Genomic DNA, 214,928 nt, shown 5'->3' on the forward strand with positions numbered 1-214,928 from the left:
ATCAAACCAGTCAGTCCTAAAGGAAATCAACTCTGAATATTCATTGGAAGGACTGATGCTGAAGCTGAAGCTCCAACTCTAATGTTACCTACTTTGGAATGTAGCCATTAACTTCAAATATACTGTATAGTTATCATGGGAAACTATTCAACCTGGTGTCCATAATGCCATAGAAAATTCCTTCATTCCTTGGGTAGTAGAAAGACCTCAAGGCTCTATGTCTTACTCATTTTCCTTCAGGCCTGATTTGAATGAAATAAAATAGTGGCTCTAATGTGTTATTTTTTAATCTATTTTTATTTGAAATGTAACAGACTTACATTATATTACTTTTAGGTATAAAACTGATGAACATTTTCATACATTACAAAATAACCTTGAAAAGTATAGTTATCATACAGAGTTATTGTAATATTGGCTTTGTGCCCTACACTGTACATGTATATCCCCATGATTTATTTATTTAATAACTGCAAGTTTGTACCTCTAAATCTTCCTTGCCTATTTCACTCATCCCCCCACTCTCTTCCCTCTGGAAACCACGTTTGTTCTCTGTGAGTTTGTTTCTGTTTTATTATGTTTCCTCATTTGTTTTTTAGTCCATACATAAGTGAAATCACATGGTATTTGTCTTCTCTGACTTAATTCTCTTAGAATTACACTCCTTAGAATATACTCTTGGTCTGCTGGTATTTTGATTGGGATTGCATTGAATCTGTAGATTGCCTTGGGTAATATGCTCATTTTAACAATGTTAGTTCCTGAAATTCAAGAGTACAAAATGTCTTTCCATTTATTTGCATTCTCTTCAATTTCTTTCATCAATGTCTTATAGTTTTCTGAGTACAATTCTTTTATATCTGTTTGATTTACTCCCAGATATTTTATTCTTTTTCATGTGATTATAAGTGTGACTGTTCTCTTAATTTCTCTGATAGTTTATTGTTAGTATAGAAACACAACAGATTTTTATTAATTTTATGTCCTGCTAATTTATTGAATTCATTTACTACTTCAACAGTTTTTTGCTGGTGTCCTTAGGATTTTATACATATAGTATTAGGACATCTGCAAACATCTGCAAAACAGTGATAGTTTTACTTCCTTCCAATTTGGATTCCTTTTATTTCTTTTTTCTTGTCTGATTGCTGTAGCTATGACTATGGCTAGGACTACAGGCCAATATTATGATGAATAAAAATAGCAAGAGTGGGCATTCTTGCCTTGTTCCTGGTATTAGTGGAAATACTTTGTTTTTCACCGTTCAGTATGATGTTTGTTTAGGTTTGTACTTTGTATGGCCTTTATTGTATTGAGGTATATTTCTTCTATAACCACTTTGTTGAAAGTTCTTATACTAAATCATTGTTGAATTTTGTCAAAGTACTTTTCTGCATAATTTTTTTCATAATGATCATATGATTATTATTCTTTAATTTGTTAATATGGAGTATCACAAATTGATTTGCAGATATTAAACCATTCTTGCATCCATGGGATAAATCCCATGTGACCATGGTTGCATGAGTGTGAATTCAATCACTGAGTCATATCCAACTCTCTGCAACCCCACGGACTGTAGCCTGCCAGTCTCTTCTGTCCATGGGATCCTCCAGGCAAGAATATTGGAGTGGGCTGCCATTTCCTCCTAGGAGATCTTCCTGACACAGGGATCAAACCAGTGTCTCCTGCACTGGCAGGTGAATTCTTTACCACTGAGCCATCTGGGAAGCCCCCAGTCATGGTCCTTCTAATATACTGTTGAATTCGGTTTGCTAATATGTTGTTGAGAATTTTTGCATTGATGTTCATATGCAATATTGGCCTGTATTTTTCTTTTTTGTGGTATCTTTGGTTTTGGTGTCAGTGATGCTGATCTCATATCACTAGCTCAGAAGCACTTACTTTTAAACACTTGGGCAGTTTATTTTTTATTTCTGGCTGTGCTGGTTCTTTGTTGTGGCCCACGAGCTTTTTGTTGCTGTGCAGGTTTCTCTAGTTGTGGTGTATGGGCTTCTCATTGTGGTGGCGTCTCTTGTGCAGCATGGGCTATAGGGCATGCAGGCTTCAGTAGTTTTGGCTCCAGGGTTCTAGAGTGCAAGGGATCCCATGTGGGGCATGGGCTTAGTAGCCCCATGGCATGTGCGATCTTAGTTCCTGGACCACAGATCAAACCCATGTCCCTGCATTGCCAGGTGATTCTTAACCACTGGATCACCAAGGCAGTCCCTCAGTAGCCCTTCTTACTTTTCAATTTTTTGGAAAAGATAGGCATAAACTCTTCTTTAAATGCATGGTAGAATTCACTTGTGATGGCATCTGGTCCTGGGCTTTTGATTATTGGGAGTTTGTTTGCTTTACCACTGATTCAAATTCATATAAAGTAATGAATTTGTTACCTGATTCAGTCTATGGAGATTGTATATTTATAGGAATTTATCCATTTCTTTTAGGCTGTCCATTTTATTGCTATATAACTGTTTATCATAAACTCTTATTATTCTTAGTATTACTGTGGTGTCTGTTGAAAATTCTCTTTAATTTCTGATTTTATTGATTTGTGCTCTCTCTTCATGAGTCTGGCTAAATGCTCACTGATTTTGTTTTTCTTTTCAAATAGTCAGCTCTTTCATAGATCTTTTCTACTCTCTTTTCAGCCTCCATTTCATCTATTTCAACTCTGAATTTATCATTTCTTTCCTTCTAATTTTGGCTTTGTTCTTTTTCTAGTTCCTTTTGGTTTAAGGTTTGAGATTTTTCTTGTTTCTTGAGATATGCTGATATCACTATAAATTCTTTTAGAGAAGTGCTTTATGTGCTTTGTCACATACATTCTGGATCATTTTATTACATTCCTCTTTGGAATTTTATTAAATTCCTCTTTGTCTCCATGGAATTTTATTAAGTTCCTCTTTGATTTCTCCAGTGATTCATTGGTTATTTAACAGCATACTGTTTAGCCTCCACATGTTTGTGTTTTTTGCAGGTTTCCTTTACCTTCCCCCCCCCCTTTTTTTTTTGTTATTTTTCATATTACAGTGGTCAAAAAGGTGCTTGATATGATTCCAACCCTCTTAAAGTTAGTGAGACTTCCTTTGTGGCCTAGCATATGATCTATCCTGGAGAACATTCCCTGTGCACTTGAAAAGCATGTATATTGTTTTTAGATTGAATGTCCTCTATACATCTATTAAGCCCATCAAATAAAATGTGTCATTTAAGATCAGTGTTTTCTGATTTTCTGTCTGGATAAGCTATTGATGTAAGTGGGGTGATACAGTCCCTTACTATAATTGTGTTGCTGTCAATCTCTTATGTTTGTTAATGTCTTCTTTATGTATTTAGATACTCCTATGCTGGGTTTATATCTACAATTGTTATATCTTATTGATTCAATCTCTTTATCATTATGTTTTGTCCAGACACCCTGGAATGTGAAATCAAGTGGGCCTTAGGAAGCACCACTACGAACAAAGCTAGTGGAGATGATGGGATTCCAGGTGAGCTGTTTCAAATCCTAAAAGATGATGCTGTGAATGTGCTGCACTCAATATGCCAGCAAATTTGGAAAACTCAGCAGTGGCCACAGGACTGGAAAAGGTCAGTTTTAATTCCAATCCCAAAGAAAGGCAATGCCAAAGAATGCTCAAACTACCACACAATTGCACTCAACAATCACATGCTAGTAAAGTAATGCTCAAAATTCTCCAAGCCAAGCTTCAGAAATGCGTGAACTGTGAATTTCCAGATGTTTAAGCTGTTTTAGAAAAGGCAGAGGAACCAGAGATCAAATTGCCAACATCTGCTGGATCATGGAAAAAGCAAGAGAGTTCCAGAAAAACATCTATTTCTGCTTTATTGACTATGCCAAAGCCTTTGACTGTGTGGATCACAATAAACTGTGGAAAATTCTGAAAGAGATAGGAGTACCAGACTACATGACCTACCTCTTGAGAAACCTGTATGCAGGTCAGGAAGCAACAGTTAGAACTGGACATGGAACAACAGACTGGTTCCAAATAGGAAAAGGAGTACATCAAGCCTGTATATTGCCACCTTGCTTATTTAACTTATATGCAGAGTACATCATGAGAAACGCTGGGCTGGATGAAGCACAAGCTGGAATCAAGATTGCCAGAAGAAACATCAATAACCTCAGATATGCAGATGACACCACCCTTATGGCAGAAAGTGAAGAGGAACTAAAAAGCCTCTTGATGAAAGTGGAAGAGGAGAGTGAAAAAGTTGGCTTAAAGCTCAACATTCAGAAAACTAAGATCATGGCATCTAGTCCCATCCCTTCATGGCAAATAGATGCGGAAACAGTGGAAACAGTGGCTGGCTTTATTTTGGGGGGCTCCAAAATCACTGCAGATGGTGACTGCAGCCTTGAAATTAAAAGGTGCTTACTCCTTGAAAGGAAAGTTATGACCAACCTAGACAGCATATTAAAAAGCAGAGACATTACTTTGTCAACAAAGGTCCGTCTAGTCAAGGCTATGGTTTTTCCAGTGGTCATGTATGGATGTGAGAGTTGGACTATAAAGAAAGCTGAGTGCTGAAGAATTGATGCTTTTGAACTATGGTGTTGGAGAAGACTCTTGAGAGTCCCTTGGACTGCAAGGAGATCCAATCAGTCCATCCTAAAGGATATATCAGTCCTGGGTTTTCATTGGAAGGATTGATATTGAAGCTGAAACTCCAATACTTTGGCCACCTGATGCAAAGAACTGACTCTTCTGAAAAGACCCTGATGCCGGGAAAGATTTAGGGCAGAAGGAGAAGAGTACAACAGAGGATGAGATGGTTGGATGGCATCACCAACTCAACGGACATGGGTTTGTGTAGACTCTGGGAGTTGGTGATGGACAGGGAGGCCTGGCTTGCTGTGGTTCATGGGGTCGCAAAGAGTCAGACATGACTGAGCAACTGAACTGGAACTGGAACTGGAATGTCCTTTTCCTCTTATAGTCTTTGTTTCAATGTCTGTTTAGTCAGAAATAAATACAGCTACTCTGTGTTTCTTTTCATATCCATTTGCATGGAAGATCTTTTTTCATTTCCTCACTTTCAGTCTGTCTTTTGATCTGAAGTGAGTATCTTCATATATACATAGGCAGCATACATATGGGTCTTGTTTTGGAATCAATTCCACTACTCTGTCTTGATAGGAGCATCTAGGACTATTTTATTTTTGTGTTTGGATTCATTTATCTTTGTCTATTTTATCTATTACAAGATTTTGAGATTGTTTTACCATGAGTATACACACACACACAGCCCATGGGGGGACAAAGAGTTGGACATGCCTTGGCAACTGAACAAAAATACACATACACAAATACACACACACACATTTTTCAAGTTGATGATCTCATAAGTTTGAACAAATTTTAATAGCCTTGCGTTTTTACTCCCCCACTATGCTTAGTGTTTTTGACAACATTTTATACATTTGTTTTGTGTACCCCTTAACTACATTTTATGAATATAGAGTTGACCCTGGAACAAATCATGTTTAAACTCCACAGGTACAATTCTATGTGGATCTTTTTGAATAGTAAATACTACACAGTCAGTGGTTGGTTAGATCTAAAGATGTGGAACCTCAAATATGAAGGAACTGTGGACATGAAAGCTTATATATGAGGGATAACTATAAGTTACATGTGTATTTTCAACTGCTCAAAGCATGTGTGTCCCTAATCCCCATGCTATTTAAGGGTCAATCCAAGTTGACTTTACTACTTTTGTCTTTTAATCTATTAGCTTTATAAGTGGTTGATTTGCTACCTTTACTTTTACCATTACTAACAATATTGTTCCTTTCAGAATTTTCCTGTTTCTAGTTGTGGTCTTCTATCTTCCAATTAGAATGGTGCTGAAATATTTTAGCCTTTGTTCATCTGTAAAATTCTTTTATATCTCCTTCAATCTGATTAATAGCTTTGCCAGGTACAATATTCTTGGTCATGGGCTTTTTTCTTTCCATCACTTTGAATATATCAAGTCACTCCCTTCTGGCTTGCGAAGTTTATTCTGAAAAGTCAGCCGCTAGTCTTAGGCATGTTCCCTTGAACATATTTTAGTTGTTTTTCCATTGTTGCTCTTATAATTCTCTCTGTATCTTTAATTTTTTTCATCTTAATTATAATGCATTTTGGTATAGTCCTCTTGGGGTTGATTCTGTTTAGAACACTCTGCTTTTTGAACTTAGCTGTCAGTTTCCTTTCTCAGGTTAAGTAAGTTTTCGGCTAGTATTTCCTCAAATAAGTTCCCTGCCCCTTTCACTCTCTTCTCCTTCTGTGTTCCTATAAGGCAAATGTTAGTATATTTAATATTGTCCCAGAGGTCTCTTAAACTATCCTCATATTTTTACATTCTTTTTTTTATTATTTCTATTCAGCATTAGTAATTTCCACTACTAATTGGTTCTGTCCTCCAGTTTGTTAATTTGTTGCTTTGTATCATCTAAGCTAGTGTTGACTCCTTCTAGTGTGTTTTATCTGTTACTATATATATAGTTTTGTTTGGTTCTTCATTATATTTTCCAACAGTTTCCAACTGTTTTCCAAACTTCTCATTGTGATTATTTTTCTCCCAATTTCATTGAGCATCTTTATGATTATTACCTTGAAATCTTTATTGGGTAGATTCTTTATCTCCACTTTGCTTGGTTCTTTTTCTGGGGTTTAGTTTTGTTCCTTCATTTGAAACATATTCCTTTATGTACTCATTTTGCCTAATTCTGTTTTATTTCTATGCATTAGGTAGGTCAGTTACATTTCCTGATCTTGGAGAAGTAGCCTTATATAGGATATCCTGTGAGATCCAGATGCACACTCCCTTCTGGTGTGCCCCCAAATGGCCTGCATGGGCTCTTTTGTTGTAGGGCTGACAATACTATGGACACACTGCAGCCTGGTTGACTTCCAGGCCCTGGCTCATACAGTAGCTGTTAAGCAGGTCCTGGGACAGCTGGTTGCCAGTCCCAAGGGAGTTTATGCCAGATCACTGGTGGGTGGAGCCTTGTACTGGCACAATTGACTGTGGTCCAGGGGGTCATGGGGCTGGTGCTGACCAGCTGCTATGTGGGGCTAGGTCCTGGAGCAGCTGATTGTATGGGGTTATGAGGGTCTGGGGCTGGTGCCAGCCTACAGGTAGGAGGAACAGCTCTAGGTCACAGAGGGCCCAAGGCTGGTGTCAGTTCACTGGCAGATAATTAAGCCTTTAGCATTAATTGAGGGAGGACTCTAAAATGGTGCTTGCCAGCACCAGTGTCTTCATGACAAAACAAGCTCCAAAAATGGCTGCCACCAATGTCTATATGTTTCCAGGGAAAATCTCAGCCACTTTCTGCCTCTCCAGAAGGCCCTCTGAGTCTGACCCAGGCTCCTTTCAAATTACTGCCTCTTCACTGGAAGTCAGAGCATGTGGAATACTGTGTGTACCTTTGAAGTGCAGAGGCTCCATTTCCTACATTTCTGGCTCTCCTATATAGAAGCCCCATACTGGTTTTCAAAACCAGACATTCTGGTGGCTTATCTTTCTGGTACAGGAATCCTGGGTTGGGGAGCTTGATGTGGGTCTCAGATGCCTCACTCCTTGGAGAGAACCTCTGCAATTGTGATTATTCTGCCTACGGGTCACCCACTTGCAAGTGTGGGTCTTGACTATACTGCATTTCCACCCCTCCTACTTGTATTGTTTCTTTTTTTATACCTTTAGTTGTAGAAAATCTTTTCTGCTAGTCTTTAGGTTGTTCTCATAGATAGTTGCTCTGCAAATAGTTGTAATTTTGGTGTGCCTATGGGTTGCCTTGGTGGCTCAGACAGTAAAGAATCCACCTGCAATGGGGGAGACCTGCATTCAATCCCTGGGTTGGGAAGATCCCCTGAAGAAGGGAATGGCTACCCACTCCAGTATCCTTGCTTGGAGAATTTCATGGACAGAGGAGCCTGGCAGGCTACAGTTGATGGGGTCACAGAGAGTCGGATATGACTGAGCAACTTCTACTTTCACCAAAGGAGATAAGCTCAGGGTCATCCAATTCTGCTGTCTAGGGTATACCAATATTTCCATTATTTTAAAAAACAGCATTAGAACGATTTTATTTTTGACAATATACTTACCCATGGCTTAACATTTATTTCTCATAGTCTGGAGGCTAAGTCCAAAATCAAGATGCCAGCAGACTCAGTTCTTGGTAAGAGTTCTTTTACTGAACTTTTAGTTCAGTAAAGCCACATGATAGAGAAAGAACGGGCTTCTAATATCTCCCTTTTCTTATAAAGGGCACTAATACCATCAAAGGAGTGCCAATTTCATGACATATCTAAACCTAATTATCTCCCAAGGACCCAACCTCCATTAGGAATTAAGACTTCAACATATGACTTTAGAGGAGATACAAATAAATATTCAATCCATATCAGCAAGCCAATCTCAGATAAAATCACTTGCACTCTTCTAGCTCCTTTTGAGACTGTCAAGCAGATTACTTCGAATCCATTTACAAATTCCAGGGCAGGACTCTACACACTTCTGCCTATTGTATCTTAGTGTCAGATTAGTCAAGAAGAATACAATGCAGTCAAGCCCTGGATGAAAGAATTCTTTACACATAGAGAAAAGACAATGGAAGATTAGCTTCAATAGTGGGTGTCAACCCCCCACAGCCTGTGGGTCTCTACCAGAAACATATTCAGGGCAATTTTCCTATGTTGCACCTCTCAGGTACCACGGTAGAAAGAACCTGTTCACTCTTCTGGAGGACAAGTGCTATATGAAACATACTTCTAAAGGAGACAAAAGAGCATGCATTGAGCCTGAAAAGGGAAAGATGTTCCCATACAAGTTGATAAACCCAGCACAAGCTTAGTGAGGAAGCTTTGTCTCTTAGTGAGGAAGTGTTCTAAGCCCAAGATTCAGACTGCATATACGAGACTGCCCTTTCTAACACAGATCTTCACCAGCCCATATGTACACATGTATAATATATACCACACTTTTACATAGAAATTTCCTTGAGGAAAACATTCAAGTACTTTCAACATTTGTTGTTGTTTAGTCGCTAAATCATGTCTGACTCTTTGCAACCCCATGGACTACAGCACACCAGGCTTCCCTGTCCTTCACTATCTCCTGCAGTTTGTTCAAATTCATATCCATTGAGTTGGTGATGCTGTCTAGCTATCTCATCCTCTGCTGCCCTTTGCTCCTCTTTCCTTCAATCTTTCCCAGCATCCAGGTCTTTTCCAATGAGTCAGCTCTCTGCATCAGGTAGCCAAAGTACTGGCACTTCAGCTTCAGTATCAGTCCTTCTAATGAATATTCAGGTATTGATTTCCTTTAGGACTGACTGGAACATATATTTTAAAATACTCTGAAGTAGTATTACAAGGGGAAAATCGCTTTGTTTATGAAAATACACTTTATTTCATACTAGAGTACCAAATTTGAGAGAGGAAAAGGGTATAAAATAGCAAAATACATGTATCAGAATCAGCAAACACTAGTACATGGTCAGAGTTGTATTAGAAAAACGTTTCTGTATGGGCAGGAAAGAGCAACCCATGGGAAGTTTGATCTTCCTCTCCATATCTCAATTTCTGAAACTATTCTACATGCCACATTTCACACAAAACATTTAATGACCAAGGCTCCAGAACACTTTAAGTACTATAATACTTTCCAAGATGGCTGTGAACTTAAGAAACGAGTACTTTAGTCACTGAACATAATTCCATCTTCGCATCTAAACTGCTAAGTGAAGATGCTTGCAACATGAGGATCAAAATAAACCTACATCCTCGCCAAGAAATTAAGTGGCAATTTTCCCCTTCCTTCTGGAATGTTTTTCTTTATTAGGCTACTCAATTCTCAATACAGTTCTTCCTCCGACTACCCTTGCACTTAAGCTCTTCACATTCTGCTTAGTTGGATCCTTGTCTTATTTCTTTGGCACACTGAAAACTCTCAGTAACAGTTATACTCTCCAGGCAATTTGAAGGGGCTACTGTACACCTTGGCAGCAGGGCCAGGTGCTTTATATATATCTTGAAGATACATATACATTTATAATTTAATATACTATCCAATACCATATTCACCATAAATCCACTTATATCTGGGTAATGCATTTATATTCCAATGTGTCTACAAGCCTCATCTGATCTCCCCTGAGGTTAAGCCCACAATGTGCATTCTGAATAATTCAAAATTAAAGCATATTCAGTATTATGTAACTTGTTGTCAATAAAACAAACCAAAAAACCTACAAATGCTTAATTTTTTCCCATTAGATATACTGAAGCATGAAATTTCAAAACTAAATATAAAACATAAGTCAGTTAGTCAGTCAGTCAGTTCAGTCACTCAGTCGTGTCCGACTCTTTGCGACCCCATAAACTGCAGCATGCCAGGCCTCCCTGTCCATCACCAACTTCCGGAGTTCACTCAGACTCACGTCCATTGAGTCAGTGATGCCATCCAGCCATCTCATCCTCTGTCATCCCCTTCTCCTCCTGCCCCCAATCCCTCCCAGCATCAGAGTCTTTTCCAATGAGTCAACTCTTCGCATGAGGTGGCCAAAGTACTGGAGTTTCAGCTTTAGCATCATTCCTTCCAAAGAATACCCAGGGCTGATCTCCTTTAGAATGGACTGGTTGGATCTCCTTGCAGTCCAAGGGACTCTCAAGAGTCTTCTCTAACACCTTAGTTCAAAAGCATCAATTCTTCAGCACTCAGTTTTCTTCACAGTCCAACTCTCACATCCATACATGACCACTGGAAAAACCATAGCCTTGACTAAACGGACCTTTGTTGGCAAAGTAATGTCTCTTGTTTTCAATATGCTATCTAGGTTGGTCATAACTTTCCATCCAAGGAGTAAGCATTTTTTAATTTCATGGCTGCAGTCACCATCTGCAGTGAATTTGGAGCCCAAAAAAAATAAGGTCTGACACTGTTTCCACTGTTTCCCCATCTATTTCCCATGAAATGATGGGATCAGATGCCATCATCTTTGTTTTCTGAATGTTGAGCTTTAAGCCAACTTTTTCACTCTCCTCTTTCACTTTCATCAAGAGGCTTTTGAGTTCCTCTTCACTTTCTGCCATAAGTGTGGTGTCATCTGCATATCTGAGGTTATTGACATTTCTCCCAGCAATCTTGATTCCAGCTTGTGCTTCTTCCAGCCCAGCATTTCTCATGATGTACTCTGCGTAAGTACGACTTTTAATTAAGCATATTCTAATCAATTTCATTAAAATAAATATACCTCATACAATATATACTAAGCCAATATCAAAATATTAACAGGAAATATTCTCTCTCAACTATAGCCAATAATAATTACAGTACAACACAGCTTAAAAAATAAAAAATACTGTGAGCTCAGATACACAGTAAATACTTGCTGAATGCTCTTCATAGCTATCCTATAATTTCCTATAATCATATTATTTATTTTTTAATATAAATTTATTTATTTTAATTGGAGGCTAATTACTTTACAATATTGTATTGGTTTTTCCATACATCAACATGAACCTGCCATGGGTGTACACGTGTTCCCCATCCTGAACCCCCCTCCCACCTCCCTCCCCGTACCACCCCTCTGGGTCATCCCAGTGCACCAGCCCCAAGCATCCTGTGTCCTGCATTGAACCTGGACTGGCGACCCATTCCACATATGATAGTATACATGTTTAAATGCCATTCTCCCAAATCATCCCACCCTCACCCTCTCCCACAGATACCAAAAGACTGTTCTATACATCTGTGTCTCTTTTGCTGTCTCGCATACAGGGTTATCGTTACCATCTTTCTAAATCCCATATATATGCGTTAGTATACTGTATTGGTGTCTTTCTTTCTGGCTTACTTCACTCTGTATAATAGGCTCCAGTTTCATCCACCCATTAGAACGAATCATATTATTTAAATCATAAATTATCTTTCAAGTGTGCCACTCATCTATCCTTCCTGACTATAACTTCTAAAGAGTAGGAAACATTACCTGCTAATTTTTTATATTCCCCTCAAGTACCTCTTCCCTCAGTACCTTCAACACCACCTTGAATTCAGTGCCCTCTTTCCAGGGAAGTGGGAGCCCAGTGGCTGTAGTCTGGGCCAGGTGGGAGATACCCAGAGCCTGGGCACAGAGAGGTCTATAACTTACCCATAGGTGAGCTGCAACATCTTGAGAAGAGCCAAACTGAAACCCAGGCAGACCGTCCACCTGAATCACTATTGAAAGAGGCTAGAAGTGAAGACCAAGCATCCAGTAAAGCCAACAGAACCAACCAAATCTAAGATCCTAAGAGGCCAGTGAGAAGAGATGCGTCTGGAACCATCTTCTGCTTGTGAAAAGGCTGTTGCTGTGCCTTTCTTTATACAGCTTTCCAGTAGCTTTAACTATAGAGCGAGTCAAGAAAGTCACCAACCTCACATGGGTACTTTTCTCTCAATAAATGGAAGGAAAAGAAGGAGGCAGGGAAAAACTTGTGATCCATTTTTTCCTTCTATAGGCCTGGAGTGCTGCAGTCCATGGGATTGCAAACTGTCGGAAATGACTGAGCAACTGAACACCAATAAGAATATTTTATGACAAAGGATAATGAATGAACCATACATTTTTGCATACTTTGGGTGGTGAAAAACTAAACACTATCATAGTTCCTTTGTAAATTTTCTTTTCTTTTTTTTTTTTTTTAATTTTTTTAATTAATTTTATTTTATTTTTAAACTTTACATAATTGTATTAGTTTTGCCAAATATCAAAATGAATCCACCACAGGTATACATGTGTTCCCCATCCTGAACCCTCCTCCCTCCTCCCTCCCCATACCATCCCTCTGGGTCGTCCCAGTGCACCAGCCCCAAGCATCCAGTATGTAAATTTTCTTGATAAGTAAAATTTCAAATAATGTTCCTCTGTGAGCCTCCTGATGCAGAATCCAATGTGAGAAAATGACTGAAAGGGATAAAGTCCCTTCAGCAATTCCTTATAAAGGAATGTCCTTTGTGTGATGGGAAGGGGAGTCAGGAACCAGCAATGCCCTAGGACTGTTTACCTTAGGGCTTTCTAATAAGAAGCCTCAGGTTTACATGCATAGAATGACTCTTCAGATGCCAAGCATTGCCACTGGCAACAATGTACACTATGCAGTATTGGCATCTTCAACAGAGCTCATAGTTACTTCACATACAACAGCAGGGAGAGAAAAACCCCAGCAATTTGTATAGTCATGTTATCCTCCCTAACAAATTTAGGCATTTCTTCAGCTTTCAAATCATTTCCTCTAAACCAGAGGGAGGAAAAGTTATTGAGAAGGGAGATGTTTCTTCAATCTCTTTTGGACAGGGTGGAATGATTTTGGCTTATTGCTTAAATCATTAATCCCCCATCATTTCCAGTGAGACTGTCATTTCATTAAAAGTAATAATAATTGACAATCTATTACTGTCCCTCATGCCCTAAATTATTATTGCTGCATTTTGTCATGGAGTATAAAAATAAAATATATAACTGCCATAGATCATCAATTCAAAAAAAACCACTCAAGCACTTTATTATCCAATGAAATACTCCATGGGTGCTCTGTTTCCCATCTTGGGCATTCTGCTATATTCCATGTGTCCAGAAGAGGGAAATTAGCATATTGTTCCAAAGTTCATTTCCATCACTGTTATTTGAAATAATTTGCTGAACCAAATGGAACTCTAAGTCCTCCAAGGCAGAGGGGAGAAAACATCTTTTCTCTGAGACCCTGCTGGACTCTGCTAGACAGGGCAGTCAACTGAGAACCTTACATTACCAAAGAATAAATATATTTTACTATTTAGGGTAGTGAGGCCAGGTGCGAGAGAAAAGTAAATTCTACTTAGCATTTGATCTTGGGAAAGCTACTTACAGTCACTAAACCTATTTTCCCATCTTTAAAATAGTAAAAATAATATCTATCTCAAAGCACTTACCCCAATATCTGGTTTATCATTTAAACCTTCATAAATGTTGCTTGATATTATTTTCAGTATTACTTCCTATGGAAAAGCAGCAGTATATGAAATTTAAAAGACTGAAATGGTTCTTATTTAATCTTCAATATTATACTAAAAAGTCTAGATTTCATAGCAAAAAAAGGAATCAGAAAAAAAATTAATAACAGAAGTGACATGAACACATCTGAGCTTTAAGAAGAAAACAGAATCAAGCCGTGAAAGATACAGTATATATAAATATAGATATGGATTTACATTTTTGAAATTTACATTTTTTTCATTCACCAAAATGGCCCAAAGCAATTGGCATATTTCCTTCTTTGGTATAATTAGCATATTATCTTAAATACTATAAAATGTCTATATTGCCAACTTATTTATTTTCCCTCTGGTGATATAACGTCAATGGCTCAAACAGGGAGAGATTTTACCAGTCAGTGTTGTAATCAATAATTTCCTATACCAGGCATAAGCAGACTACTACTGATTCTTAATAGCTAAGTGGCTTTCAGTCATTTGCATGTCATTTCAACTGAGAAAGTTATCTTAGGACATCCAGATGTATAGTGAGGAAGAAAAAAAACCACAGATCTGAAATAAAATTTTCAAATGTTAATTTAAAATATAATCTAAACTATTTGTAAAAAGGGAAATTCTTTGATATTTTTTAACCTATCGAATTGGCAATGATTCCTAAAAAGACAATACCCAGTGGTAGAGAAGACAGACATATTTTGGTAGGAGGATGGACTTTACACTACCTTTGTAGAGGGTAACTTACCAATTATGTACAAAGTTAGGAACTTCCCTGTGGTCCACTGGCTGAGACTTCACGCTTCTAATACAGGAGGCCTGGGTTCGATCCCCACTTAGGGAACTAGATCTCACATGCTGCAACTAAAAGATCCCAAGTGCTGCAGAAATGATTCAAGATCCTGTGTGCTGCAGCCAAGACCCAGCACAGCAAAGAGAGAAATAATAAAAAATTTTTAAAAGTTGTATGTGCCTAACTTTTGGCCCAATAATTACACTTTCAGAAATGCATCCTCTGGGAGTTCTCAAGATGACAGAGTAGAAAGACCCTAAGCTTATATCCTCTCATAGGCACACCAAAATTACAACTAGTTGCAGAAGTATCGATGACAAAGATTGGAACCTACCAGAAAAGACAACTGAAGATATGAAGAAGGAACCACAAGACAGGTAAGAGGGGTGTAGCTGCAGTAGACTCAAGACTCACAGCCCCAGGTGAGCGGCCCACAAAAGGAAGAATAATTACCATTGCAGAGTTTCGGCCCAAGAAGCAAGGGATCTGAGTTCCACATCAAGTTCCCCAGCCAGGGAATCTGTACTGGGAGACAAGCCCCCAGAAGGTTTGGTTTTGAAGTCTAGTGGAGTTTACTTTCAGGATATTCAGAGGACTATGGAAAATAGACACTCCGGCCTTAAAGAGCACACATCAAAATCATATGCCCTCTAGGACTCAGGGTGGAAGCAGTAATTTAAAAGGAGTCTGGGTCAGACCTACTTGCTAATTTTGGAGAGTCCCAGGAGAGGTAGGAAGCAACCGGAGCTCATCATGGGGATGCAGATACTGTCAGCAGCCATTTTGGGGAGCTCATTCTACCATGTGGACACTGGTGATAGCAATGGCCCATTTTGGAATCCTTCCTCCAGCCTATTAGGCTTGAGACCCAGACCCAGCCCCACCGACCAGCCTGTAGGTACCAGTACTGTGATGCCTCATGCCAAGCAATTAACTGGGCAGGTACACACACCCCCAACCACCAGCAGACAGGCTGTCTTAAGACACCCTGAACCTACAGCCAGTAGACGGTTCAGGATACAACCCACACACCACTGTGTAGGCACTAAAATCAAAACCCCGAGAGCCCTGCAACCAGACAGCAGGACCCAGCCCTGCCCAACAGTGGGGTAGGCACAAGCCCCAGAATGCCCTGGGCCCAGGCACCACCCTCCATCAAGTCTGCTCTAGCCTCAGGACCAGCTTCACACACAAGTGGGTGGACACAAGCCCTAGGACAACCTCAGCCCCACGGCCTGCCATGGGAGGACCCAGTTCACCCACCAGCAGGCCAACACAAGCTTTAGAACATCACCATCCAGACAACCAACTGTGTCAGGAATTGGCCACACCCACCAGTGGTCCAAAACCAGCTCTGGGACCTCTATTTATATGAAAAGATAAACAAAATTATTAAGCCTTCAGCCAGACTCATCAAGGAAAAAAAAAGAGAATGGACACAAATCTGAAATGAAAAAAGAGAAGCTACAAATGGCAACACAAAAATATGAAGAAAAACAGACCACTACAAACAACAACATGGCAATAAAACGGACAACCTGGAAGAAACAGATCAACTACTAGAAATGTACAATCTCCTAAAACTGAACCAGAAAGAAATAGAAAATATTAACAGACCACTATTAATAATGAAATTGAATCAGGAATAATAAGAAAAAACCTCCCAAAAAACAAAACTCCAGGACCAGACAGTTTCATAGGTAATTCTACCCAACATTTAGAGAGGAGTTACTGCCTATCCTTGCCGAACTATTCCAAAAAACTGCAGAAAAAGGAATGCTCATGAATTCATTCTATGAGCCTAGAATCACTCTGATATCAAAATCAGACAGATACCACATAAAAAGAAAATTAGAGGCCAATATCCCTGATGAACACAGGGACGAAAATCCTCTACAAAATATCAGCAAACTGAATTCAACAATACATTTAAAGGATCATGCACCATGTTCAAGTAGGATTTATCCATAGGATACACAGATATTTCAATATCTACAAGTCAATCAATGCAATACACCAAATTAACAAACTGAAGAACAAAAACAATATGGTCATATAAACAGATGCAGAAAAAGCTTTTGCCAAAATTCGATGTCCATTTATAATTTTTTTAAAAACTCTCCAGAAAGTAGTTCTAGAAAGAACAAAGCTCAACATAATAAAGGGCATATATAATAAGCCACAGTTTATATCACACAACATAAAAGCTGAAAGCATTTCCTCCAAAATAAGGAACAAGACAAGAAGGCCTGCTCATTATCATAACTTTCATTCAGCATGCTGCTGCTGCTGCTAAGTCGCTTCAGTCGTGTCTGACTCTGTGCGACCCCATAGACAGCAGCCCACCAGGCTCCCCCGTCCCTGGGATTCTCCAGGCAAGAACACTGGAGTGGGTTGCCATTTCCTGCTCCAATGCATGAAAGTGAAAAGTGAAAGTGAAGTCGCTCAGTCGTGTCTGACTCTTTGCGACCCCATGGATTGCAGCCTACCAGGCTCCTCCATCCATGAGATTTTCCAGGCAAGAGTACTTGAGTGGGGTGCCATTGCCTTCTCCGTTTATTCAGCATAGCACTGGCTTAAAACTCAACATTAAAAAAACTAAGATTGTGGCATCTGGTCCCATCACTTTGTGGCAAATAGATGGGGAGAAAAGGAAACAGTGACAGACTATTTGTTCTTGGGCTCCAAAATCACTGTACACAGTGACTGCAGCCATGAAATTAAAGGATGCTTGCTCCTTGGAAGAAAAGATGACAAACCTAGAAAGCATATTAAAAAAGCAGAGACATCACTTTGCTGGTGAAGGTCCATCTAGTCAAAGTTATCATATTTTTCCCAATAGTCATGTATAGATGTTGAGAGCTGGACCACAAAGAAGGCTGAGGACTGAAAATCTGATGCTTTTGAACTGTGGTGTTGGAGAAGAGAAGACTCCTGACAGTCCCTTGGACTGCAAGATCAAACCAGTCAAGCCTAAAGGAAATCAACCCTGAATATTCATTGGAAGGACTGATGCTGAAGCTCCAGCATTTTGGCCACCTGATGCAAAGAGCTGACTCACTGGAAAAGGCCCTGATGCTGGAAAAGGTTGAGGGCAGGAGGAGATGGGTGCGACAGACGATGAAATGGTTGGATGGCATCACCAACTCAATGGACATGAGTTTGAACACACTCAGGAAGATAGTGAAGGACAGGGAAGCCTGGTGTGCTGCAGTCCATGGGATCACAAAGAGTCAGACAAGACAGTGACTGAATAACAACAACAAGCATCAGCTATTAGACCAAAAGAGAAATAAAGGAATCCAAGCTGGAAAGGAAGAGGTGAAACTGTCACTGTTACTAGATAATATGATACTATACATAGAATATCCTAAAAATGCCACCAAAAAAGCTATTAGAATTCATCAATTAACTTGATAAAGTTACAGGATATAAAATTAATAATAGAAATCTGTTGCATTTCTATATACTAACAACAAAATATCAGAAAGAGAAATTAAGGAAATAATCTCATTTGCAACTGAATTAAGAAGAATAAAATATCAAGCAATAAACCTACTTAAAGAGATAAATTCTCCAAGCCAGGCTTCAGCAATATGTGAACCATGAACTTCCAGTTGTTGAAGCTGGTTTTAGAAAAGGCAGAGGAACCAGAGATCAAATTGCCAACATCTGCTGGATCATCAAAAAAGCAAGAGGGTTCCAGAAAAACATCTATTTCTGCTTTATTGACTATGCCAAAGCCTTTGACTGTGTGGATCACAATAAACTGGAAAATTATGAAAGAGATGGAAATACCAGACCACCTGACCTGCCTCTTGAGAAATCTGTATGCAGGTCAGGAAGCAACAGTTAGAACTGGACATGGAACAACAGACTGGTTCCAAATAGGAAAAGGAGTACATCAAGGCTGTATATTGTCACCCTGCTTATTTAACTTCTATGCAGAGTACATAATGAGAAACGCTGGGCTGGAAGAAGCACAAGCTGGAATTAAGATTGCCGGGAGAAATATCAATAACCTCAGATATGCAGATAACACCACCCTTATGGCAGAAAGTGAAGAGGAACTAAAAAGCCTCTTGATGAAAGTGAAAGAGGAGAGTGAAGAAGTTGGCTTAAAACTCAACATTCAGAAAATGAAGATCATGGCTTCTGGTCCCATCACTTCATGGGAAATAGATGGGGAAACAGTGTCAGACTTTATTTTTTGGGGCTCCAAAATCACTGCAGATGGTGACTGCAGCCATGAAATTAAAAGACACTCCTTGGAAGAAAAGTTAAGACCAACCTAGATAGCATATTCAAAAGCAGAGACACTACTTTGCTAACAAAGGTCTGTCTAGTCAAGGCTATGGTTTTTCCAGTGGTCATGTATGGATGTGAGAGTTGGACTGTGAAGAAGGCTGAGCGCCGAAGAATTGATGCTTTTGAACTGTGGTGTTGAAGAAGACTCTTGAGAGTCCCTTGGACTGCAAGGAGGTCCAACCAGTCCATTCTGAAGGAGATCAGCGCTGGGATTTCTTTGGAAGGAATGATGCTAAAGCTGAAACTCCAGTACTTTGGCCACCTCAGGCGAAGAGTTGACTCATTGGAAAAGACTCTGATGCTGGGAGGGGTCGGGGCAGGAGGAGAAGGGGACGACAGAGGATGAGATGGCTGGATGGCATCACTGACTCAATGGACATGAGTCTGAGTGAACTCCGTGAGTTGGTGATGGACAGGGAGGCCTGGCGTGCTGTGATTCATGGGGTCAAAAAGAGTCGGACACAACTGAACGACTGAACTGAACTGAAGGAGATAAAAGACCTATATTCAGAAAACTATAAGACAATTTTTAAAAAAAGAAATTGAAGATTACACAAACAAATGGAAAGAGATACTGCATTCATGGACTGGAAGATTAGTGTTGTTAAACTCTTAGAGGAAAACATAGGCAAAAAACTCTCTGACATACATCACAGCAGAATCCTCTATGACCCACCTCCCAGAGTAATGGAAATAAAAGCAAAAATAAACAAATGGGACCTCATTAAAATTAAAAGCTTCTGCACCACAAAGGAAACTGTAAGCAAGGTGAAAAGACAGCCTTCAGAATGGGAGAAAATAGCAGCAAATGAAGCAACTGACAAAGCATTAATCTCAAAAATATACAAGCAACTCCTGCAGCTCAATTCCAGAAAAATAAATGACCCAATCAAAAAATGGGCCAAAAAACTAAACAGACATTTCTCCAAAGAAGACATACAGATAGCTAACAAACACATGAAAAGATGCTCAACATCACTCATTATCAGAGAAATGCAAATCAAAACCACAATAAGGTACCATTTCACGCCAGTCAGAATGGCTGCTATCCAAAAGTCTACAAATAATAAATGCTCTAGCGGGTGTGGAGAAAAGGGAACCCTCTTCCACTGTTGGTGGGAATGCAAACTAGTACAGCCACTATGGAGAACAGTGTGGAGATTCCTTAAAAAACTGGAAATAGAAACTGCCATACGACCCAGCAATCCCACTGCTGGGCATACACACTGAGGAATCCAGAATTGAAAGAGATATATGTACCCCAATGTTCATCACAGCACTGTTTGTAATAGCCAGGACATGGAAGCTACCCAGATGTCCATCAGCAGACAACTGGATAAGAAAGCTGTAGTATATATACACAATGGAATATTACTCGGCCATTAGAAAGAATATATTTGAATCAGTTCTAATGAGGTGGATGAAACTGGAGCCTATTATACAGAGTGAAGTAAGCCAGAAAGAAAAACACCAATACAGTATAGTAACACATATATATGGAATTTAGAAAGATGGTAACAATAACCCTATATGTGAGATAGCAAAAGAGACACAGATGTATACAACAGTCTTTTGGACTCTGTGGGAGAAGGCAAGGGTGGGATGATTTGAGACAATAGCTTTGAAACATGTATATTATCATGTGTGAAACAGATCGCCAGTCCAGGTTTGATGCATGAGACAGGGTGCTCAGGACTGGTGCACTGGGATGACCCAGAGGGATAGTATGTGGAGGGAGGTGGGACGGGGGTTCAGGATGGGGAACACATGTACACCCATGGCTGATTCATGTTGGTGTATGGAAAAACCACTACAATATTGTAAAGTAATAGCCTCCAATTAAAATAAATAAATTTTTAAAAATAAAATAAAATAATTTAGAAAACAATTAAAATTAATTAATTAAAAAAAAAAAAACACATGTGAGCCCATTGGCCTCTATGCGCCCCTGTCGGGAACACAAGACCTGCTCTATGACCGCAGAGATCCAGTTAAACTCTTCCCAGAGAATGCACCTAAATGATACATCTTCCCCAAGGGGGGTCTGAGAGAACAGACAAGGCAAAAAATGAAGATGCTGGCATTTTTCACAGTTTCACAACAAATACTTTTAAATTTTGTATGGAAGTACAAAAGACCACAAATAGCTACATCAATCTTTAGAAAGAAGAGCAGAGCTGGAGGCATCACACTGTCTTCAGACTATATCACAAAGCCATTGTCATCAAAACAGTATGGTACTGACACAAAAGAGCTACATAGCTCACTGGAACAGAATAAAAGAGCCCAGAAATAAACCCACACTTATGGTTAATCAATCTACAACAAAGGAGGCAAGAATCTACAATGGAGAAAAGACAGTCTCTTCGATAAGAACTGCTGGGAAAACTGGACAGCTACATGTAAAAGAATGAAATTAGAACTTTTTTTGTACCATATACAAATATAAACTAAATATGATTAAAGACCTAAATTTAAGACCAGAAACCACAAAACTTCTAGAAGAAAGCAAACACAGGATACTCTTTGACACAAAGTAATATATTTTTGGATCTGTCTCTGAAGACAAAGGAAACAAAAGTAAAAATAAACAAATTGGACCTAAACTGAAATGCTTTTTCATAGCAAAGGAAATCAATAAAATGGAAAGCCAACATACTGAATGGGAGATAATAGTTGCAAATGACATGGCTGATAAGCAGCTAGTATTCAAAATATATAAACAGCTCATACAACTAAATATCAATAAAACAAACAACCCAGTTAAAAAATGGGTAGAAGAACTGAATAGACATTTTTCCAAAGATGACATACAGATGGCCAACAGGTATATGCAAGGATATTCAATTAATCATCAGAGATATGTAAATCAAAACCACAATGAGGTATTACCTCACATCTGTCAGAATGGTTATCATCAAAAAGACTACAAATAACAAATGCTAGCAAGGGTGTGGAGGAAAGGGAACTTTAGTACATTGTTGGAGGGAATGTAAATTGGTTTCACCAGGATGGAAAATAATATAGAGGTCCTTCAAAAAACTAAAACCAGAAATACATATGATCTAGCAATTTCACTCCTGCGTATACAGCCAAAGAAAATAAAAACACTAATTTGAAAAGATGCATCCACCTCAATGTTGTGATTAGCATTATTCACAATAGCCAAGATATGGAAACAACCTAAGTGTACATCAACAGATACATGCATAAAGAAGATGAAAGTGAAAGTGAAAGTTGCTCAGTCGTGTCCAACTCTTTGCAACCCTGTGGACTATAAAGTCCATGTTTAGACCATGTATAACTCCATGTACAGTCTATTTATATAAGCCCATGTACAGTCCATATATAGTCCATGTACATACAGTCCATGGACTATATATAGTCCATGTACATATATAAGACCATGAACAGTCCATATGAGGTATATATATATATATATATATATACATACACAGTGAAATACGTGGTATATATATATACACACACACATATATATACTTAGTGAAAAATTACTAAGTCATAAAAAGAATGAAATTTTGCCATTTGCAGCAACATGGATGGACTTAGAGGGTACTATGCTTAGTGAAATAAGTCAGACAGAGAAAGACAAATACTGTATATTATCACTCACAATCTAAAAAATAAAACAAACTGGTGAATATAACAATAAAGAAACAGAGCCACAAATATAGAGAACAAACTAGTGGTTACCAGTGAGGAGAGAAGTGGTTAGTAGGAAGGACAAGATAGGACTAGAGGATAAAGAGGTACAAATTTACAATGTATAAAATAGTAAGATACAAGGATATTTTGTACAGCACAGGGAATATAGCTAACACTTTATAATAACCATGTTATTGGAGTGTAATCCAATTATAAAAGTTTGAATCACTATGTTGTACACCAGAAACTACTATATTAAAATGAATTATATATACCTCAATGGCACCCCACTCCAGTACTCTTGCCTGGAAAATCCCATGGATGGAGCAGCCTAGTAGGCTGCAGTCCATGGTGTCGCTAAGAGTCAGACACGACTGAGCGACTTCATTTTCACTTTTCACTTTTCACTTTCACGCATTGGAGAAGGAAATGGCAACCCACTCCAGTGTTCTTGCCTGGAGAATCCCAGGGATGGGGGAGCCTGGTGGGCTGCCATCTCTGCCGTCGTGTAGAGTCGGACACGACTGAAGCAACATAGCAGCAGCATGGTTATATTTTGGAGAAGGCAATGGCAACCCACTCCAGTACTCTTGCCTGGGAAATCCATGGATGGAGCAGCCTGGTAGGCTGCAGTCCATGGGGTCGCTAAGAGTCAGACATGACTGAGCGACTTCACTTTCACTTTTCACTTTCATGCATTGGAGAAGGAAATGGCAACCCACTCCAGTGTTCTTGCCTGGAGAATCCCAGGGACAGCGGAGCCTAGTGGGCTGCCGTCTATGGGGTTGCACAGAGTCAGACATGACTGAAGTGACTTAGCAGTAGCAGTAGCAGTAGCAGCAGTATATATACCTCAATAATGCTTTTCAGATGGCTCAATGGTAAAGAATCTGCCTACCAATGCAGGAGCTATACGAGGTGTGGGTTTGATCCCTGGGTCGGGAAAATTCCTTGGAATAGGAAATAGCAACCCACTCCAGTATTCTTGCTTGGAAAATTCCATGGACACAGGAGCCTGGTAGGTTGCAGTCCATGGGGTTGCAAAGAGTTGGACACAACTGAGAAAGCACGCATACCTCAATAATAAATAAATAAATAATGGAAGTGGAATTTGTCCTCAGTAAGTAATCATAAATAGGCCCATAGATTTAGCTAACAAGATATTAGTCTAAGTACTAATTATAGTACCAAAAATACAAAACTCTTAGAATATCTATCTAGAAGTAATAGGATAAACCAAACTATGACTCACAGGCCAATCCCAACTCACCAGTTTTTCATCCAGTCTATGACCAAAGAATAATTTTGACATCTTAATGATAAAATAAATCAAAAGAAGGATAATATTTTATAACATATGGAAATTATGAGTTGGGTAGTTGCCAAAGGCTGTATGGCCCCCAAAGCCTAAAATATTTACTATCTTTCTCTTTACATAAAAAGTTTGTAACCCTTGGTTAAGTAAACTAAGTTTAAATCATGGCAAAAATACATGCTGCCATTTAAAATGGTATCAGAGTTTATTTAGTATCTTGCAAGAATCCTTAAAGAATTAAATGAGATAGATTATCCAAAAGTGTATCATGTTATGACTACATTTTTGTTCATTTTAATAACATACAAAATAGAAAAAAGGCTGGAAGAATATATACCAATATTAGTGGTTTTGTCTCTGGATAGTGGGATTGCAGGATTCTTTTTAAATTTATCCATACTGCTTTTATTTTCTAAAAGAACGTATCTTTTAATATTAATAAAATAATATTTGTGGTAGGCCAACTCTGAAATAGCTCACAATTGTCAATACCTCCTGTTGTTCACACTTAATGTAATCCATTTAGTGTGGATGTGACCTGTGACTTGCATTTAAAAATAGAAGATGGCAAAGATTCGTCACTCTCATGATTAAGTTACACAGTAGTGACTTTTGCCTTGCCAGTAGACTCTCTTTATTGCCTTTTTGCCTGGCATGCTTTGATGAAGCAACCATCCATGTCAGGGAGATTCATGTGGCAAGGAACTGGGTGTGGCCTCTGGTCAACAAGTAACTAATAGTGAAGTTGATCTCTGCTCAATAGTCAGCAAGAAACTGCAGCCTTCAGTCCAACAGGCTGCAAAGATCTAAATCCTCCCAACAACTGCATGAACCTAGAAGCAGATGCTTCTCTGCTGCTGCTGCTGCCACTGCTGCTGCTGCTGCTGCTAAGTCGCTTCAGTCGTGTCCAACTCTGTGCGACCCCATGGACTGCAGCCCACCAGGCTCTTCTGTCCCTGGGATTCTCCAGGCAAGAACACTGGAGTGGGTTGCCACTTCCTTCTCCAATGCATGAAAGTGAAAAGTGAAAGTGAAGTTGCTCAGTCGTGTCCGACTTAGCGACCCCATGGACTGCAGCCTACCAGGCTCCTCCGTCCATGGGGTTTTCCAGGCAAGAGTACTAGAGTGGGGTGCCATTGCCTTCTCCAGTAAAGCTATTAGATGAGACTTTAACCCTAGATGACACCTTGATTGAAAATCATGAAAGGACTTCCCTGGTGGTCCAATGGTCAAGAATCCACCTTGCAATGCAGGGGACACTGGTTCCATCCCTGGTCTGGAAAGATCCAACATGCCACGGGGCAACTGAGCCCATGTGCCACAACTACTGAACCTGCGCTCTGGAGTCCTCAAGCTGCAACTACTTAAGCCCATGCGCCTTAAGGTCAGTGCTGTGAAACAAGAAAAAACACCTCAACGAGAAGCCCTTGTAGTGCAACTAGCAAGTAGCCCCTGCTCACCACAATTAGAGAAAGCTCGCACACAGCAGTGAGGATGCAACACAACCAATAAATAAATAAATTTTAAAAAGGGGAAAAAAAGAAAATCGTGAGAAACCCTGAAGCAAAAGACTCAGCTAATCTGTGTCCAGATTTCTAATCTGCAGAAATTGTAAGATAATAAATGTATGGTGTTATAAGGCATTATATTTGTGGTTATTTGTTATGTAGCAATATATAGCTAGTACAAATATAATGGCTATTTATATTAGACAATAAAGAAGAAAATAGCAACTTTGGGGTAGCTAAGCAATCTCAGGGGTTTGTGGTTTTTTTTTTTTTTTTTTGGATGGTTGATATAGTTACTGGGTCTTTCCAATTCTGATCTCTAGATAAAATTAAGGTGTCACCCATTAACTGTGGGGGTTGCCCCCAAACCTGTAGCTATTCGTGTTTGGACTCAAAGGATCCTGGGAAGAAGTTCTGACTACCCAAATCATCCTGAGCCTGAATATGCTACTGTCTAAGCTCAACAAAAAGTTCATTTGATTGCCAGTGCTCTCTAGAATTCTACACCCATCTCCTCCCCTCCAAAGCCCAATCTATTTAAATGATATGAAGTCTTATTGCCATAGGATTATTGCTCTGAAACTGCAGCCACTACCAATATCTAATATCTTCCCAAGGCCGTAATAAATAAAGAAAATAAAATAAGCATGCTCTCTTATGTTTTTCACTAAAACCAAGTTATTCTTTTTCACCTTGATCAACAAGATAATTACATGTGTAACTCTCCCATTCTGACCCCAAAATTGTCTTTAAATAAATTTCATGCAACTTTTATGTCTAACAAACCATTACATTTTTATTACTGAAGCAGTAACAGTAGTTTATTAAATTTTAAAAATGCCCTGCAGACGATCACTGAAGGTCTTTCTCCTTCTTCAAGTAGCTCTTAAGTGACAAAAGTCATTGTTCATCACGATTACTAGGTATTAGTCACAGATCATAAATATCCCCTATTTCTTGCAGTGAGTCTTTAGGGGATTAAAAAAGGACAAAATGAATAAACTGCCCTCTGAACCACTTAAAAAGCATCCCATTTAGATTTAGAAATATTCTGGAGAGAGATAGTCAAAGCACTGTCAAGACCACTATTATCTGCATTTTTTGTAAACAGGAACAACTGGTCTTGCACAGCCCAATAAACTGTACCACCAACATTGAGCAAGCAAGAAAATCCCTTCTGCTGAGGTGTCCCCCTCTCTGTCTGAATCACACTTGAAATATTTATGGTTACTCTTGTTACAGTAAAACTGCTCTCACATCTATCTTCCCCCAGAGTAAAATCTCAATTTTAAAGGGCTCCTCAGTAATTTTGTGAGTTTGTGATTCAAATTATCTTAGAAGCTTTGGCAGATGAAGAACTATAAAAACTTGAGAATGAAAGCTCAAACTGGCTGCAAGGATCAATAGTCTCAAATGGAGTTGTTCTAAGGGAAATAATGAAAAAACAGATATTTTACTCCTTTGGCTCATTACACTTGACATCTGTGAAGTCTTTTGGGACATGGTGAAAGTTTCCATTCTTTATTTTTGTCTTTTTTCTGCCTTGCATAGGTCTCTGAATACTACAGCCCCTACAGCCTGAAGATGATAAAAGTATTTTTTTTTCTTTTTTCAAATCTTTCAACACTATATTCATCCAATTTCTGTCATCATATTCTTTGTTTCATAGACTTTGCATATCTCTTTTGTACTAAGTAATTTAAGGCTATCTATAAAAGCAGAGACATTACTTTGCCAACAAAGGTCTATCTAGTCAAGGTTATGGTTTTTCCAGTGGCCATGTATGGATGTGAGAGTTGGACTGTGAAGAAAGCTGAGCACCGAAGAATTGATGCTTTTGAATCATGGTGTTGGAGAAGACTCTTGAGAGTCCCTTGGACTGCAAGGAGATCCAACCAGTCCATCCTAAAGGAGATCAGTCCTGCATGTTCATTGGAAGGACTGATGCTGAAGCTGAAACTCCAATACTTTGGCCACCTCATGCAAAGAGTTGACTCATTGGAAAAGACGCTGATGCTGGGAGGGATTGGGGGCAGGAGGAGAAGGGGACGACAGAGGATGAGATGGCTGGATGGCATCACTGACTCGAGGGACATGAGTTTGGGTGAACTCCGGGAGTTGGTGATGGACAGGGAGGCTTGGCGTTGGCGTGCTGCGATTCACGGGGTCACAAAGAGTCGGACATGACTGAGCAACTGAACTGAACTGAACTGAAATTAGTGTACAAACGTCCTAAAACGTTGTACAAAGGAGGTCCTTTAAAATGTTGAGGAAACCTATAGACTTTTAAGAGATTAAAAGACACACTAACTGATTATAGAATGTGGGATTTAATTGTATCCTGATTCAAACAAATAATGTGTTAAAAAAATTTGTGAGTAGGGAAACTCAAACATTGGCTATTTGACAATATTCAGTAACTGTTAGATGTGATTAAAAAAACATTATGTTTATGTTGTTTAAAAAGAGTATTTGTGTGTGTATATATACCTATACATACATACATATATCTGTGGAAGAAATGATATGAAGTTCGGAATCTGCTTCAAACTAGTTGGGAAAATGGGTGGGAGTATAAATGAAACAATGTTAGCTATGACTTTAATTGGGTGGTGGGTACCTGGTAGCTCAGCTGGTAAAGAATCTGCCTGCAATGCAGGAGACCCCGGGTTGATTCCTGGGATGAGAAGATCTGCTGGAGAAGGGATAGGCTATCCATTCCAGTATTCTTGGGCTTCCCTGGTGGCTCAGCTGGTAAAGAATCCTCCTGCAATTTGGGAGACCTGGGTTCGATCCCTGGGTTGGGAAGATCCTCTGGAGAAGGGAGTGCCTACGCACTCCAGTATTCTGGCCTGGAGAATTCCATGGACTGTATAGTTCAGGGGGTCACAAACAGTTGGCCATGACTGAGTAACTTTCACACATACTTGGAGGTAAGTACTGATGCTTTAAAAATCACCTCAAGTAGTGGATTAAAACATTTATTTTGCTCACAAATCCGCAATTGGAGCAGCAATTGGTGGGGACAGCTCAAAGATCTTCCACTTAGTGTCTACTGATGATCATGCTTAGCTGCTTAGCTGTGCTCAATTCTTTGCCACCCCATGGTCTGTGGGCATTTTCCGGCAAGATACTGGAGTGGGTTGCCGTTTTCCTCTTGCAGGGGAATCTTCCTCACCTGGGATCAAACCTGCATCTCCTGTATCCCTGCATTGCAGGTAGATTCCTTACCCACTGAGCCAGCAGGGTAGGCCCAGTGACAATTGGGGAAGCTCAAAGCTTGAGTGGGAGCACCTGAAAACCTATTAGCTTATGTCTGGTGGTTGATACTGATTGTTGGTGGCAACTTTTGCTGAGGCTGTTGGCCACAACACCTAGGCAGCTAAGTTTTAAGGGTGAGGTGAGAGGGAGAATGCAAATGAGCACAGAACAAACCCTCTAGTGTCTTATGACCTAGCCTTTTATAACTTCTAACACATTCTATGGGCTAGAAGCAAGTCACTGAAGCTAAAGCCAATTCATATCCAAAACTGTTTTGATGGGAGGCCTATCAATTTAGAGTTCACTCTGTAAACCAAAAATTATTTACATCCCCCCCACATGCAAATTATACTCAATCCTCTCTCAAAGCCCAACCCCCAGACTTGTTTATCATAACAATAGGCTCAGGACTAAGGACAAGTATGCATCAAGCCAAACTGCAGGTGAGTTTACTCAGATTAGTTTCTCAAGTTTTTAAATTCAGTTTTTGGTCTAAAGTCTTATGAATTAAAGACACAAGGTATCTGGCCTCCATAAAATCTAGCAATGGTTAGAAAGACACACACAATGCATAAGGATTTAATTGAATGATAATAACAGCACAAAGGAAGGGGAAATAGAGCTATATAGAAGCCAAGTTTCTGAATATTGAACTTAAACTGATATTAACCTGAGCTAGATTGTTACAGACTGTGATGTTAATCCCCAGGGCAACCACTAAGAAAATAATTCAAAAATACATAGTAAAAGGAATGACAAGGGAATTAAACTTGTACACTATAAAATATCTATTCAATACAAAAAAAGCAATGGAAAAGGGTAGAATTCCATTAAAAGCAAATATAAAGATAAAAGAGAATGACAAGAGTAGCACCATACAGATAATATAAGCATGCCAGAGAGACATGGCATGGGAATGTCATGGGAACTATAACCTTGTATTTCAAAATGAAAATTAAAGAAGAAACTGAAAAGATGATCAGACATTTAACCAGAATTAGAAAAAACTCAAATGAGAGGACTGGAGATTTGACAAGAGAGAAGAAAAAATTTAAAAAACAATTTAAAGTTAAAAAAAATTATTTCCCAAGTAAATACTAAACCAGAAGGAACACACAGCAAATATGCACAATCAGTAATGCTGGAAGAGAAATAAAAGATGAAAAGGAAAAAAAAAAAAAAAAACTCAATTCAAAAGGAAATGAAAAAAACAATAATTTGAAGGAAAGCAATGGGTTCAGAAGATAGACAAAGTAGATTTCAAAATGTATACAACAGCGAGTCACTGAAGAAGAGAACTAAAGAAATGGAATTCAGAAAAGACTAAAAATTTAAGAATTAAAAAGAAATCTTTTGCCCATATGTTGAAATGACATTCACCTGGGAAAATGAATCCAGAACAGCCAACACTGAGTAACAGAGGAGGAAAAAAACATTTCCTTCCAGTCCTCTATATACAACACTTATTTTTCTCATTACTCTTAATATTTATTTCACTTTTGACACCAAATGTATGTTTTTTTCCCCCTACACTGACTAATTCTCTGGCACCAGTTGGGTGTCCTACAACTTTATTCAATTCTGAAACTATCTACCAAGAGCAAGTGTCAGGTCCCACAAGTTATGGGCTCAGTATCCCTATTCAGACCCAGTCACAAGTCCAAGCCTGTCATACTTCTAACCAACTGGCTATAAACTGGGGGTTCTCACAACCCTCTCCCCAGGTTCAATAATTTCCTAGGATGGCCCAAAGAACTCAGGAAAGCATTTTGCTTACTGTTACTCATTTATTACAAAGAATATGGCTCAGGAGAGGCCAAATGAAAGATCTGCACGGTGCAAGGAAGGTGACAAGAGGCGAGGAACTTCCATACCTCCTCTAGGTGCACCGCTATCCCAGCACCTCAAGGTGTTCACCTATCCAGAAGCACTCCAAAGGATGGAAGCACTGATCAGTATGATTCGATAAGAGGAAGTTTTGAGGTTTAAGAACTGAAAGGTAGATGGAAACAGCTGTGTGTTTAGATGGCATATTGATATATTTGTAGAAACAACAATAGTAGTTCAATGAAATCAACGGGAAAACTTACTAAAAACAAAAGGACACTAGTAAAGTGGTAGATGACAAAATTAACACAAAATCAAGAGCTCTCATATTTATAAACAAAAACCTAGTTAAAAAGCATAAATGAAGAAGACTATGAAATACTTCTGAAAGACATAAAAGTAGATTTGAACAACAGGTAAAACAAACTGTGTTCTTGCACATCACATCATCAGAAGACAGATCATGCAAAAGTCACTTTTCTCTAAACTAATTAACAACTTTAGCCTGAAAGAACAAAAAGGAAAAACAGTTACAAAGAAAAGAAAATATCAATGAGGAGTTGGTTTTGTCAGGTTTTTAAGATGTACTACAAGTCCTCTATTATTAAAACAGTTCAGTACAGGTGCATAATCAGAAGACACGAGAGTGGAAAACAAAAAAGTATACTGATCAGATCAGATCAGATCAGTAGCTCAGTCGTGTCCGACTCTTTGTGACCCCATGAATCACAGCACACCAGGCCTCCCTGTCCATCACCAACTCCCGGAGTTCACTCAGACTCATGTCCATCGAGTGAGTGATGCCATCCAGCCACCTCATCCTCTGTCGTCCCCTTCTCCTCCTGCCCCCGACCCCTCCCAGCATCAGTCTTTTCCAATGAGGCAACTCTTCGCATGAGGTGGCCAAAGTACTGGAGTTTCAGCTTTAGTATCATTCCTTCCAAAGAAATCCCAGCGCTGATCTCCTTTAGAACGGACTGGTTGGATCTCCCTGCAGCCCAAGGGACTCTCAAGAGTCTTCTCCAACACCACAGTTCAAAAGCATCAATTCTTCGGCGCTCAGCCTTCTTCACAGTCCAACTCTCACATCCATACATGACCACAGGAAAAACCATAGCCTTGACTAGACGAACCTTTATTGGCAAAGTAATGTCTCTGCTTTTGAATCTGCTATCTAGGATGGTCATAACTTTCCTTCCAAGGAGTAAGCATCTTTTAATTTCATGGCTGCAGTCACCATCTGCAGTGATTTTGGAGCCCAGAAGAATAAAGTCTGACACTGTTTCCACTGTTTCCCCATCTATTTCCCATGAAGTGATGGGACCAGATGCCATGATCTTTGTTTTCTGAATGTTGAGCTTTAAGCCAACTTTTTCACTCTCCACTTTCACTTTCATCAAGAGGCTTTTTAGTTCCTCTTCACTTTCTGCCATAAGGGTGGTGTCATCTACATATCTGAGGTTATTGATATTTCTCCCGGCAATCTTGATTCCAGCTTGTGTTTCTTCCAGTTCAGGGTTTCTCATGATGTACTCTGCATATAAGTTAAATAAACAGGGTGACAATATACAACCTTGACGTACTCCCTTTCCTATTTGGAACCAGTCTGTTGTTCCATGTCCAGTTCTAACTGTTGCTTCCTGACCTGCATACAAATTTCTCAAGAGGCAGGTCAGGTGGTCTGGTATTCCCATCTCTTTCAGAATTTTCCACAGTTTATTGTGATCCACACAGTCAAAGGCTTTGGCATAGTCAATAAAGCAGAAATAGATGTTTTTCTGGAACTCTCTTGCTTTTTCCATGATCCAGCAGATGTTGGCAATTTGATCTCTGGTTCCTCTGCCTTTTCTAAAACCAGCTTGAACATCAAGAAGTTCATGGTTCACATATTGCTGAAGCCTGGCTTGGAGAATTTTAAGCATTACTTTACTAGTGTGTGAGATGAGTGTAATTGTGTGGTAGTTTGAGCATTCTTTAGCATTGCCTTTCTTTGGGATTGGAATGAAAACTGACCTTTTCCAGTCCTGTGGCCAGTGCTGAGTTTTCCCAATTTGCTGGCATATTGAGTGCAGCACTTTCACAGCATCATCTTCCAGGACCTGGAACAGCTCAACTAGAATTCCATCACCTCCACTAGCTTTGTTCGTAGTGATGCTTTCTAAGGCCCACTTGACTTCACGTTCCAGGATGTCTGGCTCTAGGTCAGTGATCACACCATCGTGATTATCTGGGTCGTGAAGATCTTTTTTGTACAGTTCTTCTGTGTATTCTTGCCATCTCTTCTTAATATCTTCTGCTTCTGTTAGGTCCTTACCATTTCTGTCCTTTATCGAGCCCATCTTTGCATGAAATGTTCCTTTGGTATCTCTGATTTTCTTGAAGAGATCTCTAATCTTTCCCATTCTGTTGTTTTCCTCTATTTCTTTGCATTGATCACTGAGGAAGGCTTTCTTATCTATTCTTGCTATTCTTTGGAACTCTGCATTCAGATGTTTATATCTTTCCTTTTCTCCTTTGCTTTCCACTTCTCTTCTTTTCACAGCTGTTTGTAAGGCCTCCCCAGACAGCCATTTTGCTTTTTTGCATTTCTTTTCCATGGGGATGGTCTTGATCCCTGTCTCCTCTACAATGTCACGAACCTCATTCCATAGCTCATCAGGCACTCTTATCTATCAGATCCAGGCCCTTAAATCTATTTCTCACTTCCAATGTATAATCAAAAAGGATTTGATTTAGGTCATACCTGAATGGTCTAGTGGTTTTCCCTACTTTCTTCAATTTCAGTCTGAATTTGGCAATAAGGAGTTCATGGTCTGAGCCACAGTCAGCTCCCGGTCTTGTTTCTGTTGTCTGTATAGAGCTTCTCCATCTTTGGCTGCAAAGAATATAATCAATCTGATTTTGGTGTTGACCATCTGGTGATGTCCATGTATAGAGTCTTCTCTTGTGTTGTTGGAAGAGGGTGTTTATTATGACCAGTGCATTTTCTTGGCAAAACTCTATTAGTCTTTGGCCTGCTTCAGTCCATATTCCAAGGCCAAATTTGCCTGTTACTCCAGGTGTTTCTTGACTTCCTACTTTTGCATTCCAGTCCCCTATAATGAAAAGGACATCTTTTCTGGGTATTAGTCCTAAAAGGTCTTGTAGGTCTTCATAGAACCATTCAACTTCAGCTTCTTCAGTGTTACTGGTTGGGGCATAGACTTGGATTACGGTGATATTGAATGGTTTGCCTTGGAAACGAACAGAGATCATTCTGTCGTTTTTGAGATTGCATCCAAGTACTGCATTTCGGATTCTTTTGTTGACCATGATGGCTACTCCATTTCTTCTGAGGGATTCCTGCCCACAGTAGTAGATATAATGGTCATCTGAGTTAAATTCACCCATTCCAGTCCATTTCAGTTCGCTGATTCCTAGAATGTCGACATTCACTCTTGCCATTTCTTTTTGACCACTTACAATTTGCCTTGATTCATGGACCTGACATTCCAGGTTCCTATGCAATATTGCTCTTTACAGCATCAGACCTTGCTTCTATCACCAGTCACATCCACAGCTGGGTATTGTTTTTGCTTTGGCTCCATCCCTTCATTCTTTCTGGAGTTATTTCTCCACTGATCTCCAGTAGCATATTGGGCACCTACTGACCTGGGGAGTTTCTCTTTCAGTATCCTATCATTTTGCCTTTTCATACTGTTCATGGGGTTCTCAAGGCAAGAATACTGAAGTGGTTTGCCATTCCCTTCTCCAGTGGGCCACATTCTGTCAGATCTCTCCACCATGACCCGCCCGTCTTAGGTTGCCCCTTGGGCATGGCTTAGTTTCATTGAGTTAGACAAGGCTGTGGTCCTAGTGTGATTAGATTGACTAGTTTTCTGTGAGTATGGTTTCAGTGTGTCTGCCCTCTGATGCCCTCTTGCAACACCTATCGTCTTACTTGGGTTTCTCTTACCTTGGGCGTGGGGTATCTCTTCACGGCTGCTCCAGCAAAGCACAGCCAATGCTCCTTACCTTGGATGAGGGGTATCTCTTCACTGCCACCCTTCCTGACCTTCAACGTGGGATAGCTCCTCTAGGCCCTCCTGTGCCCGCGCAGCCACGGCATGGGGTTGGTCCTCCCAGCCACCGCCCCTGGCCTCAGGCGTGGGGTTGCTCCTCTCGGCCACAGCCCCTGGCCCCGGGCGTGGGGGCATGGGGTAGCTCCTCCAGCCTTGGCTCAAAAAGTATACTGATACATTGTGTCAATTAGTAGTAGTATCTCAATAAAAGGGGAAAAGATGAATTTTCTAATAAATGTTATTAGGATAACCATATACATTTTAAAGAAATCATTAATATTGGATCCATTGCTACCATCCATGGAAAAGATATTCCATTAGAGAAATACAGACTGAAACTATACTGATACATATTTTTCACCTATCAGGTTGGCAAATAGCTAAGAGTTTTATAATCTTCTCTAATAACACTCTCCTACATTACAGGTATATACTATTTGCCTCTGAAGGGGAATTTGGCAGTATCCGGCAAATTCATGTATGCATTTTACCTTTTGACACAGCAATCCCAATTTTAGGAATCTTCCAAAGCAAAACTGGCCAAACACACACACACACACACACACACACACACACACACACAGCACAAAACTATTCACTGTAGCACAAGTTTTAATAGCAAAAGACTGGAAATAATCCAAATGTTCATCAATAGGGGAAATGCTGAATAAATCATGGTATATCAGCACTGCTGCTGTAAAGAGAAATCAAGACTATATACTACTACAGAATTATTTCTAGGATACATTATTAAATGAAATAGATGGAGAAAACTGTACATACTACCCCTATATAAGGAAGGGCTTTGAAAACATATGCTTTTGCTTCAAACAAATTTTAAAAAATTATAAAATATACAAAGAAAAAAAAAAACTTCTCTTGAAAGAGTCAGAAAAGAGGATGAACACAGGAAACAGAAGCCAGATTTATCTGAATATACTTTTTTTCTTTACATTTAACTTTGAACCATACAAATACCTCTTACAATTATGAAGCAACATTAAATTTAAAAAATCCTTATAAGATTGAAAATCAAACATATAATCCTGTGTATTCAAGTGACTAAAACAACAATTTGACCATACAACCCTAAGTGTGTGCATGCATGCTAAGTTGCTGTGGTCGTGGCCAACTCTTTGTGACCCTATGGACTGTAGCCCACCAAGTTCTTCTGTCCACGGGATTCCCCTGGCAGGAATTCTGGAGTGGGGTGCCATACCCTTCTCTGGGGGATCTTCTGACCCAGGGATCGAACCCATGTCTCCTGTGGCTTCTGCATTGCAGATGGGTTCTTTACCTCTGAACCACTAGGGAAGCCCCATAATCCTAGTGAGATATATTTAAATAACAAAAAGAACCTGAGAGGGAGGAAATTTTTAAACAATATTATAATATTATTGATGGTTGTGTAGAAAATGTTATTGAGACTACTGTGTGTGAATCTTGTATAAAACAAATGGGTTATTGTTATCATCACTGAGAAGTAGGATTTTCAACATAAAACAAAGGAAATGTGCAGATGTAAGACCATTGAAGTTATAGTTTAAAAATGTACTCCTGGATTTGAAGAATCAATTTGCAGAATATGAACAGAATTAACATATACTTATTTCTTAGTTCTGTTCACTGAACAATGATGAAACTAGAAGAAATGAACATCCCTAATGCTGAGATTAATCTCTATGTGTATTATAGTCTATAAATAGCATCTCTGAAAAAAGTAAACAAAGGTCTTTAGAAAAGTAGCTAATTCCAGTTCTGAGGAAGGAAACAAGACACAATAAACAGAATTTCTTATCATCAGAAAACAAAACTATCAAAGCCTACTTATTAGCTTAAAATGGAACAATCTGACTATCAATAAGGGTAATAACTACAATGGATTACAATATACTAAAAAAAATCCATGTTCATGTTAATAATAAAAAATTATCGATCATCTTTTTTAAAAAATTAGACAATCAATTCATTGTTCAAAAGAACCAAGCATTGTACCATTTTTCTATATGTATTAGATGTCAGGATAACCAAATAATTAAGGGAAGTTCTCTTTTTTAAAGTATTACAGCCAGTAGAAAAATGAATCTATAATTAATTAATAGATCTAACTAAGAATCACTAGTGGCTGCCAACATCACAGAAATAAAGTTCTCTTCATCTATGAAGCAGTAGTGTAAGGGAAAAAAGTGTATAAGAATCAGATGTCAATCTAATCAAGTCTCTAAATCCACGGTTGATTTTATCATCTGTGCCGTCACACAAGTCTCTGTGCTCTAGAATGGCTCCATGTTGGGCTCAATAGTCTGTTGTTCCCATCCTGAAATTTGAACAAAGAGCCCCATGTTCTCATTTTACACTGGGCTCTGCGAACTATGCAACCTTTGACTATAGAAATAAGAATAGTGGATTAAAAAGATAGTTTCAGGGAATGTAAGACCAAAAACTGAAACTCCTAGGAGAAAAAGTTGGTAGAACACTCATTGGAATACATGGTAGTAATATTTAGGGGGACCAGTCTGCTAAGGAAAAGGAAACAAAAGCAAAAATAAACAACTGGGACCTAAATAAAGGAAACCATTGACAAAACAAAAAGACAGCCTACTAAATGAGAGAAATTATTTGCAAATGATATAAATGAAAAGAGATTGGAATCCAAAATATAAGACAGTTCTTACAATTCAATATCAAAAAACCAAACAACTTAAGCTATTGGCAGAAGACCAGTACACATATTTTTAGGAAGAAGATATAACAATGGCCAACAGGTATATAAAAAGATACCTAACATCACTAATTATGAGAGAAATGCATCTCAAAACAATAATAAGCTATTATTACCTCACACTTGTCAAAATGGCTATCAACAAAAATACCACAAATAACAAATGTTGGAGAGGATGTGGAAAACAGGAAACCTCTAATACACTGTTGGAAGGAAAGCAAATTGGTTTAGCCTGGTTGGAAAACAACATGGAAGTCTCTCAAAAAACTAAAAACAGAACTACTATATGATCAAGCAACTCTATTCTTGGGTATATATCTAAAGAAAATGAAAACACTACTTCAAAAAGATATATGTACCCCAAAGTACTGCTCAGCATTTTTTACAATAAGCAAGATAAGAAAAAAAATCAACAGTGAATAAATAAAGAAGATCACACACATACACACGAATACTATTCAGCCAAAAACAAGACATTTTCAGTTCAGTTGCTCAGTCGTGTCTGACTCTTTGCCACCCAATGGGCTGCAGCACGCCAGGCCTCCCTGTCCATCACCAACTCACAGAGCTTGCTCAAACTCATGTTTATCGAGTTAGTGCCGCCATCCAACCATCTCATCCTCTGTTGTCCCCTTCTTCACCTGCCTTCAATCTTTCCCAGTATCAGGGTCTTTTCCAGTGAGTCAGTTCTTTGCATCAGGTGGCCCAAGTATTGGAGCTTCAAATTCAGCACCAGTCCTTCCCATGAATATTCAGGATTGATTTCCTTTAGGATTGACTGATTTGATCTCCTTGCAGTCCAAGGGACTCTCAAGAATCTCCTCCAGCACCGCAGTTCAAAAGCATCAATTCTTCCATGCTCAGCTTTCTTTATGGTCCAACTCTCACATCCATACATGACTACTGGAAAAACCACAGCTTTGACTAAACGGACCTTTGTCAGCATAGTAATGTCTCTGCTTTGTAATATGCTGTCTAGATTTGCCATAGCTTTTCTTCCAAGGAGCAAGCATCTTTTAATTTCATGGCTGCAGTCAACATCTGCAGTGATTTTGGAGTCCAAGAAAATGAAGTATGTCATTGTTTCCACTGTTTCCCCATCTATTTGCCATGAAGAGATGGGACTGGATGCCATGATCTTTGTTTTCTGAATGCTGAGTTTTAAGCCAGCTTTTTCACTCTCCTCTTTTACCTTCATTCAAGAGGCTCTTTAGTTCCTATTCACTTTCTGCCATAAGGGTGGTGTTATCTGCATATCTCAGGTTATTGATATTTCACCTGGCAATCTTGATTCCAGCTTGTGCTTCATCCAGCCCAGCATTTCGCATGATGTACTCTGCATAGGCATTAAATAAGCTGGGTGACAGTATACTGCCTTGACATACTCCTTTCCCAATTTTGTACAGTCTGTTATTCCATGTCTGATTCCAAATGTTGCCTCAGATTTCTCAGGAGACAGGTAAGGTGGGCTAGTACTCCCATCTCCAAAAATTTTGCCCAGTTCATCATGATCCACACAAAGGCTTTACTGTAGTCAATGAAGCAGATGTTTTTCTGGAATTCTGCTTTTTCTATGATCCAATGGATGTTGGCAATCTGATCTCTGGTTCCTCTGCCTTTTCTAAATCCAGCTTGAATATCTGGAAGCTCACAGTTCACGTATTGTTGAAGCCTGGTTTGGAGAATTTTGAGCATTACTTTACTACCATGTGAGATGAGTGCAACTGTGCAGCACTGTGAACATTCTTTGGCATTGCCTTTGAGATTGGAATGAAAACTGACCTTTACCAGTCTGTGGCCACTGCAGAGTCTTCTAAATTTGCTGGCATATTGAGTGCAGCACTTTAACACATTGTCTTTTAGGATCTGAAATACCTCAGCTGGAATTCCATCATATCCACTAGCTTTGTTCATAGTAACGTTTCTTAAGGCCCACTTGATTTCACATTCCAGGATGTCTGGCTCTAGCTGAGTGATCATACCATCGTGGTTATCTGGTTCATTAAAATCTTTTTTGTGCAGTTCTGTGTATTCTTGCCACCTCTTCTTAATATCTTTTGCTTCTGTTAGGTCCATACCATTTCTGTCCTTTATTGAGCCCATTTTTGCATGAAATGTTCCCTTGGTATCTCTAATTTTCTTGAAGACATCTCTAGTCTTTCCCATTCTATTGTTTTCCTCTATCTCTTTGCACTGATTACTGAGAAATCTTTATCTCTCCTTGCTATTCTTTACAACTCTGCATTCAGATGGATATCTCTTTCCTTTTCTCCTTTGCCTTTCACTATTCTTCTTCCCTTAGCTATTCGTAAGGCCTCCTCAGACAACCATTTTGCCTTTCTGCATTTCTTTTTCTTGGGGATGGTTTTGATCACCATCTCCTGTACAGTGTTACAAACCTCAGTCCACAGTTCTTCAGGCACTCTATCTAATCCCTTGAATCTATTTGTCACTTCCACTGTATAATCATAAGGGATTTGATGTAGGTCATATGTGGATGGTCTCTCCCCATATGAGGTTTTCTCTACATAGGGGGTTTTCTCTACTTTCTTCAATTTAAGTCTGAATTTGGCAATGAGTTCATGATCTGAGCTACAGTCAGCTCCTGGTCTCATTTTTGCTGATTGCATAGAGCTTCTCCATCTTTGGCTGCAAAGAAAATAATCAATCTGATTTTGGTATTGACTTTCTGGGGATGTCTATGTGTAGAGTCATTGCTTATGTGGTGGGAAGAGGATGTTTGCTATGACCAGTGAGTTCTCTTGGCAAAACTCTGCTACCCTTTATCCTGCTTCATTCATTGTGTACTCCAAGGCCAAATTTGCCTGTCACTCTGGGTATCTCTTGACTTCCTACTTTTGCATTTCAGTCCCCTATGATGAAAAGGACATCTTTTTTGGGTGTTAGTTCTTTCTAGGTCTTGTAGGTATTCATAGAACCATTCAACTTCACCTTCTTCAGCATTAGTGTTTGGGGCATAAACTTAGATTATTGTGATACTGAGTGGTCTGCCTTGGAAATGAAGAGATCATTCTGTCATTTTTGAGGATGCACCCAAGTACTGCATTTCAGACTCTTTTGTTGACTTTGAGGGCTACACCATTTCTTCTAAGGGATTCTTGTCCACAGTAGTAGATATAATGGTCATCTGAATTAAATTCATTCATTCTGGTCCATTTTAGTTCACTGGTTCTAAAATGTTGATGTTCACTCTTCCCATATCCTGTTTGACCACTTCCAATTTATCCTGATTCATGGACCTAACATTCCAGGTTCCTATTCAATATTGTTCTTTACAGCATTGGACTTTACTTCCATCGCCAGTCACATCCACAACTGGGCTTTGTTTTCACTTTGGCTCAGCCTCTTCATTCTTTCTGGAGCTATTTCTCCACCCTTCTCCAGTAGCATATTGGGAACTTAACGACCTGGGGAGTTAATCTTTTAGTGTCCTATCTTTTTGCCTTTTCATTCTGTTCATGGGGTTCTCAAGGCAAGAATACTGAATTGGTTTGCCATCTCCTTCTCCAGTGGACCATATTTTATCAGAACTCTCCACGATGACCCGTCCATCTTGGGTGGGCCTACAACAGCAAGGCTCATGGTTTCACTGAGTTAGACAAGGCTATGATTCATGTGATCAGTTTGGTTAGTTTTCTGTAATTGTGGTTTTCATTCTCATCTGCCCAATGATGGATAAGTGCAAGAGGTTTGTGGAAGCTTCCTGATGGGAGGAACTGGCTGTGTGGGAATCTGGTCTTGCTCTGATGCATGCAGACATGCTCACTAAACTAATAGAGTTTTGCCAAGAAAATGCACTGGTCATAACAAACACCCTCTTCCAACAACACAAGAGAAGACTCTATACATTGACATCACCAGATGGTCAACACCAAAATCAGATTGATTATATTCTTTGCAGCCAAAGATGGAGAAGCTCTATACAGTCAGCAAAAACAAGACCAGGAGCTGACTGTGGCTCAGACCATGAACTCCTTATTGCCAAATTCAGACTGAAATTGAAGAAAGTAGGGAAAACCACTAGACCATTCAGGTATGACCTAAATCAAATCCTTTATGATTATACAGTGGAAATGAGAAATAGATTTAAGGGCCTAGATCTGATAGATAGAGTGCCTGATGAACCATGGACTGACGTTCATGACATTGTACAGGAGACAGGGATCAAGACCATCCCCATGGAAAAGAAATGCAAAAAAGCAAAATGGCTGTCTGGGGAGGCCTTACAAATAGCTGTGAAAAGAAGAGAAGTGGAAAGCAAAGGAGAAAAGGAAAGATATAAACATCTGAATGCAGAGTTCCAAAGAACAGCAAGAGGAGATAAGAAAGCCTTCCTCAGTGATCAATGCAAAGAAATAGAGGAAAACAACAGAATGGGAAAGACTAGAGATCTCTTCAAGAAAATCAGAGACACCAAAGGAACATTTCATGCAAAGATGGGCTCGATAAAGGACAGAAATGGTATGGACCTAACAGAAGCAGAAGATATTAAGAAGAGATGGCAAGAATACACAGAAGAACTGTACAAAACAGATCTTCACGACCCAGATAATCACGATGGTGTGATCACTGACCTAGAGCCAGACATCCTGGAACGTGAAGTCAAGTGGGCCTTAGAAAGCATCACTACGAACAAAGCTAGTGGAGGTGACAGAATTCCAGTTGAGCTGTTCCAGGTCCTGAAAGATGATGCTGTAAAAGTGCTGCACTCAATATGCCAGCAAATTGGGAAAACTCAGCACTGGCCATAGGACTGGAAAAGGTCGGTTTTCATTCCAATCCCAAAGAAAGGCAATGCTAAAGAATGCTCAAACTACCACACAATTGTACTCATCTCACACGCTAGTAAAGTAATGCTCAAAATTCTCCAAGCTAGGCTTCAGCAATATGTGAACCATGAACTTCCTGATGTTCAAGCTGGTTTTCAAAAAGGCAGAGGAACCAGAGATCAAATTGCCAACATCCGCTGGATCATGGAAAAAGCAAGAGAGTTCCAGAAAAATATCCATTTCTGCTTTATTGACTATGCCAAAGCCTTTGACTGTGTGGATCACAATAAACTGTGGAAAATTCTGAAAGAGATGGGAATACCAGACCACCTGATCTGCCTCTTGTGAAATTTGTATGCAGGTCAGGAAGCAACAGTTAGAACTGGACATGGAACAGACTGGTTCCAAATAGGAAAAGGAGTACAACAAGGCTGTATATTGTCACCCTGTCTATTTAACTTATATGCAGCATCATGAGAAATGCTGGACTGGAGAAACACAAGCTGGAATCAAGATTGCCAGGAGAAATATCAATAACCTCAGATATGCATATGACACCACCCTTATAGCAGAAAGTGAAGAGGAACTAAAAAGCCTCTTGATGAAAGTGAAAGTGGAGAGTGAAAAAGTTGGCTTAAAGCTCAACATTCAGAAAACAAAGATCATGGCATCTGGTCCCATGACTTCATGGGAAATAGATGGGGAAACAATGGAAACAGTGTCAGACTTCATTCTTCTGGGCTCCAAAATCACTGCAGATGGTGACTGCAGCCATGAAATTAAAAGACACTTACTCCTTGGAAGGAAAGTTATGACCAACCTAGATAGCAGATTCAAAAGCACAGACATTACTTTGCCAACAAAGGTCCATCTAGTAAGGCTATGGTTTTTCCTGTGGTCATGTATGGATGTGACAGTTGGACTGTGAAGAAGGCTGAGCACCGAAGAATCGATGCTTTTGAACTGTGGTATTGGAGAAGACTCTTGAGAGTCCCTTGGACTGCAAGGAGATCCAACCAGTCCATTCTGAAGATCAGCCCTGGGATTTCTTTGGAAGGAATGATACTAAAGCTGAAACTCCAGTACTTTGGCCACCTCATGCGAAGAGTTGATTCATTGGAAAAGACTCTGATGCTGATGCTGGGAGGGATTGGGGGCAGGAGGAGAAGGGGACGACAGAGGATGAGATGGCTGGATGGCATCACTGACTCGATGGACGTGGGTCTGAGTGAACTCCAGGAGTTGGTGATGGACAGGGAGGCCTGGCATGCTGTAATTCTTGGGGTCGCAAAGAGTCAGACATGACTTAGCGACTGATCTGATCTGATGCTCAGTAAATCTTTAATCCAATTTTCTGTTGATGGATGGGGCTGTGTTTGCTCCCAGCATTTGGCCTCAGGCCAAACTATGGTAGCGGTAATGGTGCTATTGGCGGCCTCCTTCGAAAGGACTTATGCCAGCACGCTGTGGCTCCAGGACTGTTGTATTCAGTGCCTCAGCCCTACAGCAGGCCACAGTCTAACCATGCTTTGGACAGAGACTCCTGAACACTAACAGACAAGCCTGGCTCAGTCTCTTTTGGGGTTACTGCTCCTTTCTCCTGGGTCATGATGTGCCCAAGATTTTCTTTGTGCCCTCCAACATTCTGTTTCCCCAGTCCTGTGGAAGTTCTGTAATCATATCCCACTGGATCTCAAAGTCAAATTCCCTGGGGGGGTTCTCAGTTCCTTTGCCAGATCCCCAGGTTTGGAAACCTGTTGCAGGCCCTATAACTTTCCCAACAATGTGAGAACTTTGGTATAATTGTTTTCCAGTTTGCGGGTACTCTGCTCAGTGGCTCTATGGTGAGATAATGGTGACGTCCTCCAAGAGGACTGATGCCACATGCCACGCCTCTGTTCTGGTCTGTTGCACCCAGAGCCCCTATCCCAGTGGCAGACCACTGCTGACCCGTGCCTCTGCAGGAGACACTCAAACACTCAAAGACAGGTCTGGCTCAGTTTCACGGGATCCTTGGTTCCTGGTGCACACAAGGTTTTGTTTTGCCATCTGCAATAACATAGATGGACCTGGACTGTATTATGCTTAGTGAAGTCAAATACTGTATGTTATCACTTATATGCAGAATCTAAAAAAATGAAATGAATGAATGTAACAGAAAGACGTACAGATACAGTGAATAAACCACTACTGAACAAACTAGTGGTTACAGGTTGGAAGAGGGAAGAGGAGAAGGGCATGATAGTGGTAGGGGATAAAAAGGTACAAACTACTATGTATAAAATAAGTTACAAAGTTAATTATTATTTTAGCTGCTAAATTTGAGGCAATTTATTACACAGGAATATATAACTAAGACAAGAAAAAACCAGAGAATATGTTAAATGACAGTATGAGTAAGCAATCAGCAAAATGTCAACCATGGGAAACTCTGTAAGAAAACAACCTAGTATTTTCAACCAAAAAATTTCAAAGAAAAAAATCACATCACAGTGATATTTTTGGATCTGGATTTAAGAAAACCATTTAAAAAGCTACCAATCAATTAAAAACATGCAAATACTAACTGGATATTTGATATGAAGAAATCATTCATTTTTAAGTTGGTATAATGATGGTATTATCATTATGCTTTTTAGAAGGGAATCTGACTTCTAAGGATATATACTAATATATTTACCAATGTTATGTCTGCAATTCATTTCAAAATGGATATGGAAGAAAGGGAACTGGTGGGGGAAAGCAAAGAGTGGCCATGAGGTGATAATTATGAAAGCTGGGTGATGGGAACATGGAAGCTCATTATATAATTCTCATTTTTTTCATATGCTTTGAACTTTTCATAATAAATAAAAAGGTATGCACTTACAGCAGCACACATAAACAAACATGACACTAAGACATTCAAGAGTGGGCTGAATAAAATGAAGTAATTATAAGCTAGATGACCATAAGGATTTGAATGTTTTATTGTCTACAATAAATAATTTTGAAGTGTCAAAATCTAAATTTAGATTGCATGTTACTAACGAATGCATCTATTTATGGAACTACTCTGGCAGGCAATTGATATCTTTGGCACATATTACTTGATCCAATATTCCAAAATAACCTCAAAAGTATTAAGACCTCTGTTTAATGGTTTGATTCAAATCATAGTCATATTTAGAGACCAGACAGACTTTCTTCTTCACCTATTCCATCATATTAGAAAAAGAGTGGTAATTAGCATCTTATAATGACTCATGATAAGACTTTTATCATCCACATAGAAAAGTAGTGAAGAGAAGGTTATGCTAACGATTTGATGGTAAAAGAGACATAAACAGATGCTATTCACAAGTCACAGTGCGCCAATGGCAATTACCACCTGTTCTGCTTTATCTATTAGTGATATGCATGAGAAAGAAGCCAAGAGACAGAAAAATCATGCAGACACTAATTTTTACTGCAACAATGGTATTTCAAATTCCATCCTTAAAAACACACTGTACATAGTTATAACAGAGTACTGCAAAGGCTATGCAATCACATAACTATCCTGGGCTGGACCAGATGACTAGCACAGTTCACAAAGCTCTCACCTCCATTCTTTTTCTTCTCACACAAAGAGGAAAGGGTTGTTTGCTTTATGCAGCTGTCTTAAGAAAGAAATCAAGTCAGAAATGCCTCATTATTTTTCTTTCCTACCAACTCAGAATTTGTAATAAGTCATGGCTTGAGCTTGGCTACAGGTATCAGTAACAATATAGAAAAAGGTACAAAATGGTAAAGGTGAGACTGATTTTAACTATGAAAAATCAAAAACTGTCCTCAAAGTTTTATACAGATTTTTATAAATGTAAGGGAAAGAAAATATTACAACATACAATAGAAATACTAAGTTTGGATTATAGGACTACAGCTCCATCTCCCTTCTTCCCTTTTCTTCCTGAGTTTTAATAATTTTTTCCTTTTAAAATGCAACACTTAAAATGCTATTATTCTTATGGCTATTTGAGAAATTTTAAAAGACACATTAGCAAAGGGACAGGTTAACAGATACCCTTTACTCAAAATGTTTTATTCACTAAAGCAACTGCAGAAAATACGTACTTAAAATCTGTGCCTGAAGTATGTTTCTATAAAAAATATAATTCAGACTGGCCTCCTCTCAGTGTAAACACTGACATGTCGTTACAAACAAGGCCATACATTTTCCTACCAACATGTAACAAAAATACTAAGCATAATCAGTTCCCTGTCTCATGAAAGCCACAGGTTTTTATTAACTCCAACAAAAAAGAAAACAAGTTTACTTATTTCCAGGTATTATGATTCAATGACCACTTGTCATTTAATTAACAACAATAATAATATACAGATGAACAGTAGCCTCAAAAAGAAACGAGGCTTTCTCTTCCGTCTCTAAATGGAGCCTCTTCCATCTCTAAATGCAAGAGAAAGCAAAACAAAAAAACTCCCAAGTTGCACACAGGAATATTAAATTTTCCTTAGAGGTTTTATTAAAAAATGAAAAAGGATAAAGAGAAAAATACCAAGCATGTTCATATACTATTATGACAGTCTCTAAGCCTTCAAGCATGGGCCCTATTTACCTGAAGTCATAAACACCACTTTCTAGGGAGAATATGTAGGTGTAAACTCAGACATCTGGTATTAGCTCTATATAGCTCTAGTTCACTGTACTTAGCACTCCTTTCCTGATGCAGGGACACTCACTCTAGGTTATCTTTCAAATAAGTATCCAGGTCACACAGAGTAATGGATATTGCAATTTACTGGTTTGGACTCTCACTTACACATAATCTTGACACCTCAGTTATGTGGCTGCTTGGGGTAAGAGCGAAAGGAGGAGGCAAGTGCTCTGGCACAGGAAATTCAGGGGAATTAATAGTACCAAAGGGTCAAAGATAAAGTTTTAGAGATCCCTTTGGCTTAGAGATCCTTTTTAAATTGAGTATTTGGATAAGCGAGCAGGGTGAGGTTCCATTTACTTTAATTGAAGATGAACCAATGAAAATGGAAGCCAGTGTGACATTTTACTGGTTATTCTAAGAGTTAGATCTAAAACACTCAATCACACAACTGAAAATGGCTATATTGCTAGAAACTTGACACTAGCCTTTTACCTAACCATTCACATCATTTAAAATCTTTCCACAACAGTACTATAGACCTGCTAGTACTAAGATAATAATCAAACTGAAAGTGCTTCTTCAAACAAATATTTCTATGACCAAACAAGAAATATAATTAGGCGAATATACCTCCAACAATATAGTTGTTGCTGTTCAGTTGCTAAGTAGTGTCTGACTCTTGGCAACCGCATGGACTGCAGCATGCCAGGCTCCTCTGTCCTCCACTATTATCTCCTGGAGCGTGCTCAAATTCATATCCATTGACTCAGTGATGCTATCTAACCATCTCATCCTCGCTGACTCCCCTCTCCTGCTGCCTACAATCCTTCCTAGCATCAGGGTCTTCCGATGAGTCAGCTCATCCCATCAGATGACCACAGTATTGAAGCTTCAGCCTTAGCTAAAGTCCTTCCAATGAATATTCAGGGTTGACTTCCTTTAGAATTGACTGGTTTGATCTCTCTGCTGTCCAAAGCCTTCAAGAGTTTTCTCCAGCACCACAGTTCAAAAGCACCAGTTCTTTGGCACTCAGCCTTCTTGATGCTCCAACTCTTACATCCATATATGACTACTGGAAAAACCACAGCTTTGACTATGTGAATCTCGGTCAGCACAGCGATGTCTCTGCTTTTTAATATGCTGTCTAGGTTTCTCATAGCTTTCCTTCCAAGGAGCAAGGATCTTTTAATTTCGGGGCTGTAGTCACTGTCTGCAGTGATTTTTGAAGCCCAAGGAAAGAAAATATGTCCCTGCTCCCACTTTTTCACCTTCTATTTTCCATGAAGTGACGGAACCCGATGTCATGATCTTAATTTTTTAAATGTTGAGTTTCAAGCTAGCTTCTTCACTCTCCTCTTTCACCCTCATCAAGAAGCTCTTTAGTTCCTCTTTGCTATGCTGTGCTTAGTCGCTCAGTCATGTCCAACTCTTTGCAACCCCACAGACTGTAGCTCGTCATGCTCCAATGCCCATGGGGATTCTGCAGGCAAGAATACTGGAGTGGGTTGCCATGCCCTCCTCCAAAGGATTTTCCCAACCCAGGGATCGAACGTAGGTCTCCCACAATGCAGGAGGATTCTTTACCATCTGAACCAAGAGAGAAGCCCTAGTTCCTCCTTAGTTTTACCATTAGAGTGATACCATCCACATATCTGAGGTTATTGATATTTCACAGCAATCTTAATTCTAGCTTGGGATGCATCCAACTCAACTTTTCACATGATGTACTCTGCATATGAGTTAAATAAGCAGGATGACAATATACAGCCTTGTCATAGTCCTTTCCCAGTTTTGAACCAGTCCATTGTCCCATGTCAAATTCTAACTGTGCTTTTACACCTGCATACAAGTTTCTCAGGAGACAGGTTAGGTGGTCTAGTACTCCCATCTCTTTAAGAACTTTCCAGTTTGTTGTGATCCACTTGGGCTTCCCTTGTGGCTCAGCTAGTAAAGAATCCACCTGCAATGTGGGAGATTTGAGTTCAATCCCTGGGTTGAGAAGATCCCCTGGAGAAGGGAAAGGCTACCCACTTCAGTATTCTGGCCTAGAGAATTCCACGGACTGTATAGTCCATGGGGTGGCAAGAGTCAGACACAACTGAGCAACTTTCACTTCACTTGAACATTCGTTGGCATTGCCCTTTGGTGGGGCATTGCCCTTCCTTGGGACTGGAATGAAAATTGAACTTTTCCAGTCCTGTGGCCACTGCTGAATTTTCCAAATTTGGTGGCATATTGAGTGCAGCACTCTAACAGCAACATCTTTTAGGATTTGAAAGAGTTCAGCAGGAATTCCATCAGTTCCACTAGCTTTGTCCGAAGTAATGCGTCCTAAGGCCCACTTGACATCACACTTCAGGATGTCTGGCTCTAGATAAGTGACCACACCATCTGGTTATCTGAGTCTTTATTATATAGTTCTTCTGTTATTGCCACCTTTTCTTAATCTCTTCTGCCTCTGTTAGGTCCTTACCATTTCTGTCCTTTATCACACCCAACTTCGCATGAAATGTTCCCCGGTATCTCCAATTTTCTTGAAGAGAGCTCTAGTCTTTGCCTATTCAGCAGTTTTCATTTCTTTGCGTTGCTTATTTAATGCAAATGATACAGAATTTTTAAAAAAAGAATGTTTTTATCCTGCTCAGCTGACTATGATAGCTACTCCATTTCTTCTAAGGGATTCTTGCCATCAGAAGTAGATATGATGGTCATCTGAGTTAAATTCACCCACTACAGTCCATTTTAGCTCACTGATTTCTAAAACATCAATGTTCACTCTTGCCATCTCCTGTTTAACAACTTGCAATTTGCCTTGATTCATGGACCTAACATTCAAAGTTCCTATGCACTATTGCTCTTTATAGCATCAGACTTTACTTCCATCACCTGTCACATCCACAAATGGGTGTTGTTTTTGCTTTGGCTCCATCTCTTCAATCTTTCTGGAGTTATTTCTCCACTGATCTCCAGTAGCATATTGGGCACCTGCCGACCTGGGGAGTTCATCTTTCAGTGTCATACCTTTTTACCTTTTCATACTGTTCGTGGGGTTCTCAAAGCAAGAATACCGAAGTGGTTTGCCATTCCCTTCTCCGGTGGACCACGTTTTGTCAGAACTCTCCGCCATGACCCATCCATATTGGGTGGTCCTACACAGCATGGCTCATAGTTTCATTGAGCTAGACAAGGCTGTGGTCCATGTGATCAGTTTGGTTAGTTTTCTGTGATTGTGGCTTTCATTCTGTCCGCCCTCTGATGGAGAAGGATAAGAGGCTATGGAAACTTCCTGATGGGACACACTGTCTTGAGGGAGGAAACTGGGTCTTGTTCTAATGGGCAGGGCCCTGTTCAGTAAATCTTTAATCCAATTTTCTTTGATGGGCAGGGCTGTGTTCCCTCCCTGTTGCTTCTCAGTGTCCAACTCTTTCCAACCCCATGGACTGCAGCACGCCAGGCCTCCCTGTCCACCAACTCATGGAGCCTACTCAAGCTCATGTCCACTGAGTCAGTGATACCATCCAACTATCTCATCTTCTGTCATCCCCTTCTCCTCCCGCCCTCAATCTTTCCCAGCATCAGGGTCTTTTCAAATGAGTCAGCTCTTCGCATCAGGTGGCCAAAGTACTGGAGTTTCAGCTTCAACATTAGTCCTTCCAATGAACACCCAGGACTGATCTCCTTTAGGATGGACTGGTTAGATCTCCTTGCAGTCCAAGGGACTCTCAAGAGTCTTCTTCAACACCACAGTTCAAAAGCATCAATTCTTCGGCGCTCAGCTTTCTTTATACTCCAACTCTCACATCCATATATGACTACTGGAAAAACCATAGCCTTGACTAGATGCTTTTTAATATGCTGTCTGCGTTGGTCATAACTTTCCTTCCAAGGAGTAAGCATCTTTTAATTTCATGGCTGCAGTCACCATCTGCAGTGATTTCAGAGCCCCCAAAAATAGCCTGTCACTGTTTACGTATCTATTTGCCATGAATTGATGGGACCAGATGCCATGATCTTAGTTTTCTGAATGTTGAGCTTTAAGCCAACCTTTTCACTCTCCTCTTTCACTTTCATCAATAGGCTCTTTAGTTCTTCACTTTCTGCTATAAGGCTGGTGTCATCTGCATATCTGAGGTTATTAACATTTCTCCAGCAATCTTAATTCTAGCTTGTGTTTCATCCAGGCCAGAGTTTCTCATGATGTACTCTGCAGAGAAATTAAATAAGCATGGTGACAATATACAGCCTTCACGTACTCCTTTTCCTATTTGGAACCAGGCTGTTGTTCCATGTCCAATTCTAACTGTTGCTTCCTGACCTGCATACAGATTTCTCAAGAGGCAGGTCAGGTGGTCTGGTATTCCCATCTCTTTCAGAATTTTCCAGTTTATTGTGATCAACACAGTCAAAGGCTTTGGCATAGTCAACAAAGCAGATGTTTTTCTGGAACTCTCTTGCTTTTTCGATGATCCAACAGATGTTGGCAATTTGATCTCTGGTTCCTGTTGCTTGACCTGAGGCCAAACTATGGTGGAAGTAAGGAAGATAATGGCAACTTAAAAAATTCAACATTCAGAAAACTAAGATCATGGCACCTGGTCCCATCAGTTCAGTTCAGTTGCTCAGTCATGTCCAGCTCTTTGCAACCCCATGGACTGCAGCATGCCAAGCCTCCCTTGTCCATCACCAACTCCAAGAGTTTACTTAAACTCATGTCCATTGAGTCGATGATGCCATCCAACTGTCTAACCCTCTGTCGTCCCCTTCTTCTCCCACCTTCAATCATTCCCAGCATCAGGGTCTTTTCAAATGAGTCAGTTGCAAAGAACACAATCAATATAATTTCATTATTGACCATTTAGAAATGTCCATGTGTAGAGTCATCTCTTGGGTTTCTGGAAAAGGGTGTTTGCTATTACCAATGTGTTCTCTTGACAAAACTGTTAGCCTTTGCCCTGCTTCACTTTGTACTCCAAGGCCAAACTTGCCTGTTATTCAGTTATCTCTTGACTTCCTACTTTTGCATTCCAACCCCCTTTGATGAAAAGGGCATCTTTTTTGGGTATTAGTTCTAGAATGTGTTGTAGGTCCTCACAGAACTGGTCAACTTCAGCTTCTTCAGCATTAGTGGTTGGGGCATAGACTTGGATTACTTTGATGCTGAATGGTTTGCCTTGGAAACAAACTGAGATCATTCCGTCATTTTTGAGGCTACACCCAAGTACTGCATTTCAGGCTCTTCCATTGACCATGAGGGCTACTCCATTTCTTCTAAGAGATTCTTACCCACAGTAGTCTAAATTAAACTCACCCATTTCCATCCATCTTAGTTCACTGATCCCTAAGATATTGATGTTCGATCTTGCCATTTCCTGCTTGACCATGTCTAATTTACTTTGATTCATTCCAGGTTCCTTTGCAATATTCTTCTTTACAGCACTGGACTTTACTTTCACCATCAGACAGATCCACAATTGAAAGTTGTTTTCACTTTGGCCCAGTTGCTACATTCTTTCTGGAGCTATTTGAAATTGCCCTCCACTCTTCCCCCAAGAGCATACTAGACACGTTCTGACCTGAGGGGCCTTATCTTCCAGTATCACACATCTTTTTGCCTTTTTATACTGTTCATGAGGTTCTCCAGGCAGGAACACTGGAGTGGATTGCCATTCTCTCCTCCGGCGGATCACATTTTGTCAGAATTCTTCACTATGACCCATCTATTTTGGGTGGTCCTACATAGCATGGCTCATAGCCTCATTGAGTTACAAAAGCCCCTTCACCAAGACAAGGCTGTGATCCATGAAGGTCTCCAAGAATAAAGAGGAGCATAAAAAATGAAAGACAAACTTTTAGACAGATTTTTTCGACTTCTTTCTATACCTCATGCTGACGGAACCAAGTCCACTGTTTCAGAAGACACAGTTATTTACACTCTTATCACAGTTATTATTTATAAGCTTTTGAGGCCCAACACAATTATAGTAGAATTTTAGAATAACCAATCAAAAATACTCAGAGGTCTTGAAACTGTACCTGAGACTATACCTGAAGATCTATGAAGTATTACAATTTTCATACAGGTTTACAGATAAACTTAGGTGAGAACAGATCCAAAGTTTGAGATATCAACTGATCATGTAACATATTATCAATGTCACAAGTGGTCATGGGACATGGAGGTAGGTAACTGATCTGGGATGCAGAAAGCTGCATATCAAGACACTTGCTACATGGGCAAAAGGGAGAGGGAAACAAAGAAATGATGTACAATGACTATTATTATACAAGATAACATAAATGAATTGGAAAATGCACACAAAAGTAGGAGGAAACTGAAGAGGGCATAGTGGATGATTCCAGGAAAAACAGATTGTTGGTGCTAAACCCCAGAAGAGTGGTTACCTTTCTGGCAAGAACACAGAGACTAAAAGGGCCACAAAAGGAATTTCTAGCATGCTAATAATGTTCTGTTTCTTGAACTGCATACTGATTACACAGACATTTTCATTTTGTAAAAATATAGTAGACCCTTCAACATGTTTGAGCTGGTGCAGGTTTACTTATACACAGACTTTTTTCAACAGTGACACTACAATACTACACAATCTGCAATCCAAACTACCATACTTGATTAGATCCATAATTGAATTCAGAGATATAGACAGCTGACTGCAAGTCATAAGCAGATTTTCAACTCTGTAGAGGGTAGGAGTCCATTAACTCCCATGTTGTTCAAGGGTCAGTTTGTATACTTATGATATGTATACTTTTCTTATATGTGTTAAATGTCAATAAAAAGTTTACTTAAGAAAATGTGATGTCCAGATTACCATTATTATACGAAATCATCACAGAAAGATGTCCTATGACAGGAATGTTGAGCAGGAAATGCACTTAAGGGACAACATCAAATCAATGTAGGATAAACTCTTGACAACTGTTATTAAAACCAATTTGTGTCCTGCTCTGATACTATGTACCACCATTAGAAAACCACTGTATGGAGTTCTTCATCAGGCTCACTGAGACTTTAAGAATACTAAAGCACCATGGTACATGTAGGGCAGAGCTTCAAGTTCACACTACCAGGATGTATCATTTTGATCAGAAGTTGTTAGTGTAATTTACTTACTTTTAGATACTTCTGGATTGGATTTCTTACTGAGTCCTTGCTATTAGTCATAAAAATAATATTTATGTATTATAAAACAGCCTAAAAGAAAGATATTGTATACAATAAATAAAATCATTTATACTTTAAATACTAAGGGTCTTAATGTATCTGAAATATTTTTAAGTTTTTAAGAATAAGAGCTCAATGATAAGTTATGAACAGTTGAATTTATTACATATTTAAACATACACAAAAACATATGAAAAGATTTCACCCAAAAACCATGAAAAGATTCAAGATAAACATTCTATGTACACTGGACCCTAACAAAAAACTGATTATGTTAAAAGCAGAGACTATTAGGGTTTAAAAAAAATAAAGATACAGACATTTAAAAAATACTACATAGTACACACTTTTTTTTTAGAATTTACTATTAGAATTTCCACCTGTTTCTTCCCTATACACCCTTACTTCTGCATGTATACCCACTTCAAACTCTATTTCCACCCCACAGGCAGCAACTGTAGTTCCAGTCTAAGCTGAATTTAGTTATCCTTTTGGACATTAATGTCTCCATCATTTGGTATGCCATCATCACTGCTTTTATCAAATAGCAAAAGTCTATCAGAGATGAATCTGATTGACCTACTCCCATCTATCTTAAATCACAGAATCCAAATAGGATAGAATACTTGCCTTCCCTTGGACCCCATCTCTAGTTGTCTAACATGACAGTATGCTTTCCTAACCTTTCTCTCATGACAAATGCCCACAGCCTCTTATCATAGCTCACTTGATACAATATTCAGTCCTCTCTGACTCTAGATTCCTAGCAAACAAGTGTAAAACCAATGAGGTAGTATCTCATTAACCTAGTCTCTAAGGTTTAAATTTCATGGACTATTTGATAACGTACCCAGATAGTAAAAAGGAAACACACTATAACATTAACAGAACTAGCAACCACTGCTTCATAAGATTAAAGCTGCCCTCTGATCTGGAGACTGAATGGACCTGCAATGTTTCATCTGATCGTGAGCAACTCAGAAATACATACCTTTCTTTCTTTAAAAAAGATACCACAGAAATGTCTCTCCCAGTCTCCTAATTAATACTAAGTAAATGTGGTAAAATATACATTTATCTCAATATCGATCTAATTTTTTTCAACATGTCTTTGAATTTAAGTCTGTTCTTGCCTTTGCAGAAAGAGGAATCTTTTTTTAGCCAAAAAGAGTATCAAAGAACTGGGGGGAAAAAAAAACAGCAAAATGATTTATTTTCTATAGTCTTTAAAAAGAGAATTCTCCCCTGAGTTTACCTGTGAAAAGCCAATGAATTTCAAATAAATTAAGAGATGAGAACAGAATATAATACAGTTCTTTTATAAACATAAGAGATACTCAACTTCACTGTGTGTATACTTCCAGTGAAGACTTATGCCTTTTCTTCTAAGCTCTAGCCCTAGGTAAACACAGAATCATAGGTGGAAATAGGCCATGTTTAGCACTAGAAGCAGCATTCACAGTTCATTAACAGAATAAAGCAGAAAATGGTTAGGTAAATGAATATTACAACATAAAGAGTACTGATGATAAAACTGCAATAAAGTAACTTACATGATGTTTACAACACTTTTTTTTTTACCAGGTAGCCTAGTTGTAAATATTTCCATTAAACCACTGCCCTCTAAAGCCTAACCAACCACACAAACAAAAACCATCTTTTGTGACCATAAAATTGTGAAGAATTTGTACTCCATGGCTCCTTATCTTGGTGGTTTTCAGAGTAAGACAAAAACTGTGTTAAGTGGTTTCACTGATTTCTCCATCTTGAAAAACTGCCAGTTCTGGAACTTCATTCATCCTCAAAACCTCTGCATAGAGCAAATAATCATGTAGGCTTCTGGGAAGAGGCAATTGACGGATAAAGCCATCAGACTGTAGGTGTTCTAGTTTTAGACAGGACCAAATTTCCAAACGACAAAGGTGGGTCAGGGATGGAACAGAGGCTGGAGAAACAAACATAAAAAGAAAGATAAAAATGTTGAACCAGAAAGTATAACAATCCATTAAGGTAAATGCCCTTTTTCCCCCTCACCTCTGTTAGTAAAAACAAGTGGTATGTTACTTAGACTTACTTTTGAAAGATTACTTGAGCCAAGATGACCAAAATAAACTCCATTTATTTATTCATTTTACAACTTTCCTGGTTCTTCTTCCTCCAATTTCTGGCCACACATTCCAAAGTCAATACCCAGCACCATATAGAATTAATGTTCAAATTCTAAGTATCTGGCAATACCAGCTGGGACTTAAGAAATGGGTGATCTAACTTTAGAAACGATAGAAGGGCACAGTAGCAAACGTTACTTCCCACTCACTCTCGCTGCAAATGGTCTCCAGACGTACCACATCAAGTGAATAAATATGTAGCTTATATTCGTTTTGCTCTTTTTATCCATGATATAGAATGAAATTTTAAAATTGATAGAGAAAAGGAACCTTTACTGAAAGCCTACTATGCCATATGCCCGTACACATTCTATTTTTATCTTCCTTTACTGTGAGGTACATATTCGCATGCTCTCATAGAGACAAGCGAACAAGAGATTTAAGTAACTTTTCAAAGGCCAAACATCTAATACATGGTAGACCAGGATTCAAACTCAAGTGCATATGACCCCAAAACATGCATGTATATGTATACATGCTAAAACCCCTGCTGCTAAAAGCTAATAACCAATTAAAAGGATAACCCACATATGCTTAATTAAGAATCACATGACAGTGGTTTTACTAAGATGAAAAGTGTTAACTAAAGAAGTTAATGTTCATGAAAACTAGGCGTACTAAAAACAGATACTGGTTTTATGTGAATTAAACCTAATGCCTTTGTAAGTGCAAGAAATCTTTTATAAATCCCTGTGAAATGAACCAAAGATTACCAGGCCAGGATCAGAGCAGCAAAGACAAGTACAATCAATAGCCCAACTGATATCAGACCTACTGGTCTGACTTCAAGTCTAGGGTTCTTTAATAATAACCCACAGGGCCTGAGACATGCTAGTTCTCTGCCATCAGTAATATCTTCCAAACCACTGAAGTTAGTCCATCATCTTAGATTTTAGTTTAAGCTTACTGGTTTAAGTTTAGTTCATTCAGAATTTGGATAACTCAAGTCATAGTGTTTCAAAATGCCAAATTAGAAAAGCAACAGAGTTATCTTATTTTGTAAATAAGACCAAAGTCTAAGAAGAGTATTCCCTTAAAGCATGAGTCACATAGATTCCCCAGTATAAAAATAAGACTACAGCAACAATATAGAGAACATTTACTTCCACTGTTTCCATATTTAATACTCTTTAAAATTTTCTGCTTGTCTGTAAACTTAAAGGAAGAATCAGTCTCACTTCTAAGATGAGAAAACATAGATAAGGGGAACACTGGAGTGATCAGCAGGAAACCACATGGAAACCAAGCTCAAACTGCAAACCCCAACAGTTTTCCAAAGGAGTAGTAAGTAGGGTTCAACTTCAACAAGTAGGTGGTCCATGTTCAACTGTTACACATAAGGAAGCCCTCTCTTCCTCTGAGATCATGAACAATAGTTGGCCCTAATGTCACTGGATATGCACAAATGTAATAAAAGTTTCAGAAATGAGCACAACTGATTCTTGGTAAGCACCCACAGCTCGGCTGGTACAGACAAAATGTCCTAAGCACGGCAAACACTGATTATGCCATGGGCACAGCCAGAAGGAACTGACAGAGAATGTGGTAAGACTACAGAGCACGTGAGTTAAAGTGAGACTGTTTAAGATAATTTCTACTCATATTATATTACAGTTTAGTATGCACCTGGTTAAACTGAAACCTTTCTTTCTGCACATTCTTGTTAATGTAGATAGCTATTAAAAATCCAAAAGGAAGATAAAGGATGGCTGTGCAACCTGGAGGAGAGCGGCTGGCTCAGAGCTAAGGAATCCTTAATATTTCTCCAGCTTCATCAATTTGACAGACTACACTGACTTACAAACTCCTCAGTCTGACCAGGGAGTGTGCCTCTAGCTGTCCCACAGTCTCCTGTAGTGCAGACAAGCCTTTCAGAGCCATCTGACTACATTACAGGAGCCCTATTGCTCTATCTTTTACAACCAAATAAACCATTCATCTGTTTATGCGGATATGTGTGTAGAAAGCTTAATCATCTGTGATCAAGCCAAACTGGACCAGTACACATTTATTAGGGACTTTCCTGCTGGCTCAGATGGTAAAGAATCTGCCTACAATGCAGGAGATCCGGGTTCCATCCCTGGGTTGGGAAGATCCCCTGGAGAAGGGAATGGCTACCCACTCCAGTATTCTTGCCTAGAGAAGTCCATGGACAGGAGCCTGGTGGGCTACAATTCATGGAGTCACAAAGAGTTGGACACAACTAAGTACTAACATTTTCACACTTACACATTTATTATGGGAAGCTTATATGACTTGCCCATGTTGACATTGTACAGAAACAACAGAGCTGATACCAGATTCAAATGATTGCACCCCATGTCTAGGGTTTTCTAAACTGGTGATCAGTTCAGTTCAGTTCAGTTGCTCAATCGTGTCCGACTCTTTGCGACCCTATGAATCACAGCACGCCAGGCCTCCCTGTCTGTCCATCACCAGCTCCTGAAGTTCACTCAAACTCATGTCCATCGAACTGGTGATGCCATCCAGCCATCTCATCCTCTGTTGTCCCCTTCTCCTCCTGCCCCCAATCCGTCCCAGCATCAGAGTCTTTTCCAATGAGTCAACTCTTCGCATGAGGTGGCCAAAGTACTGGCTGAAACTCAGCTTCAGCATCACTCCTTCCAAAGAAATCCCAGGGCTGATCTCCCTTAGAATGGACTGGTTGATCTCCTTGCAGTCCAAGGGATTCTCTAGAGTCTTCTCCAACACCACAGTTCAAAAGGATCAGTTCTTCAGCGCTCGGCTTTCTTCACAGTCCAACTCTCACATCCATACATGACTGACTACTGGAAAAACCATAGCCTTGACTAGATGGACCTTTGTTGGCAAAATAATGTCTCTGCTTTTTAATATGATGTCTAGGTTGGTCACAACTTTTCTTTCAAGGAGTAAGTGTCTTTTTATTTCATGGCTACAGTCACCATCTGCAGTGATTTTTGCCCCTGAAAAAAATAAAGTCTGTCACTGTTTCCCCATCTATTTGTCATATAGTGATGGGACTGGATGCCATGATCTTAGTTTTCTGAATGTTGAGTTTTAAGCCAGCTTTTTCACTCTCCTCGTTCACTTTCATCAAGAGGCTCTTTAGTTCTTCACTTTCTGCCATAAGGCTGGTGTAATTTGCATATCTGAGGTTATTGATATGTCTCCCAGCAATCTTGATTCCAGCTTGTGCTTCATCCAGCCCAGCATTTTGCATGATGTACTCTGCACAGAAGTTAAATAAGCAGGGTGACAATATTCAGCCTTGACATACTCCTTTCCCTATTTGGAACCAGTCTGTCGTTCCATGTCTAGTTCTAACTGTTGCTTCCTGACCTGCACACAGATTTCTCAAGAGGCAGGTCAGGTGGTCTGGTATTCCCTTCTCTGTAAGTTTGTTTCTCCACAGTTTGTTGCAATCCACACAGTCAAAGGCTTTGGCATAGTCAATAAAGCAGAAATAGACGTTTTTCTGGAACCCTCTTGCTTTTTCGATGATCCAGCAGATGCTGGTAATTTGACCTCTGGTTCCTCTGCCTTTTCTAAATCCATCTTGAATATCTGGAAGTTCATGGTTCACGTAATGTTGAAGCCCTGGCTTGGAGAATTTCGAGCATTACTTTACTAGCATGTGAGATGAGTGCAATTGTGTGATAGGTTGAGCATTCTTTGGCATTGCCTTTCTTTGGGATTGGAATGAAAACTGACCTCTTCCAGTCCTGTGGCCACTGCTGAGTTTTCCAGATTTGCTGGCATATTGAGTGCAGCACTTTCACAGCATCATCTTTTAGGATTTGAAATAGCTCACCTGGAATTCCATCACCTCCACTAGCTTTGTTCCTAGTGATGCTTCCTAAGGCCCGCTTGATTTCCCATTCCAGGATGTCTGGCTCTAGGTGAGTGATCACACCATCATGATTATCTGGGTCATGAAGATCTTTTTGGTATAGTTCTTCTGTATATTCTTGCCATCTCTTCTTAGTATCTTCTACGTCTGTTAGGTCCATATCTAACATGGCAAGTCACTATATTATGCAAAATTTTTATCAAAATTCATCTGCCAAATTTCTGTTTTTCCTGGTATCAGTTTACAAGCTAATTAGAAAGTTTCATTTTTTCACATTATTATTAAATGTATTCAAAATCTTAGGAAATTATTTCCATGTAGTTTAAGTGTGTCAATACACATTTAGGTCATGTACATTGTTTTTGAAAAGAAAATCTTGCAACAATAGAACTATTTCTTAGCATCTGTTTTTAAGATCATCTCCTCATAGCAAAATTTCTTTCAAAAAGCAGTTGCCTTTTCATTCAGTTACAATATCATTTTTACCTTAAATCAATAGAATTTCATGATGTATGTACTAGGTTTTATACTATTCATAGCTATTTATCATCAAGGAAAAAAAGATTAAAGACGAACAGCTGTATTTTCCCCAAAGTATGTAATTTATCATTAAGTTGAAGGACTCTTTTTAATAAAGTACTACAAAGATTCTATATATTTTAAAGGTTGTGTTTTTTATAAAATTACTCACAACAATATTATTAATACTTCAAGCAATTCTGGTTTCAATTCCTTTCCTGTATTAGCCTGACTCTTAATGATGCAATCAACTCATTTCATTTGTGATGTTATCTCCATTTCCTCACATTTACTGAAAAGTAAGCCACTCCATCAGTAGACAGTCTTACACAGCTTTCCAAACAACAACAACAAAAATTCTATTAAATAAGTCATCATTGTTGCAAATATATCATTTCTGGTATATATTTCCTTTAGTGACTCTCAGAAAAGCAACTGTATTTTTTTTTTAATTGAAGCAGAATCTTAACAAATACTCTAAGCTGAGGCAGTTATATTCTTCCAACTTAATGTACCACACATCCTACTTGCAGGATTATATTTTTATTCTTTTAACTCTTCAGCAATGTTTACTACACTCCTTTCAACAGTATTTGCTAACAAGAAATACATTTTACTTTGTCCTGATATTATTTCAGTGTGTTTTACTGTGTCAGTAAGAACATGCATTTCCCCAATGGTATGTAACTTTTTGTTTTTTCACTATTAGTCAGTTTATAAAAACAACGGACTGAGCATCATATGACTTAAATATTCATGAAAAATCACAGAACTTATGTTCTGGATGCTTTCATTAAGAGTGTCCTGCTGATTACAATATTTTCATTTCCTTATTATCTCAATGCGCATTACATACATCAAGGCTCACTGCTAACATTAGTAAAAGTGAACCATCTTTTATTTATTTTTCTAAGGTGAACTATATTTTAAATACTTTTCTTGATACTTTTGAACTTGCTGTCAGCTCAGATTGGGTGGTCAGTATTTTCATCATATGACATGACTATCTGGGAAGAACAGGAGGTAGTTCTATGATTACTTGGTGGTTCACTTGTACTGATACCTTTATTTAGCATTATTCACATAAAACATTTTTTCACAGAAATCTTTTTAAGCCAGTTAACCAATTTTTGAGAAGTAGTTAAGTTAAAACTAGATGATGTAACCACAGAGCCACCGAACAGTCAAATCTAAACTATAATTCACTAAGGTACATCACAAATATGGATGCCAGGTCATTCACTTTTGGAAGCACTAACCTAACCCATATGCACAAGACACTCAGCCATATATGCTAAGTGGGAAAAAAAATCAAAGTTCAATTCTAACAACTATAACCTCACTATTACAGAAAAGAGAACGTGAAAAGGAACTTGATCACCGATAAGCAATTTTATCTTCCTCTCTCCCATTTTTAAGATGCCTCTCTCTGAAGCCTGGAACACTTGAAAATTAAGTAAAATCATCCAGCATAAGCATTTTCCTATAGTAATCAAGTGAAAAAATAAATCATGGTCTCAGCTCTTTTAGAAAATAAAAATTCATTCTTCATTCCCCTAACTTATTTAGGGAACTATTAATAAAAACAGCAGTCTGAGACAATGAGAAAAGATTAATTAAGCTCAATATTATAAATTTTAACTCTCCCCAAAACCTTTCCATAAAGTTATCAGGAACCCCTAATTTTATCATATACAAGTCCACCTTCATCTAGAACCCTGTACAGAACACTCTCTTCACCTCTTGTCCTCACAGAAGCCTGATCCTCCCCCAAAACTTACCTCCTTGATCAATTTCTGAGCTATAATTTTCTCATTCTTACACAACTTGTCACACCTATCATAGTGTCTCAGTGGCAATTTCAGTCCTTCTGCACCATCTTCAGACTCGCATTTTTCTGTCTTTAAATTCCAACATACGCCACTTCCTATCTTTCCAGAGTGTACTCTCCCTTACTGTCACTACCCCTGGTCATTAATATTATTGAGACCATGGGCCGCAACTTCTCCTGCTGTCAAATTTACCAGATCCCTTTCCTTTCTGATTCCTTACTTGGCATCCATAGGCCTATCACTTACCCTATTTTATCATCCTCAACTCCACTGTACCTGCTCTGACAATTCCCAGACCAATCTCACCATTTTCCTTCTTTCCAATACACAGAAAATGTAGCAATCTGAGGAAAAAATAACCATATAAAGTATACCACTTTCAACTTCCACAAGGTCCACAGGGCTGCTCAGCAAATCTCTTACACTGGTTCCCAGTTTCCCACAACCACCATTCTAAATCAAGGCTCTCCTACGAAATTCTCACTTCAATTTCCTTTTCAGCAAGATTTTATCTCCTACTCCTAAGTAAAAACAGGAAATCTTCTATGCGCTCTTTCTCAAATACTCAAACTATAAACTTATCTATATCTACTCACTCTCGTCTCTTCTTCTCAAAGGAAGGGGACTATTTGAGTCTACCCATCTCCTTCTGGCTTATCTGAAATCTTATTATATAAGCTATTGTTTTTAATCTCCATATCCTTAATGTTTTTCTGAAACAAACTGAGATCCCTTAATGTATATGTTCAAGCCTCTCTCACCTTAAAAAGAAAATTCTGCCATGACCCTGCATCATTCCCTTTTAGCCATTCCACTAAAGAGTTGTGTTTTTCATTCACAGATTCTAAATCAGTATCTGATACATAGTTGACATATAATTAAAGGACTCACTCACTAGCAATTAATAAATATAAACAGCTAAATTTGTAAATGTGCACCTACAGAAATATTTACATGATAGATTCTCTTCACTAAAGACTTCTGCTTATGCTCCACATTTAGAACTAACTAAAATTACAGATTGAGTGGTTACAAGTTCTCAAATGAACAAGTTATCAAAAACTAGTTTCTGTCCTGTCTGCCCTCCCACCATAAAATAAATATTTGGGATCTGAAAAAGAATTTTCTTTTAACTAGGATATAGCTGTCCCAGGGGTCTGCCTGCATATATATCCAATGCAGTATATGGGAACAGTAAAATGGGCTTTAAATAATACTGGTGACCTGATGTGATACTTAGGACATTAAGTATCTTAGCAACATTAAGTTGTTCTAGGGCAACATTTTCTCCTCTTAGCTTACCAATTGACTGCTGAGAAAATCAAATCAGTTTTAACAGCAAAATGTCCCAGCAAATGTGGATTTGCTACGTCAGATTTCCCCACCACATACATACACACACACACACACACACAAAACTAAAATCCATCACTTGGATTTATAAGAGGCTGTGTAAAGCTAAAATTATGAAATTATAAATGAGTATATGGAATCTTGTTAAAATTTAACTATAAACTTAACTTAAAAAACAAACAAACAAGAAATAAAAACCACAAGCTTGGCTCTTAAATCCAGTAATAAGGGCAGTGTGCAGGACACTGTTAAGCAAAGCATGATTCTGCTTAAGTTGTGAAGGCCTATAACATGGCTCACGTCTGGGAGGTCACAAGTTTCCTACTCTACAAATAGAAGGTCACATGTTCAGTTTTTAAAGATGACAAGCAATTACTAATGGGTTTTATTTTTAATTGAGGTATACCTGACTCCTGAGAAACCTGTGTGCAGGACAAGAAGCAACAGTTAGAATGGGACATGGAACAATGGACTGGTTCAAATTTGAGAAAGGAGTATGTCAAGGCTGTATATTGTCACTGTGCTTATTTAACTTGGGCCTCCCTGATGGCTCAGATGGTAAAGAATTTGCCTGCCAAGCAGGAGATGCAGGTTCAATCCCTAGGTTGGGAAGATCTGCTGGAGAAGGAAATGGCAACTCACTCCGGTATTTTACCTGGGAAATCTCATGGACAGAGAGCCTGGTGGGCTACAGTCCATGGTCATAAAGAGCTGGACATGACTGAAGTGACAGCACACACACATAGCTTTCAATGGTCTTTCCCTGGTCAATAACTCTGGGGCAGGATCTGATTACAGGTTAGTTTGGTTACAGGCTGTGTTATGCTGTAATAACACAAACTCTCAAACCCAGTGTCTTTGAATACAAAAAACGTTTATTTCTTGCTCATACAAATCCTCTTTGGGTCAGGTGATTCTCCAAGGAAAGTGTCCTGAAGGACAACTCAGTGTGCCAGGCTACTTCTATCTTGTGTCACCGCCATCTCAAACACGGCTTTCAGATTTTCTCAGCAAAGGAAAGTGACAGCACTGAGTATTCCCATCCAGTATGACCTATGCTTTGACCACTTAAACCAATCACATAAAAGTATGCTTTGACCACTTAAACCAATCACATAAAAAGAAGAACAATGCATTCTTCCTGTGTTCTAAGGAAGAGCAAAATGAAACGAAACTCAATTATATGAGGTCCGTCTCTGTAGCATCAAAATATATACATTAACATGTGTAAACAGACAGGTAGTTGAGAAGTTGCTATAACAAGGAGCTAAGTCTGATGCTCTGTGACCACCTAGAGAGGTAGGAGTAGGGAGTGGGGTAGAAGGGAGGCTCAAGAGCGAGGGAATATATGTATACTTATGGCTAACTGACACTGTTGTACAGCAGAAACCAACACAACATGGTAAAGCAATTATCCTCCAATTAAAAATAAATACAGTCCATCTCTGCCATAATGACAAAATTTATTGTGACAACGATATAAGGAAGATATTATTATTACTTCTTCTTATAATCGAGGAAATCAAGGCTCAGAGATATTAAATAACCTCTCTACTTGGAAGGAAAGTTATGACCAACCTAGCATATTCAAAAGCAGAGACATTACTTTGCTAACAAAGGTCCGTCTAGTCAAGGCTATGGTTTTTCCAGTAGTCATGTATGGATGTGAGAGTTGGACTGTGAAGAAAGCTGAGTGCCGAAGAATTGATGCTTTTGAACTGTGGTGTTGGAGAAGACTCTTGAGAGTCCCTTGGACTGCAAGGAGATCTAACCAGTCCATTCTAAAGGAGATCAGTCCTGGGTGTTCTTTGGAAGGAATGATGCTAAAGCTGAAACTCCAGTACTCTGGCCACCTCATGCGAAGAGATGACTCATTGGAAAAGACTCTGATGCTGGGAGGGGTCAGGGGCAGGAGGAAAAGGGGACGACAGAGGATGAGATGGCTGGATGGCATCACCGACTCAATGGACGTGGGTTTGGGTGAACTCCGGGAGTTGGTGACGGACAGGGAGGCCTGGCGTGCTGCAATTCATGGGGTCCCAAAGAGTCAGACACGACTGAGCAACTGAACTAAACTGAACAATTAGAAAGTAGTAGAAGTGTATAGTTCCAGAGCTCCAATCTTTAACCACTTTACTCTACCTGATGTCCAGGCAGACTGGCACCATATCATTACCATGGAGTTAAACAGTCAGAAGAGTTAAAATTTTCCATTAGCCTGAAATAAGTTTGTACCTGAACATACAACTTTGTAACAAGTAACTTAATGCACTACTTTTGAATAAGAAACATGCTCTTCATAGAGAACAGAAAATCAAATGTTCTTTTGAAAACTGATATGCCTGATTACTTTAAACCAGATATGGCTTGAGTAGGCAATTGGAATGCTAGCTAATTATTACTAAAAAGGTACACTTTAAACGTATACTATGTTATATGTCAATTATATCTCAATAAAGCAGGGAACAAATTACTACCAGAAAGGATCAACTATTCCCAAACCTTTTCATACTGTTCATGGGGTTCTCAAGGCAAGAATCCTGAAGTGGTCTGCCATTCCCTTCTCCACCTTAACCTGCCTCCTGAGAAATCCTGTATGCAGGTCAAGAAGCAACAGTTAGAACCAGACATGGACACAATGGACTGGTTCCGAATTGAGAAAGGAGTACATCAAGGCTGTATAATGTCACCCTGCTTATTTAACTTATATGCAGAGTATATCATGTGAAATTCCGGGCTGGATGAAGCACAAGCTGGAATCAAGATTGCTGGGAGAAATACCAATAACCTCAGACATGCAGATAACACTGCCCTATGGCAGAAAGCACATAAGAACTGAAGAGCCTCTTGATGAAAGTGAAAGAAGACAGTGAAAAAGTTGGCTTAAAACTCAATATTCAGAAAACTAAGATCATGGCATCCGGTCCCATCACTTCATGGCAAATAGATGGGAAACAATGGAAACAGTGACAGACTTTATTTTCTTGGGCTCCAAAATCACTGCAGATGTTGACTGCAGCCATGAAATTGAAAGACACTTGCTCCTTGGAAGAACAGCTATGACCAACCTAGACAGCATATTAAAAAGCAGAGACGTTACTTTTGCCAACAAAGGTCCATCTAGTCAAAGCTATGGTTTTTCCAGTAATCCTGTATGGATGTGAGAGTTGGACCATAAAGAAAGCTGAGTGCCAAAGAACAGATGCTTTTGAACGGTGGTGTTGGAGAAGACTCTTGAGAGTCCCTTGGACTGCAAGATCAAACCAGTCAATCCTAAAGGAAATCAGCCTTGAATATTCATTGGAAGGACTGATGCTGAAGCTGAAACTCCAATACTTTGGGCACCTGATGTGAAGAAATGACTCACTGGAAAAGACCCTGATGCTGGGAAAGACTGAAGACAGGAGAAGAAGGGGATGACAGAGGATGAGACGGTTGGATGGCATCACCAACTCAATGGACACGAGTTTGAGCAAGCTCCAGGAGTTGGTGATGGACAGGCAGGCCCGGTGTGCTGCAGTCCATGGGGTCACAAAGAGTCAGGCACGACTGAGGGATGGAACTGACTGACTGATTCCTAAACCTATATCTTGTTTCTGGTTGTTATTCCCTAGTTTTTAACTGTAAATATAACAATCTCACAAGATAAGTTACCACAAATAGTTAGCTTGAAGTACTGACCACAAATGGTTTTTCTTAAAGAGTATATGAACAAGGAGCATTGCTCAAAACTAGCAGTGCTGCTTAAAGTTTCATAGGAAACTTGGTTCAAACTTGGAATATTTGTCAATGTATGGCAAAACCACTACAATATTGTAAAGTAATTAGCCTCCAATTAAAACGAATAAATTTATAAAAAAATAGTAAAAAATAAATAAACTTTTATACTCACTCAGTCTACCATATTTAGGCAGGAGTTCTTATGTGTTTGCTGGGTTTCACAATAGAATACTTAGCCTATCAACCTTTATTTTTTCATTTCTCTTTTACCTCTACTTTTAAGATCGACTATTTCTTAGAAATATGCTCTCAGTCTGCAACACAAAGCAGCTGCACTCTAATACTTCTTAGGTAGTCTAATTTTGAATGCATTGCTAACTATAACTTATTTAAAACTGAGAGTAGCGTTACAGTATTTAGAGACAACTGCTCAAAGTACACTCAGGTACCCTCCAGATAGTATAAATCTAGCCCTGGTCAAGTCAGAGCAACAGAGACCTGAGTACCAAGGCCCACTTAAGAAGTCCTTTTATTGAATTATCATGGTAATTCAATATCTTGGTATGACAGCAACAGGCCACAATGGAAACTTGGTAACATGAAGAAACCATGGCTACCAAGATGTTTTCTAGGCAACTGTCTAGCACAACATCCAAGAATATCTGTACTTCTGAGCAATGAGTTTGTTTTATGTTATGAACTCTGTAACCTAGAGCAAGAACTGTAGAGCTCAGTCACAGCCAAATTTACAGTGTGTCCACAGACAAGTTTCAGATTACACTGATAAACATTTCCTGACTCCAGGCTTTTCTTTTGCTTCCACTTTGAACTTGTTTTACTGTTTTTTGTGTGATAATCTATACGTATAAACTGTTTTAAATCCTATTGAGAACAAAACAGAAGAACACTGAGAAAAATAAGTCAAGAGTTTCAAGGGGCCCTTACAGGATCCTTTGTAGAATCCAGATCCATGTAATACTCTGGATAGAATTGTTCATATTTGATCATTAAAGGTTCAGGATGAACTAAAGCCAAGTGCTTTTCCCAGAAGCACATAATCACCTAGGCTTGATCTTGGTCAGCTGGCCAGGGGTTTGCGTTTTTTTTTATTAAGAAGTGTATTGCTATGTACATTTAAAATGATGTTTCTAAGAGATATATACAGGTACATGATCAAAAAATTGCTATTAAAACTGCAACCAGTCAGCAAATTTTACCCAGTATACTTTCCTTTCTAATGCAAAAGAACATGTGAAAACAAATCTGACTAAATGATTAAAAGATGAGCAGCAAGGAACTGACTGTTTCTTTTATTTTTAAACTAGCAGGGCAAGGTGCTATGTTTTTAAGGAGGAAAAGGATGAGGAATGGAGAATTTTGAGCAAGTATAAGGCATCTCCAAGACTTGAAAAGAGCTTAGGAAAAGAATAGAGAAAATCTTTCCCTTGGGAAAGATACTGGTATACCTAAAGGAGCTAGAGAACTGAGATTATTCTAGGGGCTTACCAATAGTAGCAGAGCCACAAGAAGCATCCTTTCCAAAAAAAATCAAAGAAATATTTTGACAAGGTAGCTTTCAATACCATGATAAGTTATTGGAGAAACTGGGGTGAAAGCAAGACTGTCCTATACTTAGAAGGTAATCAAAGAACTGTGTTTATGAGCTCACCACCTTCGGTGTTAAAACTCTGGCCATGCTTTTGCTTAGAAATCCTGTATCTCAAAATCCAAATAAAGGAGGGAAGAGTACAGATGACCAACACACAGAAACTGAATGTCCTGAAAACTAAAGAAAAAAGAGTTGGGTACATGAAGACAGTCTTGAACTACAGAAAGGAAGAGAATCACAATCCCATTTGAAACTCAGGCAAGTGAGTAGACAGGCATATCTTTTCCTTCCAGGCTTACTTAAAATCTATCATCATAACAGCTCCCGTTACCTGCAGAAGATATTCTCAGTGGAATATCTGGAATAACTGAGAATATCTTGGGAAACCAAGAACACAAGCACTTCTTGAGTAGTGTGCAGTAAGAACAGGGTTTTAAAAGTCTTCCTGATATAGGAGTAAAAGACCTTTATAACACTGGGTAACATGAGAGTCAAGGTGGATCAGGGTTTCTAAACCTGGTCACTAGCAACATTCAGGTCAGGTATTCTTTGTTGTGGGGGCTGTCCTGTGCACTGTAGGGTATTTAGCAGCATCTCCCTGGTTTCTGTCCCCTAGATGGCAACAGCACCCGTACCAATTGTGGCAATCAAACTATCCCTTGTGGGGAGCAAAAATCACTCCTGTTGAATACCTCTGCAAGGGATGAAACAAATAACAAACAGCTGCCAGGAATAACCCACTCTCTTGGTAAGCAGCACTCTCAAATCACCTCACCTTCTGAATGAGGAAACAGACAGAAGGAACATCAGGATTTGTAGGAAAAATGACAAGTTCAAATTCTGAATATGTCAAAATGTGGGATATCAAGTAGAGATGTCCAAAAGTCAGTTGGATATATGGGACTGGAACCAAAAGATGTTGCGGCAAGAGAAACAGACTAGACAAGCATTAGCTACATTAATGTCTCTGAGAAAGGCTTTTGTAAATCTTCAGCCGAAATAAAATCCTCTTAAGAGATGATGATTATTACCCTAGCAAGCTCTACCTAGTGCCTAATTAAACAAGAAGCCCTTGATGGACTTAGTCTACCACAGGATAATGCATTCATGTACAATTCTTACCTTCATCTGGACAAACCTGCCATATGTTAAAGTCTTCAGAGTAAACTCTCATATATCTTTACTAATTGATGCTGCTGCTACTGCTGTGCTGCCAAGTCACTTCAGTCGTGTCTGACTCTGTGCGACCCCATAGACGGCAGCCCACCAGGCTCCGCCGTCCCTGGGATTCTCCAGGCAAGAACACTGGAGTGGCTTGCCATTTCCTTCTCCAATGCATGAAAGTGAAAAGTGAAAGTAAAGTCGCTCAGTCATGTCCGACTCTTAGCGACCCCGTAAGTAGACTGCAGCCTACGAGGCTCCTCCATCCATGGGATTCTCCAGGCAAGAGTACTGGAGTGGGGTGCCATTCCCACTTGGCATATGCTCCTCCTTTTTTGCCTTTTTGTTCCCAAATAGATATTTGCCCTCTACCACTGCATACATAATTAGCAAGAGCAGATACAATTCTCTCATGCACATGAGCTTTCTAACATTATCATTAAAGAAATTCTATACTGGAAGGTTTAGAGACTCCAAAGAGATTATACTTTTTCTGCAAAAATAAACCTAAGAGTTTGAATATACCTCAGTTCAAGAATATATTTTCCTGAATGTCTGTTTTTGACTGAGAAAATTTACTTAAATGTAATTTTCCAAGAAATTAGAAGATATTTCTACATATGCTAAGTTCACTTGTTAAAAACCTATTCAACATGTTTTATGAAGAGTGACATTTCATGCAAAAATAGTAATGAAGAAATAATTTTCCTAACTTAAGACATAATCTGGTGAACAAAATAGATTAAAATAAATCTACATAAGTAAATAGAAATACTTTGTCTAGGTTATATTTAGTTTAATTCGGTTCCCTTGTGTATAATCTTCTATTGCGTCCTCTTTCTTTTTTAACTAGCTTAAAAGCTTTTTTTTTTAAGTGAGAGTAAGTTGATAATTTGTTTTAAAATAGTCATTTAAAATATCAATCAATTCACAAAATTTCTACCCAGCTCACCTGCATAGTTATATCTTACCAACACACTGGCATACATTCAGTAAGAAAAGTTAACAATAAACAATGGTGATACTTCCTTTTAGAGACAATAAAATATTAAAGAGAGCACACACATCAACACACACTCCAAAGAGGAAAATTACATTTAGCATTTTTCTGACCACAAACTAAATATTGACCAACAAAATTTTTAGGATTCACTTTTGCTTGCATAACCCTACTAAAAACAAAAGGGTATCATTAAAATATCACTAAATACCTGTTATTCTTTACACGCTCCTTAGGCTAAACTTATAAAATCAGATATGATTTATGTTTAAGGAAATTACTATGATCTCCCTCACAGTCCCATCATCCTCTCCCCACATAAAGAAAATGCAAATAATGCCCAATTTAATTATGTTCTCCAGTGGGTCTTATCACTTAAAATTACAACACAGCTAGTGAAGACAGAGAAAAAAAAGTAGTGACATATATTTAAAAATTGTACTTTCTTACCAATATGTTGCTGTAGAGCCCAAGAGGAGTTTGAGGCACGAGCAGAGAGCATCTTTTCAACAGCTGGAGGAAGTCTCCTCCAATTAGTAAACTCCAAAGTGAAGATAAGAATGTCATCACTGACTGAGTCAATCCTACATTGGCAAGATATTAATACACATTTAGATACAAAATTCACCAAAGGTTCACTGTGAAAACAAATACCATATACCAATTCTTACAACATCCTGATGTGGAGGCAGACAGACAACCGCAGCAAAGAAAATATTAATGAAACAAAAGGCAAGTTCAGTGGATATGGAAAAATCATCAAATCAGGTTCCTACACGAAACTCAAGTGACTGTGCATGTAGTTGTCTGAAAGATGACAAAAGGAGTTTCTACTCTGCTGCTGCTGCTGCTAAGTCGCTTCAGTCGTGTCTGACTCTGTGCGACCCCACAGACGGCAGCCCGCCAGGCTTCCCCGTCCCTGGGATTCTCCAGGCAAGAACACTGGAGTGGCTTGCCATTTCCTTCTCCAATGCATGAAAGTGAAAAGTGAATGTGAAGTCGCTCACTCTAGCAGAGATAGGATGCCTTGCCATTCCCCAGTAGCAGTGGTGAGAAAAGACAGATTTAGTGTCACTGTCATTAGTGGATATGCCATTATTTCCTCCCAAGTGGACCATCTTGCGAAATCTAGATTGGTCATTCTTACAGACACTTAACAGTGAAAGGATAAAGCCTAAACACCCAAAAGTGAAAGTCACTCAGTCATGTCTGACTCTTTGTGACCCCATGGACTATACAGTCCTTGGAATTCTCCAGGCCAGAATACTGGAGTGGGTAGCCTCTCCCTTCTCCAGGGGATCGTTCCAACCCAGGTATTGAACCCAGGTCTTCTGCATTGCAGGCGGATTCTTTACCAGCTGAGTCACAAGGAAAGCCCAAGAATATGGCAGTGGGTAACCTATCCCTTCTCCAGTGGATCTTCCTGACTCAGGAATCAAACCAGGGTCTCCTGCATTGCAGGCAGATTCTTTACCAACTGAGCTATTAGGGAAGCCAAAGCTGTCCCTAAACTGGTGTATGGGAGAGACAGCCTATTTCTGACCAACCCTCAGAGATTTACTACAACGGTTCTAATAAAAAGAAACAAACTGAGTAATACTCTAAACTTGTCATCTCAAAGACAACTTACTTTATGTAATTCAGGGTCCAAAGTTCCCTGAAATGACTGATTAGAGTATGAAAATTATTTCCCAAGAACCTTCCCCATTATAGATATGACTCTAGAGGATTACCAGAACAAGTTTTGTCTTTAAGGACTGAAAGAAGTGAAGACAAACAGTTCTACTTCTCTTTTTTCAAAATAATGTCAGATTTCCTACCAATCCACCCAAAAGAGACTTCCCAAATTTTGTAAGTACTTGAATCCTAATGGAAAGGCAAATGACCTAAGAAAAGTTCTGATTTCTAACAACACTTCTACTACTTACAAACATGTTGCCTAAATTCTTTAAGCCCTAGATACTGGTCTCTAAAATGAGAATAACACTTACCCTGTGTATTTCAGGAGACTGTTCATAAAAATAGCTGAACAGACTTTTAAAACTATAAAATACTATATAAATATTTCATATTACTAGAACCTGCTTGGAATTTTCAGTATTATATTCTCAGTGGGCCTTATAACATTGTATACATGAAATTTAGTCAAAGCGTAAAGACAACTTAAATTCTAACAAGATTACTCATCTTGTACTCAATTAGATACTCCCCTAACATCACACTGTTTGAAGAAAAATAAAATCATTAGGGTCTCTGGTGACTACTTCAAAACCAGAAATTCTTTTCAAGGTCACTTTTTTGGAGACATTACTGAGCAAGGACAAAAGAAAGGGCAAAAAAAAAAAAAAAAAAAAAACAACTGAGTAACACTCTAAACTTGTCATCTCAAAGACAACTTACTTTATGTAATTCAGGGTCCAAAGTATCCCTGAAATGACTGATTAGAGTATGAAAATTATTTCTCAAATTTTTAATTCTCTAACATGCAAACTCATATCAGATCAGATCAGATCAGTTGCTCAGTCATGTCCAACTCTTTGCGACCCCATGAATCGCAGCACGCCAGGCCTCCCTGTCCATCACCAACTCCCGGAGTTCACTCAGACTCACGTCCATTGAGTCAGTGATGCCATCCAGCCATCTCATCCTCTGTCGTCCCCTTCTCCTCTTGCCCTCAATCCCTCCCAGCATCAGAGTCTTTCCCAATGAATCACCTCTTCCCATGAGGTGGCCAAAGTACTGGAGTTTTAGCTTTAGCATCATTCCTTCCAAAGAAATCCCAGTAGCAAACACCCTCTTCCAACAATACAAGAGAAGACTCTACACACAGACATCACCAGATGGTCAACACCGAAATCAGATTGATTATATTCTTTGCAGCCAAAACTTGAGAAGCTCTATACAGTCAGCAAAAATAAGACCAGGAGCTGACTGTGGCTCAGATCATGAACTCCTTATTGCCAAATTCAGACTGAAATTGAAGAAAGTAGGGAAAACCACTAGACCATTCAGGTATGACCTAAATCAAGTCCCTTATGATTATACAGTGGAAGTGAGAAATAGATTTAAGGGCCTAGATCTGATAGATAGAGTGCCTGATGAACTATGGAATGAGGTTCGTGACACTGCACAGGAGACAGGGATCAAGACCATCCCCATGGAAAAGAAATGCAAAAAAAAAAAAAAAAGCAAACTCATATAAGGAAAAACAAACTACAGCACAAACACTCTGGGAAACATTTTACTTCTCAAGAAGTTCTCAGTGAAGTCACAATTTATCAGAAAATACTGAGAATACATGAAATGATAAAATATATTCAAAGGCAAACAATCTCCTTCACTTTCTAGGAACCGACACCAAAGGTTTCTCAGTTCTGGTTCCTTATTTCTTTTTTAATGGTTTCATTTTTCTACCTTAATGTGGTTTAAGTCTCACTGTGATCAAACACAAAGTCATTTTTATGCAGTTATCTAAAAACACACACAATAAATCTGTTTACACAGCTTTAGTTAATACAATGTTGAGTATTTTACCAATGCTGACAGTGCCACTAAAAATGTATTGTTACTGTACTACATTGACCACTACATTGTATAAAGCAGTTGTACAATCATAAATGATTGACAGTTAATCAACTAAATGCACAGATGACATTCACTTTCTATTATTTGTCTATTGCACTGATGGTGAGAGGGAAACCTAGTCTTGCATTAAAATATTTCAACTCTGCAGCTTATATTGTGACAGGCAATTATTTAGTCAGATACATTTTTAAAGACTATTTAAGACAAGCAATATCTAGGAAAGACATTTGTAATTGACATGACAAAGATTAAGCAACAGACTTACATGTGATATAAATAAAATACAACCAAAATCCACTTTAACAGCATATTGGAATTTTTATGGGATAATTTTTTAAAACAGTTCTTTGAATGTAAACTGATCAAAGAAAGCAAAACATTCATCACATTCAGCATAAACACTGGCTTTATCCATTCAATAAAAGATAAGCGAACAAAAATTTAACCATGTTATGCATTTTTACTGCTAAAGTGAAATTTTCTATTGTGTTTTTTCTAATAAAGTAACTAAAGTTATTCCTTCAGAGTAAAATACACACAATTTTTGTTCTCAATTCAAATAGCTGAAAGTTTTACAATTTACTAAAAATAATCTGTAGTTTACTGTTTATTAACTTTTTTCTATCCAAACACATCCAATAAACAAAGCACAAATCCAGTGGCTTATTACCACAAAAAATTCTCAAATAGGCAAGTTTTCACATGAGGGGCAGGGAACCCCATAGAAGAACTAGGGATAGAAGACTATTTTAGGAGCCTTTTAGGAGGATAAAGCTAAATAATTCCCTTTTCTTCCAACAGTCTATGTAGTTGTCCGAGGAGGAAAAGAAAAGAGGATACATTTAATTTTTTCCTTATATAGGTTATTCTTAATTTAGGAATAGGAAAGAGAAAAGTTGGCCCAGACTCCTCCAGTTTAGGCAACAGATTAAAGTACCCTTGTCACTCAGATGGTAAAGACTCTGTCTGCAATGCAAGCGACCCGGGAGCGATCCCTGGGTTGGGAAGATCCCCTGAAGAAGGGAATGGATACCCACTCCAGTATTCTTGCCTGCAGAATTTCATGGACACAGGAGCCTGCTGAGCTACAGTCCTTGGGGTTGCAAACAGTCAGACACAACAGTCAGCCACAACTAACAAGGTACCTGAAATTAAGTGACAAAACTACCACAATCCTGGGGATACACAGGACTAAGGCAGAATAGAATAGGGGCTACAAAGACAGACTTGAGCTATACTACTGGACAGCCTGGGTCCAAATCTTAAGCTCTAGCACTAAATAGCTGTGTGAACTTTGGCAAGTATGTCGAACACTCTGTGCTTCAATTTCCTTCTCCATAAATTAATGATAACAGTGTCTACTATATTTTATATTAAATGAGTTAATAGTAAAGAATCAATCATAGTTGCTACTGTATATCAGGCAATATTTTAAGTGTTGGTTAAAGAAATAAACAAACTAAAAACCAGAATGGAGCATGAAGGCTGAAAGTAATAGGAAGTAAGATGGAGCCAAGTAAGTGGCTTCAGTAGTAAAACACAAGGAGTGGGTTGAGAAAAATGCGGGTGCCTCAGGAGTAAGAACAAAATAGAGTGACAGAGGAAAGGGAACACCTTGCCAGGACTGCCCACGGTATCTCTATGAGCTGGATTTACAGAAGCATTTTGGGGAGGGAATGGTGAGGGGCAACTGCTACTAGTTGTCAGAAGCCCAGACACAACAACAAAATCCACTAAGTAAAAAGTTAAAGGTACTTAAAGAGCTCTGTTAATAGCTAGATACAGCATTCAGTAGTGAGTATTCATATCTCAGCAGTGAGTGGATGTGTGCACGCACATGTGCACATGTAAAGGGGGTTTGTTAGGACAAGTAAACATATACAAATAACTTTTAAAAATTATATTTCTCAATTGTCAATAATTTTATATCTCAGGTATCAAAAAATACTATGAATTTTTGTGAAAATTTATTGAAATGGTATACAGAGAGTTACAACAATGAGTACTTGACAGATAATGATGTATTAATCAATCAACTGCTGGAAAAAGAAGTAAATACAATCAGGGACTCAAACCATTGCAAATTATAAACAAAAAGTAAAGTGGAGATTAGAACATGTATCTAAATTTTGCTTTACTTCTATATTCCTCAAACCACCTATCAGATAGCAGTTTTTCCTCACAAGCCACCAAACTGAAACATTCAGTATCAGAAAGACATGACAGTCCTAAACCTAAAATTTTAAATCTCTGCTTAGAGAAAATTGTTGAATTCTATATTATGGTAGACATAATAAAAAGGTGATATACTGGGATCCTGCCAAATAAAGATCTTTTCTTTACAATATAGATGAAGAGGCCACCAGGTAGAAGATGGAGTCACAGAAATGCAAATTAAATTTACAAGTAGGAAGCACCAGTGTTGCCTGCAGGAATCCCAGAGAGGACCTCTTTGAAAAGCAAAATTTAAATAACAAGATATCAAAGCACTCTTCTGCTGAAATCCAAAATTTCAGTACTTGCCCAAACATTATTTTAGTAAATGGTAATTCTAAAGCACAAAAATGAAATCTTCCAAATATTTCATTGAAATTTTATAAAACACCCCATGTTCTCTATATTCCTATAGATTTTTATTCTATTTTCTCACTTGACTCAAATTATCAGGCCAAAAGATTTCTCTCACTGCTACAATTATCAATAATTTCTCAGTTCATCTAGACACGTAACTCCTGCAAAGGCTTATAGAACAGCTTTTATTCTCTTGCCCTAGAAAAATTATGACTCAACTTTCATATAATCACTCATAGGCACTGCCCTTCTGGGAAACCACTTGAGGTAAACAGTTGTATCCTCAGCTGCTTCAGAAATCAGTATTTATTGAGAGAGACTAAGTTCAAACAGACAAGACGGAGTGTTCAATCTAGTTGACTAAGGGATGCTAGAAATCACCAAAGCTGCTACAACCATTCTGTTGCAGCATTTTAAAAGCAGCATGAGGGATGGCCCAATTAGAAGAAACAGCCCTCTTGAGAGGATTCACTGGCACCCACTCCTTCCTGTTCTCTTCTAACCACCTCTGACCTTTTTCTAGGATTCTATCCTTACATTCAGGGCTTCCCAGTGGCTCAGTGGTAAAGAATTTGCCTGCCAAGCAGGAGATGCAGGTTCAATCCCTGAGTTGGGAAGATCCCCTGGTGAAGGAAATGGCAACCCATTCCAGTATTCTTGCCTGAAAAATCCCAAGAACAGTGGGGCCTGGTGGGCTACAGTCCATGGGGTCACAAAAGAGTCAGACACGACTTAGCAATAAACAACAATCCTTACATTCAATCTCACTATTAGCAGGTCCCCAATTCTTTCATCCCAACACAGCCATCACAATCAAAACACACACAGTAACAACTTCTTCCCAACACAGAGATTTCAAGAAATTGGGGGAAATGAAAAGAGTAAAGTCCACAGTAGTAGGATTTCTTACCAGGAACTGCACAGTAGATTCAGTGGGTCAAATCCAGCAAGCAGCAGAGATGGCAACCATTCTTTATATTTTGTCTGTGCTTTAATTGCGTGATTTATAAATTCAGATATATGGTCCCATGGTGTCGATGGGCAACATTTCTTCAAAAAGTAGCGAAATACTGAAAACCTCTCATACTTCAGGCAGTATGCCAAATGAAGTTCATTTAGCTGAGCTCCATATTTCAAAAGAATATTTACAATTCCAAAGAAGTCACAGCTCCATCAGTAAAAAGAAAGGAAGGTAGGGGAAGGGGGAGAAGGGTAAGGGAAGAGAAGATTTTCACATTAAAAAAAATTCTTACAAATAGTTAATAGTAGTTATGACTGGAAAATAAGAATAGCAGATGCTAAAGAGGGAGGGGACATATGTATACCTATGGCTAATCCATGTTGATGTATAGCAGAAATCAACACAACATTGTAATTAGATGTACAGCAGGAACCAACACAATATTGTGATTATCCTTCAATTAAAAATAATTTAAAAAAAGAATAGCAGATGTGATAGTGGATGGTTTTACCTGTCCAGTGGATTGAGACTCAGTTCAGTTCAGTTCAGTTGCTCAGTCGTGTCCGACTCTTTGCGACCCCCTAAATTGCAGCACGCCAGGCCTCCCTGTCCATCACCAACTCCCGGAGTTCACTCAGACTCACGTCCATTGAGTCAGTGATACCATCCAGCCATCTCATCCTCTATCGTCCCCTTCTCTTCCTGCCCCCAATCCCTCCCAGCATCAGAGTCTTTTCCAATGAATCAACTCTTCTCATCAGGTGGCCAAAGTACTGGAGTTTCAGCTTCAGCATCATTCCTTCCAAAGAAATCCCAGGGCTGATCTCCTTCAGAATGGACTGGTTGGATCTCCTTGCAGTCCAAGGGACTCTCAAGAGTCTTCTCCAACACCACAGTTCAAAAGCATCAATTCTTCGGTGCTCGGCCTTCTTCACAGTCCAACTCTCACATCCATACATGACCACAGGAAAAACCATAGCCTTGACTAGATGGACCTTTGTTGCAAAGTAATGTCTCTGCTTTTGAATATGCTATCTAGGTTGGTCATAACTTTCCTTCCAAGGAGTAAGCGTCTTTTAATTTACACCACATTGCATGGTTTTTAATTTTCAACTATGAACAAGTCATGCCCTTAGAATTTAAAATACTTACCTTAAATAAAATTATCACTGACAAGTAAAACTCTTTTCAAATTGTGATTTTTTATGCACAATTATCTATACTACAAAATACTGCTAAACAAAGTTAATAAACAATATGATCAGTCAAAAAAGACAGGATCAATTTCCCTCTTTCTTTTAAATTTCTAGTGGTAGAAAGCAATCAAATAGAAAGCCTTTTTTATGAGAAAAAACTTAAAGCTTTACATTTTTTAAAATTAATCTTTATCAAGTGTTTTACTGAATGAAAGTGTATTATTTTATACCTGCTGAATTGGTTACCCGTTTTAAAAATTATCATCCAGCTAAGTTGTGCTTAAAATGACTAAAAGTAAGTTTAACTCTTTTATGAGAGAGCTAATTGGCAAAAGGTGTCAAAAGAGGTATTATAGCAAAGTTATAAAGAGCACAAACTGGAGGCAGACTGCTCAGCCACTTACTAGCTGTGTGACTTTGAGCAAGTTACTTAACCATCCTGGCACACAGAATTAGCATTATATAAGTATTTGTAAAACAAAATGATATGCAAAGTAAAATACCACAAATTTAAATATAATAAACATAAATCCTGGGAATTTACCTGAGACAAAAATAAATTATATGTTATTTGCACATACATATTAACCACAGTATTGTCTATAACAGATTTTTTAAATAAATTAACTGTTTAACAGAGGAAGAGATATGTTCAAAATATGACATAGTCATTAAAAGCCAAAATTATGATGGTCATGTGATCACATTTAAAAAACTGTTTATGATATAACTTTAACAAAGTTCAATAAACACATACATTCACTACGCAGACAACTGTGAAAGAAAATATCCAAGAATAAAATAAGTCTCCCTCTGAAATTGGCATTAATGCTATTTTAAATAACAAGAAATAAAAAAAAATACTTCATTATTCATAGTATTAAAGAATCTAAATAATTAAGAATCATAAAAAGAATATAAAAAACAAATATAAAACATTTAAACCATTGTCACATGAGACCAACTACTTCTGAGAACTTGAGTCCAAGGTTTCAAAGCAGTTAAACATCATATACATAAATATCACTTACGTAAATTTTTGTAAATCTGTTTTATTTGCTCTCCAATTTGTGCTTCTTTTCTTCAGTTAAAAGATTAAATACTAATTCTCTTTATTATCAATAATATACATAACAATTAGAAAAGAAAAAGCTATAATTCTAAAATTTTCTTTACAAAAATTAATTAACTTTGTTGTCTGTCTAGTATATACTGATATTTGTTCCAGTGATATATACTTATCACTGTTCTTGAAAAGAGCCCTGTATATACTTTTTTTCTTATGGCTATTTTCAGATACAGGAAAGCTAAAAGAATTTATTGCCAACAGTCCTGCACTACAAGAAATGCTAAAGGATACACTTTTTTTTTTGTATTGGGGTTTAGCCGATTAACAAACAATGCTGTGACAGTTTCAGGTAACAGTGTAGGGACTCAACCACACATATGTATCTGTATCCACTCTTACAGGATATACGTCTGACTGATGGTTTTAAACAGTTATAAGCGATTTCTTTCAACCACTCTGACCTCATTTAACTAGGCTCTCATTATTCTGCCTGCAGTTATTACTTGCTGATTCCACTACAAAACAGATGAGCAACACATGACATGGACTGTTGGACACATTCCAACAAACACACAGCAAAGTGGGAAAAGCTCGAGACACTGCCTCATTAAAATGTGATACACAATTCTCAAGAACACTTAATTTTCAAGGCATATATGTTTACATGTGCACTTCAGAAACTAGCTGAACTCTTCCCTCAAGCAACGTGAAAGTATCAATGGCCTAACTACAGGTGCTTTACCTCTCAGAGGGGACGACGCATTTTTGCAAATACAAAGGTAAATGAGAGCCCTAAATGCACCCTGTTATACTAAGTGCCACAGATAGCTAGAGAATCTATTTTGTTTAGGAAAAAAACTATAAAACCAAGAGGCTTTCCCATTCAAGTTTCAAATATAGCATCTCGCCATGTGACTCATGCTAAGAAAAATTTAAGGACAAGGCCATTGATAAACCAACCATCCATCTCTAAATGTTAGAGGAACATGTGCACATATAACTCTCCATAATAACAACCTTTATCTGTTCTACACTAGGCAACTACGATAAATGTGTTACATGGAAGATTTGCCTTAATATTCACAATAACCCTAAAAAGTAACTTTTATTACCACCTCCACTCTAGATGCAAAAACGGAAGCTTAATCACAAAACTAGTAATTTGTAAAACTGGGATAATAATAGCAAATCAAAATCCAACAGTGAATATGATATCACAAATATCTCTCCTACATTATAAAAACAAAACATCTCAGGAAACAGTCAAATTGGGAATTATTTTAAGGCCAGACCTGTTTCCTGAAGTATGTTCCATGGAACACTAGTCCCTGAAAATGATCTATATTAAAAAAGCCTCCATAATTAAAATATTTGTGAGGCCCTTTATAGTATACACTAGTCCATATAAGAGAGAAATACAGGATGAATTTAATTTTAAACAGCATGCTAGTTACATTTTTTAAATATATGCTCAAGTATTTTTCTTCAAACTCTGGATACACTTCAGAGGAAGTACCTTTAGAATTAAAGCAATGGATCCAATCATTAATCAGAAAAAAGCATAATAAAGAGGATATAAAATGCCCCAAAAGTCTGTAAACACAGGAACAATAGTATATTTATTATAAAGTTCATCCTATGTTTCCAAATTTTTCAAACTTTGGTAGACTCACCCCTCCTTAGGAATTCATAAAACACACCACCATAAGAAAAATTCTTAGAAGCCCTTCAGGAAACAAATCTAATTACCACTGCTTAACCCTGTGTTTTCCAAACTTAATTAACTAAAGAACCCATTTTATCCTATGTATTATCTATTAACAATGTATAGAAAGAGTATTCTACAAAACACAGTTCTAACTCCTTCCAGTTATCACACTGCCTTGTATTAGAAGGAATAAGAGCACACTCCTAAAAGGCTTTTATAAACTACCTACTGCTACATTATAAACCCTTTCTCAACAGAACTACCATTTACATGGTCAATAATAAACACAAAATAAAACTGGAGGATCATAAAACTTTTTCAGCATGCCCTGAGCTTCTGTTACATTATACATCTCAAATATACATAACAAGCTCCAGCAACTCAAGTAACTTCAGTGCTCTACAATGCCCTTGATTATTACATGTCAATTAGCAAGATAAAGGCTTAGATATAACTTTGGTTAAAATATAAATTACATGGGAATATGTATGTGTTTCTCTTAACATTTAATACAAATTCTCTTTCAAGCCCTGATGGTGAATAAGAAAAACTCTTCAAGTCCTAGAGTAGTCCTTATTTAACACAAATATCAAGAACTACTTATGACACATTAAGAGATTTCATATTATTTAACAGTGAAAACTATAATACACAGAGAAAGAGAAGTTTAAAAACCACAAAAGCAATGTCTAAACCTTACTTGGAGGCTTGTACATTTTCCATCATACTGCCCTTTTAAGTTCAAAACTGTGCACAGAAACAGGCTCAGATAAAAAAGAAGCACAGTAAAAGGAAATTCAACATGTTAATAAGGTTTCTTTTAAACAAATGGAAATGGACAAATATCTTAATAACTCAACAAAACCTACAACCGACTTTTTAGCTGAATTATTAAAAGGCCATATAGTAAGTTTTACTGAATGGCTTTTAACCATCAGCTGAAAATAAAGACATTACGTTGTGTCAGATGTATCCATGTGTGATATAATGATAAGAATGGACACAATTATTTTTATAAAATTAGCAGGATAACCATGATCAGTAATGATTAGAAAGACAGACGTAATCAGGTCAGTTAAGCCCGGAGCCCTTTCTACAGCCACATATAAAAGGCATTAATATTTGTTTAAATTTCCCGTAATTTCTCAACTTCCCATCTCTTTCACCCATTCCAGTTAAAGAAGTCATTTTCTTATATTTTCTCATTTGAGTTGAATTACTCAGCTATGCCCCTGAAAGACTGGCTTCATGTCACTGAAGCTGTTAACTTGTTAGCCCCAAAGGACAAAGAATTCTTTTGTACAGTAGTGGAGGAGACAAGATAACTTTCCATCATGCTTTGGAGTATGAGAAGAGCTAAAGGTCACTGCTTCAAATAGAAGCCTATTCTCTCCAAGGGATACTCAGTAAAAATCTTTCAGAATGCTAATCCTGAGCTAAAAAGTTAAATTGGCTGAATAAAACAAAAAAGAAAGGAAAACTCAAAACCCAGAGCCATTATTTATTATCTTCATCACTTTTTGATATTAATTATACTGTTTGTAAAAGCAGGTAACTTTACCATAACGTAAGAGGCCAACAGTGCAAAGAGTATAAGAAATGTTAAATTTCTAGATCTCAGGAGAAATGCCAGAAAACATACAAATAAGAAAACAAAAGTTTTGGAAACTATAAGCAAGGTGAAAAGGCAGCCTTCAGAATGGGAGAAAGTAATAGCAAAGGAAACAACTGACAAAGAATTACTCTCCAAAATATGCACGCAGTTCATACAACTCAATACCAGAAAAATGAACAAACCAATCAAAAAGTGAGCCAAAGAACCAAACTAACATTTCTCCAAAGAAGACATACAAGTGGCTAATTAACCATGAAAAGATGCTCAACATCACTCATTTATCAGAGAAATGCAAATCAAAACCACAATGAGGTACCATCTCACACTGGTCAGAATGGCTGCCATCAAAAAGTTTACAAACAATAAATGCTGGAGAGGGTGTGGAGAAAACACTGTTGGTGGGAATGCAAACTGATACAACCACTATGGAGAACAGTGTGGAGATTCCTTAAAAAACTGGAAATACAACTGCCATATGACCCAACAATCCACTTCTGGACATACACACTGAGGAAAGCAGAATTGAAAGAGACAGGTACCCCAATGTTCACTGTAGCACTGTTTACAATAGCTAAGACATGGAATCAACCTAGATGTCCATCGGCAGAAAAACAGGTAAGGTACATAAACACAATGGAGTTTTACTCAGCTAAGAAAAAGAACACATTTGAGTCAGTTCTAATGAAGTGGGTAAAATTGGAGCCTATTACACAGAGTGAAATGAATCAGAAAGAGAAACACCAATACAGTATATTAACACATATATATGGAATTTAGGAAGACATTAATGACAATCCTATATGCAAGGCAGCAAAAGAGAGAGACAGAGATGTAAAGAATAAACTTTTGGACTGTGTGGAAGAAAGTGAGGGTGGGATGATTTGAGAGAATAGCATCGAAACATGTATATTACCATATATAAAATAGATGACTAGTGCAAGTTCAATACATGAAGCAGGGTACCCCAAACTGGTGCTCTGGGACGATCCAGAGGGATGGGGTGGGGAGGGAGGTGGGAGGGAGGTTCAGGATGGGGGGATACATGTGCATTCATGGTTGATTCATGTCGATGTATGGCAAAAACCACCACAATATTGTAAAGTAATTATCCTCCAATTAAAATAAACTAACTTAAAAAAAAACTTTTTGATTCATTAATAACTAAAGTCAGATAAGCGTTGATTAAATCTTTTATACAATGATCTTATACCAAACCAACATTACTATAATAACACACTGTTACTATAAAATTTCAAAACTCATACCACAGGCTTCCCTGATGGATCAGTGGTAAAGAAATCTGCCTGCCAATGCAGATGTGGGTTCAATCCCTGGTCCACGAAGATCTCACATACCATGAAGCAACTTAGCCCATGCACCACAACTATTGAGCTCTAGAGTTCAGGAACTGCAACTACTGAACCCACATGCCACAACTACTGAAGCCCTGTGCCCTAGAGCCCATGCTCCACAACAAGAAAAGATACCAAAAGGAGAAGACCACGTACCACAAAGAAGGGTAGCCTCGCTCCCTCTAACTAGAGAAAACCCCACTCAGCAACAAAGACTCAGCATAGCCAAAATAAAACTAAACAAAACTGGAGATCAAGATAGCAGAGCACTGAAACTGCAACTAGCCGTTGAACAACTACTGACAGGACACTGGAACTCACCAAAAAAAGATACCCCATGTCCAAAGACAAAGGAGAAACCACGACAAGACACCCCATCCACCAGAAGGCAGACAGAAGAAGCAAGAAAATCCCACAGTCGCCAGAACGAAAACCATATCACAGAAAGTTAAGCAAAATGAAAAGGCAGAGGATCATGTCCCAGATGAAGGGATAAGATAAAAATCTCAGAAAAGCAACTAAATAAAATAGAGATAAGCAACCTTCCAGAAAAAGAATTCAGAATAATGACAGTGAAGATGATCCAGGATCTTGGAAACAGAATGGAGAAGATGCAAGAAATGTTTACCAAAGACCTAGAAGAACTAAAGAACAAACAGAGATGAACAATACACTGGAAGGAATCAACAGCAGAATAACTGAGGCAGAAGGACAGATAAGTGACTGGGAAGGCAGAATGGTGGAAATCACTGCCACAAAACAGAATATTAAAAAAAGGATGAAAAAAAAAATATGAGGACAACCTAAAAGACCTCTAAGACAACATTAAATGCACCGACACTTGCATTATAGGATCCCAGAAGAGAGAGACAGGATCTGAGAAAATATTTGAAGAGATAATAGCTGAAAACTTGCCTTATTTGGGAAAGTAAATAGTCAACCACGTCCAAGAAGCACAGAGAGTCCCAGGCAGAATAAACCCAAGGAGGAACACATCAAGACACATAGTAATCAAACTGGTGAAAATTAAAGACAAAAATATTAAAGCAACGAACAACAAATAACATATAAGGGAACTCCCATAGGTTATCAGCTGATTTCTCAACAGAAACTCTACAAGCCAGTAGGGAATGGCACAATATATTTTAAAGTGATGAGGGAAGAACCTGCAACCAAGAATATTCTACCCAGCAAGGCTCTAGTTCAGATTTGATGGAGAAATCAAAAGCTTTACAGACAAGTAAAAGTTAAGAGAATTCAGTACCACCAAACCAGCTTTACAACAAATGCTAAAGGAACTTCTCTAGGCAGGAAACACAAAAGGAGGATAAGATCTACACAAAATAAACTTGAAACAAATTAGAAAACCGTAATAGGATCATGCTGCTGCTGATGCTAAGTCACTTCAGTCGTGTCCGACTCTGTGCAACCCCGTAGACGGCAGCCCACCAGGCTCCCCCGTCCCTGGGATTCTCCAGGCAAGAACACTGGAGTGGGTTACCATTTCCTTCTCCAATGCATGAAAGTGAAAAGTAAAAGTGAAGTCATATCCGACTCTTAGCGACCCATGGACTGCAGCCTACCAGGCTCCTCTGTCCATGGGATTTTCCAGGCAAGAGTACTGGAGTGGGTTGCCATTGCCTTCTCCGAATAGGATCATATGTATTGATAATTATTTTAAATGTAAATGGATTAAATGCACCACCAAAAACACAGACTGGCCTGGGGCAGGGTGGGGGGAGAGACACGAAAAGATGTGCATGTATGCACTTCCACTTTCCATATCACTCTACTTAATTCCCCAAACTGTATGTAATTACTTTATATTATTAGGTTAATCATGTTTCCATTATGGCTTGCAATTGTAATTATTTTTTATTTTTTGGTCTGGTTACTGATTGTGAAAACTGATCAACATTTTTTACTATTGTGATGTTAGAAAAAAACTTATACCACTAAACTTATTATCTATTACCAAATATCTGAAAGTTCAAATATCTAATAATTAATTTTGGAAAATAGTCTTCCAAGTTCCCTGGTATTATTTTTGTGACCAAAACTCAAATTCTTATTCATAATTGGTAAATGTAATACAGGAAATTCATACACTGGCTTAAGAAGAAACAGAACAAAAAGCTATTTTTAAACAAAATTAGTCAATTGTCCTTTAGAAAGGTAATTCTAATTAATTTAAATAATTTTAAGTATGTAACCTAGAGAACTCAAATTTTCAGATGCATATTGAAAGAAATAAAAAAATTAACAAATTTTTCAATTTTTTCCCCCAGGCATTGTCTATGTTACCCTCTTGAAATACTAAAACAAAACCTACTGGGAGAATTGATAGTTTCCTTGCTCAATCAGGTTTACACTGAATTTCAAAATAATCAAATGATTTTCCCATTATATGTACAGCGATTACATGCAAACTAAGAATCTGACATTAGCTTATGTAAATGTATTACAAAGACTAAAAGTTTAATTGATGCTATTTTTAGATAAACAGAGGATGGCAAAAGATATGTCTTCTCCAGAAATGAAGAAGAGAATTAACCTTGATATTTTTTTTCTGATGTGCCAGACACTGCACAGTGCACTGTATGTATATACAAATATTAAATGTGAGCATATGTGATAATAAAGCTACCATCTCTTCACCTTAGTCTCTTGGGAAATGTTTCCCTTTCAATTAAATTTCCCACTGGGTAGATAAATAATGGCAAAGATGTTTCAAAATTAAGTCTACTACCATGGCCCTGGCAAACAAATAAAAAGTAAACTGTAAAGACAGAGAGAATGTACCCTCATCAAAGAGATATTCTGATGTTTTGGCTTTTTTCCCTATGGACTAACAAATAGCATTTTCCAGCGAGTTTTCTTACTGAAAACCTACCTTACTAATTAAAAATACATTTGGTCCAATTATAAGTTCCCACATGGAAGCAAATACATGACAAGTCCTTTTAAAGTCACTAAAAAAGATTTCAGTTATGATACATAGGGCCACTTCACATAGCAACATTGCCAAGAATAGTAAAAAACAAAGTCTAATAGCTCATGTCTGTGACCAAAGACCACCATAAACCACAATGTTACTTCTTTAAGTTTCCAACAGTTTGATTATTTTGTAAGCATGCTTTTCTTTGAGCTTCTCATATTTTGGTTTACTTAGCTTCTTAAATTTATAAACTTGTGTCCTTATCTAATGTTGGGATGTGTTTGTCCATTATTGGTCACAATCTCCTTCTCCTCTCTTCTGGATCCTTATGACATGAATGTCAACACTGACGATATTGTCCCTCAGGTCCCTGAGGCTCTGTTCTTTTCTGTCCCCCCAATCTTCTTTTTCTCTGTTCTTCTGTTTGGATAATTTATATTGGTCTATCTGCAAGGTAACTGACTCTTTCCTCTGTCAATTCCATTCCACTATGAAGCTCATACAGCTAACTTTTCATTTCAGATATTACACTTTTCAGTTTTTATTAAAAAGTCCATTTGGTTCTAATTTTTACTTCTAAGCTGAAAATATCTACCTTCCATTTATTTCAAGTGTGTTTACCTCATTACAACAGTTGTTTACAATTATTTGATATTTCCAACATCTACATCATCTCAGGGTTGACACATGTTAATTGTCTTTTCCCTCTAAAATTAGTCATATTTTTCTGGTTCTGTCAAGTAATTTTAGATTGTATCCTGGATATTATGAATAGTAATGCTGTGTGTAGACTCTGGGCCCTGGGTCCTGCTGTAATTCTTTGACCATAATACTGATTGTGTTTGTTTGTTTTAGCAGGTATATAACCTAGTTAGGTTTAGACTACAATTTCTTTTTCACCTCTACAGACAGTTACTTCAATGCAAATTCAGTTCTCAAGCCTTTGCTATGCTGCTTTGAGTCTGGCCCCACGAAATGTGCCACTTGGACCTGAGACTTGGGTGATAGTTCAAATCTTGTTGTCAATAATTTCTGCCCTGTGAATTCAAAGGTTGGATGGGCTTGATGTAGGTTTGTACACAGAATCAAGAAAACCTTTTCTCCAGCTCTCTTTCTCCAGAATTTCCCTCATACCCTGTCCCAGAGGGTTCTATTCTACCCAATTCCTCAGTCCAGAAAAACATTCATTTTAAGGTACTTTGGTGTTAATAGGAGCACTGCTATGGTTTAACATGTTTAATTCAAGCTACACTTATAAGACGATGAGCTATGAGCTAAGCTGCTATGACAGAAGAACCAAAATATCATTCCTCCAAAAGCTAAGATGAAGGCTAAAACAGATTATTGATCTGCTGGACACACAGACATACAACTATACAAAACTATTATGTTCTTATCAAATAAAAAAATGTTCAATTCTAATCTAATAATAAAAAAAAATGGAGACATATATATAATGACAATTGAATCAACTAAAGTCAACAGTACAGCCCTAGTGAGGCAAACTAAAGTAACTAGGCCTCCTGTTTAGAAAGATAAAACCAAAGAAACTATACAGTGAACTATGAAATCATGAAAGTTATGCACAGAGTGGATCCCAGATACTAGATTAACCAAAACTTCAATACTCAGAGTACAGTGTGTACCTAGAAGCTTAAGTTCAGAACAAATAAAAATGAACTACTATAAACAGCAAATGTTGAGACAGTAGAGAAAGAAAAGCTTAGCAAATAAGTTCTTGATAAATTTTTAAGTCATAGCTAGCAATCCATAATGGTGAATTTAGGAAAGCCAATGAAATTTGAGATTAGCCCACAAACCTCTTTTGCATCATTAAAAATAACAGCTTCTAGCTGCACAACTTACTTTACTATTGGTTGGACCACAGATTTTACTCAATATGGCTTTTCTTACATAAAGCCTTTTTTTATTTATTCTATTTTAAAACCTTACGAGTCAGATAGACAAATCTTGTCTAGTTTGGCCAGAAGCTAATCAATAATCTATCAATAATTCTTCCTTTATTCTACTTGCAGGATCATGGTAGATTAGCAAAAGAAACATTAAAATTTTTAAATGTGTGACCTACAGAAATAAATGCTATATACCAAATACATTAAAAGTGCTATAATATCTATAAAAATAAAGTTTTATTTTAGATTCTTAACAAGTCTTATAAATTTCAAATGACAAATAACCTGAAACAGTCAATACAATACTTGACAAATTTTAAAATCTTTTTTATCTTTTTATCTCAGTTTTACTGAGGTATAACTGACAAATAAGATTGCAAGATATTTAAAGTATAAAATGTGGTGATTTGATACACATATACATCATAGAAACATTCACCACCTCATATAATTATCTTTTTGACAGCATTTAAGTTCTACTCTCAGCAAATTTCAATTCTATAATTCAATGCTGTCAGTTATAGTCACCATGTTAAACATTAAATCCTCAGGCCTTAGTCACTGTATAACTTAAAGTTTGTTTTAATTCTTGAAGTGTTTTGAAGATCTGAGACATCAGAGAATTCCTGCATTTACTTTAATATATTAAATATTTCCCCTAAAACTGCTACACCAAAAAATATCATCCAGCTCCAAAGAGAAAAGGAAAAAAACCTGACATCATCACCTTGTCTTTGTTATAGTTTGATTAGTGAAACAATCAAAGGTACATCATAGAAGCTTTTGTTTTTGTCTGTTTTTCTGTTTTTAAGTTCCCAATTTAGCTCTAAGACATGCTATTTTATCACAAAAGAAAGTCATTTGGAAACACATCTCCATACAGCCAAAAAGAATGAAAGTAAAGTAGATATACATACTCCTTTTGGAAAGCCATACACAAGGGAGAACTGAATCCAAAGACGAGGCACATCTGGGCATCTGGGCTGTAGCCAGACTGGAGCAACATTTCCAGGCACTCCTCATGCCCTCCAAGCACTGCTGAGTACACAGGACTCACTTTGTTTGGCCCAGTGTCACAAACCCGGTTAGTGAGTGGTATTAACAAGTCCAAGATTCTGCCAATACACAAATTCAGGAGTATGTTTCTGTATATACATAATTGCAGACATTTCTACAGGACATAGTTTGAGTCACCCATTGATTGAATTTAAGAAGTCTGTCTGTCTTCCGTGTACTTTCTACGTACAATAAATTATTACAAGCTACATACTCCAAAATGCTTATTACTGTTGCTTCATAAGAAGGCCCTTAAACATATTTGAAACAGAACTAAATAATGTTCCTATAAAAGTAAATAGATAACATATTGTCCTTTTTAATTTTTTTACTAATTGTTTACATTACCACCACTACTCAAGTCCCCAAAATTCAAATTTTATATGAGATGTTTTAGGATCTAATAAATTATTTAAAACTTCATTACACTAAATACAAACATATCAAGACAATAAATTATTTTCCTTTGTAAAGTAGCAACCAAAGTTTTATTTTTCTAATTAGTAAGAATTTTTTAGGATGATAAGAGACATGAAATGAACCGTATTTACATCAGGAAGAAATCAGAATTTCTGCTAAAATATTCTATTCTCAGAAAAGAAGATGAGTTCTTTTATGTGTTATGGCAGATTTATTTAAAAGACTGGTTGCTAACTAGAGAAAGTTCTAAACAAAAATCATTAAAAAGTTCTTAGATCATTTGTAGACTTACCTCCAGCACTCAGCTGGAGAGAAGGGACTAGCCTACACTATAAGGATAATATAAGCCAGAAATTGTCCTCTTTCTGGGAAAAGAAAGGCAGAGCTACACCAAAGTATATTTATAACATTCTTTCTCCTTGCCACTTTTCCTTAGGTAAAATAGGACTAAGATAACAATATTTAAGGAGAACCTATATTTACTATGAAGAAAATCATCAGTGACCAACAGAATTCTCAAAATTGAGAACAAATAAGGGTAAATTCTCAAGAGGGTTCTGAAATCAATTTAAAGCTCAGAGTATAACTGTAGATTTATGATTAAATAAAATACCAAGAGTTAAGAAAAACATCAAATTTTTAAACCTAAGTATTTTGCTAAAATAAAGAACCTGTCGAGTGTCTCTTACATGTAAAAAATGTGTTAAAAATGTTTAAGTGAGTTGGAAAAAATATACTCTTCAGTTCAGTTCAGTAGCTCAGTCGTGTCCGACTCTTTGCAACCCCATGGATTGCAGCATGCCAGGCCTTCCTGTCCATGACCAAACTCTTCAACAAGGCACAAACAAAGATTACAAATATGTTTAAGAAAACCGTAAAATACCATGACACCTAGTGGCATAATAACCTAATTACAGCATCTGCTTTTCTACTATACAAACATATTAAATACTAAAGACAAGACCATTTCACTATTACTTTTTAAATTAAATAATACTAACAATAGCTTGGAGAAGGCAATGGCAACCCATTCCAGTACTCTTGCCTGGAAAATCCCATGGATGGAAGAGCCTGCTAGGCTGCAGTCCATGGGGTCGCTAAGAGTCAGACACGACTGAGCGACTTCACTTTCACTTTCCACTTTCATGCATTGGAGAAGGAAATGGCAACCCACTCCAGTGTTCTTGCCTGGAGAATCCCATGGACGGAGAAGCCTGGTGGGCTGCAGTCCATGGGGTCGCACAGAGTCGGACACGACTGAAGCGACGCAGCAACAACAGCAATAGCAACAACAATAGCTATAAAAATTACTACTGCAGTAATAAGACTCTAAAAACTTTAAATATATACTTTTAAAAACTGTTTGGTACCAATCTATATTAAGATAGGCTGCCATATTCTCAAGGTAAAACCAGGTTTAATAATTTCTAAGATTCTTAGAACTCCCAATTTCAGGGAGTTTCAACTTTCTTTAAGTCTCTCTCTCCCCAAAAATTTCATTTGAGTTTCTGGCTAGGGAAGAAGAATAACAGGGGCAGAATAAAGAACCAGGTTGAATTTGAAATCAGACAAAGAGAAGTCCAGTCAAAGGGTTCAAGATGTGGAGGACTGCCTAGACCCCACGAAAAAGAACTCCAACAGAGATCACAAATCCAAAACCTTTCTGGGGTCAGGGAGGTAATATAAGTACATTGAATAAAGTCATCAGATCAGTACCTCAAGATGTCTAGGATAAAACTGGAAAGGAGTGGAAGAGTAGCTTAAGCAAGTCAGAGGGAAGATTTAACACCCTGAGACAGTCTCCTGGGCCATTCTGCCTCACTCTAAGAAAGTGCAAGACTAAGAACTTCAGGGGATGGCATGGGAGACAGATGCGGGGGTGGACCTAACCATTAAGCAAATCAGTAGAGAAGGGAATATCAAAGATTATGCCTGGAGGTAAAGGGTCTGGTCCAGAAGATCTAATTTCTTACTAGCTCTGAATTATGAGACCATTTTTACTTTTCATTTTTAGCACTTACTTTGTATGGCCCATCTGTGCAGCTGCATGTATAGGTAGCTGCCAATTGTCCTCATTACAGTAAAGATCAGGATCTGCCCCACTGGAGAGCAAAAGCTCCACACATTCTGTGTGGCCCTCTTGAGCAGCAATGAACAAGGGAGTAGCTTTGTCCAAGGCTTGACAATTGACATCTGCACCTAAAATAAAACATTTAACATATAACCCTCTTTAATGCAAAAATAAAAGAAGACAAGCAACCAACAATTCAAAGCAGCTGCCTTAAAAGGGCTTTCATAGTACAACAGATTGTCCTCCTTAATGGATACTGTTGTTGAAACATTAATTTTCAATTTCTTATTGGTAATCATTTAAATTGTTTTTGCTTTTATGTTAACAAGAAAAAAAAGATTAATATTTTAGAATTCATTTTTAAGCTAAAATATGAATTTTACCCTATGAAGGATTCATTTCATTCTAATCCTTCCTCCAACAAACACTCTGAGGGTCTAATAAGCAATCATTTTAAAAAAAAAATGCAAATCATCAAATACGGATAACATTTCTGATCATTATTGAAAGAATAAGAAAAAAAATCTAAATTATCAGACTTTATAGATGCCACTAATTGATTCAGGCTGAGTCATAAAAAAAAATCCCAGCAGAAATGATATACACAGGGGCTATAACTTTAAACTAATGTTGACTATACTCTCTATTACATTCCTTTTCTTCATGACCAGTGTGTGATGAACAGAGCCCACAATAAAAGGAAAAGGCTCTATTTAAATGGGTTTCTACGCTGAATTTTTAAGCATAAATCTAATCAATTATTTAGAAGCAAACGTATAAAGATGTGAAAAAGTTTAGTGACCTCAATTTCTGTGAAGGTTTCAAAAATAGCAGACTTCCTCAAACTTTTCTCATTGACAAATAATGTGCTAAGTATGCTAAGTATGTGTGTGTTAATACATGACCATGAAAATGTTTAAATTTCTGGAATACACCTCAGTGGAAAAATCATCATCCTCAAGGGGGAAGACAATTTTTTATTTAAAAGGAGGTTTCATAAATACACCTTGAATAAACCAAAGCCCTGACATGGGTTAAGAACAATGCAAAATACAAATGGTAAGTCAGAATTCACGGAAGGGTCAGAAATTCCAACTGGGTATTCAACACGTCTAGATACATTGAATCTTCTTGACTTGTACAAGGTGGATGCCTCACCTACTGTCATCATTAGAAAGAAATGAACACTATAGCTGAGGAAAGATTAAGTCAAAAAAGAAACCTACTTAACTTTCGTTTTTAAGCAATATTTTGTTTTGATTGACAATTTTAATGTATAAGAATAAGGAACCAGTCTTTGTAAAATTTCAGATAAAAAAAGTTGGATAATGAGGAAGAATTCACTGAAAGTCATTTTAAAGAGTTAGAAACATGTATAGTTACATTATAAACATACCTATATACCTTTCCAACTTGCTGTTCATAACTATTCAGAGAGGACAAAAAAAAAAAAAAAACAGGTGCTTAGTGTTCCAGGAGACAGGCTTAGCATGAGGAGAGAGTAACTAACCTGCAATTTAACCTATTTCATTCTAAGTATTACACACTAATAATTGGAATTTTAGGGACTGGAAGTCATAAAATGCATCATGACAGTCTGTGGGAAGGTACAGCACAGAAGAAGGAAGATGAGAAATCAAAGTCCTGTGTCCGAGTCCCGATTCCACCAGTGAATAGCTTCTATTGTAGATCTTTGGCACGTCACTTAAACAGCTCAGAGTCTGGGATTCTTAATACAACAACAAAACACATGCTTGAATAAATGATTTTAGGGATTATCTCAACTCCAAAGATTTACAGACCTGATATTTGTAACATATCTTAATTTTACACTTAACGAATGCTTGTTTCTCTTGCTTACTATGTCAACTTGAGTATTTCAAGGTTTATAAGGAGAAAGCAGAAATAAGAAAATATGTGCTCTAAATAAACTTCGTTTTGGTAATTTATTAAAAGTTTAGATATTATAGAAGATATGTGAAAAGCCTAGGTATTAAAAAAACATTGTGTGGTGGCAAATCTGGTGTCTCTCCCATCTGCTCTTGACTACCCATGTTTTGTCAGGTTAGCACTGTGCGCACAGCAATGGTGTCAGAAGAACTGAAGAGCCCTTATATAACAAATGTTTCTGGTCACAGAAATTTCACAGAGTAATAAGCATGCCACCTTAACACCATCTTCTCTGACAGTGCTGAATATGTAATGGTTGTCACTGAAAAACTTTTAAGCAGGTTTATGTTGCTATTTATTAACATAATAGTGTAAACAGGCTTTGAAATAAACCCACTTAAATATCACACAATTAACCAAAATACACAAGTCAGAGGGTTAATGTACAAAATAGCTATCTAAAAGATTAATTAAAACTGTATTAGTCATGTACCCGAGAAAGTTGGAACCGTTCAAGTAGCTATAATGAAGGACAGCCCCATCATTCAACTTGCCAATAAACCTGCTTTAGCAATAGATCATTAAGAGGTTCTCCTGAGGTAAGTTAGTAGTTGCGCATTGTATCATGTTAGTTAATAGAGACTTAGTAACCAGGCTTACAAATTAACTTGTACGTACTCTTATTTACCACTAACATAAAACAATAAATTTCAGAATCTGATTTATATTTAGTTAAGAATTACTCTTCCTAGGAAGAAACAGCATTAAACTCATGATCGTAATAGTGCAAAGGATCAGTCTTACCCGATGATATAAGTATGCTCAAGCTTTCTAGCTTGCCATACTGAGCAGCCACAAATAAAGGTGTGATTCCAAAGTCATCCTGGCATTCCTTGTTTGCTCCTTTTTTAAGAAGCAATTTTATGATCTCAGCATTTCCCTAAGGCACAGATTCATATTTTAAATAAGACAAAACAAAAAAAATAGAAGATATCTCTTTTTTTATTATTGTGTGTATATGTGCTTTTTATCCTCACTAAAGGAAAACTCTTTTTTTAAAGTGTTTTGGGCAATGGGAAGAAAGTGTTAATCATTATTCTGTACCTTAAGCTAGCCCATTAAACATAAACAGATAAAACAACGATCTCTAGGAATTAGAATCCTTATAAAATCCTGCAAAATTAGTTTGCAAGCCCAAGTACTAAGGTGTTATCACAGTTATCTAAACAAAGTGCTATAAATATAATAAGCCATTGCTCACTATCAATTTATATATCCCAAATATTCTGATGGCCTCTTAACTATGCTATCAACATTTGAAAAACTTACATAATCCCTGCAGCCCAAAGCTGCTAGAACTACTAGAGCAGCAGGCTTATTCAGAATGATCATTACCATTTAGACTGCCTTTCTGTACTGCATGAACCACCATAAATCACAGGCAAGTAGGAAGCAAAGACTGTATAGAATTGTCATTTTAAAAGGGTAAAACACACAATTTACATGGAAATGAAATAATAAATGCAGAGTTTACCTGAAAACTAGCCTGGTGCAAGGCGTTCCATCCACACATAGAATGGGATCCATTAACATTTGCTCCATATCGAAGCAGCAGCCTTAACACATCTATCTGTCCATTTTCAACAGCTGCAACACAGCAGTTAAAAAAAACTATCATCAGTAAAAAGGCACGTTTGTACGACTGGGCACTTTGGTGATGTTTCCATCATTTATTCACCCAGAACTCACAATACTGTGAACATTCCTATCAACAAATCAAAACATATGTGTACTCCTTGTTCAAGTATAAAACATTTATCACAATTATCTCAACCCAAATCCATTAATATATATACTCTTTTGGGACACACACAAAATTATTGTCAATTGTATCTTAAAAGATATAGAGGAAATGGAAGCAAGAGGCAAATATTTATTCTCTCTGATAATGGAGACAATATGTTTCTATTTTGTTAAAAATGTAACTGGAAGGGGCATGGGATGAACAGGTAAGAAGAAACAGCATCAGTCTGGAGAAACAGTCTCAAAAGAATTGGAACCTTGGCTACTATTACCATTTCATCACAAATGACAAGAGTAACTGACAAGCAAACTGAAAGCATAATACTCCAAGTCTGTACTTTATTAGATATTTTTAGCATAATAAACAACAATCTTTGTTACAATGATGTTCTTTTATTAACCAATGAAAATTTAGTAGAACTCTGCTTATTTGAACTAAAAGGGGACTCCAGACAAACTTAGGAGTGTTGTTAAAGAAATGCATATTATTTCACTACAGTAAATGAAACGAATAACTCCCAAGTTGCCACTACAATAGATTATTTGAAGGAAGAGTTTGCATGCCTATAGAGACCTAAAATCACTGCAGATGGTGACTGCAGCCATGAAATTAAAAGACATTTACTCCTTGGAAGAAAAGTTATGACCAACCTAGATAGCACATTGAAAAGCAGAGACATTACTTTGCCAACAAAGATCCGCCTAGTCAAGGCTCTGGTTTTTCCAGTGGGCATGTATGGATGTGAGAGTTGGACGGTGAAGAAAGGTGAGTGGCAAAAAATTGATGCTTTTGAACTGTGGTGTTGGAGAAGACTCTTGAGAGTCCCTTGGACTGCAAGGAGATCCAACCAGTCCATTCTGAAGGAGATCAGCCCTGGGATTTCTTTGGAAGGAATGATGCTAAGACTGAAACTCCAGTACTTTGGCCACCTCATGCAAAGAGTTGATTCATTGGAAAAGACTCTGATGCTGGGAGGGATTGGGGGCAGGAGGAGAAGGGGACGACAGAGGACAAGACGGCTGGATGGCATCACTGACTCAATGAACGTGAGTCTGAGTGAACTCCAGGAGTTGGTGATGGACAGGGAAGCCTGGCGTGCTGCAATTCATGGGGTTGCAGAGTCGGACACGACTGAGCGACTGAACTGAACAGAACTGAACTGAACCCTACCTAATGAGGATGGACATAGGTATAATGCTATTAACTTGATACAACAAACAGTGGGGCTGAACTTTAACAGTATTATCCACCACAATATTTTGTTAAATTCTGGAGGAGTTAATGAAAAAATAGAATGCCAGAAGATAGTTGGACATTAACAAAATAAGTACACACACACACCATTAGCAAATTATGTACACTGTGAATTCTGTAGGTATCAGGCTATTACACTAACTTTTTAGAACTGTAACTGTGAAGAAATATCAGTACCTACAAGGATAGCAGAGATGTATAAAGGAAGCTCTGATTTCTGTGCCTGATGATGGGAAACGTGTTTTGAAAAACAAGATTTTTAATTTCATTTCAAGCATACAGTTATTCTGTATCTTCTACTGTTGTAGGAGGCAAGAAGTTAGAATCAACAAGTCTCAGTCAAAAGTTAAAAAGGCACTAGACACTCGGGCAAAGGACCACACTTGAAAAATGGTAATATAGATGAAACAATGGGAAGATAAAATCCTTAAATTTCCCTCATGAGGATAAAGTTCTTTAAGCAAGAATTCTCTTATACTGGAAGGTTTCAGATATTCAAACACCTTGGTTGAGATAGTATCACTGAAGTAGTTTAACCTAACTTCTCTTATTTCTAAGTGAATATTCAAGGACATTTTATCAGGCAAAGAATGACAGTTTTTCAAGCTAAGTTATTTTTCTATAATCAATTAAAATCAACCTATTTTGGGGTGGAGGTCAGGATAGAAAGGAAGTAAATTTGTTTCATATCCAATTCATACATCATTATCAGTGACTGCTGGCAAAAATCACTCTACAGTCAAGACCCTGAGTTGAATATTATCAGGTTGTCAGTGGTGATATATGAAACAGAGTGAAAATAAGATTGTTTCCATGAATTAGGCTGGCCTTCTAAAAATGAAAGTCAAAAAAAATTTTGTTTTATTAAATACAGTACAGAAGTCAGACAGAAAAATTTTAGTATCATAAATACACTAAGATATCTGATTTCTGTATGTCTAGTGAAAAAATTTCTCAGTGGCAAAGTAGTATTTTTATACCTTTGGCTAATTATCTCAAAACAAAGCAACTGGTTAACTAATAGGTAATAATTAAAAAATAGTGGTTTAGAAAAGTGTATTTAGAGCTTACACCCTACTGAGACAGGCTGAGACCTAAGACCCGCTATCATGCTTGCACCTGGACAAACATCTCCTCCAGCAACAATAGCAATAGATTGTGTGGTACTAAAAAGAACTGTATGCGTGCATAGATGGAGCAAATTCTGGACAAAAGAGACTAAAAAACCCAAATGCCACTTCTGAAGAGCCTAGAGCAAAAGGGGGTCGGGGGCAAAAGTAGGGTACTGTGCAGGCCCCCTGCACACAACACCACATAAGACGCTGGCAAGCTACCTAAGCCACTCCTCTGGCCCAAACTCTCCTCACTCTCCTACCCACATCCCACATAAGGAACAAGCTCGCCCCCACTCAGGAAATGAGCAAGGGAATCTGCTGTTTGTTCTCACTCCCACTGCTATAGCAGGGGCTCCAATAAAGCCTTGCTTGAATTTCTAGTCTGGCCTCTGATCAATTTCTATTGGTTAAGGAGGCCAAGAACCCTGGCTGGTAACACTACCATCAAAGCCTCTCCTTTGGAAGAACTGAGTAACTTCTTATTCTTATATAACAAGTTAACAAACTGGAGGGGCAATGGGAACCATTCCATGACCAAGTGTATTATGCTTCAGTAAAAGTTAATTTAAAAAAATACCCAAACTTGAACTTAATATTTGTTCCTCCTTATCATAAGGAAACTATGCTTCTTGAGGAGAGAAACTGGGTCTCCTTCCCCTTACGTGCTCAAGGCCAATCTCAGACAGAAGACCAACAACAAATAAGCATTGACTAGGTGAATGAAACATAAATATCTAAAATAAAATGAGATTTTCTCTTTTTAAGAATTCATTCCTCTCCAAACAGAACAGGTTTCAGAACTGTATTTCTTGATATGACAATATAACGGCACTAAACGAGCCATTGTAACAGTAGAAAACAGAGAACAACTTTTTCTAGTATTAAACCATAGGCAAAAGACTGTGACTCCTAAAGAAAGGGAAGGAAATACATGAGGTGAGATCCATGATGACCCCAGCCATCTGCCTGGGGACATTTCTAGATTATGGGGCAGTGAGCTAAAGTCCAGGCATAAAAAGAATAAGGTTGAAGAAAGAATACTCCAAGAACAGGAAACAGCCCAGAAGAGTGCAGCAGTCCACTGAGCTGAGGAAGAGATCAGAGTTTAAGCAGTTGAAATTGGTGGGGCAAAGCCCAAAAGAAAAGAGAACTGTGCAGAGGGGAAGTCCCACTGTGGAAGTCTGCAAAGAATCCTTCCTGAGGTTCGGGTTACACATGTACAAGGAAGATGAATTTTACCAGAGAACTGCTAAAGAGTTAAGAGTGGAACAGACAACCAGAAGACAAACAGTGCTGAGGGGCAGTGGAACTTCTAGGAGTTCTGGCCCGCTCAGAGTGGTGAAACCACATGGCTTGCTACTTCAATACCTCATTAACACTCCGGGCATCTACCTAAGAAATCCAAAAGGCAGAGCCCTCGGAATAAAGACCACATCTAAGACTAAGCACTACTCTAGACCTTCTCTGCTGCGGCTGCTACTGCTGCTAAGTCCCTTCAGTCATGTCCGACTCTGTGCGACCCCATAGACGGCAGCCCACCAGTCTCCCCCGTCCCTGGGATTCTCCAGGCAAGAACACTGGAGCAGGTTGCCATTTCCTTCTCCCATGCATGAAAGTGAAAAGTGAAAAGTGAAAATGAAGTCGTTCAGTCGTGTCTGACTCTTAGCGACCCCATGGACTGCAGCCTACCAGGCTCCTCCATCTATGGGATTTTCCAGATCTTCTCTAACAAAACCTAAAATAAGCTCTGATCAGAATGCAGGCAGAGGATGGGAGTTGAGTCCTCCTGGAGGTCAGACCTGGAAAATATGATCTCAACAGAGCATAAAACCAAATCTAAACATATTTAAGGTGATAAGCCAATAAATAATCTATTATTTAAAAAAAGAAAAAAATCATTATTTCTCAGAGGATAACAAAATTCAAGTCTCTATGAAATACTATCCACAATGTCCAGTATACAAGTCAGAAAGTAGTTAGGAGAAACTAACCCCAAGACGGTCCAGATTCTGGATTGAATAGATTAACTAAAGCAGCTACTATAAAAATATATTAATATCTATGGTACACAGAGAGCCTAGAGAGAGAATCTGAGCAGAGGGAAAAAACTTTAAAAAAAAAAAAAAAAGAACCAAATGGAAATTCTAGAACTGAAAAAACAAATAGATGTGCTTGAAAGAGCAGAGATAGTAGAAGAGTTGATGATCTTGAAGACATTAATATAAATCATCCAATCTAAAGAAATGAGAGAGGAAAAAAAAACACTAAAGGAAAACCAACCGTATATCAGGGCCCTGTGCACAACATCAAACAGTGCACCATACATTAGCTGGAGTCCCAAAAGGAGAAAAGAATAAGAATCAGGCACCAAAAAAACATAGTTGAAGAAATAATGCCTGAAATTTTACAAAATTTGATTTTAAAAACAAAAACAAAAGCCATATTCACTTACAGATCCCAGAAAATCAGCAAACCAGTGTTTTGGAAGTAGTCACTGTACTTAAGACTTCACATTACATGTAAGTTAAGGATGATTATATACACATACTTGACAGCTCTGTGGAAGAATTTAAATGATTATAAAAGGGGGTGCAAACAACAAGCCAATGAAATCAACTTAGCTATAATAATAGTTAATTTTTTTCCAGGGCTCTTCAGTTCAGTTCAGTTCATTCACTCAGTCATGTCCCACTCTTTGCAACCCCATGAACTGCAGCACGCCAGACCTTCCTGTCCATCAACAACTCCTGGAGTTTACCCAAAATCATGTCCGTTGTGTCGGTGATATTATGCAACCATCTCATCCTCTGTTGTCCAGCATCAGGGTCTTTTCAAATGAGTCAGTTCTTGGCATCTGGTAACCAAAGTATTGAAGTTTCAGCTTCAGCATCAGTCCTTCCAATGAATGTTCAGGACTGATTTCCTTTAGGATGGACTGGTTAGATCTCCTTGCAGTCCAAGGGACTCTCAAGAGTCTTCTCCAACACCACAGTTCAAAAGCATCAATTCTTCGGGGCTCAGCTTTCTTTATATTCTAACTCTCACATACATACATGACTACTGGAAAAATCATAGCCTTGACTAGATGGAACTTTGTTGAGAAAAGTCTTTGCTTTTTAATATGCTCTCTAGGTTGGGAGAAGGCAATGGCAACCCACTCCAGTACTCTTGCCTGGAAAATCCCATGGACGGAGGAGCCTGGTGGGCTGCAGTCCATGGCGTGGCTAAGAGTCGGACACAACTGAGTGACTTCACTTTCACTTTTCACTTTCATCCACTGGAGAAGGAAATGGTAACCCACTCCAGTGTTCTTGCCTGGTGAATCTCAGGGACAGGGGAGCCTGGTGGGCTGTGGTCTATGGGGTCACACAGAGTCAGACACTACTGAAGCAACTTAGCAGCAGCAGCAGCAGGTTGGTCATAACTTTCCTTCCAAGGAGTCTTATTTCATGGCTGCAATCACCATCTGCAGTGATTTTGGAGCCCAAAAATATAAAGTCTGATACTGTTTCCACTGTTTCTCCATCTATTTCCCATGAAGTGATGGGACCAGATGCCATGATCTTAGTTTTCTGAATGTTGAGTTTAAAGCCAACTTTTTCACTCTCCTCTTTCTCGTTCATCAAGAGGCTCTTTAGTTCTTCTTCACTTTCTGCCATAAGGGTGGTGTCATCTGCATATCTGAGGTTATTGATATTTCTCCCTGCAATCTTGATTCCAGCTTGTGCTTCATCTAGCCCAGCGTTTCTCATGATGTACTCTGCATAGAAGTTAAATAAGCAGGGTGACAACATACAGCCTTGACGTATTCCTTTTCCTATTTGGAACCAGTCTGTTGTTCCATGTCCAGTTCTAACAGTTGCTTCCTGACCTGCCTACAGGTTTCTTAAGAGGCAGGTCAGGTGGTCTGGTATTCTCATTTCTTTCAGAATTTTCCACAATTTATTGTGATCCACACAGTCAAAGGCTTTGGCATAGTCAATAAAGCAGAAATAGATGTTTTTCTGGAACTCTCTTGTTTTTTCAATAATCCAACAGATGTTGGCAATGTGATCTCTCATTCCTCTGCCTTTTCTAAATCCAGCTTGAACATGTGGAAGTTCACGGTTCATGTATTGCTGAAGCCTGGAGAATTTCGAGGATTACTTTACTAGTGTGTGAGATGAGTGCAACTGTGCGGTAGTTTGAGCATTCTTTGGCATTGCCTTTCTTTGGGATTGGAATGAAAACTGACCTTTTCCAATCCAGGGCTCTTATTTGCATTCAAAAGAAAACTGACCATTTTACCACGTCCTTTAAGACTCAGCAATAGTCAAATTAATCCAATCGTTCAACCGTGTCAAAGACAGTACTAAGCACAAGAGGCATAGAAAGCAATCAACCTACAAAGCAGTTGCCTTCATGGAACTTCTATTCTAGCGGGACTGATAATAAGTAAGCACACGGATAAAATAAGTTCTGACAAAAGTAACTGTGAAATTATTTTTTGAAAAAAAAGTGAAACTAACCAGGTAAAGTAACAGGCAGTAACTGAGTTTAAGAATGCTATGGTCTGATCTCGGAAGCTAAGCAGGGTCGGATCTGGTTAGTACTTGGTTGGGAGAATGCCACGGTAGAAAATGGGACAGACATCATCTCTTTGAAACAGAAACTTCTGAACAGAGAAATGAGAGAAGAAGCAGTAAGCATGCAAAAAAGTGGAAGGCGAGTACTCCAAACAGGAAATAGGAAGTATAAAGGCAGTGAGATAGAAGAGCTGAGTATGCGTAAGGAATAATAAGATGGTCAGGAGAGGAAATAAAGCAACAAAGGTACAAAGAAGTCAAATTTTGTAAGCCCTGAAAAAAGTTAGGTGTTTTTGCTTTTTTTTTTTTTAAGGAAAAATGAATTTGTAGAAACTTCTAGGAGCACAGCTCATCACCTGCTTGTTCAGAACATAAATCTTGAGGAGTTGAGTGATCTGCCCAATGTCACAGAGCTAATGTCTATCAGACTGGAGACCAAGCTTCCCAGCTATTAGTTAGGACTCCCTCAACTAGTCCCGGTAATATTAAAAAGAATAGGAGTCAGCAAACTTTCTGTAAAGAGCCAGAAAATATAGACAGTCCTCAACTTAAGATGGTTCAGCAACGATTTTTTGACTTTTACAATGATGTAAAAGGGAGACACATTCAGAAGAAACTGCACTTTGAATTTTGATATTTTCCTGGGCTAGCAACATGTGGTATGACCATCTCTCACAACACTGGACAGTGGCAGCAAGCTGCAGCTCCCCATCAGACAGCCACCAAATCATGAGGATAAACAAATGACACACTCACAACCATTCTGTTTTTCACTTTCAGTATAGTTTCAATAAGTTACATGAGATATTTAACACTTTATTATAACATAAGCTTTGTGTAAGATGTTTGTGCCTAATGTAAGGCACAATGTAGGCTAATGAACGTGTTATGAGCACATTTAAGGTAGGCTAGACTAGGCGATGACGTCCGGTAGGCTAGATGTATTAAGTGGATTTTTAACTTACAACATTTTAAGCTTACAGTGGGTTTACTGGGATGTAACCCTTTCCTAAGTTGAGGAAGATCTGAATTCTATTTCATCTAGCTTCTCTGGTTCAACATTATATTTATAAGATTTGTCAGTATTATTGCCTCCAGTTGCCAATCACTCCTTTTTGTTGCTGTATACCATTTCATTGTGTAAACAGAACACAATTTATTTACCTGTTCTATTGCTGGTAGATGCTATTTGGATAGCTTTCTGTCTGGGGCTGTTAAAGAGTGTGCAACAATAAGAATATTCTAGTACATGTCACTTTTAGTGAACACTGATACACATTACTTTTGCATATATTCCTAAGGACGGAATTGTTGGGACAGAAGATATGTATATATTTAGCTTTAGTAAATTCTTCCAAACAGTTTCTCTAAGTGGCTAAAACAAATTCACACTCCCACCAGCAATCTATCTTCCAGTTGCTCCACATCCTCATAAGCACTTCAATCTTTTCTTTTTTAGCCATTCTGGTAGATGTGTAATGTTTACTCTTACCTTAAGCATCAGTCACCTTAAATTCTCTTTGAAAGTTGTCGAGATATGAATAAATAAACAAAATATAACACTGTCTTTGTTCTGAGTTCCTTTGGGACTCATTAACTTGGGTACAAGTCAAGTCATGTTAACTGTAAACTAAAATTTCAAATCCTGACATTGGGGTTACAGAAGAAACAATTTGATAATAGCTATAACTGGCTGACAGTACACAGGAGTTCACTATATTATGTTCTCTTTTCAAATACATTTTAAATGCTTCACAATAAAAGTTTTTAGTATTTTTCACTAGCTCATGGCCCCACCTGCATTATATGGAAACTGCATTACCTAACAAATTCTACCCCAACAAAGACTTCTAGTCTCCTAAACCTCTCATCTTCTGCTCTGAGACACCTTCCTAGTGGTTCACAGTTGTAAAGGCCATTTGAAGTTTATAACTGGCACAGTGCCAACGAGAATGTCACCCAGGCCATAGGCTTATCTCCCAATTCTGAATATGCAAGATGCCAAAGTACTGCTGGTTTCCCTGCAGTCCTACTGTATAGGCAACATGCTATGTACCTGAGCACCCGTGGAAAAGATGCCCTGTACCCTAACCTTCAACATGTTCTGTCCCTAAGCCTCCTACAGTGTAGGGCCACTAATAACCCTGTGCCTCTCAGAGCTGCTCACAGAAACATATCCTTCACCTTCTGCTTTCAGCTCCTTTCACTACAGGGCTCAAATATGAATTCCAGGCTGTTCTTCAATACCCATGTTTCCCAAAAGCCCCCCTACCTCCCGGTCACGCAAATAAAAATCCCCACCTGAAAACCATTAATTCTACCCCCAAATTTGCCATCTACTGGTTCATGCTCACACAAATGCTCAGATGTCTCAAACATATCGAATTATAATTTAGGATCATAATGGTGTCCTAACTCTAATGGAAAGAACACAGACTGTGTAGTCAGGCACTCTGCCCAGCTACGAGCAAGTTATTTCCTCATTCACACTTATAAAATAGGACTAATCTACTTACCTAGGGGTTTTTATTTTGACTAAATAATTAATATAAGTAAATATAGTAAGTGCTCAATAAATGTTCCTTCTTTCCCTCCCTCAGTCCCCTTACCCACTTCCTGATAAACTACTGGTCAACTTCTCTTCCTAACACTGTACAAATAGGATACTCAGAAGGTTATTAGCTTTTCAATCATGAGGAATTAGGCCATAATTATACCTCAATTATACAGACCTCTGATTAAACTTCTCTTACTGGTCACCAACACTCCATGTACCCTAAGGTCAGTCTGTCCCCTTTGCAGAATCAGTCCTTCTGACCAACAACCCAATTAACTGCAGCAAACATCACCAGCACTACAGGAACCGCATATTCAGGTCCCCTTCAAAATGAGAGTGCAGACTCTGAGGTTTCCCCAATTTACTGTCCAAATTATTTCCTCCATGATAATCACCCACAAATCAGCTTTATTAGTTTAATAAATGCTTATGTTTAACTTTCCTCCTCCACAGCCATAACTGATCTTACAAACATATACACTATTTCCCATTCAAAAAAGGAATTCAAAGCCCATAATCCTTTCTTTCCATGGTCACCTCCTCTATGAACAGTCATTCACTTGCCTGATTTTTCTCTCTTTCAAAAAACGGAACTGGGTCTACAGGTAGGCAGATGTTTATTAACACAGAACCTTTATGCTTTTTTTTTGTCCTTCCACTTCCTGTCAAAGTTTTCACAGACCTAAAGACACTTCTTTAGATGGTTTGGAGCGTAAGTCTGATAATCACCTAATCAACTGAGAATAATGAGGGAAATTCAGTTGCAATTTCTACCATCCCACTGATAAGCAAAGTTGACAGGATAAGTTGGTGTTTTCTTTGTTCCCTTACCTCTCTACATGGGACCCACCTAGTACTACATGCTATGGCAAAAAGGACCAACATTCCGAAGACAGAAGAGGACTATAGCTCATTTAAGGATGTACAAAGAGCTACACTCTCCAATGCAGAAGCCAGCAGCCATATGTGGCTACTTATATCTGATTAAAATAAAATGAAAATTTGAATACGTCAATCAAACTAGCCTCATGGAAACTGTTCAAGATCCACACTAGGCTAGTGATTGGACAGTACAAATTTAGGACACTTTCAAGAGTTACTGTACTGTCAAACTCAGCACATTTTTTAGCCTTAAGAATTGTTGCAAGCTCACTGAGCGTTTTCTGTTGTTCGGAAGAAAGTCCACTGCCTATAAGTGCAAGAGGCCCATCCCGATGCTGACCAGTGTTTACTACTGAGCAATGGCTGGTTGATGATGATTCCTTCTTCTCCAGTAGCAGCAACAGCGATTTCATATTTTTACTGCCTGCATAATCCACAGGCTGCAGACCAAATATGTTGACTGCCTCCCTGGAGCCTCCAAGGCAAGTAACAGCTTGACAATGTGCACATGCCCCTTCTTCACTGCGTCATGAAGAGGTGAGTCATTCTGAAACCCAGTGGTGCTCACCAACGCCTTGTGCTGGAGCAGCAATTCCACCACCTTCAGGTGGTCATGATTGCAGGCTTTGTGCAATGGTGTCCATCTGGCATGGTCTTTAACATTTGGGTCGCTTCCACTTTGTAAGAAGTATTCAACAGAAGGGATGTCACCCTTAATTGAAGCAATATGGAGCAAAGTCTCTCCTCGATGATTTCTCTTCACAGCTGTAAGGCTAATGGGCTACAGCTTTGTTGCTGAGGGACTACACATCATTCGTCTGTAACTTGGACTGTTCAGTGTAGAAGGCAGCATACCTGGTGAAAGGCTAACGGATTCATCCAATACAGTACGGCTTTTCCTCCTTAACGTGTCACCAACTTTGTTTGAAGGTGGTGAAGAACAGCCAGGCAATGGCATGTTTTCTGAGAGCACTGTTTGCTTAACAGAGTTTCCACCAGTGCTCTGACTGCTGCTTCTGCATCTCTTAGAAACAGGACTGGAAATTCTGTTGTGATGCCCACACTTCCCATTACAACCTAATGGCAAGGATTTCTTGGACAGAAGATAGTTTGCAGAGACTGTCTTTTCAGGAGTCACTACTTCATTCTTGCTCTCAATTTCTGGAGATTGCAAGGATTCTTAAGGCTAAAAAATGTGCTGAGTTTGACAGTACAGTAACTCATATCATTATTCCTGGTGATACAGTTCAAAGCACCCTGAAATGTATGCTTAGAATTCTCAGTGGATGCTGGATCCTAAAATTTGAATGGGTGAAAGCATGTCTACCAAGCAAAGAATGTCAACAGGAAAAAAAGTATGAAATTCCTGAAGGACCACAGAAAAGCAGGTTCAACAGAGAACAGCTGTTGCCAAAGCTGTTTGATGGATGTTACTTCTATTTTGGGGGAACCTTCAAACACTATCCAAAGGACAACCTTTTTAAGCTTGTCGCAGCCAGTGGGGGCCAGATCCTCATTAGAAAGCCCAAGCCAGACAGTGACATGACTCAAACCATCAATACAGTCGCGTACCATGCCAAACCTGATTCTGATCAGCGCTTCTGCACACAGTATATCATCTATGAGGACTTGTCTAATCATCGCCCAGAAAGGGTTCGGCACGGCAAAGTCTGGATGGCTCCTTCCAGCTGGTATATAGATTGTGTGATGTCCTTTGAGTTGCTCCCTCTTGACAACTGAACTCACACAGTGTGATAACCTAGTGATTGCACTGTTTTCATCAGTCACATTTTTACAAATAGGTAGACTCATTCATCGGAGAAGGTGATGGCACCCCACTCCAGTACTCTTGCCTGGAGAGTCCCATGGATGGAGGAGCCTGGTGGGCTGCAATCCATGGGGTCGCGAAGAGTTGGACACGTCTGAGAGACTTCACTTTCACTTTTCACTTTCATGCATTGGGTTGGAGAAGGAAATGGCAACCCACTCCAGTGTTCTTGCCTGGAGAATCCCAGGGACGGGAGAGGCTGGTGGGCTGCTGTTCATGGGGTCACACAGAGTCAGACATGACTGAAGTGACTTAGCAGCATCAGTAGCGGCAAGTTCCACAGGACAGCTTTGGTCTACATTTTAGAATTTAACTGAACTGAATTTAACCTAGAATACTAGGCATATCTACCTCCAAAATACATGCCTGGCAATGAGGACAGGGGGCCAGGCCATTAGTTGTGGTTCCTATGGTTTGAGACAGGTGTTCCAGGAGAGAAAGGAAATGAGTAATTCTGGAACCTGGAAAAGTACTGTGGATTCTCAAAGAGAAAAAGAAAGTAGAATCATAGGATCTGATATTACACTGTCATCCAACAGGGACCAAAGTTCAAGGATAAAGAATAAAGATGAAATAAAACATCTCATTTTGAAGACAGAGCTCAGAGTGCCTGGGGTACACAGAGAGAGGGGAGAAAGGCTTTCCTTTCTTCAATCCAAACAGATTTTGTCTATAAGACTCTAGCTGAGACAGCAGAAAAGAAAAACCAGAAGCTCTGAGGACAGGGACACTGCTCTTCCCACAACAGGTCAGACTACTGTGCTGAAGAAACTATACAAACTGAAGTCTAAGAAAGCAAAAATGATATGAGAACATCATTTCCTGCAATAAGTTCTAGGGAGACATTTATACTGTTGAAGAAACAAGTTTTTCCATTTCCTATATTTAAGAGGGGAAAAAGAAGTAATCTGGGATAACATAACCTGAATATCAAATATTGTTGAAAAGAAGAAATCAAGGAAATGGAAGCATCCGCACATGAAACTTCTAACCAAAATCAAAACTCAGCTGAGGCATGGAGCACACTGAGTGCAGTCACAAGGCCCACACAAAGATTTCATGAACACCTGGATTCAACACAGGATTCTCATCTGGGAGAAACAGGGTAAGAAATAAAGAGCTACACAAAATATAAGTAATAAATCTAGGAATAAGAAACTCAAACTAAAAATAGTAAGCAATGATCATTATTTAATGCAGCATTCATTAAAGAATAAATTTCTAAAGGAAGGACTTTTAAAAATGTGATTATCCTACTGAATGTTCTTTTGGAAAAATGCCTAAAGTGACACTGTGTTCTAAGGAACTCCTGCAGACAAGTTCTGTCGAAACGCAAAAATTGTAGTGAGCTGAGTTTTACATCTACAAGCTAGAAATATACTCTTTCATCTTGAGACTCAGATTTTGACCACAATTCTACTGAGAAATATCATGATCAGTAAGGCTGTATAGATATGCAGATGACACCACCCTTATGGCAGAAAGTGAAGAGGAACTAAAAAGCCTCTTGATGAAAGTGAAAGAGGAGAATGAAAAAGTTGGCTTAAAGCTCAACATTCAGAAAACTAAGATCATGGCAAATGGTCCCATCACTTCATGGCAAATAGATGGGGAAACAGTGGAAACAGAGACTTTATTTTGGGGGGCTCCAAAATCACTGCAGATGGTGACTGCAGCCATGAAATTAAAAGACACTTACACCTTGGAAGAAAAGTTATGACCAACCTAGATACCATATTCAAAAGCAGAGACACTACTTTGCCAACAAAGGTCTGTCTAGTCAAGGCTATGGTTTTTCCTGTGGTCATGTATGGATGTGAGAGTTGGACTGTGAAGAAAGCTGAGCGCCTAAGAATTGATGCTTGTGAACTGTGGTGTTGGAGAAGACTCTTGAGAGTCCCTTGGACTGCAAGGAGATCCAACCAGTCCATTCTGAAGGAGATCAGTCCTGGGATTTCTTTGGAAGGAATGATGCTAAAGCTGAAACTCCAGTACTTTGGCCACCTCATGCGAAGAGCTGACTTACTGGAAAAGACTCTGATGCTGGGAGGGATTGGGGGCAGGAGGAGACGAGGACGACAGAGGATGAGATGGCTGGATGGTATCACTGACTCAATGGACGTGAGTCTGAGTGAACTCTGGGAGTTGGTGATGAACAGGGAGGCCTGGCGTGCTGAGATTCATGGGGTCGCAAAGAGTCAGACACGACTGAGCGACTGAACTGAACTGAACTGAAGCATGTATAGAACAGTTTAACCACAGGCTGGACATCTCCTCCACTTATAGCAAGAAGTTGGTGATTTCTGAGGGGTCTCAGAGATTACCTATATATTGTATTAGTACATTTGATTTATACATGAATTTTTAACTGCATCTACACTCTGAAGTTCTGCATCTATTCTCCATTATGCACTTCATTTTTCTATACAATTCAACAATAAAATATTTTTCATTGCTTATCTAATTTGTGCAAACCTTTTCCCTATCTCTTTCACAAAGCACAAAAGAATATTTGCAACAATTTTATCTACTGTGTATCTCTCTGGTCCTGTGATTACACTGACATCTGGTGGCACCAGAAAAGAATCTAGACAGCAATGAAAAATAAATTTTTTTCCACTGTTGTGAATTCATCCTACGAATTCTATGACCTCAGATTTTATGTTTTTCTAAGATTACCTATTCCTAGGACAGTAAAGTACTATACTAACTTCACTGATGGCACATGTTAGTTTCAAACTTTCACTTTAATAAAGTGTGGCAAAGATGGAAAATTATTTCAAAAATGTCACTGGGTAAGCTGGACTACCCACAGGTATTTATCTCATAATTAAATTTTATAATCAGAATGGGATAACCAACAAAACCTTACTGTATAGCACATGGAACTCTGCTCAATGTTATGTGCCAGCCTGGATGGGAGTGGGGGTTTAAGGGAGAATGGAATCATATATTCATATGGCTGAGTCCCTTCACCATTCACAAAACTATCACAACATTGTTAATTGGCTATACTCCAATACAAAATATTTGCAGTGTTAAAAAAGAATTAAATTCAAATATAAAAAATAAAGTTGGAGAAGCAAAAAAATAAATAAATTTTATAATCAGAACAGTTAAAGTAAGTCTTTCCCATTAAAGATATATACATAGTTTCAAGCACTGTTCCTATATATTCAAATATATTTCTATAATGTGTCTTGGCCCTGAAGCTTTAGTCTGAGAAGTGAAAAGGAAAGTCGCACAGTCGTGTCTGACTTCTTTGCAACCCCATGGACTATAGTCCATGGAATTCTCCAGGCCAGAATACTGGGTAGCGTTCCCCTTCTCCAGGGGATCTTCCCAACCCAGGGATTGAACCTAGGTCTCCTGCATTGCAGGTGAATTCTTTACCAGCTGAGCTACCAGGGAAGCCCACTGATCTCTTACTGGGCCTAATTTAAGTTAAACTTTATCATGCTGCTGCTGCTGCTAAGTCGCTTCAGTCATGTCCGACTCTGTGCGACCCCATAGACGGCAGCCCAGCAGGCTCCCTCATCCCTGGGATTCTCCAGGCAAGAACACTGGAGTGGGTTGCCATTTCCTTCTCCAATGCATGAAGGTGAGAAGTGAAAGTGAAGTTGCTCAGTTGTGTCCGACTCTTAGCAACCCCATGGACTGCAGCCTACCAGGCTCCTCTGTCCATGGGATTTTCCAGGCAAGAGTACTGGAGTGGGGTGCCATTGCCTTCTCCAAACTTTATCATAGGTATACATTTATAGGAAAAAACAGTACACACATGGTTTGTGTGTGTATAATCTGAGGTTTCCAGCATCCACTGGTGATCTTGGAACAATATATGCTCCACAGATAAGGGAGAACTACTAAATTGACATAAAATTAAAAAACAAACAAAACTAACCCAGGGTTCAAACCCAAGTCTCCCACATTGCAGGTGGATTCTTTACCAGCTGAACCACAAGAGGAGCCAATCTTTAGTCTAAAATGTAGTATTTTATTGCTTAGAAAATATTTTTCTAAAGTTATAATGAAAAGTTCACTTCTTATAAAGGACCTGGTGTCTCCCAATAACTAACAATCTTAAAAATGTATACTGATGGGAAAAACCATGACCTCATGGACAAAGTTTATTATATTAGGAATATATTAATAACAAAGCTTATGAAAAGTACCTAATTCCATGATATGTCTCTATTTCTGATACAGAGAAGTCAAATGGGCAATTAGACAACAGAGACCATATCCAGAAAAGCACATCTTTCAATCACTTGGAAGTCTTAGGAGACAAAAACTAAAATTCTACTGTTTTATTATTTCTCCACATGCCTCCCCACCAACAGAGCTGAGAGAAACATTTTAGACAGCACATCTTTAAATTTACATATTCATCCAGAATTATAACAGTGAATTCTACAACTCTTTATAATTATCCAATTCACACTCCTGAAATTCTCATAAAGCAGTATCCTCCTTACAGAAGCCACCTCTGCATATCTCTCCACAGTATGGCTTAGAGAAATAAATCACTACACTGAGGAGTCCCTAGCAAAGAAAAAGTATATGGCAAAACATCCCTCATCCCAAGGACTCCTAATTATAGAGAAGCAACACTTTTATTTCAGCCATGCTAACCAGTGATGTTCATTACACAATTGGCCAGTGGCAATAATAATCATAAATAAAGGAACAACTGCATTAACTATGTAATGATTCCACCTAACAGCCACACATCCATACTGTACAGCAGTGCTACTCAATACTGTTCACAGCCTGTTGATCTACCAACTGTTATCAGTCCTCAACAAAATGAGAAATTTTTACCAGAATATAAATCAATTATGTCCTTAAAACATATTGTTTAGTTCAGCTGACATTTTTCTTGAAAGAAAACTATTTTGATGAAGGAAGTTGCACAAATGTAAATCACTGATTTACATTATGGCTCAAGCCCCTTATCAACAGACTGACATTTTTGAGTAGCACTGCTCTATGGTATCTAAAGAGAACAGAGATTGCATTGTAGGAGCAGGATGGGGTGAGGAATGGCTCATTTAAGTCTATTTCTACCATATACTGGAATATTAAACTATACATACTACTGACATCAAGAATTTTTGTCTTACTTTAAAAATATGGGCCTCCAATTTTAATACTGTGGATAAAGTAGTTCCCCTTACTCTTCTTAGAAAGCATTAAAGAGCAATTAATCCAAAATCAGCAAAGAAAATAAGAAATAAAAACACATTCTGCATTTTTAGCAAAACTACAAATCCCACTAAAACTTCAGATCAAAAATAGGTAGGAGCTTTCAAAACAGAGGTTAATCGTGGGTCCTTGTGGGACGAAGGGCAGAAAGTGTCAACTGCACCTCTCACAAGCAGCCAGCAAAGTAAACTTCTCAGAGGTGAGATGGAGACTCCCTCTGAGGGGCAAAACATAAATGTCCAGCAGAGGGATAAGATTCATGAACTGGAAGAAAGAATACATATGGACAGAGTTGAAATCTCAAAGTCAGAAGAGCTGGGTCTAAATAAGGAATAACACAAACATGCTACACTTGCAGGACTAGTTTGTCTGGGCTAGCACGAAGTGAAGCTGCCTTGCAAAACCCCCACAGCTGCCTAATTCAACTAATCAGTGAAAGATAATGAATTCACTCATTGGAAAAGTTCAGTTCAGTTCACTTCACTTCAGTCACTCAGTCATGTCCGACTCTTTGCGACCCCATGGACTTCAGCACACCAGGCCTTCCTGTCCATCACCAACTCCCGGAGTTTACCCCAAATCACGTCCATTGAGTCAGTAATGCCATCTAACCATCTCATCCTCTGTCGTCCCCTTCTCCACCCGCCTTCAATCTTTCCCAGCATCAGGGTCCTTTCAAATGAGTCAGCTCTTTGCATCAAGTGGCCAAAGTATTGGAACTTTAGCTTCAGCATCAGTCCTTCCAATGAATATTCAGGACTAATTTCCTTTAGGATGGACTGGTTGGATCTCCTTGCAGTTCAAGGGACTCTCAAGAGTCTTCTCCAACACCACAGTTCAAAAGCATCAATTCTTCGGTGCTCAGCTTTCTTTATAGTCCAACTCTCACATCCATACATGACTACTGGAAAAACCATAGCCTTAACTAGACAGACCTTTGTTGACAAAGTAATGTCTCTGCTTTCTAATATGCTGTCTAGTTTGATCATAACTTTTCTTACAAGGAGGAAGCATTTTTTAATTTCATGGCTGCAGTCACCATCTGCAGTGATTTTGGAGTCCAAAAAAATAAAGTCTGACACTGTTTCCACTGTTTCCCCATCTATTTGTCATGAAGTGATGGGACCAGATGCCATTATCTTAGTTTTCTGAATGTTGAGCTTTAAGCCAACTTTTCACTCTCTTCCTTCACTTTCATCAACAGGCTCTTTAGTTCTTCTTTGTGAGTGGTATCATCTGCATATCTGAGGTTATTGATATTTCTCCCAGGATTCTTGATTCCAGCTTGTGCTTCATCTAGCCCAGCGTTTATCATGATGTACTCTGCATATAAGTTAAATAAACAGGGTGACAATATACAGCCTTGACACATTCAGAACCAGTCTGTTGTTCCATGTCCAGTTCTAACTGTTGCTTCCTGACCTGCATACAGGTTTCACAAGAGGCAGGTCAGGTGGTCTGGTATTCCCATCTCTTTAAGAATTTTCCACAGTTCCTCGTGATCCACATAGTCAAAGGCATTGGCATAGTCAACAAAGCAGAAATAGATGTTTTTCTGGAACTCTCTAGCTTTTTCAATGATCCACTGGATATTGGCAATATGATCTCTGGTTCCTTTGCCTTTTCTAAAACGACCATGATGCTTTTGGGAAAGCATTGAGGGCAGTAGGAGAAGGGGACAAAAGAGGATGAGAAGGATGGATGGTATTATTGACTCAATGGACATGAGTCTGAGCGAACTCTGGGAGATAGTGAAGGACAGGAAAGCCTGGTGTGCTACAGTCCATGAGATCACAAAGAGTCAAACATGACTGAGGAACTGAACAACAAATGAATTCACACCCAAAAACCATGCTGCTGCTGTTGCTGCTAAGTCACATCAGTCATGTCCGACTCTGTGCAACCCCATAGACAGCAGCCCACCAGGCTCCCCCGTCCCTGGGATTCTTCAGGCAAGAACACTGGAGTGGGTTGCCATTTCCTTCTCCAATGCATGAAAGTGAAAAGTGAAAGTGAAGTCACTCAGTTGTGTCCGATTTTTAGTGACCCCATGGACTGCATCCTAACAGGCTCCTCCATCCATGGGATCTTCCAGGCATGAGTAATGGAGTGGGTCACCAGCGCCTTCTCTGAAAACCATGAGTCAAAAGGAAAATTAGCCAGTGTGGAATGTGGCTCAAGCTCTGTCCTGTTGAAAATCTCCTAAAACAAAGGTGAAACCTAGGCAAAAATCTCACATTTCCAGATAAGTTATCACAAAGGAACAAGCACACATCTATTAAAGACACCAAAAAGGGGGAAGAAAGTTATGGGGAAAACTATTGGTAGACCAAAAAAACAGCAAAAACACAAAACTCTTATTATAAAAATACTGCCAGAAAATGAATGAAAACTGTGGCTAAACCTTTTGCTGTAAATTTTAAGAGGAAAAAAATGAAGCTGGTGTAAAAAGGCACAATTGGAGATCAGTAGAGAAATAACTCCAGAAAGAAAGAAGAGATGGAGCCAAAGCAAAAACAACACCCAGTTGTGAATGAGACTGGTGATGGAAGCAGGATCCGATGTTGTAAAGAGCAATATTGCATAGGAACCTGGAATGTTAGGTGCACGAATCAAGGCAAATTGGAAATAGTCAAACAGGAGATGTCAAGAGTGAACGTCAACATTTTAGGAATCAGCAAACTAAACTGGACTGGAATGGGTGAATTTAACTCAGATGACCATTATGACCATTACTACTGTGGGCAACAGACCCTTAGAAGAAATGGAGTAGCCATCACAGTCAACAAGAGTCTGAAATGCAGTACTTGGATGCAATCTCAAAAACGACAGAATGATGTCTGTTCGTTTCCAAGGCAAACCATTTAATATCACAGTGATCCAAGTCTATGCCCCAACCAGTAACACTGAAGAAGCTGAAGCTGAATGGTTCTATGAAGACCTACAAGACCTTCTAGAACTAATACCCCAAAAAGATGTCCTTTTCATTATAGGGGACTGGAATGCAAAAGTAGGAAGTCAAGAAACACCTGGAGTAACAGGCTAATGTGGCCTTGGAGTACAGAATGAAGCAGGGAAAAGCCTAATAGAGTTGTGCCACTGGTCATAGCAAACACCCTCTTCCAACAACACAAGAGAAGACTCTACACATGGACATCACCAGAAGGTCAATACAAAAACCAGACTATTTATATTCTTTGCAGCCAAAGATGGAGAAGCTCTATACGGGCAGCAAAAATGAGACCAGAAGCTGACTATGGCTCAGATCATGAACTCCTTATTACCAAATTCAGACTTAAATTGAAGCAAGCAGGGAAAACCACTAGACCATTCAGGTATGACCCAAATCAAATTCCTTACAATTATACAGTAGAAGTGAGAAATATATTAGAGAGACTAGATCTGATAGAGTGCCTGATGAACTATGGACGGACGTTCATGACATTGTACAGGAGACAGGGATCAAGACCATCCCAAGAAAAGGAAATCCAAAAAAAGCAAAATGGCTGTCTGAGGAGGCCTTACAAATAGCTGTGAAAAGAAGAGAAGCAAAAAGCAAAGATAAGATAGGAGATAAGGAAAGATATACCCATTTGAATGCAGAGTTCCAAAGAATAGCAAGAAGAGATAAGAAAGCCTTCCTCAGTGATCAATGCAAAGAAATAGAGGAAAATAATAGAATGGGAAAGACTGGAAATCTCTTTAAGAAAATAAGACATACCAAGGGGACATTTCATGCAAAGATGGGCTCAATAAGGATAGAAATGGTATGGACCTAACAGAAGCAGAAGATATTAAGAAGAAGTGACAAGAATACACAGAAAAACTACACAAAAAAGATCTTTACAACCCAGATAATCATGATGGTTTGATCACTCACCTAGAGCCAGACATCCTGGAATGTGAAGTCAAGTGGGCCTTAGGAAGCATCACTACGAACAAAGCTAGTGGAGGTGATGGAATTCAGGTTGAGCTATTTCAAATCCTAAAAGATGAAGCTGTGAACGTGCTGCACTCAATATGCCAGCAAATCTGGAAAACTCAGCAGTGGCCACAGGACTGGAAAAGGTTAATTTTCATTCCAATACCAAAGAAAGGCAATGCCAAAGAATGCTCAAACTACTGCAAAATTACACTCATCTCACACGCTAGTAAAGTAATGCTCAAAATTCTCCAAGCGAGGCTTCAATAATACGTGAACTGTGAATTTCCAGATGTTCAAGCTGGTTTTAGAAAAGGCAGAGGAACCAGATTTCAAATTGCCAACATCTGATGGAGCAATGAAAAAGCAAGAGAGTTCCAGTAAAACATCTACTTCTGCTTTAATGACTATGCCAAAGGCTTTGACTGTGTGGATCACAACAAACTGGAAAATTCTTAAAGAGATGGGAATACAAGACCACCTGACCTGCCTCTTGAGAATATGCAGGTCAGGAAGCAGTAGTTAGAACTGGACATGGAACAACAGACTGGTTCCAAATAGGAAAAGGAGTACGTCAAGGCTGTATATTGTCACCCTGCTTATTTAACCGTGGAATACATCATGAGAAATGCTGGGCTAGATGAAGCACAAGCTGGAATCAAGACTGCCAGGAGAAATATCAATAACCTCAGATATGCAGACGACACCACCCTTATGGCAGAAAGTGAAGAAGAACTAAAGAGCCTCTTGATGAAAGTGAAGGAGAGTGAAAAAGTTGGCTTTAAACTCAACATTCAGAAAACTAAGATCATGGCATCCGGTCCCATCACTTCATGGCAAATAGATGGAGAAACAATAGAAACAGTGGCTGACTTTATTTTTTGGGGCTCCAAAATCACTGCAGATGGTGACTGTAGCCATGAAATAAAAAGACGCTTACTCCCTGGAAGGAAAGTTATGACCAACCTAGACAGTACATTTAAAAAGCAGAAATATTACTTTCCCAACCAAGGTCCGTCTAGTCAAACCTATTGTTTTTCCAGCAGTCATGTATGGATGTGAGAGCTGAACCATAAAGAAAGCTGAGAGCCAAAGAATTGATGCTTTTGAACTGTGGTGTTGGAGAAGACTCTTTAGAGTCCGTTGGACTGCACGGAGATCCAACCAGGAAATCAGTCCAGAATATTCATTGCAAGGACTGATGCTGAAGCTGAAACTCCAATATTTTGGCCACCTGATGCCAAGAGCTGACAAATTTGAAAAAACCTTGATGCTGGGAAAGATTCAGAGAAGGCAATGGCACCCCACTCCAGTATTCCTGTCTGGAAAATCCCATGGACAGAGGAGCCTGGAAGGCTGCAGTCCATGGGGTCGCTGAGGGTCGGACACGACTGAGAGACTTCACTTTCACTTTTCACTTTCATGCACTGGAGAAGGAAATGGCAACCCACTCCAGCGCTCTTGCCTGGAGAATCCCAGGGACGGGGGAGCCTGGTGGGCTTCCGTCTATGGGGTCATACAGAGTCGGACACAACTGAAGTGACTTAGCATGCATGGGAAATACTGAAGGTGGGTGGAGAAAGGGACTACAGAAGATGAGATTTTGGTGCCATCACCCACCCAAAGGACATGAGTTTGAGTAAACTCTGGGAGTTGGTGATGGACAGGGAAGCCTGGCGTCCTGCAGTCCATGGGGTCGCAAAGAGTCCTACGTGACTGAGCGACTGAACCGAACTGAGATATAAGTGCTCAGGTAAAAGATAACTAGATAATATCTGATGTAATATAAACCTGGACAGTTTAGAAAAGACCTGGAAAAAATTAAGTTATCATAGAAATGCAATTGAAACTAAAAAATACTCAAGAAAACAGACATTTCTGAAAAGGAACAAAGCAGGAAAAGTAAAAACAAACACAACAGGTTTAGAGTAAATGATAGATATGAAAAAGGACAAACAATAAACTAATAACTGGAGCCCAAGAAGACCATCATAATAACAGAATAAATATTTAAAGATATAATTACAGAAAGATTTACTAAATATTGAAACAGCATTCCATGTCTCAGAAAACTCTGAAAGAAACAAAATACTGCCACTATAAAAAGAAAATCAGAGGCCTCCAACTTCAACTCTAGAACATAATATCCACTACAAAGTTTCTCAAAAAAATGTGTCCCAAATTTACCTAATTAAACTGCTATATAAAATCATTTAATTCTCTGGTGGTCGAGCAGTTAGGACTCCGCACTTCACTGCTGAGGGCCCATTTCAATCATTGGTCGGGGAACTAAGATCCCACAAGTCGAGCCACACAGCCAAAAATAATTTAAAAATAAATAAAATCATTATTCAATTATGAATATGAAAGAATTCGAGGAACATTATCTTCATGGGTCCTTTTAGATGACTCGTTTAAAGAAAAGAATTTAGTCTTCCAAGCGAGACTGGAAAAATCATGGCAAAATAACTGCTGATAAACTTCTAAGCTATTCAATCATAGAACTATAAGAAAAAATAAAATGAAGGTATTAAGATGCCAGTAATGGCAACCCACTCCAGTGTTCTTGCCTGGAGAATCCCAGGGGTGGGGGAGCCTGGTGGGCTGCCGTCTATGGGATCACACAGAGTCAGACACGACTGAAGCGACTTAGCAGCAGCATGCTTACCTTATGGAACAAAAACATATAGTCTTAAAACATAAAACAGTATGATATTTTCATCAAGAAAGTAAACAGACGGAGGAGCCAAGATGGCCGAAGAGTAGGACGGGGAGAACACTTTCTCCCCCACAAATTCATCAAAAGAGCATTTAAACGTCGAGTAAATTCCACAAAACAACTTCTGAATGCCGGCAGAGGACATCAGGCACCCAGAAAAGCAATCCAACTCTTCGAAAGGAGCGCGACTGAACAAAGAGAAGAAATACAGCTCCACCCATCAGAACACCGACACAAGCTTCCCTAACCAGGAAACCTTGACAAGCCACCTGTACAAACCCACACACAGTGAGGAAAAGCCACAATAAAGAGAACTCCACAAACTGCCAGAATACAGAAAGGACACCCCAAACTCAGCAATTTAAACAAGATGAAGAGACAGAGGAATAGCCAGCAGATAAAGGAACAGGATAAATGCCCACCAAACCAAACAAAAGAGGAAGAGATAGGGAATCTACCTGATAAAGAATTCCGAATAATGATAGTGAAATTGATCCAAAATCTTGAAATTAAAATGGAATCACAGATAAATAGCTTGGAGACAAGGATTGAGAAGATGCAAGAAAGGTTTAACAAGGACCTAGAAGAAATAAAAAAGAGTCAATATATAATGAATAATGCAATAAATGAAATTAAAAACACTCTGGAGGCAACAAATAGTAGAATAACAGAGGCAGAAGATAGGATTAGTGAATTAGAAGATAGAATGGTAGAAATAAATGAATCAGAGAGAATAAAAGAAAAACGAATTAAAAGAAATGAGGACAATCTCAGAGACCTCCAGGACAATATTAAACGCTACAACATTCGAATCATAGGGGTTCCAGAAGAAGAAGACAAAAAGAAAGACCATGAGAAAATACTTGAGGAGATAATAGTTGAAAACTTCCCTAAACTGGGGAAGGAAATAATCACCCAAGTCCTAGAAACCCAGAGAATCCCAAACAGGATAAACCCAAGGTGAAACACCCCAAGACACATATTAATCAAATTAACAAAGATCAAACACAAAGAACAAATATTAAAAGCAGCAAGGGAAAAACAACAAATAACACACAAGGGAATTCCCATAAGGATAACAGCTGATCTTTCAATAGAAACTCTTCAAGCCAGGAGGGAATGGCAAGACATACTTAAAATGATGAAAGAAAATAACCTACAGCCCAGATTATTGTACCCAGCAAGGATCTCATTCAAGTATGAAGGAGAAATCAAAAGCTTCTCAGACAAGCAAAAGCTGAGAGAATTCTGCACCACCAAACCAGCTCTCCAACAAATACTAAAGGATATTCTCTAGACAGGAAACACAAAAATGGTGTATAAATTCGAACCCCAAACAATAAAGTAAATGGCAACGGGATCATACTTATCAGTAATTACCTTAAACGTAAATGGGTTGAATGCCCCAACCAAAAGACAAAGACTGGCTGAATGGATACAAAAACAAGACCCCTACATATGTTGTCTACAGGAGACCCACCTCAAAACAGGGGACACATACAGACTGAAAGTGAAGGGCTGGAAAAAGATTTTCCATGCAAATAGGGACCAAAAGAAAGCAGGAGTAGCAATACTCATATCAGATAAAATAGACTTTAAAACAAAGGCTGTGAAAAGAGACAAAGAAGGTCACTACATAATGATCAAAGGATCAATCCAAGAAGAAGATATAACAATTATAAATATATATGCACCCAACACGGGAGCACCGCAGTATGTAAGACAAATGCTAACAAGTATGAAAGGAGAAATTAACAATAACACAATAATAGTGGGAGACTTTAATACCCCACTCACACCTATGGATAGATCAACTAAACAGAAAATTAACAAGGAAACACAAACTTTAAACGATACAATAGACCAGTTAGACCTAATTGATATCTATAGGACATTTCATCCCAAAACAATGAATTTCACCTTTTTCTCAAGCGCACATGGAACCTTCTCCAGGATAGATCACATCCTGGGCCATAAAGCTAGCCTTGGTAAATTCAAAAAAATAGAAATCATTCCAAGCATCTTTTCTGACCACAATGCAGTAAGATTAGATCTCAATTACAGGAGAAAAACTATTAAAAATTCCAACATATGGAGGCTGAACAACACCCTGCTGAATAACCAACAAATCACAGAAGAAATCAAAAAAGAAATCAAAATTTGCATAGAAACGAATGAAAATGAAAACACAACAACCCAAAACCTGTGGGACACAGTAAAAGCAGTCCTAAGGGGAAAGTTCATAGCAATACAGGCATACCTCAAGAAACAAGAAAAAAGTCAAATAAATAACCTAACTCTACACCTAAAGCAACTAGAAAAGGAAGAAATGAAGAACCCCAGGGTTAGTAGAAGGAAAGAAATCTTAAAAATTAGAGCAGAAATAAATGCAAAAGAAACAAAAGAGACCATAGCAAAAATCAACAAAGCCAAAAGCTGGTTCTTTGAAAGGATAAATAAAATTGATAAACCATTAGCCAGACTCATCAAGAAACAAAGGGAGAAAAATCAAATCAATAAAATTAGAAACGAAAATGGAGAGATCACAACAGACAACACAGAAATACAAAGGATCATAAGAGACTATTATCAACAATTATATGCCAATAAAATGGACAACAAGGAAGAAATGGACAAATTCTTAGAAAAGTACAACTTTCCAAAACTCGACCAGGAAGAAATAGAAAACCTTAACAGACCCATCACAAGCACGGAAATTGAAACTGTAATCAAAAATCTTCCAGCAAACAAAAGCCCAGGTCCAGACGGCTTCACAGCTGAATTCTACCAAAAATTTAGAGAAGAGCTAACACCTATCCTGCTCAAACTCTTCCAGAAAATTGCAGAGGAAGGTAAACTTCCAAACTCATACTATGAGGCCACCATCACCCTAATACCAAAACCTGACAAAGATCCCACAAAAAAAGAAAACTACAGACCAATATCACTGATGAATATAGATGCAAAAATCCTAAACAAAATTCTAGCAATCAGAATCCAACAACACATTAAAAAGATCATACACCATGACCAAGTGGGCTTTATCCCAGGGATGCAAGGATTCTTCAATATCCGCAAATCAATCAATGTAATACACCACATTAACAAATTGAAAAACAAAAACCATATGATTATCTCAATAGATGCAGAGAAAGCCTTTGACAAAATTCAACACCCATTTATGATAAAAACTCTCCAGAAAGCAGGAATAGAAGGAACATACCTCAACATAATAAAAGCTATATATGACAAACCCACAGCAAACATTATCCTCAATGGTGAAAAATTGAAAGCATTTCCTCTAAAGTCAGGAACAAGACAAGGGTGCCCACTTTCACCATTACTATTCAACATAGTTTTGGAAGTTTTGGCCACAGCAATCAGAGCAGAAAAAGAAATAAAAGGAATCCAAATTGGAAAAGAAGAAGTAAAACTCTCACTATTTGCAGATGACATGATCCTCTACATAGAAAACCCTAAAGACTCCACCAGAAAATTACTAGAACTAATCAATGATTATAGTAAAGTTGCAGGATATAAAATCAACACACAGAAATCCCTTGCATTCCTATACACTAATAATGAGAAAACAGAAAGAGAAATTAAGGAAACAATTCCATTCACCATTACAACGAAAAGAATAAAAAAAAAAAAAAAATCCTATTGGCTACCTCTGTCCACTGAAAATAACTAACCAGTAGCCAAGAGCATCCCTATTACTCAGATTGTCTTTAAATATCATTTTCCAATAAAGGATGCAAGATTCTTTGGAGATAAAGGCTCATTCCAGGCCTAGAACTGAAAGTACAAAATGAGCCCAGAATATCTTTCCACAACAGGTAACTCTGAATCTATCAATGACCATTGGGGTCATAGCAAAAGGTGTCAGGGGCCATCTTAAGTAAGGAAAATAAGTGCAATGAGTTCAAACATTTCAAGTATGAAATCAATGACTTTGAAATTATACTAAAAGAAGAAAAATCTTATTGGCCACTTTTGGAAGGTGCTAGGGAGAAAACTCATTGCTTGGAAAACTGATAAATAAGGGAAACTAATTAAGCATTTATCTGTACCTTTCTATAAGAACTGTACCTCAGGAAAATGAAATAATTAATGAGAGGACATTAGTTTTCATGGAACTGTTTTAGTTCATAGATGAAGAAAGAATACTAGAACTGGAATATCTTCATCGTGCAACTTTGAATGAATTTATAGATCTAGTCAATAATAATCATGAAAAAGACAACCAGAAATTAAGGACTGCACAATGGGAAAACACAGCACTTAGTGCTGACCAAAAGAAAAAAATATTGAATCTAGATCTAATCAAGCATCTAATTCCCACTACCAATTTACATGAAATTCAGGAGTCCAAAGACAATGTTAAACCAACCACAGAGATGCAATAAGCAAAAGACTGAAAATTTAGAAAACTCAAAGGAAAAAATACAGTTTCTTCAAGGAAATTTTAAGGAAAAGACATATAACATACAGATAAAAGGGGACTTGAGAGACACATGAACTGATTGCTATGTAAGAACTTTATTTGGATTCCAATTCAAACAAGTAAGCTGTTTAAAATTTTTTAACATAATTGGGGTAATATGAACACTGTAATTTATGATAATGAGGAATTGTTAAAAATTTTATGTGAAAATTGTATTATAGGCTTTACCTTTAAAAAAAAAAAAAAAGAAAGTAAACAGAACAAGAAATTAACATTTTTAAAATGTAACCTTTTAGTGAACAGCCATACTTCAAACCTGAGAAAACTCAAACTTCTCTTTTCAAGAACATGCCCTCAAATAAAAATGCTAAGGTTATATCCTTGAAGAAGATGATTAATCATTCTATTTAAAGATCTAAAAATAACTCCAAAGATTAAGTTTAATTAATATTAAATGTATGAATGCTAAACCTCAAAATTCATAGCACCTCAAAAAATAACTCTATGAATGATCACTGATCCATGAAAATACAAGTGAAAAATGAAATCTACGTTGGTTTGTTCAACTCTGTAATATACCAACAGAATCAAAGGATAAGCCACATGAGCTTAAGTATGACATATTTTATATATTTAATATTGAAATAGGCACCTCTTCCCAGGAGGCTCAGTGATAAAGAATCCTCTTGCCAATGCAAGAGACACAGAAGAGGCAGGTTCAATCCCTGGATCAAGAAGAAACTCTGGAGGAGAAAATGGCGACCCATTCCAGTAATCTTTCCTGGGGAATTCCATGGACAGAGGCGCCTGGCGGGCTACAGTCCATGGAGTTGTAACAGCTGCACGACTGAGCAAACATACACATTGAAATAGGCAGCCTCACATAACATTGTTTATAAAACACTTTACTAATAAATATGTTGAAGGTTATGTTTAACATTTAAGGTTACACAGACTAAGCAGACTCTGAAGAACAAAAAATGAAAAATGGTCCATCAAAAGCCAAAACAGCATGTTGTGCAGTTATCACAGAAAACTGTCCTATGAAGTCACAGTAGGTTGGCTTTTAGCTTCCAATTTATCAGTGTTGTTTTAAATTTAGCAAAATAAAGAGAAAACCTATTTCCTTCATAATCAGCTATATTTTCACTTAGAATCTTCTATATTTATACATAAAGGTATTCTTATTTACAAAGCAGTTTAGAATACTTACTGTGAATGCATTTATGAAGCAAAGGTAAAGTAGCTGGGAAAGAAGGCAAGAAAAGAAATAAAGGGCAGACTCCTTGTTAAACATAAACTTTAAGTTGCATGTAGCAAATGATGTTCTATAAGAACAATTTTCATGTGGGAAGATACAGAGATGTTTGGTACATTTCCCCTTTCTTGTGGGGTTTTCTCAATTTAATTCTTACTGCCATCTAACTGAAAATCTGCCTTCCAAACTCAATTTTATGAAAATCTAGGTGAGTTCTGTACAGGGAAGACATTCCCATACAAACAGTGGAGTAATAAATTTTCTAAGTCTCTGCATTCAGCCTTCAGTTCAATCACAGTGACACACCATGGATGTTGATGACTTTTCCAGCTACCTGCAGTTTTCAGAATTCTGTATTAAATTTCTATCCATTGATCATCCAGTTTAAGTTCACTTTGAGCCACAGGATAGGTACAATGACATGCAAGAAGAATATAGCTCCCCTTGGGGGAAGAGGCAACATACTCCAAAGTTTCAGCAATGAACAACTTTGGAAGATAAACTCTACAGATGGGGAAGAAGCTATACTACATGGGCAGTTCCTCTTTCTCACTTTAAGTCCAGGTGGTCCAACCACTCTTCCTCATCTAGAAATTACCATCCATAGTTTGGTTCAAACCTTGAAGTGTTCTGGATTTTCTATTAATTAAAAAACAAAAAAGACTCTTCCATTATACAGTGAAACACAGATCACTACAGTTATTTAAAAGAGGGAGAAAGATACAGGCAAGCAAAGCAGATTACTAAAATTTGTCTTATTATTCACAGTGCAGAGCAGACACCAGAGCCTAGATCACCTTACTTAAGAAACACCTAATGCAACAAAAGGAGTAAAATACCAAGGGATTAATCTACCTAAGGAGACAAAAGACCTGCATGCAGAAACTACAAGACACTGATGAAAGAAATTTCAGATGACACAAACAGATGGAGAGATATACCATATTTTTGGATCAGAAGAATCAATACTGTGAAAATGACTATACTACCCAAAGTAATCTACAGATTCAATGAAATTCCTATCAAACTACCAATGGTATTTTTCACAGAAATAGAACAAAAAATTTCACAATTTGTATGGAAACACAAAAGACCCTGAATAGCCAAAGCAATCTTGAGAAAGAAGAATGAAGCTGGAGAAATCAACCTTCCTGACTTCAGACTCTACTACAAAGCTACAGTCATTAAGACAGTATGGTACCGGCACAAAAACAGAAATACAAACCCATGGAACAAGACAGAAACCCCAGAGATAAACCCATGCACCTATGGGCACCTTATTTTTGACAAAGGAGGCAAGATTATACAATGGAAAAAAGCGTCTTCAATAAATGGTGCTGGGAAAACTGGACAGCTACATGTAAAAAAAATAAAACAAGGATACTTTTTAACATCAAATACAAAAATAAACTCAAAATGGATTAAAGATTTAAATGTAAGGCCAAAAACTATAAAGCACTTAGGGGAAAATATATGCAGTACACACTTTGACATACTAACAGCAAGATCCTCTTTAACCCACCTCCCAGAGTAACTGAAATAAAAACAAAAGTAAACAAATGGGACTTGATTAAACTTAAAAGCTTTTGCACAGCAAAGGAAACAATAAACAAGATTAAAAGACAATCCTCAGAATGGGAGAAAACAATTGCAAACAAAACAACTGACAAAGGATTATCTCCAAAATACAGAAGCAGTTTATGCAGCTCAATACCAGAAAAACAATCCAATCAAAAAATGGACAGAAGACCTAAACAGATATTTCTCCAAAGAAGACATACAACTGGCTAGTAAACACATTAAAGGATGCTCAACATTGCTCATTATTGGAGAAATGTAAATCAAAACTACAATGAGGTATCACCTCACATCTGTCAGAATGGCCATCATTAAAAAATCTACAAACGATAAATACTGGACAGGATGTGGAGAAAAGGAAACACTTTTGCACTGTTGGTGAGAACATAAACTGATACAACTACTATGGAGAACAGTATAGAGATTCCTTTAAAAAAAAAAAAACTAGGAATAGAACTACCATGCATGTGTGTGTGCATGCTAAGTCGCTTCCATCACGTCTGACTCTTTGCAACCATATGGACTGTAGCCCTCCAGGCTCCTCTGTTCATGGGATTCTCTAGAGAAGAATACTGGAGTGGGCTGCCATGCCCTCCTCCAGGGGATCTTTCTGATTCAGGGATCAAATCCGCATCTCTTACGTCTCCTGCACTGGCAAGCAGGTTCTTTACAACCAGTGCCACCTGAGAAGCCAGAATTACCATATGACCCAACAATCCCACTCCTGAGCATACACCCTGAAAAAACCATAACTGAAAGAGACACAAGTACCCCAAAGTTCTTTGTAGCACTTTTTACAAAAGCTAGGACATAGAACCAACCTAGATGTCCGTCGATAGATGAATGGACACAGAAATTGTGGTACATATATACAATGGAACATTGTTGTTCTTCAGTTGCTAAGTAATGTCCAACTCTTCACAACCCCATGGACTTCGGCATGCCAGGCTTCCCTTTACCTCATCATCTCCCAGAGTTTGTCCAAGTCCATTTCATTGGTGATGCCATCCAACCATCCATGAGGAGGATATATAATGGCACATTCAGTTCAGTTTAGTCACTCAGTCGTGTCTGACTCTTTGCCACCCCATGAATCGCAACACGCCAGGCCTCCCTGTCCATCACCAACTCCCAGAGTTTACCCAAACTCGTGTCCATCGAGTCAGTGATGCCATCCAGCCATCTCATCTTCTGTCGTCCCCTTCTCCTCCTGCCCCCAATCCCTCCAAGCGTCAGGGTCTTTTCCAATGAGGCAACTCTTCGCATGAGGTGGCCAAAGTATTGGAGTTTCAGCTTTAGCATTAGTCTTTCTAATGAACACCCAGGACTGATCTCCTTTAGGATGGATTGGTTGGATCTCCTTGCAGTCCAAGTGACTCTCAAGAGTCTTCTCCAACACCACAGTTCAAAAGCATCAACTCTTTGGTGCTCAGCTTTTTTCACAGTCCAACTCTCACATCCATACATGACCACTGGAAAAACCATAGCCTTGACTAGACGGACCTTTGTTGGCAATGTCTCTGCTTTTCAATATGCTGTCTAGGTTGGTCATAACTTTCCTTCCAAGGAGTAAACGTCTTTTAATTTCACGGCTGCAGTCACCATCTGCAGTGATTTTGGAGCCCAAAAATATAAAGTCTGACAGTTTCCACTGTTTCCCCATTTCCCATGAAGTGATGGGACCAGATGCCATGATTTTCGTTTTCTGAATGTTAAGCTTTAAGCCAACTTTTTCACTCTCCACTTTCACTTTCATCAAGAGGCTTTTGAGTTCCTCTTCACTTTCTGCCATAAGGGTGGTGTCATCTGCATATCTGAGGTTATTGATATTTCTCCCGGCAATCTTGATTCCAGCTTGTGCTTCTTCCAGTCCAGCATTTCTCATGATGTACTCTGCATATAAGTTAAATAAGCAGGGTGACAACATACAGCCTTGATGTACTCCTTTTCCTATTTGGAACCAGTCTGTTGTTCCATGTCCAGTTCTAACTGTTGCTTCCTGACCTGCATACAGATTTCTCAAGAGGCAGGTCAGGTGGTCTGGTACCTGTCAGTCCTCATGAGGTGGATAAACCTACAGCCTATTGTACAGAGTGAAGTAAGTCAGAAAGAGACAAATATCTTAATTATTAACACATATACATGGAATGTAGAAAGACAATACTGACGATCCTACATGCAGGGAAGAAAAGGAGACACAGACATGAAGAACAGACTTTTGAACTCAGTGGGAGAAGGAGAGGGTAGGATGATTTGAGAGACTAGCACTGAAACATATATATTGCCATATGTCAAACAGATAGTCAGTAGGGATTTGCTCAGTGACACAGGGAGTACACCCAGTGCTCTGTGACAACCTAGAGGGGTGGGATGGGGTGGGAGATAGGAGGGAGGTACAAGAGGGAGGAGGTATATGAATACCTGTGGCTGATTTATGTTGATATACGGCAGAAACCAGTACAATATTGTAAAGCAATTATCCTCCAATAAAAAATTAAAAAAAAAAAAGAAATACCTAAGTGGAGAGTCATATATCCATTTACATCACTATGTTTTTTGCAAAAGCTCAGGCTTGTACTTTTCCTTTTCTCTTCCTTTTTAAAAAATACTCTACTTCCCTACTTCCAAACAAGAATCTAAAACAACTGATGCAGTACTTGAGCATGTAGAAGTCCTCTATGTACTACATCTCCTTGGTTTAAAATCGCTGCTTAAGTCAAAATATTTTTGTATTACCCAATACAAAACATAATTAGGGTGGAAAATTTGCTGCCAAAGAAACTAAATAAATCCTATTTAGCAGTATAGAATTTATAGGATTTATTTAAGCTAAATAAATCCTAATAAATGACTGAAAATAAGTGATTAAATGTTATTCGCTGGTTTGAATTATCTTGATCACTCTTCCTCCATTAACATAAAAATTGCAAGTTAACTATATCCTGAAATATAAATCACTAAATATTTATATTTAGTAGGAGCTTCCCTGGTGGCTCAGATGATAAAGAACTTGTCTACAATGCAGGAGACCTTGGTTCAATCCCTGGGTTGGGAAGATCCCCTGGAGAAAAGAAAGGCTATCCACTCCAGTATTGTGGCCTAGAGAATTCCATGGGCTGTATATAGTTCATGGGGTTGCAAAGAGTAGGACACGACTGAGAGACTTTCACTTTCACTTTATGGTATCCCAGCCTCTGATCTAAGTTTGGGAGTTAGGACAGTGAACAAGATATAATCCCTGCTCTCATGGAACATTCTTTGTAATGAGGGGAATCAATAAACAAAGTAGCAAATAAATAACTGCAGCCAGTGATAAGAACTATGAAGATACTAAAATAGGATAACATGGAGCACAGTGGATACAGACTAGGTAGACACATAAAACTACATGGCTATGTTTTCTGTTTTTCTGCATTGGGGGAATACAAGACACAGTATTTCTCAAATGTATGTTGATCTGGAATCCTTCTGTCAATGAACATGTATTAGCTCACTGAATCAATTCGGGAAATGCTATTCTAACCAATACACAAGCAACAGCAAGATCAAAACTTATATACAGCACTCCTGATTCTAAAATACAGTGTTTTTACATCACCTCATCTGTGAGAGCTGAAATAATAACAGTACATATTTCATAGAATCGCAGTGTAAAATAAAGGCAATTCATCTAAAACACCTGACAAAGGGCTTAGTACACTTTTCTGATAAATAAGTATTATTGTTACTATTAATACAGTACTCTATACACGATATCTTCCCCTGTCATCCCAGGGTGACTTTTGTTTCCCTCTTTTAATACTCTGAACCCTTTATCTCTGACAGGCCTTGATTCATTTTGTTCACGTCTCTATGAATAAAGATTGCACGCAGCACAGCCTCAGTGAAAGCTTAAGCTTTCTATGCAGTTGTACAGAATATTCAAGGTGGATCAAATGTGAATGTGGGAAAAAAGAAACTTCATATAAAAGTAATCTCCCCCTCAAGAAATACAAATCATATTACAGCAAGGCTTCCATGAAACATCTTCATAACAGTATATATCACATATTGAAAACACTTTTATAAATTAATATCATCAGTAATAGATCATTTTCTTCCTGATAAAATGCACTATCATTTCATTTCTGTTGTATTCCTGGAGAAATATATTACCTGCACTTTACCAAGAAAAAACATGAGAGAAACCCAAACTGAAAGACATTTTACAAAACAAATTGCCTGAACTCTTCAAAAATGTTAAAATCATAAAAGGACAGACTGAAAAACTGTTACAGGAGGCTAAAGAGACATAATATCTAAATATAAAAAATAATCCTGGACTGACCCTGAACCAATAAAAAAAAATTTATTTGCTGAAAAGGAGAGTAGTGGAACAACTGGCAAAACTGAGAAATCTGCAAATTACATACCATCTGTAGATTAAATAAAGTACTGCATCAATGTTAACTTCCTAATCTTGATTACTTTATAGCAGATATATAAAAGAATTTCATTGCCTCTACAAAGTTCACACAAAAGTAGGTAAAGAAGCTTTCTGAGTATAATTTAATCTAAAAATGCTTCCAATAAACGACATATGGGTATACAGTGAAAAAAAATGATACAGTGGACAAAGACAAAAGAACAAACTTTGGGTGAAAGGCATATAAGAATCTTTGTAATGTTATTTCCATAAATCTGAAATTATTTCAAAACAAAACACTTTTGTCTAATAACAGAATAGAAAAAAAAAGGAAAAATGACAAATAGTCACAAGAAAAGATGTTCAATGTCATTAGCAATCACGAAAAATACAAATTAAAATCACAACGAGATACCACTAATTCCTATTAAAATGACTAAAATGTAAAAAAGCAAAAGAAAAAGCTGTCAGTTCCAAATGACATGGTAAGGATGTGGGGCAACTGAAACTCAAACATTACTGGAGAGAATGCAAAATGGTAGAGTCACTTTGTAAGAAATTTCCAAACTTTTCCAAAGTTAAATATATACTTGGACTTCCCTGGTGGCTCAGACAGTAAAGCGTCTGCCTACAGTGCGGGAGACCTGGGTTCAATCCCTGGGTCGGGAAAATCTCCTGGAGAAGGAAACTGCAGTCCACTCCAGTATTCTTGCCTGAAAAATCCCATGGATGGAGGAGCCTGGTAGGCTACAGTCCATGGGGTCGCAGAGAGTCAGACACGACTGAGTGACTTCACTTCACTTCACTTCCAAACTTTTCCAAAGTTAAATATATACTTACCACATGACCTAACAATCCTAAATATTAATTTAAGAGAAATGAAACCTTATATTTAAAACAAAACCTACATGCAAAAGTTTGTAGCAATTTATTCACATGCAAAAGTTTGTAGCAATTTATTCACAATCACTGAACACTGAACATCACAATTCAAATGTCCATCAATTGATAAATGGATACACTGTGGTGCACTCATACAATGGAATACTACTTAGCAATAATGAAAGAACTATTGATACATGCAACAATATGTATGTTGCTCAAAAGCAGTATGCTAAGTGAAAGAAGTCAGTCTCAAAAGTCCCATGTTGTATTATTTCATATATATTTATGTGCTTAGTCACTCAGTTGTGTTTCACTCTTTGTGACCCCACGGACTATAGTTGACCAGGCTCCTCTGTCCGTGAGGATTCTCTAGACAAGAATACTAGAGTGGGTTGCCATGCCCTCCTCCAAGGGATCTTCCCAACCATGGGACTGAACCCAGGTCTCCCACATTGCAGGCAGATTCTTTACCGTCTGAGTCACCAGGGAAGCCCATATATTTATGACATTTTGTTAAAAAGCAAACTACAGGGGAGTTCCCTGGTAGTCTTGTGGTTAGGACTCTGGGCTTCCACTGCCATGGCCTAGGTTCAATCCTTGGTCAAGGAACTTAGATTTCCCCAAGCTATATGGCAGGGCCAAAAAAAGAGCAAAACACAGGGATGAAAACAGAAAACAGATCAGTGGTTGTAGGCGTAAAGTTAGGAGAGAATGCTGATAAAAATACGAAACATGATGAAATTCTGGAAGGTGATGAACTCTTCTGTGTCTTGATTATCACTGTCATTACACATTTTTATACATACATCAAAACTCATACAACTGTTCACTAAAAAGAATGAATTCTACTGTACACAAATTTTAAGAATATGTATTTTTAAATTCACAAGGAAAAAATTATTTTCATAGACATTTCATTTGCAGCCTAATAAAGACTAGGTGGGTACTATTACTCTCATTTTGTAAGTGAGGAAACTGAATCATACAGTAAACAAGTGAACTTACAAATACCATGTGGCAGAACCAAACTATAGTACAAATACTTTGATTCTACATAAATAATTTATTCTCTTAATTTTCTCACGTTCCACTAAACTTTATGGACCACAGAGTGCTTGAAGACAAATATGATCAAAGATAAGGAGGGAAGAATAAAAGACAGGTACTGGAAGTATGCCGTTTAGAATTTGGCCTCTGTTCTTAATGAATTAAAAAATAGACCATAAAGGAATAAGCCTGAATAGTGATCCATATAGGCAACAAATTAACTGGCATTAAAGATTTAGCCCGTTAAATTCTTCCATAAAACTTTAATTTTTTAATGCTAAGAAAACACAGAAGCAAACATAAAACATTCACAGGTAACCTTGTAACTACTGCTACAATTTAAACTGTACCTGGTCTTCAGAGCAACACTGAGAACAATAATGGTGACTACAATTTACAAAAGATTTTATAACTTTAAATAGACATTTAAAGATATCCTCCCCCCAGAAAATATTATTCCCAGATGCTATCACTCAAGGGTAGAAAATGAAGAAGAACCTTTAAAAACACCTTTCTGGTTTCAAAATCAAAGAAATGGCAATATAATATTTGCCATACATACAACAGCTTGAGGGAAAATCTGGCTTAGTTTCTTAAGCAAAACATACAATTAAAAAAATAAAAATTGTTATCTGTACCATAAATAACATACTTCACCTAAAAACAGTGGTGTGGTTTCCTCTAAAGTAGTTGCATTCGGATCTGCCCCAGCTTCTAAAAGAATCTGTATGATCTTCCAATGTCCCTGACTTGCAGCAAGATGTAATGCACAGAAGCCTTCAAATGTCTTTGTCTTGATGTAGTTTTCAGATGAATCTATGAAAGAATAAACTATCAATTAGAAGATATCACTTCTATTTCTTGGGATTAAAAAGCAAAGATTCTAAGAAGAATTTAATAAAATATTAAAAGATAAGTATAAATGGGAGGTCTTGTAGTTTAAAACTCTAGAAAACCAAGAAAAAGTTCTATACGGGTCACAGTGTAAACAGCTCTCCAGTAGTCCTAACACAGATTCTGCCCACATACTCATTTCTCCTCTATTTTTTGGTAATTGGGGGAAAGAGAGTGGCAGGAATTAAAAGGAAACATAAGAGCAAGATTAAAGATTTACTGAAATATTAACAAACTTGATTTTTTGAATTTCCAAATTTCTATGAGAAAATGGTCTCATTTGTAGCATTATTTCTTTGCATTCAACTAATAAGATGAAGGCAGTTTAAAATACACGTTTTCTAAGCTAAAACTACATTCTACTCACTAATGAAGACTGCATTTCTAAATAATAAAATGCACTCCAAATAAACTGAATTGTAACCAACAATTTATAAGGAACTTATGAATTAACTGACTTTTAAGTTTTCTGGGGTTTGTTAAGAAAATTTCTAAGTTTTGGTAACATTCAAGTTATGGAAATAATGTCCACATTAAATTTTCTGAAACTCCACAACAAAAGGTAATATTAAGTGACTTTCTTACTTGGCTTCCAAAACAATCAGATTCTAAACCCACAATAGAGGGATGGGCTGTAAGATGACTGGGGAAGGCATTTCTGAGAGTATTGATAAAAACAAAAAGTAGACAAATTTTAAGTAATATCTTTCTTCAAATATCAGAATTAAAACTAATGCTCCTGACTAAAACAATCACTGGTTCTAAGTAATTCTTATAATCATAACTCACTACTGGGGGTCTAAGCTACAACACAAATTTAAAAAATCAGCCTCCAACTTTATAAGATACACAACTAAATGGCAAGATAGAGTAGTTATATTTTAAAAGTTCCTATCACAAAGAAAGTGTTCCCCAGGTAAGTCAGAAACAGACATTTATTCAGCTATCCACAAAACTATCACGTTAAGGGACTTCCTGATGAGCCAGTAGCTAAATTCCACACTCCCAATGCAGGGGGCCTGGTTTCAATCCCTAGTCAGGGACCTACGTCCCACATGCTCTAACTAAGAATTTGCATGCCACAACCAAAACCTGGTACAGCCAAATAAACAAATTAAAAAAAAAAATGTAATCTATTTCTATATATGTTGAAATTTTCTATAGAACATTTATACAGAGATATAGGTTCGATACAGATACATAAATAGCTCCCCAAAAGAAAATTTCAACATGATAGAGATGCTGATTCTTCCCAAAATAATAATAAATTTATTATAATTCTAAGCAAAATGTCAACAGAACTGAATGTTACTTGACTGACTGGTTTTATACTAGTAAAGTGACTGATGTTGATAGGGGTTGGGAAGAGTAGATAAGAATAACAAAGAATTTAGAAAAATAAAACAAGGAAAATATTGAGGGGAGCCTAGACTTTAAAAATTAAACCATGTGTTAAACTTAGAATAATAGAATAATGTGGTCCATCTGAACACAACTCTTTTTGCCCCTTAAACTTAACTGTATTACTTGTTATTAACAAAAACAATCTACAAAACATGAGGGAATCCACCCACGAGAACTTTTTAAATTAATGCAGATATTGACATAGCTGTAGAGCTTGATAAAGAACTAAGAGTTCAAAGCAACACATTAACTTGGTTTTGAATCTTATAATTTTTCACTCTTATCTTTAAATTGCAAAAGTGCAATAAGCAATTTTCATTAACTTAACACTTTTAAACAAATACCCAAGCAGTTTCCCAGTCATCTGTATTCATGCTCTGCTCACAGAACCTCCAGTGGTGGTGATGCCTTTGTGACAACAGGCTGAGACTGTAATAAAGAGTTCCCATCCTAATCTCTGTTAATGCAGGAGATACTCTAACAGTGATCTTTAGTTAGGAAGACCCAGCTTGAGGTCTGTGAGATCAACGAAGACTTCTGAGGGCAGGGGACCCATGAGCTGACATTTCAGTGATGAGCAGGTGCTGGGGAAAGGGAGGCAGTGAAGAATACTCCTTATGTGAAAGGAGAACAGAGAGCAGGAGGACCTGAAGGGAGGCCAGTCAGGAGGCTGGGAAGTGATGACGATCCTCTCCTTGACAAAACTTTAGCCAGTTTCTTCTGAGCCTTCTTGAATAGGCCTAGACCCCATCCCAGGCCCCACATTCCCCAGTCGTATCTTTGGCCTCTCTAGCCCAGTTCCAGAAAAAATCCTGCTGAGTCAATTTAGCAAGAATCCCCCTACCCTGATACCCCCTCTTACTGGTTTTCCATTCATGAATCTCCTCACTCTGTTCCTTGACTATAAATTCTCACTATCATTATGTTCAAAGTTTAGCCAGCTCTCTTCCTCTGTCATGATAGTCTTGACAATGATTGCAATAACCCTGAATACACATTCTTATTCACTAAGCTAAATTGCCTTATTTATCTAAGGATTTCTAATATCTGTTATCATACCCAGCATAATATTTTCTTAATATGAACTAATATAAAGCACTATGAGTTAGATCATTTATTTGCCACATAAACGCACTTGTTCATAACGTTATAATTAATTACAAAAGTTTAATTAACCTTTAGTCAGCAAATAGTTTAATATAGAACGGCATGATTAACTGTCAATACCAATTACACCGAACTTCCAATACAAGAAAGAAGAAAAGCAAATTTGTGATTTGTGCTAAAACTTTATACAGAAAGCTATAGTGAAATATATTTATATATATATACAATACATACATATATATGCATATTAAACTTCTAAGTAATCCATACTACACTTGAGTGTTCTCCAACTTGAATGAGAAGGCCATGTATGACCGATTTCTAGGCTAGATTCTGGATCCAAAATAATGGTAAGCCAAAGCCTTTCTCACCATTTAAGACTCTTCCATCATTTTTTCTAGGCCTGAGCACCTTCATACTTTAGTGTACTAATAGAATGCTTTAGGAATCTCTGACAGTTCACTTAGATGAAGTTCAAAAAGGCAGAAATTATATAGTAAAAGACAATATAATGCAAGAGCTGAGCCACAAAAGATCAAGAGAATTATGAATCATATAAAACAAGGGTATAGAAAGTATAAAGAACGACAGAAATGTCAAACCTGCTTTGGAAACTTTTAAGATTAACCTACAATACCAGGTTCACTGGTACAGATATGAAGATGCTACTGTCAGCAGCAAAAGAAAGCTCACTTCACCCTTCAAGACTAGAAATGTTCATAGGTCACCATCACTTTAAAAATACCTCCTTATATGAAACTGTATGCTAGCTAGACTTTTACAACATAGTCAGTTACATTGTACGTTGACCAGTCTCCACTGGTCTTTTTTTTTTTTTTTTAAATCACTCAGGAAAGTTCTAATTATAATCTTTCTTTAAAAGGCAGAGGACCTGAATAAAGTACGAACTTTAAGGGATGAGGCAGGGGAATTCAGAAAACATTTCTGAAAGTGACTAATAGGTTATAGAGACCTTTTGTTTCATTTTAGTTGGATTTTTCTAGTTAGTGAATCAGAACCATACAGAACAACCAAACTCAAAGAAGACTGAGACCAAAAATGTCACCACCTACTAGAACAAGTCATATACATGCTCCTACCCTCTGAAAATCCTGTTTCTTCTCTCCATCAGTCAGTCAGTCAGTTCAGTCACTCAGTTACATCCAACTCTGCAACCCCATGGACTGCAGCACACCAGGCCTCCCTGTCCATCATCAACTCCCAGAGTTTACTTAAACTCACGTCCATTGAGTCAGTGATGCCACCCAACCATCTCATCCTCTGTCGTCCCCTTCCCCACCCACCTTCAATCTTTCCCAGCATCAGGGTCTTTTCAAATGAGTCAGCTCTTCGCACCTGGTGGCCAAAATATTGGACTTCAGCATCAGTCCTTGCAATGAATATTCTGGACTGATTTTCTTTCGGATGGACTGGTTGGATCTCTGTGCAGTCCAAGGGGCTCTCAAGAGTCTTCTCCAACACCACAGTTCAAAAGCATCAATTCTTCGGTGCTTAGCTTTCTTTATGGTTCAGCTCTCACATCTATACATGACTATTGGAAAAACAATAGGTTTGACTAGACAGACCTTTGTTGGGAAAGTAATATTTCTGCTTTTTAATATGCTGTCTAGGTTGGTCATAACTTTTCTTCCAAGGAGCCAGTGACTTTTAATTTCATGGCTGCAGTCACCATCTGCAGTAATTTTGGCCCCTGAAAAAAATAAAGTCTGTTACTGTTTTCACTGTTGGCCCATATTTGCCATTAAGTGATGGGACCGGATGCCATGATCTTCATTTCTGTATGGTGAGTTTTAAGCCAAGTTTTGCACTCTCCTCTTTCACTTTCATCAAGAGGCTCTTTAGTTCTTCTTCACTTTCTGCCATAAGGGTGGTGTCATCTGTATATCTGAGGTTATTGATATTTCTCCCGGCAATCTTGATTCCAGCTTGTGCTTCATCCAGCCCAGTTTTTCTCATGATGTACTCTGCATGTAAGTTAAATAAGCAGGGTAACAATATACACCCTTGACGTACTCCTTTCCCAATCTGGACCCAGTTTATTGTTCCATGTCAAGTTCTAACTGTTGCTTCTTGACCAGCATACAGATTTCTCAGGAGGCAGGACAGGTGGTCTGGTATTCCCATCTCTTTCAGAATTTTCCACAGTTTGTTGTGGTCCACATAGTCAAAGGCTTTGGCACAGTCAATAAAGCAGAAATAGATGTTTTTCTGGAACTCTCTTGCTATCAATGATCCAGCGGATGTTGGCAATCTGATCTCTGGTTCCTCTACCTTTTCTAAATCCAGCTTGAACATCTGGAAGTTCACAGTTCACGTACTACTGAAATTCTTCATCAGTTCAGTTCAGTTGCTCAGTCATGTCCGACTCTTTGCGACCCCATGAACCGCAGCACGCCAGGCCTCCCTGTCTATCACCAACTCCCAGAGTTTACCCAAACTCATGCCCATTGAGTCAGTGATGTCATCTAACCATCTCATCCTCTGTCGTCCCCTTTTCCTCCTGCCTTCAATCTTTCCCAACATCTGGGTCTTTTCAAATGAGTCCACCCTAATCCTTGTGTATATATTGCAAGTAAATTAGATTTATCCAAAATTTATTTCATAATAGTGAACTCTAATAAAAATAGCAAGAGATTTTTATTTGACCTTTATATCAACTATGTTAACTATGGGTGGCCATCTTATCCTCTAAAAACATCAAGTCTAAAAAAAAAACAGTCATTAACAATGAAGATGGTATTTTTAATTTCTAAAAGAAAACACAAATGATTTACATAGCCAGTTCAAACATATTAAGTCAAAAGCATGCCTAATTTCATTCAGCAGCTAAAAGGAAAAAAAAATTATAAAACTGATGTGGGGGTACTTCCCTGTGCTCCAATAGTTAAGATTCCTTGTTCCCAATGCAGAGGGTGTGGGTTCAATCCCTGATCGGGAAAGTAAGATCCCACATTCTGAGTGGCCAAAAAGAAAAAAAGAAAACACTGATGTAGAAAGAGAGAACAGTGTATCTAGAATGAGCTTTTTGACCAGAAACAGATATTCAAATCCATGCCTTTGTCACCAGAGACAGTTTGGGAATTCAAGCTATAGAATTAACTTCAAACAAATTCTGAACAAACGCATTTTAAAATTTGAGTCATAAATCTTATTTTTTTAGTATCTTTAAACATTCAACTATAACAGACTGTAGAACATGTGATTTAAAAAGAAACCATGACAAACTGCCTGCATCATGATTTTTAGAGACTTTAGCCTTCCTATCACTCATCCCTTAAAACAAAACAAACAAAAAGCCAAGCCAAAAACACTGTAAGGATTATTTTCTTTCTAATCCATGAGGAAATCAGTAATTTTGATGAGCTTTGGCCTTAAAAGACTACCTTCTGAATAGCCATGCCTGGTGATGGTAAGTATAAAGAAAAGAAAAATCTGAGCTTCCATGATTAATGAAACGTAAACAGTGCACCAAATGTCATAACATGGAGTGTTATGTTCAATCTCAGTTTAAATTAACTGAACGTTAAAAATGCTCATTTTGATTAAACACTGGAAGCATGCTATAGTGGGAAAACATGAGTCAGAGAAAAGGATTCAAGTCAAATTTCCTAGTTCATTACATAAATTTTGACAAGTCCATTTCTCTAAGCCTTGCTTGATCTTTTCAACAATAAAATGGGTATAACAATGCCTCAATAGCAGCTTTGTATTTATTAGATAAATAATGTAAATCAAGCATCTAGTACAATGATTGCCACAAAGCAGGGCTCAATCACCATTAGCTCTCTTTCCATGCCCTGTTTCCTAAGTGTCAAACTCTTTGCTTAGTCTCATTTACTGAGCTCTTCACTCAGCAGTGTGCTGGCAAATGTGTAACTGGCTCAGAGGGAGAAGGAAAAAAAAGTTTATGGTATTGGTTTGTAGCACTGGCTGAGTTCTGGGGTAAAAACACTTCCACATAGCTGACCTCAACCTATGAGCATGAAGTCAATCAAATACAGAGTTGGAAAAAGATGTACATGATTACTCTCTGTCCCATTACTCTTGTTTTATTTTTCCACAACACTTTCGCCTTTTGAAATTCTCTTGATTAACTGCTTAGGTATTTATTGTCTCTTCCCACCCTCACAGGATTAAAAACACCATAAAAGCAGAGATCTTGTCCGTCCTGCTCTCTTCTGTATCTCATTAAATATAAAAGCAAATTAATTGCTGAGTCCCAAAATTAAGGAAACCATAAAGTATTTCTAAAAAAGACTAATATACTCACACCCTCAATTTCAGCAGCACTGCTCTTTTTCTTTGGAGAAAGAATAAAAAATAAACATAACCAGTAACTACCAAATACTTAAATTAAAACAGCAGATACTTTTGCCATATCACCTAGCTTAGCAAGAAAAATCAGCCAGGCAGAAGCACCTACATATAAAGGACAACATTTATAGATGTGTAGCTGGAACACCATACTTACATAATTCAAGGTGGGCAATCTAAACATTCTTAATAACACAGAGGCAGTCACTGTATGACTACAGAAAGGTAAACAAATATTACTGTTAGTAAGTCACGTATTACCACTTTTTTTATTAATACAGCTTGTAAGTCCAGCCTTTCATACGGTGAATTAACTTTACCTGCACGAATTAACATCCGCAAACATTCTACAGAGTTGTGATAAGATGCTTCGTGAATTGGCATCCATCCCCTGTTATCAGCAACATCAATGCTACGCCCCTTTTTGAGCAGTTTTCTTAATACTTTAACATTGCCTTCTCTGGCAGCAAGTCCAACCGTGGAGCATGTATCAGCATATGCCTCTGTAAAATCCATTCTTTTGACCAATCTACAAAACAAGGTAGAAAGAAAACACTATCATTAATAAATACTGTACTCCTAATTATTAAAAGATCACAGCTGATCTGTGGCATCTATTACATAATTGCTGAGGAACAGCCTCAGCTTCTCTGCTATCTACTATGCTATCTTCTATGCTATCAACTTCTATGCTATCTCAGTAGAGATAGCAACCTGCCATGTCATCACCTCTGCTAGACTAAACCAGGAAGTCTCTCTGTTTGGGGTAGGATTCCTTAGAGTGCTCATATTAAAGGTATCAAGGGAGTTTAAAGTGTTCTATCACTCCTTGTCTGAACAACTTCTTCCTGCAGCCTTCTTCTTCCATTCAGACTCCAACAAAATACAATCATTGGAATGCTACTGATGAGAAAGCATAAGGCCCTCAGTTAACCCCAAATGTATACTCTACTGTGTAGGGATGGCCATTTAACTACCAGCAACATTCAGCTTCAAGAATTAATTTCATAGCCCTTTACAGGAAAAAGCTAAACACACACACACACACAAAAAAAAAAAACAGAAAGAAGTGAAAGACTTTTTTTAAAGAACAAAAAGAAGCAGTAATTCTAGTTTTTCTGCACCTGCAAGTCCTTTCCAGAAGGAGCGAAACTCTCAGGTTCTCTTTCCTTGACCAAACAGCCCCACTGACCGAATATGCTAAAATGAACAAAGAGCATCATAAAAAGATGGGTTCAGCTTTTCTACACTAGCCCAGAAAGTTTTTCACAGAATTACTGCCCTCTTCTCACAATCTCCCTTCAAAGTTCATCTCAAGTTCCCCTGGAGTCAGTGTCCTATATAGCTCAGAATGTGACTCTTACAAAGACGATTTCTTGTTAGTCAAGCTATGAGGCAGATTAGGCTAAGACCCAGGATTTCAGGGCAATGGTTATCTCCCAAGGGTTAGCCCTTTCTCAGTAACACTTCAGTTTCATCCTTCCTTCAGTTTTTCTAAAGATCTTAGGAGGTAGTTCAGGAAATGCTAACAACATGTCTAGTCCAGTATGGGTAAAAAGGTTTCTAGAGCCATATTCTAAATAATTTAATCAGAAAGGTGGATTTGAGCAAAGAGGTTAAAAGTAAACATACACAGTATTTCTTGTACTGCTAGAAAAATTTAAACGTATCTATGGTCATATTTGGAGAAGGCAATGGCAACCACTCCAGTACTCTAGCCTGGAAAATCCCATGGATGGAGGAGCCTGGTAGGCTGCAGTCCATGGGGTTGCTAAGAGTCGGACACGACTGAGCGACTTCACTTTCATTTTTCACTTTCATACATTGGAGAAGGAAATGGCAACCCACTCCAGTGTTCTTGCCTGGAGAATCCCAGAGTTGGGGGAGCCTGATGGGCTGCCATCTCTGGGGTTGCGTAGAGTCGGACACGACTGAAGCGACGTAGCAGCAGCATGGTCATATTTTGGAGAAGGCAATTGCAACCCACTCCAGTACTCTTGCCTGGGAAATCCCATGGACGGAGGAGCCTGGTAGGCTACAGTCCATGGGATCACGAAGAGTTGGACATGACTGAGCCACTTCACTTTCACTTTTCACTTTCATACACTGGAGAAGAAAATGGCAACCCACTCCATATTCTTGCCTGGAGAATCCAGCCTGGTGAGCTGCCATCTATGGGGTAGCACAGAGTCAGACACGACTGACATGACTTAGCAGTAGTAGCATGGTCATATTTGGGGCTTCTAAGGTGGCATGGCACAGAGGTAAAGAAACCGCCTGCAAATGCAGGATTCACATGCAGGAGACTCAGCTCAATCCCTGGGTTGGGAAGATCCTTTTAAGCAGGTAACAGCAACTCACTCTAGTGTTTTTGCCTGGAAAATTCCATGGACAGAGGATCCTGGCAGGCTACAGTCAATGGGGTCGCGAAAAGTCAGATGCGACTGCGCACACACACAATGGTCATATTTAAATATTAAAACTGTATCTGCAGGAACTGATTCTATAGAGAGCTAATGTTAGCTATGATTTAATCTGATTGAATCAACTGGTCCATTACTAAGAAAGTGAAGATATTTACTACAGAACATTTAATTATTCAGTTAATAATTATTTACTGAACACCAATTAAATGATCAGCAATAAGGAGAATATAAGATCACAAAGACATAAACTCTATCTCGTTATGTACCATCTCACAGAAACAATAAATATATGTGATTCAAAATAGAAAACAGAAAGCGCCATAAGAGAAGTATAGAGAGAGAGTCATGAGTAGTCAAAGCAGGGGAAAACTACTTCAAGCTGTACCTAAAAGATAAGGGAGGCTGTGACACTGAGATAACATGCAAAAGAGCATTTCTAGACAGAAGGAAAAAAACATAACTAAACTTATGGAAATGAACAAGCAAGGGTGAGTAAGGTCCAGTGAGTAAAGGAAGCAATCAATTCACTTTGGAAGGATTAGGTACACAGTAGAAAACTGAGATTACAGAGGTAGCCAAATTATGGAGAATCTTGAATGCTAAACTGTACATTTCTGAACCACACTACTTGTAGCGAGGGCCATTACATCCAAGTTTCACAAAAAAGAACAAGTCACACACTTTAGGACAATTTATAAACATATTCATCTAAGAGAAAAAAACTTTTTTCTACATAGGAAAATCACACACACACACACATACAAGAATACTATTCCAAAGACATTAAAAACAGCATTCAAGTAAAAACAGGTAAGCATCCCTTCTGGCTTTTCTCACAGTTACAAATACTGTTAATAGATCCAGATTAATATGCAGTAATCTGAAAAAAAATTAACAGAACTGGATATCTTTGTACTTAAGAGAAAGAGAGTCCAAAAGAAATGTACTATAATAGCAGGATCATTCTCTTCAACCCTTAATACAACAAGTTAACATGAATAAACTGTTTATCTTACTTAGGGACTTCCTTGCTGGTTCAGTAGCTAAAATCCCAAGTTTCCAATGCAGGGTGCCAGAGTTCAATCCCTACTCAGGAAACTAGATTCTACATGCTGTGACTAATATTTTGCATGTCTCAACAAAACTGAAGAGCCCATGTGTGCAACCAAGACCCAGCAAGGCAAATAAATAAAGATCTCTTTTAATAAAACCTATGTTCTAGACTAAAAGAGAATACAAAGAAAATACATATAATGTACTAACAAATATGTATGATAAATATACCTCAGCTGGACCTAAACTGGTAAAATATCAGCTATAAAAATAAATTTTGAGGCACTTAAGGAAATCTGAACATAGAATAAATATTTGACGATGTAATTATTCTTAGATGTAATATTGGCACTCTGGTTATTAAGAGAATGTCCTTATTCTTAGAATTATTTAGCAGTTAAGTCACAGCACAAGCAGCTTCAGACATTTCAAAGTATATAAAGAGAAATAAAAGGTAAAGCAACTGTGGCAAAATGTTAATTATTGGATCCATGTGGAGGACATAAATGGTCACCATACTCTATATTTCTAACTTTTCTGTATGTTGAAATTTAACAGAAAAATTGGGAGAGGGAAACTAACCATTCCAGGCAATGTGAAACCACAACTTGAAGAAAGTTAAGACCTGGTTACTCTTAAATTAAGTTTTTCTTTGTGACATTTTTCTGCTGACTTCTTAAGAGTATAAATAATACTCTTTGAACCTGGATGTTCTAGTATTCTTTTACACAGTTGAAGACTATAAAACATAAAAAAGAACAAGCATTTCTTGAGCTTCTGTTCTCACATAAACATGGCCTTGATGGCCCAAGTGAGCTTCCTAAACAGTATTTCCGAGCAGCAGCTCTAACCTGCAGATCAAAACGTTTTTTAGGATACTTGACCTGTGGGATAAATTCATGAAATCTGTTCAATTCTTCAACAAAGAAACGTACACAGATCCCAGGAGGTACCACATATGGCTTCCAAAGCCTATGCACAAGCTAAAAACATTTATCTACATTTTTCTGAGTGAGTTTCTGAGTATACTAAAGATGACTAAGATCGTTTCACACAGAAAATTTTAATATATAAGCAGTTTTTGCTGAAATAATGATAGCTCTTCCATAGCCACAAAACTTCTGTAGTAAACTTTGTTTTTGAAAGGTAAAAAAGATTTTTTTAATGTAAATAAAGTCAAATACAGATTACAATCCGAGCTTGCATTCCCCTAGCTCTTGTTAAATGGGCAGAAATCCAGTTTTCAAAGCATAAGAAATGTCTTTCTACGTGCCACATAAGGTGCCCATAAACAGTTCGTCTCCGTGTATCTAGACCACGCCACCCAAGATACCCACCCTCTCCCTCCTCCTCCCATTTGAAAAAAGTAAATACACCCAACCTTAAAGCCACACTAAAAGGATTGTGGGTACTGTAGTCTTCTGACCACACGCACCTCCGGAAAGGTAGGGTGATAAACAGAGGCTGCTGAAAAATCCATTGCTTACCAGGGAGGAAATCAATGCTTCCAAATACCCTAAGCAAGCAGACAAAACAACAACGTTGACTGAGACAGAGTAGGAAACCGTTCCGCGAACTGCAAGTCCCAGTGTGCTTTGCGCCCCCAAGAAGGGAGTGCGGGCTTTGCGCCTACGCAGCCGGTTTCTTGCGTCCGGAAAGTCGTAGACTCTTGCCGGCAGCACCTCCAAGACAGCAGCTCAGAGACCACGAAGAGGGGACGGCCGCTGCCGCCGCCGCCACCACCGCCAGCCACCACGGAGGAAAAGCAAGGGAAGGATGTGGGTTTTTGGTTACGGGTCTCTCATCTGGAAGGTGGACTTCCCATATCAGGACAAGCTGGTTGGCTATATCTCAGGCTACAGCAGGCGCTTCTGGCAGGGCAGCACCGACCACCGCGGAGTTCCTGGCAAGGTGAGGCGCAACCTGTCCCCCACACTTACTGTCCCCGGAGTACTGTTCCTCAAGTCCTTGTCCAGCTCTGCAGGACTCAACACCCCACCACCGAAGGTCAGTAGGTTAAGGATACTGCTGCTACCTCTGTGCACCTTCCTCGGCCACCTACCCCCGACTCTGGGATCCTAAACCAAGGGCAGTCCTTTTGAAGCCGCTGGAGATGCTGGTGGCAGTTACTTCTTGAGGAGGCAAGAAACGTGGGCACAAGCTCCCACAAGGCTGACGTGCTGAGAGGGGATCCTGCCATTTCTTGGCAGCTACCCTCCCTCCCCAACCCCACCCCCGCCACAAAAAGGTGGGAAGATAAACCTTCCTGTCACCACGGAGTTGAAATACTAAAATCAACTAGTAAATTCAGCTTCTTAGCAATTAAGTTTGTTGGCATTTTTACATTCTGCCAGATTTTTATTGGTCTGAGTTTAAACGTGCATGTTATTTCTGGGATTTCTTTTTATCTTTCCAAAGGTTTTATGACATCTATGGTCACAGAAAAACTAGTTTCCAAAATTATCTCTGGTTATAAAGGAACTTATGTTGATCACCTTGGTTGTCAGGTACTTCAGAAGTTGAGTCCAGCTTTGGTACCTAAGTAGCACAGTACCAGTACTATATCCAACATTAATGTTTTTTTCTTCAATGGTTCTCCTCTAAATTGTAAATGTGAAATTAAGTTCTCTGATCCATTCTTCAGTCAGTTATGCAGGGACATTTATCTTAATACATTGTAAATACAGAGAATAACAGCTCACTGCTTATGCAAATCAGCCTCGTTTTTGTCTGCAAGACAAGTAATCCATAAGGAAAACTAAATTTGGGGTAATAATTTGGATAAGTTGAACACTTATTATAGCTAACTTTTAAAAGAGTACAAAATGTTTAATTGCTTATATGTTATCTAAAATACTAAGAATTATATGAGTTTACCACTTTCTTTAAAAAAAATTAATACTGGCTCAAAAGCAGGAAATCTAAAATGCTAGAAATCAGATGTAGAAAGAGATTGAGGTTAATTCCAAAGAAATACCTGTTGTCTTGCATCATGGAAAAGGGAAGAGAAGAAGGCTGTAGTTTGCACCTGCTCACAAATGAGACACAGCATTAAAATCATAAAAAAAAAAAAAAAGAAAGCTATTCTACCTCAACTAGAGTTGGTAAATTAAGAATCTGGCTTTAAGGTAGACAATGACTTGAAAACAGGGTAGTGATTTACCACCAAATGCACATTTACAGGCCAAAAGAGATTTCATGGCCAAACTATCTCCAAGAATATTGTAAAATAACATTTAAGACTTTAAAGTTAAATAAAATGCCTTTTGAGTTGTCAGATATGAGTGTTTACAACTGCCATTCTGCAAAGGAATGCCTTACTAGGCTTCAGTTTAAAAAACCAAGTATTAAATACTTAAATGGTTAGAACAGCATATTTCAGTACTCTACTCTCAACCAAAATGTTTGTTACACAGCACACTGAGTTATGTACACTGTCAAAACAAACTGATGATAAGAAATTGCCAAGTCAATACAACAATTCATGAATCTTTAATAAAATATTAAAGAAGGTAGCTATAAAAGTCAGTATCTCTTTTTACTTAAATATTCTAAAATATAAGGTAGGAAAGTTGGGGGCGGGGGTGCTGCAATGGCTAACAGTTTGATACCAATTTTTATTTAAAGAATCCATCCTAGCATATTGAAGGAAAACCTAAAGCATTAAACATTTTCTAAGTATACTGTTCTGCTTTTAGCAGAAAGAACATTATTTTACTTCACATTTTCTATTATAATAGAGCACAAGCCTTATATAAATACTAACTGTATGACAAACAGAAATACAAAAGGCTACAGAAATACCTAGCAAATTAGCAGAATAATGTAGATTCTACATAGCACTATGTTTTTTTTTTTGTTTTTTTTTGTTTTTTAGCACTATGTTTTTTACAGCAACATATGCTCCTAGTGAGCTAGTCATCAGTACATATGAAATGTGATGTTACTAAACAAATGTTGGACTCATTTCCACATACTGTAATGTGACATTTGTAGGAAAAATGCCAAACCTACTTCCTTTCCTAATTATGCTTTCTTTTTAGCTTCATTAAACTTTAATATCTTCCTAAGTTTAATTAAGCATCTCATTTATTTCTAACAAAACTAGCAATTTCTTATCAAATTAAGGATTTATTTAAATGTGAAAAAGTGTTCACATCAGAAAGAATATATTTCAATTTCAAAAAGAGAAAACATTTTAACACAAGAGATGATCATGAATATTTATAAATCTCTAACATTTCTAGATGGTGATCAGAAACATGAATCATTACCCAATGAAAGGACCCAACATGGCTCATATTTCACATCCTCCAATCCTATTCACCTTTCAAGACCCCTTCTTCAGTTTCAATGCCCTCCCCCCAAAATTTAAGTACACTTACAAATTAACATTGTTACCCCAATAATAATAGGAACAAACAGCTTAAGTTTTATAAAATATTTCTGGGTAAATATATCAGTAGTGTCAACAGTGTATGTGTATTTCATCCATAAGCAAAGGGACCCATCTATTTTCCCTTAATGATTCCCTACATATGCTCTTTGTTTTCTGTTTCAATTGTCATCACCTACATCAAGGACTTTACTACCTCTCCCCCTTTCAACAATTACTACTGAGCGCTCATATATAAATGGAAAACACCTATGCAAACAACAATACCTAATAAGTGCTGTAGGAGAAAAGGTACAATGAGAGTTTAGAAGGAGCTGCTGCAAAGTTGCCTGAAAAGACAGCCAAGCCTTTACAAAAAGAGTGGCAGGAGGATATCCAAGGGATTCTAAAGAAGGGCATTCCACTCTGCTGTGCAATGCTGTGCTGTGCCTAGTCGCCCAGTCATGTCCGACTCTGCGACCCCATGGACTATAGCCCACCAGGCTCCTCTGTCCATGGGGATTCTCCAGACAAGAATACTGGAGTGGGTTCCACACCCTCCTCCAGGGCATCTTCCCAACCCAGGGATTGAACCCAGGTCTCAAACCCAGGTCTCCGTATTGCGGGCGGACTCTTTAACGTCTGAGCCACCAGGGAAGCCACCATTCCACTCTGGGCACTGGTATATTCAAAGATATGAATGTTTGTAAAGGTCCCATCACTTTATGGCAAATAGATGGGAAAACAATGCAAACAGTGACAGGCTTTATTTTCTTGGGCTCCAAAATCACTGCAGATGGTGCCTGCAGCCATGAAATTAAAAGTCACTTGCTCCTTGGAAGAAAAGCTATGACCAAGCTAGACAGCACATTAAAAAGCAGAGATACTATTTTGCCAACAAAGGTCCATCCAGTTAAAGCTATGGTTTTTCCAATAGTGATGTATGGATGTGAGAGTTGGACTATAAAGAAAGCTGAGTGCCCAAGAATTGATGCTTTTGAACTGTGGTGTTAGAGAAGACTCTTCAGAGTCCCTTGGACTGCAAGGAGATCCAACCAGTCAATCCTAAAGGAAATCAGTCCTGAATATTCATTAGAAGGACTGATGCTGAAGCTGAAACTCCAATATTTTGGCCACCTGAGAAGAACTGACTCATGTGAAAAGACCCTGATGCTGGGAAAGATTGAAGGGAGGAGGAGAAGGGGACAACAGAGGATGAGATGGTTGGATGGCAGCACCAACTGGATGGACATGAGTTTAAGCAAGCTCTGAGAGTTGGTGATGGACAGGGAGGCTTGGCGTGCTGCAGTCCATGGGTCGCAAAGAGTTGGACACGACTGAGCGACTGAACTGAAAAATTATAAATAATTCATTACAGCTTGAGAAGGAAAGTGGTAAGAAGTGAGGTTTGTAGTTAACTCATGCAAAGGAATTTTTATTCTGTAGAATATTATAACCCTGAAAAATTTAAAGCACAGGAAAACTCAAAACCCAATTTTGCAAACAAAAAGTCAACCTAGGGCCATGTAGAACAAACTGGAGACAGAGAGCAAAAACCCTGAGGAAACTAAAGAATGATGAGAAAACAAATTTAGAAAATAATCGGAAGATAAAGCTACCAAGAATTAGTGACTAAGCTGGTGAAAGGGGAAGCAAGGAAAGGTGGAAAGCAGAGCTTGTCCCACAGACCACAAACATTACTTGCTCACAGTCTACCTCCTTCCCACTTAAATGTGCATGCTATATACTTTACTACCACGAACATCCTTGTATTGATGGACCCTGATGCTGGGAAAAACTGAAGGCTGAAGGAGAAGGGGACAACAGAGGACGAGATGGTTGGATGGCATCACTGACTCAGTGGACATGAGTTTGAGCAAGCTCCGGGAGATGGTGAAGGACAGGGAAGTCTGGCATGCTGCAGTCTATGGGGTCACAAAGAGTCAGACACAGCTGAGCGACTGAACAGCAAATTAACACACTGATCTTGCCAAAGCATCTGCTTTTATCATGCCAGTCACCTACTAACTTGAGTGCTACAGTAGCGCCTCATTTCCTGTTTCTCCCAAATTTCAGTGGCTTGTTTTCCCCATTGTCCCCCAATTTCAACTCCAATCTTCAGCTTTCAAATTTGACTCTATCCTATTTCTCCAGTTATCTTTCTGAATCATCTTCCATTCATGGAGAAGCCTCTGCTAAAGTCAGACACTTTGGCCTGGTTTAATTCTGCTTCTAGACCCTTACTCAGAATTGTGTCTTTCTTTCTGACCACCCAAGACTCATAATTATTACTTCACTTAATAAACAGCATACATCACAACCCTTAAGTATTCTCTACCTATTTCATATGTTAATAAGTTCATATTCCAGACTTACAATATAAGCTTTTAAAAACCAGAATCAGTTTTATCGTCTCTCCAACAAAGAATAGGTATTCAATAAATAGTTCCAAAATCACTTTGAAATCGAAGGTAATACGGCAATTCCTACATGACCCCCATCAATATATGTATCCTCACTGTAGCATTATCTTAAATAGAAAAAAAGCTAAATATAAATGTCCAACAGTACAAAGATGTTTAAATTATAGCTCACTGATGATGGTAGAGTATCATGCACCTATTAATAAGTATCAGAAGACTAACAGGAAAATTAAATTAAAAAACATAATCCAAAATTCCATGTGTTCCATGATTACAAATTATCTATACAAATGGACAAAGACTAGAGGGATATAGAAACGAGGACAGCACAAATATCTGAATGGTGTAGGTTCACTCTGTGTCACACAGCAGGCATACAAGTAGGTAAAGTTGTGGCTTACAACTTTCTCACTAATGTCAATAAATACACAACCATTGACACTAGGTAGGACTTGTATTAAAAAAAAAAAAAAGCAAATTCTCAGAATGTACCAGACTTACAAAATCAGAAACTACCTCCAAGTAATTTTTATCTACACTTGAGAACCACTTCTCTATAGGAAAGTACCCTGGAATTTCATGTTTTGTTCCTCAGTGGAACACTACAGCAATCTTTATTCCCTGAAGAGGAAAAAGTGATAAGAATATTTATTATAGTTGCTTCTTCCTTTTGCTTTTGATTTCAGTCACAGGTGTGTTTTTTAATATATCCATTCTAAGTGAATACAATATACCTATTATACACAAATTTAAGAGAATTTTTTTAAAAGGCCAAGATAGTTTGGATAAGATAGATTCTTTTAATTCACTTTAAAATTTATCATAAAAAATAAGTACTTTTTAAAAAGTGCTCAGTATAAACAAATGAAGTTAAAATATTCCATGTCAACAGTAAGTTGCTAATGCTCAGTTAATGAACTTTAATTCAGGAAAAAATTTTTTTTTTTTTTACTTTTCTTAAAACAGCCTGGAAGAGTTGTGACTCTTGTTGAAGACCCTGCGGTATGGTATAATGATTCTTTTTTGTATAGTCTTTAATCATAAAGTGTTAACATGTTTCACAGTCTTAATAATCAGTAAAATCTTATTAGCAGTCATCACAGATAATTTGAACTACACTGAGCCTAGAAATTCCTCTCTGTATTAGTTGTATTTCTTCTTATGTGCTGGGAAAAGTTGGGATGCAGAATTCAGGGTAGACAACGACAAGCCAATGGCGCATAGTCTCATTTTTCCCTTCTTGATGAGTTTGTTGACTGAGAATTTTATGGTCTCCTTTGACATAAATTGGAGAAGGAAATGGCAACCCACTCAGGTATTCTTGCCTGGAGAATCCCATGGACTGAGCAGCCTGCTGGGTTACAGTCCACAGGGTCGCAAAGAGTCAGACATGACTGAGCGACTTCACTTTGACATTAATGGAGCCAACCCACGGACAGCCAGATGAACACAAAGAATTAAATGAAAGCCTTAAAGCTTTCCTCACATTTGCTAGGAGTCTAATATTTCAGCAAAAATCTCAGTCATGAATTATCACTTTCTTTACTGCCTAATCTTATCGATAGCACAACAGGTTTTTTAAAAAGTATGGAGTACTAGAAGACTTATTTGATAGTTCTCTGTTTCTTAAATATTTTCAATCATTTTATTGAGATCCAAATTTTACATTGTGAAGTATTTAACTTTAGAAAGGACTTTGATATATAAAAATCAAAGCAGCAAAAATAATAAAAATCAAGCAGCTAGCAACAGCAGATGAATAATGGTGAAATTATGAAATGCTTTCATAACTTACATTAGGAAAAACATCCATAAAAAATGGCTCCAAACTGGTAACTAAAACTCCTAATTAGAGGTAATAAAAGGTACTTTGTTCCTATAGAATGTTAATTTAGTCAAGATACTTAGCAACCTGAAGTTTAATAATTAAAAGTTGTCAAGACACTAAAAAATGTGTTACAAACTATAAATCTTGCTTGTATCACAGATATTTTACTGATACTGCAAAAAATCTCTGCAGCTAAAGTACATTGCTTTTACTGACACTGTTCATAGGCTCCCTAGACAAAGAGTTTGCCATTTACTATTCTGGATGGAATAATTTACTAAGGATATTTGAAAGTTTACTCAGTGAAGAAATGAACAAATAAATGAACCTATTGCCTTAATAGTTGATTACTTTATTACAGAGCTTTTAAAATACAGAACTCGGAGAAGGAAATGGCAACCCACTCCAGTGTTCTTGCCTGGAGAATCCCAGGGACGGGGGGAGCCTGGTGGGCTGCCATCTATGGGGTTGCACAGAGTTGGACACGACTGAAGTGACTTAGCAGCAACCTAGAAACATATTAGAAACCCCTCCTGGAAAAGGCATGGAATTAGTGTATATCATGCTTGCTAAGTGCTTCCTAGGCTTTGTTTGGTAAGCCGTGAAAGTCACAAATCTCACATCATTATATAAAAAAATGAATATCTCTGTACTTTTGATGTGTATTTAACCATGGATCATACCGTGGATTGTTAAAGGTTTTATTTCAACTATGTGTGAAATCAATACATGATTATTAATAAAAGTGAATGGCTTTTAGTGTTAAAAAATAATAATAACAAAAAATGTAGAACTCTTTTTGCAAACCAGGGAACAACTAATATATTTTAAGGGCTTCCCTAGTGGCTCAGCAGTAAAGAATCCACCTATCAATGCAGATGTTGGTTTGATCCCTGGGTCAGGAAGATTCACTGGAGAAGGAAATGGCAACCCACTCCAGTGGGTTTCAGCATACTATCAGTGAAATGCTTATGGATTAAAGATTTAGAACTATATTTTTAATGACTAAATGAAGATCTGATATTTTTCATTTCAGTCCCATTAGGTAAAAGACATAATTTTAAAAATTTAAACAAAGAAAAATATCCTGGTATATAAGGAAATTAATTATTCAGACTGAAGAATTTAAAATGCTTATCTCCTTTATTATTTAGTATATACCTCTTCATTGCACATTAAGGGAAGCAAAACTGCACTGATTTCTAAGAATATAGAAGATACCTTCTAGCTCATAATCTATCTTCACCTATTTTAGCCTTGTAAATACTACATAAAACTTTCTTTTCATTTTTCAACAGGGTTCTGTATGGGGTGTTGCTTACAAACTGCCAGTAGGAAAGGAAGAAGAAGTAAAAGCATACCTTGATTTCAGAGAGAAAGGAGGCTACAGGACCACAACAGTCATTTTTTATCCAAAAGATTCCACAACAGAACCATTCAGTGTGTTGCTATATATTGGAACACGTGATAATCCTAATTATCTTGGTCCTGCACCTCTGGAAGACATCGCTGAACAAATTTTTAATGCAGCTGGTCCAAGTGGAAAAAATACAGAATATCTTTTTGAACTTGCAAATTCTATGAGAAGCCTTGTGCCAGAAGATGCAGATGAGCATCTTTTCTCTTTAGAAAAATTAGTAAAGGAACGTTTAGAAGGAAAGCAGAACTTCAATTGCATAAAAAGACCTAACTGATTTTTCCAAACAAGCAGAACTTTTAATCTTCAGAGAATGGCTTCATTACACAATGGCAATATGATTTGTAAACGTGTTTACCTGAAAATCTTAGTTGTGTTTAATGTTGTAGTCAAGATAATATCTAAATTCATAGTTTAATTGCAGTTGGCCTGAAACTCATACATACTCAAAATATTGGGATATAATTAAAGAAAAAATTCATTTCAATAATATAATGAATGATTCTCCAGCTATATGATATTGAATACTTGCTCATGAGAAGTTCTTTAGAAAAATACAATGAAGGACTCAGTTCAGATCTTGTTTTTATCTAAATAAATACAATTCTGTTGTTTCATATTGCAATACTATTTTAAAGTTGTGGAGAATTAGACCAAAAGTCCAGTAATTATAATAAGACTATGCCTTTAATATATTCCCATATGTTACTCTGTAATCATGGTTTAAAATAAATAAGCTTAAAATAACATATAATTAGATATGTATGGTAATATAGACAAGATTTTGGCCTTGATCGTGAACTTCTTTGTTTAGATTTTAAATGAAACTCCAATTTAAGCCAAAAAGTTAGCATTCTAATATAAAAATTTCCTTGGAATTATAATGTACTATATCTCTCCTTTTTTGAATAAATGTATTTGACTACATGGTAAAAACCCTTTCAGCTAGAAAAGCACAAATTATACAAATTATGTCTAACAATTTATCATTCAATTTGTATTAATCTTATACTGAAACTTAAAAAAAAGATAGGCTTTTTGATATTACAAATTAACAGAAACATATATAATGAAAGTTTACTGTTTGAAATGGCATTGAGAATTGTAATTTTTTAAAGTAAGAAGTGGTGTTACCTGATCATTTGCTACAGTTTTTTTTTTTCCTTCTTACATCTTGTCACTTAACAAAGGTATCCACTAAATAGTGTGATGATGCTACCCACCTAGGAACCATGTATAATTAACACACGCAAAAGTAATCTTGATTCAGACTAATCAGTTCTTATTAGAAGTTATTTCCTTCTCAACAGGACATGCAGTCTCTCTAAAATCTTTCAACATGAAAAGAATTTCAGTATCACATTAGATTTAATGTGAAACTAATAATTAGTACCAAAGTTGTTCATGTAAAATAAAGCTGTCCTTTTCATGTTTTTTTTTTTTTAATTTGTTATAAATACCTTACTTGGTAATTTAGTCAGCTATATAAAATTTAAAATATTTTCCAACATTTTCAGTATTAGCTTTCCAGAAGGCATTTCTCTTGTCCTATACAACAAGAAAAGCACTAACATTCATTAATGAATATTTCATAAGGATGTACTAGGCACTTTACACACAGGAGCATCCTCTCAGCTTGTTTTCACAGTAACTTGTATATAAGTACACATCCAGTAAGAAGCAGAAGTCCGTGTCTCTGTTAAAGCGCAAGAGTCTACAATATATTTAAAAATCCACATCTTTACTAACCTACATCTTTTTTGGGTGTGTAATGAAATAATATGTGGCTTGTTAGATAGAGATATTAATTTTGATAGATGTATACAGATTCCCACAAATACTAGCCTGTCCAAGAGTCACATGCCATACATAGCTCAGAATCACATAGATGTATTCAGAGATTCAGCCTTTCATTTTACAAATAAACCTAAGTCCAAAGAAATTTGTAACTCCCAAAGTGATTCTTTTACCATTTAATACATGTTACATATCAAGGGAGAGGGATTACTTTGGGATCGGGCCACATTTGCATCTTTCTAGACTTTCAGTTATTAATAGAAGTTAACTAGAAAATACACACGTGATATACCATCAACATTTATAGGGAGACCATGATCCAAAGAGCCCAGGAACAGGAACATTTATTTCCACTGCGATGGGGAGAAACATAACTAAAATGAATAAGATAAACAATACTAAATTGGCAGCTAGGGTCTGGAGCCCACAAGTGACTAAGAATCTATCATAAAGGTAGTAAGCTATCTAGAGCAAAAGTTTATTTTTGTTAGCAAAAATGCAAGTCTCTTTATAGCCCTGGGACCTCTCTTCCCAAGCAGTCTCTCTCATTCTGTCCTCATCACACATAACTCAGACTCAGTCCTCAGAGAACAAATCTTCAGTTCAGTTCAGTCGCTCAGTCGTGTTCAACTCTTTGCGACCCCATGAATCGCAGCACGGCAGGCCTCCCAGTCCATCACCAACTCCCGGAGTTCACTCAGACTCACGTCCATCGAGTCAGTGATGCCATCCAGCCATCTCATCCTCTGTCGTCCCCTTCTCCTCCTGCCCCCAATCCCTCCCAGCATCAGAGTTTTTCCCAATGAGTCAACTCTTCGCATGAGGTGGCCAAAGTACTGGAGTTTCAGCCTCAGCATCATTCCTTCCAAAGAAATCCCATGGCTGATCTTTAGGATGGATTGGTTGGATCTCCTTGCAGTCCAAGGGACTCTCAAGAGTCTTCTCCAACACCACAGTTCAAAAGCATCAATTCTTCAGCGCTCAGCTTTCTTTACAGTCCAATTCTCACATCCATACATGACCACTGGAAAAACCATAGCCTTGACTAGACAGACCTTTGTTGGAAAAGTAATGTCTCTGCTTTTTAACATGCTATCTAGGTTGGTCATAACTTTTCTTCTAAGGAGTAAGCGTCTTTTAATTTCATGGCTGCAGTCACCATCTGCAGTGATTTTGGAGCCCCAAAAAATAAAGTCTGACACTGTTCCACTGTTTCCCCATCTGTTTCCCATGAAGTGATGGGACCAGATGCCATGATCTTCGTTTTCTGAATGTTGAGCTTTAAGCCAACTTTTTCACTCTCCTCTTTCACTTTCATCAAGAGGCTTTTGAGTTCCTCTGCACTTTCTGCCATAAGGGTGGTGTCATCTGCATATCTGAGGTTATTGATATTTCTCCCGGCAATCTTGGTTCCAGCGTATGCTTCTTCCAGCCCAGCGTTTCTCATGATGTACTCTGCATATAAGTTAAATAAGCACAGTAACAATATACAGCCTTGATGTACTCCTTTTCCTATTTGGAACCAGTCTGTTGTTACATGTCCAGTTCTAACTGTTGCTTCCTGACCTGCATACAAATTTCTCAAGAGGCAAATCTTAGTTAGGTGTTAAATTTTAGGAATTCAAGAAAAGTATGAGTATAAACCTTATACTGAGAAAAGAAAATTTTAATAAAAATCTGTATAATGGAGAGGAGATTAAAGTAGATCTTTCTCCTCCTGCTCCAGGCCACTATATCTCCTTTCCCCACTCCCAAATAAATAACAGTTACTCTTCAATCTACCAAGAACTGTAAGCACAGTCTAGATAACCATCTCCATACATAAAAAGTTATTATCATTTAGGGAAATAAAGTTTGCTGTGATGTGAACACTGAATATTTGAAAGCATAAACGTGATCTATTCCTTCAAGACTGATTTTAAAACACTGAATAGTCAAAATTTTATTCTATCATATTAATTTATCTTTTCCATAAAAACAAATCTTTTTTAAATTGTAACTGGAGTAGTTGTGAATATCAATGTAAGCATCTTACTCCTATAATTTATATCCCTGATTCTTTCAAAGTCAGTTATATGATAAATGTGCTTAAAATTCCTTCTCATCACATCACATAAAAATTTACATACAAAATAGGATATTCCAATTATTTTTTTCAACAAAAATTAACTATATTTTCTGTGAATTTTTTCAGCTTTTAACAATCTGTTTTTTTATATTTATTGTTTATTTGGCTGCAACGGATCTTAGTTGCAGCATGCAGATCTTTAGTTACTGCATGTAGGACCTAGTCCCTGACCAGGGATTAAAACCAGCCCCTCCTGCATTGGGAGCGCAAAGTCTTAGCCACTGACCCCCAGGGAACTCCCTAACAATCTATTTTTATGAATTTCTAAGGCTTTAAAATAAAATCACACTACGCACAAGATTTTTTTTATTTCCTTATTGGAAATGTCCCTCCAATCTTAACTTTATTCTGCTGTTCTCCACCCACTCCGTATAGTCTCGGGTCTCCAATGATTTTCTGATTCCACCCAAAGATCTGAGTCTTCATCTTTCTTTACAACTCTGATGCATCAGACACTAATGATATCACTCGATCAGTGTGTGTATCTGATAAACAGTAGTCAAAGATGTAAATAGAGATACAAGGAAGTGTGGCAGAGTGTTGCAAAGCAAAAAAGCTCAACACTTCTGCTGCATTTCTATTTACATCTTTGACTACTGTTTATCAGATGTGCAAACTAGTAAGAGTCCTAGGCTTTGATTACCATCTTTAGTAAACTTTCGATCACTAGTCTACTTCCTCAAACTCTTTACAACTCATACGTCTATGTAAGGTACTTCCAGCTGAGCTATATAAACACCTCAAATTTAGTGTATGAAAAACAATTCATCTCCTTTCCCAAACAAAAAAACTTTGTTCCACATTACTTCCATGCACACAGTACACATTAAATGTTGAACAATGGATAGAAAACACAACAAACAAGTTTAAAACATCACCAATTATTGGCTTTTGTAGAAAGTGAATATTCTCACAATTTTTTTAAAATGCAGTTTTGTTCAGTTCAATTCAGTTCAGTCCGTAAGTCGTGTCCAACTCTCTGCAACTCCATGGACTGCAGCACACCAGGCTTCCCTATCCAACATCAACTCCCACAGCTTGGTCAAACTCATGTCTATCCAGTCGGTGATGCCATCCAACCATTTCATCCTCTTTGGTCCCCTTCTCCCACCTTCAATCTTTCCCAGCATCAGGGTCTTTTCAAATGAGTCAGTTCTTCACATCAGGTGCCCAAGTATTGGGAGTTTCAGCTTCAGCATCAGTCCTTCCAATGAATATTCAGGATTGATTTCCTTTAGGATTGACTGGTTGGATCTCCTTGCAATCCAAGGGAAAGAGTCTTCTCCAACACCACAGTTTAAAAGCATCAATTCTTTGGTGTTCAGCTTTCTTTATGGTCCAACTCTCACATCCATACAAGACTACTGGAAAAACCATAGCTTCGACTAGACAAACCTTTGCTGGCAAAGTAATGTCTCTGCTTTTTAATATGCTGTCTAGGTTGGTCATAGCTTTTCTTCCAAGGAGTGTCTTAATTTCATGGCTACAGTCACCATCTGCAATGATTTTGGAGCCCAAAAAGATAAAGTCTGTCACTGTTTCCATTGTTTCCCCATCTATTTGCCATGAGGTGATGGGACTGAATGCCATGATCTTATTTTTCTGAATGCTAAGTTTTAAGCCAACTTTTTCACTCTCCTCTTTCACTTTCATCAAGGGGCTCTTTAGTTCCTCTTAGCTTTCTGCCATAAGGGTGGTGTCATTTGCATATCTGAGGTTATTGATATTTCTCCCAACAATCTTGATTCCAGCTTGTCCTTCATCCAGCCCAGCATTTCACATAATGTACTCGGTATATAAGTCAAATAAGCAGGGAGACAATATACAGCCTTGACGTACTCCTTTCCTAATTTGGAACCAGTTTGTTGTTTCATGTCCAGTTCTAACTGTTGCTTCCTGACCTGCATACATATCTCTCAGGAGCCAGGTAAGGTAACCTGGTATTCCCATCTCTTTCAGAATTTTCTACAGCTTGTTGTGATCCACACAGTCAAAGGCTTCGGTGTAGTCAATAAAGCAGAAGTAGGTGTTTTTTTGGAACTCTTGCTTTTTTGATGATCCAACGAATATGGCAATTTGATCTCTGGTTCCTCTGCTCTTTCTAAATCCAGCTTGAACATGTGGAAGTTCACAGTTTACCTACTGTTGAAGCCTGGCTTGGAGGATTTTGAGCATTACACTGCCAGCACATAAGATGAGTGCAATTGGGCAGCAGTTTGAACATTCTTTGGCATTGCCTTTCTTTGGGATTGCAATGAAAACTGACCTTTTCCAGTCCTGTGGCCACTGCTGAGTTTTTCAAATTTGTTGGCATGTTGCATGCAGCACTTTCACTGTTGTAGTTGTGTGCCTTGTTTCTATTAAATGTTAACATTATTAAAACTTATATATCAGATCAGATCAGTCGCTCAGTCGTGTCCGACTCTTTGTGACCCCATGAATCGCAGCACGCCAGGCCTCCCTGTTCCTCACCAACTCCCGGAGTTCACTGAGACTCACGTCCATCGAATCCTCTGTCATCCAGCCATCTCATCCTCTGTCGTCCCCTTCTCCTCCTGCCCCCAATCCCTCCCAGCATCAGAGTCTTTTCCAATGAGTCAACTCTTCGCATGAGGTGGCCAAAGTACTGGAGTTTCAGCTTTAGCATCATTCCTTCCAAAGAAATCCCAGGGCTGATCTCCTTCAGAATGGACTGGTTGGATCTTAATAAGAACTCAAAGCAAAGTTAGCAAGAAAGCCCTGAAGTTATCTGTGATGTGACTTAGGTTTCATGTTGGTTAAGACTTATCGTTCAAGCATGAGCTGTAAGATTTCTTAACTAAAATAAGAACCTTGTAATACAGCAAGAGCAAGAGTTTCCTACATCTTCTTGCCTCTAATCTTATGTCTTCTTTCCATCACATTCTATACTCTGCACTCACAATTATTTTTCTAAAATATGGAACTAATCTAGTCAGTAATGAAAATGCCTCCCAGAGCATATGAAATAAAGCTCAAATTCTTTAATCTGGTATTCAACTACTTACAATCTAGTGTCAACATACTTGTCACATTTCACTTCCTACTAATGCACACTCTCCATGCTCCAGTCACACCACCCTCCTCAATCATTAAGACCCAGCAAAAAAGAGGGACTAATGATAGCTGGCAAACAATACCTTACGCACCAACACTACCTGGATAAATAATATAGCTCAGGACTTCCCTGGTAGTGCCATGGTTAAGAATTCCCCTGCCAATTCAGGGGACACAGGTGAGGTCCCTAGTCCTGGAAGATCCCACATGCCATGGGCAACTCAGCTCGTGCGCCACAACTATTGAGCCCTCGAGCTGCCACGACTGAGCCCGAGAGCCACAACTACTGAAGTCTCTGCACCTAGAGTCCGTGCTCCACAATAAGAGAAGCCACCTCAACGAGAAGTTCTCGCACTGAAACAAACAGTAGTCCCCAGATGGTGGCCTCAACTAGAAAAAAACCCTTGCCGAGCAACAAAGACCCAGCACAGCCAAAAATAAAGAGTAAATTATTAATACAAAAAGAAAAAGATAGCTCCCAGCTATCAAGAAGCACATTTGCTGGAGAGATGCACAAGCAAGCAAATCAATGTTACTCACCATAAGGACTGGGACATAAAATATAAGCAAAATAGAGACAGATAAACTGTTAACTCAAACTAACAAGATCAGAGAAAGCAAAAAAAAAAAGATCAGAGAAAGCTTCACAGAAAAAAAAAACCAAAACAGCTGTTCATGTAGCAAAGAATAGTAGCTAACACGTATAGAGCACTTACTGCAAATGTGAAAATCTACTCTAAGTACTTTACACATATTAATCCCCAACGAGAGATAAAAAGAGTTTAAGTTAAAAGAACGTATTAACTATCACTGATTACTAGAACATGCTAAGCACTGTGCTGAGCACTATAAAGGAACAAAGTGGAATTAAGCCCTTTAATTCTGGTAGAGGGACAGTGAGAGATGGCAGGTTCCTTTTTTCCCACCCCCTGTTAAGTTTTAACCCCAATGAGATTCTTTCCTGAAACAGGATAAATTAAAAGGATTTATTTGGGGCTTCCCTGGTTCTAGTGGCTAAGACTCCAAGTTCCCAAGCACGGGGTCCAGGTTCAATCCCTGGTTAAGGAACTAGATTCCATATGATGCAAAAAGAGTCAGCATATCACAATAAAAGATCTCACATGCCAAAAGGAAGATCAAAGATCCTACTTGCTGAAACTAAGACCAGGCACAGCCAAATAAACATTTTTTGAAAAAAAGGATTTTAAGTACCTGTATTCTAAGGTCATAAGTCTTTTTTTAAATTTAAACAGAAGTATGTTTTGCCCAATTTTTCTCAATAACACTGACTGATTCAACAATACCTATCAATTACCTACTTTATATAAGACAAACTAAGCATGTGTGCATTTTCTTTCACTTCTTATCAAAGTCCCACTGAAGTGCATGCAAGCATTCTGGAAACAGAAAGCAGGTGGGATTATATTGAGGGTGAAGAAAGAACAGAGAAAACCGCAGTCTAGAACCAATGTGCAGGTGCACAGGTGAGCACGCGCACACATGAGCAAGCTGCAGCCGCACAGAAGCCTTGCCTCCAACAGAGTCTGGAGAAGAACCAAACCTAGCGACAGCAGAAGGGGGCGGAGGACAAAGCTCAGGATGCATAAAACATCCATATGAGATGGACATACCAAACCTTTATCTCATTCCTTTACACACAGAAGCCAGCAGCAACAAAGCTGGTGTCAGGCTTAAACCACAACTTTTTTTTTTTTTTTTTTAATTTAACCATCTATCCTGAAAGTATCAGAACACCTTCATGCTCAATAAAGCCTTCTTCATTTGGGCACAGGGAGGAGGAAGAACAGCTCTTTTTCTTCATTTCACCCTCTTTTCTCATTTCACAGTAAAGTGAGGCCCAACAATTGACACTCTGCACACTTACAAAGAGCTCAAAAATCCTTTTTTTTTTTCTTTTTACTTTTGAGGAATGGCAAAAGCACAAAAGGATAAAACAATCAACTCACCTTAAGGAAGCAGAGCTTTTAAACTTATAAATGTTTAACATTTGTAAGTGCTATCCTCAAAGAAATTCATGAAGATGCTGCATTTATTAAAAATGAGCAATTGGAAAGAAACTATGGAAACAGGAAAAAAAAAAAACCACACTGACAAAAGATATTCAAAAAAGAGAACTGATAATCAAAGGAAATTGATTTCTTGAACTGATCTTCCATATTACCTAATTTTTTTTCTTTGTCTTTTTTCTACTTGGAAGAATCTATCCAAATGGTATTCTGAATAGAACAGAGAAAATGGAAAGTGAAAGTGAAAGTCACTCAGTCCTGTCCCACTCTTTGCTACCCCATGGAACCTGCCAGGTTCCTCTATCCATGGGATTCTCAGGCCAGAATACTGGAGTGGTTAGCCTTTCCCTTCTCCAGGGGATCTTCCCAACCCAGGGATCGAGCCCAGGTCTTCTGCATTGCAGGCTGATTCTTTACCTGCTGAGCCACCAGGGAAGCCCAAGGAAAACATAATTGAAGAAATAATATTAGAAAATTTCCCAGAAGTGAACAAATAGGACTCAAGGGGTGCAATGAAGGATAAGTGAAAAAAGATCCACAGCTAGAAAGAAATACTCTCATCAGTTCAGTTCAGTCACTCAGTCATGTTCGACTCTTTGCGACCCCATGAATCACAGCATGCCAGGCCTCCCTGTCCATCACCAACTCCCAGAGTTCACTCAAACTCATGTCCATCGAGTTGGTGATGCCATCCAGCCATCTCATCCTCTGTCGTCCCCTTCTCCTGTCCCCAATCCCTTCCAGCATCAGAGTCTTTTCCAATGAGTCAACTCTTCACATGAGGTGGCCAAAGTATTGGAGTTTCAGCTTTAGCATTAGTCCTTCTAATGAACACCCAGGACTGATCTCCTTTGGGATGGATTGGTTGGATCTCCTTGCAGTCCAAGGGACTCTCAAGAGTCTTCTCCAACACCACAGTTCAAAAGCATCAATTCTTCAGTGCTCAGCTTTCTTCACAGTCCAACTCTCACATCCATACATGACCACTGGAAAAACCATAGCTTTGACTAGACAGACCTTTGTTAGCAAAGTAATATCTCTGCTTTTTAACATGCTATCTAGGTTGGTCATAACTTTCCTTCCAAGGAGTAAGCGTCTTTTAATTTCATGGCTGCAGTCACCATCTGCAGTGATTTTGGAGCCCAAAAAAATTAAGTCTGACACTGTTTCCACTGTTTCCCCATCTGTTTCCCATGAAGTGATGGGACCAGATGCCATGATCTTCGTTTTCTGAATGTTGAGCTTTAAGCCAACTTTTTCACTCTCCTCTTTCACTTTCATCAAGAGGCTTTTGAGTTCCTCTTCACTTTCTGCCATAAGGGTGGTGTCATCTGCGTATCTGAGGTTATTGATATTTCTCCCGGCAATCTTGGTTCCAGCTTGTGCTTCTTCCAGCCCAGCGTTTCTCATGATGTACTCTGCATATAAGTTAAATAAGCACAGTGACAATATACAGCCTTGATGTACTCCTTTTCCTATTTGGAACCAGTCTGTTGTTCCATGTCCAGTTCTAACTGTTGCTTCCTGACCTGCATATAGGTTTCTCAAGAGGCAGGTCAGGTGCTGTGGTATTCCCATCTCTTTCAGAATTTTCCACAGTTTATTGTGATCCACACAGTCAAAGGCTTTGCCATAGTCAATAAAGCAGAAATAGATGTTTTTCTGGAACTCTCTTGTTTTTTCCATGATCCAGCAGATGTTGGCAATTTGATCTCTGGTTCCTCTGCCTTTTCTAAAACCAGCTTGAACATCTGGAAGTTCATGGTTCACATATAAAACATGATAAAACCAATGACAAAAAAAGTTCAATAAAATATTCCAGGAGAAAAGGAATATTAGTTGCAAAGAAGGAGAATCAGACTAGCTTTGAGATTCTCATCAGATATATTAGATAGCAAGCTGCAAAGGAATGATGTCTTCAAAGTTTCAAGCAAAACAAAATGATTGAACTATGAATTCTATTCCCAAACTATTAACTGAGAAGGAAAGACGAATGCATTTTCAGATATACCAGGCCTGTGAAAATTAAAATATCTATATCTTTTCCTTAAAAAAATTACTGGTAATTATTTATACCCCAACAAGGTGGGAGAGAAATGTGAAATAAGGATGATGTAGAATAACATGAAACAGTAGATTTAACCCAGGAGAGTTACAGGAAAAAATATAGATATACAGATAGGTAATAGATAAATACGCATCAGATTTGAAAAGCAACTAGTGTAATTAGAACGAAGTGTTTCAGAGCTCAAAATATATCTTCAAGAACAAAATGGACTCACTTAGCAAAGATGGTACTAATTTTAGAGAGCTAAGGGGACATTTTAAAGGGTAGAGGACTGACACAATTACATTTCCTTCTCTGCAGTTCAAATTACACCTCTGGATTTTATAGTGAATGGTACTTGCATAAACAATATTGTGAAGTTTGAGAATCAACCTATAAACAAAGCACAGAAAAACTGAATAAAGACAGAATGCAAATGTTATAAACATATAGTAGTAGCAAACTGGGAAGTACTGAAAATTATATTAAAAGCTACACACATTACATACTTAATATGTAATGAAGGCACTGTACTAAAAATAGCCTTACATGCAGTAACTCACTAAAAACAAAATGGCAGCACTGAGAAATGGCCAAAAGAACAGATTTAGGAGCAAGACTGCTTGGCTTTGAGATCCAGTTCCACTGCTTACCAGTGCTATGACTTTCGGCAAGTTGCCATATTGTGTTAATATATTTATTTCACTTTCAGACTTCTGAAATCAAGATGAGTCTTACACTAGATGGCAAGTCATAAATTTAATTGGCAGCAGTTATTTCGTTAATAATACAAAAAACTTAAGAGAGAGCTCTAAAAGCAGTGGCCAAGGGGAACTGTTATAGTTTAAAACAGATTTTAAATTGGGTCTGACATACACACTACTATATATAAAATAGATAATTACTAAGAACTTACTGTACAGCACAGGGAACTCTATCTAATACTCTGTAATAGCCTATATGGGAAAAGATCATAAAAAAGTGTATGTGTGTATATATATATATTATAGATTCATTTTGTTGTACATCTGAAAGCAACACAAAGTTGTAAATCAACTATACTCCAATAAAAACTTCTAAAAATAAAACAGACTTTAAGACAATTAAATACAAGGCATAACCTTTGATTGGATCCTACATGGGGGGGAAAGGCCAATAAATGGTGAAAGTTGAAACCAGTGTTATTTTTCTAAGATGTGATAACAGTATACATCTTAGTATACAGATAATAGATAATAATATACATATTTATAGAAAAGTCTTTTTATATTCCTAGTCATTGAGTTTTTTTCAATGTTTAGGCCAGTTGTCTTGTAGAATGTGCCACATTTTTTGTTTGATAAGTTTCTTATACCCAGGCTTGGCAAGAATGCTACACAGGTATTTATACACAGGTGTTGCATACACTATGCTTTAAAAACTCATTCTAACAGAAAATTCTTAGGAAAACACATGAACAAAAGTATAAGTCATGGGATTGAAAACAGAAACATTCTAGCTTGGTTTGAAATCAAATTTCCAATCTCCCTTTTTCCCTTGTACCTAAGAAATGAGTGCATCCAATACTCATATTCCCATCTGTATATTTGCTGGCATTCTGTCACCAGTATACATGCTGCATTTTAATCAAAAATGTCCAAAGGCCAAAGCTTTTCTCATCATTTATTTTTCCCAAAATGTGTATCCCAGTCCTCTGAAGTCTTCTTATTACCACAGAGTAAATTATATATAAAGGAGAAATTGGGAAGGAAAAAAGATCAGTATTGGAAATTAACAGAAAAGGGCAATCACTGTCTCACAGTCTCTGGAGTAATTACTGATAAACAACCTCAGACTGCATGCCAGCTGTTAAAGTTGAGCAAATGTCTTTATTTTTATCGATTTTTCCCTTTATATTTCTAAATGAGAAACAATATAGAGATCTGGGATAACTTTTAACTCAAAGCCCATCTGGTTAGTTCTCATTTCTTTCTCATAAAAATTTCAATTTAAAAAAAAATTTACAATTTTATTCAGCCATATTTTATAATATGGCAGAGATAAAGAATTTTATACCTGTGTGTGAATTATATTAGAACATACTAACCTCTCTTGTGATTCAGTTTCCTCATCAGTAAAATGAGAAAACAATAAAATCTAACTTTGGGGGTTATTATGAGGAATAAGTCAATTATAAATTTATATCTATAAAGTGCTTAAAATAGTGCCTGGGCAGAACATCTATTAAATTAATAAAATACATAGTAAATATGAATCTTCTTAATAGTTCTTACATCTTACATTTGTTATTTCTCCATTTTAAAGGTAAGAAAACTGAGCTCTAAAGAGGTTAAGTAATGTACCCACGGTCACACATGCAGTAGGTAGGATCAGAATTTCACTGGCCTAACTCCTGAGCCCCTGCTCCTAATCACTTCACTTAATTCGGTTGTATAGAGTTCGCATATAATTATTCAGCCATGCCTTATTATTAGAAAATAAGATATGCAAAGGTAATTTCTGTCATTACAGCTAATGCCACAATGAATTACCTTTATACATACATCCTTATGTGTCAGGATTTTTGCTTCTAAATGAGAGAGTCCAAAAAAATAAAATCACTAGGCCAAAAGGTTTGCACATTTTTAATTTTAAAAATTACTAATTTTAAAAGGTTTATTATAGCAGGTCTATCTTTCCTTTTACAGCACCTAGATTTCCTATCTTACTAAAAAACATCATCCCTACTTCAATTATACAAATATTCTCCTAATTGCTTCATATGAATATGTATCTTTAACGCGTTTACAATTTACTTTTTTACTTTTTAGGCTGTGCAGCACAGCTTGTGGGATCTTAATTCCCCAACCAAGGATGGAACCCAGGCCTTCGGGAGTGACACTGAGTCCTAACCGCTACACTGCCAAGGAATTCCCATTGCACTTCCAAGGAATTCCCACAATTTACTTTTTACATATTTTATGATGAGGGGATCTGGTTGGTTTTCCTATAGGTGAATTACACCCAGCAGAATCTATTAAAACATCCTTTTCCCACAAACATGAAATGACCCCCTTGTCACATATTAAAACAGAGACTATTTAATTGGTTTCCACACTTCATTCACCCCATCTCTCACTAAAAGTAATCACCCCCTCTTTTGAATGTCTGCAATATTTTATCTCTATAGCACCTGGATGGAGGAGGCTAATGGGCTACAGTCCACGGGGTCACAAGAGTCAGACACGACTTAGCAGCTGAACAACAGCGTTTTTATAACACCCTTTGAACTGAGGACAGTGCCTCCAAACCATATTTATTAGATAAATAACTGCACAACTTTCTTGCTCTCTCCCCAGATCTATAATTCTGCGGCTAACTGAAAATTGCCATATTAAGACTAATTCCCTTGCAGGCAGAAAAAGGTAGCTTTGTCGGATTAAGGGGCATTATCCTGGAATCCATGAAGCAGAAAGTTAAACAAAATTTAAGACTGTGTTTTGTGTACCATACTTATATGAAAAAAGTCAAGACTATCAAACGAAGCAATATTGACTATTTTTTCAGAATAATTTCTAGGCAATGATGGGGTTAATACAGATTCAGGACAATCTTCTACATATTTATATTCAAAATCCTCTATGGTAACTGATATGCATAATAATGACATCAATATAAGGTAAGATTAAGTGTCTTATGGAATCATCAAAGATATAATGCAAACAGGACACTTGCCTTATAGGCAAAATAGGTATTCACTACAGTTGTAAAATTTTTAGAGTGCTAGAAAGGTCCCCTGCTTGACACTAAATATCTTCTCACTCAGTGAGCTACTGCCTAAAGCCTTACCATTAATATTCAAGCTTTTCATTTTAAAGTCTAAACCAGAAATACATTCTCAACCATGGGCCATCTTGCCTGCCAAGGGACATCTGGCAACGTCTGCAGACATTTTTGATTGTCACAACTTGGCTGGCAAACGGGGAGGGGAGTAAGGCTGCTACCACCATCTAGTGGACAGAAGCCAGGGACACTACTAAACATCAAAGGATACGCAAGACAGCCCCGCACAACAAAGGGTTACCCGGCCCAAAATGTCAACAGCACCAAGGCTTTCAGAAACTGGCATACACTCTGCTGAAATGCAAAAGCATAATGTTTTTAACTTAATGTACAGATAAACAAGCCCTCCACTTCAGTCCAATCAAGCCTTTTTTCCCCTCTACTCCTCCACCATGCTGCCAAATACACTGCTTACTTACTTCTCCTCATCATCTACAACTCCTCAAAGCATTTACTTAACTGGTACAGCTTTCTCTTGACTTCTTTGATATCGCAGTTTTCTGACTTTCTTTCTTTACAGGGCATGCCTCCCCAGTCCATTTTGTTAATTCTTCAATGCTGTTCAGTATCTAATGTTGCAATGACTCCTCTTCCTTTTGTTATCCTCATTTTTTCCCTCAAGGATTGCAACCAGCACTATGGCTTTAAATATACCTACGTGCATATAGGGCTCCCCAGGTGACGCTAGAGGTAAAGAACCCTCTTGCCAATGCAGGAGACAAAAGAGACGCATGTTCAATCCCTGGGTCAGGCAGGAAAAAGGAATGGCAACCCACTCCAGTATTCTTGCCTGGGAAATTCCAAGGACAGAGGAGGCTGGTGGACTACAGTCCATACAGTCACAAAGAGTTAGACACGACTGAAGCAACTTAGCACACAGGCACATGCAAATAACATCAAAATTTATAACTCCAGCTCTGACCTCCCCACCTGTGCCTCAGGTTTAATCAACATGTTAGCTCTACTTGGATGTCTAACTGATGACATCTAAAACTTAACATGTCCAGTAAATCAATTATACTCCAATTAAAATTAATTTTAAAAAGTAATAAGACTTGACATATCCAAAATAGAACCATTGATTCCAAAATTATTATTATTGTAAGCAAACCACATATATAAAATGTTAATAACTGGAGAATCTAGGCTTGATTCTTTTTTTTTTTTTTTTGCAGAACAACAATAATTTAATTACAACTCAAAATTTTTCCACTACATTTTTTCACCTTAAGTCACAAACTTAACACACATTGTTTAATTTGAACACTTAAGGAAAACAGACACTGAGGGAAAACAGTTTTATAATCCGTTAAAGTGGAACAGACATTTCATATGTAGTGGTACTTCCTCAGTGAATGCTCAGTCTTTCATTTGTTCTTTTTTTTTTAATTTTATTTTATTTTTAAACTTTACAATATTGTATTAGTTTTGCCAAATATCGAAATGAATCCGCCACAGGTATACCTGTGTTCCCCATCCTGAACCCTCCTCCCTCCTCCCTAGGCTTGATTCTTACAAATAAATTTTATGTAAGTCTGAAATCACTTCAAAATAAAAAGTAAAACAAACAGAACACATGATTCCCATCAGCCCACATTATTTTCTTCCCTGTTTCAGTAAACTTCACCACCCGTTCCTCATAAAACATAGTTGTTTAGTCGCTCAGTCAAATCTGACCCTTTGCAGCCCCGTGGACTGCAGCACACCAGGCTTCCCTGTCCTTCACTATCTCCCAGTTTGCTCAAACTCCTGCCCATTGAGTCAGTGGTGCCATCCAACCATCTTGTCCTCTGTCATCTCCTTCTCCTCCTGCCCTCTATCTTTCCCAGCATCAGGGTCTTTTCCAATGAGTTGGCTCTTCACAATAGATGGCCAAAGTATTGGCACTTCAGCTTTAGCATCAGTCCTTCCAATGAATATTCAGGGTTGATTTAGGATTGACTGGTTTGATCTCCTTGCAGTCCAAGGGACCCTCAAGAGTCTGCTCCAGCACCACAGTTCAAAAGCGTCAATTCTTCGGCACTCAGCCTTCTCTATGGTCCAACTCTCACATCCGTACATGACTACTAGAAAAACTATAGCTTTGACTATATGGACCTTTGTCAGCAAAGCATCATTAATTCATCTCTGTAAGAACATGCCACATCTAATCCACCAGGAAATTCAAGATATTCTACTCAAAAAATACATTCCAAAGTAGACTATTGCTCCCCATTTCCACAGCTTCCTAACTGGTCTCCCTGTCGCCACACTTAGCCCCTACATTAGCTTCCTAGCACTGTCATACAAACTACCACAAACCTGGTAGCTTAAAACAACAGAAAGGTACTGCTTCACAGTTCTAGAAGTTAGAAGTCTGAAATCGAGGTGTCAGCAGAGCCAAAATCTCCCTGAAACTTCTAGGAGAGGATTTGTCCCTATCTCTTCCTAACTACTGGTCGCTGCTGCTGCCGCTAAGTCGCTTCAGTCGTGTCCGACTCTGTGTGACCCCATACACTGCAGCCCACCAGGCTCCCCCATCCCTGGGATTCTCCAGGCAAGAACAGTGGAGTGGGTTGCCATTTTCTTCTCCAATGCATGAAAGTGAAAAGTGAAAGTGAAGTCGCTCAGTCGTCTCCGACTCCCAGCGACCCCATGGACTGCAGCCTACCAGGCTCCTCCATCCATGGGATTTTCCAGGCAAGAGTACTGGAATGGGGTGCCATTGCCTTCTCCTAACTACTGGTGGTCGCTGGCAAATTCTAGTTGGTTTGTAGACACATCACTCCAATCTCTGCCTCCATCCTCTCTGTGTCCAAATTTCCTTTTTCTTATAAAGACATTAGACATTGTATTGGGGCCCACTTTCACTCATTATGACCTTAACTTTACATCTGCAAAGATCCGATTTCCAAGTAAGTTCACACTTGCAGGTTCCAGGGGTTAAGACTTCAGCATATCCTTTTGTGGAACACAATTCAGCCAACAACATCCCCTACAGTCCATTTTCCACACAGCAACCATAATGATCTTCATGAATGTACATCAGACCACATTGCTCTCCTACTTACAGATCTGTGCCCAGCTGGCCTCTTCCAGCCTCTCAAACTTCATCTACAAAGTGCCCTCTTACACTCCATCAACACCAGCCTTCTTTCAATCCCTCCAACACAAGCTTTTCCTGCTAGAAACTACTGTGTGGCTTCCTCCTCATTTCAAATCATAATTCAGCTGTCACTTCCTCACACAAGTCTGACCATCTACCTCAGTAGCATATTTCAGAGTCATTTTCTTTTACATAACCCTAGTTTCTAAGCAGCAATGACCTTGACCAGAAATTATCTTGAGTGTTTTGCTGTTGTTGGAGCTTCCATTACTACAGTCCCAGAGACTAAATCTGGGTAGACAAATACTTTTCATTTCTATTTAGTCAAATACATCTTTTTTCCTCCATGATTTCAGGGTTTCCTCTCTTACAGATCAGGCTTCCCTAGTGGCTTAGTTTGTAAAGAACCTGTCTGCAATACAGAAGACCTGGCTTCAATCCCTAGGACAGGAAAATCCCCTGGAGGAGAAAATGGCAACCCACTCCAGTATTCTTGCCTGGGAAATCCCATGGACAGAAGACAGAGGACAGAGGAGCCTGGCAGGCTACAATCCATGGGGTCGCAAGAGTCGGACACGACTCAGTGACTAAACCACCACCAACGTAACAAGATCACTAAATTATTCCTCTAAATTTTTTCCTATTTTCTTTTTTTATGTGTGTGACAACTGACTAAATTTTTATTAAGGAAGGAGACCCATGATACAATCTTAATACCTATTGTTTTCTTTTTGTTATTCATTTAAGTATCTAATCCATTTGTAATTAATCTTGAACTGAATTAATTGGAACTGTCACCATTGCTCTAAGACAGCATTAATCTCCTCTGACTCCACTCTGCCCTATACTCTGACTACACTGAAAAGCCCTAAGGGACCACCTAGAAGGATGGTCCTGCCTGATAAACTCCTATAAATCCTTAAAACCCCAATCGTAATGTCACTTCTCCTGGCAAGACTTTCTTACCCAATTTCTGTCCTTCCTTATATCTAACATCTACTCTATTATATAATTTAACATCCCTCTACTCTATAATCTATAGTTTATTGCTGTTTTAATCGTTCAGTCGTGTCTGACTCTTTGAGACCCCATGGACTGTAGGCCACCAGGCTCCTCCACCCATGGGATTTCCCAGGCAAGAATACTAGAGTGGATTGCCATCTCCTTCTCCGTTGGATCTTCCCCACCCAGGGGTGGAACCCTCATCTCCTGCATTGGCAGGAGGGTTCTTTACCACTGAGCCACCAGGGAAGCCCATAATCTATAGTACCTGGCTCATAATAAAGTCAGAGAAGGCAATGGCAACCCACTCCAGTACTCTTGCCTGGAAAATCTCATGGATGGAGGAGCCTGGTAGGCTGCAGTCCATGGGGGCACTAAGAGTCTGACACGACCGAGCGACTTCATTTTCACTTTTCACTTTCATGCATTGGAGAAGGAAATGGCAACCCACTCCAGTGTTCTTGCCTAGAAAATCCCAGGGACAGAAGAGCCTGGTGGGCTGCCGTTTATGGAGTCACAGAGTCGGACAGGATTGAAGCGACTTAGCAGCAGCAGCAGCATAAAAAAGTACTTAAACGAGTGCACAGAAGGAATGTGATGTGTTAACTATTTTATCATTACCATAATAGGCTACCATTATTTGTCTGTGTAATTTGCCTTGCTATACCATGAGACAGAGGACAGAGATTCATTTATTTGCCATTTACCAAGCCCACTGTTCACATACACACTAAACATCAATAGGTAAATCAATGAACAGCATCTCAATTCTAGAAAAAATTAATTTTCTTTTATGCCGTGGATTCCTTATGTTAAAAAAGAAACAGGAAACTTTCACAACAAAAAATAGAAAAAGGATGTTCTTCCTGCTTTTTGACTTGGAGCAAATTGCAGGGGCAGAGAGAACACACGACGGACGACAGTCTTTAGCAAATCTAGCACGAAGGTCTACCTCTTCTCACCTCCAGAAAGACAACGAGAAATGCTCTATATTTGACGCTGTATGACCCATTATCAGTTCAGTTCAATCGCTCAATCGTGTCCGACTATTTGCGACCCCATGGACCGCAGCACGCCAGGCCTCCCGGTCCATCAACAACTCCCGGAGTTTACCCAAACGCATTATATTAGAGATTAAAACAATGGCATTTCTTTTAATGACGGGGAGAATGCAAAACTTTGTGTGTTATTTTGAATACGGTGAGAGGTGTCTAAATCTTATGTGAATTCATAACCTTAGGGTCACATGGCCTTGAACTTTAAAGAAACGTATCGGCTTCCTACATAAAACAGCGACACAGCACTTCAACTCTGGGATGAAGGGAGAGCCCCACGTCGGGTAAAAACGCAGGGAAAATCTAGCTGCTCTCCCCAAGAGGAGAGTCTGCATCTGGGCCACCCTCGAAGAAGCGTAGAATTCTTATACGGAAGGACGACCGGTGTTCTCGGCTTAGTATCCCCGAACCCACAGCTGCAGAAACTTAGCCATCTACTCTCTGTTAGTCAGGAGCAGAAAGTACTCAGGTGACCACGACCCACAGTAAAAGGCGGAGAAAAACTTCCAGCGGGAAAAATAAAAGTGAACAGACGCTACGTGCGGAGAAAAGGGAAAACAGGAGCAGCGAGAGGGAAGAGTAGTCAGAAACACCACCACTTCTCACTTCTCTTCGCCACCTCGAATTTTCTCATCTGAATACCTGCACCAGCCCCGCTCGCCGGTGGCTGCTCCATGAGGGCCAAGCCGCCGCCCACTCTGTGCTGAGAGCCGCCCGCCTCCCGGACTCACCAGCTCTCCGTGCTGCTACTTCGCCGCCGCGGAAACGGCTGGCCCAAGGCCCAGTCTTTGGGCGTCCGCTCCTGGCAAGCAGTCACTGCGTTCGCTCTCCGCCGCCAGACTGCGGTTGTGGTCAACAAGAGAAGCGCTACCGCCGTCCCGGCTTCCGTAGGCAGACGGTTCGGCGGCCCCGGATGTTGATACACCACCTGCCCCGGAAACGGTGGTGGGAAGCCCAAGGGGGCGGGGGCGGCGTTGCCGGGCTCTCCGGAAGGAGACGTGGCGGCGGTTGGGCCCCGGGCTGCCTGGACGCTTGGTAGTCCCGCCGCCGCCTCCTCCTCCTCCCCCTCCTCTCCTCTGTGGGCCGAGGAGGTTGTGGCGGCGGCTGGAGAACTCGGCGGCGGAGGATGGAGGAAGGAGGCGGCGGCGCGCGGAGTCTGGTCCCAGGCGGGCCGGTGTTATTGGTCCTCTGCGGTCTCCTGGAGGCGTCCGGAGGCGGCCGAGCGCTACCCCAGCTCAGCGATGACATACCTTTCCGAGTCAACTGGCCCGGCACCGAGTTCTCTCTGGTCAGTGCCCTTGCGAACCCGGTAGCCATCTCTCTTCTTCCTGGCACTTAAAAGAGTTCGGCCCCTTCTCTCGGTATTCTACGCTTTTTTCCCCTAGAACCTCCTCTGCAGGCGCATGCTTCATTCCTAGTCCAAAGCTTCAGTAATCCCGCGTTCGTTCATTCATACAGCAAGTGCTTAGCAAACACGTAGTGTGGATGTGCCTCCATGCCTACACATTCAGGATCCAGCGGTCACCTGTTCTCCCTTTTAAAGAAATCTGTCTCTCCAGTTTACCAACACTCCCCCCCTGTGGAAGCAGCTTTTCTAGAACCACGTCAGGCGCATCTGTTTTCTCTCTGGCAAGTCACCTGCAGCTCTTCCTCCACCAGCAGCCTTCTCTCCTTCAAGGAGTATTACACACACCCTTCCTACACAATCAGTTGTACTGTGGGTATGAGTTCCCTTTCTCATACTCGTTTTTTCTCTGTCGTATATGCATAGTATACATATACCGCACAGCTCTTTTCCCTTCAAAGTTGTCTCTCAGAGAGGGCTGTTTGACCGGTGAGATGTTAACGACACTTATGCAGAATGTCCTTTACAGTTTTGATGTATTATAACTGTTACTTAAGACTCCAGAACATGAGATTTTATGGTCAGTTTTCCTACATTGAAAAACGTATTTATAACCTCGAAGTAATGAATATTTGCAGTCCTTCCTTTGGGAAGTGGACTTCCGAGAAGTCTTCCTATCCATTGTCGGCCAGTAATAAATAGGTTCTTGTGATACTTACCGTATGGTAATTAATTCATTTATTTAAAATGGAAATCAGGGAAAATGTAACAGCCCACCTGCCCCTGAAAAGTTTTTTTTTTTTTTAATTCTTATTCCAATTATCTGCAGTCGTTCTACTTGGAAGACTATTTTAGTATATTGTTCTGTTACTATATCAATATATATATTGATATATACTATATATATATTGATATACTATATCAATATATATATTGATATATACTATATATATATTGATATATACTATATCAATATATATATATTCTGTTAGTATATGTTCTGTTACATATATATAAAACATGAATATGTGATACTATCATGACAGCACAGAATGTCCCAGGATAAGGGATGTCGTCATTTCCACAACCCAGATTTCTATTTGCTGGTGTTGGTTTTAGCTAATATTTCACACCTGGTTTGTTTTCAGTTCTTCCATTCTTGATAGTTCAGTGATTCTTAAATTTAAGTAGATATTTCTCTGGGAAGCCAATTTGTCTTTGCATTAATGCCAGAAGATATTTTTAATTAATTTTTATTAAAGTATAGTTGATTTACAGTGTTGTGTTAGTTTCTGCTGTACAACAAACTGAATCAGTTACACATATACGCTATATACATATACCCACTCTTTTTTAGATTCTGTTCCACTATAGGTCATTACAGAGCATTAAAGAGAGTTCCCAGTTCTATACAGTAGGTTTCTTATTCAGAAAATACTAATATATTAAAATGTTTATATAAAAGTTTGTTATAAGTCAGCTACAACTTGGAGATGAGAATATTTTAGTCCAACCTCTGATTATTTCTGAAGAGCACACTAGGCATGAACTCGGCAAATGTTTAAAGAATGTGGTCATTAAAATTTTTTACTCTACATCAATGTGGTTTTTTTTTTTTTTTTTTAATTAAAAAAGGCATGCTAATATATGGCCCTAAAAAGTTACTGACCTATATGCAGGTGACTAAAACTAGCCTTTTTAGAAGTTATTACCAAACCGTTGCGTTTTCTTTCTGGCACTGTTGTTTGCTGGCTGCAAAAGGTTATGGAAAAGGATCTAAATGTACGGTGGACCAACCTTTCCTATATCTTAACAATTTTATTTTGAAATTTCGTTTTTAATTATTTTTATTTGACAATAAAGCATAATCTAAGATGGGCTTGTTTGAAAATTTGGGAAGAATTTTTTTCCTTTTTTTTTTAAGTTTGAGTTATTTTGGGAAAAAACTAAAGACATTTTCCTATGCCTTAGCAAAAGGCCTATGGCCCTCCCGCAAAAATAAGCCTCAAGAACCATTATCATTGATCTGATTTCTTTTAATATTTTCTTAATCTCAAGGCTTCACTTCCCTACTTTGTGTAATTGAAACTACAGCCCTCCACACCTGGCACCGTCATTTTGTTTTATAGGCCAGTTGGATGGACATTTGTGTGTAACTGAGCAGCTGAATGAACTAGGATAAAGATCCTTTCTCTCTCTACCACCTGAAATTGAGAGGGATTGGATTAAAAGATCTCAGGTTTTTTAATCTTTAAAACTCTTCTGTGCTTTATATTCTCTTGCCATTCAGATATATCAAAATGATACATCATCTTTCAAATTTACTTAGAAAAATTATCAAATGCCAAAAATATATACATTTTTTAATGTTTCCAATAATTCATGATTATGATATTCTTTCTTTACTGGTTTTTAGCAGTCAGTTTTGGTTTTGTGTGTATTTTCCTTCTGAAACATCATCTCTCTGTCTTTAAAACGTTCAATTATTCATTACTTCACACAGAATTCATGAACATCTCCAAAGGAAAACTGCAAAATAAGTCTAATTTTCTTTCAACTTCTTTTGCTAATACAGAAATGTATTCCCATTTGAAAACAAATGCTACCTTTGGGGGAAATGGTGACCGTCTCCATGGTTTGAATCATGTCCTGTATCTTAACAAGTTGTACCATTGAGTTTATTTTACAGATTCTCCAGGATAGCTTTCTTTCTCATCCTCTGTCTTAATTCCTCCAGACTTGTGTCAAGCATTAGAAATTTCACACTTGCCAAGATACTTTTCAAGTTCCTTAATCTTGAAGACTACACCCCTCCTTGATTAGTCTCATTATATTAAAATCTGATTTTTATCATATCGCTAATATTGCCTCTTACACTGGAAATACTTTAAGGTGTCAAGTTATATAAAACAAGTTTTTTTAAACACTGTCTGTGATTATGTGCATTCAGAATTCATTTTTTAAGTAAAAACCTATTTTACAAAATCAAAAGGAAGCATTTTAGTTGATCAGAAATTTTTTTAAGTTAAAAGTCAAAAGTTAGCTTTTCTCCTCTAATTTCCATTATTAAAAAGTCCATTATTAAAACTTCTTTGTAATTAGAAGTGAAGGAAATAAAAAAAAAAAAGTCGGGTAAAATTTGTTTAAAATGTTTACTTTGTGATCCCAATAAATGATACACTATTTCAGCAAAGAGTTTTCAGATAGAAGAAATGTTATTTGGTTTGTTCTATTGAAGAGGAAAATAGCCTTTCCTATGGAGAAGGCAATGGCAGCCCACTCCAGTACTCTTGCCTGGAGAATCCCAGGGACAGAGGAGCCTGGTGGGCTGCCGTCTATGGGGTCACACAGAGTCGGACACGACTGACACCACTTAGCAGCAGCAGCCTTTCCTAAACTAATGAAAAATAAATCTTTGCAGCAACAACAAATCTTCAAATAAGAATAGAGATGGTTTCTATTTCTGTTACCTTTTACCTAAACCTTAAAAACAAGGAATAAATTTCATCATATAGACATAAAACACAAGATTATAGTTTTAATTACAAAGAAAGAATTGTCTTTCTTTGCTGTGGTTCCAAACAAGCAGTTTCTTTTTCCATTGTTAGCACTGTTCTGAACGTTTTAGTAAATGAGTCAGTATTGCTATTTAATCCAGTTCTGAACACTAGATTGCAGGTACTTCACAAATAGAGAGGAATGCATTTAAGACATATGCTACCGTCCACCTTCACTGCAGTACAGGAATGATTTGACAAAACTTTAAGCCATCTATTGCTAGCTAAATGAATGTGAGTCATTCTTTGCACAACGCACCATCATATGTTCTGACTATATCTGAAAAATACCAAAAGATAGAAATGTTATGTCTTAACAGCAGTTTGTTGGCTAAACTGAATAAATGTTTCTAAGGATCCCTTTATCATAAATTTGGCTTTGCAACTCTCACTTTCAAATCTCTTTGATTCCTGTCTTCACTTGTAATGTTCTTTTAAATAAGGATCCTTGGTTATAGTCCAGGACATGACTGAAGCGACTTAATATGCAAGCACACGCTGTATAGTAATCTAAGAAAATGTTAACCAAAGCTGATTCAAATATGTTAAAACAGTTAAGAGCACACAGAATATGGAACCAGTCTGCTAGGTTTCTTCTCTGGGCTGTGCTGTTTACTAACTATGTTACCTTGGACAAATTATTTAAGCCCTGGGCTTCAGTTTCCTTTTCAGTGAAATGGGTACAATGCTTGTTTTGAGCATTGATGAGATAATAATGTAAAGGGCTCAAATGGTACTATCATACAGCTCATACAGTCAGTATTTACTGCTGTTTTTTGTTTTGCTTTATTATCTTGGGAAAACATGGCCCTGATTTCTATTTGTGTTTAAGGTTTCAAGTACTTAAAGTTTCAAGTACTACTGGTTTTATTATAGTTAAGAGTTGTTTTGTTAAATTGAAGAAAGAATAGAGGTCTGTAATAAGAGTGATTCTTTCATTACTAGGGATTGCCAAATAGTTTAGTGATTTTATCTACTGTCAGAAGAGAAAAGAGAGAACTGAACTGCCACAGAATACTGCTCATAGACTTTGAAAACGTCTGTCTTGGTGGTGGTGGTGGTTTAGTCACTAAGTTGTGTCCGACTCTGGCGACCCCATGGACTGTAGCCCGCCAGGCTCCTCTGTCCATGGAATTCTCCAGGCAAGAATACTGGAGTAGGTTGCCATTTCCTTCTCCATCTGCCTTAGTAGTTAGTGACATATTTTCTGTCACAAAGCAGAGATTTCTTTTTTGTAAAATGATACCAGTTACAGTAATTGAAATGTTCATTTGAATTGCGTTGGTTCTTTTTGATTTGTGAATTTGTTTGGTTTTATACTGTAGAACACTTTAACGATAGTCTTGTTGATATATACCATGAGTCAGAAAACTACACCTTTAGGCTGGCCCACTCCAAACTTGATTTCTATAAGGTTTTTTGGTTTGTTTGTTTTTTTCTCAGAACATCCATGCTTATTCATTTACACAATAATGCCTGTGTACTTATTTCCTACAATGGCATGCTGCTGCTGCTGCTAAGTCACTTCAGTCGTGTCCGACTCTGTGTGCCCCCATAGACGGCAGCCCACCAGGCTCCCCCGTCCCTGGGATTCTCCAGACAAGAACACTGGAGTGGGTTGCCATTCCCTTCTCCAATGCAGGAAAGTGAAAAGTGAAAGTGAAGTCGCTCAGTCATGTCCGACTCCAGTGACCCCATGGACTGCAGCCTACCAGGCTCCTCCGTCCATGGGATTTTCCAGGCAAGAGTACTGGAGTGGGGTGCCATTGTAGTTGCAATAGAGATCATATGACCCACAAAGCCTAAAATATTTACTATCTGGCCCTTTACAGGAAAAATTTGCTGACCCTTATACATACTAAAAAAGTTAAATTAGCACAGAGGATTCATAGTAATTTATCCATATGTTACCCAAATATGAAAATTACTGTACTATCTTAGGTTCAGATGTCCCATCAAAAAGAATTGGGAGTATGTTTGTAAGTTGCTGTAGACTCTCATGTATAGGTGGTAATAAGTATTCAGTGATGGTGTATCCATGTACATTCACTGCCTCTAAATACTTTTTAATCCATATTATAACTTCAGTTTGTTGCATTACTACTTTTTTCCTTTATACTCCACACTATATTTTTGTTCCTTTTTTTTCTGTTACATTGTAACACCAAGAAAAAGTCTGTTGTCTTCATTTTATCATTAAAAAACATGTAGACTTTTTTCCTGCCTTTGGAAGTAAATAGGTTTGAAAATCCTCTGTTGAAATGATAAATTATAGTTTAGTTTAATCAGAGAAAATAATGTACATTTTTTGTTCTATTTCTAGCCTACAACTGGAGTTTTGTATAAAGAAGATAATTATGTCATCATGACAACTACACATAAAGAAAAATATAAATGCATTCTTCCCCTTGTGGCAAGTGGGGACGAGGTAAGTTTTTGTAAATACATTGATAATTCCTGTTACCAAACATTTATTTAAAACATTGCAACTGCATACTTTAAAATAAAATTGAGCGACAGGTTTCTCAGTAATGCTGTCTTACCATAAAAATAGTAATCACATTATTCCTGAATTCTTAGATTATGTATGTGTGGCATTTTTTATAAAGAACTGCTAGTAAATAAATCTGTAGGTACCTTGTACTTTCTCATTACCTTAGCTCTTGCCCGTTTCTTCCTCCTAAAATGCGCTAACTGCCTCTTATCCATCCTTTAAGGCAATGACTTCTTTCAAGATGAAACAGAGGCAGCATGGTAAAATGGAAAGGACACCAGCCTAGGAGCCAGGAGGCTGAGGTATAGGCTATAGTTAGCTGTGGAACCTGAACAAATTTGAAACTCAATTCCTCCACTCAATCAATTTTTTGAGCTAATTACAGAATATTTTCATAATCTCTAAAATGGAAGTATTAAACTCATTGAGTGCTTTCTTAAGAAGTTTTGTTCAGATTTAAGATCTGTGAAAGACAGCTATCTATTTCGTTTTGTTTTAAACCTTAAGACACAAATATACACATACACAATTATACACATATTTATGGCATTCGAGTATGAAATGTAAAATTGGAAAACTGAGAAGTATCTTAAAACTTTCCAGTGTATTATGTAAGATGCAACTATTCAAGGCTTTTATAGCTAGAAATTCTCAAGTAGGTGTATAAGAATTGTTCAGGAAACTGATACTCAGAAACCTTTTTCTAAGAAAAGGAAGAATTGAAGATTTTTCTATGGCTCTGTGTTTTATACTTCAGTTCTTTTTTTTTCAATTGGAGTATAGTTGGTTTACAGTGTTGTGTTAGTTTCAGGTATATAGCAAAGTGAATCAGTTACACATTACATATATACATTCTTTTTTAGATTGTTTTCCCATGTAGTCCATTACAGAGTATTGAGTAGAGTTCTCTGTGCTATACAGTAGGTTCTTACTATTAACAGTTATCTATTTTATATATAATAGTTTGTTTCTGTCAACTTTGATCCCCTAGTTTATCTCCCTCCCCCCGCCCTTCCCCCCTGGTAGCCATAAGTTTGTTTTCTACATGTGTGACTCTCTTTTTGGTAAATAAGTTCATTTGTACCATTTTTTTAGATTCCACATATAAGCAATACCATATGATAGTTACCTTTCTCCGTGTGACTTCACTCAATATAGAAGTCTCTAGGTCCGTCCATGTTGCTGCATATATTTCAATTCTTTTGAAAGAAATGGCATACCATAGGATCTTATTAAATCTTTTGACTTTTTCCCCTTTTATTTCCAAGCATTTGTGACTTGACCAATGAGTTAATAGCTAAACAGCAGAGTTGAAGAAAGCTCCCGAATAACGATATTAAACTCTTAATTCTTTCATAGGAAGAAGAAAAGGATTATAAAGGCCCGAATCCAAGAGAGCTGTTGGAGCCCCTATTTAAACAAAGCAGTTGCTCCTACAGAGTATGTATTTTATGTTCACTTAATTAGAAAATAAATTTTCCAGCAGCCAATAAACCCTTGAAAGTTTAAATTCCTGTATAGTATTGTATATGCGGCAAACACCCAGTAATATCACTTATCAAATATGTCACTTACCAAACTGCTTTGAATGTTTTTCAGATCAAAAGAAAGTTTCCTTGTATACAATTTTAATAAAAAGTGCTCATTGTTATCTTTTAGGCTGTGTGGAAAATGGTCCCTTGGCTGGGTGTTTATTACAGACCCCAGGTGTAGAACTATTTGCTTCACAGAATTTTTACATTTATCTAATTAGTGAAAACAGTGAATAGGCTTCAGAAATTTCATATTTTCTGAGGCATAGTAATAACTTTCATTTAATGAAAGTTTATTCTAAATCTTGGGAGAAATCTACTCAGTTGCTTAAAATATCAAAAAGTAATTCAGTTGAGTTATGTGGCTTTTGTATACATCCATCCCTCTTAGATTGAGTCTTACTGGACTTATGAAGTATGTCACGGAAAACACGTTCGGCAGTACCATGAAGAGAAAGAAAGTGGTCAGGTATTTTTTTCTTCAAACTATAAAATATGGAACATTATAAAATGAAAACTGTAATAATGAGATTTTTTTTTAATTTGTGTTCTTTAAAAATGTATTTGCAAAATACTTATTACATTATTTTTTTTTTAATACAGAAAATAAATATTCACGAGTACTACCTTGGAAATATGTTGGCTAAGAACCTTCTATCCGAAAAAGGTTTGTTTCTACAGAGTGATTTAGTAATAATGTTAGTATTTGGTTTAAAGTATATATTCAAATTGAAATTTAAAAGATCTTGTGGGAAGGACTTCTCTGATGGTCTAGTGGTTACAGACGCCACGCTTACAGTGCAGGGGGCACAGGTTCACTCCCTGGTCAGGAAACTTGAATTACCACATGCCGCATGATGCAGCCAATCGATTAAAAAAAAAAAAGATCTTGTTGGAGACTTTATGAATTGTAAAACACTTAAATAAATTTCTAAACAATGCCTTAGAAAACCTTTTCAAAGAGATCTTTCCATTATTTTTTGCTTTAACAAACATTGTTGCTTTTTTTCTACCTGTTAATTTTTAAATCTGGTGAGATATACATGTCAGTGTTATATTTATATAGTTTATTTATTTGCTTGGTTTAAGCAAAGTCTTTATATATGGAAATAAACATGTAGATATATCCCTCAAATTATGAAATGTTTTTATTAATCTCTGTTATTCACATTGGCCAACTCTTTTAAGAATAAACCTTTCACTGAGATAAAAACATTTTAGAAGAAAACTTGTGACCAGTTTTTATGCCTCAAATAGACTATTTCCTAGATAAAGATAAAATGATTAAATGACTGTTCTTTTCAAAAGAAACCATTTCAAGAAAATTAGCTTAAAGTAGTAAGATAAAAATTATATGTATGCTTTGAGTCTTCTTTAGAAAGAAGTTTAAGGTTACAAATTGAAGACTTAGTCATTTTATGTCTTGTATATAAGTTATCACTCATTATTTATACTTGCTTTTGTATTAATCCACAGAACAAGAAGCAAAAGAAGAGGAAAAATCGAAAGAGGCAAGTGATAATTGGTGATTTTTTACTCTGAACAGCTAAACACAAATTTATGTAACTTAATTGACAAAATATAGCCAGGTGTTCTTTAACTGTCTATCAAATACCTCAAAGGATTTGGTAAAAGAAAATTTGCAATCTGTTAGGTTTTTCTGCAAAAGCTATCCTATATTGCTTTTATTTACTTTTAAGATCGTACAAAAATAAATGAATTTATCAAAGATGTGTCTGGGAAAGTTTCTGTAATAGCATTATATCACTTCTGTGCTTAGCGGTGGTTCTTCCCCTCTATTTAACATTGCAAGCAATGATAATAGGAGCTTTTACATTTTTTTTCTTTTGTTTGAACCCTATCTCTTGTGGGTAAAACAGATAAACTGTATGTGTAAATAACAAGCGACCAGACTGCAAGCCTCTTAAAAGCAGGGACTGTCTTTTATCTCTTTATTCTGCAGTGCAAAGTAGAATGCTAGATATAATACAGGCCTTTCATGAATGTTTATTGAATCTGAATGCATAATTGATGACTGAAAAGTAGGGTTGTTTAAAAAAGAACTATTCCTTAGGGTGACTAGTTACAATTTTAAGTGCTCTTGTGGTTTAAGGAATGATTTCTGAATCCTTAAAATTTCCATAAAGTTAAATAACTTACTGTTGGAGAATATTCCTACAAATGGTTTCATATCATAATGATACTTTTATTAGAAGTAAAGTAAAATGGCAAAAAGTCTTAGAAATTACTTAAAAGGGGTGCCTGTAATTTAAAAAGGTGGCTTTGGAGGAACTGATTAGCTGTGCATAGACACACATAGCATTGCTATTTTAAAAGGTTTTAATTTTACAGACTACCTTTGAGAGAAAATATTTATCTCAAAATATTTTGGCTCTGGAGGATAGCAAGATGAAATTCAAAGTGTGAAATGATAAAGGAAGAGGAAGAAAAGGGTAAGGGAAGAAAACTCACATTTTTGAGCCCTGGTTTATAAGCCAGATGCTGTGCAAGACATATAACCAAGAGTAATGCTCAATTCTCCCTATAGCCTTTGAGTATATATTATTATTCTGGTTTTACAAATGACAAGAACTGAAATTGGGTCAAAGGCATAAGGCTGGTGAATTCAGAGCTGGGATTTGAACCCAGGATTTTCTAATTCCAGACATTAGCATGAAAACAGCATACAAGAAACCTCAAAATATTTTTCTCTAGAATCTTTTGTTTATTGCCTGTTTTGGATATAGCACTGACAGGGTACCAAAGTGATACAAGATAAGCTCCCTGCCTCCAAAGAGCTTGCTTGGAGATGCTATTAACAACATCTTTTTAAAGCCCGTCCATGTAATTTTTCTTGTGTTTGTTAATAAAAGTGTGGGAGCTAACTCCTTAATAATCCTTGTCTTCTGAGATGATCTCCTTTATTCTCCCATTCCGTAAAAATGTCTTCATTTGTCTTTTGTTGGCCTTGAATAGATTTACTTAAGAGTTTATATGCTGAGAAGTGTGTCTGTTAATAACAGGAAAGAAAAGTAACCAGACTGATGAATCAGTGTAATACTTAGATATCTGTTTTAGAAGATAGTATTAACTGTGTAGCCCCACTTTTTGACAAATCAAACTTCAGACTTCTAGAATCTAAATTCTAACACAGGCATCCACTGAGGGTTTAGTGAAGAAAGCTTTGACCAGCCCAGTATAGGAAGTTTCTGCATTTTATCCTGGTCTCTTTCTTTGTAACTATTGAAGATAATTCATATTAATTATGTCTTTGTAATCCTTTATATAAATGTACATCTTAATTTTAGCACCAAGTGAAAATTTCCTTTTATGCTGTATTAGCTCTGAAAATATGTATATATTAAGTAAGAATATGAACCAAAAGAACATTAGGAGAGCTTATAGAAAATACAGAAGTGTTACCATTATAGTAAATAAATGTTAGTTTATAAATAAAATGTAGTTTTCTTCCTTTCAGAATAAGTGCTTCTCCCATCCTCACCCCACCTCTATTTCTAATGAAAAGTCTGTCTTATACTCTTTTTTTAAGATTCCCACTAAAAATATCGAAGGTCAGATGACACCCTACTATCCAGTGGGAATGGGAAATGGTACACCTTGTAGTTTGAAACAGAACCGGCCCAGATCAAGTACTGTGATGTACATATGTCATCCTGAATCTAAGCATGAAATTCTTTCAGTAGCTGAAGTTACAACTTGTGAATATGAAGTTGTCATTTTGACACCACTCTTGTGCAATCATCCTAAATATAGGTAGGATGTGGATTTAATATTTTAAACATGAAATGCACACGATTTAAAATGTTGTATCCTTAGCTTTAACACTTTGTTTTCACTGAACAGATTCAGAGCATCTCCCGTGAATGACATATTTTGCCAGTCACTACCAGGATCGCCGTTTAAACCCCTCACCCTGAGACAGTTGGAACAACAGGAAGAAATACTAAGGGTGCCTTTTAGGAGAAACAAAGAGGTATGAGAACTATCGAACAGTATTTTCCCAGTGCTTCCATTTCCAAAAATCATAGCATGTATCAGTATTTTAATGATTTTCTGTAGTATGGTAATAGTAATTTATTTTCCTGACTCAAAATTGTCAATTCCAATTCTCTTGATTTTAATTTTCCTTATTCTAGTACTTCCCAGACTATTTTAGCATTTTCTTACACTCATGATTCCATAATATTTTAAAGTTTGGCATCCTGTTCATTTCAGTTAAATTTTTCAGCTAGTTAACCGAACTTCCCAGCTAAGCGTCTTGAAAAAAATAGACTACAACCCATCTCCTAATACTTTATTTATTCTTCAACTCATTGCTATTTATCAAACCATCATTCTGTCATTCTCCTTAAATGGTTCTTACTAAGATCAACAGCTGTCTTTGGTTCTAAATTTGCTGGACATGTGCATAACTTGATCTTAGCTGAACATTTGAAGCTTGAACTTTTTCTCCTTTCTTTGCTTCAGTTCATTATCTCACTGGTTCTCTTCTGTGTACTAGCTCTTTCTCTAATTCCTGCTTCTTAAAATGTTACAGTTCCCTTGGTTCTGTTCACAGGTCCTTTCTCTCCTTTTTGTACATTGTCTCCTTAGGTAAGCTCATCCAGGACTATTCTTTCAACTTCCATTTCCATGCCTGTGTATTATAAATATACATCTACAAATTACAATCACAATTATTAACATGTATTGAATCTTTACTGAAGAAGGGAGTGGCTACCCACTCCAGTATTCTTGCCTGGAAAATCGCATGGACAGACAAGCCTGGCGGGCTACAGTACATGGAGTCGCAAGAGTCAGACTTAGCAACTAAACAACAATTGAGTCCTTACAGCTATTATCTAATCCTTACAACAGCATATAAGATATAGTATTACCCAGCTTAACAGGTTAGGGAACTGAGGTTCAGAGGGGAAGTGACAAGTGATGGGTTAGAGATTACAATCAAAGCAGTCTGATTCTAGAATCTGTCCCTCTTAACCACTTGTCTCTACTGCTTCTCCCTTTTGATATGCCATCTTCCCTTTCCATCTGCCTATTGGACATGTATACATTTTCAGTTATCTCAGACTTACCTTTTTTTCCTCTTTCACAGTGACACTTTTCTTGTCTTCCCCATTCCTTTTAAAGCTGTATGCTCTACCCAGTTGTCCAAGTCAGAAACCTAAGTCATTCTGCTTATCTCTCAATGCTATCAGTGTTATCCTCTGACTGCTTTTCAAACCTGTCTTTAGTTCAGAACTTCATCATTTCTTAAGACCTAAAACTAATCTCACACATCTTCCTTCTAATCCTTCCCACACAGCTGATAAAATGTTCTGTCTGAAATGAACATTTGATAATTTATTTAACCGTTTGGTATTTAACGTGATCTGTAAGTCCATCCCAAAGGAGATCAGTCCTGGGTGTTCATTGGAAAGACTGATATTGAAGGTGAAACGATGTTGAAGGCCACCTAATGTGAAGAGGTGACTCATTTGAGAAGACACTGATGCTGGGAAAGATTGAGGGCAGGAGGAGAAGGGGACGACAGAGGATGAGATGGTTGGATGGCATTACTGACTCAATGGACATGGGTTTGGGTAGACTCCAGCAGTTGGTGATGGATAGGGAAGCCTGGCATGCTGCGGTTCAGGGGTCACAAAGAGTCGGACACGACTGAGCGACTGAACTGATATCTCAAGATGAAATTGTTGTTCATACAATCATTTTATCAAAGAAGAATAGAGGACCATTCATGATCTGGCTTCAGCCTCATCTCTCATTTCCATTCCTTTGATACCAGCTATTTTGAACAACTTAAGCATTTCCTAAAAGTACCACATTCCTTCCAACCTCCTTGCCTGTCGATATACTGTTTTCCCTCTTCTTCTGTTGTCTTCTCCCCTCCCTCCCTACACCTGATGAACTAATAGAAATTCATCAGGGGTAAGCATGAAGATCTGCTTTCAGTGTCACTTTGTTTGCAAATGAACCAGGATTTCTAATGGATTACCTGCATATGAGATCCATCTTTCCTCTTCTGTGAGCATGTATTTTATTCAGCCCTCCATTATAGCACTTACATGGTTAAAATAGGTTGTTTTTCCTATGGTTCTTCATTAAAAGGGAGGGAAGATTTTTTAAATTTTCATTACTTGGAGTTTCCAGCTTGTTGTGTGATACCTGCTGCTGCTAAGTCACTTCAGTCGTGTCCGACTCTGTGTGACCCCATAGATGGCAGCCCACCAGGCTCCACCGTCCCTGGGATTCTCCAGGCAAGAACACTGGAGTGGGTTGCCATTTCCTTCTCTAATTCATCAAAGTGAAAAGTGAAAGGGAAGTCTCTCAGTCATGTCCGACTCCTAGCGACCCCATGGACTACAGCCCACCAGGCCCCTCCATCCATGGGATTTTCCAGGCAAGAGTACTGGAGTGGGTTGCCACCTAGTGTGCTGTTAATATTTAACAGTGGGTTAATTAACATTTAACTACAAGGCCTTTGTTCTTGCCTGGAGAATCCCAGGGACGAGGGAGCCTGATGGGCTGCTGTCTATGGGGTCGCACAGAGTCAGACACGACTGAAGCGACTTAGCAGCAGCAGCAGCAACAAGGCCTTTATCGCCCCTTCCTCTTGAATACTTATTGTGAAAATATTGCCAGACTCTTTGTGGATGTTGTGAACTCTGCTATTATGATAAGGAGGAAACATTATCTTAACCGTAATCTACATTTGATTTGAAGTGCTGTATTGAAAGATTGGAAATGGAATTATTTTCTCATCTTCTTCTTGATAATGATTTCAGTACTAACGAGTACTTAAAAAAGTCAGTCCCATCAAAATTCTTCACAAACCCAACTTTAATTATTCTTCAAGGAAGAAGTGCCAGTTTATTTTTCTTTTATGAGTTAAATCCACAAGTTGAGAAAACAATTTTTAAAGCTATAGATGATAGCTATAATGTTTTCAAAATACCTAGCATCTTGATAGTACATGTTGTCTATGAAATCTTAGGTAATACTGTGAGTAATTACTTAGAACTGGTCATCTTTATTTCAGAATAATTTTTTTTAGAAATTCAATTTATTACATATAACTTTTTTTTTAAATATTTGGCATATGGTTTGCCTTTCAAGTATGAACTAAGCTTTACCATAAAGAATTTTTTTTAAACAAAATATATATTTGGCTCTCCAATTGTTGTATCTGATTCTTTGTGACCCCTTGGGCTATAGCCTGTGAGGCTCCTCTGTCCATGGGATTTCCCAGGCAAGAATGCTGGAGTGGGTTGCCATTTCCTTCTCTGGAGAATCTTCCCAATCCAGGGATCAAACCCACCTCTCCTGCATTGGCAAGCAGATTCGTTACCACTGAGCCACAGGGGAAGCCCTATGTTATTATACCACATTAATTTGGAAATGACTGGATTTATTAAGAATCTATTTTCTGAATTTCCAAACCCTGATTCAGAAACTACTATCATCTTGCTTTTATTGGGGTAATTTTCCTTAAAATGAAAGTAGATGTTCTGTCCTAAAGAAACAATAATAAATGGTCATGTTTCTTCTTACCTCTTCCCCTTTTCTCAGCTACAGGTTTCACTGTGCAGTATTCTTTTCTTCACTGACCTTACTATAGGTCTCATGTATTCTAAGTAATTGCTTTACTCTATTAGACCTTATCTTCTTATGAGTAGTAACTATGTCTCCTTCATTTTTAATATTCAGCATTTAAAATAGTGCTAGGAGCATAGTATAGGCTCTGAATGTGGAAGGAGCCTACATTCTATAAATGTAGAAAGAGCCATGTAAAAGTCAAGGTTTTTTTAAAAAAAAACAAGAAGGCATCTTGGCAGTCTTTGTTCTTAACATTGAAGAAGAGAGAGGATAAGCTCGTTGGTTTCCAACATAACCATCCAGTGACTCCTGTTATACAAGATGAAAACAAGAAAAGAACTACAACTGGCCAATGGCAACTACAGTAACTACATACATTTTACTGTTTAATTTCTTTATTGTTGTTTTATTCAGTTCACTGGTATACTCATTCCTTCAGTTGTGGTCTAGATTCATTTCCCTTCTGCTCACTGTCAGCACCCAGATAACGTCCAGCTTCTAAATCATTGACTTCTTTCATAACTGTCCTCTTCTCTCCACCCCGCTTGTCACTCCCTTACGTTTGAGTCTCTTCATCTCTGGCCTGGGTTTCTGAGCTCCTAACTTGACTCTCCACCTCCAGATTTGTTACTATCCCTTCTTCCCTGTGACTGCAAAAGTAATTACTTAAAAATCTGATCATACCATATCTTTGTCTAAAACCTAAAAGTTGATGTTCAGACTTGGCATCACACAGTTTTGCAGCGTGTAGTGCCTGCTTCTGTCTTTGGTTTTAACTCTCATACCACCACACATCTTTGCTCTTACCGCTTTCTCAGGTTCATGTGCACATCCACACAACACCTAACAGACCTTCACATGAGTCACAGATTATTAATGTTTCATGAATTAAGCAAGGGTTTTCTCTTTGTGAAGTCTGTATGTTTCAGTTCTTCATCAGTCTGTTTGAATCACCCATGTCTCTGAATCTGCTATTCCCTGTACCCTTCCCTTATTACACCGCAGTTTGCTCCAGGGCAGCACCCAGGTCCTGCTGCATTTGAATAATTACAACTAACATTCATATTCGTTCCCACTTAGCCCTTTATTAGACTGCTTATTATCCTTTCTTTATAGATAGTAACCACATTTTTTTAAACAAAATATAAAATCTAACAGATAGTGAAGTACTGAAGAGTAATGAGACAAAACATACGAAGTAGAAATTATCCCTGTATTGTTAAGAATGGTCAGCATACCCCTAACTGGTAGATGGAACTAACACTTGACCAGAGCTTTCTCTATGCTATTAAGTGTTGCAAAATTCATTTTCTTAAAGCACATTAAAAATGAGTGGACAACTTTTATTTTCCAAATTTTCTAAAGTTAATTTAAGTCATACTGAAGCCTATAAATATGTGTTTGTTTAATTTTAGGAAGATTTGCAATCAACTAAGGAAGAGAGATTTCCAGCAATCCACAAACCCATTGCTGTTGGTTCTCAGCCAATGCTCACTGTTGGAACAACCCACATATCCAAATTGACAGATGACCAGCTCATAAAAGAGTTCCTTAGTGGTTCCTATTGCTTTCACGGGGTGAGAAATAAACCTTCAGTTTAAGTATTTATCTTACAGCTTTCACTTTGTATGTTATTTATCAAGAGACATTAGCAGCACTGAAAAAGATTTTTTGTCTGTAGAGAAATGACAGGATTCTGGAAGCTTTCCAGCAGACATTTCTCTACATCTCACTATAAGACATAGTCATTATAATTTCTCTTTACTCACAGGCTAAAACTTGACTTTTACTTGATAAAAAAATATATATATATTTAAATAAGTAATTCATGTGTGATTCTGGCTAATTGCTAGAATGGGCACCAATGATTGTATAGCCTGTATTTTGGTTATGACCCTACATTAGCTCATTTAAAACTTGAGCTAATATCTGCAAAGGTGGAATTCTGCCTCTGACTCAGCATCAGTGGAAAATATGCTTATAAGTAGAGTTTTCATTTTACTTTATTTTACCAAGAAAGTTATTCTCTGTATGTCCATTTTTTAAGTTTATTAGTAATTTTTAGTTGTGATTTTCAACCATATTATTGCTGGTACAATTTTTTTTATTACATATATGTCCATTACTATCACGTGGCAATATTGAGACAAACCCCAGTACCCCTTTCTCTGTACTGAAACTTGATCTGTTTCCTTTCCTGTAGGGTGTTGGTTGGTGGAAATATGAATTCTGCTATGGCAAACACGTACATCAATACCATGAGGTATGGCACAGTCTTTATATCATTCTATCACTAAATGGTTTAAAGCTTGAAAAATCTTTTGTGGAAAAATAGAGGAGTGGGATTGGTGTTACTTTTAAATATAAGATGATTTTAATATGGAAATATTCAACAAAACATCTCTAAATTTTGGGAAATGGAAAGCTTGTTGTTAGTTAAGACTACATCAGTCATCTTAAAGTAACTTGGTTTGTTAACTACTCAGATTCTTGCATTACTGTCAGTCTGGAAGAATAATACAGTACTGTGACTAACTCTTCAGCTTTGGCTAAGAAATTAGTCATTTTATAACTCATATTTAAGAAAGTGAATGGTAAGATAGAATGTTGTCACTAGTCTCAGTAAAATAGGATAGATACAGCAAGTTTCTCAGCTAAAAGAAGGTTCCATATGATCCAAGTTTAAGTTTTAAGATTAAATGCTCTTTAGTCTTTTATAGTGTCATAAATCAGCATTCTCTCACACTTGAATCAAAGCTGCTTAAAGCTTACCATTTAGTAAGTAATCAAAGCTTACCATTTAGTAAGGTAAACTACTAGACCCTGAAGACAAGCATTAATAAATATTGATTTGGTTGTTTTAAAAGGCTCTTTATTCCCCAAAATAAATAACAACTGGTAATTAGAAAATACCATATTTGCCCTCCTGAGATGTTTTGAGCTGATCTTAAATTCCATGATGGATCATATCAGGAAAGATCAACTCACTTTCCACATTTAAATCATTCTAAAAAAATGTATGTGGCATCTGTAAACTAGGACTTTTTTTTCTTCCATTAAACCTGTGCTGTCCCATTTCATCATGCTTTCCTCTTATTCTTGCTGCTTTGTAGATGTTTTACATCTGTAGATGTATTTTTTAATAATATTTATTAATACAAAAAAGATACAGTACCATCTAAGTACAGTCCAGATAATACCCACTGGTTGTTTTTTGTTTTTTTTAATTAAAGGAATATATGCCAGCAATATAGAATAGAATGAAAAGTAAAATTCTCCTCCACTATTGTCCCATTTTTCAAAAGTAACAGCTGTTAACATTTTCTTAGTTAACAACCAAAAGGGGAAAAAATAATGCATATACATAAATTTGATATAACCTTTTTATTTATACAGACGGGATATACTGAATGCAATTGTTCTTTTCACCTAGTATCTTGGAGATCTTTCCATGTCAGCAACAACTGATTTCATTTATTTCAGCAGGTACAGAGAATTATGCCTATACACACAGTGTATTAATTAGATCTCTATTGATGATCTTTGAGTTGTTTCCAGTTTCTGCTGTGATAGCGTCTTAGTGAACATTTTTAAATAGTTGCGTTTGTAAACTTTTGCAAGTACACTCATAGTACACACATCTAGAAATGTACTTGGTGGGTCAGAATAGATGCATACTGAACAGTTGCCTCCAAAGGTTGGATCGTTTACATTCTCATTAATGACTATTTTCCTATACACTTGCCAACACTGCTGCTGCTAAGTCACTTCAGTTGTGTCCGACTCTGTGCGACCCCATAGACGGCAGCCCATCATGTAATCCCCGTCCCTGGGATTCTCCAGGCAAGAACACTGGAGTGGGTTGCCATTTCCTTCTCCAATGCATGAAAGTGGAAAATGAAAGGGAAGTCGCTCAGTCGTGTCCAACTCTTAGTGACCCCACGAACTGCAGCCTAGCAGGCTCCTCCGTCCATGGGAGTTTCCAGGCAGGAGTACTGGAGTGGGGTGCCAGTGCCTTCTCTGCTTGCCAACACTAGGTTTTATCAAACTTCCTTTAGCTAAGGTAGTGTAACCTAGGACTTTTCGAGGAACTCTGGTAGGAACTTTGGGGTATAGAAAAATAATAGTAGCTAACAAACATAGTATTCACTGTATACCAGGCACCATTCTAAGTGCTTTACACATATTAACTCATGCAATGCTCATAAGAGATGAGTATTGTTATTCTAAGATAAGGAAACTGAAGCAAAGATTTAGTAACTTGCCTAAAATCACATAGGGAGTAAATGGTGAAACCAGAATTCAAACCCAGACAATCTCTATATCCAACCTCTTATTAAACAGTTTACTATGCCAATCTAATACCTGTCTATCTAGGAATCTACGGTGTGGTTGCTAAAAGAATGTTTAATGGCTCTGTCTCTTCCACTAGGCAGTAAGCTCCACTATACAGTGGCTGTGCCTTTTTGCCTCTGTAAGGGTTTTTAATTCTACTCATCAGATGTATATTAGTACCCAACATGGTCCCTGGCATAAAATACAAAGGAAAAAAGGAAGACAGGAAGGAAAGAAAAATGAGAGAAAAGGAAGAAGTCCATGTAAAGGGCAGTATGGGGTGCATCATCAAATGAATAATATGGAAACTTGTATAATGAGTAAGAGATAGAGGCCAGAGATTGAAGTAGGAATCACAGTAGTATGTAGTTACAGTATCTAGGTGTGAGAGAGTAAACTCTTAGTTGAGGGGTGAGATGCTGGCAATAATAGACCAATAGAAGAGTGAAGCCAAGAACATCTCCAGCAAAGTGACAGGACTGATAAGTGTAGAGTGAAAGGCAACAGAGTCACAATAACTACATCTGGACTTAACCTGACTAGAAAGTGCCAGTTTCATAATTCAGAGAAACAAGAAATAAACAGTAATGAGCTCAAATTTCTCCTCATCAAGTTTGACTAACATTATTACATCTAAACATAGATATCCAGTGTACAGGTGAAGATAAGTTCTGTAGCTTATAGCCCATCAGCATAAATGTCACCTTGATGTCAAACATTCATTGTCACAAATATTTTTTCATATATTAGGACAAGGATAATGGGAAAACCTCTGTGGTTGTGGGGACATGGAACCAAGAAGAACATATTGAATGGGCTAAGAAGAATACCGCCAGAGCCTATCACCTTCAAGATGATGGGACCCAGACAGTCAGGTAAATACTAACTTTATTTGTCTCTGGATCTTAGAATATTTGAAACTCAGAATATTGGAAAACGTTAATTTAAAGTAAAATCTTTTTGTTATTTTTTTTCTGGGACATTTTTTAGGTTAGTTTTTTTTTTAAGAGGAAACACAGCGTAATAGTTAAAGAGGAGTTTCTGAAGTCAGATACCTTGGATTCAAACACTGGCGATTCACCTGCTACCCTGGGCAAAGTACATAGTCTTTGCAAGCCTCACTTTTCATGTCTAGTAGTATTTGCCTCAGAGAACTGTTATGACATTTAAATGAGGTAACTGGTGTAAAGTGTAGTGCCTGGCAATTGCATGCAATGAACTTTGACTACTTCCTTTGACAATGTTGGTGTTAGTGTTACCCTGCTGCAATTCCAGGTATTAGGTCTAACCCTGTTATAAAGCATTTTACCCCTTCATGTATAATCTTTACCTCTTTAAGTTATTTAATTCTCTTTAAATATACTCTAGCATTCTCCTTTGTTATTTAACCGTTGTGCAGTAATGATTGAAAGTAGTTAAACAATGTTTTTTTTGAAAAACTGCCTCAACATTTCTTTGGGCCATTAGGTATATCTTGTTATAGCAGAAGGAAATTCATTTCTTCTTAGCCAAGAATAACTAAGCTTTAGCTTTGCTTATAGTCCATTACCCAGTGAATTTTAAATCATTCATTCTTTTTCCTTCTCAGATGTTAACTTTGTCCTTCCTAGCACAGATGGTATTGAGAGATCTGTTTTCAGAATGTACTGACTTCTTGGACTGATCAAAATCAAAATTAGCAAAGTTAAGAGATATTCATCTAAGTGTTAATATACTAAACAGATCAAACATTTTTTTTTTTTTTTCAAACATTTTTTAAATGTTTATATTTTTCAAGTGAAAGTAGCTCATGGTATCATGTGCAACAAATATTGAAGCACAGACGTATGAGGCTAACAAAATTAAACTTTTGTTTAGTTCCTGCTCTTTGGAATTTATAGCTTAGCATAGGCTTTACCTTCTTACTCCTGCATTACATTATTTTAAGGAGTGCAGCTGAATGGAGGGTAGGAAGAAGGGAAAACTGACAAAGCAAACAATATTCAGAGTAGGGGAAAAGAAGAGCTGGGGAAGTGCTTAACTTTAAAAGAAAACTTTTTAAAAAGCAGTTTAACCTTAACTATTTGTATACAAGTAAATAATATGCAGGAGAAGGCAATGGCACCCCACTCCATTACTCTTGCCTGGAAAATCCCATGGATGGAGGAGCCTGGTAGGCTGCAGTCCATGCTAAGAGTCGGAGACGACTGAGCGACTTCACTTTCACTTTTCACTTTCATGCATTGGAGCAGGAAATGGCAACCCACTCCAGTGTTCTTGCCTGGAGAATCCCAGGGACGGGGGAGCCTGATGGGCTGCCTTCTATGGGGTCGCACAGAGTCAGACACAACTGAAGTTACTTAGCAGCAGCAAATAATATGCAAGTTATTGATAAGATCATTCTTATTAATTAAATCAGTAAGAAGTATCTCAATTTGATATTCTATAGAACCTGAAAAACTTTCTCTGTGACATAACCTTAAAATATGTATTTTTAAGGAATATAGTTGCAAAATTGAGCCCTCTAACCATCTCACCCTATCCATTAAAGTTACTCTGAATGAGTGAAGTTATAGTTTAATAAAACTTGTTTGTTTTTCTGACTCAGGATGGTGTCACATTTTTATGGAAATGGAGATATTTGTGATATTACTGACAAACCAAGACAGGTGACTGTAAAACTAAAGTAAGTTAGACCATCAAATCATGCTTTATGCCTTTCTCTTTAATTTGCGTCCTATGGGCAAACATTTATGTAAGATATAATTATATTTATTAATAATATGAATTTTTCAGAAAATAGTTTTATTATAAGATAGTAAAATCATAATTGTAATTATTATTTTAATAGTTATTGTCAAATTAGGCTATTTCAGTTATTAATTGTATAGAACCACTTACAAGATATTTTTATCCTTGAAAAGAAAAAAAAATACTTTTGTGTGGTTTGGGCAATACCTTAAAGTACTCTCTGTTTTAGGTGTAAAGAATCAGATTCTCCTCATGCTGTCACTGTATATATGCTAGAGCCTCACTCTTGTCAGTATATCCTTGGGGTAAGTGGAAAACTAATATTCAGGAATTCAGTTTGGGGCCACATTTTAATGTTTAGCATTAAGTCTAGAAAGGACATTCAGTAGTCTCCAGAATTTAATATAGCCCTCATATCGCCTCTGTAAAAATTGACATCCTTTTTATTGAGGTATAATTTATAAAATTTTTTAAAATGCCAAGTTCCTAAGTGTTGAGTCTGAGTTTTGGAAAAATTTTGCCCGTCATCTATTTCTGGGGCTGTGATTAAAATATGCTAATTTCAAGTTGTCCCCAAATCTTCTTTTATCTTATTCTTACCTTTTTCTTGTGTCAGTTTGGGTCACATCATTTCTATTGAATTATCTCCAAGTTTATTGACTCTTTCCTCTGCTGTGTCCTGTCCACCTCTGAATGAATTTATCCCTGCTATATTTTTCATTTCTAACATTCCTCTTCAGTTTTTTTTTTTTATGGTTTTATTTTCTCTGTTAAAATCCCCCATCTTATTCACACATGTTTTCTATGTTTTCCACTTATTTCCTCTAATTTCCTCCATTATATTTATTATCATTGTCTTAAATCTGATGATTTTAACACCTGGCCCATCTTTGGCCATTTTTCTTTACCCTTTTCTTGAATGGTGCAACTGATTATTTTGCCATATTCTTCTACATTTTGTTATGTAAGACCTAGCAATGTATTTCTCTCTTATTCTTGCCCTTTACTCCTTTTCTTTCTTACATCTTTTACTTAAAAATAACTACTTACCTATCTAGCATTTTATATGGATGACTAAAATTGTTTTCTAAAAAATTCACTTTGTAGAAATAACATTGGATGACTTATCCAAAAGAAGGACTCATATACATTTACCAAATTTATACGTATTCATTCAGCAGAATACTGAATAAAGTATTCAGCTTAGCAACTTTAAAATGGTTTTATTTTCGTTGTTCTTTAGGTTGAATCTCCAGTGATCTGTAAAATCTTAGATACAGCAGATGAAAATGGACTTCTTTCTCTCCCCAACTAAAGGATAACAAAGTTCAGGGGGAAAAAACCATTGGAAGTCACGATGATTGTCTGACCATTGTCCTGTTACAGAGCTCTCAGTCATGGACCTCATATAAAAGATTGTATAAAAGGACTCTCAACCACTTTGTGAATATATATGTGTATATAAGAGGTTATTGATAAACTTCTAAGGCAGACATTTGTCTCACCTTTTTCATTTTTGTTGTGTCTTAGGAACTGATTGTGTGTCTTTCTTTGCTTGGATAATGTGATTCCAAAATAAATCTTGTCCAAGCAATTTAGAGTTCATCCTAATGAAATGTCATATAATTGTTGTACCTATTGAAAGTTTTTAAATAATAGATTTATTATGTAAATTATATATAGCTAGTAGATAATGAAGAAAGAAATTGATAGGTTGTTTAAATGAGAGACTATTAAATATGTAAATCCTAGTGCCTGAAATCCTTTCAGCAAATTTTTATTTGGCAACTGCTCTCTGCCAGGTATTAAACCAGAAACTGGGCACACTGTGAAGCCTCATGTGGAAATTTTCTTTTCCTCCATTAACTTCAAGAGACTCTTATTGCAATAGGTTGCCTCTCTTTCAGAACTTTTATCTGTTTCTATCTATATCATATCTCCTTGACATGAGTGTGTTTTCCCCCAAAATATGTACCTGATATAGACAGTAAATCATTCTTACCTTTTGACAGAATTATTTATCTTAACAAAGCACACTGTGCTGGCTGTCCTTTGTACTTGCCTACTATATACTACAGATTTTAGCTCTGGACAACTTTATATCACAGTATCTATTTTAAAGTGAATAAACTGTCCACAAGCAGTGTTGTCATGTAGTCAATGGCAGGTTATTCAGTTTCTTTATTTTCTCCATTACTCTGTTTCACACATCATCCTGTCGTATTTTGAGCATACATGTCTAAATAAGGACAGAAAAGCAGCTGTAAAATTTTTTACTTTTCTTCCTTTTCAGCAGTCTGGTCAAAGATATTTTAGTTTGAAATAAGGTGAATACAGTTGACTGTTGGAAGGCTTTCTGTACGTTTTAATAGTAGGAAGCAGCACACACAGTAATAGCATGTACTTTGAATCCACACTTAGGCCCACATACTCTCTTTGACTTACTATGTGATCCTGGACAGAGCAGTTAACCATTTCCAGCCTCGCTTCCTCTTTTGTAGAGACTGCTTATTACTTCATAAGGTGGTTGTATCAGTGTATTAATTTTCTCTATTTTTAAAAAGCCTAGCCCTAGTACTCGACACCAGGTTCCCAATAAGTGTTAGTTTATCTTTCTAATACTTCCCTTGTCTCCTACTGACATAATAAGATCAGAGACCAAAGCCATTAAAATGTATTTCTTTAATAAATTATAAAATTATATTTATTATATCAATCAAGACAACAGATTTACCTTCTCATTTATATTATAGGTATAAAAGGAGAGAGTTAGAATTGTGAAAGGTTAGTGTCAAAGCCAGAAAAGGCAATGGCACCCCACTCCAGTACTCTTGCCTGGCAAATCCCATGGATGGAGGAGCCTGGTAGGCTGCAGACCATGGGGTCATGAAGAGTTGGACACGACTGAGTGACTTCCCTTTCTCTTTTCACTTTCATGCATTGGAGAAGGAAATGGCAACCCACTCCAGTGTTCTTGCCTGGAGAATCCCAAGGACGGGGGAGCCTGGTGGGCTGCCGTCTATGGGGTCGCACAGAGTCGGACACGACTGAAGCGACTTCGCAGCAGCAGCAGCAGCAGTGTCAAAGCCAAACTCTATTTTGTAAGAGCGGCGGGGCGGGGGAGGAATTCTGAAAAACTGTATTGGAATTGTTTACTACAGAAGATTCTTAAAAATAGAAGTCATAATAAAAATTGTCAGTCTTCTGTTTGGGTAACAGCTTAAACTTCTTTGAGAGGTGCACTAGACCAGGTATCTCCATAACTCTTCTATTATAAATCTCGGGTCCCCTATCAGTAGTCTGTGAAATCTTTTGATTTCCAAATTGTTTGTTGCTACCTCAATTGTGCAGCCATTCTTCCATGTAAGTGGGCTGAATACCTAATAGGAAAGAAAAGGGGCTCACCTATAATATGCCTAATGGACTTTGAGAAGTCTTCCTCAAAGTGGAATCTCTATTAAGTGAAGTGAAAGTTGCTTAGTCATGTCTGAGTCTCTGCGACCCCATGGACTATATACAGTCCATGGAATTCTTCAGACCAGAACACTGGAGTAGGTAGCCGTTCCCTTCGGGGGATCTTCCCAACTCGGGTTGAACCCAGGTCTCCCACATTGCAGGCGGATTCTTTACCAGGTGAGCCACAGGGAAGCCCAGTCTATTAAGGTGGGTGCTAAATCAGATTCTTTATGCCAGAGCCTAATTATATGCATTTTGAATGTTTCTGAGTGGTTCTCTTTATTTTCAATAAATTCTCCTCTGCTTGAGGATTACTGACTTAGGCACTTAAAACAATTTCACACATCCTAGCCTTCCTGATTAGGGTACCTGGAAAATAACCAGCACCTCATCTTTACAGGAAGGTTGAAGAACAGTAAGTTCAGTTGTGTCCAACTCTGCGACCCCATGGACTTCAGCACGCCAGGCTTCCCTGTCCATCACCAACTCCCGGAACCTACTCAAACTCATGTCCATAGAGTCGGTGATGCCATCCAACCACCTCATCCTCTGTTGTCCCCTTCTCCCAGCTTCAATCTTTCCCAGCATCAGGGTCTTTTCCAATACTCAGTTCTTCGCATCAGGTGGCCAAAGTATTGGAGTTTCAGCTTCAGCATCAGTCCTTCCAATGAATATTCAGGACCGATTTCCTTTAGAATTGACAAGTTGGATCTCCTTTCAGTCCAAGGGACAGGTTGTGACACAGACTTTTTTCCAACTTTTTTCAGCTTTACCTGCTTTTCTTCAAAATACCACTAGATGGGGCCTTGTTTATATACTCATACCCCTATTCAGTTCAGTTCAGTCATCCTTGATTAAAAAGATTGGCAACAAAGGCAACAAATTATCTTGGCTAAACTGAATAGTAAGCTTTGTGTATAGTTCTTGGTGAACTATCCTTTTCAGTTAGTCTGATATACAAAAAAGGCCTGACATGATTTCTGACAAAGCTTAAACTTGGTAGTACATAATCAGGCCAAATTACTAACCCAGTTGCACCAAATAGCTAACACAACCCTAACCCAAGGCAAATAAAGGCTGGCCTGACAATCTCAGAACTTAACAAAATGGAAAAAAAAAAAAAAAAAAGGATGTACAAAATGGAAAGGAGAGAGGCAAAATTACTAACATGGAATATAGGGCTTGTGGTGTTTTGCATCCACACCAATTTGTAAACTTTCAAGAATTTTAGAATTTTTTATATGTGAAAAAGTTCATCAAAAGCAAGTAAATCAAGCGAAAGTTCTAGAAATGTTAATCATCTCAACTATGGAAGACATTTGTGAGACTATGAAATAAACCTCTCACGTCTAATCATATACTACATTATATATTTCAAATATGTTACATTGCTTTCCAGCACCTTTCAATAGACTATGCTTTGCCTTAAATTTAAGACAAAATATAGCTCCTTGTATATTTGCCTGAATCACAAACATAATTTTCATTTTGTAAAGAAAGAATACTAAAAATTAAACTCCTTGAAAGTCCAGCAAACTAGATTATACAACCCAGTGAGTCAAATCTGTTTTACTATCTAAATTTACTGAGTAACACAGCCAAAAATAAATGAACTTTGATAGATTCTAAAAGCTTCCCCATCCTCAATAAAATAGTAGTTTGCAAATTAGTCTCCAGTGGTCTTTAATCTCAATAAAGGCCAACTTACTCATTTAAGAATTCTATCCAAGGACCTCCCTGTGGTACAGTGGTCGAGGGACTGCCAGTGTGGGGGACCTGGGTTCAATACGTGGTTCAGGAAGATTACATATGCTGCAGGGCAACCAAGTCCATGCACTGAACCTAGTGGGTGCCCGGGCTCCGCAACAAGAGAAGCCGCTGCAGTAAGAAGTCCACACGCCACAACTGGGGAAAGCGTACATGCAGCAACAAAGACCCACCCAGCACAGCCAAAACTAGAGAATAGTTTTTAGAGCTCCAAATATTATCCCATAGATTAGAAAATATTAATAATTGGTCAAGGAAATTGGAAGACATTTTTTTCCTGGATTAGTTTTTCATACTTAACAGTTATTAAAGTTCTTAAGCCATTTTAATGAATCATTGGTTGGAAAAACTTTCATTAACCATCTCCAAAAAAGTGTCACTCCTCAAAGGAGCCAGCTGTGAACAATCTTGAGTCATTATTTGGATTTCAGATAACAGGGTATCCCAGACTCTGCTTTTTTTTTTTTCCGCCCCTGGCCTCACTGTGTCATGCGGGTCGTAGTTCCCTGACCCACTGATTGACCCCATGCCCCTGCGGTAGAAACGCAGACTCTGCTTTTATAATAATAAAAGTAACTATCACTTCTTGAACATTTATTGAATAGTAGGCACTAGGCTAAACCCATAGATATGCTATGTTCTCAACCCTGTGAGTCAGGATGACTATCTTTAACTCACAGGTAAGGAAAATGAGGCTACAAGAATTGAACTAAACCACAGTTGGCTGAGCCAGCATTTGAATCAGTTTAGATTCCAGAGTCCATGTTTGTACATAATATGCCACAGTGCTTTCTAGTCACAGACCATCTGGCCAGTTAACCATTCTCGATTATCATCTTCCACCTGAGAGGGACTCAGCAAAATGTCCTGCAAAAAGCAGGAAATGACTGATTTTGTCCTGGTAATATATGACACCCTTTCCTCCCCCCCCCCCTCCACACCCCCCCTGCCCCACTAACCTTTCTTAAGCTAATGCAACCCACAAATCTGGCGAATGAAAGTTCACCAACAAGAATAATTGGAAATTATGGCTTGGTTAAATGCCATCAAATCCAACCTTCTTTGATAATCCTCTTGTGATAGTAAACAATTCAAGTGCAACTAGATCCTCTAGATCCAGATTGTATTTATGATTTAAATGATAAAAATTCCTTTATCTCGTATTTATCAGAGTAAAGAATATGTCTGTTTCCTCTCAGACCTTGCATAAAACTGACACTCTACAATTATTTGCTGAGTAAATGATTGACACTTCATCCTCCTTGTTGTTTTTTAGTCATTAAGTTGTGTCCAACTCTTTCTGTTACTTAAGTGTGTAAACCTAAATATGTGTGTGCATGTGTTAGTTGCTCAGTCGTTCCGACTTTGTGACCTTATGGACTGTAGCTCACCAGGTTCCTCTGTTCATGGGATTTTCCAGGCAAGAATACTGGAGTAAGTTGCCATTCCCCTCTTCAAGGGATCTTCCCGACCCAGGGATTGAACCTGTGCCGTGCCTCCTGCATTGGCAGGCAAATTCTTTACATCTGAGCCACCAGGGAAGCCCTCATTCTCTCTTAACCCCACCTTATAAAATCTAACTCAGCTATTCCAATTCCCATGGTTCTCCTAACAGTCCTTATTTTTCAGTGCTTGGTGCTTGGAGGAAAAGAATATTTTCCTTAATTTTACAATGGTTGAGAAAGAAAGGAGTAGAATTATCCAGTTTTTCTGCCTGTATTCTTTTTCACTCAAGTGTCCCCCACACTCACACATTTAATTTGTTGATGCCTTACACTGCTTTCCTATGGTTCCATTTGAGGCTTCTCCTTCCTAACAGGAGTACATTGTGTCTCCTTACGGGGTTTCATTTCCCCCACTTGTGGGCAATGACTGAGTAAAGCCCCTGACCTCAAAGTTAAGAAAATTATTTTTTCTCTTCTCTTGGCCTTGCCACCCAGCTTGTGGGATCTTAGTTCCCTGACCAGGGATTGAACCAGCAGTGATAACGCCAAGTCCTAAGCTAACCAAGGGACCACCAGGGAATTCCCAAGAAAATTAAACTTTCAATCTCCACCCCATGAACTAAAAACATGCTAGTTCTGAGGTAGTTTGAACTCCTCAAAGAAAATGTCTAACATTATGGTTCTCTGTGAAGAATACAATTCCCAGTCATACCTTTCCTCAGAGTAATACTAATAAAATCAGGTCTTACATTTCTTTGACATACACTGTTGCTAAACCCAATCAAATGAGCAAGAAGCTTTTGTGAATTCTTGTTAATGTCAGATATGAAATGTATTGAATCCAAAGCATTTATACAGTTTACAAAACCTATCCTAGTTTCAGGGTCCCAGAAGACAGGCATAAAGCCCTCTTTGTGAAATGCTCTACTTTTTAAGGCCTTTCTGGCATCTGAACAAGGTACATTTTGCAAAACATCAGGCTTTGCATGAGAATCAAGGTTCCCATTTGAAAGATCCCCACTCATCAGCATGCTACAAGCAGCTGAAGGTTCTAGAAAGAGTCAAAAGGGCAAACCGTCACAGAAATGGAACTCAGAGAAACAAACTGAACTTATCTTGGCACCAGATAAGTGTATTTTTTTTTTAATCAGAATTCTTTATTGGAGTAAAGGAAGGAAAATTCACTATTTTTTCCATAAACAATAAAGTGATATTTTTACTTTGGTAAAATTAATCTCAAAGGCATTGGACCTAAATAGATCACCTGTTAACTATCTCTTATTAAAAGTAAAATCTCTCTGAATCTGCACCTTTATTCAAACTGTCATCTACTTTAAAGTAATTTGTATCCTCTCTTTTGTCCCTCCAAGAACCAGTTACTCCTTTTCTCCTTAACTCCTTTGTGGTTGCTGAAGTTTTCTTTCATCCTCAGAGTCCTCAGGCTGCATTATGAGCCAAGAAATTCAAATAAGAATGAATGCAGGTTGTCTGGCATCTCCAGGGCAGCCAGGGTGGTCCCTTGAGACAAGATGCCTTTAGAGCTGGTCTCCTAACTGAGTAAACAGAGAAACAATGTGCCTTGTATTCCTTCTAAATCAAGACCTATATCCCCTTTCATCAGTGACCTGCTGATAATCATCCTGGGAATACAGAGAGAGATACAAAAGTAACAAACATGGGGAAATTGTAAGCCAGTCAGAAACCTGGGTTGATATCACTTACGGGCTTTATCCACTCAATCATGTATTATATGATTCATTTAGTCAACAGTCATCACTGGAAGCCCACCAGGGCCAAGAACTAATAGGTATTAGGAATACCGTGCTTATCAAAATAGACAAAGAGTTGGACTGTGAAGAAAGCTGAGCGCCGAAGAATTGATGCTTTTGAACTGTGGTGTTGGAGAAGACTCTTGAGAGTCCCTTGGACTGCAAGGAGATCCAACCAGTCCATTCTGAAGGAGATCAGTCCTGGGATTTCTTTGGAAGGACTGATGCTAAAGCTGAAACTCCAGTACTTTGGGCACCTCATGTGAAGAGTTGACTCATTGGAGAAGACTCTGATGTTGGGAGGGATTGGGGGCAAGAGGAGAAGGGGACAACAGAGGATGACATGGCTGGATGGCATCACTAACTCAATGGACGTGAGTCTGGGTGAACTCTGGGAGTTGGTGATGGACAAGGAGGCCTGGCGTGCTGCAATTCATGGGGTCGCAAAGAGTCGGACACGACTGAGTGACTGAACTGAACTGAACTTGCCTTATTAGAGTTTTTTCTAATGGCGAGACAGTAAACAATCAAGTGTAACTATTATAAACTGAAGGGTGCCCTACCCCACCCCCAAATTCTTGTTTGAAGCTCTTAACCCACATTGTGACTGTATCTGGAGATAAGGCCTTTAAGGACGGAATTAATGTTACATTAGGTCACAAGGGGGGCCCTAATATGATAGGATTAGTGTCCTTATAAGAAGAGGATGAGACACCAGAGACCCCCTAAACCTCTCCCTCCATGCACACACAGTGAACAGGCCATGTGAGGACATGCTGAGAAGACAGCCTTCCACAAGCCAGGAAAAGAGACGTCACAAGAAACCAATCCTGATGGCACCTTGACCTTGGAATTCTAGCCTCCTGAATTTTGAGAAAATTAATTTCTGTTATTTAAGCCACTTAGTCTGTGGTTTGGTTATTGAAGTCCGAGCAGACTAATACAGTAACATAATGTTGGGGAATAAGAATCATGGAGAAAATAAAATATAGCAGAGGGACATATAGTGTTGGGGTGGTGAGCTATGTTGAATGTGGAAACGAGGAAAGGCCCTGGGGGAAGACCATTCCAGACTGAAGTATTCTTGGGCAAATTAATTCCCTGACATGGAAACAAAGTAGAAGCATGTGAGAAAGAGCCAGGAAGCCTGTGTGGCTCCAGTATATCACCCGAAGCCCTTGCCGTGGCTGCATTATGGGGAGGAAGGAGCTAAGAAATAGTTGGATTCAGAGTGTATTTTCACAATAATTCAGGATTGCTCTATCAATTCGACATGGCACGCAAGAAAAAGAAGAGTCAAGGGCTCCGACAAAGCTATGCACTGGTCATTTCTGTGCTGTTTACTGAGCTGATAAAACAGCAGGAGGCACAAATTTAGTGGGAAGTGGGTTCTAATCACGAATTCAGCTTTGTACACATTAAAATTTGAGATTTGAGATTTCCCTTATGGTCCAGTGGTTAAGAGTCTTCCTTCCAATGCAGGGGACATGTATTCGATCCCTGATTGGGGAATTAAGATCCCACATGCTGTGGGGCAACTAAGCCTATGCACCATGACAGCTTGAGCCCCCACGCTGTAACAAGGACCCAGCACAGGAAAAAAAGAAAAAATAATCTAATTTAATAAAATAAAATCTGAGGCATCTATTAGACATCCAAGTGGAATTGTTGAATAGGCAGCTCGATAGACCAGCATGGAGCTCAGGGAGAGGTTAGGATTAGAGAGATAAAATGATTGTTGTTAGTATTTAAGTGGTATTGAAGCACTGAATATCACAATCACTGCCAGCACCTGCTTCTCAATCAACAAATCCATATTTAGGGATTGGTGAGGAAGTAAGGAACTAGTTTCCTTCATCCCCTCAAGAATTACCGCATCTGGCTTCAAGCCCTCACTTCAATAAGACCCTTGGGCCAATGCTGCTGACTCGTGCACACTGAAGCACATTCCCCAGTCACCTGTCAAGGCGGAGTCCTCCCCGTGGTGGAGTTTGGCTGCTTTGCCCATGGTTGTAAACTCAGTCTAGGCCTGCCCTCTCTAGAGCCTGGATCCCTGGAGGAGGTAAGCATTTTACCTAACCACCTGCCTGCCTCTCCTCTCACCATTCCACAGACCTGATGTCTTCACTGATTTTTTTTTTTAATGGAGGAAAATTGCTTAGCAATGTTGTGTTGGTTTCTGCCATACAACAATGCAAATAAGTCATAATTATACACATATCACCTCCCTCTTGAGCCTCCCTCCCCTCCCCGCAACCCACCCCTCTAGGTCATCAGAGAGCCAGGCTGGGCTCTCTGTGTTATATAGCAACTTCTCACCAGCTATCTCTTTTATACATGGTAGTGTATATATGTCGGTGCTACTTTCTCCATTCATCTCGTTCTCTTTCCCCTACTGTGTTCACAAGTCCATTCTCTATATTGGAGTCTCCATTCCTTCCCTGCAAATAGGTTCATCAATTCCATTTTTCTAGATTCCATATATACACGTTAATAGATGATATTTGTTTTTCTCTTTCTGACTTACTTCACTCTGTATAATAGGCTGTAGATTCATCCACCTCACTAGAACTGACTCAAACTCATTCTTTTGATGGCTGAGTAATATTCCATTGAATATATTTTTCATCTGCCAGTGGACATCTAGGTTGCATCCATGTCCTAGCTATTGTAAACAGTCTTCACTGACTCTTGGTCTTTCCTCTTGAACTCCAGTAGGAAGGCAGTGAGAATAAATCTTTCTTATGAGACCACAGACCTCTTTCATTAATGGAGAAGAAAAACAACAACTGCTTTAAGTGAAAACGGGAGAAAAAACATACCTCTGAGAATCAAAATGTCCCACTGTAGTCTCCATGAATTATTGGCAATAAACAGAATGAAGAAGATGACCTTGAAAGGGGAGACTCCACAACCTGGCTTGGCTGAGTTATGGAGAATTACTCAAGGATGAGCCACAGTCCAAAGTTAAATCTGGTGGGAATCTGAACCTGCTGCCACCCTGAAGTGCTTGGTGGCCTAGGGGAGAGATCTTCAAACTGGGGTGCAAGTATCTGGAGCAGGACAAAGGGAACCAGTTAGGAGATGCTCATTTTCAGGCCCCTACAACTGAGCTGTTTGAGAAGGCTATTTATGACCTCATTTTGCTGTTTCTTTTAAAGACCACTGCCCTTTCATTACCGCCCGTTCTCATTTTAGAAAAGAATTCCTATCTGCAATCTTATGAAGGCATTGCTTTTGGATGTAAAGAGTGGCTGCCCAAGGAACTATGCAAAATCTTAGTGTCAAAGAAAGATCCTTAAAATTATTTATGAGGACCATAATTCTGTGTTTTTCCTTAGCTCATACTGAACGTTCTATATTACCAGTTCTAAGATAAGCATTTTTTCACATTGTAACCTCTGAAATTGGTCAATCTCCTCGGTTAGGAAGATCCCTCACAGAAGGAAATGGCTATGCACTCTAGTATTCTTGCCTGGAGAATCCCACGGATAGAGGAGCCTAGCAGGCTATAGTCCATGGGGTCACAAAGAGTTGGACATGACAGAGCGGCTAACGCAGTAACAGTAACACACTATCCTGTAAGCCCAGTGGCTATTGTTATTACCTGCTCTTGTGCATTTTCACAATCATAACTTGTAGAATGCATATTGGTGGTACAGTGGAGCACTTTTTATCACTTAAGAAGCAGGGCTATAGTGAGAAAGTGGACAGTGGGTGGTGAATCAGATGAGGTTAACAATGTTACTAAAACAGGAGACAAATTCTTTTGTGTAGAATAACTCTTAGATCAAGAAGTGCTCATGCTCAGACTCTGGTCATATCTGACTCTTTGTGACCCAATAGTCTACAGCCCATCAGGCTCCTCTGTCCATGGGATTCTCCCAGCAAGAATACAGGAGTGGGGTGCCATTTCCTCCTCCAGGGGATCTTCCCAGCTCAAGGATCAAACCCATGTCTCTTACATCTCCTGCATTGACAGGTGGATTCTTTACTATTAGCCCCACCTGGGGTTTCTAAATTTAAACCTTCCACCAAGACATACACTCCTTGTTGCCAACACAGTTTTGATGCCTAAAAAAAGTTCTATAAGAGCAGTCTATAAGGAAATATTCAATTCCCAACTCTCTTTCTTATTTGCTAGGTTGCCTGAAGGCAATTTTCCTCCACCTTACTTTCCTTGAACAGATATAGGTTTGGGAGTAATTTCAACAGTATTCAACAATGAATCTGCTCTTCAAAAGTTTGATAATGTGATCACTTCAACAGGAAAAAACAGAAGATAAGATATACATTCTGAAAAAAAAAAAGATATACATTCTGATTATAACTTTATACAAATGCATGCTTACATAGTAATAAGGTTCAGAAGTGAATTTTGAGTAATACCTACAATCTTATTTCCTGAATTTTTAAAATAACACTCCCATAGCAACTCCCCTCACTGACCTCCACTGTAACAACCCAGCAAGTAACCAGTTCTCTCTCCCCTTTCTAAACTATTCTGCATGGTCCCCATGCACACCAACCACATACTAGTAGTCTACCTTCTGTGCATAAGCACTTTTGTTGCCCTCTCTCTTTGGATCAAGCAAACAAAATATGAATATGAACTACAGAACCAATAGACTTGAACTAATGAACCTCTAGAAAACATTTTACTCAACAATTTCAAAATACACATACTTTTCAAGTATACTCAGAGCATTTAAACACACTGTCCATATATACGGGAACATAAAGCAAATTTCAAGTAATTTTCAAGGGCTGGAATTGTATAGATCTCACTTGCCATGGTGTCATCAAGTTAAAAATCAGTAATTGAAATATAACATTTGGAAACCAAGAGAATCACTTCTAAATAATTTGTGGACACAAAGAAATATAATAATGGAAATTCAGATCTATCTTGTAATTGAATAATGTTTCTTTATTCTCCAAAAGCTGTTATTAAATTGAAGATGCATCTTAAAATCAATTTAATGTAGCTTAAAATCAATATAATAATGGAAATTAGAAATAAATGATAATGAAAATAACACTATAGTCAATTCTATTATTGTCCCAAATAGTTTCTAACTTCCCTGCATAAAAATAACATCCCTGACACTTTCTCTGTCTTAACTATTTTGTTTTTCTTCATAGAACATAGCACTATATAAAAATTACATACTTATTGGTTAATCTGTTTATGCTTTATTGACTCTGCCAAAGCCTTTGACTGTGTGGATCACAATAAACTGTGGAAAATTCTGAAAGAGATGGGAATACCAGACCACCTGACCTGCCTCTTGAGAAACCTGTATGCAGGTCAGGAAGCAACTGTTAGAACTGGACATGGAACAATAGACTGGTTCCAAATAGAAAAAGGAGTAGGTCAAGGGTGTATATTGTCACCCGGCTTATTTAACTTATATGCAGAGTACATCATGAGAAACACTGGATTGGATGAAGCACAAGCTGGAATAAAGATTGCCAGGAGAAATATCAATGACCTCAAACATGTAGAAAGTGAAGAAGAACTAAAGAGCCTCTTGATGAAAGTGAAACAGGAGAGTAGAGCATCTGGCTTAAAGCTCAACATTCAGAAAACTAAGATCATGGCAACCAGTCCCATCACTCCATGGCAAATAGATGGGGAAACAGTGGAAACAATGGCTGACTTTATTTTTTGGGCTCCAAAACCACTGCAGATGGTGACTGCAGCCGTGAAATTAAAAGACACTTACTCCTGGGAAGGAAAGTTATGACCAACCTAGACAGCATATTAAAAAGCAGAGACATTACTTTGTCAACAAAGATCCGTCTAGTCAAGACTATGGTTTTTCCTGTAGTCATGTATGGGTGTGAGAGTTGGACTGTAAAGAAAGCTGAGCACTAAAGAATTGATGCTTTTGAACTGTGGTGTTGGAGAAGACTCTTGAGAGTCCCTTGGACTGCAAGAAGATCCAACCAGTCCATCCTAAAATCAGTCCTGAGTGTTCATTGGAAGGACTGATGTTGAAGCTGAAATTCCAATACTTTGGCCACCTGGTGTGAAGACCTGACTCATTTGAAAAGACCCTGATGATGGGAAAGATTGAGGGCAGGAGGAGAAGAGGATGACAGAGGATGAGATGGCAGGATGGCATCACCGCTTCAATGGACATGAGTTTCGGTAAACTCCGGGAGTTGGTGATGGGCAGGGAGGCCTGGCTTGCTGCGGTTCATAGGGCTGCAAAGAGTTGGACACGACTGAGCAACTGAACTGAACTGAACCTGTTTATCTTCCTCAGCATAATGTAACTGTCTGGAGAACAAAAACTTCACCAGTGTATCTCAAGTTCCTGGCACAGAGTATTCATTAAATATCCACTGAATGAATGAATACTGGTATTACTTTACTATTTGGATGTTCTCTTTATCAATATTAATTCTCTTCTTTAATATGGGTTTGCTTTCAGTTCTTCTCTGCTAT

The 214,928-nt window shown here is 38.1% G+C and overlaps 3 protein-coding genes and 1 pseudogene across 9 annotated transcripts; 3 read left to right on the forward strand and 1 right to left on the reverse strand.

The window, feature by feature from the left end:
- Nucleotides 1-54,253: 54,253 nt before the first annotated feature.
- ASB3 (ankyrin repeat and SOCS box containing 3) lies at nucleotides 54,254-177,363 on the reverse strand. Of its 3 annotated transcripts, none has more exons than XM_027555268.1 (10): nucleotides 177,156-177,363; nucleotides 143,185-143,393; nucleotides 135,782-135,940; nucleotides 97,188-97,300; nucleotides 96,458-96,593; nucleotides 93,714-93,891; nucleotides 91,134-91,331; nucleotides 78,375-78,632; nucleotides 71,759-71,892; nucleotides 54,254-56,059 (listed from the first exon to the last, which is right to left on the reverse strand). In XM_027555268.1, exons 2-10 carry the CDS (start codon nucleotides 143,378-143,380, stop codon nucleotides 55,854-55,856), a joined length of 1,578 nt encoding a protein of 525 aa, XP_027411069.1. In that variant the 5' UTR covers nucleotides 143,381-143,393; nucleotides 177,156-177,363; the 3' UTR covers nucleotides 54,254-55,853. The 3 variants fall into 3 exon arrangements, with proteins under 3 accessions (XP_027411069.1, XP_027411070.1, XP_027411071.1); XM_027555269.1 differs by lacking the exon at nucleotides 177,156-177,363 and adding an exon at nucleotides 177,067-177,127; XM_027555270.1 differs by lacking the exon at nucleotides 177,156-177,363 and adding an exon at nucleotides 147,831-147,853.
- LOC113901202 lies at nucleotides 108,579-109,669 on the forward strand (annotated as a pseudogene).
- CHAC2 (ChaC cation transport regulator homolog 2) lies at nucleotides 147,939-157,829 on the forward strand. 5 transcript variants are annotated; one of them, XM_027555273.1, is made up of 3 exons: nucleotides 147,939-148,350; nucleotides 154,108-154,143; nucleotides 156,268-157,817. In XM_027555273.1, the coding sequence occupies exons 1-3, from the start codon at nucleotides 148,120-148,122 to the stop codon at nucleotides 156,661-156,663; spliced, it is 663 nt and encodes a 220-aa protein (XP_027411074.1). In that variant the 5' UTR covers nucleotides 147,939-148,119; the 3' UTR covers nucleotides 156,664-157,817. The 5 variants fall into 5 exon arrangements, with proteins under 5 accessions (XP_027411074.1, XP_027411076.1, XP_027411075.1 ...); XM_027555275.1 differs by having other exon boundaries at nucleotides 147,939-148,254; XM_027555274.1 differs by lacking the exon at nucleotides 154,108-154,143.
- A 21-nt stretch (nucleotides 177,364-177,384) lies between the features above and the next one.
- On the forward strand, nucleotides 177,385-202,182 carry ERLEC1 (endoplasmic reticulum lectin 1). The gene is made up of 14 exons (XM_027555272.1): nucleotides 177,385-177,712; nucleotides 183,650-183,754; nucleotides 185,180-185,260; nucleotides 185,744-185,821; nucleotides 185,956-186,019; nucleotides 186,829-186,863; nucleotides 188,903-189,126; nucleotides 189,217-189,346; nucleotides 194,385-194,546; nucleotides 195,173-195,232; nucleotides 198,055-198,179; nucleotides 199,892-199,969; nucleotides 200,264-200,339; nucleotides 201,278-202,182. Exons 1-14 carry the CDS (start codon nucleotides 177,551-177,553, stop codon nucleotides 201,347-201,349), a joined length of 1,452 nt encoding a protein of 483 aa, XP_027411073.1. The 5' UTR covers nucleotides 177,385-177,550; the 3' UTR covers nucleotides 201,350-202,182.
- The last annotated feature ends 12,746 nt before the right edge of the window (nucleotides 202,183-214,928 follow it).

Source organism: Bos indicus x Bos taurus, chromosome 11, assembly GCF_003369695.1.
Source record: "Bos indicus x Bos taurus breed Angus x Brahman F1 hybrid chromosome 11, Bos_hybrid_MaternalHap_v2.0, whole genome shotgun sequence".
Lineage (NCBI taxonomy): Eukaryota > Metazoa > Chordata > Mammalia > Artiodactyla > Bovidae > Bos > Bos indicus x Bos taurus.

Coding starts and splice junctions, on each gene's coding strand:
- ERLEC1 (XM_027555272.1), top strand. CDS start 177,551: ATGGAGGAAGGAGGCGGCGGCGCGCGGAGTCTGGTCCCAGGCGGGCCG. Junction 185,822..185,955: donor AAGAGAAAGAAAGTGGTCAG/GTATTTTTTTCT, acceptor TTTTTAATACAG/AAAATAAATATTCACGAGTA. Junction 186,020..186,828: donor GAACCTTCTATCCGAAAAAG/GTTTGTTTCTAC, acceptor ATTAATCCACAG/AACAAGAAGCAAAAGAAGAG.
- CHAC2 (XM_027555273.1), top strand. CDS start 148,120: ATGTGGGTTTTTGGTTACGGGTCTCTCATCTGGAAGGTGGACTTCCCA. Junction 148,351..154,107: donor TCAACACCCCACCACCGAAG/GTCAGTAGGTTA, acceptor TTCTTAAAACAG/CCTGGAAGAGTTGTGACTCT. Junction 154,144..156,267: donor CTCTTGTTGAAGACCCTGCG/GTATGGTATAAT, acceptor ATTTTTCAACAG/GGTTCTGTATGGGGTGTTGC.
- ASB3 (XM_027555268.1), bottom strand. CDS start 143,380: ATGGATTTTACAGAGGCATATGCTGATACATGCTCCACGGTTGGACTT. Junction 135,941..143,184: donor GCGGATGTTAATTCGTGCAG/GTAAAGTTAATT, acceptor ATTCTTTCATAG/ATTCATCTGAAAACTACATC. Junction 71,893..78,374: donor AATCTACTGTGCAGTTCCTG/GTAAGAAATCCT, acceptor TTGCCAATGTAG/GATTGACTCAGTCAGTGATG.